Genomic DNA, 288358 nt, shown 5'->3' with positions numbered 1-288358 from the left:
CTCTCTCTCTGCCCCTCCTCCACCTCACACATGCTCTCTCTCTCTCTCTCTCAAAGATATATATATATATATATATATATATATATATATATATATATACACACACATATATATATATACATATATATGTATACACACACACACACACACACACACACACACACACACACACACACATATACATACACAGGAACCAACATTCTGGTTACCTCACCAGAGGTGGAAAGAGGAGGCCAAGGAAGAATCTTCCCTCCCATCCGTGATGGAGCAAAGTCCACTACTAACAGCGAGCCACACTGTGTCAGTAAGCTGGGTTGGTGCCAGCGGCCCGGAAAGGTCTATGAATGGCTGGAGGATGAACTTTCTGAATTGGCTTTTTCTGAGGATGAGCTCCTTGTTCTAACCAGAAAATTGCTCTGTTCTTGAAAAATACGTAATCGATCTCTGTTTTTATTTTTCCCTCTTTTTGCTTTAGCAGCTGATAAATCATTTTAAATGAAAACTTTAGAGGGCATATGAGGTTATCATGTTATGTCCTAGCTGGGCACCCAGGAAACCAATCCATTTACCAAAGATATCTCCAGTTAGGGCCACAATGCCGAGTGCCATTTACATGGGGACATGTAAAATATTCACATGCCAACCCCTCTGTCACACACACACACACACACACACACACACACACAAGAGTCATTTTATGCTTTGTTCAATTGGTTCATTTGTTCACAATAACCAGGATGACATTGGGAAACTGGAGGAAAGACTTGGAACTGGATCATCCTTACCTGCTGCTATCACAGCCCATGCGAACTGAAGTTTGAAAGGCAAGGACTTACCTCCCCTAAGAGAAGAAACGTTGGCTTGTTCTTTTAAATAGAGATTTAGGAAATAGCTATTTTACAGTCTTGCATTCCTAATTATCAGCCTTCTCCTTTCTATTTTCTTAATGCCAAAATGTGTTATGTTTGCATAACACAGAACTAAGACTAGGAAGTAGGGTAAAGAGTTAAAAAGCCTGATAGTTCAGGAAAAAAAAAAATTCAATCTCTTCCCATGAAATTCTTCCTGCTTAACTGCCACTTATATATACTTGGTACTGTGTCATCTCCACCTTCATGAAAACACATGAAATTTCAGCATCTCTAAAGACATAAAACCAAAGGATTTTAAAATGATAAGAACCTAAGGGATCCTCTAAGGCTGATTATTCACTCTGTTAAAAGGATTAGCCATGGGGGTTCCTTAAAATGACAAGCTTATCGTGTGCCTTTAAAAGTGGAATCCAATTACAGAAATAAAATCCACACAGACATGCTCACACTTCCAGGAATATGCCCACTACATATTATGAGGTGGACCTATATTATTTGGCTCATCTTGTGAGGGCTAAAATGCCAAAGAATAAACTACAAAATGAGAGTTCTGTGATCAGCTCATTCAGAAAAATATAGTGGTTACTGCCATCCAGCCTGCTCCCACCCCAGGGTCTTTTCCCTGCTCTTCCTTGGGCCCAGAACACTGTTTTCCCCAGATATATGCATCATTGACCCTTCCCTTCATCCAAGGCTCTGTCCAAATGCACTCAGAGAAAGTTTCCCTCATGTTCCTCCCGTGTCACCTATTCCCTACTGCTGCTTTATTTCTATTCATCATGCTTATCACCAGCTGGCTTATTGAACCTCTTTAGCCACGAGCAGTTGCCCTGACTAAAGTATGTGCTTCATGAAGAAAGGCATATTTTTGTCTGTTTTGTTCACTAGTCCTATTTCTAGTATCTATAACAGGGCCTGGCACATATAAGTCAATAAATATTGAATAGACGAGTGAATGAAGGACCACACAAGCAAATGAGTACTTGGCCAGGCCTCCAGTACATTCTGGAGAACCTTCAGGATCTTGTCCTGCCACACACATCTGTGGCCATCTCAAATGTGATGTCCTTGTGATGTGGAGAGCTCTTCCTTCGGCTAGTCTCTCCCAGGTGGCAGTGGGCACTGAAGAGTTTGTGCCGTCCCTCTGACCCCTGCTATGAACCAGACAACATGCATGAACAAACAGCGAGCGACTAAACAGTTCAGGAAGAGCTAGGGCAGAGCGAATGGCAGATGTGAGCCAACCTGGGGCCACGTTCTAAAGGACAAATCAGGGTAGCCAGAGTAGGATGAACACAGGGCATTCCAGGAGGAGAGGACAAAAGACACAGAGGTATGAAAACAGCAGAAATGAGGAAAGGGTCAGGAAAGAAACTAGCCAAGCAACAAAGCAAAAAGAGGAAGAACAACACGTGAAACTGCTTGTACTGCACGAAAAGCCTTCTGTAAAGGTCTGGTCCCACACTGCCTATGACCCAGACAGACTATTCTGTGATGATCCCTCACTGGCATAATAGGTACAGCAGCTGCCACAGCCCGTCCCTGTTGTAGCTGCTGGCAGCCCTCATGCAAAGGCCGGAGGGCGGACCCACCAGGCTGTGTGCAAGGGACAGAAACAGCTGCCTGTGCAGCCAGTCCTGAAATTGTCAGATGAAGATAAGCCTTACCTGGCAGATTCACTAGACTTTCGCAACCATGAATCTGATGAGAGCCTAGGTAGAGATCATCTGCCTCGTTTCATTTTCTGGTATATGAGCAAAGAGAGGCAGGAAATGATACAGAGGCTCATTTGGGCATTCAAGTCCCCTGCAGCTCACCTCAGGCCTAGATACATCCAGCCCATAGTTTTAGACCTGATTTTTTTAAAGAAACCCTAAGCTAACTCAAGAAAACCTATCCTGTATCAGACATGACACCCAGTGCTCTTGAAGGTAGCATCTCAATTACACTGAAGGATAGCCCTGTGAGGCCATTATACACATTCTCCACGTTACAGGTGAGCGAACGGAGGCTCTGAAGAGGTACCATGACTTTGCCAAGAGCATGTAACTATTGAGTAAAAACTGAGCCGCAAGCTAAACATGTCTGACCTCCAAAGACCGTACTTCTATCCAACTACCTGGAGGTAAGAAACTTACCTACAGAAAGAGGTATTTATTTGACAAAATGCAAATGCAAGCCATGATTTGAGAAAAAGGATGGAAGTGCTCTTATAAGGAGGACACCACATTAGTCCTCATAAAAGTCCAGAGCCCTGGTGTTTTACTTCCCATAGCCCAATTCCCCCATCTGTCAATGCCTTATCAAGACCTAGGCCAAGTCTCAGGGCCTCAATCTACCCCTTGCCTTGTTCCTCGGTCAAAATACACAGGCCGATACAATGGAATAACAGGCATCCATCTAAAACAATGTTCCTAAGGAGTTTTTAATGATGCAGAAAATGATTTGGAAACAAAGTGAGTGAAACAAAGCAGATTCAAAATCTAGACACTATAGGTCTCAAATATATAAGAGTAAATAGGTACCCTATGATAGAATAACTGAGAATGCACATGCCCACTTACTATAAGCAACTAGAAAACTGGAAAAACACACAAACAATGGTTTCTGAATAGTGACAAACAGTCATTGTAGGAGTATGATCTCTGGAAAAAAAAATGGAAACAAGGTAAGCCCTGTTTTTGTCCTAGCTCTTGACTGGTGGAACTGTACAGACCATATACAGGGAGAGGAATCCTAAGCAAGTGGGCAATCTTGCTGGATTGAGGATACAGAGATCTGAATTTGAGTAGGCTGAGGCAGCTGGATGGGGTGGGGGCAAAATTCCAGAGAAGACAGTGATGCAGAGAAAGAGCTTCAGAAAACCCTGAAGAGTCCCCTTTAGCTTGTTGCCAAATACTAAGGTGTGTGTTTATAGGGAGAAACTCCACAAAGCCAAGAAAATAATGACTAGGAATCTGTAAGCTGAACACTTTCCAGAACTGAAAGGGCTGAGAGAAATTTAATTTCTGACCAGCCAGAGTAGAGACTCATCATTGATCACCCAGATCATTCAGTAGAGAGTCTAGAAGGGCCATGCCCTGGTAATGGGGCTAATCTAGATCCAGAATAAACACTACTGCAGAACTGCCCTAACAAAACTGAAAACAAGCCTTGAAAGAAATAGGCTGATCCTCAAGCAATATAAATCCCTGCCAGAATAAAGCCTGGCACCTGTTACAGGAAAAACAAAACAACAATGTTATGGACTGAATTGTGTTTCACCCAAATTTATATGTTGAAATTCTAACCTCCAATGTGACGATACGTGCAGATGGGGCATTTTAAAAGGGAATTAAGGGTAGCTTAGTTGGATAGGCAGTTGGCTAGGCATCTGACTTCGGCTCAGGTCATGATCTCGTGGTTTGTAGGTGCAAGCCCTGCCTCGGACTCTGTGCTGAGAGCTCAGAGCCTGGAGCCTGCTTCGGATTCTGTGTCTCCTTCTCAAAAATAAATAAAAAACATTTAAAAAATAGACAAATAAAAGGTAATTAAGGTTAAATGAGACCACAAACCCTAATCCAATACTACTAGTGTCCTTATAAGAAAAGGAAAAGACATCAGGGAAGCCTGTACACAAAGGAAAGGCCATGTGACTGAACTGGAGAAAAATCAATCAAAAGAAACAGATCCAGAAATGATAGAAATAGCAGATAAGAATTTTAAAACATCCATTACAAACATGCTCAAGAATAAAGAATAATATGAACAAAATGCAGATATTTAAAAGACATGAAGAAAAGGAACAAAAGGAACTTCCACACATGAAAAATATATCAAAAATGAAAAATTTACCAAATGTAATTGTATTGGTCAGGGTTTTCCAGAGAAACAGAACTAATAAGATATATATCCACAAAAGACCCAGAATAGCCAAAGTAACATTGAAGAAGAAGACCAAAGCAGGAGGCATCACAATCCCAGACTTTAGCCTCTACTACAAAGCTGTAATCATCAAGACAGCATAGTATCGGCACAAAAAAACAGACACAAAGACCAATGGAATAGAATAGAGACTCCAGAATTGGACCCACAAAAGTATGGCCAACTAATCTTTGACAAAGCAGGAAAGAATATCCAATGGAAAAAAGACAGTCTCTTTAACAAATGGTGATGGAAGAACTGGACAGCAACATGCAAAAGAATGAACCTAGACCACTTTCTTACACCATTCACAAAAATAAACTCAAAATGGATAAAGGACCTGAATGTGCGACAGGAAACCATCAAAACCCTAGAGGAGAAAGCAGGAAAAGACCTCTCTGACCTCAGCCGCAGCAATTTCTTACTTGACACATCTCCAAAGGCAAGGGAATTAAAAGCAAAAATGAACTATTGGGACCACATCAAGATAAAAAGCTTCTGCACTGCTAAGGAAACAATCAACAAAACTAAAAGGCAACCGACAGAATGGGAAAAGATATTTGTAAATGACATATCAGACTAAGGGCTAGTATCCAAAATCTATAAAGAACTCACCAAACTCCACACCCAAAAAACAAATAATCCAGTGAAGAAATGGGCAGAAGACATGAATAGACACTTCTCTAAAGAAGACATCCAGATGGCCAATAGGCACATGAAAAGATGCTCAACGTCGCTCCTCATCAGGGAAATACAAATCAAAACCACACTCAGATATCACTTCACGCCAGTCAGAGTGGCTAAAATGAACAAATTAGGAGACTATAGATGCTGGAGAGGATGTGGAGAAATGGGAACCCTCCTGCACTGTTGGTGGGAATGCAAACTGGTGCAGCCACTCTGGAAAACAGTGTGGAGGTTCCTCAAAAAATTAAAAATAGTTCTACCCTATGACTCAGCAATAGCACTACTAGGAATTTACCCAAGGGATATAGGAGTGCTGATGCATAGAGGCGCTTGTACCCCAATGTTTATAGCAGCACTCTCAACAATAGCCAAATTATGGAAAGAGCCTAAATGTCCATCAGCTGATGAATGGATAAAGAAATTGTGGTTTATATACACAATGGAGTACTACTTGGCAATGAGAAAGAATGAAATATGGCCTTTTGTAGCAACGTGGATGGAACTGGAGAGTGTTATGCTAAGTGAAATAAGTCACACAGAGAAAGACAGATACCATATGTTTTCACTCTTATGTGGATCCTGAGAAACTTAACAGAAGACTGTGGGGGAGGGGAAGGGGAAAAAAAAAGTTAGAGAGGCAGGGAGGCAAACCATAAGAGACTCTTAAAAACTGAGAATAAACTGAGGGTTGATGGGGGTTGGGAGGGAGGGGAAAGTGGGTGATGGGCATTGAGGAGGATACCTGTTGGGATGAGCACTGGGTGTTGTATGAAAACCAATTTGACAATAAATTTCATATTTAAAAAAAAAGATATATATCAATAGAGAGATTTATTTAAGATTTATTTACTCCCATGAGTATGGAGGCCAGCAAGTCCATAATCTGCAGGGTGAGCAGGCAGTCTGGAGACCCACGGAAGTGCCAATGTTGCAACTCAAGTTTAAGGCTGTCTGCTGGCAGAATTCCTTCTTGCTCAGGGGAGGTCAGTCTTTGTTCTGTTAAGGTTTTCAACTGATGGGATGAGGCCTGCCTACGTTTTTTGAAGGACAATTCATTTTTCTCAAACTCACCATTTCTTCACCATTTTATCAAGAAGACATAATCCTAATGTATATGTATGCTATAAGAAAGCTTCAAATTACATGAAGCTTCAAATAACCTAAACAGACCAAAAGGAAAAATAGATAAGATCAGTAAGGATATCGAAGATTTGAACAACACTTTGAACCAATGTGACCTAATTGACAGTTACAGACACTACCCAACAACAACAAAATACACATTGTTTCCAAGTGTTCATGGAAATTTTACTGGGATAGGTCATCTTCCGGGCCATAAAATAAATTTCAATAAGTTTAAAAGAATTGAAATCATGCAGAGTATGTCTTCTGACCACACTGAAGTTAAGTTAGTAATAAAGAAGAGAAAATATGTGGAAAATCTTCAAATATTTAGAAATTAAACAAAGACACTTCTAAATAACTCATGGGCCAAAGAAGAAATTACCAAGGAAACTAGAAAATATTTTGAACTGAATGAAAAGAAAAACCAACATATCAAAAACTGTAGGATACTGCTAAAGCCATGCTTGGAGGAGAATTTATCATTTTAAACGTGTATACAAGAAAAGAAGAACAACTTAAAAGTCAAACATCTAAACTTCTGCATTAAAAGCTAGAAGAGGAAATGATAAGCCCAAAATATGTGGAAGAAGTAAGATAAAGAAGAAAAATTAATGACATAAAAAGGCAGACCAAAAAACAGAGGAAAATCAATGAAACCAAAGGCTAGTTCTCTGAAAAGATACAAATAAATTAATTTTTAAAAAAAGAATGCTCACAAATGCTAATATTTGCCTTTCTTGGTTAGATTATAAATGCTTAATTTTATTACTTATATTTCATATTTTCTCAATACTTTTAGTGAGCACAAAATCGAATTCTAATGGGAACATCAAAGCACAATTTTTCAAATTACCACTCCTGTGTTCATTTCGGAAGCACTGCAGTGCCTTGCTCTCCAAGAAAAGACAGTTGTCCTTCAGAAAGTCTGTTGATTAGATGATGTAACTATCTGAAAGAGAGCACCTCCCACCCAGGTTTCTACCGAAGGGAAGAGAGCCCTACTCTGCTCCAGATGGCTCCAGTCCCAGAATGAACACTCCTGTTACTGACCACCACGCACGTTCACCTTCTACAGAGCCTGAAATCCAGTTGGCCCATGTAACCCACCAGCCCTTTCAAGTAGAATTGATTTCCTGCTCTGCCCTGTGCCCCCGTCTCACTCCCATACTAAGTCTGCTTTCTTCCTCACCTACATATGCCCCTCTCCACCTCCTCCACCCTCTACCCCACCACAAGTGAGATCTGCTGTTTTCTACCTCTAGCTCAGAGCACTGATTAAATTGCACTTGAGAGGATGCCCTGCTGCATTCTGCAACCCATCTTCATCAGTATCAAATGTGATACTATGATCTGATTCCCAGTTGGCAACTTGCGTCTATTTCCTGTGGGTTAGATCTTGAGAAAAGGAGAGGCCTTACCAACTCTCCCTTTCAGTATATTGCTGGGTCCATAATCTGTTTCTATGAGATAACATAAGCCTTTTCCTGATTAAACCATACACGTGTGACAAATGAATCTTAACTGCATTACAAATGCATGACATAACCTCACTAGGGCTAGGGAAGAAAGGAACAGATCTAAATCACCCCGGAAAACGAGATTTTCTCTAGATGCTGTAAAGTTAAAGACAAAGGCCTGTCAATAACACAATATTATAGTTGGTAAATTTGTTTCTCACAGGAGCACAGGTTAGCATCCTTACATATATACTAGGATTGGACAATACACATATTGCACATAATGACAGCCAGGTTTTTCACTATCAGAGAGAGAAGAAAGGAAGAATAAAAAATGAGCCCTGTGGCACTAGATTTGAGTCAGAGAGATCAGTAGAAACACATGTTTTTATTCAAACACGTATACAAAGGGACACATAAATAAATCTAGATATGGACTATTACATGTATGTGTATATGTGTGTATGCTATATCATTTCCTGCTCTGTCCACTGAGAAGCCCTAGAAGCAGTGACATCCCAATAGTAATGAACACAAATAATACCCAGATCTTGGTTTCTAAATACCATTTCCCAATAAAAAGAAAGGGTTAATTTTAGGTCTGGAATCTAAAAGATCCCACAGTGCCAGAAAATAAGAAAGTGGTGTAAAAAAAAAAAAGGTGGGATAAGCTAGTCATAGTAAGATAAATAGTGCATGATTCCACTTACATGAAATATCTAAAATAGTCAGGTTCATAGAATCAAAGAGTAGAATGGTGGTTTCCAGGGGTCAGGGGAGGAGGAAATGAGGATTTATCAATCACAAAGTATAAAATTTCAGTCAAGCCAGGATAAATAAACTCTAGAGATCTGTTGTACAACATTGTGCCTATAGTCAACAATAATTGTTGTGTTGTTAAGAGGGTAGATCTCATGTTAAGTGTCCTTACTATAATTTTTTTAAAAGCATGTCAAAGGACACAGGAGACTACCTGAAAGAGCTCCCAATAGCCAGACTCAAAAAATGTGAGCAACAAAATATATAACAATAGTGTGGGATTATAATCCAAAGAATACTCATTACTCCATAGTGATTTAATAAACAAGACAAATCCTTTTATAGAAAAATTCCAATTAAAAATTAGAAGGAATGAGAGAAATAGAAAAACAGTATTAGAACACCACAGTAATAAATACTACAGCCAATATCCACTGACGAATGCTAAAATTAATAGGTGACACTTTAAGGAGAAACAGGATATTTGCATAGCCTCAAAGTATGTTCCCTAAAATATGTCTTAATTACAATTGAGGTTTTAATATGTCCACATATTCTTTGATACTTCTCCCTCCAGGAGGCGGACCCTACGTTTCCTCACCTTGAGTCATGGCTGGACTTAGTGGCTCACTTCTAAGGACAGAGTATGGAAAGGGAAAAGTAGTAACTTTACAATGGAGAAACCTGGCAGACACTGCCTTAACCAAGTGATGAAAATTACTATCACCAGTATTACATCACACTGATCCAATGTACTCTGTGATATAATGTAATGGGGAGTTATCATCTCTCTGGTATTCTTCCCCAATATCTGTAACCTCAGTCTAATTATGAGAAAATAGCAGACAAAACCAAACTGACAGACATTCTCCAGAATTCCTGACAGCACTCATCAAAAGTATCAAGGTTATGGGAGACAAGGAAAAAACCAAGAAACAGTCACAAACTAAAGACTAGAGAAACACGATAACTAAATGTATTATGATATCTTGGATTGGATCTAGGAACAGGAACAAAAGAAAAGAATACTAATGGACAAACTTGGGGGTGTGAATAAAGTCTGCAGGACAACTAAGAATAATAATATATTATTATATGTATAACTAATATAATGTATATATTATATATAACTAATAATAGTGTATCAATGTTAATTTTTAATTAAAAAAATGCACCATGGTTATGTGAAATGCTAATATTAGGAGAAATTAAGAGAAAAATATATGGGATCTCCCTGCACCACCTTTGCAATTTTTTTTATAAATCCAGAATTATTTCAGAACAAAACCTCCAAAAAAAATTTTTCCCAAAAGGAAAATATATATATTATGGTTTGATTAAACAAAGCCAGAAGTTGACTTTGAAAGGTTAATAAAATTGCTGAATTCCTAGGACAACTGACCAATAAAAGAGAAAATGCAATTAATAATAAAACAAATTAACAACACAGAAGACCTCTACACTGAAAACTACAACATATTATGGAATAAATGAATGGAAGTTTATATCATGCTTATGAACTGGAAGAATCAATGTCATAAAGATATCAAACTCCAAATTGATCTACAAGTTGTATGTGTAATCCCACTCAAAATTCCAAATTTTCTTTTGGATATTGACAAGTGATTCCAAAATCTCCATTAAGACGTACAGAGGAGAAAAATAGTCTTGAATAACGACAATGGACTTACATTACCTGAAATCAAAGCTTCAGGAATTAAGACAGGGTGGCATTGGCACAGGGACGGACAAACTCACCAATGACATGGAAGATAGTCCAGGAATACAAACCCACAAAGATGCAGTCATCTGGTCTATGACAAACGTGAAGATACAGTGTAGGGGAAAAGGATAACCTTTTCAATAACAGGTGCTCATTCAATTGGATATCCATAAGAGGGAAAATTAGTCCTGACCCCTACCACATACCATCCACAAACATCAGTTTCAGCTTAACTGTAAATCTAAATACAAACGGTGAAACCATAAGACTTTTAGAAGAAAACAGGAAAATATTTTTATGTTAGGGTAGGCAAAGCTTTCTTCAGTAGCTCACAAAAAGCACTAGCAGTAAAGGAAAAAAATTATAAATCATACTGTGTTAATATTAAGAATTTCTGTTCATCAGGGCGCTTGGGTGGCTTAGTCAGTTAAGCATCTGACTCTTGATTTCGGCTCAGGTCATGATCTCATGGTTCATGAGTTCAAGCCCCACTGTCAGTGCAGAGCCTGCTTGGGATTCTCTCTCTCCCTCTCTCTCTGCCCCTCTACTGCTCACACACGTGCTCTTTCTCACTCTCTCTCTCAAAATAAATAAGCATTTAAAAAAAAGAATTTTTCTTCATCAAAAGACATCATTGAAGGAGTTTTTTTAAAGCCATAGATACATTGTAAGTCCTTGACTTACAATGGGGTTACATTCTGAAAAACCCATCATAAATTGAAAACACTGTTAAGTTGAAAATGCATACAATAGACCTAACCTACAGAACATCATAGCTTAGCCTAGCCTTTAAACATGCTCAGGACACATTACATTAGTCGTACAAAAGCATCTAACACAAAGCCTGTTTTATAATGAAGTGTTAAGTGTCTCACGCAATTTACTGAATACCAGAGTGAAAGTGAAAAACAGAGTGGTTGTATGGGGACAGGATGGTTGTAGGTGTCTCTGCTGTTTATCCTCATGATCACATGGCTGCAGCCATCACGGCCCAGCATCCCCAGCAAGTGTCCTACCACATATCACTAGCCTGGGAAAAGATTAAAATTCATAATCTGAAGAATGGTTTATACAGAATGCATATTGCTTTCACACCATCTTCTAATCAAAAAATCGTTAAGTCAAAGCATCCCAGGTCAGGGCCATCTATATGTGTATTTGCAACACATATATCTAACAAAAGACTCATCAGAAATATATACACGATTTCCAAAATCATCAAGTAAAATATGATCCCATAAAACAGGAGGCCAAAGACACAAACAGGTGCTTCACAAAAGAGTATATGCAAATTCGCTGAAGGAGATGAAAAGGTGCTTGGCTTCATTGGTCATCAGGAAAATGCAAAGTTAAAACACCACAATCAGACACCACTACGACCCCACCAGAATGGCTGAAAAGAAAACAGCAGACCATGCCAAGTGTTGGAGATGACGTGGAGCAACTGAGAAGCCCACACTGCTGCTGCTAGGGGTGTAAATTAGGACAACCACATCAAAAGACTACTTGGAAGTAGCTACTAAAATTGAGCATATGCATTCCCTAAATGCAGCAATTTTACTCCTAGGAATGTACCCAGCAGATACGTGCACATATGCTCACCTAAACACACGTACAAAAATGCTCAGAGCAGTACTGCTCTTAATAACCCAAACTTCAACTCTGCAGAATTTCCATCAATAGTCAGATGGTTATTCATAAAAATATACAATAAGCATGTTCAAATGACAAATAAATGCAATAACACTGATCCTGCACACCTAGAAATCTGACGTAAGGATTAAGGCAACAAGCTACACAACCTGAACCACAGAACTCAGCAGGTACGCAGCGCAGAGAGGTGAAGGGGGGGGGGGGGGGAGAGAGAAGCTGCAGAGGGCAGGGAGCTGTTTTTGCTTGCGGAGAGAGGACGGAGATGGGGGGAGAGTATGGGAAAAGCACCCCCCCACACACAAAAGCAGCTGGAGAGAAAGTGGAAAAGTGGAAACAGCCTCAGGGACTGAACTAAAAGGGAGAAAGGAAAAAGGAGAGGGTTTAAATTCCATTAAGGTTCTATAAACAGCAGGAGCGCAGAGTCTGAAACTCCGCAGCTCGATACCTGGCAGTGCTCTGGTGGGAAGGGCAAATCCCCAGGAGCAGAGTGAAGTCCAGGGGTCTTCGGGCCACACGGGACAGACGGTTCCCCTGCTGGAAGGACATCTGGTAGAGACGGTGTGACCTCTCCATGGGCAAAGGTCTCAGAAGACCCCGGAGAAAGGCCACATCCACTGGTGTTGGAGCAAGAACGTTAAGAGTGAAGCCTGGTGCCAGATGTGTGTTGTGATTTGCCATAATCCCTGAAACGCTGCTGCTACAGGATCGCGTGAACTTTTTCTGGGGTGGGCTGGCACTCAGCCGCAGTCTCTGCATCGGCAACAGGCCTACAAACGTTCCTGGGTGTGGCCGGCAGGCACCCGGCCATTGCTCAGTGAGACCCTCCCACAGAGGGACAGAACGGGTCAAAGCCGCAGTCCCTCAGAAGTGAGGGATCGGGAAACACAGACATCTCAGCTTTATCCTGAGATAAAGCTCAGGAGGGAGGTGCTGCCTGGGGCTTGGTCACAGACAGTGTAAAAGTGGGGAGTAGGTGGCAGCCGGAGACAAAGGACAGGTGCACGATTGGGGACAACAGAGTTCCGATACTAGAGACTGGGTAGCTGCGTGACATCATTTTCACCCCTCCCCCACAGGTGCATACGCACCTACAAGCACCACAACAATCCACCCCAGTAAACTAAGCAGCGCCATCTAGTGGAGAATGGAGCTGTTACACTAAGCCCCGCCCAACTGGGCCAACCTTGCTCTTCAGGAACACAAGTCTCTCCTCCTGCTTAGTTTACAGACTATAAAGTGCTTCATAGTTTGAATTCTAGGGGAAACCAGTATAATTTCAATCGTATTTCAGTCTGTTCACTGATCCATCTATTCAATTTTCTTTTTTTTTCTTTTTCGCTTTTCTTTTTCTTGAATACAGAATTTATTGAATTTTTTGCTTCTTTCTTTTTCTTGAATACAGAATTTATTGAACATATGTGCACATATTTTTATTTTCAACTTTTATTATAATATTTTTCTTTAATCTTTTTCTACTATATTTTTATTTTCATAAAATTTTCAAATTCTATTTTACTTCCATTATTTCATTTTATTCTATTTCATTGTATTCATTTTTTCAAAATTTCAAACGTTTTCCTTTTTTTCCTTTTTCGTTTTCGTTTTTTTTCTCTTTTTTCACTAATCTATCAAGTTCCTTTCAACACCCAGACCAAAACACACTTAGGGTCTAGCATCACTTATCTGATTTGTGTGTGTGTGTGTTGTTGTTAATTTTTTTTAATTTTTTTTACCTTATTAATTCCTTTTCTTCCTTCAAAATGATGAAAAGAAGGAACTCACCCCAAAAGAAAGAGCAGGAAGAAACGACAGCCAGGGACTTAATCAACATAGATACAAGCAAGATGTCTGAACCAGAATTTAGAATCATGATAATAAGAATACTAGCTGGGGTTGAAAATAGATTAAAATCCCTTTCTGCGGAGATAAAACAAGTAAAACCTAGACAGAATGAAATTTTAAAAAATCCTATAACTGAACTGCAATCTCAAATAGATGCCACGGTGACAAGGATGAATGAGGCAGAGAAGTGAATCAGCGATATAGAGGACAAACTTATGGAGAATAATGAAGCAGAAAAAAAGAGGGAAACTAAGGCAAAAGAGCACGATTTAAGAATTAGAGAAATCAGTGACTCATTAAAAAGGAACAACATCAGAATCATAGGAGTCCCAGAAGATGAAGAGAGAGAAAAGGGGGTAGAAGGGTCATGTGAGCAAATCATAGCAGAAAACTTTCCTAACCTGGGGAAAGACACAGACATCAAAAATCCAGGAAGCACAGAGGACTCCCATTAGATTCAACAAAAACCAACCATCAACAAGGCATATCATAGCGAAATTCACAAAATACTCAGGCAAGGAAAGAATCATGAAAGCAGCAAGGGAAAAAAAGTTCCTAACCTACAAGGAAAGAAGACAGATCAGGTTTTCAGCAGACCTATCCACAGGAACTTGGCAAGCCAGGAAGGAGTGGCAGCATATATTCAATGTGCTGAATCAGAAAAACATGCAACCAAGAATTCTTTATCCAGCAAGGCTGTCATTCAAAATAAAAAGAGAGATTAAAAGTTTCCCAGATAAACCAAAATTAAAGGAGTTCGTGACCACTAAACCAGCCCTTGCAAGAAATTTTAAGGGGGACTCTCTGAGGAGAGCAAAGATGGAAAAAAAAAAGAGACCAAAAGCAGCAAAGACTAGAAAGAACTAGAGAACACCACCAGAAACTCTACAAGAAACATAATGGCAAAAAAATCATATCTTTCAGTACTCACTCTAAATGTCAATGGACTAAATGCTCCAATCAAAAGACACAGGGTAACAAAATGGATAACAAAACAAGATCCATCTATATGCTGTTTATAAGAGATCCACTTTAGACCTAAAGACACCTTCAGATTGAAAGGAAGGGGATGGAGAACAATCTATCATACTAATGGTCGACAAAAGAAAGCCGGAGTAGCCATACTTATATCAAACAATCTAGACTTTAAAATAAAGACTGTAACAAGAGATGAAGAAGGGCATTATATCATAATTAAGGGGTCCATCCACCAAGAAGACCTACCAATTGTAAACATTTATGCTCCAAATGTGAAAGCACCCAAATATATAAATCAATTAATCACAAACATAAAGAAACTCATTGACAATAATAACATAATAGTAGGGGACTTCAACACTCCATATACAACAAAGGACAGATCATCTACACAGAAAATCAACAAGGAAACAATGTCTCTGAATGACACACTGGACTAGATGAACTTAACAGATATATTCAGAACATTTCATCCTAAAGCAGCAGAATATATGTTCTTCTCCAGTGCACATGGAATGTTCTCCAGAATAGATCATACTATCACACAAATCAGCCCTCAACAAGTACAAAAAGATCGAGATCATACCATGCATATTTTCGGACCACAACACTATGAAACTTGAAATCAACCGCAAGAAAAAATTTGGAAAGGTAACAAATACTTGGAGACTAAAGAACATCCTACTAAAGAATGAATGGGATAACCAAGAAGTTAAAGAGGAATTAAAAAGTACATGGAAGCTAATGAAAATGCTAACACCACAGTCCAAAACCTTTGGGACACAGCAAAGGTCATCATAAGACGAAAGTATATAGCAATCCAAGCCTTCCTAAAGAAGGAATAAAGGTCTCAGATACACAACCTAACATTACACCTTAAAGAGCTGGAAAAAGAACAGCAAATAAAACCCAAAACCAGCAGAAGACAGGATCATAAATATTAGAGCAGAAATGAATGCCATCAAAACAAAAAAAAAAATAGATCAATGAAACTGGAAGCTGGTACTTTGAAATAATTAACAAAATAGATAAACCACTAACCAGTTTTATCAAAAAGAAAAAGGAAAGGACCCAAATAAATAAAATCAAGAATGAAAGAGGAGCGATCACAACCAACACAACAGAAATAAAAACACTAATAAGAGAATATTATGAGCAATTATATGTCAATAAAATGGGCAATCTGGAAGAAATGGACAAATTCCTAGAAACATATAAACTACCAAAAGTGAAACAGGAAGAAATAGAAAATTTGAACAGACCCATAACCAGTAAATAAACCGAATTACTAATCAAAAATCTTCCAAAACACAAGAGTCCAGGGCCAGATGGCTTTCCAGGGGGATTCTACCAAACATTTAAGGAAGAGTTAACACCTATTCTCTTGAAGCTGTCCCAAAAAATAGAAATGGAAGGAAAATTTCCAAACTCTTTCTATGAAGCCAGCATTACCTTGATTCCAAAACCAGACAAAGACCCCGCTAAAAAGCAGAACTATAGACCAATTTCCCTGATGAACATGGATGCAAAAACCCTCAACAAGATATTAGCCAACCGGATCCAACAATACATTAAAAGAATTATCACCACAACCAAGTGGGATTTATACCTGGGATGCAGGGCTGGTTCAATATCCGCAAAACAATTAACGTGATTCATCACATCAATAAAAGAAAGGACAAGAACCATATGATCCTTTCAATAGATGCAGAGAAAGCATTTGACAAAATTCAGCATCCTTTCTTGATAAAAAACCCTCAAGAAAGTATGGATAGAAGGATCATACTTCGAGGTCATAAAAGCCATATATGACAACCCAACATTAATATCATCCTCAATGGGGAAAAACTGAGGCTTTCCCCCAAAGGTCAGGAACACGACAGGGATGTCCACTCTCGCCACTGTTATTCAACATAGTATTGGAAGTCTTAGCCTCTACAATCAGACAACACAAAGAAATAAAAGGCACCCATATCAGCCAGGAGGAGGTCAAACTTTCACTCTTTTCAGATGTCATGATACTCTTTATGGAAAACCAAAAGATTCCACAAAAAAACTGCTAGAACTTATTCATGAATTCAGCAAAGTTGCAGGATATAAAATCAATGCACAGAAATCGGTTGCATTCCTATTCACCAACAATGAAGCAACAGAAAGAGAAATGAAGGAATCGATCCCATTTACAATTGCACCAAAAACCATAAAATACCTAGAAATAAATCTAATGAAAGAGGTGAAAAATCTATACACTGAAAACTAGAGAAAGCTTATGAAAGAAATTGAAGACGTCACACACACACACAAGTGGAAAAATATTCCAGGCTCATGGATTGGAAGAGCAAACATTGTTAAAATGTCAATACTACCCAAAGCAGTCTACGAATTCAATGCAATCCCTATCAAAATAACACCAGCATTGTTCACAGAGCTGGAACAAACTATCCTAAAATTTGCATGGAACCAGAAAAGACCCCAAACAGCCAAAGCAATCTTGAAAAAGAAAACCAAAGCAGGAGGCATCACAATCCCAGACTTCAAGCTGTATTACAAAGCTGTAATCAACAACACAGTATAGGACTGGCACAAAAGCAGACATTCAGATCAATGCAACAGAATAGAGAACCCAGAAATGGACCCACAAATGTAGGGCCAAGTAATCTTTGACAAAGCAGGAAAGAATATCCAATGCAAAAAAAGACAGTCTCTTCAGCAAATGGTGCTGGGAAAACTGGACAGCGACATGCAGAATGAACCTGGACCACTTTCTTACACCATACACAAAAAATAAACTCAAAATGGATGAAAGACCTAAATGTAAGACAGGAAACCATCAAAATCCTCGAGGAGAAAGCAGGCAAAAACCTCTTTGATCTTGGCCACAGCAACTTTTTAGTCAACACGTCTCCGGAGGCAAGGGAAACAAAAGCAGAAATGAACTACTGGGACCTCATCAAAATAAAAAGCTTCTGCACAGCGAAGGAAACAATCAGCAAAAGTAAAAGGTAATCGACGGAATGGGAGAAGATATTTGTAAATGACATATCAGATAAAGGGTTAGTATCCAAAATCTATAAAGAACTTCTCAAACTCAACACCCAAAAAACAAATAATCCAGTGAAGAAATGGGCAAAAGACACGAATAGACACTTCCCCAAAGAAGACATCCAGATGGCCAACTGACACATGAAAAAACGCTCAACATCACTCATCATCAGGGAAATACAAATCAAAACCACAATGAGATAACACCTCACACCTGTCAGAATGGCTAACATTAACACCTCAGGCAACAACAGATGTTGGCGAGCATGTGGAGAAGGAGGATCTCCTCTGCACTGCTGGTGGGAATGCAAGCTGGTACAGCCACTCTGGAAAACAGTATGGAGGTTCCTCAAAAAAACTAAAACTAGAACTACCCTACGACCCAGCAATTGCACTACTAGGCATTTATCCACGGGATACAGGTGTGCTGTTTCAAAGGGACACATGCACCCCCATGTTTATAGCAGCACTATCAACAATAGCCAAAGTATGGAAAGAGCCCAAATGTCCATTGGTGGGTGAATGAATAAAGAAGATGTGGTACATATATATCCAATGGAGAATTACTCGGCAATCAAAAAGAATGAAATCTTGCCATGTGCAACCACATGGATGGAGCTAGAGGGTATTATGTTAAGCTAAATTAGTCAGAGAAAGACAAATATCATATGACTTCACTCATATGAGGACTTTAAGACACAGAACGGATGAACATAAGGGAAGGTAAGCAAAACTGATATAAAAACAGGGAGGGGGACAAAATATAAGAGACTCTTAAATATGTAGAACAAACAGAGTGTTACTGGAGGGGTTGTGGGAGGCGGGAAGGGCTAAGTGGGTAAGGGACATTAAGGAATCGACTCCTAAAATCATTGTTGCCCTATATGCTAACTAACTTGGATGTAAATTTAAAAAATAAAGTTAAAATAAAATAAAAATAAAAATAAAAAATAAATGCAATAACACCGATGGATGTGATAAACATGCTATTGAACCAAATAAATCAGAAATGCATAAAAGCATAATTCCATTTATATAAAGTTAAAAATGGGCAAAACTGATCTCTGGCGTTAGACGTGAGGACAGTAGGCATCCTGTGGTTGAGGAGAGGAGGATGAGGAGGGGGCAGATGTGGACTGGAAGAGGGCATGAGGGCAGCTTCTGGTGCCAATAATATTCTGAGTTTTGATGTGAGGGCTGATTAGACAGGTGTGTTGTTTGTGAATATTCATCAAGTGACACATTTATATTTGTGTACTTTTCTAAATGTATATGTAACAGTAAGTTTACAGCGAGGGGAAGGAGCTATATACATGCCTCTGAAAGACCCTTAAGGGGGATGGTGGGGGAAGAAACAGGTTAATAATGTGAGCAGCCTCCAGATACACTTTACTGATCTAAAGACAGCGCAGAGGCTGTGTATGGAACCAGCCAGTGGCAACAAACTGGTAGAAAATAGAAATTCCCAATAAGCCAGATGAAGAGCTCTGGATGGATGTAGCTTCTTGTAGGCAAGAAGTCCTTGGCTCGGTTCCCATCAACATGCCCATTTCTCTCACCCCATTTCCCTCCCTGGCTCTATAGCACAAGAACAAAATTGGGGAGAGACTATTCACATGGGACTCACTCCATCCTGAACTGTGTCTCCTAAGCATCCCACCAAGTTAGATACCAAGGTCTAACAAGAAGCTCGGTGGAGAAATGCAGCACCAGGAAGGCCAACTCTAAAGGCTGGCGAAAATGGAGGCAGGCTACTGATGTGTCCACTCAAGGCCTTCCTGGGATAAATGAATGTGAGAACATTGGGAAAACAGAAAGTTCTTTTCATCATAAAGATATTTGAAGCTCTGTCCTTCACCTTGCTATCAATCAAAGCATCTTGGTGATTTCATCTCTAGATAAATATTCACTCTGATGACATTTGTGTCTCATCTCTGGGCCATAAAGTCAAGATGTAAGAACAATGTGATGCAGGAAGCTTGAGGATTAATTAGGATTGTCTAGAACCTGTCCTTAGATCACCAACTAAATTTTGATTTAATGCCAAGTTCTTTCAAGTGGGAGGGGACACTCAGAGCCATGTGACTGGTTTGTAGAAAACTTGAGTTGACCCTCTGTGCCTCCCTTAGACCATCTGTCTTTAAAATGTCCCCTGCACCGTCTGGCCTCCTATGGCATTTCATGAGTCAGAATGTCCAAAGGACTGAGCTACTTCCCAAATTACCAACGTGCTGGTGACCGTTTCAAATCTTCACTTGGCCCTTGTTGACATGGCTGCCTGGTCGTGGCCATTCTATATATCCTTCCAGATCACGGCCAGGAGCAAGACCTTCTCTATCACCCCTTCCCCCACCCTGCCCTGACTCAAGAGTTGTAACTCTCTTCCCACAGCCCCTGTGTCCATGTAGACAGTTCTGCCATTGCAGGGCCCACATGGTGGTAATAATTCCTTTAGGGGCTCTCTCCCCTACTATACCTTGACCTTTGCAAGGGTGGGGACAGTAACTTGCGTTTTCTGATAATGTATGCAATACAAGGGAATGTAAAATTCAAATCTCACAGAAATACAAAGTGTAAATAGTGAAACTGCCCCAGAATCTTCTGCTGTAAGATAACCACTGCCAGTTTGGTGGATGCTCTGTCATCAATTTGTGTGTAAAATATATATAAATTACTAATGCTATAATTCTTCCTAAAGAATGAAATCACTGCCTATACGCTGTTTTGCAACTTGCTTTTACCACTAAGCAGCATAAGACAGAGAAGTACACTTCCCTGATGAAGCACATGGCTTCTAACATGTTCATCTTAACAGCTGCCTAATGTCCACTGTAGAGAGGTGCCATCAATTATTTACCCACTCCCCCATGGAAGGACTTCTGCATTATACTCTTTTGCTTTGCTATACAAATAATACCACCATGAACTTTTTTTATGCTTATCTCTTTGTGTCCACAAAGTAGTATTTTTCTGGGATAGATTCTAAAAGTTGAAACACTGTATCCTTACAGCTTTGTTTCCCTCTGCGGACAACCGGTGCGGTGTCCATAACCAAAAATGCCTCAGAAATTATGGTTGACTGGGGCGCCTGGGTGGCTCAGTTCGTTGAGCAACCAACTTCAGCTCAGGTCATGATCTCACAGTTCGTGAGTTCGAGTCCCACATCGGACTCTGTGCTGACAGCTCAGAGCCTGGAGCCTGCTTCACATTCTGTGTCTCCCTCTCTTTCTGCCCCTCCCCTGCTCATGCTCTGTCTCTGTCTCTCTCTTTCTCTCAAAAGTAAATAAACATTAAAAATAAATAAATAAAAAAAAGAAAAGAGAAATGATGGTTGACCTGACCAAACAATGAGAGTCAATAAAAGAATTGGTCCTAAAAAGACAAGTGTTATTTCTTTGGTAAAGTAACTCTAGCAAACTGGCCCCTTCTATTGTACTGGGTCCCTAACATAAGGATTCTTATAACAAACCCCACTAGGCTGAAGGCAAGGTTCATGTCTAATTTGTATCCGTTCAGTTCACCAAATATTTTCTGAGCCTACCCTAAGCTAGAAGCAGGAGATGAAATTATCAGCAGTAATTTCTGAGAAAAAGTTGATGGCTGCTGATGAAATAGGGAACATCCTTTATTAGTTAACTTCCCTTTATGCTTTTTCAGCCAGAAAGTTCAACACTCAGTGCTGATAAGAACTCTCTTCTGCTTTCATTTCTGTTGTTTGCTGTCACCCTTCTCAGTATTCCATTCCATTGCTTTGTTACTTTTTTGTTTTTTACCCATATTTCTACAGTTCCATTGCTATACGCATTTTATTGCAAACTACCTCAAACTGATGCTAAGAGTAATTACAACAACTAATTTCTTTATAAGGAATTTATATGTGTTATTTTATTTAATCCTTATTCTTTAAAAGTTGTAAGGAAGGCAGGGCAAGGATAATCACTGTCATCTCAAGTTTTTGGTAAACTGAGGATCAGAAAGATTAAGTGATTCACTCAAGACAACACAGCCCAGGCAAACACAGATTTGAGAATCTAAGTGGGGTCTCAGGATTTTATAATGGAAACAATTAATGAAAATTAAAATGAACTTAAGCACCGAATCATATGAACACCTATCTTCTTCCTTCCCCTTTACTCTGTTACCCAGACATCCACATTCTTGAAGTAAACGAGTAAGTTCTTGGGGGAGAGGGAGGGGAACGTTTTTGCTTGGGTAATGGGTGCGTAACAAGATTAACACTGCCACCCAACCACCAGCACCATATAGTCACCGTCTTCAACCTTAATTTCTCACTTTACACGAAGACATAACTATTTCTCGCATGTCTCTTATGCGTCATTCCTCCAGAATCTTCCAGAAATGCTCAATTACATGACAGAGGAATGAGGAAAAAGGGAGGATGGGAGAGGGGAATATGTGTAGAAAAAGGAGAGAGGGGAGAGAGGGAAGTGACAAGGAGAGAGACAAGAGAGACAGGCAGAGGGAGGGAGGGGAAAAAACGTTAACTGTTAGATTAAGCCAACGAAAGATCCTTTACAATGTCCGAACAAAAGCCTTTCCTTTCCTTCCTAGCTTTGCTCTGCTTGTCTATTTTCATAGGGAGGACTATGCTTTTTATGCTATTGCAAAACATGCAGAACTATGAGCTACATTTCACAATTTATGTAATGAAGTTGTATTAGAGTTTCAACAGCTAGTCTTATTCCTCTGGAGAGAGCTTGAGAGGCAGGGACCTGCCACCCTTCCCAACACCACATATTTGTGACCCATATCCTGGGCACTCCACAGGTTAGTTTGTATAAGATTTTCCACTCCAGCCTTTCCAAATACCTGACTCAGGGCTTTCCCCTGCTCATCCCTGGGGTCACTGGGAACCCACGGATCTTTCTCTAGCTGAGAACTTCAAGTGTGTTGTTCGCACCCGTTCTCCAGCGGATGACAAGCCCTGGTAACCACAGTGCCTTGTGGCCACTGCTTGATGCCCCAGCTCTACAGACACTAGTATTTGACAGTGATGGTTAATTATATATGTCAGCTTGACTAGGCTAAGGCTTGCTTGGAAGGCTGGAAAATTTTTATTTCCGAGTATGCCCGTGATGGTGTGTCCAGAAGAGATTAGCATTTGAATCAGCAGAGAGAGTAAAGAAGATCCTCCCTCACGAACAGGGTGGGCAACATCCAATCCGCTGAGCCCTGAATAGAACAAAGAGGCAGAGGAAGGACAAATTCACGCTCTCTCTACTTGAACTGAGATATCCATCTTCCCTTACCCTCAGACGTTGGCACTTCTTGCTTTGGGGCTTCCAGACTGAGACCAGGACTCACACCTTGGCCTCCTGATTCAGGCCTTTGGACTCAGAATGAACGACACCACTAGCTTTCCTGGCTCTCCAGCTTGTGGGTGGCACATGGTGGAATTTCTTAGCCTCCATAACTGTGTGGGCCAATTCCCAAAATAAATATATATCTGTATCTATATCATCTATATCATCAACGATATCATTATTTACCTCTTTTTTGTAGCCTATTGGCCCTGATTCCTGATAGAACCCTAATATACTGACGAACCAGCAAAGGGTGTGGAGAAAGAACAACAAGTGCTAAAAGGCCTCCGCTTTGAAGTGGTTCCAGACACCTGCTACTCAAAGTCCGAGCAGGTAGAACAAGTGCGTGGCATCTTGTCAATCCTGCATAGCAGTTGAAGTGGTAATGTTCTTCAAGCAAGGGACACGCGGAGTCAGGAAAAATCTGCACTACCAAACAGTGACGTTTCAGAAATGCGTCTCTCTGGGACAGATCTGTGTTCTGAATACCAGTGCCACATACCCTGCCTTCTTGATGCCTCCACTCAACGTGACCCAGGCAGCATCAGCTTCACAAGGGCAAAACTGCCCCAGCCATATGCACCATCCCCAGTCCTTTCCAGGTCCCCCATCGCAGAAAATGGAAGTTCTGTATGTTCAAAGAAGAAATCCTGGGTCATCCTGACACTTCCACCTCCTCAATCGTCAACAGGCTCCCACGTATTTACTACTCGACAACTTCACTACCATCACCCCTTTCAGATCATCGTGATTTTATCACTAGGCTATTCCTACAGCCTCCTGGCTGACCTTCCAACTCCTCACTCTTAACTCTGTTCAATCAGTTCCAACATTAGGGTAAGTTTTAAGGACACAAACCATTGGATAAACATTCCAAAGGCTTCCTACTGCTTTTAGAATTAAGAACATAGATTTAGCTTTGGCTTATGGAGACCCGACTCCTGCCAATCTCTCCAACCTCCTCTCTCATCATTCTATACCATATTGGCCTTCTTTTGGTCTCCCAAAGGCACCATGTCCCTCCCTGTCCCATAGCTTTTGCACATGATGCTTGTCAACATCTGCATAGAATCCTGGGCCCCTACTCACCTTCACTCAGCCAACTCATTATCCCTTGGGTCTCAGCTTAAATGGCAACCTTCTCAAGGAAGCCTTCCTGACCCCCTAGAGTGAGCTCTCATAGCATTCTGTGTTTTATTCACAGTATTTATGATACTGGTAATTATTTTTATAATTATTTATTAAATGCTTGTCTCTTCCTCCCTCGCTCCAATCTTCAAACTGTAAGCTCAGTGAGGGTAGACACGATCTGCCAGGTGCCACCCTGCATTCTAAGTATGTAACTGTGAAACGCTCAGGAAAGGTTTGTGGAAAAACAAGTTGAAATGAAAGGGGGAAATAGGATGAAAGGACAGTTAATTGGTTCCTTTTTGAACTGATTTCTCCCTATGTTTGGAACAGAGAGAATAATACTTTCGTAGAAGACTTCAAGGAAAGTTGTTTTAGAAAAAGTATACGCATGTGTGTATAAATATATTTTCTTCTTTCCTCATTACTTTAATAAAGAAACAAGCTCAGGCTTACACATAAAACTTGACAATAGTGGAACCGTCTGAAGAAAAAGTACCAGTTATAAACCGTCTGAAGAAAAAGTATCTGACTGTGTATAGAAAACTCAACTCAGTATGCCAAACCACCATTCTTCCTGGATTCCAAATAACTGGCATGTGCGATAATCTTCTTTTAATAATATTTTTTTCCTCTTTCCAAAAATTACACAAGTCCCTTGGGGATAGCAAAGATTTTTTTTTTTCAAACTCTTTGGCAGAATCAGTGTAGTTCTAGAATTCACTGCTCTGGAATACCATCAGATCTGTCAACTTTAAGGAAGAAATGTCCAAACCCAGCCGCCAGACTGCCAAGTTTGTTCAGCGGGGTTCAGCACAGGCACCCCTCACACCAGTCCCAAGCTCCCCGGATGTAGGGCTGGTGTGGGCAAGGAGGCTTCCTGTTCCACCACACCAACAGCATCCCTGCCATAGCTGTCATCCTGGGAGCTCAAACCTTTACTCCTAATGCAAAGCCACTCCCCAAACTAGTTTTGCAACTACTTTTTTTAAATTTTTTTTAACGTTTACTTATTTTTAAGAGAGGGAGAGACAAAGTTCGATTGGGGGAGGGGCAGAGAGAGAGACAGAATATGAAGCAGGCTCCAGGCTCTGAACTGTCAGCACAGAGCCTGATGCGGGGCTCAAACTCACAAATCGCGAGATCATGGCCTGAGCCGAAGTCGGATGCTTAACTGACTGAACCACCCAGGCGCCCCATAGTTTTGCAACAACTTTTACATATCTGCGGTGGTGGTTACTCTACTTCGACCTGTGGAGTTAGCAAGTGTCTAAAAGACACTTGGGGCCAAGCCTGGTGCATAATTGGAAGACGGAGGTAAATAACACCTTTTTGTTTTTTCATTTTTCATTAACACCTGTTACATGTTATCCAGGACATAGAAAGTTTCATATGTCACTTGACTTTTCTATAGGCACTTCCCAAAGAATCATTTTGAGCTGAACAGCAACGTAAGGAAACCGCACTTATGTCTTCCATGGAAATATGGATCGCCTGCATTAGAATTGCAGAGTCCAGGGAGCTTGTTAAAATGCAGCTCAGAGCCCCATCCTGAACCTATGAGGAAATTAAAACGAACCCGCTGGTGGAGAATAATGAGGGAGACCGGCAAGGTCTCTGACAAGACCTACAACGGAAGAGCAGCCAGAACGGGAGAAGCAGGAGGCAAGAATCCGAACACAGGGCGACTCTGACAGAGGACCATGCTTCAGGGACCATAAAGGAGGCCTGTGTGGCAGAAGCCCAGAGGCTGAGGTGGGGACCACACAAGACGGGCTGGAAGGGCAGGCTGGGAATGGGAAGTCACTGAAGAATCTTACACAGTCCAGTATCCTGGCTGATTTGTGTTCTGTAAAGACTGGTCTGACGCGGTGCGGAGAAGACAGTTGGCAGCGCAAGGAAAGAAATCCGAAGACTGTTTGGACTTGGGCTACGTTAGTAAAAGTGGAGACAGCAAGGCATGCAAGTCTGAGGCACAAGGTGGAAGTGGGCTCATGGGCTGAAAGAAGGCCAAGGTAGGGGGAGAGAGAATCTAGGGTGACAGCCAGGTTTGCAGCTTCTATAGGGTGAAGAGTGGTACCATCTGCTTGGATGGGCAAGGCTAGGGGGAAATGGGAAGTCAAGAGATCCCTTTGGACATGCTCGGTGTGGGTGTCTTATCTATAAAACGGAGATAATTCTACCAGCATCCATAGTTTTTGTAATGATTTGAGATAATATATGCAAAGAACCTCAAGAAACATAGTAAGGACTCAGTGAATGTATCTATATCATTATTATTATTAAACATACGAATATTTGTTGGCACACTAGACACACTTAAGTCAGTATTTCTTCTTTTTCTCTTCCTAAAAACACCATTAATTGAAGCTGGACTGAATAATGCCCACTACACAAGCCCAACCTCAGTGATCTTGCACAGAGATTTTCTCTACCTCCAACTCCAGTGCCCAATATCTTGACATTGCACACTTGATCCACTTTACTCCACTTTACTGACAGGAAACATCCAAAACCATAAGGATTAGTCTCCTGAGGACTCGTGTGTGGGGCAATTTGTAAATTTCCAGTCTCACACACCAGTGTTTATTCCCCTCTCTTTGGTCTCACCTCTGTTCCCCTCAAGCCCATGACTCTCTGCCAGGTTTCCCAGTACAGACCCAACCACCCCAATTTCACCACCCCTGAGACTCAAAGAAGGTGCAAAGAAAATCAATCTTGCCTTAAAATCAGTAAGCCAAAAGAGGCTCCCTGGTGATGAGAGGCAGTGTGGGATGGCCGGGAAATCAAATCCCTCAAGTACATTTGAATGCCTTAATGTGATCAAGAGCACTGGCCTGTTGGCATTAGGAACATTCTGATGGACTCTAAGGAATTAAGTGATTCCAAAACTGTTTGCAGGAGGAATCCAAAGAGTAGTTGGGAGCAAGCAACACATCACTTTGAGGAAACTGTTCCCCGACACATGACAGCTCAGCCCCTGCAGCCATCCATCAGGTTCGGGAAGCGAGGCTTGACATCAGAAGCCTTTTGCTGCCCAGAGAGCAGGAAGGTAACAAGTAAGGCTGAAGGGCCACGTAAGGCCAGAAAAGGAACACCGTTCAATGACTCCAGTGACTGGGGACAGAGACTGGGAGCTCATCATACCAGCCTCCACAAGGAACGATCAAGCCCGTCTGCTCCAGGCCCACAAACAGGGAGGGGGAGGGGAGTGAAGGTCACACCAAACGCCAGTGGCGATCTCAGGAGGAGTAGAGCTCAGCCTGAAGGAGAGGCCAGTCCTGACCAAGGGATCACACCATTACAATCCAGCCGTAACAACCGGATGCAGCTAGGGAGGTGGTGAAGGGCCAGGGTGGGTGGGAAGATGGTGATGAAGGGGATGCCAGCCGCACCCCCCCCCCCGCCCCCACCACCCATCCTGATGGCACCAGACTCCCCAGCTCACCAGGCAGACTGCCTATATGCTGGCCTCTCTGATCAGGGAGAAGCCAATTGTCAGGCTCAAAACACCTCCAGTGTTACTGGGACTGGTACAAACGTCCGTCTCACAGAGCAGTCACCCGTCAAAGGGACTCTCCCCACAGGGTATTTAATCCAGGCCCTGCCCCCACAGCACTGCATCCCTCGCATCAGGCTAGACAGAAGCATGTCAATCCCATTTAGAAATTACCTTCCAGCCACGAGCTATTCAAACATTTGATAACCTTGATTATCCCCTGGCAGAGGCACATCTGAGGAGGGAGATGAGCACACAGGAGAGAGGAACAGAGGAAAGAAGCCTTCCCACTGCACAGCTAACACCAAATGAGCGGCAATCACACCTTCTCCAACGAAGTTTAAAAGGGGCAGGAGTTGGTGGCACAGTTGATTAAGTGTCCGACCTCGGCTCAGGTCATGATCTCGCTGCTCTCGGGTTCGAGCCCCGCCTCGGGTTTTGTGCTGACAGCTGGGAGCCTGGAGCCTGCTTCGGATTCTGTGTCGCCCTCTCTGTCTGCCCCTCCGTCACTCACTCACTCTCCGTCTCTGTCTCTCTCTGTCTCTCTCTCTCTCTCTCTCAAAAATAAATAAGCATTAAAAAAGTGTTTTAATAAAAAAAAATTTTTTTAATAAAAGAAGCGGGAGTTAAGGAGTTCTTCGTTTATTTTTCACTTTAGTTTTTGAGACACAGCAGGATATAATCAGCTTAGGAGTTAAATAGAGACATCGGTCTGGTTCTACCTGAGACCTCCCAGCTTGCTGTACATGCCCCAGAGTGCTTTTGAATAAAGCAACTGGATAAAGATATATAAACGTGAACATACAAAAATGCAGAGGGCAGCCAGCTCCTTTCCATAGCCCTCCTGCACCTCCCCTAAGTCACTGATTCCCTGCCACCTAATGGTAGAGGCACGAATCACTCCAACAGGTGAGAACTGGCAGCATGCCTATAGCCAAACTTCATCTATAATAGGTCATGGCAGCTAGACAGGCAGCTTCTAGAAAAAAGAAAAAGCCCTTCCCCATACTGCCCTGATTATGGATTCCCAATACTGCTTCCACTATTGGACACCAAGGGCCTGGAAACAAAGCATTTAGCCAGTCATTCAACGGTTATTTATTGAGCACCTACTTTGTGCCAGGACCTTTGCCAGCACGCTAAAGACAAAACACGGCAGACACCGAAGTCATGTGCAAGTGGGAGGAGAGACCACAAGCACTCAAATGAACAAGATAAATGGAGAGAAGGTTAAGGGCCACGAGGAAGACAAGCCGGGTGACGTAAGAGAGGGTCAGTGAGGTGGGGTGCTTGCTACAATAGTCAGGGAGGGTCAGTCCGAGGACAGGACACTGGGTCAAAACCTGGAGGCCACGAAGAAGGCAGCTTTCAGCAAAGGGAGCAGAAAATGTAGCACTGGCACCAGCAGGCACTACAATGAAGCCGTTCTGGCTGTGCAAGGTGAAGAGCGAGAAGAGACACATGTAAAGGAATTATGCACAAGGCCGTTCAGCCTCACCCACGCGCCCGACGACGTACGCACACGTACATGCGTATTGCAGACAAGACGCCCCGTGCCCCTTCCACTGCCGGAGTGCCCATCTGGCTTTATTTGGCAAGCCCAAGGCATAGCCGGCACACGGAAATAAATGGCCGCATCGACATGTCCACCCAGTTCACAGGCCATGGAAAGCCCTTCTGCACTGACAGCAGCGCTTCCTGCTCTTCGCTCCGAATGCAGCTTCACAGGCCCTCCCCTGCGCTATCAGGAACCCTAGCAGTCACCCCTGGGGAGCAAGGCACCTTTCCCTCCAAGTGGTCTGGAGCAAACAGAGCTCCCTTACATTTCATAACTAGCTCAGGCCTGAATTTATGCCAGGTCATTGTGTTCCATTAAGGTTGCCATGGTTACGCCAGGCCCCGGGGTTACCTGGACTTTTGATGTGCTGGACGCAAGGGTAACAGCTGCTTTGCTTCTCCTGTGATTTGCTGGGAAAGCGGCAGAGAGGTAGAAATGCTAGATAGGACCCCGGAGTCTAGAGGAACCGCAGGTAGGAACAGCACACCCCTCATCACTGAAAAGCTAAGGCTCTTTCCTAAATCCACCAGCCTGTGAGCTCCAGCAGGGCAGGGACCCGCTCTGATAAACCCCCGTGTTCCCCAGCACATGGTGCATAACTAAGTCTCAATAGACGTGACTGATTCATTTGGTGGTACGGGGGTCGGGGGGGGGGGGGGGTTGGGAATCACAAAAGAATTCAAATAAAGAATACATCTTGGGCTCTTACCCTCTTTAAAATGTAAGGGGTAATGAGGAGATTATAAGGAAAACTACGTTCCTCTCACTGCAAACTGGAGATCACACAGAAGTGAAATGGCTCTTGATGAGGAAAAGGGCCTGAACATGCGACAAGGGAGGCATGTTAGTGTCAGTCCTCCAAGAAGCAGATGCCAAAATAGATTAGACATGGAAGAGATTTATTTGGGGGAAATGCCTATAAAGAGTAAAAGGGGAAGGAAGCAGAAGCGGGAGGGCCTTTGGACCACATTGTAGGTCTAACACTCATCAAAGGAGGAAGGGAAAAAGATTGGGTAAGAAGAGCTTTGAGTCTCCAGGGCAGCTCCGGAAAAGTCTCGGCAGGTGGACAGACAGCCACTGAGCAAAGGCTGTCCATTAGAAGAGTCCCACACTGAGCAGAAATAGCCAATTCCAGTGTCCCCACTGCACTCAGTCACAGTCCGGGCAGGGCCCGGGAGAAGTGTAGTCTTGACATTAATATGATGGGAAATTCAAAGAGTGGGGTGTGGGGGTGGGGGAGCTGAGGCTGTCCAGGCAAGGAGAGCTGAGCCGGGCACCTCCATGGCCACTCAGGATGGGGGTATTTGGAGGGGTGTCAGGGAGGAGAGGAAGATCCCCAGGAGGGTGGAGTCTGAAACCAATGTGGTGGGAGGTGTGGGGAATGTCTTCAGGCACAGGGGCAAGATGAGGAAGCAGCCGGGAGCTGTGCTTACTGCTGCTGATCGCCTACCTGGTCTCTGCTCTGCTATTCCTGCTCAAGCACAGAAACAGCCTAGACTCCCTGGCAGCTAGAAGTGGCCATGTGACCCCATTCTGGCTGGTGAGATGGAAACATGGAAGGCGAAATCTGCTGGATATTCCTGATAAAAAGGGATTGACTTAACTGGCCTGTGGCTGATGCCCTCCTCTCTTCCCGTCCTTGCCACCTGGAACGTGGGCCGGAGGCCTGCAGGGGAAGCAGTCACCTTGCTACCGTGAGATAATTGATAAGCCTGAGGATGGAAACCACAGGCCGGAGCTGGTGGGGCACAAAGAAGAGAGAAGGCCTGGAAAATTGACGACATGGCCGAGCTGCCGTGTGTGGGAGGCCCACCTCCAGAATTCTTGGTACGTGAGAAAAATAAGCCCCCGTGGGATGATGCCATGAAAATCAAACTAGCGCTCCACGCTGTCAAGCCCAAGCCCTAAATAATCCAGAGGCGATCTGGACGGAGGGCTACTCCGAAGTGAACAAGGGGATGCCTGCCCTAAGATGCATGATAAGATCAACTCACCAGTGCTGCATCCCAGCCTTGCGGGGTGGGGGAGGGGCACCCTGAGGGAAGTGAGGGCGACAGTGGCCCTGTGTTTAAAACACGGCAGAACATGAGGCCTCCGTCTGAAAGAACCCAATTACCTGTATTATGAATGAACGAGTCCTAAATCCTACCCTCAGGTAGTCTGAAATCTCACTGGGGAAACAAAGCAGAGAAAATGTGCCTTAACCAATCACTAGTAGCTGGCGCTTCATCTCCACACCCACCACTCCACCCAAGACAGACATATGTAACAGTCACTTCATTCCTTCCCATTAGGCCCAGGGAAGGCCTGGAACCCTCCGTGCCCACAGGCAGCCCCTACCACTCAGTTAAGGTCAGCTGCTGAAGTGAAATTTACCTGCCGTGATGCGGTCATCTGCAAACTTATAGATTTTAGGCCACAAAAAAAGAGAGTGGAAATACACTTTTTCTCTCAACAGGCTTAAATGAAATAATTTTTGCCTAGGGATCCCCAGAAAATGATTTGCCTCCTAGATACCAGTGAACAAGAAATAAGCCTTCAGACCCACCCATCTCAATCGAGCCAACATGAGAAAGTGAGCCATCCAGTGCAATGGATCTGGCAGCGGGGACTCTCGCTTCCCAGCTCTGGGGGGAGGTCTGGCCCAGAGCAATGGCCCCGACAAACTGTACAGTTCCAGCGATGCAAGAGAGACCTCCCACCACAAGTCACCTGTCAGCACGTCAATCTCAGAAAGTCAGCAGAGATGCGGGTTTACCACCACTGCTCCACGGGGCCGGCATTGGACATCTGATCAGCCCTCTGTGCTCCACAAAGGCACAGCTCAGGATCCAGAAGATTAATTAAAGCCCCTAAAGGCCACAGAAAATTCTGGTCTTTTAAAAAGTAAAACCAATCCCCCTCTCCTCCCCTTACATCCCCAGGAGACTTGCACGAAGTCAATCTAATCCGAGCACAAGTCTCATATCCTTTTCTAATTGCCTGAGCGAGGAAAAGTTCCCCACGGACTGTTTCAGTTGTTTCTTCAATCTGGAGAAAATACATTTCATTTGATTAATAATCATGTAATTACATTTCCAATTCAGTGACCATTGTCACTGGATGAAGATCAAGATGAAGTCTGTCAATAACTCTGACAGCGAAGTCTTCGTCAAAGTGGGGTCATTGGTGATGGTGGTGAGGCTTTGCCAGTGTTACAGTCGCCATGTCGTTAAATGACTGGAGTGTGGCCCTTTTAGCAAGACTTTTTCTCAAAACGAACTTACCTCTGTTAAGTCGAACAGATGCAATTAGGAAGATAAAAACAAACAGAAGCTGGTCCCTTAGAAAAGGTCCCTAAGAGGAGACAGCAGAAGGCGGGCTGCCACCCCACCCCCCCAACCCCTAATGCCAACCCCTAGATTGCTAAAATGTCTTCACCGAACACAGAAAGCCTCACGCCCGGACCTTGAACCCCCAGCCCTCCCACTCAGGGCCCAGCATCCCAACCATTTGCCCACTTCTGTGCCTCAGCTTGGCCAACCGCCCACGATGTGCTTATCTCTTGCACAACCTCGGTCACCTGTGTTGTGTGAGCTGCTTCTTTTCAATAAATCTTTTCCTACATATCTCCTACTGCCACGGGGTACCTGGCTGAACCCTGATTCATATAGCTAAGATACATACAATTTAGAATGTTTTCCTTCAATCCACTCACCAAAAAATAAATTTATCTTGCACACAAAATTTATATCCCTACCATAAGTAGAAAACCAGTACCACCTGCCAGCACAGAAGGAAGCCATAAAGACAAATACAATAAAAACAAAGGCGATGCCGTGGAATCCCAGCTGGATGCTACTGCCTGCCAAGGCTCAGAGCACGAGGCCCATCCTGCTGGTGTTAACAAGAACATGAGAGAGTTGATTTGGTGCCAGGGTGTGTCTACATCAAGGACAAAGTCTCAGGGAGATGCTGACCGGAAAGACTGATAGAGAGCTGAGAAGGGAATGCATTTCTCACCACCTGTACCACGTGCCCAAGCACGTCCCATCTGGAATCCTCTCCCGTGCAACCAGAGGTTGTGCAGACACAACACGGCAGGGTTGTCGAAAAGCAGCTGGGAGCGTGCGGAAGGATTTTCCTTCCCGGTGGTTACTCAGTGTCCAGAACAACTGGTCTTAGTTTAACTGCAGGGAATTGCCAAATCCAGCCGTGAGGACACTAGAATCGACCCACTTGCTTCGTGTTTCCTTTGTACCCTGAGAACGGGGCCCAGTAGAAAGCTCCCTAGTGACATATTTGGGCGTCAAGGTCATACCCCTTCTTGGCGACAGAACCACAGAAGCCACTGTAATACTGCCCTTTCCCCAGCAGCTAGAGGAGGCATCAGCCCAAATTCTCAGGTGTCACTGCGGGGGCTCCCTGTACCAAAGGGAAAGGATCCTGGGCCCCAGGAAGCAATGTTCAGAAGGAAGAGATTTTTGGTGACCCCTCTGCTTCCTAAGGAGCTCATTCTGTGCCTAGCCACAGTGCTACAGTTCTTTGGGCCCCACTGACCACATAAGTAACCGGATTCACGTACACGGCACACAGCAGAGCTCTTTTCTAAACCCCCACCTGTGTCACTGGCTCACTTCTTGTTTGACAAGAGGTTTCAGGTGTTCACAAGTAACCTGTAGGAATCCAAGCCAATGGAAAGACACAACAGGCACTCCTTGAAACAGAGACTGTAATATGTTTGGACCCCCAGATTAGGCAAAATAACACGAAGATGGGGTCAGAGTTCAAATTCTAGCTCTGACACTCCTCAGTGCTAAGACCTTGAAGCAAATAATTCTCTAACCCTCAGTCTCTTCATCTATGAAATGGGTCCAAGAATAGAACTGTAGTAGATGCCTTATCATTGCCTTCTTTGGGATAAAGAACCCTGATTTTCTTTGGGAGTACCATCCCCTCCCAATCTCTGTCCGTATGCTATGAATGGAGTAAGACCTTACTCCCTCCAGCAAAGAACCTGTGGTACATATGTGACCTGGCTGTTGCCAATGAGGCTAGTCTCCCTTTCCAGTTCAGGAATGAGAATGCAAGCCAAGGCAGTCCGCTGAGGCAAGGCACGTTCTTTCTACTTGGGTGTTGAGGCTGCTGGGATATAAGCCAGAGCTGCTGGTGGCCATCTTTGCCACATCATAAAGAGTTCTGCTGGGAAGAAAGTCAGTATAAAGGAAGGCAAGGCAGTATGAGAAGAGAGGTAGCGAGAGCCCAATCATGTCATTTGAACACCTAGATCCTGCAAGGCCTAAAGCTATCACGATTTGTCCTAAAGTCAGCGTCAGGTAAAACTAGCTTGGACACCAACAAAAGCTGAGTCAAGCTAACCACTGCTTGCATCCGCACTAAACAGCTACACTCATAAGATGATACGGGGATTAAATGAGAATGCCATAGATAGTAGGTGCTCAATAAACACAAGCTGTCATGGGATGGGGGGAGCTCGCTGAAACAACGCCACCTAAAGTACCTCTGCATTTGCTCACACGGGGCGAGCCCTTATCCCACACGTGGCAGTCAGGACTTCTCCATGGTAGCCAGCAGCCCAGACAGCCAGCAAGCTCCAATGAGCACGTTGCTGACGCCCCACCTCGTAGGCTTCAGGGATGAGAAGTTAAGAAAACCATTTTTTGTAAGTAAGAACATTCTTACAAAGCTCATGCTAGCCACCACTCTGTGCTGTGTGGCTTGGTGGACCTCAGCAAAGCTACTGAAGTGGGAAAATCATTTTGCCACTGGTTAAGCCGGGATAAGCTCTGAGAAGTAAGCATCACGCAGCTACAGAAGCTGGACTTTTTCAAAAGGAAAAAAAAGTAGGGGCAAGAGAAAAATTCATCTTGTTTCTAAAATCCAGATTTAGATGCTGCCAAGAGTTATGCGTGACACAACCCCACTACATCTTGATGACAAGAAAGATTTAATAATTACTTTTTTTAAAGGTTGACATACTTAACCGTTCTTCCAAAAATACCAATGGAGAAGGGGGGGAACAGATGGAAAGTGACAAAATGCATCAATTGCCCACATCATTTCACAACAGCAGCAGTCAGGAGAAGTCAGTCAGCAAGTTACCCAGCTACCATGGCAGATTTCATTTGTACTTGCTACAGATAAGCCCCATCCTCTAAAAGACAAAAAGAAAAGAAAAAGGAAAAAAAATCTGGTAAAAGAAAACATTATAGAAGGGATGTGGTTGGATAGACTCTTAAAAACAATCTTTTAATGGCTTCCAAAGTCAACGTCATGGGCAGGCAACTTATGACATGGGTTTCATTTGTTAGGGTAAGGGCAGGCGGGAGGTAAGAAATTAAAACTAGGGTGCCTGGGTGGCTCAGTCGGTTAAGCGTCCAACTCTTGGTTTCGGCTCAGGTCATGATCTCACAGTTCGTGAGTTCAAGCCCTGCACTGGGCTCGGCACAGAGCCTGCTTGGGATTCTCTGTCTCCCTCTCTCTGCCCCTCCCCTGCTCACTCTGTCTCTCTGTCTCAAAAATAAATAAATAAACATCTAAAACTTATTGAGTAGCTACCATATGAGTTCTCTCCTTTAATCCTCACCCCCATTGCATAAGCTAGGTAATTAATAACCCCACTGTACAGATCTTGAGTTCAAAATGATTAAGCAGTATACTTAAAGTCACACTAGAAATGACAAAGCACAGGTCTGCACACCCCAAAACTTATGCCCAAAACCAATGCCCACCCTATAAATCTTTGTTTTCTCACTTCCTCTCCCAATTTTTTTTATTGTATCTGTCTCTTTATTCCCTCTCTGTAAGAACTGGAGCTCAGTGAGAATATGGACCAGGCCTATCCTGTTGTATTAATTCACTACATGATAGTTGTTACTTCTCCACGTAGCCACCTTGAGCACCGGTTCATTCATCCAGCAGCCCGAGACCCACTTTTACCCCAGGCTGGTATAATCTGTTCAAAAAAAATATTTGAGGAAGGACACAGGAAAGAGGGAAGGAAACCTGGTCTAGCCAGGCACCTCTTGATCCTCAAGGAAGCTCAAAGCCTGGATAGATGTATGGCAACCACTATTCGAGTGGCTTTCCTCTATTTTGTTCTTTCAGCCCTTTGGGATCCGTGAGGAGTCAATGCCCATTAGAACTGTCCAGTCAGGCAAAATCTAAGAAACAGGAGGATGAGCTTGAGGTTACAGTAATAATTGCTAACATTTTTTTACCTGTGTCCTTTCTATCTGCCTGGCACACGTTTAATCATTTCATTTACATTAACTAGGAGAATCTCCATAGCAATGCTGTGAGGTTCTATTAGCCTCTTCACTTTCACAGATGAGTACTAAGGCCCAAAGGGGTGAAGCCATGTGACCAGGTGATAAATGGTACAAAGCAAAGCAGCTGACTCTGGAGCCTGTGCAGGAATCTATCATATCTGTCCTCAGTGGGTAAGCATGCCCCATAAACTATGTTCATTCTAGACTTCAGGCATACCTGGACGAGAGGGCTCTGCCTGAAGAAATAAGGAGTCCAGGAAAGAAGAACAGGCATGGGGTTGTCCAAGGCCTCTCCAAACATAATAAGCCAGTGTCAGGATGGGGAAGGAGTTTCACAAACAGCTGCCCATAAAACCCTCTCCCAACCCAGTCCCCAAAGGCTCATGCGACCTTGGCAATGGAAGGTAAAATAACAGAGGCATTAACATTAAAATTGCTGGAACCCTGAATGGATTCAGTTGCTATGGAGGCAGCCCCCAGATGCAGACCTCATCCTCCTCCTCATTGGGGCTGGTCAGCAGGGCACACAGCAGACGGCAGACAGCAGGGACGGCCACAGAAGGGCATGCAGAACTGCCACTGTGGGCACCCCCGAGACAGGAAAACCAGAGCAGCATTGCTGACAAATGCCTGGGGTTACCAAGAAGAGAGCAGACATGATCACGAGTACTTTGAGCGGGGCTGGCATTTCCACAGAGAAATTCTTATTTGTCTCTATCATCCAGAGCCTACTTTTACCCTGGGCTGGTAGAATCTGGAAAGTACAATGATCTTTATCCACTAAAAACAAACAACACAATAAATCAAACATCGGATGGATATATATGTACACGTACACACACATGGGTTTTGTATGTGAGTATATGTACAGACATTAGTGTACTCACACTTCCCTCATTTGCAATTTTACCAAGTATGTATATTTTCTTCTCCCCTGAGTCACTGAGTCATTTGAAAACGCAGAGAAGCAATTCTTAACCCTTGTGGTGATTTCTTCAGTTTACCTGAATGAAGAACTTCTTCAAAATATCCTTCAGAAGAGACCCACTTGGAGCAAACCTCTGGGACTCAACTCATAAAATGCACTTGCCTATTTTTAAGATCCTACAGCAGCAATGACCCTCATTCCTACAGCCCTCTCCCTCCACACCACACACACTGTTCCTTCAGTTCTCAGGGGCACCTGCCTCACCTCCCCAACCTGCTTTAAATCCCTTTGGCCAAGAACTGACTGCCCACTTCTCTCCCTCCCATCCCGGTGCCCAGCAAACAGCAATGGCCCCTGCAACTCTCCCCTCAACATGTGGAAGTTGAGATCTGAGAAGCAGCGGCCCTGGTATCCACTCTCCCCTGTGCCATCCTGTCCTCCTGCCTGCTCCACCCCTGAGAACCACAGTCTCCAATTCTGGAATGACCTGGGACACAGAGAGGGTTGAAGACTGAGCCAAGTCAGGGAAGCGGTGCTGAAAGGCACCGCGGAGGTTTCTCGTTCCACCATTCATCCAGCAAATGTTAACTGAGCATTTACAGAATGATAACCAACCCCTAAACCCTGGTAAAAGGAGCAGTGAGATCAGCTTCCTTTCTTCCTCAGCTATCCTTTTCTTCCGTTGTCCATCTCCAAATCATTAGAAAGTCCGTTCACAGTTTGAACCAAAATCTTCCTTCCCATAACTTACCTCCTTTGATTTAGATATTAAACTGCATTGTTGGGAGATGGGCGACGGGTCCTAAGGAGGGCACCTATGATGAGCACTGGGTGCTATATGTAAATAATAAGTCACTGAATTCTACTCCTGAAACCAACATTGCACTGTATATTAACTAAAATTTAAATTAAAAAAGGAAAAATTAAATTAAATTAAAAACTGCATTGTAATTAAACTATGAGGATTTAAATATAAAAATAAAACCCAAAGGGTATTGGGAAAAAATATAGGGAAACATATCATCTTAGATCAGGAGAGATTTTTCTAGATATGCCACCAGAAGAAAATTAATTAAATTTTTGATGGATTAAAAATTAAGTAAAATTTTTGATGAAGTTGGCAGTATAAGTATCTGAAATATGTATACACTAAATCAAAGGCAAGAAAGAAACTGAAAAGAAACACTTGCAACCTAGATGGCAAGCAAGGGCTAAGAGTCTTCATATTAAAAACTTTTAACATCAACAAGAAAAAGATAAGACAGGCAGAAAAAAATAGGGAAAAGACACAAATAGGCAATTCATAAGAAGGTATAAAAAAGGCCAAATCTGAAAGAAAAAACACTTAACCTCACTAATAATCCAAAACATACAAATTAAGGCAAGATACTACATTTTGCTGATCAATCTGGCAAGTTATTCTAAAATCATAATACCCAGGGCTAGGGGAAATGTAGGGAAGTAGGTACTCACATATCAGTAGGACAGCCTACACAACAGTTTGGCCACACACATCAAAAGCAAAAACAGGGGCGCCTGGGTGGCTCAGTCGGTTAAGCAGCCGACTTCGGCTCAGGTCATGATCTCAGGTCATGATCTCACGGTCCGTGGGTTCGAGCCCCGCGTCGGGCTCTGTGCTGACAGCTCAGAGCCTGGAGCCCGTTTCGGATTCTGTGTCTCCCTCTCTCTCTGCCCCTCCCCTGTTCTTGCTCTGTCTCTCTCTGTCTCAAAAATAAATAAACGTTAAAAAAAATTAAAAAAAAAAAAAGCAAAAACAGAAAGAAAAAGAAACACCTTAAAATGTTCACAATCCTGGGGCGCCTGGGTGGCGCAGTCGGTTAAGCGTCCGACTTCAGCCAGGTCACGATCTCGCGGTCCGTGAGTTTGAGCCCCGCGTCAGGCTCTGGGCTGATGGCTCGGAGCCTGGAGCCTGTTTCCGATTCTGTGTCTCCCTCTCTCTCTGCCCCTCCCCTGTTCATGCTCTGTCTCTCTCTGTCCCAAAAATAAATAAAAAACGTTGAAAAAAAAATTAAAAAAAAAAAAAAAGAAAAAAAAGAAAAAAAAAATGTTCACAATCCTTTCAATCTTAGAACTTCCAATTCTAGGACTTTATATTAAGGAAATACTCGAAAGTGTGCACAAAAATGTATTTCCGGTGCTATTCATCCCAGAATTCACTACAGTAGATAAAAATTGAGGAAAAGATGTACAAAATAGAATTTTTTTTAAAACAAACCATGATAAATCCCTGAAATAGAATACTTTGTAACCCTTGAGAATAGTGTTGTGGAAAAATACTTAATGACTTTAAAAGTTGATTATGAGATTTAGCTGTAAAAAAAAAAGCCAGTTTTAAAATGTGTTCTTTAAAAAATCGTACTATAACGTATACACCATGTCTATTTGTCTAGAGAAATTAATAGGTTATAACCTGAAGGGTTAACAGATGATCGTGAGAAATGGGATTCACTCACTCTCTTCCTCTCTCTCTCATTTCTTTGTAATTTTCCAGTTTTTTTGGCAATGATTATCGGTTTCTTTTCTACTAGTAAAATTCTGTATTGTGAGCTAAGATTACATTCAGTGTTTTAAGAAGCTCTACCACACAATCTGTTCATGTTTAATCTTTCATAAAAAATAAAGCCCAGGAAATTTTGTTTCCTGGTGTTACCTAGTTGAGTTTTTAACCTAAATGCCAATTTTTGCATTTATGCCTGCAGAATGTCATCATTTTGGCTGGGACACTGATTTCCAGCCTGCTGGGGTCCTTTTGACTCCCGTCTCTGTCATGGATACCTTAGCTTCCTGGCTCAGTACCTTTGGGAAATTTAATCAACTCCTTCTTCTCCTTCCCCCACTCCCCCTGGGTACAGAATGGAGGATGGGCTGCTGTGGGGTCATCCCCAACTGCCCCCCTCCCCACCCCGTCTAATCCTGCATGGGCAGTGGATCGGGAAGAAGAAGAGACAGTGCAGTTAACCATGTCGACCCCCAGGACACGGGAACAGAATGGCAAAGAGGGAAATAGTATCAAAACAGAGAGATTATATGGAGGAGCCACAGAAAAACATTCTGCCTCCAATCTGATTACAGAGCCAAAGAAATAAGACCTCCGGGGCCAGCTCTCCTGGCTGCCTGCCTCATCCGCAGACCCAGGCACTGTGGTTGACCCATTCTGCATCACTCACTTAAATGGCAACGACATCTGACAGACAGAGCATCGAGCCATGGCCCCGTGTGTCCCTAATGTGGTTAGAGCTGGAGAAATTCTTCATCAGAGAATATACTAAAGTGTTTAGTGTCCCCTGGATGCATTAGGGGCGGGTTCTGTCAGCCTGTGTGAAGCACCTCTGTGTGTTTATCCTGAAAACCCCTGAGCTGGCTCCACACTGATGCCCTCATTACTCATCTCCAGAACCCCAGCCAGTCTCCATGACTCAGCCAGGTGGCCCCATCACGGCCCCTTTTCTCTCTTCATTTCCTTCCAGGTCTCTTCTGGGTCCCTTGCCTCCCTCTTTCCTGGGAGCCACAGTCCCCAGCTAAGCTGCAAAAAGGATCCCACTTGCTGTCCTTACCCTCCTCCTCCCATGCCCCCTAATACCTCCAGCTCTTCCCTGCTCCCCAGCATCTCTGCCCGTCCTTCCTGTCCTTCAGGGCCTGGCAAAGGCCACCTTCTCCTGAAGTCTTCTCAGCTCTCATTAGCCAGAATTAGGAGTGCTATCCAGCGCTCACAGGGAACTTTTTTTCTCACCAGCACTTCTGAAGCAAGCATCTAAGGACAGTAGAGGGGTGGGGGGAGGTGGGGTGGGGAGCCAGCGTAAGGGAGAGTGTCAGCTCCTACAGGGAGGAAAGACTACCACCTCCTGTTCTTTTATGCTTTGCATACAGTATAAACCCAAGTTCATGGGCTTGGTGTACCTGGCTTGGAGTTTCTCATACTATATGTACTATACTCATACTATATTATACTACCAATGTACTATATATACATTATACTATACTGCACTGTACTATATCTATATCTGATTTCCTATGAAAAAGAAGGATTTACAATCATTCCTAACAACCATTATTATGTAAACACTTACCTCCCTAACATTCAGAAGTCTGAAGTTAGGAAAAAACCCCTACAAAAGAAACTCATTATAACTCATCGTAATTACATCATTGTTGTTGCTGCTGCTGTTAATCACCTTCATTTACTATGCAGCTGTTATGAACCAGGTCCTGCTCTATGTGATCTGGGCATAGTGTTTCCAATCATTGCAATACTAGCACAAGGTAAGTCCTGATTCCACATTAGAAATGGGAGATATTAAGGCACAGAGAGGTACAGTGATTTGCCCACGGTCTGACTACTCAAAATTCATGAAGTCAGGATTTAAACCTGAGATCTAACTCCATATTCCTACTCTCTCCACCGTTCAGTGTTCTCTGGTAAACTCTAAGACTCTTCCTGCAGATCGTGAATTATTGAGCTGTACTTTGGTGGTTTTGTTGGGCGAAGAGTAATGTCATGGTTAAGAATAGGGTTCAGGGGGGCACCTGGGTGGCTCAGTCGGTTAAGCGTCCGACTTCGGCTCAGGTCATGATCTCGCGGTCCGTGAGTTCGAGCCCCGCGTCCGGCTCTGTGCTGACAGCTCAGAGCCTGGAGCCTGTTTCAGATTCTGTGTCTCCCTCTCTCTGACCCACCCCCGTTCATGCTCTGTCTCTCTCTGTCTCAAAAATAAATAAACGTTAAAAAAAAATTAAAAAAAAAAAAAAGAATAGGGTTCAGGGGCACCTGGGTGGCTCAGTCGGTTAAGCATCCAACTTCGGCTCAAGTCATGATTTCATAGTTCATGGATTCAAGCCCTGAGTCGGGCTCTGGGCTGACAGCTCTGAACCTGGAGCCTGCTTTGGATTCTGTCTTTCTCTCGCTCTCTCTCCCTCTGCCCCTGCCCCCCACCTCTCTCTCAAAAATAAAATTTTAAAAAAATTAAAAAAAAAAAGAATAGGGTTCAGTAGCCAGGCATCCTGGGTTTAAATCCTGGCTCCACTGTTTACTAGCTGGGAGACCTTGTTCAAGGCACTCACCTTCTTCATGGTGGAGTTTACTCATCTGTGAAATGGCAAGTTGGCTCGATGAAATCTTAGCTATTGAAATCCTGTATGCTAACCATGTCCTGGCAAAGAGCTCGTGAATTCCTGAGAGCAGCTCTACAAGAAAAGCATAATCAACCCAGCAGGGAAGCTTATGAAGTAAAGGGCTGGAAAGAGTTTTGAAACCACCACAACTTGGAAGATTCCTCAAAAATTAAAAACAAAATCCGAAAGTATCTTGTTAGTAATTTGGAAGTCATTTTATAGTTCAGAGGATGCTTATGATGAGCACATTTTTAGAGATGTGAGGTTTACCAGTTGTCCTGGCAATCTGGAAAAGTGTGAGAGTGTGAGGATCAGAAAGGAGCTCCGTGCTTTCAGTAGTCCATTTAAAGCCCTTCTTTCAACAAGTCTTTAACTCCAATAGGGAAAAGTCCAAATGCCTGAGCCTGCCCTATATAAATCTTACTAAGTTAGCCTCAGGCCAAATTGCCAGTCTTGTTACTTCACACACTAACCTTCCAATTCCGCATAGTGCAAGCTTCCACTCAACCTTCAATGCCCAGCTCTAGTGCCCCTTGCTCAGTAGAACCTTAATGGATTTCTGTGGGGAGAGGTCATTGTTACTCCATCCCTGTTGCTACAGTCCTTTTGTACCCCTCTCTACTGAAGCCCTCCTTACATTGTGCACTGAAGGTTTATGTGTCTGCCTCCACTCTTTGTCATAGACAGTGAGGTGGCCAAGGGCTACAGTAACAACCTTGTCATCTTTCACCTTTGCATCCCAAGTACCTGGCACCTATCAAGTACCAAGTATGTATTTCTGAGTGCACACATAAATAAATAACTTTTAATGCTAGTCAAAAAGTCACTACAACTGAAACCAGAATTTTGTTTGAGCTTGATAAATAGTAACTCCTAAATCACCACCAGCATCAGCATCATCTTCATCATCAGGATCATTAAGATCGCAGCAATACAGGTGGTGTAACTGAGAAAACTCAAGACCCTCTGTGGAGGATTTTCTTGCACTAGTCTCCTAAACAACCCACATCAATCAAAAGACTTTCTCAGGTCTCAGATATAACTACCTTCCTTATGCAGTCAATGTGATAACAATGCAATAGCAAAAGCACGAAGACCATTCAAAAGTTGATTTACTGCTCTTGTAGGAACACATAAGCCTGTGTCCACTGAGATAGCGCACAGTAGGCACCCTGGTAAATATTTGCAGCATGATGAGTATTTGTGGTGTGAGATGGCTATACCGTGGTGCCAGCTTGGAATCCAACTGTCCACATTCTTCTATTTAAACCACCTAGTTATGAAGGAACAGGTGGTGTTACAAGGAAAAAAAAGCACTCAGTCAGAAAACCCAGGTTTAGGTCCTAGCTCTGCTGCTTAGCAGCTGGGTGACCTTGGGCAAATCACTTGCCAATCTGGGAAACAGTTTCCTCATCTGTAAAAATAGGCATAATTTGCCTTGCCTGGCTGTGGGAATCCCAAAAAATCAATACATGAGAAAGTTTCTAACACAGGCCTGACGTGGTAGTCAACGGACATCGGTAGGGTATGAACTTGGTTCTGTGGCTTTGCTAGACTTCTTTCCTGTACCTCAACCTCAGGACCTAGAATTTTATTTGTATCCATCCTATCAGCATCCAAAATAAGAAGAGGAAGGAAGAATAGAAAACAGAAGTGAAGCATTGACTCCTTGGGGGGAAAAAAAGGTGCCTTATCCAATTGGACTAGGGGTGGGGCTGAGAGAAAGCAGCAGGAAAAACCATCAGACACACCACACACACACACACACACACACACACACACACACACACCCCAGATGCTGGGTATGATAATGTGGAAAAACTCAGCTTATTTTGGCTATATAAAATATGACACGCTCCTTTACAGGAACCACTTGCTACTTGTGCCTAATTGTATACTCATGCACATGATTAAATATATTTGGCTTCACTGGACTATATGTTAGTATGCACGCGGCATCTTCATTAATGTGTTGCTTATTTGTTGAAGTCAGACAGCTACCACTTTTGAAAATTTTAGAATGTGTTGCCTCTCGTTCTTGCTGATATTTGCGACCAAGAAAAAAGCAACTTAAAAAAATACATGGACGCACCCATTAGAGTGGCAATTATCAACAAAATGGGAAGTGACAACTGTCATGTTGGTAAGGAGGTGGAGGAACTGGAATCCTTGTGCGTTGCCAGTGGGATTTAAAAATGGTGCAGCCACAGGGGGAAACAGTAGGCAGTCCCTCAAAAAATTAAAAATAGAAATGCCATGTAATCCAACAGTTCCACTTCTGGATTTTTACTTGAAAGAATCAAAAGCAGAGACCGGAACAGATACTTCTACAACAGTGTTCACAGCAGCATTATTTACAATAGGCAAAAGGTGGAAACAACCCAAATGTCTACCAAAACACGAACGAATAACCAAGATGTGGTACACACATACAAAGGATATTACCCAGCCTTAAAAAGAAAGGAAATTCTGATATAATGCTACACATGGATGACCCTTGAAGACATTATACTAAGTGAAATAAGCCAGACATAAAAGGACAAATATTGTATGATTCTACTTATATGAGGTACCTAGAATAGGCAAATTCACACAGACAGGAAGAGAAGGGTGGTCACCAGGAGCCAGGAGAGGGGGTAATAGGGAGTTGTTGTTTGAAGGGTATAGAAATGATGGTTGTGCAACATTGTAATTGTACTTTATACTGCTGAAATCTACACTTAACAGTGGTTTTAACAGTGGTTAAAATGATGAATTTTATGCCATGCATATTTTAGCACAATAAAAAAAAATATACACATATATAGAATACTTTTATTCTACAGTATAGCCACCTCACACCATAAATAAATATATATATATATATATGTATACATATATATATATTTGCAGTGAATCTGCAAAACCCAGGTCCTCATCCTTGATAAAAGCAGAACCCCAGTCCTGTGCAACCCCACCCCCACCCCCTCTCTCTTTCTCTACCCATGACCTCGCTGTGTGGCCACACACACACACACACACACACACACACACACACTATATATATATATATATATATATATATATATATATACTATACACTATATATATAGTGTATATATATACTATATATATAGTGTATAGTATATATATATATATATATATATATATATATATATAGTGTGTGTGTGTGTGTGTGTATATATATATATGTGTGTGTATATATATATATATATATATATATATATATATATATATATAATACTTTTTTGTGGTGTGCTGTTTGGGTTGGTTCTCAATTTCTCCTTAATTGTTTCAGTATAATAGCTGGCAAAATGGCAATGGAGGAACTGTCCCAAGCTGGCCAGCTTCAGTTCCTTTCTGGAGACCTGCATTTGGAAGGATCCTGAAAGGACACAATTTTCAATTCCTCCTCTTGAGTGTCCAAAACTCTGCCAACAGGATTGGCAAAATGCTAAACTAGGCCATTCTCCTTCCGGAGCCTGGGACTCCCTGGCAGGTCCTTAACTGAAAACAACCCCACCCTATAGTCCTGTCCTGTGCTTCTGTATCCAGCCACCAAAATGACCAGCTGGGGTTCTCAGGATCCACTTAAGTAACCAGAACTAATTCAAGAAACTGGTGTTATAGACTCAACAGCTTAACCGGCAGCATCTCCCAGAAAACATATCTGTATTTTCACCAGGTTATCTAGAGACCATAGTTTAAATCAAAGGAGCAAACACAAGTCCATTCTCTCAACAAATACTTGCTGGTTCTGGGACACACAGCTGCATGATACTTTTCCTTTCCAGGATGCGCACGGTACATGTTGCAGGCAGCATCAGTGAAGGCAAGAGTCAACCTGCCCCAGTAGAAAGAACAGAACTCTGAGCACCTGCAGAGAACCGTGGGCACCTCTCTATGTTGCACTGGTCTCAGCCTATGGATTGTGATGCTGTTGGCTAGAAATGCCTAGAAGCACATACCTGGGTCCTGGTTCCACTTTCAAAACCAATGTTGTGGCTCGACCAGCCCTTGTGGTTCTTTTTATGATTATGCAATGCCCTCAAAAATACCCAGAAGGAAACTTTGGAAAACAACATTTATCACTCACAGGTCCTGGGAGGACACACAGTACACCTGGGGCCACACAACGAGGTCATGGGTAGAGAAAGAGAGAGGGGGGTGGGGGTGGGGTTGCACAGGACTGGGGTTCTGCTTTTATCAAGGATGAGGACCTGGGTTTTGCAGATTCACTCTTTATCGGTGAATTTAAAACATAAAAGTGAGAATTTAAACACAAGAAGAGGGGCTCCTGGGTGGCTCAGTTAAGCATCCGACTCGATTTGGGCTCAGGTCATGATCTCATGGTTTGTGAGATGGAACCTGGCACTGGGCTTTTTGCTGCTTGGGATCCTCTCTCTCTCTGCCCCTCCCCTGCTCACGCACGCCTAAGGCTCTTTCTTTCCCTCTCTCAAAATAAATAAACTTAAAAAAAATTTTTTTAATATCACAAGAAGAAAAGGGGGGGAAAAGTGGCCAACAGGTCAGTTATCTAAATCAACCAAAGCCTTTTAAAACAAAGGAGCTTGGGGGTGGGGAAAAGGGCAGCTCTTTCCTGGAGGCTGGCACAGTTTTTATTCAGATAGCTGACTTTGAAGTGGACGCCTCAGCAATCAAAGCTTAAATCAGGCACTTGCATTACAAAAGGAAAAACTGCGGAGCTCACCCTACACTCTAAGTGTGGATCCTCTCACTTATAAAGAAGACTCTTGGGCCGCTTCATTTCTAAACTGCACTGATTATGCTCTGCTCCTGCCACACCAGCCTCTCAGGTTACTCACCTGAGCCACATTCCAAACCCAGGGCTTGGTAAATCAGTAACACTGCCTTCCCACCCGGCTAATCCCACAGGTTGCCTAAACAAGGGCGTGGCCAATGCAGCTTTCAACCTCAGCGCTTGTGGTCATTGGATTATCCCCACGTTCCCAGCTAAATTCCCTTAGCTCAAAGCTTTGCTTTTGTACCATACAGGCAGTTATTTCTTTTTTTTAATGTTTTTATTTATCTTGGAGAAAGAGAGAGAGAATGCAAGCAGAGGAGGGGCAGAAAGAGAGGGAGACAAAGGATCTGAAGCAGTCTTTGTGGTGACAGCAGAGAGCCCAATGCAGGGTTGGAACTCAGGAACCAAACCGGGAGATGATGACCTCAGCCGATGTCAGAGGCTTAACCGACTGAGCCACCCCGGTGCCCCTCAAAGCTTTACTTTTGAAACAAATGGACATTCATTCCCAAATGAGCAGGGGCAAGGCCCCAGAGGTACCTTGTTTTTACCAGAGGAAAGCAGGCTGGATGAGCACTCCAAAATACTCTTGGTCCAAGGGGTTAAGGGGTTCATAGCATCTTTACAGGAGGCAGGCAGGAACAGTGGTTCCCTGAGAAGGAGGAGCCAGGCAATAGTCCTCTCCTCTCCCCCGCCCTCCAGGTAGCTCAGGCCAAGCCAACCCGGAGAGCAAGTCTAGCAGGAAGGGGTCAGGATTACTGGTCAGAAGCACGGGGGGGGGGGGGGGGGGGGGGGGGGAAGAACCGAAGGGGATGGTGGGCTCAGGGCACGACTCCATTTCCCGCCCCCCCCCCCCCCCACTCAGCTGCCTGCTCAAGAGGGGTCAAGTGTGGACAGTATGCTGGATGGGCATCGTCTCATTTAATTTTCAAATGACACAAACTATTATCTCTTCTCTAAATGATGCGACTGAGACACAACATGGTAGGCTGACCCTATAAGAAAGCAAATTTGTAGCTCCCCTCGCCTATAAAAAATAACATTTTTAAGGGCTCAGTTCATGGGATGCCTTTTGCCCACTCTCCATGAAGCATTCCTCACTTTCTCAGGTAGAGGCAGATGCCTCTTCGCAGCCCCCAACCTAGGATAGCACTTTCCCCAGGCTCTGTCCCTCTTAGGAACAGATGCGAACACCCCTGCTGGGTGCACTGGGTGTCAGGCTCATGCCTTGTCCATCTTGGATCCCAACTGAGCTGACTAGACACCGCGACACCAGGTGAGATGACCCAAGAGGAAACCATAAGAACCCGGCTGCTTTACCAGGCCTTCCTTTCCAGAGGTGCTGACACTGAAAACACCACTAGACACCCTGTTCCCACCCCCCAGGTCCGAAGGACACCGGGGCTGACTCTCGCCCACTGTCTATAAGTAACAGCAACGCCAGACCTTGCAGCGTTTTCTTGATCTTACGGAGTCATTTGCCTTAAAAATACCCAACAGCTGTGCATTCCACAGTTGACTGTACATTAATCATGCGTCATAGGGGACGTGCCATGGCTGCTTCCAAGTCTTTTGCGAACACACAGACGGGCACCGGGCACCCAGCTTCTGAGCTGCTGGGGAATAGAGACACGGCTCTAAATCCCAGCTGGCCGCTCTCTGACTGCTATAAAGCCTCAGACATCTGGCTAGAAAGACTGGCAAATGCGCAGTCCCTTGGCTGTGGAGCACATGATTACATAAGGGTTTGAGCACCATTTGCAAAGCTATGTTCACTCCCTCCGGCCCTACGATGGTCTGAGGGCACCCGCCTGAGCTCACGCCTCTTCCTTCTCCCTCTGTGTTCTAGTCTATTCTCTCTCTCTCTCTCTCAACAGTTCAGGGCAGTGCATGTTAAAAACTATTAGACTCACTGGGGGTGCCTGGGTAGTTCAGTCGGTTAAGCGTCTGACTTCAGCTCAGGTCATGATCTCACAGTTTGTGAGTTCAAGCCCCGCGTCAGGCTCCGTGCTGACAGCTCGGGGCCTGGAGCCAGCTTCTGATTCTGATTCTCTCTCTCTGCCCCTCCACTGCTCACGCTCCGTCGCTCTCTCTCAAAAATAAACATTAAAAAAAATTTTTTTTTAAATTAGACTCACGATATTCGTTTAAAAACAACACAGCAGTTACATTTCACTGAAAGCCTACTGTGCGCCAGGCACAGCCCTAAGCCTCACAAACACCCTGCAGGCTGAGCCCTATTATCTCCATCTGGGAAGGAAGCAAAGGCAGCCGAAGGCAATTAAGGGACTTCCCCAAGTCACACAGCTGGGAAGTGGCAGAGGCAGGATTCAAACCCTGTGTGATGGTTGATTCCCTCATCACACTTTCTTTCCTTTCCCACAACCCTGTCGCGCGCTCCTGCAGTCTCTGTTACCTGGTCAGGATCCCGAGGCCCGGAAATGAAAAATGATTCACCAGAGAGGCCAGGCCAAATCGGGCGGATCAGGGGCCAGGAGGGAGAAGGGGAAGGAGGAGGGCTGTCGGAGCCGGAGAAGCCTAGGATGAAGACTGCGCAGAAGGAAACTGTTTGTTGTGAGACGTTTAATTATTGCACTTGGGGGTAATTTATTATCAGGGAAATGAAGTGATTCCATTAGCCTCCTGTCGCTTTCCAAAATAAATCCGTCAGAGTGGGGTGAGGGGGAAAGGAGATGAGAGCTTCTCTGTTTTAATTTGTTTTTCTGCCGATTGCCAAATGGAGGTCCAGGCTCCATTTATCTATGGGAAGGGAGTTGGCCGGGCTCCTGCATGAGACTCTCTGCTACATTCAGCCCCTCTGCAGCCACATTTCCATATCGGAACAAAAAAACGAGCCCAGCTTGGGAAAATGGGGCAAGTGCCCAGTCAACACAGGAAGAGACCAGAAGCCCAGGAGCCAGAGCCAACTCTGCCACCCACTGGCTCTAGGGCCTTGAGCAACTCCGTCCCCAGCTCATAAATGAGATTCTCCAAAGGTGATGCGCCTTTCCCCAGGAATATCCCCAAGCACCGGCTGATGCAAACTTCCAGGAATCCTTGTGCCTTAGCACGACATTCAGGTTCTACTAAGCGCTCAGTCAAGGGCAGAGCTCTCCTTCCTCCTCACTCCCAGGTACTATCGCTACTTGTATCTAACAGATGTGGCTCTGAGCTAGCAAATGGTGGCGCCAGAACCAGAATCCGGGCCTGAGCCTCAGCTCAGCCGGTGCTCTGAGCCAGTACCCTGCAACGTCATCTCGTTCCATGTGGTGCAGGGGACACTGTTCGCGCACCTCGATCGCCCACATCACAGCAACGCGAAACCCTACCTCCCGGGACTGTGAGCAACTGAAGACAAGGCACTATTGTTCTCTTCTTTATATCTAAATGACTCCAGTGCCTAACCAAACCCGAAGTGCTTTATTATTCTTTGTATTCCCAGTGCTTGGCACTCAGCAGCTACCCAATATATATTTGCTGAATTAATTGATCACCCTGTGATATGACATTTCTCACTTAGCTGAATGGGTAACCAGATCTTAACCAGGGGAGAGGAAATCACACCTTTTTCACAGGAAATCTAGATATCTGGCGAGAGAAGAGCTGAGGGCAGTCTAGTCATTCCAGTGGGGAGAAGCCAAATTTTGCTCCTCTGCCCAGGAGCTCCGATTTCCCCAGCAACTCCCCTGTGCCTCTGTGAAGATGAATGCCTCCAACTGATAACGGTGCCAGAGGCCATGGGCTACGGGAATCTGCCTCTCCCGGATGCCCCGCCCTGGCCAAGTACCCAGGGAGCTGCAATCTTTCTTCTGGCACAGTTTCCTGGTCACTTCCTCATCTAGAACACGATAACAGAGCAGCTTTGCCCAGCCCCTGAAGACAGAGCCAGGAACTACAGGCTCCCAAGATTGTGTTCAGGCCACTGGCAGACCCCAGCACCATCTGGAGGGTTCAGCACTAGGGAGTCAGGACACTTCATGGTCCAGTCAGGCACCAAGCTCAAAGTCAAGGGAGCCCAACACTGCCATTCACAAAGGCACCAAGACATGTGGCTCCCATTATCAAAGAATTGTCCCAGCTTCCTAGTCCCATTTCACTTACTGAAAGGGAGATTTCCCCACCATGGACACTGCATCTGACCCCACCCCAGCCCATCACCAATGTTCATTCAGTGATCCACTGAGCTGGAAGGAACACACACACACATACACACACATACCCTGGACACACAGTCTGGGTGGTTTTCCAAATCAATAAATAGCTTTAGTTACCATCAACCATTCAAAGTGGTTGAAGATGTGAAGCCAATGAACACAGGCTGGGAGGGAGATTCAGGTGCCTGACCCGAGTGCTTCACATCCTTGTCCCCACTCTCCTAGTGTGGGGGTTTGGGGGAAGAATCATCCCCATCTCTCGAACAATGACTGCCTGGGTCCCTTATTCACATCTGCCATAAGCTAGCTAGATAATATCAACCAAGTCCCCCAAATCCATGTATCTCAAACTTTAATGTCCATATGAACCACCTGGGGACATAGGTTTTAATGTAGCAGGATTGGGCAAGGGCCTGAAATTCTGCATTTTTATTAAGCTCTCAGGGATATTCATGCTACTGGTCTGCAGACCACACCTTGAGTAGTAATGCCCTAAACTCCTGGATCCTCAGTTTCATCTGTAAAATGGGGCTCACATTAGCTACCCCATAAAGCTGTCAGAGACTAAACACCATCATATCTGTGAAGTTCCCAGCAAAGTGTCAGGCACACAATGGGGCGTGTAACAAATATGAGTTTTGCCTTCCCTGCACTTCTCTATCTTTCTAGCTGACCCCTGAGCCAGTGGTTCTTGACCTTGTTTGGCCAACAGACCCTCTGAGAACCTAACAAGAACTAAAGGTTCTTTACCAGTCATGGGCTAGACTGTGCAGTGGTAACAAAAAGTCCAAAATCTCCATGGCTTTTAACACAACCAAAGTTTACTCCATGCTTCTGCTACGTGTCCAGCATGGGTCAGGAGGGCTCTGCTCATTGTAGTCATTCAGACTCTGATGATAGAACCTCCATCTCAATGTATAAGTGCATGTTCATCATGTTGCTGGACAGGCCCAGGACAGCATCTGGTCAGAAGTGACATATGTCACTTCTACACATATTTCAGAGACCAAACGAGTCCCCCTTCACTGCCTCATTTCAAAAAGGCCAAGGGAGTGTCCAGAAGATGAAGAGCCAGAGGTATTATTAGCATTATTAGATGAAGAGCCAGAGGTATTATTAGTGAAGAACACTAATGATTACCACTAACCTACTTCCCAGGGGGAAAGAATGCAATGTAGAAGCTCGCTCATAATTCTAGCAGGTCCACAGACATTCCAAGCCCAGTCCACCCTTTATACTTTCTGAACATGTTCAAAGGAAACTGGGGAGAAGTAGGACTCATTCATCAATTCAATACGTGTTAACGGAGCATCTACTATGTCAGGCACATTCTGGAAGGGAAACAAGACAGAACAGGTCCATGTTCTCACGGGTTTTACATTCTAGAAGGGATTAACAGAAAATAAGTGGGGAAATTACAGCAGGTAGTAAATACTATCAAGGTAATGAACAAGAGTGTGATGTAACAGAGTAACTGGAATGTTGGGAGAGACCTACTTTAGATGGAGAGGTCAGGGAAGGCCGCTCTGAGAGGTGACACCTGAAATCAAAACAGAAGGATCAGAAGGAGAAAGACATGTGCCTGGCTAGAATAAAAGCTTTCCAGGCAGAGGAAACAGCAAGTGCAAAGGCCACGTGGCAGGAAGAGATCAGTGTGCTGGATGGGTAGACAGAAGGCCAGTGTGGTGGGGTCTTAGTGAGTGAAGTCGGCAGTGGTAGAAGTTGAAGTGGGACAAAGAGTCAGAGAGGTCAGCAGGGGCCAGATCATGTGGGTCTTGGGTATGTGTTCATGCTGTCTAACCCAGATCCTGGGTATCCTTTCCCCACTGCAAGGGGAGTTGTCGATATCCTGTGAGCAAGAGTCCACTAGAACCTCAGAACAACACAGCCTGAAGCTGAGTCCAGGGCCTTGAGGACGGGTGACACTAGCGCTAAGCCTGGAAGGCTAGAGAAGACACTAGAAGACTAAAGAGCAGTTAGTCCAGTCTTCTCTCTCCCTGCCACAGGACCCGGGTTGAGAACTTCCTTCTATAACTCAACACATGTCCCTTTTCTCTTGTACAAAGACCACCTTCCTCTCCTGTCCTCAGCTGCACCAGGCTGGCCTCCCTATCTCCAGAACAAGTTTCCTGCTTTCCTACCTCTAAGCTGTTATGATATTCCTCCTTAAAATGCTGTGTAATTTCCTCTCTACCTGCACATGGACCATTCATCCTGCAGAAAAATAACTTTAATCCCACCTTCTTTCTGACATGTCTAGGGACCACCCACAGGCTAGAGCTGGCTGATGTCTTCTTCAATTTTTAAAGCAGCATTGAATTGGCCTAATAGCATTGGTTACTATTTCATACATAATTCTCCTGTCTCAGGAAACTATAAGCTCCTGAAAACAGGAATGATGTAGTTGAGTAGCTGCCCCTTGTCTCACAGAAAGACAGTACTCAGGAAATGGTTTGACTTAAGACAGAGGTAGTAGATTGGGAAATGTGGCAACATTGTCCTCTGAACCCAGGCCCCCTGGAGGACAGGGTTGGTCCCATGGCTTGCTCATCTCTGCATCCCCAGTCCCCTAACACAGGACCTAGAGCTGGCCGGCACTCAATGGATGCTTGTGAAATAAACCACGGGACTCATCTTAGGTTGGTGATTTTGGATAGGTGGCTTGACATCTCTGGGCCTCAGTTTCCTTATCTCTAAGCCAGGGATGAGGAGTTCCTTCCACATCAGGTTGTTGTGAAGACCAGAGGAAACATAAAAGGGTTATGTGAACTGTGGAGTCCTCACATATTATGAATGACTGAATGGACCCCTGGTCAACAGACTTTGTCATTCCCCAGGGGACACCACACCCAATAGAGAAGGATGTGAACCAGAGGGTTGACTGATCCGTCCTGCTTCCTACCAAAGCAGGTCAGACCAAAAGCAAAGAATAACAGGGTTGTGTTTCAAGGAAGAGCATCTGTGCTTTGAAAGATAAGGATCTTCTCACCCATCATGTCTGGTATCAACTCTGCTGGCCCTCTGACTCTTTCTCTTGGCCTCATGGGGAGAGAGGAGAGGAGATTAGGCAGCCAGCTTTCATAATGTCCTTGGTCTCCAGGCTCCTTCCACCTGATTTGTTTTTCAGGGGGTTTGTTTGAGTTGCACAGCCCTCCAGAGGTCTGCTCTGGCTTCCCACACATTCTATGCATCAAGAGAGAGCCTGGGTAGCAGGAGGAAAGGTCAGTAAATCCATCATATGTGAAGACAAGAGATTTAGATCCTATTGAGCACGGAATGATGCGGAACTGGAGACCAACACCACTTTCAGCACCTGCACACCGAGGTAACATTTCACAGGCAGACAGAGTTGAGTGGGATTCTGGCTCTGCCATGTATAAGCTGGGTGACCTTGGGCAAGTCTCCTAATCCTTTCAGATTCACTTTCCTCCTAGTACCTACTTCCTAAGGCTTTGGTAAGAATGCATCCAGATAATGCTTGTAGAGCATTAACAAAGCACCCGGCACATGGAAGAGCTCAACCAATTTTGGCTATTGTCATTATTACACCATCAAGGCACAGGTTTGGGTTTTGAAAAGTATCTTCTCACACATCTCCCAAAAGGAAAAGAGCCCCAAACCTACAGTGCATGCTCCTAACACACTTGGGGATCTTCTCTGTCACTCATGCACACTCCTCACACTCTCAAAGACAAAGCTGTTCTGAGCCCTGTGAGCTTCTGTTATACAACATATGCAGAACAAACTGGAAAGTGTCTACACTGTCAAGTGCCAAGATCATGATCATTCACAGAACGGCCACAGATCAAAACTCTCCTTTTGATTAGGAAGTCAGAGAGGTGGCGGAAGGCAAAGCTCTAAAACATTCCTGTATCAAAGCTGAGCCAAGCCCAGGCACACACTCAGGACCGCCAGGGAAGTCTCACCTTGTCAGCTAGTGAATCAGGAAGTAAGTTTGCCTCCCCATCCCTAGTGCAGGAAAGTGATGTTGTGCTGGTCACCTATCTGTCTTGCTCATCGGACTCGGAATCTCTCAAAGGTAGTGACTGGTCTATCCATCTTTAGGGGCCCAACCCTTGACAAACAGTATGCACTCAATAAATACTTGTTTAAGTCAATTGAGCTGAGAGAATCCTTTCTCTCTCCCCACAGGTGCAGAGAGCAGTAAGCCCTACCTAAGGGGGAAGCTTCCTGAGAATTTCACCCGCATTCCTGGGGCAGATGCAGCCTGCTGACCAATCTTCTCTGCTCCATACTGGCATTTCAGTCTCGGGCTTTGGTTACCTGTTGACATCTGCCCCTCTATCTAGACATATGAACTTCTGAAGAGTGAAGACACTCTGTCTTCTGGAGCAGAGGGGGCATAAGCATTATTATGATATGCTGGCTACTCTCCATCTGCCCCTCCAAGTCCTCCCTCCACCCTTCTCTGCTCCATTCTGTGTCCTGGGAGGCTGAACTCCATGAACTGCATCAACCAGTTTTCCTTGGTAGCTGGCTTCCAGATGGTTTCAGTCAATGGGCCGGTGCTACCAGGAGATCAGGAGATAAAAGGGAGACAGGTCAGGGTTTTTCCCCAACAACCTCCCTGATGGGTCATGGTTGTACTCCTCTGCACAAGTCCACAACTCCTGCCACGTGGCCCTCTCCTTTGCTATAGCTCTCCCCAGGTTCCATAACTGCTCCCTCCCTTGAATCTTTAACACGCAGGTGTGGAAAGGGCATTCTGCTGTTACTAACCCTGGGGTCCTTCATCATACTTGTCAGTGTCCTTTAACCCAGCCCACTCCTTTGTAAACAATCCCCTCACTGAATCCTCCTTAATCCTCTGACTCAGCCATCATGCTGAGATCTAATACATCATTAACATGCTATGCATCCAGATGAGAAACCAGAATTCAAGGAATTAAAGGAAAATGTTGCCTTAATAAGCGCATAGATGGGGAATCTCATAAGGAAGAAAAATAGAAGCTATATAAAAAAAAAAGAAGCAAATACAAATTACACACCTGAAAATTATCATTGCTGAAATGAAAGTTTCACTAGATAGGCTTAACTTCAAACAGAAGATGGAAGAAGAGTCAGTAAACTAAAAGACAGACCTATAGAAATTATTAATCTGAAGAACAAAGAGAACAGAGATCAAAGAAAAAATAGAGCCCCAAAGACCAATAGGGCAATATAATATGGCTTCACCTACCTGTAATTTGAGTGCTAAAAGTGAAGAGAATGAGATTGAGGGGAAAAAAAAACTTTAAGAAGTAATTTTTAAAATTGCAAATTTGATTTAAAAAAAAAATCAACTTATAGAACCAGGAAGCAAAAATAAACAAAACCAACAAATTTTTAAATGAAAAAGTACAACCTGGTGCATGGCAGTCAAACCGCTGAATGCCTCACTTGCCTCTCCCTTGTCCCAGCCCTTCTCCCTCTTACCTGGTCTGGTATGAATGTGGCTCTGACTTCAGATCTTCCCTGATGAAGAAGGTAGAGCCAAGGGGGAAGCATCCTTGAGTTTCACCACCAAAGAGAGAGGTGCTCAGGAGGATCTAGAACCATGGGACCAGCAGGCATGCGGGTAGGTGGCGAGGTGTGACTACCTAGGAAAGGTATGGGTCCAGATTTATGCCACCGTCTACACTCTGCAAAGCAGAGCACGCTGTGGGCTGTCTGGTGAGGAACACCTCATTATTTTCCACAGAAATAATACCCATTTCCTGGAGAAACAGTCGGCCTCCCTCTCTGCATTTATCCATCTCCACTGAAATCTAGAGCCACGTCTTCCCCAAACTGCGAATCCTGATTCCAGAGAAGAGAAAGAGAATATGCTATTTCTACCCAGGGCTGCTCATGGCTTTAAAAGCAGGACCTCTCAGCACTTATGGCTTGAAGCTCTCTGAGATCTAGCACCAGAGAGAGAGCACTCAGGGCCCAGAATCCCTCCTCCAGAGAGGTATTTCTCAAGGGTGTTAGGAAATACAGTCCTGCTAACACCAATTCTCAGAGCAGGGAGAGAAAAGTATCAAGTTTAGCATCAAAGTCAAGTATAACCATCTAGTTCAGGCCCTGTGTCCAAACAGCCCAGAGGCTCAGCAGGGCCAAAGCTTCCAGAGAAGGGGATTTCATACCTCCATCACCTCCTGCTGCTGCCCGTGGCTCCCAAATCATGGGAGAAGGTGGAGGGGTTGGGGCTGAGTGTGAATGCAAAGTTCATGTAAAACCAGAAATCAGGTTAGCCCAAGCAGCTGGCCAGGAGCTGCTTTGGAATTTCTGAATAGGAGGGACTCAGGAGCAGCAATCAGAGTGAGGTGCCAGAGAGAAGTCCTCAGGCTTCTGGGCAGTACTCTACCTGCCACTGGGAATATGGCACTTGTCCACATCAAAGGTGGGAGGTTGATGGGGACTGATATATGGCAATCTAATGCCACTCACCCTCTTGGCATTGAATCCAGAGGTCGCAGCCGTAAGGGGAAGAAGTATAGGGGCCTTCTATCCAGACAGTGTTAGAAAATAGACAGGACCCCCCCCCCCCCCCCGCAATTAGTTGCTACTGGTGGAGTTTCAGGCATCAGTAACAGAGAATATGGAATGACAGGGAATTTTCTTTCACTCTCCAACTCACACTGCCTGTCGTAGCCACTATAAAAACAGGCCCTGGTTATTGGTTCAGCTTAGGGACTAGACAGCCAAATAATAAAACTACCTGACTGGTCCTTGGCTATCTGTATCAGTCAGAGTTCTCTAAAGAAACAGAACCAATAAAACGTAACTGTATGTGGAGAGACAGAGAGATTGATTGATTTCACGGACTTGGCCGCCACAGTCGTGGAGGCTGGCGGTTCCCAACTCTGCAGCGTGGGCTGGCAGGGTGGAGGCCCAGGGAAGAGCTGACATTGCAGTCTGAGTCCGAAAGCAGGCTTCTGCAGAAATTCCTCTTCTTCGTCTTTTCCTATTTAGGAGGTCTTTTTCTATTTAGGAGGTCTTTTTCTATTTAGGAGGTCAGTGGTTTTTATTAAGGCCTTCAGCTGATAGGATGCAGCTGAATCCCATTATGGGGGCAGTAACCTGCTTTGCTCAATGTCCATTGATTTAAGTGCTAATCTCGTCGAAAAACCTCCATAGAAACAATTACGATCAATGTTTGACCAAATATCTGGGTCCAGTGGCCAAGCTGACAAAAAATTAACCTCCGCCCCATCATTCCGACAAATATGCCTACGGAGGGAGTGACCTGTGCAGGACAAAGACGGGCCTGAGGACAGCGTCGACCAGGATGGAAGGGGGCTGTGACTACCGAACTTGGGTGCTATTCTAGACAGCAGTAGAGGTCACAGGACCCATGTCCTTTCAGGGGGTCTAGACCAGAGCTTCTCCAATTTGAATGTGCATGTGAATCACCTGGGATCCTGGGCGGAGGTCCGAGATTCAGCATTTCCCACAAGGTCCAAGTGACCACCTGCTGGGCCACGGGCCACACTACGAGCAGCAGGTGGAGGGGTCAAGAGCACAGGCCTGGAGTTAGAGTCCCAGCTCTGCCCCTTCACTTGCTGCAAGACTTTGAACAAGGGAGGTGGTTGCCTCACCTGAATCTCAGCGTCCTCATCTGTAAAGTGGGGGGCACTAACATTATCAGTTTCAAAAAGTCTTTGTGAAATTAAAGAGAAAATTTTTAAACAGGAAGTGTTGTGGCATACAGTTCAACCTCAGTGAAAGCTCCTGGCTGCTACATTAATATGCACACAAGATTTTCAAAGAATCCATGTCAGGTAAGATAAATAAATCTTATATCCATTGATTAGCTTGGTGAAAGAACCTGGACATAAAAACCACAGGAAGAACAGTTAATAAAATTGAGAATGTTCTCCCTGGAGAATGGATGTAGGCGGGAGGCAGGGGAAAGTGGAAGCAGGAAAAGAAACGATTAAGGGCTCCCTGAACATACTTGAACTAGAGTATCCATGAAAATGAAATGAGAATTATCCTACAAGGCCCCTCCATAAGGTTAAACAAAGACCAATATATGGAGCTTCCTGGGAAGTCAAAATGGGATCAGTAACAGAACTTGGGAGCCTCCGAAGCTACCCAAAAGTGAAGCATGCTGTGAGGCCTGAGTCATCCGTCTGCCACCAGGAACAGCCAGGCCAACGAAACCGTCAGAGGCCAGAGGCTGGTGCCACAAATGCATGTGCCAATTCCCCAACCCCTCCAAGCACTTCTAGAACTCAGAGAAGCTTACATGGGTGGCTGTCCCTAGGAAGAGCCATGCAGTGCTAGCACTCTGGCCCTGCTGTCCAAGCGCCTCTCCTGGGGGACACTTGGCACATTGCAAGCTTAGTCATGATGCATCAAACAATTCATTCAGATTTCTTCAATTCCATTATCAGGCCCTTTGGGAGCCAAATGGGAAAAAGAATCAGTTCGTGTGCTGGCTAGAGAAGCAGCTGTGTCCAAATAGCATGGCCCCCATGAAAATACTGACCTGTTGTCCTGCAGTCTCCCAGGCCAGAGCTGCCATGTTGCCAGAACATTCAGACAACCACACTGCTTGGTCATATGTTGAACACTCTGTATACCCACTGAGACAGAACCCACCCCCCCCGCCCGAGAACCCTCTGCGCCAGCCCCATCCCCATGACCCCCTGGACTGCTCTACAGTCTAGCGATCCAGGGGTTAATGCCTGGCTCAACAGGAGTCTGGCCCAACAGCCAGTCACCAGTTGTGGAATATTCTGACATCGCCCTATACATTGTGGACAATCCCCCAGGACCCGCCCATCAGGTGCTCCTTGCTTCTTGCACATGTCTGAGAGTTCTTTCCACACTGAGCACAGCCTCCTCAGGAGCTGGGAAGACGAGGGAAACCATCTCTTTCCCAAGCACATCTGGCTTTGTATGGCCTTATATCCTCATCTCCTGCCCCGACCACCTTCCCTTTATAAGAGAAGAGAGCCTAGAAGAGAAACAGAAAAAAGAGGGAAGGACCAGGTTTGGGGTGAGAGTACCTGGGACCAGCAGCTGGGTTGGGTGAGTGCACCCTCTAGACAGGACTCTTTGGCTCCACATGGAAAGAAACAGCCTTGGGGTGCCTGGGTAGCTCAACTGGTTAAGCGTCTGACTTTGGCTTAGGTCATGATCTCAAAGTTCATTAGGATTCTCTCCCTCTTACTCTGTCTCTCCCCCACTCACACTCTTTCTCTCTCAAAATAGATAAACTTTAAAAGAAAGAGAGACAGAGAGAGGAGGGAGGAAGGAAGGGAGGAAGGGAGGAAGGAAGGGCGAGCCTTTTTTATCCTCCTTCCCCTTGGGAATGAGGAGTTTATTTGTTCTCCCTGTAGGGATAGTGAGCGCCTCAAGGCTAAGGACAGATTCGCAGGTCAAGCAGATAGGCCTGACTCAAATCCTGGCCCTGTTGCTCACTACCTGTACATCTGTGAGGTAACAGAACCTCTCAGAAACTCAGTGGTTTTTTTTTGTTTTTTGTTTTTGTAATGTTCATTTATTTTTGAGAGAGACAGAGCATGAGAGGGGGAGGGGCAGAGAGAGAGGGAGACACAGGGAGAAGAAGGCTCCAGGTTCTGAGCTCGCAGCAGAGGGCCCGACGCAGGGCTCAAACCCACAGACCACGAGATCATGACCTGAGCTGAAGTCAGACACCTAGCCGACTGAGCCACCCAGGTGCCCCAGAACCTCAGTTTCTTTATCTGTAAAACAGGAATGAGAATAAGAATCGTACCTGTCTCACAGGGCTACCATAAGGTTGAAAGAGATTAGGGGTGCCTGGGTGGCTCAGTCGGTTAAGCGTCCGACTTCCGTTCAGGTCACGATCTCGCGGTCCGCCAGTTCGAGCCCCGCGTCGGGCTCTGGGCTGATGGCTTGGAGCCTGGAGCTTGCTTCCGATTCTGTGTCTCCCTCTCTCTCTGCCCCTCCCCCGTTCATGCTGTGTCTCTCTCTGTCTCAAAAATAAATGTTAAAAAAAAAAAAGGTTGAAAGAGATTAAAGCACATAAAACACGTAGTCTGATCCTTGGCATTCAGTACTGAGTAAATGTGGGAGTTAGATCTCACTAGAGAAACCCCTGCCCCAAAACCTGGCAGATTAACCTCTGACTAAACACTCATCAAACTGAATCAAGCTGGAGTCTGTCAGGAATACTCACCAGCTCCTAGGTCTGTCTGAAAGAGGATTCTGGGGTGAAGGCAGCTGTCTCCCAGCACCCCCTCACCTCACCTGTGTCAGCAGGAGCCAAGGTCAAGGAGATGGGGGCCTCCCCATCTAAGATCTACCAGGGAAGACAAGAGCTCTGAAGAATTCGGAGAGCCTAAGGCTCATGCTCCTTCAGCCCCGGGGCAGGGGGTATGCAGAAATGAAGGAGAGAGGGGGGACCTCCCTATGAGCCTTGCTCCCATCTCTACCAGGCCTAACAGCTTTAGCCTGAACACCCTAGTTTCTCTCTGACACCTACCTACCCTGCCCTTTATGAAGGGCCTCCTCTAAAGGGACTTCTTGCTCTGAACCCAGAAGGGAGTTAGACCCACGCCTGTCACATCTGGCCCTGGCAGCCTCCACTGACTGCTTAACCAACCAAAGACAGGACTACAGGTGGCCGTGGTCTTAGACGCTAACCCCCAGCCAGCCCAGGTTCCTGGAGCCAAGCCTATTCCGACAACTCAGTCAACAGTCAGGCATCTGTTGTGTGCCAGGCTCTGCACCCCTTACAGGGGAAAATGAGGCACTCCATCTGCGGAAGGAGGTGGGGATGTGGGGGGACGGGAGATCACTGTGCCCATGCAGGTTTTCTAAGGCTGTGGCAAAGGGCCACAGGGATCTCTCAAAGATGCTTCAGTGGGGACGCAGGACTAGCAGCATGTCCATCACAGAAGTGCTCACAGACCAGGAGAGAGGTGCCCAGGGCAGAGGACAGAGAAATCCACAGAATGTGGGTCATTTCCAGTGAGGCAGGGCAGGGCCACAGGAAAAGCAGGGATGAATACCTGAAGCCCGGGGAGTGTTGAAGGCCTTGCATCTGGGATCTGAAATGAGCACCCCCAGGGATGCTGGGAGAAACACCGACTTGGAGAACACCTGCCTGCAGAGGTCAGCGGTCAGAAGCTGCTCTCGGGCCACACTGCTCCCCATCCATGGAGCATGCGGTGATCTCAGACTCTGGAGAACCCCGGGTAGCTCAGGTACACAGTCTCCTCTCTGTTAACAGGCTTCTGAAGAGGTCAAGCCCCAAGAGGTGGGTCTGATTGCTTTCGGCGAATCGTGGTGGTGCTTTGGGCTTGGATCTGTGATTCTGGCCAATAACATGCAAGCCTGCTGGAGGGCCGCTGGTCAAAGGTTCCTTGCAGGGAAGCAACAGCCATCTGATGGCAACCATATGGATGTGGCATCTGGAGATACTGCATCCATCTAGTGACCCTGAGGGGCGCCATCCTGGCGGCAAAGCTGAGGGAACCTCAGAGCAGGTAGAGCTGGAGCTCAGGGGACTCCCTGCCTCTGGACTCATGACTAATAGTAAATCCCCTTAGTGTCCAAGCCCAGTCACTAGGGGTTTTGTTAGCTGTGCGCCTTCGGAGAGATTTAGAGACCCCATCTTCTCTCTCCTCCCCGCATCATGCTTGAAAAATATCCAGAGCCTCGGGTTGCCAAATAAAACTAAGGTTAGCAAATAAAAATATAGGACACCAGTTAAATTTAAACTCCAGGTAAACAATAAATCGTTTTTCTAGTATAAGTGTATCCTATGCTATATTTAAGACATACTTCTACTAAAAAAATTATTGCTTATCTGAGCCCCAAATTTAACTGGGCATCCTATATTTGATCTGGCAACTCTACTCCAAATCTCTCGTTTTCTCTCGCTTAGTAGTGAACTATCCTCCAAAAAGGTTTCAACACCCTGAGGGGCTTCTGGGATAGCACCAATACACCCCCTCACCAAGCCCCAAGTTACCACGCTGCATCCCCCTCTTCTCTGCCAGGTCTCAACAAATGGTGAAAGAGGAACGAGAATGAGGAAGACCAAAATATCACCTTCATGGCTGAGAAAGCGGATGGGGGATCTGACTGAGCGCTGCAAGCATCTGGGCTCCTGATATTGAACCTCAAACTAGACAGAACACCCACCCAGTCTCAGGCATCCCTGGACCCTCCCAGGCCTACTGTGGGCACGGGAGGGGGCTGCCATTCCCCCAACTAACTCCATGACCAAGAACAATGGAAACTCAGGCAGAGGTCTAGGCTTTGGGCTTGCAGAGACCTGGGTTCCAATCCTGACACCCCACTTAGTGGCTTATGTGACTTTGGGCAAGCTGCTTTCCCTTCCTGAGGCTTCATTTCCCTGTGTGTGAGGTCAGGATTGAAATATGTCCCTATTTTTGATATATTACTTACTTTAAAATACTTAAGTATAGGGGCATCTGAGTGGCTCAGTCGGTGAAGTATCCGACTCTTGATTTTGGCTCATGATTCGTGAGATCGAGCCCCACGTGGGGCTCTGCTCTGACAGAATAGAGCTTGCTTAGGATTCTTTCTTTCCTCTGCCTCTGTCCCTCCTCCCACTCACATGCACACACACTCTCTCTCTCTCTCTCAAAATAAATATTTTTAAAACATTTTTAATAAAATAAGGATAAACAATGTGAAACAAATGTATATGTGCATATGAATTAATTTTCAACTTCACCCTAAGGCAATTATTGATAATTGCAGTTCCTTATCAGGAATCCACATCCTAGTAGGTGCTACCAAAGGCTTCAAATATCCTATGTAAATGTGCACCGTAGGGTCTGTAGACTAACCTAATGAAGGGCAGACATGCTTGTCATGGGTGAAATGACAGAGGCTCCGGAAATGGGGCTGGCTGGAAAAACTGTCTGGCATTCTAGCCTTAGCATAAAAGGAGTTCAAGAATCCAAAAACCCAGCCACCTAGCAGAGTGCTGGCATTCGAGTTCCTTTGGTTCTGTGTGCCCACCTTTTACCTAATTGGGGGGGGGGGTGTCTGTCATCCGATCTGCCTCAAAGGGTGGCAGGTCCTGCCATCAAAGCAACATTTCCTCCACCTGGCGTGTTCTTATGCACAGAGCTTGCCCAAGTGCCAAGGGCAGGGCAGGGAGCACCCTGAGCTTGTAGGAACAGGTATGCCACTTCAGCAGTCACTGACCTACAGGTCTTCATGTGGCAGAGACTAAGACTAGCCTGAGACTCACACTCATTGCCGTGCATATCCAAGTAGCAAGAAGAAGATGCGGAACTCCAGCCCAACTGTGATCACTGGAAGCTCTATATTAACAACAGCAACAACAAAAACCCTGATGGTTGTTGAACGGCCAAGTTGACTTAGACTCCTTCCCAGCTTCTCCTTCTGGGTTATTGGGAGGATTCATGATAAGAAAGAGACATGAAATACTGACAAATGTTGTTGTATTTATTCATCCTTCTTTTTATTATTTGGGCCTCCCTCTCCTTTAGTCAAAGAACCTCTCCACGCTGGGGAGAGGAGCCGGGAAGAGGAGGGAGGAGGGAAGAGGGGTGTCGTTTGCTGAGATTTAGAAGAACACAGCATGTCCAGCCAGCAACACCCCCAGTCCCCGGAGGCTGCAATGTATTAAATCTCAGGGCACACGGGCTCAAAAAGGCTCTCTCACTGGTGGCAAGAACACACCCAGGGCCCTCTGTGACCAAGGTCCTGAATTCCCATCACTCTAATCTTGTGGTCACACATGAGCTGCTGGAGACCTCTGCCCTTCCCCACCCACCAGTGACAAATGACATTGAGATATGGATGTTCTTGATGTGGCCAAATTTTGTCATGGAGATATTTTGATGATTGTAAGAATAACAGCATCAGAAATAACCGTTGTAGTGTACCTAGAACATAGCAAAATAAATGCTAGCTGAGCTCTTCACGTGAATGTTCTCGTACCACAATACCTTATGAAATCTACAATGGGGAATATGAACGTTTAAAAAATTAAGAAATAGGGGTGCCTGGGTAGCTCAATCAGTTGAGTGTCCAACTCTTGGTTTGGGCTCAGGTCACAATCCTAGGGTCACAGGATCGAGCCCTGCATTGGGCTCCATGCTGAGCGTGGAGCCTTCTTGAAATTCTCTCTCTCTCCCTCTGCCCCTCTTCCCTACTCACTCTCTCTCTCTCTAAAAAAATAAATAAATAAAATAAAATAAAAAACCAATAATAATAATAAAAAACTTAATTAATTAAGAAATGTGCCCAAACTCATGGAGTAAATGGTAACTGGGATTTGAACTCAAGTGATCTCATCCCAGAACCCATACTCCTAACCATCGGTTTATAAAATACCAACAGAATTTGGGGTGGAAGATACAGAAGTAGAAAATCAGATTCTAAAGTTCAAAAAGAGACATAAACAAACTAAAATATCCATGGAAACTCTGAAAAATATCTAATGAAGAAGAATATGCTCTATATCCCCAATAATTAAATCAGTGTGTCACAGCACATGCCCAGACAATTCTCCCAATCAAACAGAAGAAAAATGTGAGAAAGAGACCCAGCTACATGTGGAATTGAGTATTTGATGAATGTGATATCTCAGATCAGGGAGGGAAATAGGGATGAATCAATAAACGGTATGGGCCAATTGGGTGGCCATCTGGAAAAAAATAAAGTCGGCCCCATGCTCCATACCATATACAACTGACAAACTCCAAACTGATCAAAGATTTTAAAGTGAAAAAATATGAAATCCTAAACTCAAAGAAAAAAGAAATGTCTAAGCCAGGGGTAGACATCTCTAACCAAGACTCAAAATTCCAGAAGTCATAAAAGAAAAGACAGATCAGTTTGACTAACACAAATTAAAACTTCTGCATGGAAAAAGTGATAAGCAAAAAAAATCTGGGAGAAAATATTTATAACCCATATCACAGAGAGAGGGCTAATCTCTCTAAAATGTGCAAAATCTTACATACTGCCAAGGAAAGACAAGAACACAAATGGGAATGAGCAGACAGTGCATAGAAAAGGAAACAGAAATGGCCCTTCGATATATGAAAAGATGCTCAACCTGATTCATAGTAAGAAAAATGTGAGGGAAAACTTCTTTGAGATAATACTGTTTATCTAGCAAGTTGGCCAAAAGCCAAGAGTTTAACCCTCCACTCTATTGGGAGCCCGTGGAGAAATAAGGTCCCTCACACATCGCTTATGGAAAAGCCCCCTTGAAGGGCAATGTGGCAACATCGATCAGAGTTACAAATGCATGTACCCCCTCACCAGTAATCTCACTTCTGGGAACTTACCCTACACACGGACTTGCAAACATTGTACTGACATGGTTATTCACTGCAGCATAATTTGTTACAGCAGAAAAAGATGGGAAACGGCCAAATGTTCATCAATAGGGCCTGGCTAAGTAAATTATGACGTTATCATACATCCACTCAATGAGGCGTTGCACAGCTGTTTGGAAAAAAAAATAAAAAAGAAGAAGCTCTTTATGCCCTGATACAGAAAGAACTCCAAAATATATAGCGAGGAAAGTGCAGAACAGTGTTTATAATATGCTACCTTTCATATAAAAGGGGGGGGGGTATTTTTTTAATTTACTTATGTTTTCAAGAGAAACTAAAATTAACAAAAGAAACAAAACTGATTGCCTATTAAAGGTGGGAGACAGGAACGGCACAGAGGGCGAATGAGGTAGGAGGGAGAATTTTCACTCTCAATCTTTTATTTAACCATGTGAATATATTACTATTTCAAAAATTAATATTTTTAAACATTTTGATGTTATGTTTTCAACTTATTCACCATTTACCAAGCGCTATGTGAAAACAGACATCCTCCCCCACTCCCTCAGCTGCCTGCCATCCCAGACCCTCAAGTGAAGCTCAGGGACCATTTAAGTTAAAAAAAAAAAAAATGAGGGTCAGGGCACCTGGGTGGCTCAACTTGGAAGCATCTGACTTTGGCTCAGGGCATGATCTCACAGTTCATGAGTTCAAACCCCATATCGGGGTCTCTGCTGTCAGCCCAGAGCCTGCTTCAGATCTTCTGTCCCCCTCTCTCTCTGCCCTCCCCTGCTCTCTCTCTCTCTCTCTCAAAAACTAAACATTAAAAAAAGTAAAAATAAATAAATATAAATAAATGAGGGTTAACAATAACTGCTGGGTGTGTTACTTGGAAATTAAAACAGCAATTTTTGCATCTTGATGAGGTCATATCAAAATGTCCCACATCCAGTCATACAGGCAGAAAACCGCAGAGAGCACCCCCAAGTTCAGAATCCAAAGCACACCGCCGCCCCATACTCTGCCTCACCCCCTGGTGCTTCTGAGGCCTGGTTGAAGGTGTTGCACCTTCACCTCACCTGGGGCTTTAAAACTTACACCAATGCTTAGGGCATCTGGGTGGCTCAGTCGGTTAAGCCTCTGACTTCAGCTCAGATCATGATTTCACAGTTCTTGGGTTTGAGCCCATCATTGGGCTCTGTGCTGACAGCTCAGAATGAACCTGCTTTGGATTCTGTGTCTCCCTCTCTCCCTGCCCCTCCCCTGCTCGACTCTATCTCTCTCTTAAAAAATAAACAAACATCAAAAAAAATTTTTTTTAAAAACTTATACCAATGCCGTGACCCACCACTAAACTGCTCAGACCAGGCCAGATCTCCCCCTGTGATACCTGCTTTCACCCCAGACACTGGATGCAGTTGTAACTGCCCATTTGTGCATGTGATTGTCTGATTACTGTTTCGTGCTCTTGGACTGTAAGGTGATGGGTGTAGGATCAATGTTTTCTTTGCTCACAGTGTGTCCCACATGCCTAGCAAATAGTTGGTGCTCAATAAGTATTAGATGGATGAATGAATGAATCCTGGGACCGGGAGAAAGAAGCAGGGCCGGGGGGCAAGGAGATAAGGCAATAGCTAGGCCAGAAAGAGGTCCCTTCCAGGACCCCTCGTTGAGGCACCTCTAGGCCCAGCAGCCCATGGTGAGCTGTGACAGGGAAATCGCTTTCTCTAGGAAGCTGATCAGTCCCACCAATAACCAGGTTAATATTGATGCTCAACTCTGAGCAGTCGCTGAAGACTGTCTGATTGGCAGACAATCCTAAGTGCAGCCCACAGCAAGGAGTGAGGCTGGGTCACCCTGCCCTGGACACCATGACTTCCACAGCCCCTAAGGAGCCCCATATGTGCACAGGAGAAAAAGCAATCAAGTGGTGAGAGGCCGTATGCAGGAGGTCCTGCCCCACCCTCTCAGCCTTTCTCCTTGGCGGGACAAAAAAGGAATCAGAACTGACTTCTGGGCTCAGCCCGTCACTGTGCGACTGCACAGGTCACCCAGACGCTCTGGGTCTCACTCTGCTCACCTGTCAACTGTGGAATAATACCTGACTTGGGCTTACTGTGGCACAACCTGTAGGTGCTCACTCAACAGAAGTCATCTGGGACAAATAAACTGGATCCCATGACTCAAAACAGCTAGCAAGGCGGTGCCTGGGATGTGGGGGGGGCTTTCTTTCAGTAAGTAGCCCCACACCTCTAGCATTTTTGCTCAGGTAGCTTATTACCCATGGAGGCATTGAAAGTCCTAGAGAGCCAGAGGGTGGGGACCAGGAGACAAAGGGTCCACCACCAAGATGGACACAGGAGCCAGTTCCAAGGAAAGGGCATAAGGCAATGGTCCACACAGACATGTGGAAGAGCTAAGGAACCACAGGTGAGGTGCTCAGAGTGTGGGACCCATGGGGAGTCCGGGAGGCCTGGAGCGGACCCCATGGGTGGTTTCTCCCATGTCACCTTCTTCATTCCTATCCAGGGTCAGAGTCCCTTTCAAACCCAGCACCTCAAGCATACTAACAACCAACCATTCCATGAAGGAACACTACTGAAAGCTTTCTGAGCCAGGGGCTGTGCTAAGCCCTTTGTATGTATTACCCCTTTGTATGTATCAGCCCCATTTGACAGAGGAAGAAACTGAGACACTTTGGTGTCTGCCCCCCCCCTTAACTCCTCAACCTGCCATCCGATACAATAACCGCTAACAATGTGTAGCTAATGCGCTAATGAGCCCTCTTAAGTGGCCAGTTTGACCTGGAATGCCTTGTAAGTGCAGAATGCACTGCAGTTCAAGCAAAGTATGAGGAAAAGAATGCAAACTACCTCATTGACAATTTTTATATTGATTACATGCTGAATTGATAATATTTTAGATATGTTGGATTAAGTAAAATATATTATTAAATTTAATTCCAACTTTTTTTTTTTTTTTTTACTTTTTTAATGTGACTACTAGACATTTTTAAATTACATATATATCTTACATTATATTTCTAGTGAGCAGCACTGCTTTGGGACCTAAGTTAAGGGGAACCGGCCATGGCATACATTTGAGTCAGGCCAGACCCTGTGTATGACTGACACTCGTTTCACATACACTTTCTGAGGGTGTATGTGTTTCGCAGCCAGCTTCGGGTTGTATCCAAACGTGCATTAGTTGACTCTCCCTGTGGGTCCCTTCTCTCTCCTGGGCCCTGAGCACTGGGAGTGCAGGCCCTTGGGGTAAGTGCCAGGGCGGGGCACCAGGGGCCTGGCACGGCCTCCGCCAGGGTCAGCAGAGGATGATCGTGGTAATGACACAAGTGAAGTCCTCACCAGGCCTCCTCAGGTGGAGAACCTGGGAGGCCAACGAGGCCACGGGAGGCCTCAGCCAGCTCAGCTGGGGACGGGACCCAGGGACACTCTGGACTCCGCTCTTGGGGCCCAATCCTTGCCCTCGCCTCCCTGGACCTGCTCCTCTGAGTCTGCCTGCCCTGTTCTGAGATAGAAAAGGTGATGGGCTAGGACAGTGGTCTTGTGAGGGGTTGCCCTCCCTCCCCGCCCTTCCAGTTCATCGGACAAGCAGAGTGTGAGAACGAGACGGGGCCGCAGCCCACTCACCTCCAGAAGATGTCACGTGCCACCCGGACAGACACACACAGGGCGTCAACAGGCCCCCAGGGGAAGACACACCAGCAGGACAACAAACAGTCCGCTGGTTCCCCCACAGTGGCCAGCGCTGTGCTGAGCACAGGGTGGGACTCGGCCTTCTGGAGGCAGGATCCGGCCGAGGAGAACTGAGGCAGAACGTTCCCCCCTACTCAGCATGGAGCTCCAGCCAGGGGGCCCCACATCCTGCACATGCCGTTCATTGCCTGGAACGGCCTCCCCACCTGATAAACCTCCCGCTCTGCCCTCACATCTTGGCTCTGGCTTCTCCTCTGTGACACCACTGCCACCCTCCCACTGGTGGCAAAGGCCCTTCCAATCTCTGTCCCACGGCCCAGCTGGGTGCCAGCTGCCCCACCCCTGTGCTCACCAGGGGAGGATTAGAGACACTGGCCTTGCCTGGCTCAGCCGTGTCATGAACGACACCAAACAAGCACTGCTTTATCTCAACCTTCCCTTTTTTATTCCAAACACGAAATAGAGAAGTTTTATCAAGTACATTTAATCACTGCTCTTCCTCCTCTTCTCTCATTACAAGGAGGGTGACTTAGGCCGTGTCCTTGGCAGGCTGGAACAAATGGGGATAAAAATTCAAGTCACTTCCCAACACATCCCAGAGTTCCTGCACCCTCACATTGGCGCCCTCCATAAACCTTCCCCCAGCCTCTTCTGGGAGAAGGGGGCGGGGCCACACTGCAGAGCCACACTGCGGTCCCCGCCCTGTGGCGGCCCATGGGCTAACACGCGGCAGCCTGCTGTGTCTTGACTTGTCTGCTTCTATAGCCACTTCTATAACAGGAAGGTGAACAGAAGACTGTGGGAAAACAGAGGATGGAGGGGCAGATTCCATGTGGGGGTCAGGGAAGACTTCGCAGAGGAAGGGACTTGTAGGGCTGGGTCTAAAAAGTTAAGAAGAAAGGGAGAGATGTTCCAGACAAGGAGCTCTAAAAGAACATGTGTTGATAAGACTGGGGAGAAGAGTTGACCCTGAATTTGAAGGGCCACATGTGTTGTTGCCGGCGGTGGGGAGCTGGTGTCTATTTTGTAGGAAGCTCACAGTGGAAGCCGAACGGAGGCCAGAGCATTCTGGAGTGTGTAGGGCTCTGTGACAGACACAGCATACCGGACTCCTGTATGAGACCATGGACCTCTTAACCTTTTATTTTAAAAGTTTTATGGCTATAGACTGGCCAAGTAGGGGTGAGGAAATTTAACCCCCAAATAGGGGAGAGAACAGGTGCTACCGTTCCTCTATTCCATGCCCATGGTAGGTATTACTAATCGATCACAGCACTATTTCCTGCTGAGTCTGGTCTCAGCCACAGATTTCTTCCCAAGGCAGAGCTCCGGGTCACCACCCCCCATTTAGCTGAGCTGGCACATGAAAAATCAGGTATATTTGCCATTCTTGTCCCAGGAAAATAAAACCGAACATTGACATTAGGCTAAAGCAAGCAGCACCAGCTAGGAAAGCTTAATGTAAAAGTCCCCAAGAAGTATTCAAAATAAATACAAGGTGCTGGTGGAGAAGAATCAAGTTCGCAACCTTGAGAAAGTACTTTTAAAAGAAGTACCTTGGGATTAATTTTCCTACAAAGCGGCAGAATCGCACAGTAATCATCACGCACCTGTCTCTCTCTCTGCCACACACTTGGAAATTAGAAGCAATTTTCAAGTCCTCGCCATCACAGGGCTTGCCTTTCAATTTCCGCTTTTGCCTGCAGAACGAGAAGAGAGTTGCAAAAAGTCTGATGTAAACAAGAAATCATCTAGTTGGGGTTCCCGGAGGGTGCAGGGGGCAGGGTAGCCATCTGCCTTATCTGGCCCAAGAAGGCCACTCTTCCCTTGGCTAGGAAAGAAGTGAGGATCCATCCAAGCCCTTCCCCCCTGCCCTTTCCCCCTGGAGAATTCCAGAATGCCAGTAGGACTTAAGTTCTGAGGACGATTTGGGCTTTGTGCCCCAGCTGCCAGTCAGCTTCCCCGTGGCCTTTGGCAAGCAAATGGGACAAGCAAATACCACGTTGGCCTTTTGATCCTCCCTTCTCTGTGCTTGACCCTTGCCCAGGGCCTGCCTTTTCTTCTCCCGCTTCCTCTGCCCCACCCCAAGAAGTAGAAGGAAAGATATGGTCCTGGTGTTTCAGACCCCCATATCCCCAGAAGAGAACAGCCTGCAAGGCGCTGTGTGAAGGGGCCCCGCCCCCTTTCCTTGCTGGGCACTGTGAATAACCAGTATTTGCTTCCCTCTCACTTTGGTGTACAAAACCCCATTGGGTCCCTAACAGGCTGACAACCCCATCGCCTGGTTGGGCTTACTACGCATGCTAGTTCTCTGACCTAAGGAGGGGTGGATTCTGCAAACCCTACCAGGACCCCTCAGGCAGGGCCACTCCATGCAATAGAAGGCTCATCCATCATCACCGATATAGCTGTAGGTCCCCCACGGGAGGCTCTTTCCAGACCAGGGCAGGGTCCCTGGCCAACCTGGGGCTAAGTCCTTAACCTGAACCTCAGTTTCCTCCTCTGGAGAAATGCGGGCTCTAACAACTGACGCTGCAGGCTTGTCCCGAGGATAAAAGATGGTGTGCAGTACAAGCCAATAATAGGGTACCGGGCACACACAGCAGGGGCTTCGCATGTGCTGGCTGTGTTGTCTGGGCCTCGGTTCACTCGCTCTAGGAGTGTCCAGGTAACAGGACCGCTAGCTGGACGGCCCTCGTAGCCCATGGGGAGGCCCAGACGCTTAAGAGTCATCACTCGTTCTTAACAGTGGCAGGGAGGTTGCTGTTCCAGCAAGAAGTAAAGTGTGAAGCGTTTGCACGCGGGGGAGCCAGGCCAGGCCACCCCTCCTGCCCACAGTCAGCCCTCGGGCCTGTTAAATTACAAGCAGATCCTGGCAAGAAACTGGCTCAGCCTCTGCCTCGGGGTCAGTGGCCTTCAGGGCACACACTCACTGGCCCACTTCCCTGGGCCACCTGAATTCCTGATGGGGCCTGTTTTCTTCTCACGTGACCAGGTGAGCTCCAGCACTTCCTGCAACATCTGCCTGGCACGGGCTGGGGCTGCACACGCTCGGTGAATGACATCAAAGCAGGAGAATGTGTGCCCGGCACCCCTCTTTCCTCCCCTTTCCCAGTTTTCCTGCTTCTGACCAGGCTCCAGACAGAGACCCCTGCAACCCTGGTGGAAGGAGGTTCCCGCTTCCCATGGAGGGCCCTCCATCGAGAGCCCACAGCAGTCCCTTGGGCCCTGAGGCCTGTGCTGCCCTGGAAGGTACCAAGCAGAGCTGGCTGCCCCAGGCTGGCAAATATTTAGGTGCCCCTTAAACACTAACTCCTCCGGGGCACCTGGGTGGCTCAGTCGGTTAAGCGACCAACTTTAGCTCAGATCATGACCTCACAGTTCGTGAGTTCAAACCCCGCACTGGGCTCCCTGCTGTCAGTGCAGAGCCCACTTTGGATCCTCTGTCCCCCTCTCTCTGCCCCTTCCCTGTTGTACTCTTTCTCTCTCAAAAATAAACATTAAAAAAAAAAAAAGCCTAACTCCTCCATAATGCAGAAGAGATCAGGGAGGACCCAGGTGGTGGTCCTCAGCCTCTCCTCCCCTGCCCTAAACCATTCAGCTCTGGCCCCAAATGTACCCAGGAAATTGAAAGCTCACCAGAGAGTTGTCTCCATCCGGTGTAGGGACCATCTTACATATTCAGTGTGCACCATTGAGAACACTCCCTATCCCAAAGAGCTTATCCAGAAAAATCTTCCAATATTCATAGGACTTTCCCTGAAAGCAACTCTGTTAAATATGCCTCATCATATGACATTTCCAGTGGGGTTTCGGTGTCCCCTCTTACAGATGGGGCTCTGGGCAGCTGCCTGGCTGGCCACGTGTTAATATTGCTAAGGTCCCGAGATAATTCCCTTCTTAGAAACCCAAGTGATTGCACAGAAACCCTAGGTCAGATCCCAGCCCCTTGCAGCTGTGTTTCCTCTTCGTCCTTTACTGCTGAAAGGACAAAGCGGTCTCTTGGTCCACCCAGAATCAAACAGAGACATCAAAGCAGGCATGCATCTATCTGTCTGTACCATGACTATTTAAAGAACTTCCCACCCAGCCTATTTGTTAGCGTGTTGAAAGATAAAGAAGACGGGGCCCCTGCAATGAGGACAGGGCGGAATGTTGGGCAAGATATATAGAAAGACGGTATGTCAGCAGTGAGAAACAATAGTATCATTAATATTACTAATAGCTGCCATTTATTGAGCACGTAATACATGTCTGGCTCTGAACTCACACTTAACATATCCCATTCCAGCCAGCCTATAAAGGGAGTTTATCATCCCCATTTTACAGCTGGGGAGACTGTGGCACAGAGAAGATAAGTGACCATGTAGACACTCAACCAGTAAATGGAAAAACCTGTTTGCACACATAGGTTCGTCTGAACCCAGGGCCTGTCAGTCACTACCCCTCTCTTTGTGGACAGCAGTCCTGGCTCTGTTGTTTCCTATCTGGTGGAGCCCTGGGCCCACCTTTCCACCTCTATCTGTTTCCTCAATTGTGGGATGAGGATGATCCTGTGATTGGTTAGTAGTACCTGCTACGGGCATGAGATGAAGGAGGGGTGGCACCTGTTCTGTCCCCTATTTGGGGATTAAATTAAATTTCCTTACCCCTACCTGGCCACTCTGTAGTCGTAAGACCTTTAAAATAACAGGTCAGGGGCACCTGGGTGGCTCAGTCGGTTGAGCGTCCGACTTCGGCTCAGGTCACGATCTCACAGTCCGTGAGTTCGAGCCCCGCGTCAGGCTCTGTGCCGACAGCTCAGAGCCTGGAGCCTGTTTCAGATTCTGTGTCTCCCTCTCTCTCTGACCCTCCCCCATTCATGCTCTGTCTCTCTCTGTCTCAAAAATAAATAAACGTTAAAAAAATTAAAAAATAAATAAATAAAATAAAATAAAATAACAGGTCAATGGTCTTATACAGGAGTCCAATATGCTGTGCCCAGCACAGAGCCCTACACGTTCCAGAATGCTCTGGCCTCTGCTCAGCTTCCACTGTGAACTTCCTACAAAATAGACACCAGCTCCCCACCGCCGGCAACAACACATGTGGCCCTTCAAATTCAGGGTCAACTCTTCTCCCCAGTCTTATCAACACATGTTCTTTTAGAGCTCCTTGCGACTGCCGGTGATGTTCCCTGGAACATCTCTCCCTTTCTTCTTTTTTTTTAGACCCAGCCCTGTATGTCCCTTCCCCTGTGAAGTCTTCCCTGACCCCCACAAGGAATCTGCCCCTCCATCGTCTGTTTTCCCACAGTGTTCTGTTCGTTTCCCTCTCATAGTAATGGACATATAAACAGTGCAAAAAAAGCCTTCATAAACTGCAAAGGACCATGACCGCCCAGCGTCTCCTAGTGTTCTTGTTGAATCAGAGTGAATTCTTCTGAGGGAGAAAGGCACCCCTTTCACTCCTCGCAGCCTGGAAGGCCCCGGTTCCTCCTCTTCTCCTTGGAGACGCTTTATGAGATAAACAAGCCCTGTGTCAAGCCCCAGTCATGCCACCTTCAGGCTCCTTGAACCCTAAGTCCTGATGCTCCATCGTTCACGTGTGCCCCCCCCCCACCCCGTGACTCAGTGCAATCACACGGCTACATGCGAAGCCAGGTTGCACAGGGCCCAACATGGGGAGATGGCTGGATTTTTCCCACGTGAACAAGTAACACAAGATATGAAAATAGAAAGGGACAGGAAATTCAACCCGACTGCTGATTGGTTTCACTTATAGCTAAAAAGGAGAACGGGGTTTTAAGACCCGGGCAAAATCAACAATGAATTGGCTTGTGGGGAGGAAAAGAGAAGGCATTTTCTTGAGCTACAGGGACTAAAAATAGTGTGAGGTTTTCCAAGAGGCTGTAGTGGCACTTCAGGATGTGGCTATGAAGCACTTATTTCAACAGATATTGGTGCACTCAAAGCCAAAGCCATTCACAGTCTGTCTGCTCACCAGGCCCTGGGAGCAGAGAGTTGGGGCCTATTTCAATCTCAGGCCTCTGCTCCTGGCCAAGCCCCTCCCCATAACACCGCCATTCCCCCCACATGGAGTCAAGGGGCCCCCGTGCCCTGGGTTCTAGCTACTCCCCTAAGCAGCATTTTCCAAAGTTTTTTTGCCAAAGCACCCCCAACAGCAGAGGAGAAATTACAATGGGGTGGGAGGGTCAGATCTGAGACTTGCCTATAGAGGCTACCACAGCACAAAATTTCCTCCAAATCTCAGTCTTATCCCAAAAATTCATGAAAATATCCCCTACAAAAAAAAAAAAAAAGCCAACTTTGTGTTAGCATTTAAAAATCAGTTTGCTCCCCAGTCTTACTCCAGAAAGGAGGGTCATGTTTATCCTGGGACATCAAGCATCCCCTGGCTCAGCACCACCAGTGTGTGGTGCCCCACAGTGACAGAACAAAAGCCTTCGCTGAGAACCTCAGCCTCAGAGCTCCTTCAGCCACTGAAGGAAATCATTCATTCATCCATCAACTCATGCATTTATTCATTCAACAGGTATTTACTAGGATCGTTTTTTTTTTTAATTTGAGAGTGGGGAAGGGGCAGAGAAAGAGACAGAGAGAGAGAGAGAGAGAGAGAGAGAGAATCTTAAGCATGCTCCACACTAAGCACAGTACCCAACATGGAGCTTGATCCCATGACCCTGGGATCATGACCTGAGCTGAAATCAAGAGTTGGACGCTCAACCGACTGAGCCACCCAGGCACCCCTAGGCTCCTTTTAAATGCCTAGACCTTGGGATAAAGCAAGAAGGATTCCAGCCCTTCAGGAACTGTCCCAGGGGGGAAACAGACAAGGACAGGAGGCATTGCATAGCTCCTCGATGAGTGTTCCAACAGGGAATAACCATGGAGGCTCTGGAAGCAGGAAGGCAGGGATCAGGAAAGCGTTCCTTCCATGGACAGCATAAGCCAGACTGTACTCCAGCCTAACAGTTAAGGTCTGTGTATCCCTGGGCAAGCCAGTTAACCACTCAGTTTCCTCATCTATGAAATGGGTGCAACAGCTTCATACAGTTTTCATGGGGATTATATGAGTTATATAGTACAACATGCTTCAGACTAAGTGTTCAATAAATATTATCTATTAAACTAAGGGCTGAGGAATGGATGGAATTGGGTGTGGGGATGAGGCAGAGATAAAGGAGGAAGGAGGGGAAGAGTGTGTTCCAGACAGACTGAACAACATGTTTAAGAACAGATATTCAATCAATATTTGTTGAACGAATAATCTTTAAGGGAGAGTAATGCAATCTTGGGAAGCCACACCCTTTATCTATTGTTTCCTGGTAGGTGTGCAGAGGTGTCCTCGAGTGGCATGTGGGCCAGGCACCCACGGGCAAGCCCGCTGCACCTTTCCAACCAGAGTGTCAAATTCCTAAGGGCAGAGATTGAGTCCTTCCCCTCTTGGGGTCCTCTAGCCCTGAGCCTTTGACCCCTTCCCTCAGGGTGACCAGTTCTTCTCTGTTCCCTCCTTCTGCTGTTTCACCATCACTTCCATCCTAGGGAAAGGCCTTGGCCAAGATCTTTGGAGAGAGCTCACAAGTGACGTGAGAAAAGCAGGGGGCAGGGGAGGGGGCGGTGCAAAGAGCCCTGAACTTGTAGTCAGGGGCCCTGGATTCAAGTCCTTGCTCTGCCAGCTGGCAGCCCCATGACCTTAGGTGAGTCACATAGGACACCAGTGCCGAGGGTACGCTGGGCTCCTATGATGAGCAGGTTTGGGGAGGGGGAGAGGTGATGCAGTAGGATAACCAACCATCCTGGCTTCCATGGGCCTGAGAGGTTTCCTGAAATTTAGGAAAAATTTCAGCATCAAAACCAGGAGTCTTGGGCAAACAGGGTGAGTCGGTCACTCAAAGCCTTGCTTCTTCCCTGCCATGTTTTACCCCACTCCCCTTCCCCAGGCCCGAATCACAAGTCAGCGCAGAGCCACACTGAGCCCTCTGGCTTCAAGGCTGAGCGGTGGGACCATGTCAATGCAGAAGGAGGGAGGAAGAGGAAGAACAAGACTTTGGTGTTGCCGCCATGATGTTTCTACACTGGAGGCTAGCTTCGATCCACTGTCCAAGGTGGCCCACTGTCCGAGGGCTGTGCCAGAGTCTCTCAGAGATTTAATGTAGGGCAAAAACCAGGCTAGCTGGGGTGTCTACAGGGCCAGAGAGCAGCGGGGGGCTGGTCTGTGCTGCTCTCTAAAGGGTTGGCGTGATGGAGTTTATAACCTGGTGGCACAGAGCCCATCACTACTCCCCACAAGAGTTAACTGGGCTGATCAACCTGATGCTGACCCACTCGCCAAAAAGTAGGCAAGAGGCTGCAGGCGGGTGCTCTCCACTGAGTCCCAACCCCATTCACACCAGTAAACCCAGCAGAGCCTCCAGGGACCTCTACTCAGACCCCCTTTGTGTGCCCTGCCATCAAGATCACAGCGGGCTCCCTGCCATCCCATTGGAGACATCTTGTGTTTTCAATTTCAAGTCCCCATTTACGTCCTGGTTCGGGCTTGAATGCCAGGCTATATTAGGTCATGCTGAGCCAGGCCTGTCGTGCTTTCTCATTAGCTGCATCACATCGTATTTCTAGGGGCGGCCAAGACTGAGACAATGCCAGAGGGCTGCTTTTCTTCCCGAGTCCCCAAGCACCCCCTCCATAAAAATTTCACACTTGAAGGTCCTAGGGCCCCCATGGTTCCTGCTGCAGTTTAGGAAGAACTCAGCTCTGAGAAGAGGAGCAAGTGACTAGATAATTGGAAGCAACAAGAGACAAGGTCCCTCTGCCTGTTTTTCCATCCACTGCAGCCACCTACACTCACTGCCCCAAAGCCCAGCTGAGCTCCTGATTTCTCATGGCCCACTGCCAAGGGACAAAGATTCAAGACTCCTATGTGGACCAGACTGCCTTCCTCAGAGCAGCCTTCCCTGTCCCCATGTCCTCTGCAGAGCCCCAGCACCGCAGCATGGGGTCCCTGTGGTCTATCACCTGCTTTGTGGCAGGAACATTACAGTTTGCAAAGTGCTGGCCCATTCACGGTCGCATCTGACTTACCTGCAGGGGTGATGGTAGGATACCGAGTTTACAGATGAGGAAGCTGAGACAAAGCAAAGGAAGATGATGTGCCCAAGTCATGGGGATAGTAAGTGGGGGCACCGGGGCCTCTCACAGAGCCTGGGGCTCGGCTCAGAAGCCAAGGCCTGGCTGCCTGTTTAAGGCCACACACTTGGTAAGCAAGGAAAAGCTGTCATTCATGGGCTTCTCTCCCTGAAGCACACTGCTCACTGCTGGAAGGGAGGAGCCCTCCAAGTGCCTGGGCCCTCTGTGCTTCTCTCCTGCTCAGGACATCTTGTACCAGGAGAGTCACCATCCCCAGGGCTGGGCCTAGGACAGCAGAGACAGAGGAAGTGCTCCCTGTGACTTTCTGCCTGTGACTGGCCCCTATTCCTGTTCAACTTTAAGTCACCCTCTCTTGCTCTGTGTCTCTCACACGACGTACACACGTGCACGTAGGCGAGTCTGGGATCCAGCATCTAAGAGAACCCTCCAGGCCATCTCAGATTGGAGGAGGAGGGCAGGGCTATTCCTCTTGTTCTTCCCTGGTCAACAACCGAGCACAGGGCCTAAGGGTGAAGGGTGGCTCCCAGAGGGGGACGATTGGTCACACTGGGGCAGAGGTAGTAGAGGGATGAAGTCCCATTTCAATGCAGCTGCTTTGGAAACAGGGCTGGGATCTACAAGATCTCTGTGCTCATGAGATCTTTATGATAAGGCTGCAGATGACGGAGGGTCAGGGACCAATTCCAGATGCCTTCCACACTCTCTGCCCAAGAAGGGCAAGGGCAAGCCCTTTGTCCACTGCTCTGTGGCCAGTAGCCCTGCCATGTTACTCACACCTCATGGTTTAGGACACAGACCACTAATAGGACTGGCCTAGGGGAAGTGTACCACATCGGCGGGTCAATTCACCTTGTTTACGAGGCTGTGGTCACTTTTGCATCCATGTCCCCAGCTTCACTTCAAGTTACAAGCCCAGGCTCACTTTACTGGGGGCTCAGTGCAGCCAGTGGGGCACATTAACACAGACTAGACAATGGCGGAGGAGTTAACTTCCTTCTGTCACTGACCACTTCCCTTCTCTTTCAGCCACCCGACCTACACCTCCCCTCCCACGTCTAACTGCTCTCCTCAGGCTCTTTCTTCACACTCATTGACCCTCACCTATCCCCATGGCAGAAAAGATCCTAGGGTCAACAAAGCCATACCAAATACCCTCTTTATGCAGGGCACTGTGATAGATGCCAGGTGGGGGCAGGAGAGGTTGCTTTGTAGAGAAATAAGGCACAGCCTTGACCCACCCAGCCATTTCAGGTTAGTTGGAGAGAAAGGAAAGGCATACATAGACCCCACCACCACCACCACCTCAAATAACATGGCAAGATAAAGATCTAGGATTCATCCCACTAGGTGGTAGAATTAAGCAGTCTGGAAAGATCATAAGTGGGGGGATAGAAACATAGAGGAATGGGTGGAGCTGGTGACACCCCAGCTTGTCTCGGAAAGACAAGATGAATGAATGTAGACTTCAGACTTTTCTCTTTCTGGTATGGCGTCACTTATAAGGAGCACAGAGTACGTACTCTTGACCACAACACTCTTTAATTTCTCACTGGACTCACATTACACACAACCGATTTACAGACATAAAATGACACTTGTAAGATTCATGCCCAATCGCCAATGCACAGTTTCGAAGGCTCACATCTACACAAGTGTGTAAAAAGGCAGAACGTAAGTACAGAAAGCTAGAAGCCCAAACCACCCACGCTCTTAGCTCATATGGTTTCATTTTGCCAACCAGATCAAAGAAGAATATCCCCAAAACTCAACAACAACAACAAACAAATGCATCCACATTTCCACAATCTCTAAACCCAGTTCCTGGAAGGTTTAGCCATGAAATAAATCAGAGTGACAACAGCTCCTGTTTGGGGACAGTTGGGATTTGGGCCATGAACTTGATTGCTTTTGGTAATGATGACTGTGTCAGACAATTTGCTCAGGCAGGAAACTGCTGTGAGAACAACTGTTCTGTCCTCATCAGAAACACATGAAGGGTAAACTCGACCCCAGAACTGGAAGTCCAGGTGACCAGGAGTCTTCTGCCTCCTACTCACAGCATGAAAGAATCCCAGGAATCAATGAATGACTGACAGCTCCTCCCAACTCATCTGAGGAGTTGTACCCCTAGCCCCATATACGTGGTCTGTAGGCTCCCATAGCATGTGGGCTATGAATCTCTGAATCTGAAGTGATGGCCTCCACACAAGTTCAAAGAACTACGTAAGGCTGTTGAAAACCAAGAGCAGTGTCAACACAGTTGGAACTGCAGAACTGATCAGAACATAAGGACCAAGTGGCACCTACAAAAGAAGTAAAACAAAACAAGTAAGCTCACTTCAAAGTCATGCAACCTTTGAGAATATGGATGAGGTGATTTTGACCCAAAGATCACAGGGCTATATCCATTAGGTTTTTGTTGGTTGCAAGTGACAGAAAATCTGTCACTTTAAGCCAACTGAATTTTTTTTTTTAAATCTAGAGGTAAGTCTTATTTCACACACATCTGAATTAAGGGCTAAATTGGTATCATCAAGGCTCCATCTCTTTCAGAGCTCTTCTAACTACCATGGTCCCTCCCAGGTGACAGATGGACTCAACAGGTCCAGTCAAAAAGTACACCTACCTCTCTCCCAACAATTCCAGCAAACGCCTTCTGGCATCTCACTGGTTCTGACTAATTCAAGGATGGGACCATAACTGCCATCATCTGAATGTTCATGTCCCCCTCAAAATTCGTATGTTGAAATCCTAACCCCCCATTGTGATGGTAGGGGAGGTGGGGCCTTCACAGGAGGTAGGGCCAATGGGAGGTGCTTAGGTCATGAGGGTAGAGCCATCATGAATGGGATTAGAAAATCCCATTATAAATCAAATTGTAAGAAGACAATCTCCTTATAAAAGAGACCTCAGAGAGTTCCTTGCCCCATCTGCCACACGAGGATAAAACAAAGTCTTCAACATGGAAGACGGTCCTCACTCAACCATGCTGGCACCCTGATCTTGAACTTCCCAGCCCCAAGAACTGTGAGAAATAAATCTCTGTTGTTTATAAGCCACGCTGTATATAGTATCATAGCCTATGTAGCAGGGGACTGAATGGACTAAGACAATGACCTGGTCACTGCAGTTAGGGTAGGACATACACTGTAGCCTACAGGTCTGGGTTTAGCTCCTATGACTACCTTGGAGCCCCACACCAACCCTGCAGACTAAGAGTGGTAAGAGGGAAGTATCCAAACACAGACTGGGGTGGGGGGAGGCAGAGGAGGAAATGGGGTCTGGGGAGGCAAACCACAAATGTTCACCACAGGATTTATAATAAATAGATCAATTTTCACATGTTGACATCATCATACACATGACCTTGGTGAGCTACAAATAGAAACCATCTCCTTTGTTCTCTCTGCTCCAGTGTAGAGAGATTCCTGGGAGTGCGCTGGGAAAGCCGGGGATACGAAGAAGGTCAAAGTGTCCAACCCCATAAAGAACTTGGAGGTGATACCTAGCAAAGATTACCCTGTATCTACTGCCCCCCTCCACTGTTACCATGGTCCTCCCCCATGAGGGCCGTGCAGGCCTCATCTGCAAAGCTGTGATCAGCAGAGTATGAGTCATGCCTGTCACCCTCCTAGGGACCGGGTCAGAGAGGCACGTCCAAGACGTTCTCTTATGCGTTGCTGGGACAGAGAGCAGTCATCACCATTACTGAGCAAGTATCATCATCATCAACATTATCAAGAACATCCAAGGCTCAGAAGACAACAGCATGTGCCAAATCCAAAACAAAACAAATTTAAAAATGACAAAACGAGTGACCACATTGGTCACCTGGACAGCCAAGAGTAAGACGTGACAGTGTTGGGCAGGTGAATTGCAGTGAGTGGTTCAGGACCAATACCGTGAACAGTGAGTTCATCCCAGGGCTGCGTGAAGATCAATGAGAGTGATCAGAAGGCCCAAACCCTGCCAGGTCCAAGCCACGTAATAGTAACCCAGAAGTGGCTACTCACGCATGCACAAAGTGCCCCTGACTTTGAGGCTCTCCCCTCACAGTCTCCACAGGGAGCAGCATGAAGTTGAGTCATCCAGAGAGCAAAATAAAGGCTGGGGTGTGCTCTTGTACACACAGGGGATCGCCATGAATGTGACTGTGAAACACTGAATCACATAAACTGATTACTTCTGACCCCTTTCTTGTCCTTCCCCATTGAGTCAGGGCCAGTCTTACTGAGCTGAAACCACCTTTCGTACATGGGCTAACTAACAGCTGGCACAGGAACACCTGCCCCTCCCCCAACTTCATTGTTCTGAGTACAAACGTCTAGATCAGAGTTTTGTTTTAAACCCATTTGTGATGGTTAATTTTATGACGGTCAACTTGGCTATCTGGCTAGCCCCAGATACTTGGTCAAACATTGCTCAAGATGTTTCTGTGAAGGCATTTTTAGATGAGATTAACATTTAGATCAGTAGACTTTGAGTAAAGCAGTTAGCCTGCCATAATGTGGTGGGCCTCATCCAGTCAGTTGAGGGCCTCAACAGAGAAAGACTGACCTCCCCCAAGCAAGAGGGAATTCTGCCAGCAGACTACCTTTGGACTCAAACTACATCTCTTCCTGGGGCTTCCAGCCCGCCAGCCTACCCTGCAAATTTTGGAATTGCCAGCCTCCACAAATGTGTCAGCCAATTCTCTAAAATAAATCCATATGATAAATGATGATACATACATGCATAAATACATTCATACATACATACATATGGAGAAAGAGAGAGAGATAAAACAGAGAGAGAGAGAAAGAAAAGAGAGAGATGATATAGACAGAAAAACGTATACATGCACACATCCTGTTGGTTCTGTTTCTCTGGAGAACCCTGACTAAATATATCATCTCTCTGGGTTTAAAAGCTGAAACCCTTTCCACATCCCCAATCACTTATCCCACTGGATACGAGATGTATACATATCATATATACCATATACCATATATAGTTATATCTATATAGCACACGCCATATATATACACACACACCTCCATCCCACAAGGCTCTGCACAAAGGTGTTCTCTCTGGAGGTCCCTCCATGACCCTCAGGCCCCAGAGTCTACACCCTTCAGGTCTGTCCACACACCCTGGCGTACCTGCCTTCATTCTCTAGTCATTTCAGGCACCAAGCAGAACTGCAGCTCTTGGGAGGTCAGAAAACCCAAAGATCTCAGTTGATTCAGCCTTAGCCCAGAGAAGGAACCCTTTTACCAGATCCACCTCTGCTTAACGACCTTTAGGAGAGAGAACTTCATCAAGCTGGAGACAGGCTCTTCCCCAAAAGACTGTTGCCCCTGTTCTCCAAGAACATAATCCGCTCCATCCTACCCAGCAGGCATGCCTGTGAGGGGAGGGTCACACAGAGGGTGTGCCTATTTCATTCCTGACACTATGTATTCACCTCTGCACCCACGATTCCGTGTGTCAGCATGGTGCCCGATGGTCCCACCTACTGCCTTGACGCACCCCATCACATTAAGTGTCATTCACTCATCCATCTGACAAAGGTCTATTGGACACCAACTATGGGCTGGAAGAGCTTGGGACTCAGCAGGAAACCGAGTCCTTCGCCTGGTGGAACTCACACTCTCAGGGATAAAACATGACAAACATGTGGATACGACATGACAGCCCTGCAGCCATGACACTGTGGAAACAGGTAATGTCTTACCCCTTTTTCAGAGAAGGACACTGAAACCCTGGAAAATGAAACACCCTGTCCAAGGTCACAGAGACAGCCAGGAATGGAGCTACGGTGCTAGCCATGTCCATCTAACACCAACAACCAAGCTCCTCTTTCCCGGCTGCCGGAGACCTTGGGAGACCATGCAGGCAAGGGGGGAGGCGGGTGGGGAGTGCTGGAAGGGGAGATGTCTTCTTTCCAAAAGCAAAATGTCTACGTCTCTCACGTTCCCCTCTTGCTTTACGCCTGAAGCTCTTCTGACCAAGAGTTCCCTACGAAGCGGGCACAGTAGAGTTGTGAAGACACGAACCCTTGGCTCCAAACCCGTTTGAACGAGTAGAAAGGTGAAAAGCTCCTCCCACAGTGCCTGGAGGAGGAGGTGGGAAGCCCCTCTCTGCAGCACACGGAGCCCCTCACCATGCAGCCCCATGTGGGCATCTGCCACCTTCGGGGACAAGGAGGGAAGTTGGCAGGGACTCAGACCCAAGGTATAAGCCCTGGAAAAATTGATGCCAAACCTCAGGCTCTTTCCTCTATTAAAATTAGAAAGTTGTGGCGTAGCTTGGCTTTCAAGTTTGGGTGTGATTTTGCGAGGCAGCCGGGGGGAGAGTGTGCAGACCGTTCTACGTGGAGAATCGCCTGAGGAGTTACGGAGCAGAAACAAGAGTGTTAGAATCAGGAGACAGTAAAATTCACCTGCGGTACAACAAGGGGAGCCGGGAGACCTTGCTTTCGGGGCCGCCTCGCTACAGACCTTTGTGGTCATCCTGGGTCTCGCCTGGTCCTCAGAGTTCATCCGGTCCCACTTTCTCGCTCTATTGAAGGCTGGAAAGAGAGAGTTAAGAGCCTGAGAGGTCAAATCTTTGTCACAAGTCACCCTAAAACACTGGCTCTAAGTGCAGGCTGCTCGCCGACCCCCCCCCCCCCCCGCCGCCTCCAAACTGGCTGGCCAGCGCTGCGCGGCCCAGCCCAGAGCGGCTTCACGAGCCAAGAACAAGCCTCCAGCTCCCACCGAAGTGGGAAAGGCTGGCACACACGAGCCTCCAGCCTCTGCCAGGCACTGACCTGGGTAACCCACCCAAACACCAGCAACCATGATCTCCAGGTTACAATAAAAAAAAAAGAGGCTCGATCGTCTTTGCAGGGTTCCATTCAAAGCTACGTGATGGAACCAGGATCGGAATCACATCTTTCCAACCCCAGAGTCTTACCTTTAAAATGCCCTTCTCGGGGCACCTGGGTGACTCAGTCGGTTAAGCTTCCAACTCTTGATTTCGGCTTAGGTCATGATCTCGAGGTTTGTGGGATGGAGCCTTGTGTCGATCTGTCCACACAGAGCCTGCTCAGGATGCTCTCTCGTACTCTCTCTCTGCCCCTCCCCCACTGGTGCACACGCGTGCTCTCTCCCTCTCTCTCAAAATAAATACATAAACTTAAAAAAAATAAAATAAAATAAAATAAAATAAAATAAAATAAAATAAAATAAAATAAAATAAAAATAAAATGCCCTTCTCAGGGACACCAGCCCATTCCCACCAAGACCTGGCACCCTCTCTGGGAACTCCTGAGAGAGACAGATCCCTCCCAAGAAAGGAAATGTTGAAAGTGTAAGCACTGGGTTTCAAGCAAAGTGGAAGATCTAGGAAAAGACCCCCCCAGGAGCAGTGAGTTTGTAGCTGAGAGTTCTTGGGGCAGGCAGAGCAGACAGGGGGGTCGAATCACAAGTTCCCCAAACTCCTTGCAAACAGAAGGCTTTTCTCCCGGAGACGCCTGCACAAGCCAGGCCCAGCAGCCAGCAGGGCCAGCCCCAGTGCTGGGGCTTTATCTGGACTCCAAGCAGAATCCCTGGGGTGCCGGATGCCTGCCCGGCCCTCATCTGAGCTCACATTACAACCTAGGCTTCGGCAGCTGGGCAGTGCACACGGCCTGCGTGCTTTCCTCCCTGGCCTGTGGTACACACCAGGCAGCCAAGGTTCAGAAACGGGAGGGTGCGGATGAGGCCTCACAGCCAGCCAGCCAGAGACGAGGCCTCTACGCAGCACCGAGGCAACTGAGTTCACCCTCCGAGGGGTGATTTCACGGAACCGTGAGCAGGAAGCTCTGAGCCCAGGAACCACTCTCTAAAGACAGAGAAATCCACGATGGGAGTGGGGGGATCGGAGGTGCACTTCACAAGCAAGGGTCCCTCTGAAATCCCAGTATCTCGGTCTGCACAGAGGCTGGCACTGCCCTTGGGCAACCGTGGGGGAGGCAGGAGCCCTGGCTTCCCGAGTGTCCTGTCAGCACCCTGGTCAGACCACTGTCACTTCTGGGTTACTGCCCGGCTCCCCCCCACTAGCCTCCAGGTGCAGTCAGAATGATCGTTCCAAACAAACAAACAAAAAATCTGGAGGCTCCTGGGTGGCTCAGTCCATTAAGTGTCCAACTTTGGCTCAGGTCATGATCTCACGGTTTGTGAGTTCGAGCCCTGCATCGGGCTCTGTGCTGACAGCTCAGAGTCCACTTTGGATCCTGTCTCCACTCTCTCTCTGCCCCTCCCCCACGCACGCTCTCTCAGAAATAAATCAACATTTTAAAACAAAATCTGATTGTGCTCCTCTTCTCCCTAAAATCCCTCCAGTGGCCCCCCACTGACCTCAGGACAAATCTTTCCAGGTGGCTGTATGAGGGGCCCTGCCCTCTCCCGCTTCTCCACTCGCCTTTCGGCCTCTCACACGCAGTCCCACCGAAGTGGACTTTGTCTAGTAGCTGGAACATACGAGGCTTCCCCTCTCACCCCCACCATCTTTGCCAGACCCATTCTCGCCCATTCCTCCGTTCTCATCCTGCTGTCACCTCTCCAGGGACCCTCCTCTGATGCCTTAGCCCAGGCCAGGCCCCCTGGCAGTGAGGTCCCACCGCCCACTGCACCCCCCAACCCCATCACCCTCCTTAACCACTCCCTGCTGCCCGCTTATATCTGTCTCCTCCCTAAAGAAGTCTGGCAGAGCAAAGCCCCTCATCCTGTTCACCACAGCACTGAGCACAAACAGAGCAAGATCAGTGAGACTAGTCTGGGGACAGCTCCCAAACAGAGTTGTTAAATAAATACGTGAATGCATGAAGAAAGGAATCTATCATTCACTAAAACTCCGTGCCTTCTCTGGGGCCTGGGCATAAAAAAGAATCGTTCAGTGAGTATCTTCCAAGAAGGAAGGCTATGGGGTACTCACAGGTGCTGAGTAAGGACCCACACAATCCCGAGTGTACCCCACGGACAGGTGTGACCACCGACCCCTCCTCACCAGGCCCTGCCTCATGGCTCACCACTGCTGGGCAGCTCAGAGTCTGCTTCTTGGCCTCCTATGTGGGGACCAAGTCACAGACATGAGGAGAGCCTAGAGAAATCTGGTCAACAGCCAGCTCCTCGGGTTCCCTAGGACCGTCTCTCACCTGACTCACCAGCAGGCGGGGAGGATGGGTGCGTGTGTGTGTATGTGTCTGTGTGTGCGCGCGCACATACGTCTGGGTGTCTGTATGCATACACACTCTGTCATATTCGTAACAACCCCAACACAGAGTGGACGGAAAGAGGACCTGTGTTATTCTTCTAGAGCCGCCCAGTGACCCAAGCTGCTAGCCCACGGCCACACTGAAGGAATCGAGCAGCTGGCCTCCCTCCAGTCTGTTCCCCGAAGTGGTGGCACTTGGCCGTTCTCAGGTGTCGGGTCCTACACTAGCTATTCCTGATTTTCCCCTCTGGCTACAGCCCCTGCCTCGTCCACCCTCTTCCAAGCCCTGGAAGGCTGCCCCCAGGAGCCGCTCCCTCACCCTTACTTTCTTCCGTGCTCTCTGTGTTGCTGCTAAGGGCAGCCATTCGGGTGTGGGAGTGAGAGCGGGGAAGGTACTGATTCTCGGGGTTCCCCCACCCCGTCCAGACAAGTTTTGACCGTGGCTGCGGGGGACGGGGGGCCCCAGAACTGCGGTTCTAATGGTTTTGGTAACATCTCCCTCCCCTCACCCCTTTGGGTAGAGGGTGCTAACAGCTCCCACTGTGCACTCCCAAGGTCCTTCAGCACCGCTTGTGGGTTCCCCTTGCCTGCACCTTGTAAATAGTCCCCTTTCAATCTCTCTTTACTCACCTTCTCTGTGCGCCATCTTCTTTAGCTCAGATATAGATTCCAAAGAGGCCCCAAGTTCCTGCCTTTGAACAGCTGGAAAGAGCCTTAAAGCCCACTCCAGCTTGGCCTCCCACACCCTCCAGAACTCCCTGTAATGAAATAAATTCCCCCTTCCACGGAGAACAGGAGAGCCCGGCTGCTAAAAAAAAAAAAAAAAAAAAAAAAACAGCTGGTAGAGGGGCCCCCGGGTGACTCAGGCAGTTAAGCGTGGGACTTTCAATTTCAGCTCCGGATCGTGATCTCGCGCTTCTTCGGGAGATCAAGCCCCGCCCCCCCGCCACCTGGGGCTGTGCAATGACAGAAAGGAACCTGCTTAGGATTCTCTCTCTCTCTCTCTCTCTCTCTCTCTCCTCTCTCTCTCCCCCCTCCCCCACCCCACTCAGGTGCCTGCGCACATGCGTGCACGCTCTCTCTCTCAAATGTAAAAACTTTTAAAAATTAATTTAAAAAATTAAAGAACACCTGCTAGAGAACCAGTGTTGGCCTCTCCCAAATGTCCACAGTCCAGGACATCTGGGTGGCTCAGTCGGTTGAGCGTCCAACTCCAGGTTCGGGTCATGACCTCCCAGTTCCCGAATTCAAGCCCCATATCAGGCTCACTGTTGTCAGGACAAAGCCTGCTTTGGATCCTCTGTCCCCACCCTCCACCCCTCTCTGCCCCTGCCCTACTTGCACACTCACACTCTTTCTCTCTCTCTCTCTCTCTCAAAAATAAATAAACATTAAAAAAAATTTTTTTAACGTCCACATTCCATCAACCTGTCCTCCTTCTAGCTCAGCTCCATTACCCTGGTAGGGAATCCACATTCCAGCATTGGGGGGGGGGGGGGCGGTGAGGAGGAGGAGACAAACCACAAGTTGGAGAGGGGCTAATTGTTATGAGAATCAATGGCACACTACACTCCCCTTTAATTCTCTGTGTGACCTCTTCTTCCACTACATACACGTTTGTCCTCAACTCCCCCGATGCTTCCACCCCAGGTCCTGGTGAGCAAAATATCCCTGTGAAAGAGGTTTTTAACCTGTTTGCACACAGAGACATGTGCACACACAAATACATTCATGTACACTCTCGCACATAGACACATAGCCACTCACACTGCATACACACACACACTACTCACATAGGCACACATACAGAGAGGTAGAGCCCACATTTGAGATTCATACCAAACTCTCACTTCCACCCCAAGCCTCAGTGAGGCTCACGGCTCTTAGAGTCCCCAGCGTCCCCAAGGAAAACCTATGGCTTGCCCCCGGCCCCGTGTGCCTCACCTAAAAGCAGGACAGAAAAAGTAAAGCCAGCATTTTCTAGAATCTTAAAAGAGATCAACAGAAAAGCCCAGTGTGATTTCTTAGGCTAACAGTACCCAACAAGTGTTCCAGTGAACATGATTCACCGAGCTGCTCTTTGAAAAATAGAATTCTGCAGTCCAGGGAGTTTGCGAAACACAACCCACCATATGATCTCCTCTCAGAGAATCCCAAGGCTCTGACAGGACCTGAAGAAAAGCTTCCTGCTAAAGGTCATGCAACCCAGTATTTCACTGATAGTTGATAGACAGAAAGATGGACAGAGAGACAGATGGTAAATATGTGAGAGAGGAAGGAAAAAAGAGGGAGAGAGATTGAGATTTTGTAGTTACATAAACTCCATGGAACACACATTTAAGTAACACTGACCTAGACCAACCTTCTTCATTTTATAAATGAAAAAAAAAAAGTGAAGAAACGGGGGCTCAGAAAGGGCTCTGCCCAAGGTCACAGGTCACACCACTAGTAAAAGGCAAAGGTGGCACTAGAACCCAGGCCTCCTAATGCTCAGGTCCAGGTTCCTTCCAACAGACTCTGTTCCATTTTTGTACTTAACTCTAAACCCCAGGATTTCTGGAAATCAAAGAGATCAATGTTATTTTCAAAACAAACCCTGGTGTTTGTGATTGTGCTTGGTGCCTTCACATGGCTTCCCTCCCAGGCACACCCCGTGCTGCGGAAGACTCCCCTTCCTTCATCCCAGACTCCCAGGTCCACTGCGAGGGGCGGCGGGGCCCAGGGCAGAGGCCTGACCGCCACGCCCTATATGGGCTGCTGACTCCGGCAAGGGCAGGGGCCTGGAGACCGGGATCCGGCTACTCTCCTTGAGGTGGGGAGGCAGGCTTCCTGACAGGTATACTCAAATGGGGACAGGAGCTCATGCCCCTCCTCACTCAGCCAAAGTCCTGACACCCTGCCTCCCAACATCCTACCCCCTGAGCTCCCAGGCACAGTGTCCTTTCCCTCGCTGCACACACCTGGCACAGATAGATGCCCAATGCCCTTGGTGGGCGCACACATCCACTGCCCCCCACCACACTGTCACTGCCGAATGGCTACTTGATGCTTCCCGCAGGCACTTCCCGTCTCCCCACACGGCCTTAAGTCTTCTAGAGTGCAGGGAAGACCCTAATTTCCACTGCCTCCCACAGAGACAAGTGCCAGGCTCTGCAGGACCCATGCATGGAAAGAAGAGAACCGCCTTGCGGTGCCTGGCATGCTGCTCAGCACACAGCAGGCACAGAGGGGTGTCTGGGGTTTATCAGCAACTCCCTTATCGAACCACGGAAAAGAATTCATGCTGAATATCTGTGATCGGACAGACAGCCGGGAGGATCTGCTGGAGGGACTGTGATGTCACACTGTCGATCAGCTTGTCAGGGTCTCAGGTCCCTGAACAGCACAACGTGGGGGCTGAAGATGCAGGAGGACATTTCTGGCTCTCAAACTCTGATTCGATTATAGACTCACAGAGAGGGAGAGCCCAAGCGCTTCCCATTCTCTCCAGCCCGTTAGTGTAGCAGAAACTGACCATGAACAAAGCCTTGGGGGGAGAAGGCTGTGCTTGTGTCCAGGCTCACACAGGGCACTACCCTTCCCCAACTCAAGGCACCTCACAGGAGTAAATCTGGCAAGACAGACTTCAGACCCAAAAGCCGGTGGGTTTTGATACCTCAACCAAAGTTACATAAAATAGGAGAGGCGGCCGCAAAGACAGATTCTCTGGGCCCGGATAGTCAGGATCAGATGCAGACAGAAAACTGTGGGGTGAGTCATCTCCTGATCTTTCCACTAAGATCTCTGTGCGGAGCCCTTTCACCTCCTCAGATCCCCTCCCCACCCCAGACCTCTGCAGACTGTTGCTTGAGCCCTCTGCGGTGAGCCATCAGGGATGTCCATCAGGAACTCAAAACCCCAGCACCCAAGCCCTGTTTCCCCTGTTTTCCCCAGCCCTATCCATCTTGGAGGCTTCTCTGCCGCTGGAATGAGGATGTGGGGTGGCACCAGAGGCCTGCACTGCGTGGCACTATTGCTCACACTTCCCCCTTTACCAGGGAGCAGGGCACCTGGGGGTGAGGGCAGGGCAAACAGCAGAATAGACAGTCAACAGCAGCAGTGTTTATATCTGTCCCTTTGTCTGGGACACACAGCCCAGTTCCTGAGGGCCTGCCAGGGTGGCCTATTGTCTGGCATTGTTTGCCTTTGGGGCGATAGGTGCCCTGGAGTTGGGGGGGGGGGGGGGGCGGTGGTAGGGAAGAGACAGGCTGAGTGGGGGTGGGGAGCAGGATCCAGCTCCAGACCAGGCAGCCAGCCTTGGTGCCAAAGGCCATGGCTTATGAAGCCCCTGGGCAAGGAGCCAAGGGCCTGCCCACTCTTCTCTCTGCAGCTCAGAAGGCCTGGTGATGGCAGGAACTTCCCACCTTTAACAAAGACCCCTCGGAACCACTGTTTTCCCTCTCCCAGGCCCCTCAGGGCCCAGATCACTTCCCAGAGCTCTCTGCTCTCCCACCCCTGCACACACACCCTTGCCCTTGTGTGCACATGTGTGAGAGGTGGCTGGCCTTACAACTCCACCCTCCTAAACCGTGACCTGTCCCTTGACTGCCTCAGACCAGCTTGCCCATGAGTGGCTCTCCATCAGCGCCTCATCTGATTATACATACGCACAGAACCACTCCACACTGCTCGGCTGTTCCTATCTGAATGAGGCAGCCTGGGTGCAGAGACCTGTCACCCAGAACTGTGAGACGCTGAGCAAGTCACTTCCTCTTTGAAGACGAGGGATTGGGTTCCTGAATCTCTAAAAGCCCTTCCAGCTTCAAAGTCACATAACCAGAACCGTAGGGTGAGGATCTTAAGCCCTCCTAGACAGCAGAGTGGAACTCAATACTACAGAAACACAATAGGAAGGATCCGTGCCTTTGGCCAGACAGTTCAAGCCACCAACCAATATGTGGGGTTTTTTCCGGTGTTTATACTACACTTTGTGCATATGCCACACTCTGGGCCATACACAGAGGGCCCACATGTTGGAACACATGTTGCATATTATCACACTGTGAGGTGCGATACACATTTTGAAGTATATTCCACACTTTAAGGTATACCCACGCTTTGAGGTATATACACACTTTAGGGCATACAGACACTTTGCAGTATGTAACACTTTGTGTGTATCCACACACTTGGGCTACATCCCATACTTTGTGTATATAGCACACTTTAGGTAGAGACTTCACAGCTGGGAGCATTCTACAGTGTCCATGTAATTTTGGCAAGGCTCTGAGGTTAAGAGTACAGACCCTGGAACCTGATAAAGCCGGGTATGATGCTTCTCCACCACTTGTTAACCTTGAGCAAAGCACTTGCCCTCTGAGACTCAGTTTCTTCACCTGTAAAATGGAGATAAAAATAGTATCTACCTCATAGGTTTTGCAGGGAGAGTAAATGAAGCAGAGCCCATGATGGGCTCATCATAGTGCCCAGGACATAAGAAACACTTAGTAAATGGTATCCTTGTTATTGCTTGCACTTTCAAAAGTGTTTTATAATGTAATGTACTATTTAATTTATATATATATATACACATATACATATATGTGTATATATATATATATATATAAAATCAGATGTTCCCAGAGTCTCAAAGCTTTCGAAACTCAGATAACAAACAGAACCATTTAATTCATATTTATTTCACATTTGATCTGTAAACTTTTTATTAAAAAAAATTCACCATCATTAGCAACATGTGCTGACATTAGTTTGTCTTTAGTGAAATAAGAGCGCAGGCCTTAGAGAGTCTCTGTCTAAAACACGTAGAAACTCAGATGTAAACACGAGGTCTCTGCCCTTCTCCCTTGATTTGGGGAGTTCATCAATGACATGATCTCAACCAGAAAAGCAGGGGGGAAAGGACAACACTTTGATACCTAAGAGCTCTTGGGGCAGGAACTGTACAGTTTGGCAGGCTCATTTGTCTTTTCAAACTGTTTACCTTGGGCAAATTGTATCAGGTTTGCTTCTTCCACATAATTTCCACTCCTCAGTCTAAAAACAGCAGCCAAAAGATTTCTTGCAGTCAGCACTTTTGGGGAGGGAGGGGCAGGTGCAGAAACATACAAGATAGAAACATACATATTCTTCAAGCAGTGGCCCTGGAGAGAGGAGGGAAGGAAGGAAAGAGGGAGGGAGGGACACAGGAAAGAGATACTTTTAAAGTGAGTTGCTGGGGTGAAGGGTGCATCAGAGGATAATGGCTTTATACACAGGGCTGCTGCATGGCAGAAAGGTTCCTTTACTTCTGTCTTTGTCCTTCGTTGTAGTATTTACATAGGAAAAGGCAATTATGCTGTTAGGCACAGGAAAAAAATGGACAGAAATCTTTTCCCCCTCAGGATATCTCAAAGCAGGTCCAGGCCCAAGGGACAGTCACCAGTTGCTGGTGAAAAGGACACAGGAGGTAATGACACCAGAAAACGACTTGCATTACAAAGGGGGTTGGCCTGAACCAAAGACAATGTATCAGCCTCAAGGGCATCTCCAACAGCATCAAAAGCCCAGATTGGGGATCCTAGCGTGTACTATCAAAAATAGTGTGTATTTACAGTGGGGGATGGGGGGATGGGCAGGGCTGCCCTGAGCATTTGTTTAAAAACAGAGTTAGAATAAGGGGGAGAGCAATTAGCCAGGGCTGGGTAACCCCATCCATTAATCCTTTGTGAGCAGTACCCTCTGGGGCCCAGTGTTTGCTTGCTCTGATCGGCATTGAGAACTGGACTCAGGGGAGGTGAAAATACCTTTAGGGAACAATACTGATTAGGGAGGGCCCAAGAACCCAGGAAGATCGTTCCAAGTCACAAGCGGCCCTAACAACAACTGGGAGGCCGGTGGCCCTCTCAGCCTTTCCCTGAGAGGGAAGAACAAAGGCCACGGAGCAAGGTCGGGCCAGGAAACACGGAGCAGGCAGGACCCGGGTTTCAGAGTGCTGGGCTATATAGACGCTACCCTCGATCCCCGCTGACTGCAGTGGGCGCCAGTCTGTTGGCGGGTCGCGGACCCGGCGCTCACACGATCCGTTTCCTGTCCCCTCGGCAGAGGATCTTCTTGAAGGCGCGGCGGAAGTCGTGGTTGAAGATGGTGTAGATGACTGGGTTCAGGGAGCTGTTGCAGTAGCCGAACCAGAAGAAGAACTTGAAAAGCGTGCGCGGCACGGAGCAGCCCACGGCCGTGAGCGTGTAAGTGAAAAAGAAAGGGAACCAGCACACCACGAACACGCCGATGACCACGGCCAGCACGAACGTGAAGCGCTTTTCGCGGTTCTGCCGCCCGCGCCAGCGCGACGCCTTGGCGCCCCCGCCGCGCTCCTCCCCGGGCCCCGCCGCCGACGCCCCGGGCCCCGTTGCCCCCGGCCCACGCCGGGGCAGGCTGTCCCCGGGCTTTACCTGGCTCGCCCGGGGCTTGCTCTTGGCCCGGGGGCCGCGCTCGGACCTGCGGGGCCCCGGGGGCCGCTCGGCGTGCTCGGAGGACGAGCTCTCCTCCAAGTCCAGAGCGTCAGCGTCGCGTGGCCCTGCGGGCGCGGGCTCCCCGGGGGCACCGTTGAGCTGGGCGGGCAGGGGCTCGGCCTCGGCGCCCACGGGGCCCACGCCGCGCTCCGGGCCCAGGCCGTTGGGCCTGCGCTCGGCTCCCCCCGGCGGCGCGGCGGCGGCGGCGTCCGGACCCCGGCGGCTGGGCGGCACGCGGGTGCGGCGCTTGGCAATCTGGTAGATGCGCACGTAGACCAGGATCATGATGAGGCAGGGCGCGAAGAAGGAGCCGATGCACGACGAGATTACGTACCACTTCTGGTCGTTGATCTCGCAGCGCGGCTCGGTCGGCTGCTCGCCGCCGCCGCCGCCCTTCTTCTCGATGGAGATGAGCGGCGGGAAGGAGATGACGGCCGAGATGACCCACACGGTGACGATGATGGCCTTGATGCGGCGCGGCGTGCGCTTCAGGTTATACTCGATGGCTTGCGTGATGGACCAGTAGCGATCCAGGCTGATGGCGCACAGGTGCACGATGGACGAGGTGCAGAAGAGCACGTCGAGCGCCAGGTAGATCTCACACCACGCCTTGCCGAAATACCAGTAGCCCATGACCTCGTTGGCCAGCGAGAAAGGGATGACTAGCGTGGCCACCAGGATGTCGGCCGAGGCCAGAGACACCAGAAAGAGGTTCTGGGGCGCCTTAAGTGCGCGGCTCGTGAACACCGCGATGATGACCAGCACGTTGCCGAACACCGTGAGCAGCATGAGCAGGCCGGCCAGGCACACCAGAGTCAGCGTCACCTGCAGGGAGTAAGGGGTGGCCCGGGCGCCGCCCCCCGGCGTGTCGGTCCCATTCCAGCTCGCGTTGCCCGCGTCCAGCTGCAGGGAGCCCATGGGCGCGAAGCTGCCCTCGGCCAGCGGCTGCTCCTGGCGGAACATGAACGCGGATGCCCGCTTGCCTGGGCCTGCTGCCAGTTGCCTTCCGGCCCAGCGCCCGTGGGTCCTCCTCTTCCTCCCGCGCCCCGCTTGCCCTTACGCGCCTCACATGGGGAGGGGACCGCAGGGACGCCGGCCGGAGCTGGAGAGCCGCTAGCAGCCCATGGGCCCGGTTCCCGCGAACGGCGCCCGGCCTGCGCTTGCGGCGCTCGTGGTGGGCGCCTTCTCTTTCCCAGCTCAGCACAAGTTTTATTTCTAAGCGGCGGGAGAGAGTAGGTCGAGCCGATGGGGAAAGGGAGAGAGATCCTTCAAGAAGGGAGAACAAACACCATCGGTGGCCTGAGGACTTGGAAGGATGACGGAAAATTTTTAAAAATATATCTATATCTTGACTCTTGAGCCCGAGCGAAAGCAAGAGGTCTTACCGTGTGCGGGGCCCGCCCCCACCCCGGGAGGCAGCCGAAGGGCGCTGACGCGGGCCTGGGGTCTCGCGCCTGTCTTCTTACATCCCCGAAGCGAATACCGACTCTCCCGCTTCCCCAGACGCGGCGGTGCCGGCCGGGCCCGGGCTGGGGCCAGCGTGCGGACTCTACCGCCTCTCGGAGCGCCGCCGGACTTCCAAAGTTGCGTGCCCAGCTGGGGCTGGGTCGCAGCGCGCGGAGCTCTGGGGCGGCGACGGCGGCGGGGTGAGCGCTGTGCGGGCCGCATGAAGACGCCCCCGTCCTCAGGTGGGCCGGGGCAGGTGGGCGACCGGCCCGCCGGGAGCCGCGGCCGAGGCAGAGGGTCTTCTGGGCGTTGGCCCGGCGAGCTGCGGGCGCTGGCCGCAGCCCAGCCGGACGGGCCGGGGTCCGAGGGCACCGTGAGTTGGGGCAGGAACGCGGGGCTAGGGGGAGAAGCTGCTGGGGGTGGCCGGGAGGCAGCGCTCCGGCTGCTGGGCGTCTGCACCGAAGCCAGAGCCTCTGCTGCTCCGCCGCGCTCACCGTGGACTGGTTTTATAGCCCCAGGATCAAGCCAGCGTTGCCGAGCAGCCGGCGTCAGCCCCCACGTGGGAAACCGACCCTCCCCCGCCCCTTGCGCCTCCCCTCCGCGGGTCTGGAGCCCGCGCCCCGCGCGGGACCTTGAGGAGCGCTTGCCCCCCGGCCGGGACGGGCGCTTTGGAGAGGCGGGTACCGTGAGCGAGGGGTTTAAAGAGCGTGCCCCGGGAGTGGAAGCGGCCCCTGCTGGGAATTGGCCGCGCAGCTCCGGGCCCGCGGAACAGAAAGCAGCGGGAACCCGGGAGTGCTCCCCATCCAGCTGGGTCCTGGGAGGAAAGAGAGTTGGGGACCCGGGCCCGAATCGGGAGAAGCCGCCACGGGTACAAGTAGCATCCGTAGCACGCTGGTCCTGGGCCAGGCCACCCTCGACCGCAAGTGCTCCTGGCGGCGAGGCGAGTGGGGTTCTGGTGAGAAAGGAAGGCACAGGTTCGGATCGAACCCCAGCTGCGGAATGGGAAGCACCCCCGGGAAGCGGGACCCGCCCGAGTCCGGAGCTCCGCTTGGGGAAGAGGAGGCCACCTGTGGTTCTAGCCGCAGAGTAGTCTGCGGGACACCCGGCCGTCGCGGGTCTGGACCGCACCTCCTTAGAACGTGGTGAGGAGGGGTCTTGGCGGCGGAGGCCGCGCGCCACGACTGAGCGAGGGCGCACTGACACCTGCTGGCAACTCGTCGTCACCGCTGCCATGCCGGGCGCTTTCTTCCGCCTCTGCAGTCTTTGCCTACAGCGCCTTCTCCTATTTCAGGATAAGTTTGGGTCCGAGCTCGGGAAAGGAGAACCCAGATTTTAAAGTGCACTTTGTCACGTTGAAGAAATCTTCCGAAAGCATGTACTTGTGTGTCGGGAGTGGGAGTTCGCCTGGTAAAGTCACGCCGGGAAGGGCTTAGCAGGCTCAGAGGCCAGGACTGGCATTCCATGCTGGACTGACACAGCCCACTGTTCCCGCAAATATGAGAGGCCTGGACCCTGCCCTAATGATTGACCAGTTCTGGCCTGCTGTGAACGAGTTTGTCTTTCTAGAGGCAGGAAAGCTATACTCCACCCCATCTCGCCCCCATTTCAGATGCAGGCACATCATCTTTCAGTTAAGGAGGGGGGTGCTGGCCAAAAGAAGAGAGAATATTTTCCACGTTGTTTCTGATAGGAATAGCATGGAGTGAGGTGAATGGCTAGTTTTTCTCAGCATGCTGGATGTCCTACAATAGATCTTAACAATTGCTGGAGTACCAGCTTGTATTGTGCTGTCTGCACTTTTCTAATAGGCAGGCAGTTTAAGGGTAAGCCCAGGGCGATAGGAACTGTTAACAGGAGAGATTAACAGAAAAGTTGCCTTTATTTAAGGACCCGATAAAGCAGAATACGTAGTCACCAAAGTTGGAGGTTCCAGATCGAACAGATCACCTCTCTGCCTGGCAGGGTGCAGGTCTGGCTGGGGGCTAAGGACAAATTAAGGACCTTGAGCGTGGAGTTCAGCCCCAACCGTCGTTGAGAGCCTGCACCAGTGGTAGTTATTCAAGCTCTTGCCATACATTGTCATGAAGTCTTTATTTTTTGAAAATACTCCACAGATGTCTCATCTGACTTCAGTACCTTTATCTCCCAATCTCTGATCCAGCTGGGTGAACTCCTCCACCAGTCTTAATTCTCAGGAGCCAAAAATGCCCTCTTCTGTGGGCTGAAAAGACAGAATTTCCTCCCTCTGTTGAGTCCCTCACTTCCCATCTACTCAAATCTCGGCTCTGAGTCTCATGGCGAGGCAGAAACATTGCAGTAGGCTCGGTTGGAAATGTGATTATACTCGTTTTTGCACAGCGACCAGGAGCCCCTGACTTCAAGTATGAATGATAAGAAAGACAAAAGCAAAGCCTGAGGCAGTCTGGGGATCACGGTGTTGTTCACACTCGGGGAGTGAGTATCGGACAGCCATCACTGTCCATGGCCGCACCAGCTGCTAATATGATGCTCTCCCTGTCTCATTTCGGAAGCAAAAAGGAAAAGGAAAACAGAGGCCACGGTACTTTCCCTTCTGGATCTCTGCTGCCAGCCTGTGTATGACACCTCTTGTCCCATTTTCTAAATGCTTCCCAAATAGCCAGTGAGTTCCGCAATTCCTAGGTTTGGAGTCTTCTACTAGAATGAAAACAGGTGTTTCAAGGAACTAAGGTCTCTGAGACCAATAAACAACAAGGGCTGTCTTTTGTTAAGTACCTAGTATGATCATAGGCGGGGCTGTGTACAGGGCCCTCATGTGCCAAGTTCTTCCTCTTATACATGCACCTTATCACCTCCTTAGTTGGACACACGGTGTCTGTCTATCTGAGTTTTGAAAAGCCACGTGGACACCATTATTTTTTGCTAGAATTTTTAGTGCCGTGCTAGCTGAATGAGACAGCATTAAGCAGAGAGACATCCACAAAGATAATCGTTCTTAACCAGGCCTGTATATCAGCATTGCCCGGGAACGTAAAATACATTTATCAATGCTCCACCAGGGAAGTTATGATTCATCAGGGCTGTGGTGGGATGCAGCATGTGTATTTTAACAAAGTTCCTTGGCAGATGCTAACACACACACACTCAAGACTCACTGCTCTAAGCAGTAAATCCCAGCGGGGGGCAGGAAGAGAGTGTCCAAATGACCTGAGGACTTTGATGAGGCCAACCTAAGCTACAAAGAAGTGCCCCAGATTAAAAATCACTGCCCTGGTGGGACAGCCAGGAGGGTGACACAGTCCTCAGGGATCTGAGGCAGAATGGTTGAGAGCCACTATAATATGGAGGTTGACTTTTCATGGCCAAGGAGTCACCTGTGGGGGACCATTGAGATTGCTACTATTAATAAAAATAAATACTTTTCATTAGCACTAACCCCCTGCCTGGCACAATGCTGAGCAGTTTATGTACTACATATTTTTTATATAATTCCAAAAACAACTCTGCAATGTGGATATTACCGGACTTTACAGATGGAGAAAACAAGGCTGAAAGAGGTTAAGTAGATTGCCCAGGGTAAGGGTCAGATCAGGACTTGGAGTTTCCTGACTATAAGCCCAGTAAGCTTTCTAACTATCTTTCTGAGGGTGTCCGTCCTCTACCACACTGCAAAGAGAAACCTCCAAGAGGCTCATCAGAAATGAAAGGATTGGCGAGCTGTCAGATCCTCCCTATATCCCTGTCCTCCTAGTCCGCTTGTCGCTGCGAGGGCAGGACAGTAGAGGGCCAGACGCATCCCTTCATTCCACACCTGATGCTACTGCATTGGAGAAAGCGTTAGGCACACTCTACACAATACTGAACATTTCCCCATGACTGATGGAGGGCCAACGCGGCACTACCTGATGGTGCCAGCCTGGAGTTGTGTCCTCTCCTTGGTGGAGGTCACCACTCTGTCTCATGGGCGCCTGTGCATATTTCTTCCATGGCTTGGGTGAACTTTTATTGCACTAGCTCACCTGTTCACTTGAATGATGGCATAGTAAGGGGGGAGGACTGTTCTGTTCACCTTTGCATTCCTAGAACATAAAACAGCCTTTCCAAAACTCAGGTTTCTGGGACTTACCCCTTGGAGATTCAACAGGACTACAGTAGGACTTATGTTTTTAATGAATACCTGAGGAATCCAGTAATACCAAAATGTAAGACACACAGGCATAGATATTTGATGAATGTTTGTGTGATGACTGAATGAAAGAATTAGTGAATGAATGGGTATTACTTTCGATTATACTATCCAAGACATAAAAGGCCCAGAAGAAGGTGCCTAAGGTGGCTAGCATTTCTTCCCAAAATCAGGATTTAGTTGAGGTATCCTAACTAGTTCAGGGATAGCATTCAGTATAGGGGTGGTTCAGCATAGGATTCTCTCATATTCTGTCTCTCTCTCTCTTATTACCTCTCTATAGATTTTTTTCTCCTAAAAACAAAAAAAAATGGAAACAGTGAGAGATGTTCTATTTATAACTGTCAGCTAGGCAATTTACCAATAAATGAAAGCTGCTTAAGCTAAATGATCTGTTTGTCCTGAATTTACATCTGTAATTAAAGTGTCAGGCAACACCAAAAATATACCTTGACTTCATCTAAGGGAGTGAGGAAACTGGGTAGGAGGTAGTATTAATAGCTTACTTGTTCTTTCTTTCTTTCTTTCTTTCTTTCTTTCTTTCTTTCTTTCTCTCAGACTTGACTAAAAAAAAAACAAAACTACATGCCTCGTTAGCTTGGGCACCTAGGCTGTGATATAATCCTCACAAATAGAAGTTTAGACACACAAACATAGGCCACACACCCACGCACACAGACCATACTTAAACACACGTTCTCACCCATCTGAACGTGACGAGCAGGTGGGAAACACCATGTTCCCACTGCTGCCCTTGCCATGTGCACAGCTGGAACCAAATGCTACAGCGAGCTACAAACATCCGTCAAGTCACTGCGTTATTGACGTTGGAGGCGGAGGGAGGGCAGTCACTAGAAAAAAATTCTATTGCTCCCTCTGAGCCATTATTTAATTCTTCCGCTTTCTTGCACCTGTGCTGGAGCCTTTTGGAGTCACACTGTTATTGGAGGTGAACGTACGCCAAAAGAAAAGCATCAGCAACAAGAGTGTTGTTACAGGGTGCTACCTCATTTACCCCCTTCCATGAGTCTCATCACTAACTGCCAGACCGGTCCCGCTGAACCCACAAAGTCAAGTGCGAAGTGCTACCACTGCCCCCAGCTCTTTTTCTAAAGTACTGGCCCATGCCACCATCATCCCTAGAAGATTAAGCCAGGTGCTTTCTGCCCCTGCAAGGGCCCCTGGCCCAGACCAGGCAGAGAGGATTATGCCACCATCAGTTCTTCTTCAGGGTACACAAAAAGGATGGGCTCCTGCCTGGATCCTTGCTGCTGCCTAACCCTGCAGGACGTGTTTGTGTTTCCACTAAAATGTGACTGTGGAGAGAAGTGCACACACCGGAACCTTATCGTCACCTCTCGCAGTCCTCCAGGTTAGTCCTCACAGATAAGTGTCCCTTCCCACCACATCCAGGTGATTATCTCGCCTGTTCTGTCCAGAAGCATGAGGAAAAGCAAACCTTGAATGAGTTATGGCAAGTGATGAGAATGCATTCTCAGGGATAAGAGGTGAGCTACAGCCTTGGGTATAAGGGCCATAATCTGTCACCAGTGTTAATAACTCTTAAACTAACATTCATTAATCTAGGTAGGTAAGGTGAAACACCCTTCACATTTACTCAAAGAAACCATGGAGACATCGTGCCTAAACATAACACACACACACACACACACCCTATTTAAGAGATGGCCGGGCTATCACTGTTCCCTGGAAATGATTTCACAAACTCCAAGAGAAAGCCATCTTTCTAACCAGAAAAATCAGAAATGGGCTTCCTGGAAGCACACAAGTGACGGTAGCAGGGAAACCCAGAGAGAAGGGAGAAGGCATCCTCTAAGCCTGTATATGGCTGACATAAACCCAGGCTCACCTGTGAGCTGGTCGTGCATGTGACCAACAGAAGGTAGCATGGCAAAGGCTTCAAACACTTCATTTTGGAAACAGTGGCCATCAGAGGAGGGACAAAACCTGTGATCTGAAACCAAGTAGGTTGATTTCCTATGAAAAGAAACAAAACAGATTTTAACAGGACCCAGAGTAATATAATGGGCAGGATATAACCCCAAATTACTCAACATACAAAGGACCAGGTATATATCAGGAAATAAAATCATGAATAGATGCCTAACCTGAGATGTCAGAATTGTCCAATAAATAATCTAAAGCTGCTGTTACAACTATGTGCCAAGAGGTAAAGATAAATGCTCATGAAATAAATTAAAAGATAGAAGTCATCAGCAGAAAAATAGGAACTACAAAAAGGGATCAAATGTAAAATTTTAAGCTAAAGAATACACAATCTGGAATTAAAAAGAAAAAAAATGCCTCACAGGAAGGCCTCTGTATTTGTTTTCTAGGACTACCAAAACAAATGACCACAAACGAGGTGATTTAAAATAACAGTTATTCTCTCACAGTCTTAGAGGCTAGAAGTCTGAAATGACATGTCAGCGGGGCCACATTATCTCCAAAAGCTTTAGGGAGATTCTTCTTTGCCTTTTCCAGCTCTTGGTGGCCCCTTGGCTTATGACAGCATCACTCCATCCTCTGGCTCCCCCTTCCCATGGCCTTCCTCCCTCTGTGCCTCTCTGTGTCCAAATATCCCTGCACTTTCTCTTTTAAAAACACTAGTCATTGGAAGTAGAGCCCATCCTAAATCTAGGAAGATTTTATCTTGAGATCCTTAACTAATTACATCTCCAAAGACCCTATTTCCAAATAAGGTCACATTCTGAAGTTCTAGATGAACATGAATTTTGGGGGATACACTACTCGGCCCATTACAGGCTCAACAGCAGAGGAGTGATAACAGAAGAAAGAGTCAGTGAACTTGAAGATAGAGCACTAAAAACACTTGAGGAAGTTGCTTGGTCTGCAGAGCAATGATACCAGAAGGCAATCTGGAACTTAAGGAATGGAAGAAGAATAACAGGAATAGGAAATACTTGGTGTATTAGTTTGCTAAGGCTGCCATAACAAAGCACTACCCACTGAGTGGCTTAAACAAAAGCAAAGTTTTGTCTCACAGTTCTGGAGGCTAGAAGTCCAAGATCAAGGGGTCAGCAAGGTTGGTTCCTTCTGAGGGCTGTGAGAGAGAGCTTTGCCCAGCTTTTGGTGGTTTGCTGGCAATCTTTGGCGCTCTTTGGCTTATAGATGCATCACCCTGATCTCTTCCTTCATCCTCAACGTGATAATCTCCTTGTGTGTGTCGTGTGTCCAAATTTCCCCTTTTGATAAGGATACTAGTCATACTGGACTGGGGCCTACTCAAATGACCTCATTTTCACTTGATGGCCTATTAAAGATCCTATCTCTATCTCCAAATAAGGGCACAGTCTGAGGTACTGGAGGGTTAGGACCCCAGCATCCCTTTTCTTGAAGGACATAATTCAACCCACAACACTTGGGCAAAAATAACAGACTAGTTTTCTTCAAACATTCTTTTAAAATGTTATTGATGTTGGGGTGCTTGATGGCTCAGTCAGTTAAGCATCTGACTTTGGCTCAGGTCATGATCTCACAGTTCATGGGTTCAAGCCCCACATCAGGCTCTGTGCTGACAGCTCAGAGCCTGGAGCCTGCTTCGGTTTCTGTGTGTGTCTCTCTCTCTCTGCCCCTTCCCCACTTGTGCTCTCTCTCTCTCAAAAATAAACATTAAAATTTTTAAAAAATATTATTGATATTAAAATGAAAATTACAATATCTGACAGGGCTTTCAATGCCAGTAATTGTAATATATATGACAATTATAACATAAAGAGGGAACATAAAAGAATTTACATAGTTGTAAGGCTTCTACATTTTATTTGAAATGGTAAAGCATTAAGTCTAAGAAGACTATGAATGATTAGGCACATATATTGCCATCTCTAGAACAGCCACTAGAAAAATAATGCAAGGATTATAACCAAAAAACAGAACAGAGAAATTAAAACAAAACAAACAAAAGCATTTGAATAATCAAAAGAGACAGTAAAGGGAACAGAACCAAAAAACTGAGGTGAAAAACAGAAAACAAATAATAACATGTAAACCTAAATCCAATAAAAATAATTACATTAAAGAGAAAGTCTAAGCCCCCCAGTAAAAAGAGATCATTAGATAGGATAAATAAAACAAGACCCAACTAGATTCTGTCTACAAGAAACCCAATTTAAATGTAATGACATAGATAAATTAAAAGTAAAAAGATTGGAGGAGATACCATGCAATCAAAGAATATTAATCAAATATAAACACTAATCAAAATGAAGCTAAAGAAGCTAAATTAATATTAAGGTCAGCTTCAGAACAAGGGAAATTGTCAGAATAAAGAAGGATACTATGTAATGATAACAAAGTAGATACATCAAGAAAACATTAAAAGCCTTAAAAAAATGAAAAAAAGAAAAAATTAAAACCCTAAACAAAAGAAAACATTAAAATCCTAAACGTGTAGGGGCGCCTGGGTGGCTCAGTCAGTTAAGCATCTGACTCTTGATCTTGGCTCAGATCATGATTTCATGATGAGATAAAGCCCCCGTCAGGCTCTGTGCTTACAGCATGGAGCCTGTTTGGGATTCTCCCTCCCTCTCTCTGTCTCTCTCAAAATAAACAAATAAACTTTAAAAAATAAAATAAAATCCTAAATGTATATGCACATTTAAGAACTTCAAATACATTAAGCAAAAACTGATAAAGTTGAAAGAAGAAATAGAAAAATCCACAATTACAGTTTGAAAGCTCCACACTCCTCTCTTAATAATCAAATGTAGAAGTCCTAAACAAAACTATCAATCAATTGGATCAAATGGACATTTATAGAACAAAAGACATACTCTTTTTAAGTACACAAGGAATACTCATCAAGGTAGACCATATCAGAAAGACAACCTGTTGTTCATATACTGGGAGACTAAATATTAAGGTGACAGGACTCACCAAAATGATCTGCAGATCCAATGCAATCCTTATTAAAACTACAACTGGCTTTTTAGCAGAAGGTGATAAGCTGATCCTAAAATTCACATGGAAATAAAAATGACCCAGAATGGCCAAAACAATCTTGGAAAGTAAGAAAAGGTTGGAGGACTCAGACTTCCTGACTTCAAAACTTGTTATAAGCGACAATAACTGAAGCAGTGGGCTAGAATCAAAAGTCCATAAATAAACCCACACATCTATATACATTGATTTTCCACAACAGTCAGTGCCGAGACAACCAAAGGAGGAAAAGAATAGTCTTTTCAAAATATGGTGCTTGGACAACTGGATTTCCACAAGCAAAAGATTGAACTTGAACACCTACCTCATGCTATATAAAAAAATAACTCAAAATGGATCAAAGACCTAAATGCAAGAGCTAAAACTATAACACTCTTAGGAGAAAACATACGTGTTAATCTTTGTGACCTTAGATTAGACAATGGTATCTTAGATACAATACTTAAAGCATAAGCAACCAAAAAAAATAAATAAATAAAATAAAATAAATTGTACTTTCTAAAAATTGAAAACTTTTGTGTTCCAAAGGACAGTATCAAGAAAGTGAAATACAACTCACGGAATAGAAGAAAATATTTGCAGAAGAAAATAAGAGTCTAGTATCTAGAGTGTTTAAGAACATTTATAACTTAACAACAAATAACCAGACTTTAAAATAGATTATGATTTGAATAGACATTTCTCCAAAGATACACAAATGGCCAACGAACACAAGAAAAGATCTTCAATAACATTAGTCATTAGTGAAATGCAAATCAAACCCTCAATGATTTACCACTTCACAGACACTATAATGGCTCAACAAAAAAACAGCAACAAATGTTGACAAAGTGGTCATAGTTGGAAAGGGTTTCTCTGCCCAATTAAAAAGGAAACCCCTATGTTTTCTCCTACTTACTTGTATAGCTTTAATTTTTACATTTAGATCTCTGATCCATTTGGAGGGCATTCTTGCTTCTGGCGGAAGGGCTGATCTAATGTTAACTTTTTCAAATGGCTGCCCGGTTGTCCCAACACCATTTATTTAGAAGACCATATTTTCCCCAGTGATTTGAGACACTACCTTTAGCACATACTAGTTTTTTATATGCAAGTGAGGCATTTCTGAATTTTCTACACCAATCCACTGGTCTGTCTATACAATGCATCGGTATCACATGTTAAGTTTCAGTATCTTTTGTCATACATAGATACATCTGTATCTGTATTTTTGAACTCTTTTTTTTTTTTTTTGAGAAGGAGAGAGAGGGAGAGGGCAGGGGAGAGGGGCAAAGGGATAGAGAGAATCTTAATCAGGCTCCATACCCAGCACAGAACCCATTGCAAGGCTTAATCCCACAACCATGAGATCATGAGATCGTGACCTGAGCCAAAATCAAGAGTTGGACTTAACCAACTTAAGCCACCCAGGCACCCCTTATTTTATTTTTCTTCTTACTAATGTAAATGGGACTTTTTTTCATCTGTTGCATCTACTAACTGGTTATTATTCATGTATATCATGCATTTTCAATAAGGGATTATTGCCCCTCAAAAGACAAAAATTGCTTTAGGAATGAAAAACATGATATTACAATGGTTTGTGGATCTCCAAAGAGTTACAGTAAACAGAGTACAGCATGTTGTGTTAAGGTTTGGCCTCAACTCTGTCATAGTATTTTGTAAGTTCTGTACTACATTTATTGTGTTTCTTTCTCTACTTTATCTTTTCTTGCTTTTTAAAAATTTTAGATATTTGGGAAGGCCAGGGCCCCTGACTGGCTAGGTCAGTAGAGCATACAACTCTTGATATCAGGGTCGTGAGTTCAAGCCCCATGCTGGGTGTAGAGCTTTAAGGTGAGGGGAGGGGAGGGGAGGGGAGGGGAGGGGAGGGGAGGGGAGGGGAGAGGAGGGGAGGGGAGGGGAGGGGAGGGGAGGGGAGGGGAGGGGAGGGAAGGGAAGGGAAGGGAAGGGAAGGGAAGGGAAGGGAAGGGAAGGGAAGGGAAGGGAAGGGAAGATAAACAATACAATAAAATATAAAATAAAATAAAATAAAATAAGTGTAGGAAGGCTTGTCTTTTTCTTCTAGTGTTTATCTTTGTATTAATACTTTTTTATAATGCCCTAGTTTTTTTTTTCTTACTAACCTTTGATCATATGATATGTTGCTTTTAAGTGGTATCTTTCAACTCTTATCTACACAACAATTATTTTATTCTCTTTTCCTTCTCTTTCCCTCTTTTTAACAATTTTACTGGGATATAATTCACATAACACAACTATTCCACCTAAAGTACACAATTCAATGATTTTTAGTATATCCACAGAGCTGCACAAGCATCCCCACAATCAATTTTAGGAAATTTTCATAACTCCAAAAAGAAATCCTACGCCCATTAGCAATCACTTTCCATTTTCCCCGCTTCTCCCAGCCCCAACCAACCATTAGTTCTTTCTGTCTCTAGAGTTTTGCCTACACTGGACATTTATGTAGATGGAATCATATAATTTGTGGTCTTTTGTGGCTGGCTTATTTCATTTAGCAGGTTTTCAGTGCTTATCCATGTTGTAATACAATCATCATTCCATTCTGTGGGTACATCGCATTCTATTCATTCATTAGTTGATGATTCATTATGTCCACTTTTAGCTATCATTAATAATGCTGTATGAACATTAATGTACAAGTTTTTGTGAAGACAAATGTTTTCATTTCCCTTGGGTATATATCTAGGAGTGGAACTGTTGGGTCATCTAGGAAGCCTACGTTTCACATTTTGGAACAATCTGAGCATTCCTGTTTGTTCACATCCTCATCAATGTGTACTATTAGCTGTCTTTACTACAGCCATCCCCGTGGGTATGAAGTAACGTCTCACTGTGCTGTTGATATGCATCTCCTCCCCTTTGGGGGACTGCGTTCTTTCTACTTGGCTAGAACATTTGATGCTCCCATATTATTCTTCTACACTCACTCCATCCTTGTTTCCATCTCAGCTCTACAGTTAAATATCCCAAATCCTCAGTTGGTGTTTGTTTTTTTCAGTCATCTTTTGACTAAATAGTACTCACCATCTAGGAGATTCTTCAGAAGGGGCCCATATTGGTGGTATTAGGATCTTGCACGTCTAACACTACTTGTAGGCTTAATACTTGAAAATCAGCTTTCCTGGATGTAATAATCTTGGCTGACACTAGATTTCGTGATGGTCATGATGCTTCACTGTTGCTGTGCTTTGCATGTTGTTTTCGAGAAGTCTGATGTCTCTCAGCCTCTTGTCTTTGTAAATTATCCTTTGGCCAGAGGCTTCAAGAAGTTTTTTAAATCTTTAAGTCTGACAGTTTTGTGATAGTTTCTGAGTCAGTTGTTCTGGTCGATTTTCCCAGGTACCCAGTGGGCCCTTTCAATGTGCACAGACAGATCTTCCTTCGTTTCTGGAAAGTCATCTTCCCCGTAGCAAATGTGGTGCCCTATCAAGTCTTTACTTCTAGTCAGTATTTGGGCATTTACTGTCGAGATTCCTCTTGCTGGGGTACATTTATCTCTGCTTCTTAAACATCCCACTCCCTACTCCCCACACTCACGGGCTTGCAGCAGCTGCTGGAAGTGGAAACGCCTTTCAAATTTGTCTTCTGTCTTTGAGTCGTGCTGAGGATGTGGGTCGTGTGTGGTTTCATTTGGTCTTGCAAGTTTTATGAAAGGCTTAGGAGGGGTATCGAGGGCTCCGGGATGGTGGGGAAATTCAAAATCAGGAAGCCACCTCATTCTCCACACCTGGAAGTTCTCAACCAGACTGAAAGAAAGTCCAAAGGTAAGCCCAGACCAAAGTACAAAAGCACATCAGACCCCACCAAATGCCATATGATAACATACACAACCCGAGCTGTATTTTCTGCTCTATTTAAAACCTCCTTTTATTTAAAAGTTTTGGCTGCCAATGGGCCTTGTTTTTTTTGCAATATTGTAATATACTTTATGATAGCAGAAAGACCTTCCAAGAAACAAAGACTGTGAGCCCTACCCACTATCCCAGCTAATTCCATTTCCAGATATAGGGGAAGGTGCTGCTATGAGTATTTAAATCTCTAATTCGGGGATGAAGAAATGAAGTTGAGACAGGGGCAGAGCAACAGAGAATGTCATTGAATTAACTCAGATTGAGGTGATTGAGTTTTCTTTATTTCAACGATTCTCACATACCATATCTACATTGACCCCTAAGGTTATGTGCAACAATATTCATATGCATCTTTTAGCGTGCACACACACACACACACACACACACACACACACACACACACGGCTGACACACAAGTTACCTGTGATCCTCATAAGTCTATTTCTTAAATTTCTAAATCTAAGCTGGAAATTTAAGACTCTAGGCACCTTTGAAACAGGCAGACCTGCATTTGAATCAGCTTTCTCTACTTTCTTCTTCTGCACCCACACAGATGTCACTTAACCTCTGTGAACCTCAGTTTCAGCATCTGTAAGCTGGGAATAATAGAGCTTATTTCCTGTGGTGGGAATTAGATGACATGATGTATATTAAGTGTTTAAAAAAGTGCCTACCATATAGTCGTGGCTGGTTAACGACATGTATCATCACTAATATCGCCAATTATGTCCTAGTCTCCTATATATAAGTGGCATACAGGAGGTAAACAGGATGGGAAGTAAAGGCTGCCAATAGCACGAGAGAGGCCACCGAGTAGAAAGAGACCTCCCCTCAAAAAGATGTTTTGTGGAAGGTGATTTGGTAATGATGCATGTTTAAGGACACTGTTTTCTAAAACTCTGGAAGAGCACGAGAAAGAGTCCTCACATCCCCTCACATGGATCTTAGCACAAAGTTCATTATGCTAGGGAGCGCTATGCATGAGCACTGGAGAACCAGATTGGAATGTCTAAGCAGCTATCCATAGAGACTTGGCTAGAAAATGAGTTTCCAGTCAATCTCAGACCACACTAACGTAGGTGTCAGGTAACCCAGAGATCTAAAGGGAAACAGTAGAAGCAACGCCAGGTTTGCCAGACCCACTCAGACAAACTCACGTCTTTTCCACCAACACCTCAATATCCTCTCTTGTTGACAGTGAGACTTCACTACATTGTGTTCTATTTTTTACATCTTCCCTCAATCACCAACATATGTATTTCTTGTTTTTCTCAACGTTAGCATGTAATGAGCCAGAAGAATATTACTGGTGAGGAAAAGTAGTGAACGTTTTAAAATAAGAAAGACGGGGTGCCTGGGTGGCTCAGTCGGTTGAGCATCCGACTTCGGCTCAGGTCACGACCTCAGGGTCCATGAGTTCGAGCCCCACATCGGGCTCTGGGCTGATGGCTCAGGGCCTGGAGCCTGCTTCCAGTTCTGTGTCTCCCTCTCTCTCTGCCCCTCCCCTGTTCATGCTCTGTCTCTCTCTGTCTCAAAAATAAATAAAAAACGTTAAAAAAATTAAAAAAAAAATAAGAAAGACATACTAGAGAAATGCAGAAAGGCCATCTGAAGACTGAATTTTGGTGAAGGCAATTAATTAGCTTTTAATAGACAATATCCAAACAAAAGAAACTTTTAAAAGTGGCATGATTTTCACAGTATTGATTGCAATATAAAATGATTTTTTTTTTAATGTTCTAAAGAGGGGCTAAACCATGCTCACTGCTAGCATGGCAGAATTCAATATGCAGGATCTGGGAATGTTAACACATTATCAAGGGTAACTCTGAGACTTACACAATAACCACGTGCTAGGGCTTATAAGTCACCTGCACAGCCACGAGCAAGATGGTGCAAAATCATAAAGAATTGATACCTTGAGGCTGCTTATTACCACTTGGGGCATCAGAGTACTGTCCTAATTTCTTGGGAAAGGCAAGGAGTTGGCTTATCCCCAGAAGAGATAACAACTAGCGAATTTCTGAGGAAAAAATGGTGTCTCAAAATTTGAGAGGCTAACTATAAACATACCAGAATGGCTAAAATGACAAAAATAATACTGTCAGGCAAAATGTGGAGCTACTGGAATTTTTATCCATATATTGGTTTATGTGTACATTAATTCAACCACTTTGAAAAATTGTTCAGCAGTATCTACTAAAGCTGATCATATGTATTGTCTATAAATAATAATTCCATTCTTAGGCATATACTCAACAGATATGTATATATGTGTTTGGTAAAAGACACATTTAAAAATATTCATAGAAACTCAAAACTGGAAACGATTCAAATATCTATCAACAGTATAATGGTTAAATAAATTGTGGTCTATCCCCAGGATGAAATGCTATACAGCAATGCAAATCACCAAACTACAACTAAATGCAACACTATGAATCTCATTTGTAATTTGTGCACTCTCTGTCCTCTTCCGATCCTCCACTTTTTTTTTTTAGACTTTATTTTTTTAGAGCAGTTATAGGTTCAGGAAATTGAGCTGAAAGTAGAGTCCTATTGTATGTACATCCCCTCCCCCTCCCCCCCAGCCTTTCTAACCATCAGAACAGGGCACTGCATTGATACATTTGTTACCAATGATGAACTAACACTGACATCTCATTATCACCAAAATCCACACTTCATACTAGGGTTCACTCTTGGTTGTATGTTGTACGGATACAAATGTATAATAACATGTATCCCCCGCCCCATCATAGTATCATACAGAATAGTTTCCCTCTCCTCAAAATTCCATGCTCCTTCTTGTCATCCCCACAAAGCCCTTGGCAACCACTGATCTTTTCACCATCTCAATAGTTTTGCCTTTTCCAGAACGTGATATAGCTGGAATCATACTTAACAATATGCATTTAGGGTTCCTCCATGTCTTTTCATGCCTTGATAGCTTATTTATTTTTGGCACAGAATATTTCGTTGTCTGGAAGTACCACAATTTATCCATTCACCTCCCGGAGGACATCTGACTTCCTTCCAAGTTTGGGCTATTATGAATACAGCTCCCACAAACATCTGAGTGCAGGTTTTTGTGTGGCCATAATTTCAACTCATTTGGGTAAACACCTAGGAGCATGATTGCAAGTGTATGTCTAGTTTTATAAGAAACTACCAAATGGTCTTCCAACGTGTCTGTACCATTTTGCATTCTTGTTGTTCTACATTCTCACATTTGTTAGCAGGGTTTTGGATTTTAGCTGTGCAGTGGTATCTCGTTATTTTATATTTGCAATTCCCCAATGACACATGATGTTGGACATTTTTTTGATATATTTATTTACCATGTTTATCTTCCTAGGTGAGTTGTATTTAAATCTCTTGACCATATTTTACTGAGGTCAGGTTTTTATTTTTAAGTTTATTTTGAGGGGGGGAGGGGCAGAGAGAGAGGAGGAGAGAATCCCAAGCAGGCTCTGCACTGTCAGCACGGAGCCCAACGTGGGGCACAAACCCACAAATCACGAGATCATGACCTGAGCTGAAGTCACAGGCTTAACCAACTGAGCCACCCAGGTGCCCCAGGTTGGGTTTTTTAATGTTGAATTTTAAGAGTTCTTTGTAATTTTTTTTTTTTTTTGGATAAGTCCTTTATCGGATAAGTCTTCTGCAACTATTTTCTTCCAGTTAGTGACTCCTCATTCTTTTGCCAGTGTATTTCACAGAACAGAATTTTTTTAATTTTAGTGAAATCTGAATTTACTTCATAGATCATGACTTTGGTATTGTATCTATAAACACAACACCAGATCCAAGGTCATCTAAATTGTCTCCTGTGTTATCATCTATGTGTTTTATAGTTTTGTATTTTACATCTAGGCATATGGTTCGAGTTAATTTTTGTGAAAGGTGTAAGGTCTGTTTTTTTCTTTTACATGTGGATATCTGGTTGCTCCAACAGAATTTGTTGAAAAGACTACCCTTTCTCCATTGAATTGTCTTTGCTCCTTTGTCAAATATCAGTTAACTATATCTGTGTGCATCTATTTCTGAGGTGTCTATTCAGTTCCATTCACTTGTCTGTTTTTTCACTAATACCACACAATCTTGATTACCGCAGCATTAGTTAAGTCTTGAAATCAGGTAGTATATCCTCAACTTTGTCTTTCTCCTTCAATATTGTGCCAGAGATTTTGGGTCTTTTGCCATTCCTCATAGATTTTACAGTCAGTGTGTCAATATCCACAAAATAATTTTATGACATTTTGATCAGGATTGTGTTGACGCTATAGATCAAGTTGAGGAAGAACTGACATCTTGACTGATGAACATAGAATCTCTCCCCATTTTGTAAAATGTTTGTTCATTTTGCAAGAGAGAGCACAGGCAAGGTAGGGCCAGAGAAAGAGGGGGAAAGAGAATCCCAAGCAGGCTCTGCACTGACAGCACGGGGGCTCGATCTCACAAACCATAAAATCATGACCTGAGCCAAAATCAAGAGTGGGTAGCTTAACCAAGTGAGCCACCCAGGTGCCCCCCGCTAGAATCTGTCCATTTTCAGTTACCGGTTTCTCTCATCAGAGATTTGTATTTTTTACCATGTAGATCTTATACATATTTTGTTAGATTTATACCAAAGTATTTCATTATTTGGGTGCTAATGTTAAAAGGTATTGTTTTTAATTTCAAATTTCAATTGCTTGTTGCTAGTACATAGGAAAGCAATTGGCTTTTTTTTTTTTTAGCAATTGACTTTTGTTTTTAACGTTTATTCATTTTTGAGAGACAGAGAGACAGAGCATGGGTGGGGGAGGGGCAGAGAGGGAGGGAGACACAGGATCTGAAGCAGGTTCCAGGCTCTGAGCTGTCAGCGCAGAGCGCGACAAACCTCGAGATCATGACCTGAGCTGAAGTCAGACATTTAACCAACTAAGCCACCCAGGCGCCCCAGCAACTGACTTTTGTATATGAACTTTGAATCCTGTAACCTTACTATAGTCACTTACTATCTAGGAGGGTTTTTTTGGTCAATTCTTTTGCATTTTTTACATAGACAATCATGTCATCTGCAAACAGTTTTATTTTTCCTTCCCAGTTTGTATGACTTTTATTTCCTTATCTTCTGTTATTGCGTTAGCAATAACATACTTCTAAATAACATAACATAATTCTAAATTCTAATAATTCTAAAAAAAGAATGAGACAAGACATTTTGCCTCCTGTTTTTAATAGAAAAGTTTCCAGTTTCTCACTCTTTAGTATGTTGTTAACCGTACAGTTTTTGTTTTGTTTTGTTTTTTTGTAAATGTTATCAGGTTGAGGAAGTTACCCTCTATTTCTAGTTTGCTGAGATTTTTCATAAAGGGATATTTTATCAAATGCTTTTTCCATAACTTATATAATCATTGGATGCTTCTTTAGTCTATTGATATGATGATTGTATTTATTTTGGAATGTTAAAATAGCCTCACATATCTGGAATAAATCCCATTTGGTCATGGTGTACAGTTCTTTTTATACTTTTCATACATTTTTTTCATTCAAATGGATAATATTTTGCCAAAAATTTTTGCATTGTTTATGAGAGATAATGGTCTGAAGTTTTCTTGTAATGCCTTTGTCTGGCTTTGGTATTAAGAGAATGATGGCCTCATAGAATGACTTAAGTATTCTCTCTGATTCCATCTTTTGGAAGAGACTGTGGGGAATTGGTATCTAATCTTAGTTAAATGTTTGGTAGAATTCACCACTGAAACCATTTGGCACTGGTGCTGTTTTGAAAGATTATTGATTCAATTTCTTTAATAGAAATAGGCCTGTTCAGACTATTTCTTGTGTGAGTTTTGGCAGATTGTGTCTCTCAGGGAATTGGTATATTTAATCTAGGTTACCAAATTTGTGGGCATAGAATTATTCATCATATTCCTTTTTTATCCTTTTAATATCCATGGACACTGTGGTGATGGCCTCTTTTTTATTTCTGCTATTTGTAATTTGTGTCTCCGCTTGTCTCTCTTTCTAGTTAGCCTGGTAGAGTCCTCTCAATTTTACTGATTTTTTCAAATCAGCTTTTGGTTTGGTTTCTATTGATTTCCTATTTTTATTTTCACTGGTGTATGCTAATTTTTATTATTTCTTTTCTTCTACCTACTTTGGATTTAATTTGACCATCCTCCCCCCACCCCATTTTCCTAAGTTGAAAGCTAGACTGATTTCAGATCTTTTCTCTAATATTCTCTAATATTCTCCATTCAGTGCTATACATTTCTCTCTAGGTACTGCTTTTACCACATCCCACAGATTTTGAGAAGTTGTATTTTCATTTTATTTTGTTCAAAATATTTTAAAATTGTTATTGAAATTTCTTTCAATATTCAGAAATGTATTTAATGTGCAGTATTTTCAGATTTTCTAACCATCTTTGTTATTGATTTGTAGCTTAATTCCATTGTGATCTGAGAACATATTTGTATGCTTTCCTTTAAATTTGTTTAGGTGTATTTTATGGCCCATAATGTCCATTTCCATGATTGTTCCAGGTGATCTTGAGAAAAATGTGTATTCTGCTCTTGAATGAAGTAGTCTATAGATGTCAGTTAGGTCCAGTCGATGCAATTGAGTTCAACTATGTTCTTACTGATTTTCTGACTGCTGAATCTGTCCATTAGAGATAGAGGGGTACTGAAGTTTCCAACTAGATAGTGGGTTGACCTGTTTCTCCTTATAGTTAAATCTGTTTTTGCCTCACATATCTTGATGCTCTATTGGTAAGCACCTACATATTGTTATGCCTTCTTAGAAAATTGACCTCTTTTGTAATGCCCTTTTATCACTGATAATTTTCCTTCCTCTAAAGTTTGTTTTGTCTGAAATTAATATAGCTACTCCAACTTTGATTAGTGCTAGCATGGTATATCTTCCTCCATCCTTTTCCTTTTAATCTATGTCTTTATAAATGACTTCTTGTAGGCAACATATAGTTGGTCTTGTTTTATGTACTGTGACAGTTTTAATTGGTGCATTTGGATCATTGATGCTTAAGGTGATTATTGATATAGTTGGATTAATATCTTTTATTCATTGACGTTGTTTTGCCTTCCACATTTTTTCTTTCTGTGCTTTGAACTGAATATTTTATAGGATTCCATTTTCTCTCTTCTCTTAGCATATCAACTGTAATTTTTTCATTGTTAGTGGTTTCCCTAGAGTTTGCAATATACAACTAATCCAAGTCCACTTTCAAATCATACATCACCTTATTGGTAGAGTAAGCACTTTATAACAGTATTTTTCAATTCATCCCCCCATCTCTTACAACGCTGCAGTCATTCATTTCACTTATCTATAATCTATATTCACCAAATACATTGTTGTTATTATTTGGAACAAACTGTTACCTTTAGATCAATTAGTAAGAAAAATTATTCTAAGGGCATTAATGTCCAACTCTTGATTCTGGCTCAGGTCATGATCTCACAGTCATGCTTTCCCTCTCTGCCCCTCCACCCCTGCATGCTTTCTCTCTCTCCAAATAACCATTATTTAAAAAAAAAAAAGAAAAATGATTCTATTTTACCATCATTAATTCTTTAATGATTTTTCTTTATGTAGATTAAGTTTCTGACCCATATCATCTCTCTTCTCTCTTAAGAACTTCTTTCGGCAATTCTGGTAAAGCAAGTCTACTGGTGACAAATTCCCTAAATCTTAGTGTGTGTGAGAAAATAGTTTTCCTTTGAAAGGATAACTTCACAAGGTACAAAGCCCTAGGTTGGTGCTCCCCCCACCCCACACACTTAAATTACTTCACTCTTTTCTTGCATGGTTTCAAAAACAAGTCTGAGATAATTCTTCTTGCTTCTCCACGAGTAAGATGTTATTTCCCTCTGGTTTCTTTCAAGATTTTATCTTTGATTTTTCTGCCATTTGAATAGGATATGCCTAAGTATAGATTTGAGAGCATTTATTCCGCTTGGTGTTCTTGGAGCTCCCTGGAATCCGTACTTTGGTGTCTGACATTAAATCTAATTCAGTCATTATTGCTGAAATATTGTTCCTCTCTTCTTCTAGTTTTCCCATTACATGTATATCTTTTGTAATTGCCTCATAGTTCTTGCGTACTTTTTATTTAGTTAGTTAACTAATTAGTTTTTCTCCTTGCTTTCATTTGGGTAGTTTCTACTGAACTTCAAGCTCACTGATTTCTTCCTCAGCTGTGTCATTTGCTAATGAGTCCATCAAAGACATTTGTTATTGTTTTTACTTCTAGCATTTTAAAATTCATTCTTAGAATTCCCACCTCTGCTTACATTCCTCTATTTGTGTATGTTGTGCACTTTTTCCATTTGAGCCCTTTGCATATTAACCAGTTATCTTAAATTCCTGGTCTAACAGTTCCAAACCTCCTGTGATATCAGTTTGGTTCTCATGGTGCCTGTGTCCCTTCAAGAAAAGTTTTTCCCTCTTAATATGTGGTGGCTCTGTCCCTTCAAAAAATTTTTTTTCCCACTTAATATGCTTTGCAAGCTTTTGTTGAAAGCCAGACGTGATGTATCAAGTGAAATGAACCGATGTAAATAGGTCTTCGGTGATGTGGTGATAGGATGTTGGGGGAGAGGAAGTGTTCTATAGTCCTGAGCAGGTCTTTTAGTGAGCCTGTGCTCCCGGGCTGTGCAAAGAGATAAATACTTCTTAGTCTACCCCTTTCCCACCCCCACCATTTCAGTGAAACAGGAAGGCTACAGTTGGATGTTTCTATTCCCCCACATGAAAAGCTGGAGGAGCCTGTGGTTGGGTATTTCTCTTCAAGAAATACTTTTAGCTAAGTCAAATAGGTTAAATCTTCAGCAGGTTAGACTATGGTAAAATGGTTTCGCTTAAGGGCAGGGCTTGTTAAGGACGGAAATGCTCTGAGAGGCACCTGGGTGGCTCAGTTAAGTGTCCAAACCTTGACTTTGGCTGAGGCCATGATCTCATGGTCGTGAGATGGAGCCCTGTGTCCAGCTCTGAGCTGGGTGTGGAGTCTGCTTGGGATTCTCTCTCTCCCTCTCCCCCACTCATGTGCTCTCTCAAAAAACAGAACAGAAATCCTCTCAGTAGATTTCAAAATGGCCACCTTTCCCCTTCCCACAATGGAAGCATGAGGAAATTATTCTTCAGTCTTCACTGTAAGAACCTGCTAGAGCTTCTGGGGGCAAAAACTTTAAAAGTGTGGGGACCTGGTCCCTTTAGTTTGGGCTGCTAGGATTTTTTTTTTTTTTTTAACTCTCAGACTTGTCCGCACTGAGCCATTAGGAATTTGGGTATTACAGTTTAGGTTTTCCTAACCCCACACTGGTTTCCATGAAGATTTATGCTCATGGCCATCTGCTCAGGTAATTGTGATTCTCTGTATCCACCAATTTCTCCTGTTTGAGGGGCACTAGTTGCCCTGTGGCCTCAATTCTCTTACAAATCTTAAGATTTTCAGTTTGTTAAGCTTTGTCTTTATTGTTAGGACAGAGTGACAACTTCCAAGCTCCTTATATGCTGGACCAGAAACTGTAAGTTTGTTTTTGCTTTTTAAAAACATTTAGCAACCTTGAACAGACTAAAAAATTTACTTACTGCTTACCACTGGCCTTGCCTCACTAGAATATAAGTTTCATTACTATGACCTGTTTTGTTGACTATCATATTCTGCATCTAGATAGGTGCCTGGCATCTTAGTGCTCAAATATTTGCTGAATGAATGTACAGTACACCATTTCTTCACACCCAAGCCTAGGATATAAAAACAAATGAACTTGAATGCAGAATTCTTTATCAGCCATGTCTCAAAAGGCAACTATGAGAATCTTAATTTGGATCTATACTTTATAGGCCATCTGGCTTCTACGGTCTTAGATAAGTAAATACAACCTAGAACACCTGTCACTCCATTGTTCCCTTGAATTCATTTAAACTGACCAGGGGGTGCCTGGGTGGCTCAGTCAGTTGAGCGTCTGACTTTGGCTCATGATTGCTCAGTTTGCCAGTTTGAGCCCCATATCAGGCCCTGTGCTGTCAATACAGAGCCCGCTTCAGATTCTCAGTCTCCCTCTCTCTGTCCCTCCCCTGCTCATTCTCTCTCTCCTCTCTCAAAAATAAATGTTAAAAAAATAAATAAATAAACATGCTGCACAGACCATTATAAATTAAAAAAAAAATAATAAACTGATCAGGAGGGCTAAGTAGCAGGCCCCCTTTCTTAATTACTACTCACACAGCTCCAAACATCTCTCCCAAACCTTCAGAAAGGAAAATGCATTCACAGCCAAGCATACAATATTACAAAGCCAACATGATAAAGTCAAAAGAACACTGAACGAGTAGCGGTAGTCTCCAATGTCACTGTACTACTTGTTAGCTAGTTGGCTTAACAAGTCTTTGGATTTGATTATCTTTAAAATAAGTAGTGTCTCACTCTACCTGAAAGACAGAAATGGTTCATGCGATTTCTTTGAACCATCAACTATAAAGTCATTGATCCTTGCTTTTGTCCAAAAATTTTATCAGCAAATATTTCACGTATAATCAGTATGAAAGATTACCCACCCCCACAAAAATCGTAGCAGTTAAGTATATAAATTATACATTGTAGATTTAAGTTAAAACACTTTACTTGTAGTTTATACCTTGCATTCGTGGTTTAAAAGGATGAAAAGGAAGGAAGTGTGGAACTCAATAGAAATTGCTCAAATTGACAGCTGTTACAATATACGGCTTTTCAAATTAGAAGATTCGCAGCAGAGGAAAAGTGTTGTTTGAGTTGGCTTTCACCTGGTTAGCCGATTTCACCCGGGGCAGTGTAGATGATGTGAGCCAGATGGGGTGGCCATACAATGGAGGAAGGAATTCTAAGGTGTCAGAAGGCTCAGGCTCTAATTTCAATGTTGACATGATACTGTATTAGTGTATAACTCATTCAATTACCCTGGATATTCCATCATCTTGAAAATAAAGATAATGGAGTCAGATTTACATAAAAATCAAAGGAACAGCAAGGGAAAAATGAAATTACTTAAAACAATATACAAATGATCCTTTAAAAAACCTAACCAAAACCAATTAAGTGGAAAAAATGATTACCAAGGTTGTCAAGCTTTTAAAGGTCCAAAATACCTTAACAATCCTTAGTGAAATTCATAGCCCATTGAATTCCAGTACTCCAAGTTATTTTAAAATTCAGTCTTGGACAAACAATAGTACATTGTGGAGAAAATTTATATAATAACTGCCAAAAGCACTTAGGTACAAGCAAACTCTTGTTGAACCTAGAACTTAAAGACTTTCCTTGGTAGAAAAGTTGGTATATTTTAGAATGTTTTTAAAAGCTGGTATTTACTACATGATATTCAAACGTGCTTTTAAAAAGTTGGAGCGCATATATGTACATGGGTGTATGTATATAAAATGAAAAAAAGTTAACCCTAACACTCAGATATCTCATCCATGGGAAAACTTAATGAATGTGGTTAAGACTAATTATGCCCTGTGAAAAGTAGCCCAATAAGTTATAACCGTACAAAAGCAGAAAACTAGAAAACTTTTGCTTTTAGTTTTCATCTGCAATCTGAATAAATTAGCGGTTACTTCGAAGAATTGATTGTACAGTGTTCTTTTGAAGTTCACATCAAAGCCAAAAAGTGTAGATTACTTCCATCTATGCTGATGTTCACGGAAGGAAAACGTAAGTCACCAGACATTTTAGAAGAAAATGGTAATCATTCCAAACCCAGGCTCATCCGTAACTCACGTTAATATTTTCTTCTCTACAAACCAGTCTATTGGTACTCTTAAATGGCAATCAATGCTCTCAAATGCCTTAGGATGCCTTTATTAAGCAGTAACAGAAGGTGCTTTGGAGGTCAGAAAAATTGAATGAAATCAGCTATTCTTAATTTTTAAGTAGATTACTGAAAATAGGTGTGAAATCCATTAAATTCTGACCTCCTCAATGGCGAAAATTTGTCTGTAGTGTGTGTTTGACAAGGAAAGATATACAATAACACTTTTGCACCAGAACAGTGCCAGTCAAAATGCATGGAATCTTTAATAAAATTCAGCAAAACGTGACCTTCCAAATCAAGAAAAAACAGAGAACTTCTTGACAAATTGTTCACCCACCTGAGTTGAAACAAAGTAGACTTCATTTATGTTTTCATCATTATGCTTTTAACTCTCACATTAATACAGATGTACTCACATATATGGCATATATCTTTACACTAGATATTAAAAGGCTAACTCCAAGCATTCTGAGTGTTACTTCTATCATAAAAAATATGACCATTTAGATGCTTAAACAGTGAGCATTAAAATTCCCTCTCGAATAAATTACATTAAAGTTAGGTTTTCTAATTTTCAAAGTTAGCAATAGAAACTAAAAAAGAAATCCAAACATTCATATTCTTACCCCTAATCTCAACAGGGAAATTTAAATAATGATATAGTTATTCAATCAAATGAAATATTTAAAAAGACTTGGACATTCACAATGCCTAATCTTGAAAGTAATTTTTAATATATATACTAGCTCTCTCACTAGGCATTGATGCACTTATAATTTAAAGGATAAATTATTACCCAGTTTTTAAAAATCTCAGTTGAAAACAGTTTAAGAGTTGACAGTTTCGTTGCTTTAATCTACATAAGTCATTAAAGAACCAATCATCTAATCAGTTAACTTTAATCTAAGTTTTTATATAATGGTGTGCAAGTCAGAATTTTTTGGTATGCATTTTAAAATTGTACCCTTCCCAAATACAGACATGCTCTTCCTGGGTCTACTTTTTATAAACAGGGCTAAGATCGTGAAAATCTAGTTCTTTAGCTAGACTAGGTAAGCCAGCCTTAATCAAAGATTTGTTTAAAAAAAAAAATGTATGGGGCACCTGGGTCGTTCAGTCCTGACTCCTGATTTTGGCTCAAGTCATGATCCCGGAGTCGTGGGATCGAGCCCCGCATCAAGCTCCGCACTGGATGTGGAGTCTGCTTGGAATTCTCTCTCAAATAAAAAAAAAAAAAAAAAAAAAATTGTATAAAACTTGCCAGTTACTTCAAGTCTAATCTATTCCAAAAAATTAACTACAAAGAGTTAAACAGCAAAAGGGAAGAAAAACCACCATAAACAGGTTGATTAAATAATCAGAATATGGAAAAGAACAGGTAATAATTTTTTAAATAAAGAAAAATAGGTTAAATCTTTAGGTGACTTTTCTAGAGATAAGATTAAAGGGAATCAAATTTAACTAAGCAACCATATAAAATTTATTGGAAAGACCATGAAGAGTTGCCCTTAACATTCCTTATCTGGCACCCTCCACTCAATCTTAAAAACAAGCACTTGGTATAATCTCCAAGCTTTAGGGTTGAAAACTAATTATGGACAGTGGCTATAAATGAGAATTACTGTGCAACAGATTTTCTTTGATGACACAAATGTTCTGTATTTCCATTAATACATTAGTCAGCAACCATACACAGTTATTGACAAATTCATGTTACTAGTGTGACTGAGGAATTAAAGTTAAATTTTAATTAGTTTTAATTAATCTAACTTTAAATAGTTACATGCAGCTAGTCAGTGGCAACAATTTTGGACAGTGCAGAGTTCCAGAAAAACTGGTACAGAAATTAAAATGATATTGAAGAATACACTGATAACTTACAAATTGAACTCTGAATGAAACTGGCTATTTCCTGAACACCGTATTCCTCCTTTCCTTCCCAATTCTACTACAGCTACTGCAATCTTTCCAGGCCCCTCCCTACCTCGCAAAAGCTACATTTTGGAGTTCATCAGGATTCCATCCTGGAGGATTCCATTCTCTTCCCTTTCAACGTGAGCTACCTAGGAAATTGTTTCAATTATCACCTGTATGCTGGATTGTCGGTTTCCAGGTCTAACCTATCAAGCACCAGATATAAGCATCCAAATGCTTACTTGACCTCTCCACTTGAGGTCCCACAGGTACCAGATAGAACACGTCCTATCCCCATACCCAAAAAACTAGAAGAACCTGGTCCTCCTGCAAAGTTCCAGTTTAGTAAATACATTCAGATGCTTAAGCCACAATCCTAGAACTAAGATTTGATTCTCTCACTTTTTCGGATCAATCATGAAGTCTTACCACTATATCTTCCTAAGGCTCCCTTAATGTTTATTTTTTTCCATCCCCACTACTTCAATCCTGATGCCACTGTCATCTCTCACCCGGATTACTCCAACAGCTTCCCATTTGGTCACTTGGCCTCTAGTTTTGATTCCCTTCATCCACTCTTTCTCAAAGTGGTCAGAATGACCTTTTAAAAAACATGTACCAAAGAATGTTAAGAGGAAAGAGGATACAGTTAATCACCTTGTGCATAGGACTGGTATTTGTGGCCTCCCCTGAGAACTTTTTTTCTTCAGCCAATTAGATAGTTTCCACTGGGCAAACCTTATGGGTGTTGTTATCATGAAACATTTAAAAACATTAATTTAAATAATGTTCTTTATTAGCCAATATCCCAACTTCATTTTTCTAGGAATCCTGTGCTCAATTCCTTTAGTTACTAAGACATCCTAAATGGCAGAGCAGACTTTCTTATGAAAACTTACAAAAGCATTTGCTTGTGAAGGCTCAAAGAATGGATTACCTCTAATAATTCAGTATCTCCACGATACAGTCATTATATACCCTAATAGAAAAACCAAAACAGGAAAAAAACCAAAAACCCATATAGCTGGTAGTTTTATAAATAGTAAACAATATAAGTAAGTATAATGAATGTCACTCTTGACCATACAAAATACTTTGGTGCATTTTTTGTACACCTATTTTTCTATACTTCATGGTTGCCATTTGCTGTTTTAAAGTTTTCCAGATTAAATGGTAGTAGAGTCCCTTCTCTCAGTTCCACATTTTTGTAGTTCAAGGACACTGCAAAGGCTGATTTCATGTCCAATTTCAGTTACATGCAGCACTGAAAAATTTTTAAGACTCAGTGGCACAACATTTACAAAGACATAATTTATACTGAATACCTTCATATAGGATAATTTAAAAAGGTAACTTTTATATGGTCAAAATAATGGACAATATAATTCAGGTTAACAGTACATTTTCTGGGGCGCCTGGGTGGCTCAGTCGCTTGAGCTTCCAACTCTGATTTCATCATCTCAGTTTCGGGAGTTCAAGCCCTGCATCAGCTGGCAGTGTAGAGCCTGCTTGGAATTCTCTCTCTCCCTCTCTCTGCTGTTCCCACACTCACACTGTCCCTGTCTCTCTGAATGAATGAATGAATGAATGAATGAATAAAATAAAATAAAAATAAACTTAAAAACAAAAAAAGGAAAGTACATTTTCTATATGCTATTTTATACCTCCCGATCTTGAAACATAATTCAGAAGAGCTAAGTATTCACCACGGTATACGTCCTGTTAAACATCAAGGGAAGGCTGAGCTTTACTAAGAAAAAAAAGTCAAAACTGTTAAATATGGTTTTAAGATACTATCATTTTTGTAATGTTCTATCTTGTAACTGCCTATCTTATAAACTCTGTACTGTGCAAATTATCATGTATCTAATTAAAAACAAGTTCTGACATGCAAGTTAAAATATAATCAAAGGACACCATCATACAAAATACTTTGTTAACATTCTTGTTTAGCAATCACAAGACAACTGTTAAAAATGAGTTTTGAGGGGCGCCTGGCTGGCTCAGTCAGTTAAGCGTCTGACTTCAGATCAGGTGATGATCTCATGGTTAGTGGGTTTGAGCCCTGTGTAGGGCTCTGAGGGGACAGCTCAGAGCCTGGAGCCTGCTTTGGATTCTGAGTCTCCCTCTCTCTCTCTGCCCCTCCCCCACTCGCACTCTGTCTCTGTCTCTTGAAAATAAAGGTTAAAAAAAATTTTTTTAAGTGAGTTTTGAGCTAAGAAGAAAAACACTAAACAAGGAAAAATTATGTATATGTTTCTATTAAAGACAAATATTAAAATAAAAAAACATTTGAGCCATACACATGATATTCCCTTCAGTAGTAGATACCAAGTTTTAAGTGCTAGCTAGACAGACTTACTGAATAATTTCTACAAAATTATCTAAAGAAAATGGTATAGACAACTAAAGCAAATGCTATTTGCATATTAAGTCTGATCAGACCACTGGAATTCTCCATATAAATAATACCAGTAATAACATATGAAATCTGATTAATAATGGTCATTAATAAAGTCCCTCTTAGACTTTCTAAGAGTATTTTTTTATTTGTTTATTTCGAGGAGGGGGCGCAATGAGGGAGAGAGAGAATCCCAGGCAGGCAGAGCCTGATGCAGGGCTTAAACTCACGAGCCGTGAGATCATGACCTGAACCAAAATCGGCCGCTTAACAGACTGAGCCACCAAGGTGCCCCTCCAAATAAGAGCATCAACAGCATTTTTACTAGTACCTATAACATATAAAATGCTTATAATGTAACTTAAATATTATTCAATTATTGTTACAATTGTTAGGTTGGAGCTCTGATAATCTGCACAAAGACTCACTAGCCCACTTAGTACCACTGGGCAAATGAGGGTGAAAAAAACGCTCCTTCCTCTAGACTCTCTACTTCCATCTGTCAGAAATTTGACATAATATACTGATTTTGTTAGAATGAGGCACTTTACTGCCATCTGCTGAAAAACTGCAAATCTATGATGTGACTACATCCACCAGTGTAGTGTTGTTGCACAACGCACAACCTGCAAAACCTGTGACAGTCCTATCCACACTACTCTGAATGGTGCAGACACTTCATAGTATAGACAGTAATACTTCCTCCTATCAAACCTTAACAAGTCCCCAATCTAAAACACCACAAATTACGATCCAGTGTGAAGTCTTGATTGTTAGCAAGTATTTACATTCAAAACAGTTTATATCTACAATACAGAATGTCAGCAGGATAGTTAACAAGTGTGTAAAGTTTGTTTAAAGGTAATAATGATCCAACTTCAGTTTTAAAAGTTAAAAATCTCCAAAAACTTACATTTTAACTTCTATTTCAAAGTTAAAAATAAACACACAAATGTTTCCTTGGAATTAGTGTTAATCAGGTTAAGAAGGCATTCTAGTCAGTAACAAAGTACAGATATCTATTTTATAAAACATTCTCTTCATTCTTTCTTAAACATAACACTCAAGATATCCTTTTATGTATAAACATCATAATTCTTTCATATTCGAATTCTCAGAGATGTGGGAGTCTACCACTGTCACGTGTCTTCCAACTGCCCAAATTGGCTTGTAAAGTCTAAACAAACCAAAGAACACAGCAAGAGGAAAGTTTTAGCAAAGATATATAGTACACCATCCTTATCCTCTGGTATAGGCAGAAGGAAACCTTTCTTTATAAGTTGTTTGTTTTAGTTAAATTTGGACATTTCAGGAATTTATTCGCTTGTTTATATACACTGTGCCATTTGTTTGGATCTCATGTTAATCACCCAAGAATAACCATATAACCTGGTTTTCCAGAGACAGTTGTGACACATGGCTGTTGGGCCCAACATAATGACTAATAGTGCTCCCCATTTCTAAGTGTTCCATTTTATACACTTCAACCACAACCCATTCTTACTGATAAATAATTATAAATTCTGCAAGCTGAAATTTGGACTCAAGATGCATGGCTTAGCAGTAACTGACATGAAAAGTTGTAACAAATGTTATCACAGAAAGACTATATAAATTGTAATGTATAACCATTTATACATTTTAAATGATTCAGCCTTTAGAATGAGATAAGTTAGAAATATGCAATTACATTTTTAGAGGCCATTCCAATTTATCACCCACCTTTTAATAGAAGTACAAATAAACGTTTAGTGTATTTTCTCCTCCAAGAGTTTCTATCTTCTGTTTTCATGTGCATCTATCAAGTCCATAAATTATTTAGCATCTCCCCCTTTTTGTATGAAATAACCATATGGGATTTAAAAAGTACTGAACTATCAACAAAAGGACTGGTTGATATGGTCATTGCAGTTTTGCTACTATATATTAACAAAAAGCAAAGTTTAGAGCAACTTTTTACAATGTAACATTCTAACCCCCCCCCCCCCCCCACCTTTTTTAGACTTACTGAGCCTAACAGAGAGACTTAAACCTGATTTCTTCAAAAGAAAGAAAAATGTTTGGATATGCCAATGAGTCCCACTGCAGTTTCAGGAAAAGTATTTGCTTATATGTAGTCATTGAACAGTATCCCTAAACTATTTAAATATTAAATATCAATTTCATAAGGGTATCCCAATTAGAGTCCACTTAGTTTCTTGTTAGAAGTAACAAAATTCATGGGCTCTTACAAGGTAGCAGCCTTAAAAAGGACATATGTTTTATACTTCTTACAACTTTTTTATAGAAGTCCTCAGCTATATATGGTTTGCCTAGAACATTACTTGTACACGTTAAGAGTGTGATCCTTCTGCATTTCTTTCTGTTGAAGACTAACATAAATGACAGCAGGGGAACCAAAATGTTTTAAAAATCAAATCTATTTTCATTTTTAAGAAACAATAACCTTTTCTCTCAAAAAAAAAAAAAAAAAGACATTAGGTTACTGCCTTTAAAGTTCAAGTTCTATCATCTTTATACATAAACACACCTGGATATGATATTTTTTAAAAAACCACACATACACACAGGCATATAGAGCTGTAATAAACAAATTCCTTTTATAAACAAAATTTTAACTGAAAAGCCACAGTAGATGGAAAAAAAGAAGAAAGGATATTACTTGGTAAAATCCAGTGACATCTACAATAGTTTTACAGCACATTTAAGCATTCTAGGGTTTTATATCTTCACCTGCCTTCCATTTCTTACTTGTTCCTTAAAAAATTGCCAATTATGAATACAGGTTCAACCACAAACTTAGTCTTGATTTTGAGTGCCAGAAAAAGCAAAACATTCCAAATTTCTACCTTAATACAGCTTCAATTAAAAAATGGTTTTATTTAAAACACAATGCCCATCTAAATGGGAGAAAAAAAAAAAAAGAAAACCAAGCAGCAATACTTAATTATACATAATATTCGTTATATGGGAAGTGTTTTCTAGGATGATATCTAGAATGCACTTGCTCTGTCTCTTCAATAATTAAATCGACTTAGGCTGACACTACCAAAAGTAAGATTACTGTATAAGGGGCACACACTTACAATACTGCTAGCCTTAAAAGCAGTAAAGCAAAAGAAAATGTATCAAATAGCACATGCACATCTTACAGAACTTCCACTGAACTGTCAATGGCTTCTATACAATGTGCCTCTTCTCCATAATTGTATTAACAACTACCAAGAAAGGAAAGATGAGATTAAAATCAAAGGTACTGAACTGAATTGTTTGAAGCCAGTGCCCCACATGTGGGGAAAAGTGCATTTAGTTCAGCAGCAATACAGCACAGTGTGAAGATATTGTGCTTAGACGCAGATATTCCAGAACTGAAAGATGTACAAGGCAAGTCAAGATATAAAACCATAGTACACTGTTAAATAACCTTGAAACATACATATATTGCAGTGTTCAAAGAAAAAACATTCATTTCATTGTACAAGGCTAGGGAGAAATCCTTAAAGTTACCTATTGTAGTTTATGATATAATAAATACATATCTATATAGCATTGTATATACATATATAGAATGTGTGTGTGTATGGGTGTGTAGGGTTTGTTTTTGTTTTGCCAAATTAATGTTAGTTTTTGTCATTCTGCAACTTTCAGGAGTGACAACTTTCATACTACAAGTTTCTGTTCCCCCAAACTTAAGAAAAGATATTTATTTATACTAGAAAAGGTCTCAATACCCTCCCCCCGACCTAAAGACTCACTTCAGATATTTTGCTTTACAATTGATCAGAGAAACACAATTAAAGGAATTCTAGAATTTTTGACTGTATCTTTTCACTTGCCAGTTGTTTCAACAAGCAAATATCTTTTAATATTTAAACCAGCTGATGCAAATTCTTTAGCAGAGGATATAAACTAGATTTCACTGATTAAAACAGAGCAAATCAAACAACAACAACAAAAAATCCAGTGATTTACTCTGACTGTAAACAATATATAAAATTTAAATCTCAAATTTCAAAATAAGTTAAAGAAAAATTCTACTTTTAGGGCCTATAATACTATAATGATCTGACAATTGGTAAGGGGAAAATGTATACAAAAAGTTGCAACAAAACTGTCCATTATTTTTGCTAAGAGAAAGTATATGTAACTATACTACCTCTGGCCCTTAAATTTAATAACTTCATAATTTGTTGGCAAATGTTTTAAGCAAACTGGCATTATCATATTACACAACAGAAAAACATCCATCAAGTTCAGCAAAGAAAACTTATATAAGCCTTTTGTACAGAATTAAAAAAAAAAATCTAAATGGCTATGATTCCTCTATTAGCAGAAACACATAATGCAGTCTTTATAAATCTGCCAAATATATCGATATCTACATAAATAGATACAGATATAGATATGAAACATTAATGGCAGTCTATTTTTGAACAGTGTGTGGGACCAGCAGATTTGTATCAGACCATGGTACGATATGGACCCTGCATCTTTAGGAACTGAATGATAAAAGAAGGACCCCCAGCAACAATCTGAGGTGGAAGGTGACTGAGTGGACAGTTCTCAATACTCATGATTGAAAGCTTGCTGCAAAGAGCCAGCTCAAAGGGAAGGCTATGTAGATTGGGGTTGTCATTCAAATACAGTTCTTCTAGGTTCTCCAGTGTACCTGTAAAAAAAAAAAAAAAAAGAAAAAAAAAGAAAAAAAGAGAAAGAAAATCAATTACTATTTTTTAACAAATTCATTACTATTTTAGGGGCACCTGGGTGGCTCAATTGGTTAAATGTCCAACTTCGGCTCAGGTCATGATCTCACTGTTCGTGGGTTCGAGCCCCACATCGGGCTCTATGCTGACAGCTCAGAGCCTAGAGCCTGGAGCCTGCTTCTGACTCTGTGTCTCCCTCTCTCTCTGCCCCTTCCCTGCTTGCTCTCTGTCTCTCAGATAAGAAAACATTAAAAAAATTTTTTTTAATTCATTACTATTTTAGAAATTCAATTGGGAATGATGTGGGCATTATATACACTGAATACATATTTCCTCTTCCTCTTGTCTCTTAGTTTTAAAGCTCTACAACCACAGTCTTAGATTTTGCTGCATATTCAAATCAAGTGGGGCCAATTTAAAGAACCCTTATATCCAGGTCACACTCCATACCAATTAAACCAGAATTTCTTCCTTTATGGTAGGTTTTTAAACTTTTTTTTTTTTTTTTTTAACACACATGCTGTATCTCCAAGGATTCTGTTCAGAACAACTTGGCATTGGTATGCATTTTTTCAAAACTCCAGAGGTAAGTTTATTGTAAATCAGTGCTTATCATCACTTTCCTATTATAGATACTGTGATAATCTCTTTTACTAATAAATTTATCATGTGGAAAGATTTTTGTTACTGGGTATATAAATCCTTCACAAAGAGAGGTTATCACATATGTGGCAGGAAGCCAAAAATCAAGTTATGTAATCTTTGAAAAATTTATCTTAGACTCTCTTAGGATATTCACGCTTTGTAGGCAAATGTCTCCTGCAATCACATGAGGCTAGATGAATAAACATACTAAAAATGAAGTCACCTCCAGTGTTTTCTAATTTTTAAACTTAAAAATCTGTAATATTTGATAGCTGTATGCAGAAGACTAATGAAAATAATGGCTACCGGGTAATGGATATTCACATTTAAGATTTTACTTAATATTCAGAGCAACCCTATGAGAAGTTACTATTATCATCCTTCCTTTGCACAAGTAGAAAACCTAAAGGCTTATGGCTTATCCAAAGCCATAAAGCCAATGAGCAGCACGGCCAGATTTTGAATGGTCTATTTTACTTCTTTTTTTTTAATTGAAGTATAATTTACATTATAACTTCAAAATCATTCTTTTTGAGAGAGAGAGAGACGGGGGTGAGGGGGGAGGGGGAGAGAGAGAGAGAGAGCGAGCACGTGCACATACAAGCAGAGGAAGAGGGGGAAAGAGAATCTTAAGCAGGCTCCACACCCTGAGTGGAGCCCAACATGGAGCTCGATCTCACAACCATGAGGATCATGACCTGAGCTGAAATCAAGAGTCGGACACTTAACCAGCTGAGCCACCCAGGCACCCCAATTCCAAACTCATTCTTAATCACTATTCTAAAAAGCGTCTGAAACAGCATGGTATATATGCAAGAAAATAATGCGTGAAACTACTAATTTAAGAACTATAATGTGACCTCAATCGATTCTCTTTGTAAAATGGGGTTACAACTTGAATTGCCTAAAATTCAAGGTAGTCATATTGATTATATGAAATGATGGATATGAACACTTAGAAAATTTGAAAGTACTGTCAAATATTAATTTAATCAAATATCCTAAAACCTCATAAGGAAATGTTCTTTTGGCATTGGATATTACTAATTTAATTCAAGTTTATATAATTTTTAAATGTAGAGGAAACAGAGGATAACTTTTCTAAAATAAGGTTAAATACTGGAAATGTAAGTATGCTAAAACATTCTCAAATAAAATATTAACTCTAATACCCCATGCGGAAATCTCACCAAAACTAACCAACGAACTAAGAACTGGTGCTCTATAAAAATACAAAATAAAAAATCTTGACTCTGATGTAACATCAGATGACAAAAACAGATTTGTCCTATCTGAAACACTGCTTGAACATACAAGAGCAAATTAGTAAGTACAGAGTCAAGCATCCAAAAGGTTCATACCAATTTCTTCAGGAAGATGAGTAAGTAGGTTCTCTCCAAGGCCTAGATGTGTGAGATTGGTAAGGTGACCAATGCCTCTAGGAAGGGTAGTCAACTGGTTGTTTGTCAAGACTAATTTCTAAAAGATTAACAAAACAAAAGAGAAATACATATATATTCCTTACTACTGATGTAAATGTAAAACAATACATCTACTAAACTAATAAGAAATTAATAAGTAAATTAGATTGGGTAAGAATCACTCAATAAATTTTACTTTCAAAATATATCATTTGTTAGAAAACAAAAAGCAGGCTACATAAGCATAAAACTGAGCCTTACTGCTACAACAGAAAAATCTCTAATTCAAGAATTAGATCAAATTCTTAAGAAAAATGCACAATTTGGAATGCACCCCAAAAACTTTAGTCATAGAACGATAAAATCACCAGGATAATGTTTTACCTGTAAATCCTTAAGATAAGCAATTTCATTTGGCAAGGACTCCAATTTGTTCTCTTCTAGATCCAATTCTCTTAACTTCCTAAGGTTTCCAAGACCATGGGGAAGCTTTTTTAGAAGATTGTTTGACAGTATTAGAACCTAAGAGAAATTATTGACAGTATTTAGTAACTCAAGAAATGAGAGTTATATATTACCATGTGTGGCTTAAAATTTATTAAACTACTAATTTTCTAAACAGTGAATATTAAGGGTAATGTTCATTTATATAACATAAAACATTTAATTTACTATTCTTAAAAAAACCACCATAGTTACTGGAAATAAAAGATTTTAAGTCAAAGCTAATGAAAGCAAAAGTTTAACTTTAACCATATTACAAAAAAATGTAAAATTAACTACTTGCACTAAAATTCATATAGTTAATGGTGTTTTGATACTGAATGATTACCAATGGGAATCTGATAGGAAGCCACTTATTTGTTCAAAACCCCTTACAAACTATCATTTAAGGGTGGTTAACAACTGATTTCTAAACTGCTAATTCAAAGCCCTATAGTTATTAGCTATGGTATATTTATTACATTGCAAGCCATCCTGTAATACACCGAAGACAGAAAAAAGTGGTTGAGAAAGATAGTTCCTCTTCTTAGAGAAATTACAGTGGTGGTGGTGGAGAAAGTAGGGAGACAATACTAGGTATGGGACAGTGAAAAGAGCACTGAATGGAAAGACCTACGTAAGGTTTTGGGCTAATATTTTATGCCCACTTGTTTTCCCCAAAGTTATACCATACATAGTAAAATGAACATATGTAATAAGACCAAAAAATAATGATAATAATGATAATAGCTATTATTTATTGAGTTTACTACTTGCAAGGCACTAAATGCATTGCGTATGTGTGTTATCACATTTAATCCTAACTACAGCCTGTGAGGTAAATACTATCTTCTTCATTTCACAGCTGAGGAAACAGAAGCTTGGACAAGTTAAATCCATAGAGATAAAAGTGGAATTGTACCTAGATCTGTCTTGCTTCAAAGCTCATGCTTTTTAACCATTATGCCATACTATTTTGGCTTACTAAATAAAATGATTAAAAAAAAAGAAATTAGATTTTTTTTAAAAACATGGATACAGAGGAAACTTTTAAAAAATATTTTACTATTAGTAAGCTTTTTCATCAAAAGGATGAAAATTCTAGGGACTCAGAAGCAGGAGAAATCATCCTTGACTAAAGAGAACATTAAGATGAATCTTTAATTATGGAAAAAATTTTTAAAAGAAAAAATTAAAGGGATGAGGGGAGGGCATTCTAGATATTAGGAACAGTAAGACTAAATGTGCAGAGTTAGAAACACGCACAAATTTCCAACAAAGAAAACAGTCTAATTAGTAAATAAAAGAATACATGGGTAAATAGGATGTAAAAGTGGGCCAGAATCGTATGAAAGGTTCTCAATGCCAGTCTGAGGAATCTAGAATTATTTTGGTAGACAACAATACAGGATTCTTTTTTTTTTTTTTTTTGGTTTTGTGTGTTGGTTTTTTTTTTTAAAATAATTTTATTTTTTAAAATTTACATCCAAATTAGTTAGGATATAGTGAAACAATGATTTCAGGAGTAGATTTCTTAATGCCCCTTACTCATTTAGCCCATCCCCCCTCCCACAACCCTTCCAGCAACTCTGTTTGTTCTCTATATTTATGAGTCTCTTCTGTTTTGTCCCCCTTCCTGTTTTTATATTATTTTTGTTTCCCTTCCCTTATGTTCATCTGTTTTGTTTCTTAAGGTCCTCATATGAGTGAAGTCATATGATTTTTGTCTTTCTCTAATTTCACTTAGCATAATACCCTCCAGTTCCATCCATGTAGTTGCAAATGGCAAGATTTTATTCTTTTTGATTGCCAAGTAATACTCCATCATATATATATATATATATATATATATATATATATATATATATATATATATACATATATATATACACACACATATATACGTATATATACATATATATGTGTGTGTATATATATATATATGTAGTGTGTGTGTATGTGTATATATATATATATATATATATACACATACACACACCCCACATCTTCTTTATCCATTCATCCATCGATGGACATTTGGGCTCTTTCCATACTTTGGCTATTGTCGATAGTGCCGCCGTTGCTGCCTGAGTTGTTAATGTTAGCCATTCTGACAGGTGTAAGGTGGTATCTCATTGTGGTTTTGATTTGTATTTCCCTGATGATGAGTGATGTTGAGCGTTTTTTCATGTGTTGGTTGGCCATCTGGATGTCTTCCTTGGAGAAGTGTCTATTCATGTCTTTCGCCCATTTCTTCACTGGATTATTTGTTTTTTGGGTGTTGAGTTTGAGAAGTTCTGTATGTATAAATTTTGGATACTAACCCTTTGTCTGATATGTCATTTGCAAACATCTTCTCCCATTCCGTCGGCTGCCTTTTAGTTTTGCTGACTGTTTCCTTTGCTGTGCAGAAGCTTTTTAGTTTGATGAGGTCCCAGTAGTTCATTTTTGCTTTTGTTTCCCTTGCCTCCAGAGATGTGTTGAGTAAGAAGTTGCTGTGGGCAAGATCAAAGAGGTTTTTGCCTGCTTTCTCCTCGAGGATTTTGATAGCTTCCTGTCTTACATTGAGGTCTTTCATCCATTTTGAGTTTATTTTTGTGTATGGTGTAAGAAAGTGGTCCAGGTTCATTCTTCTGCATGTCGCTGTCCAGTTTTCCCAGCACCACTTGCTGAAGAGACTGTCTTTATTCCATTGGATATTCTTTCCTGCTTTGTCAAAGATTAGTTGGCCATACGTTTGTGGGTCCATTTCTGGGTTCTCTCTTCTGATCCATTGATCTGAGTGTCTGTTCTTGTGCCAATACCATACTGCCTTGATGATTAAGCTTTGTAGTATAGCTTGAAGTCTGAGATTGTGATGCCTCCTGCTTTGGTTTTCTTTTTCAAGATTGCTTTGGCTATTCGGGGTCTTTTCTGGTTCCACACAAATTTTAGGATTATTTGTTCTAGCTCTGTGAAGAATGCTGGTGTTACTTTGATAGGGATTGCACTGAATACGTAGATTGCTTTGGGTAGTATCGACATTTTAACAATATTTGTTCTTCCTATCCAGGAGTGCAGGATTCTTGAACACAGTTAAGGGAAAAAATATGTTCTAAAATATGCTAAATTCTAGAGACCTTTTCTTTCAAAGACACATTATAGCATTCAAACCTACCAACTTTTAGTGGACAAGAGTAATTCAGAAGCATTGAGCCCAGATTATGTTCACACTTCATCAAGCTAATGGAGTTGTAGGTTTAAGAGAGCTCTAATATTTTTACATATGATCTTCTCCCAAAGAAATTGCTTATTTGAACTGGAAAGTTTGTAAGTGAGGTAACTGCAGAAGGGTTTAAGGAGTTCTAAATAAACGGCTCTTTTATACTCACCTCAAGAGAAACAAGACCAGACACATCCTCAGGAATCTTTGTGAGCTGATTAGTGGCTAAATTCAATTCTACCATACTGGTCCAAGTTCCAAAATCCAAGGGAAGTGATGTCAACTGATTGTCCTGGCAAAGACAAAAAAAAAAGTAACCAAGGTAGAACCACAAAAACTAAGCTCCATATATATACCTCCCTATGGAAAGAGAATGCTTAATGAAACACAAAACTTTATTCCCCTTTTTGATATCCAAATAAAGAAATTTAAAAGCAACAAAAAATATAAGCCTCCAAAGTTTTTCAGACAGTAATTAGGTTTTTATTTTGAACTGGAAGCTTGTTCCTTATGTGATTATCAGTATTGGATATGGAAAAATAGACTATACAGACCTAACACTGAGATGTCAAAGGTTCCAGTGAAAACCAGGTTTTCCCCATTTCACAATAATATACAGCAATCATGGAATAAAATGTGGATGGTCATGAGCACAATAGAAGAAGAAACATCTAATTATAGCCCATGAGGAAACCAAATAAGCTCAGCTATTCTAGAAATACTGAGCAATAAATAGGAGAGAAAAAAGTCTAAAGAAGACAGCAAATTAAATCATTAAAACACTAATTGGAAGTATCCACAATTATACTTTAAAAATCCATATAAGAGATGGTAAAAATACATTTTTCAGTGAATAATAAAAACAGATGATGAAACAGTAGGATACTAATTTTGTTTAAAAATGAGATATATATAGGGATGCCTGGGTGGTTCAGTCAGTTGAGCGTCTAACTTTGGCTCAAGTCATGATCTCACGGTTCGTGAGTTTGAGCCCTGCATTGGGTTCACTGCTGTCATTGCAGAGCCCACTTCGAACTCTGTCCCCCTCTCTCTCTGCCCCTCCCCTGCTGGTGCTTTCTCAAAAATAGACATTAAAAAAAAAAGTAGATATTGCTATATGCAGAAAAAAGTGAAATATATGCCAGTGATTCACTATTTTTCTTCTTGCTTCTTCGTGTCTATGTCTAAACACATCTTCATCAATAACTCTTACCACACTGTTTTTGTTGGGGCTTTTGGTATCAAAAGAGGACCATCAGTACCCTGATGTTCACTAATGTGTTAACAGTGATGCTACCTCTCAGTGGTAGGATTATTTTATGTCCTTTTTGTTAATCTGTATTTTAAATTTTTTCTGCAATATACATGGATTACTTGTCTTATTTTACACAAAACCATCCATAAGAGAAATCTAAAGTAGCAAACATCCATTTGAAACCAAGTTTTTATTTTATTATAATATTTATATTTACTACCTATTCAGTATAACATTAAACAAATTTTTTAATGCTTATTTTTGAGAGAGAGAGAGAGAGAGAGAGACAGAGAGAGAGAGAGACAGAGAGAGACGGAGTGCAAGTGGGAGAGGGGCAGAGAAAGAGACAAAATCCGAAGCAGGCTCCAGGCTCTGAGCTGTCAGCACAGAGCATGACGCAAGGCTCAAAGCCACGAACATGAGATCATAACCTGAACTGAAGTCATATGCTAAACCGATTGAGAGCCATCCAGGTGCCCCCACTGTAACAATTAAACTTATTAACTACTGGTAATTAATTGTATAAGGCATTTTCATTAAAAAAATTTACTACTGGTGCTTATATGAGGAGGAAAATGTCAGGTTTCATTTTGACTTCTTACAAAAAAGTTTTATTAAACATTTGTCATATTGAAGAAAAATTAAGGCAAAGATCTACTCAAACTTTTCTTATTTCACTGAAAACAACAAGCCTTCCTAAGCTAACATTATAATAATGTCATATCTATAAAAATGTATCACCAAATGCAAAAGCCAATGAACACCTGGACTGCTGCTGTTCTAAGCCTCTACTGACCATTCAGAATTAATACCATTACCACTGGTAAATCTTATGTAACTGAAATGATGAACAATACATTTTATACCTGCTTAAGATTATAAGATTATCTTGAATTTCCACTAGTTCACTTATATACTTCTAAAGAATATAAAATATGTATTTATGAACAAGTATAGATAGAATCAATAAATTGTACATTTAGACTACAGTTTAAAGAACCACAATTATGCTGAAATAGTTCACCAAAGATAAAAGAATGTAGTAAGATACAACAGAAAGAACACTTATACCTGGAAGCAGGAAATCTAGGTCTCCTGGATTCCTACACTTCAGCCATAAATTAGCTATATGGCCAATTTATTTATCACCTCTCAGCCTAAAGTTTATTCACTATAAATTAAATCATTGGAAAAATCAGGTTTCATTTCGTTCCTCCTTTTTAATGTGAAACATATTCACTGTAGAGAATATAGATAAGCAAAAAGAAACTAAAGATCACCCATCAAAAGAAAATACTTCCAAGTAATGTATCTCATAAGGGGTTAACATCCAAAATATATGAAGAATCCCTATAACTCAATAGCAAAAGAACAATCCGATTAAAAAATAGGCAGCGGATGTGGATAGACATTTTCCCAAAGACATACAGATGGCCAACAGGTACATGAAAAGATGTTCAACATCACTAGTCATCAGGAAAATGCAAATCAAAACCACAATGAGATACCATCTCACACCTATCAGAATGGTTGTTAGCAAAAAGACAAGAAACAACAAGTATTGGTGAAGATAAGAAAAATAAGAGAACCTTTGTGCACTGTTGGTGGGAATGTAAATGGGTGCAGCCACTATGGAAAATGGTATGGAGGTTCCTCAAAAAATCAAAAGTAGAATTACCATATAATCCCCCAATCCCACTTCTTGGTATTTATCTGAAGGAAATGACAACATTAACTCAAAAAGACATATGCATCCCCCTGTTCATTGCAGCATTATTTACGATAGCCAAGATACGGAAGCAACCTAAGTGTTCACAGATGAATGAATAAAGAAGTTTCAGTACACACACACACACACACAAACAGTATTCAGCCATAAAAAATCTTGTCATTTGTGACAACATGAATGGACCTTGAGAGCATCATGTTCAGTGAAGTAAATCAGATGGAGAAAGACAGATACCATATGATCTCACTTATGCAGAATCAAAACAAAACACCAAACTCAAAAATAAAAAGAACATATTGATGGTTGTCAGAGGTGAAGGTTAGGTGGAAAACTAGGTGAACAGAGTCAAAATAAGTCATGACGCTGTCAGATACAGCATGGCAGCTACAGTTAATAATACTGTATTACATATCTGAAAGTTGTTAAGAGACTAAATCTTAGAAGTTCTCATCACAAGAAAAAAAAATTCTGTAAGTATGTATGGCGATCAGTGCTAAGTAGACTTATTGTGATGATCATTTCCCAATATACAAATATTGAACCATTATGTTGTGCAACTGAAATACAATGTCAATTATTCCTCAATAAAAAAGACCATCCATAGTTCTGATATCCAAAAATAAACATTTTGATAAATGTTGGTTATATGTATACATATAAATCTACAGATATCTAGTATTTAATTATGAACGTTAAGAATAGTTTTTAAAAACCGTGGAAAGTCTTGCATGCTGTAACTTTTTTCTAGTTGATAAACTGAGAATGTTTCAACTGGCATTTAATATTCTCCTAACTAGAGTATTATTTTTAATGACTTCAGAGAATTCCATTGAAGATATAGGAGTTTTAAAAAATGAAATTTTTATTAAGTTGGTACCAATTAAACAGTTAAATAGAAAGCTCTACAATAAATATCCCTACAACTGTGCTTTTATGGACATTCATGATTATTTCTTTAGGACAAAATGCTAAAATATTTGTTATCTAATACAAATTGCCCTGAACTATCATTATCAGTTTAGACCCCATCAGCAAAACACAAGTACCTATTCTCCACACTGATAGAGAAAATGCCACTATTAATAGAAGTACTAGTAATAGGAGCAAAATTTCCCCCCTCAATACAAACAGAGGCTTACCTTCATATTTAGCTTACTTAATACTTTTGCTCTGGAGAAAATTCCAAATGGGATTTTATTGATTCGATTGTGTTCCATGTTGAGGGAATAGATGGTGGAAAACTGAGATGGACCACCTACTGGATATAACTGGAAGCAATTTCTGGCTAAGGTCAAACTGTTCAGTTTCACAAGACTTGATAGAAGACTCTGTAAACCAATAAAATAAACATAGGAATCAGAATTGTAACAAGATTTACTTCAGAGTACAGAGCGACAGTCACAAATGCCTCAAAGGGCCTTACAGGTAACAAATGACAGAGACTGGTTGGGATGGCTCTGTAATGCCTCATATAGAGCAGTCACTTCTCAGCTCTAGCTAATTGTTGCCTTCTAGGAATGTGAAGCCAACAGTCAGATTTTCAGATTTTACAAAGAACAGAAAACTCATATAAACTCTGATTTTTATTCATTGGCTTCGGCTTATTTAAAACACTCAATGAAGAAAATATGTCTGTAAGAGGTTATCTCCTGAGCGTCCAGTTTAAGAACTTTGCAGAGCAGAATCTTTGGCATCCGACAGTCCTGGGTCTGAGTCCCAGCCCTGCCACTTGCTATGTGACCAAGCCTATTCAGGTCTGAGTTAATTATCCTCTAAATTATTATTAACATAATACCTGGCTCAGAGTAAGCTGTTATGCAGTAATTTAATGGCTCCTCTAAGGAATATTCGATTCAGAAGATAACACTTCCTGATATTACATAATATTGCTTTTCCATATGGGAAAATTTCAGAGGGAAATATCCATCTATCAATCCAGTGTTTACTGCACAGAATAGCCCCATATCCCCTTACTTCAGCCTCCTACCATGTAACCACAGTGCGAGGTGTTCAGGTATTACAAAACAATCTCTGCCATTAAAAAGACTAAACCCTATTTAGAGAAATAAAGCACACGGATAGTAAAAAAATAATACATAACTGTATAATCAATAATAAATTACATGTAATTGACTCTTGTTACTCAAAGTATGTTTGAAAGAAAAGTAGCATTAGCTTGTTAGAAATCTAGACTCTTAGGTCCCACTCCTACAGAATCGATATGAATCTTAACGAGATTCCCAAGTGATTTGTAGCCCCATTAATATTTGAGAAACACTGGTATGAGCTATAAAATAGTTTGGAATTCTGGCTCTACCTTTCAGTAGCTTGTGACTTTGGGCAAAATATTTCTCCAAGCCTTAATTAATTCCTTTGTAAAATGATGATGCCTTATTTTATAAGTTGTAGTGGAGACACTTTAAAGAGATAAAATACATAGCTTTACAATCTCTAGCATATAATAAGTGCTTAAATTGTAAGTCCCTTCTCTATTTAAAGAAAAGAAGGAATACTGGAATAACTGGAAAAGCAGGAAGAGACTGACATCTTGAAGGATGGAAAAAATTTAAATATTCAGAAGTAGAAAAAACAGTGAAAGCAGGGAAGAAACAAACCATGTGAGGTGTGTTATTTTAAATAGTGCTCAAATACCAGCTGTATACCATGAGAAAACTGAAGACTTAGTACCTGAAGTGTCAGCTGATTTGCAAGGCCAGCCGAAGGAATGAAATAACTATGTAATTGAAGGTATAATTATATGGCGAACTGAAACTTGTTCTTTATTCTTAACATTAAGCAGCTTTCAACATTTGTCTACTGATGTGCACAGATAAAAAGAAGAGCTCAGGTGAGAGTGGTGAGAAAACCGCATGGCAGTCAATTCAAGAAAAATGTCTACATCCTACTTTACAGAAACAATGCACAAAGTTTTGAGTCTCATGGCAAAAATGTTATTTTTATTATTCTTACAGCTAACTTTATGGACATTCTTCTTTGCAAACAACTGAGGGTATCTAAAAAGTGGCAACAAGAAGGCAGGTCTCCAACCTTTCATTCCTAGGTCATATGATGAAGCTTTGCAGTTGCTCACCATTGTTTTAAAGTCAGACACATGTGGATCCCCACTTAGGACTTCCACTTACCAGTTTTGTAACTTTTAGTGAATTAGACAATCAATATGTATCTCACAGTACTCCCAGAAAAATATCTAAGGTAACAAATTTGGCCAAAAACATAACTCTCCTTAAGTCTTATTACCCTTCCTAGCTGATAATACCCCAATAATTAGTACGATTATAGTGAAGAATTAAATGGGATAATCCATGTAGAGCTCCTAGCCTTACACCTTAAGCTCATGTGCTTGAATTTATTACATTCCTTTTTCTTATGTGTTTGTATCCACACTAAAACTAGTCTATTTTCAGACAGTCATCAAATGGAAAAGTATATAGTCATTTTGCTGGCTCTGATTTCAGCCATGAGCCCCAACTGAAACCACTTTCCTGATTTTACATGCCTAACCCAGCTTGAATGTCTAGTAAGTGCTGTCTAATGGATTTTATTGTTTTCCTTACTGTGCTCATTATAAATGCAGATAATTACATATTTGCATTAGGAATATGCTGCTTCCAAAGCACACAGACCACTTTTTTTAAGTACTTATTTGAGACTTAATGCTTTCCCAGATTTGGACAAGGCCAGTCAAGGGTTTTCCCCAGAGCTTCTCTATCTGCAAACAGGCCAGTTTAAATACATGTGCACACACACGCACACACCACTTCTTCCACAGCAAGACTGAAGAGAGCTGTTCTCTTTATAATTCTCTTATCAAAAATAAATCTTGACTAATTTCAGTCGCAAAATATTTTATGTGAAACTACTCAGCACAATGTCTGTATCCTAAGACATACCCAATTATTAGTTTCCCCCCACATATAAGTGGATATAAAAAAAAATTTTAATTTTCTCACTTTTTGAAATTTAATAAGTACCCAGTCTTTGTATTTAGTCTTATAGACATTGTAAAAGTAGTCAGTCTTATTTAAGCTCACATCCTAAAAGAATCCCAACAAGGTCTAAATACTGTGCTAATTACTGTTAGCAAAGGGGATGATATTAAATAGTAGAACCCCACCCATTTTTACCATTCTAAATTACCGCTAGCAAAGAAAGACAAAAATCCAGACAGTCTAGCTGTTAGGGCTGTATCTACAATCTGTGGATTCGATTCCTTATCCTATTTAAAACGCAGGGTGAGATACTGTCACACAGCAGTGGCAGTAAACTGGTCCATCCTAGAAGACTACAATCCTGGAAAACTCATTTTTGTACTCTGATCAGTATTCTAAAAATCCAAACAGCCAGAACAACAGAAGCAAAATTAATAGGTACTACTTTTTTCTGTATCCCTAAGAAATCAATTAAATACATTTTATAAACTAATCACTACAAGTTCATAGCTTCATGTACTCAAATTGTTATAAATCATAGTATGTATCTGAAAATATCCACCCAAAGCAACTTTATTTTTAACGTTTATTTATTTTTGAGAGAAATAGAGAGACAGAGAGAGACAGAGCAAGCGCACAAGCACCAGCATGGGAGGGGCAGAGAGAGAGAGGGGGACACACAATCCAAAGCAGGCTCCAGGCTGTCAGCACAGGGTCCAATGCTGGGCTCAAAGTCACAAACCGTGAGATCATGACCTGAGGCAAAGTTGGGACACTTACCCGACTGAGCCACCCAGGCGCCCCCAAAATACCTTTATTTTAAATTCAAATACACACACACACACACGCACACACGCACACACACACACACGGGAAAACTAGAAATAGTCTAAGACTTTTTTGCAAAGCTCAATCAATTAAGCCCATAATTCCATTCTTTTATTTGTTAGAATACTACAGTAAGATAGTATGCTTGAAAAACCATAAGCAAACATACAAGTTGTGGGTATGATAAAATCATATATAGCAAAAGAAGGAAAGACAAAAGAATATTGCATTCTGCCCAATAAATCTCTAAGCAAAATAAGTGAAAATATTTTTTCATAGAACAAAACCCAAATTAAAAATAATGTGTTAAAAAATAACAAATTTTGGTGACTGGCATATGCTAAATAGGCTTTAATATTATTGTATACGCAGGGTAATAATATGGGTCATGGAAGTGTTGTGGCTAATATTAATCTGATTAATAAATAGTATGTTCTATTCTATGTAGCTCATTCCTTTCTTGTATGATCTTTCTATAGGACTTCTTAAAATAACTGAACTGGGTGGGGTAGAGTTTTAAAACAACTAACCATACAACTTTTCCTTAATAGCATTTGCTGTCAATTCCAAAATGACACAAGCAAGATTTCTACGGGAAAGCAGCCACTGATCTCTCACTTTAGTTTCTCTCTTTTATACACAAAAAAAGAAAAAAATTAGTGTGTTCCTATAATCATACCTATTCTTTCTTCTTTGGAATATTTATCTTAGTGATGGCTAAATGTCTGTAGCATGCTCATTATTTAAACAATCTCAATAATCAAATTATTCACCCAGCTGTAAAGATTTACCACCTCTCACCTCTGGTAGAGCAGAAATGTTATTGTTCTCTAAATTCAGCTCTTCAAGGGCACTGCATTTTGCCAAGGATCTGGGTATTGCTGACAATCTGTTGTATCTCAGACCAAGACGACTTAAACTGGACAGGTTTCCTGTGAACACAAAAAAGAATTTTTTTTTTAAAATCTGATGAACTTGTCACTCTCCCTGGCAGTAATATGAATTACTGTGAAGTACTATTTCAGCAGGATCCTTAATTCTTAGCACCAAGGAACTACACACTACCCTTTCAATTAGGATGAAACTGAAACCACTTTTGTGTCCACTTGTCTTAGAGAAATAATGAAATACACAGTCATAAAGTCAATTTTAAAAATGAATTATTACAAACTATTGGCATACTTTAATAACAAATTGACCTATTTAGATATGGCCTAATTGAATGACAAAGTACTGTATGTTTTAAATTTATAATAATCATCCCATTTGTATATATGGGATCTTGATCCAACAAAGAACAATGGTTATATATAAAAATGTTCATGTAATTTTAAATAAATTTCCAAATTTCTAAAATGGCATTATTTAAAATACAAATGCACAATTATTCTGTGAAATTGGAAAGGTTCAGTATTTTTCATGAGTTTAAATACAAACGTTCCAAAATTTCTGAAGATCAACCTGATGGTAAAAATTTTCTGAATTTTTCTTTTAAATTCCTTTACATTAAAATTTTTTTAGAAAGTTAAAGTTATATTCTCTCTTAATAATCTAAGCATAACCAATTTAAGCACAAATTAGCTATAACTGAATACATTAAAAAGCAGAGTAGAAATACAGGCTAGTTTATTGGCAAGTTACATGTAAGCTTACATAGATGAATATGAGGATACCTGCCATCATAAAAAATTTAATCAAACTTGATTTCCCAAACAATATACACTAGAGAACAAGTTTATTTTTGATACCAGAAAGGGGGGAAAAAAAGGTAACAGTTGCAAGAATTTAGTTCAATGTAACTATTTGTCATGGCTGGTTAATTTCTTTTCTGACTTCACATTACAACTGCTGCTGTCACATTTTTAGATGGGCCAGGTTTAAATGTCAAATGTAGCCTCTAGTTTTAAATTGAACAGTATTACTAATGTTAAAAAAATTACAGCAGTAGATACCTCCTGTGCCACACTTAACTTTTTGGAGACCAATATTTTGATGTCTGTCAACTTCTACCAACTTTCTGAAGTCTTCCCATTTCTTTCTCTTTGCTTTGACCATTTCTCAGAAAGTTATTGGGTAACTTTCTTTCTGAGATGTAACATTACCACAGTACTTACAGAAAACACATAATTAGCTTTTAACACAAATTAAGCCCTGGAACCCCACGAGGGCGGTCACTACGCCTCATAATCCTATCTAGTCATCACTCATCTGCATCGTTCCCTCTTGCTGAAGAGATCAGTGATTAAAGTTGTAAAAAATGATTAAACAGAGCCAATTCTTACTCTTTACATCTCCAAGACAATAATTAGTCATTCATAAAGTATTCTGACAATACCATAAATCTAGCCAGCATTATATAATGCAGAAAAACTTAGCAAACATTTCAATTCCTGTAGGAATTGTAATTAGATCTATTCCAGAGGTATGTTATTTTCATTTACATTACTTTCTTATGATAGTGTCTGGAAACTGGGCCAATAGTTTGCTGGTTCTGTTTAAGCAAGATTCCAACAGGCAGAAAACTGAATTCAAAAGCAACAATAAAAACTATCACTTAACAAAAACAAATCAATTTTGTCTTTAAAATGTTTTCTAAATTAACTAAGGATGCTTCACTAGAATCTTTCTAATGACATTCTGGTAAGACGTGTCAATTTTGGAGGGGGAAAAAAACAAGCTGAGGCTTGGAGGACTTTCCAAAGCCCCAGAGAATTTAGAGAATAGAAATAAGGGCAAGAATAATATTTACTATTATTATTACTGTATTATGACATTGAATATGATACAAATGTTTCTTAAAAGTTGGGTTGGCAAAAATAAAATAAGCTGTTTTATGATGAAATGTTAATTATAGTCATATTTGTAGTGACAAAAATGGGGTCAACCTATTTACTCAAGAATACATGAAGAATTACTTAAACTGGAGACACCACAGTGTCAGACAAAACAAAGGATTTTACATGATCTATAGGACTCTGGGAAAGTTACTTAACTGAGACTATTTCCTCTTCCATAAAGTGGGGATAACACCAAATATTCCACAGTGTGGTTCTAAGGGTTAAACAATGTGCATAAGATATGTAGCACAATGAGTGATACATAACAGATGGTCAAAACATGATTTTATTCTATAGAACATGTCTATATTCTGCTATATCCTATACCTATTAAAATTATGTTACAAAAATTTTAAGATGTGACTTTATGATGTTAAGTGAAAAAAGGTAATAAAAATTATGCATTTTGTATGATCTCAACAATGTAAAAAACAAGTGGAAAAGAGTGGAAAGAAAATATCAAAACTAAAGTTATCTCTATGTGGTAGAATTACCGAAGGTTAAAATGTTTTTCTTTGAACTTGCCTTTTCCTAATTTTCTAGAGCTTTGTCATTTATAATTTTTTTAAATGTTTTTATTTATTTTTGAGACAGAGAGAGACAGAGCATGAGCAGGGAAGGAGCAGAGAGAGAGGGAGACACAGAATCGGAAGCAGGCTCCAGGCTCCGAGCCATCAGCACAGAGCCCGATACGAGGCTCGAACTCACAGACTGTGAGATCATGGCCTGAGCCGAAGTCGGACGCTCACCCAGGCGCCCCTATAGCTTTGTCATTTAAAAACATTTTGATAAAGAAAAATCTGTAATTCTAAAGTATTTTAATTTTAAAATCTGCAAAATCTTTTACCATTCTTTTTTTGAATGAGTATTTTACATTATGGAGAGGTTTTATACTAATGTAGAGGTAAGACATTTGGACACTTTACATTGTGAGGCTCATCTTCTGCATAAAGGGTAGATATGAGATAAACTGCAAAAACAGAGTGTGGTGGTTTGAATTCTTAGATAGACACCCTGATTAAAAAGAAAAAAGGCAAAAGATGATAAAATACCTAAGAAACAGCAGAAAGAACCATCTGAGGGTAATAAGCATGGACTTTAGCATAAGATATGGGAAGAGACTTACCAAAGCCACCAACTAGTTACTGGCAAAGCAAGAATCAAACTCAGAGGGCTCCTTATATCAAGTAATCATTCTTCAAGATCTCTACTGATTGTGCTCCAGTTTGCTTGTTATACCTCTTGACACAGAAGCAAAATATGTTCATTCTTACTCCCATGCTGTTGGTCCATGCTGTAGTGCTCGTGGAATACATTTTTATTCCATACGGAGTCCAACAGATTCATTCATTTACGAAGCTTTCCCTGGCCATTCCATCAAGATCTCATTGATTTTCCTGTACACTGGACTTATGGCTGCATACTGTTTTCACTATAAGATGGCATTTAATTATACTTGTTTTTATGTTGTCATTTCATAGATGAGTTACCTCCACCCAATAGACAAACCCCTTTAAGTAACAGACCTTACATACTTCTATCTCCCCACAGAGTATGCTTCAGTGCTAAGCACACAGCAGGCCTTCACTCATACACTATCTTTTTTTCTTTAATGTTTATTTATTTATTTTGAGAGAGAGAGAGAGAGAGAGAGAGCGCGCGCGTGAGCGAGCGCGTACAGAACCCGAAGTAGGGGATGATCTAAAAAACCATGAGATCATGACCTGAACCGAAATTAAAAGCCTGATGCTTAACGGGCAGATGCTTAACTGACTAAGCCACCCAAGTGCCCCTATTCTGATTTTGAAAGTGAGAAATTCAAAAGTTATTTTGCTTTTGGACGATAAATTTTAGGAATCTGCTTCTATTTATTGGGCTTTTAAGTTGATAAGCATTTAGAATTTGGTTACCATAACTAATCTTTTGTTATTAGAGAAAGCTTCTAGGTCTTGATCAGAATTAAAAATGTTTAAAATATTGTATTTCTGTACTATTGTACTCTTAACAGTGATTGAATGAAGCATGTCAACTGATGGAACAAAATTATGGAGTCTTTGCACTTTACTCTTCAGGCAGATTTCAAAGACTCCTTGGCAAATGCTTCAGCCTTTTATTAAATGCAACAGGTTTCTTCCACAGGCAAAGCAGTGGTATGAAGGACAGAAAGGGATGGTCTGTCTTACTTCCATTTTTTTCCCTAAGGTTGACTGCCTTTTTTACCTTTAACTTCATATAGCAAATTAAACTTTTACTATAACATTTTGAAGCTCTTTAAAATCAGATGTTATCACTGTGTGTAGAAAAATTTCCACCTTGACCAGCCTTGTAGCTATAGTGGCCAGAGGGCATGGGAGAGGCAAAGAATAAAATATTCCTTCCTTCCTTCCCTCCCTATTTTAAAATGAGAACCAAAGAAAAGCATCTCATATAATTTTAAGATTTTACATTTTGCTCCCTAATAGAGAGAGGAGGACAAATAGTAAAATGTTTTAGTTTCTACAGTATTAAAAAGTATGAATGGGGGTGCCTGGGTGGCTCAGTCAGTTAAGTGTCTGACTCTTGATTTCAGCTCACGTCATTATCTCAGGATTCCAGAGATCAAGCCCCAATTCGGGCTCCTGCTGAGCATGGAGCCTGCTTGGGATTCTCTCTCCCTCTGTTTCTGCCCTTCCCCACTCATGTGCTTTCTCTTTCTCTCTCAAATAAATAAAAATAAAAATAAAAATAAAAATAAAAATAAAAATAAAAATAAAAATAAAAATAAAAATAAAAATAAAAATAAAAAAAGTTAGAACAGGTTTCTTTAAAAATTATAAAATGAGGGGAGCCTGCGTGGCTCAGTGGATTAAGCATCTGACTTCAGCTCAGGTCATGATCTCACGGTTCAGGAGTTTGAGCTCTCCCATCCGGCTCACTGATAACAACTCAGAGCCTGGAGCCTGCTTCAGATTCTGTGTGTGTGTCTCTCTCTGCCCCTCCTCCCCTGCTTGCACTCTGTCTCTGTCTTTCTCAAAAATAAATACGATCTTGTATCTCCCTCTCTTTCTGCCCCTCTTGTGCTTGTGCTCTCTCAAAAATAAACATTAAAAAAATTTACAAAATGAAAATGATGTAGTCAAAATGCCACATGACATTATCTAATACAGAAATTAGTGGTTATTTAAGCAAAAATAGTACCTCCAACTTTCTTGAACTTTTTCTTTTTCCTTTTTTGTGGGGTAGAAGAAGTTGAACTTCCAAAACTGTAATCTGTAAGAATATGCTATTCTGATGAACAGCTCACATTTGTGAAGCCCTTACCACTTTACTGAGAGCATGGCATGTTCAGAGTCATCCACATTTTGCCAAAATCCATTACTCTCAAAAAAAAGAAGGGTGAAATATCAAAACTCTCTTGTGCCAGAAAAAAAACCTGGACATCAGAAATCTGGTATTTACTGTGATTCACCCGCTGCAGTGGTTTCAACTCTAACCTCTTTCAGTAAGCAGGTTTTACCACAAACTAAACCACAGCCTAGAAATCAAGCCATAGCTTGCTTTAATGTTGAGCCATTGTGACTAAGAAATAAAATCAATGTTGCTGAGCTTCTGTGTATAAATGTAGGCTGATCACTGCCAATCACTGGCATTTAGCTTTAAGTGCTTAACTTTAAATGTAAGTTGTTCTGTGCTCTGCTCTGACAGCTTGCTTTCTTATGCTGTCACATTTTTAAATTACAGCAACATCAAATGGCTATGAATTAAAATTGGATGCTTTTAACTTCAGCAAATATAATCAGCACCTTTAGGTTAATTCAGTATAACTTTTGAGTAAATTTCTTACTCAAATGATCTTAATCTTATTTTAACAAAGTCTCAAAAAAAAAAAAAAAAAAAAACCAAATCAGAAAAGACACACAGTTTTAATGATTAAATAATGTCAAAGGTTTTTTTTTTCCAGAAATGGTGAACTAAGAAACTAAAATCAAACTGAAAAGCAAGCAATATAAAGAATTCTTAAATGAAAACCTAAAAGAATGCCACAATTAAAAAGAAAACTAGTAAAGCTGCAATATGAATTTGCACTGCAATTACCTAAAACGTAATTATTAAAACTCTACTTGTTGCTATAACCATAATTACTGTAACATTTCTTCAGAGCCCAGTGCAACAAAAGATCTCTGAATTGTTCTGTGCTCCAGCCTCCAAGGCCAGGTCTTGTTGCAGATTTCTTTCTTTATCTCATTTGAGAAGAAATAGAAAATAAAACATTTTTTCCAATTTCAGACCTTTCACCACTATCCACCGCTGGTTTCAGAAAATCACCAGAGTTATCTCAGAAGGCTTTAACGAAACAAAATGGCTGCTGTAATGAAGTTTAATTATTTTTAGTCATAACTGACTCTTGAATGGGAAAATATTTACATGAAAAAGAATATACTTTTTACTCAGCAGGGCAGACTAACGGTTAAATCAGAGAGACTGTAAATATGTTTTTAAGTCCTCTCTCACTTAACTGCAACCAGCTGTCCCCTCCCCACTTCCTTCTGTCTCTTCTTCACAGAACAAGGTGTAAATGGCAGTGACTACCGCCAACCAGTGATAACTACTCTAGGAGGGTCCATGTTAATTAAAGAAAGGGGTAAAAACATCTTGGTCTACTTGTAAGAAAAAAAAGGCAAGGAAATAAAGTGATTTTTAGAAAACTGACTGTCAGGTGACAATTAAAAGATCTCATTTCAATTGTGAATTAGGGCAAGTTTCTCTGGTCCAGAAAAAAGAGAGAAGAGCAGCTGCTCAGGACTCAAATCAACTGTGCAGGACAGGTGTTCATTTTTGTTTGTTTGTTTTTCATTTTAAGTTATACTTTTCAAGAAGCAGACTAGGAAAAAAAAGGAAAAGTATCAGAAGAACCATATTCCAGTTAGTTTGCTACTAAATGTTTTGGGGTGAATTTCTCTTCTCCAATAAACAAGAGGAAGAATCTCAAAGGTCAATTAAGACTGTTGAGATTTATAACAGACCAAGACCCAAATGTTCAAATTTCTCACCAAATCTCAACCTTCTGCTATACAAAATACTGGGGATGAGAGGGATGGAAAAGGCAAAGTAATTATTTTTAATAATAATAAATGACAGTATTACAGGGGCACCTGAGTGGCTCAGTTGATTGTCTGACCCTCGATTACAGCTCAGGTCATAATCTCATGGTTTGTGAGTATGGGCCCCACATAGGACTCTGTGCTGAGAGCATAGGACCCTGCTTGGGATTCTCATTCTCTCTCTCTCTCTCTCTCTCTCTCTCTCTCTCCTTCCCATTCTTGGGCGCTCTGTCTCTGTCTCTCTCAAAATAATAAACTTAAAAAAATGACAATATTATAAAAAATTATAATAAACATTACTTATTCACTTTGCCATTATTTGGATTAACAGTTATAAATACTCCGTTTGCTGAAAACTATCAAAGCATATAAAAATAAATAAAATATTAAATTTTTTCTTATTGTCGGGGCACCTGGGTGGCTCAGTTGGTTAAGTGGCCAACTTCAGCTCAGGTCATGACCTTGCGGTTCAGGAGTTTAAGCCCCATATTGGGCTCTGTGCTGACGGCTCAGAGCCTGGAGCCTGCTTTGGACTCTGTGTCTCCTTCTCTCTGCCCCTCCCCTGCTCATTCTCTGTCTCTCTCTCTCTCTCTTTCTTAAAAATACACATTAAAAAAATTTTTAATAAAATTTTTCTTATTGTTAATATTTCAGTTCTCATTGATTTCCAATACATACTTGTAACCTGATCACATAGAATATGCTAGAAGCGAGGCATTTGTGTTATTCTGAGATGATATCTTAACCACAACAGATTAATAATGAAGTCAAATGTTTTCATATTAATAAACATACTTAAAATATAGTAATTCTGATAGAAGAAGAGATACATACAATTAAGAAATCCAGGAGAAAGGCGGCTACATGGAGAAGTCACTCTTTGTCAGAGGAAGTAAATCCAAGACACCCTGACCCTAGTCCTAGTAAATGGAAGATTTTATCATCCACTACCACCTATACTTCCTCTTTTTGCCAGGGCTGTTCATTTTTGTACTTTAATTTCATCCCCCTTTGATTGTTATTTAACATAACAGAGATATAGACACATGCATAAAATATTAAACAAAACATTGTTGGACTATTTAAGAGTAAGAACAGGGCTGATTGAGGAACAAACCCTATATATATCCATTTGATCAGCTGAAAGAGTAGAGGAAATTATGTGGGTATTTAAGAGAAAGATCATAAGCAGAGACACCAAGAAGTATAAATAAAGGCCCCTACACTAGAACTTGCCTGATAATGCTTAAGGACCAATAAAGTGTTAGCATCTATAATATCCTAAGAAATATACAGTGACTAAGCATCAGTGAGAGGGATATGAGTATTAATACCAGTTCAAGCATCTTTAATTTTGGTTTCCCTAGCTGATTTGCAATAAATAACCTTTATTTTTCTTTCTACAACCGAGCAAGACTTTAATTTTATAAAAGAAGTTGCTTTTTTAAAGTGCTTTTATATAACATTCCACTGAAAACTGATCATGTTAAGATTATGCATTATTCTTTCTTTTTTCCTTTACTGTTGCCATTAGTTGGCTGTTTAGAACAAGCAAACTTACAGACCTATCTTTCAATGTAGGAATATACAATCTATGTAAATAGGTCTACATAACCCAAGAAAACTATAATAAGTATATAAACTACATAAAACTATCAAAATTAAACCTATGTGTTGAGTTGGCTCAGAGTATCCCAGGTAAATGGACCATGAAAGATCAACACTAAAAAATTATAATAGAGTTCTTAAATATACTAGAGTTCTTGAATTTCAGAAATGAAGAAAAGTACTCTGCATGGCCAGGCAAAAAGATTAAGTCACTTGCAATGGGGAAAAAATTGAACTGGCCTCATACTTTTGTACATTCAATGCCAGAAGACAGTAGAACTCTCTCTTAGTTTTACAAAGATTCTTAAAGTAAACAAAGCTGGACCCAATGATTTTTATATCCATCCAAACTGTTCAAATATAAAGATTACAAACAGAGATGCCTGGGTGGCTGAATCAGTTAACTGTCTGACTCTCAGTTTTGGTTTAGGTCATGATCTCATGGTTCGTTGAGTTCAAGCCCTGAATCAGGCTCTGTGTTGACAGCACAGAGCTTGCTTGGGATTCTCTCTTTCTCTCTCAAAATAAATTAATTAATTAAAAAAAAAATAAAGGCTACAAACATTCTATAACTAGGGAACGGTTATTTATGAACTGTTTCTAAGAAAACACTACAAGACTGACTTAAGCCAACCAAGAGATGACTGGGACAACCATGGCAACACAACTGTCAATGAACATGAAGATGAAAAAGAACCAGAGATCAGTCAGCACAAGATATACCATGAATGTCCCAACAGTGTAACACAAATTAGGAGGAAATAAGGACAAAAAAGGACAGGTAGTAGAATAAATTTACTGATTGCCTCATCTATGTCACTCCACTCAGTAAACACAGAACACATATTCAGCTGCACATGGAAGACTTATCACATACTGAGCCATAAAAGAAGTCTCAATAAATTTAAATGATTCAGGTCACAAGTTATGTTTTCAATCACAACAGAATTACATTAGAAATCATGAACAGAAAACCCCTTGGACAATTGTCAGATACTGGGAACTAAATAACGCACTTCTAAATAAATCACAGATCACAGAAGAAACGAAAAAGTAAATTAGAAGGTATTTTGAACAAAACCAAAGAGAAAAACACAATATATCAGGATTTGGGGAATGGTACTAAAGCAGTACATAAGGAGAAATTTATAGCACTAGATACATGTATGAGAAGAAATCTTCAAAGTAACAGCATACAACACAAATTAAATATGTCCGTATGTAGTACAAACTCTACCTCACATCAATGACATCAAGCTTCCACTATAAGAAACCCAAAAAGAATAAAACTCATAGCAGATAATAAAGGCCAAAGTGGAAATCAATGAAATAAAAGTCAAAGAAACAGAGAAAATCAATAAAATTTAGAGATGATCAATATAATTGATACAATCTAATCAAACAGGAAAAGAGAAGATCTAAGTTACTACTAAGTTACTGATATCAGGAATGAGAGTATAGATTCTATAATACTACCATATTATTATTAATAAGGGAGTATTATAAACAATTTTATGCCTATTAAATGTGACAACTTAAATGAAATGAACCTATTCCTTGAAAGACATAAATGATTATGTTTGCTCAAGAATAAAGTGATAACCTAAACAGCTCTCTTTTAAGGAAACAAATTGTTTTTAAAAGCATTCCTACAAAGAAACATCTGGACCCAGGTGGCTTCACTGATGAATCTTACCACAGCTTAAAGGAAGAAATAATGATAATTTTATACAAACTGTTCCCAAAACTGAAGAGTAGAAAACACTTCCATACTTACTATATGTAACCAGCATTACCCTAAAACTGAAACTAGACAAAGACAAGTTTTAGAACATTATATGTGACTAGAAGGTATATTCAAAGCAATTATGTAAATCTAATTTTTAAAACTACCAGAATGTATCTTTTTTCACTATGTCTTCTTGGTAAGCAATGTCAATCATATTAGCTGGGTTTTTGTCAAGTTCAGGGCAAGATTATAAAAGTGTATTTTATTAGTTTCTTCATTGTATTACTTATATTCTCTTTCCAGAACTCCTAGTCTTGTCTCCTGAGACTCTTTTTCAATTATTTTGTATCTATTTCAAATATTTTGTATCTTCTTTTTGTTCCAGATTCTAAGGGACTTCTTCCACTGATCCTACACCATCGCTCTTTTGGTCTTTGGATGTGTTCATTATATTATACAGTATTTCCTTTAAAGTTAAACTTTATATGGCAAGGATATTTCTAAGCAAAGTATTCTTTGTTTCTTTTTTATATCAGCCTGATCATGTTCTATAGATGTAATACAGATCTTTTCTCTTTTTCCTCAAGGGCCATTTTTCTTTGTTTTTTTTTGGCCATTTCAATAGATTTTAGAGAGAAAAGGAAGAAAGAATTGCATTCAGTCTCTATTGAACCAGAAATTGGGATTCTTTTATTTACACAGGAAATCTGGTAAAATTACTATGAATATTAGTAGAGCAATTCACTATATGCTGTACATCATCTTGCCTTTCAGAGATGAATCTAATGCAGTTAACTAGACTGCATCCAAAGACTAGACTGCATCCAAACACATCCAAAGACTAACTAGAACACTTAGTCTTACAAATAACAATGTGATATAAAGAACTCTGGACCAAGAATCACAAAGATACAGGTTCTAATGGCTAGCTGTTACATCCTAAAGAAGTCTCAGACTGCTTTCCCGTGAAGAAATAGTAGTCCTGTAACCTAGAACAATTTAATATAACTTATTTAAAAATTTTTTGGGGCGCCTGGGTGGCGCAGTCGGTTAAGCGTCCGACTTCAGCCAGGTCACGATCTCACGGTCCGTGAGTTCGAGCCCCGCATCAGGCTCTGGGCTGATGGCTCAGAGCCTGGAGCCTGTTTCAGATTCTGTGTCTCCCTCTCTCTCTGCCCCTCCCCCGTTCATGCTCTGTCTCTCTCTGTCCCAAAAATAAATAAACGTTGAAAAAAAAAAAAAAAAAAATTTTTTAATGACTGCTTCTGTTTCAAGTAACAGTAGACTAGGTAATTCAGACAAACCCTTCCACTGAAAAAAATTTAAAACTCTTCCAAAACAAAAGTCACAGAGCTAACAAGATAATGACTAATAACCAGGGCAGAAATCAGGTGGGAACCCAAAGAAATAAGCAAAATAATGGAGAAAATTTTGTCCTAAGAGTGCTTCTCTAACTAGAAGATTCAGCTAATTGGGCATGTTTCTGCCAAGAGTCAAAATCTACAGCCAGCCAAGGGTGGAGAGTCCAGAAATCAATGTCAACAGCTAAGGGCTGTACCTTAGCACTAAGAGTAAACCAAAGTAAAACAGCCCTCCAATTAGTCTACACGGTACTTTTGAATGACGAGGGACCAGAAAAATCTCAAACCTTAGAACACAGAAGCATTCAAGTGGTCCCTTAGGTACCTGACAGAAACAAACGAAAATCTTTCTGGAGAAAGATATCACCATCATAGGCCTCTTATGATTTAGTAACAGAACCACATAAATATTCATTATAGAAATTATAAAAATTAAGTACAGGTATAAGTTTCCTAAATAAACATTATAGTATCCTTATAACAAACTAATAACTAAAAAGGTGTCCAAACTTTTTAAAATTTCTTTTACTGGTTTGTACAACTATATGGGCATTTAGAAAGATAAACATGACTCTGTAAATATAAAACATATCACAACAAGCACTTCCAACTTTTGGAGGCTGTGGCTAGGTCTTTGAAACACATTTTGTACGTCAAGACATCTCTTATCTTAGTCCCTTCAATAGCAGAGATGAACAAACTTTAAGCTATGTTGGCCAAGATTTTAAAAACTGAACAGTAGTGGTTTTATTTTTCAGTGTGGTTTGCTTTAGCAAAGGGACCACACCCTATATAATAGCATGCAACATTCTGAAATAAGCAAAAACAAAAAATGCACTCATTCTGCAATTTAAGCAGTTATAAAATATATATTCAATATCCAATATTCAACATTCTTTTTTATAGTCTAATTGAACTCCTTTCCTAAAACCTAATTATTTTCTTCACCAAGAAATGGAAATAAAAACCACTTTTAAAATACTCTCTTTTAGAAGTTTTACTACTTTAATGGTAATTTTAATCTTTTAACTTTTCTTATAGAAATGGATCAAAAATAGTCTTTTTAATGTCCAAGTAGTTACAAATGACTATCAGTATCTTCTCTCTCCATTCATACCTATAGTATCTGGGAGGTCTAGCAGTTCATTGTGCTGCAAGTCAAGGTTGGTTATCTGTGTGCAGTTTCCAATCTCCTTTGGGAGGTGTTCAAGTTGATTGTGAGCTACATCCAGCGTAATGAGGTTACATAATTCACCTGTAAAATTGACCAACATAAAAATTTAACAAGAATTATTAATGAATATATTAAATAAAACTGAAAGAAAACTTCATGTTTTTTATCATAATTATACTTTCTGAAAAGGTAACAAACACAAGATCTGAAACTGTTAGAAAATGACAGCTTACAAATATTAAATCCTTATGTTGTACACCTGGAACTACTGTAATGTTATCTGTCAATTATACCTCAATAATGATAAAAAAGAAAATGACATCTAATAAAGTTAAAATGTTGATTATAAATGACTACCAATCAATATAAATGACGACCAATATTATACACATAGATTCAAGTAACCAATTCAACCACATTTATGTTTGTAAATTCCATACTTTAAATAGAGCTCACCAATTTTTTTTTTTTAATAATTTTTTTTTTTAATTTTTTTTTTCAACGTTTTTTATTTATTTTTGGGACAGAGAGAGACAGAGCATGAACGGGGGAGGGGCAGAGAGAGAGAGGGAGACACAGAATCGGAAACAGGCTCCAGGCTCCGAGCCATCAGCCCAGAGCCCGACGCGGGGCTCGAACTCACGGACCACGAGATCGTGACCTGGCTGAAGTCGGACGCTTAACCGACTGCACCACCCAGGCGCCCCTAGAGCTCACCAATTTTTTAACCAAATTCAACACAAAATATCAAATTCATCTTGAGTTCAATTTGACGGTCAGGTCACCTTCTATCTCAAAACATATATGCTTTCAAATAGGCATACATTCTGATGTCACAGAAATGTACAAAGTGAGGGGCACCTGAGTGGCTCAGTCAGTTAAACGTTGGACTTCGGCTCAGGTCGTGACCTCTTGCAGTTTGTGAATTCGAGCCCCGTGTCAGGCTCTGTACTGACAGCTCAGAGCCCGGAGGCTGCTTCAGATTCTATGTCTCCCTCTCTCTCTGCTCCTCCCCTGTTCACACTCTGTCTCTCTCCCGAAAATAAACAAATATTAAAAAACAAAAAAAATGAACAAAATGAGATTTATAAACTGACTCTAGATTTAAGAGTACTGCAAAAGGTTAGAAAATAAGGTATATTTTTCCTCATTCTGGTTGAAAGGGCTATACTGGCAATTTAAATTATTCTTAGTGTTATTCTGCAACAAAGAATGTTGCACATTTGAACATAAAGTTTTTGAACAGCTACATTGGTTCCCTCATGATTTCCCTTTTGTTCTAAAAGCAGAAGCTGGAAATACTGAAAAAGTAAGATGAGCAAATAAAGTGCATAGAACTCTGAAAATTGGGTCTGGGATTATTAAGCCACATTGTTATAAATACAGGCAACAAAAGAGAAAATGGATAAACTGAATTTCATCAAAATTAAAAACATATGTTCCATTAAAGGATACTATCGAGAGTGAAAAGGCAACCCACAAAATGGGAGAAAATATCTGCAAATCATGTTATCTGCTAAAGGATTAATATCTAGAACATATAAAGAACTCTTACAACTCAACAACAACAAAAACCCCGATTCATAAATGGTCAAAGAACTTTAATAGACATTTGTCCAAAAAAATCTACAAATGGCCACTAAATATACGAATATGCTCAATATCACTACTCACTAAAAAAAAAAAAATCAAATCAAAGGTACAGTGAGATACCACCTCACATCCATTAGAATGGCTATAATTGAGGGGCACCTGGGTGGCTCAGTCGGTTAAGTGTCCGACTTCGGCTCAGGTCACGATCTCATGGCTTGTGAGTTCAAGCCTCGCGTCGGGCTGTGCTGACAGCTTGGAACCTGGAGCTTGCTTCAGATTCTGTGTCTCCCTCTCTCTCTGCACCTACCCTGCTCACACTCTGTCTCTCTCTCTCAAAAATAAACATTAAAAACATAATAAATAAATAAATAAATAAATAAATAAATAAATAAATAAATAAATAGAATGGCTATAATCAAAAAACAGAAAATAACAAATGTTGGCAAGGAGATGGAGAAACTGGACCCTTGTGCTTTACCACTCAGGTTTCTCAGGATGAAGACAGAAGAAAAATCCCCTCCTGTTCTTACCCAAGCACTGTATAATCAAATTGTAGAAAATCCAAGACACAAAGAAAATTTTGGAAGAAGCTACAGGATAAAAGCACCTTACTTTTAGAGGAACAAGGGTAAGAACTGTACTAGACTTCTCTTCAGAATACCACTTAAGCAAAAAAAAAAAAAAAAGAAAGAAAGAAAGAAAGAAAGAAAGAAAGAAAGAAAGAAAGAAAGAAAGAAAGAAAGGAAATACTTAGTCTTGAAAGAAAAAAACCATCAACCTAAAAGTCTGTATCCAGTGAAAGTATCCTTCAAAAGTAAAAGAGAAATTGGGGCGCCTGGGTGGCTCAGTCGGTTAAGCGGCCGACTTCGTCTCGGGTCATGATCTCGCGGTCAGTGAGTTCAAGCCCCGCATCAGGCTCTGTGCTGACAGCTCAGAGCCTGGAGCCTGTTTCGGATTCTGTGTCTCCCTCTCTCTGACCCTCCCCTGTTCATGCTCTGTCTCTCTCTGTCTCAAAAATAAATAAACGTTTAAAAAAAAAAAAAAAGTAAAAGAGAAATAAAGACTTTGTCAAACAAAAATTGACGAAGTTTGTCGCCAGTAGACCTGTCTTGCAAGAAATACTAAAAGAAGTTCTTCAAAAAGAAGAAAATTATATAGGATGGTAATTTGGATCTATATGAAAGAAGAGCATGACCTAACAGATAACAGGCTTGTTCAAAGTAATAATAGCAACAATATATTAGATGATTGCAGATTAAGGATAAATGAAACGAATGACAGCAGTGTTATAAGGGACAGAAGGGAGGAATTGGCTATATTCTGTTTTAAGGTAACCACACTACCCATGAAGTGGTATAGTGTTATTTGAAAGTTGACTAATATTAGCTGTAAATTCATACTGCAGACTCTAGGACAAAACACTCACTCTTACATCTAAAAATTAAAAGAAGTATAAACAATACACTAAGAAGAGAGAAAATGGAGTAATATAAAATCCTCAGTTAAGACCAAATAATGCAAAAGATGATGAAAGAACAAGTTCAGCTAATAGAAAACAGTTACCAATATAGTTTATATTAATCCAATAGAACCAGTAAACATTTTATATGTAATAAATATACCAAATAAAAGAGACTGTCAGAGGGGCTCAGTCGGTTAAGCATCTGACTCTTGATTTCGACTCCTGTCACGATCTCACAGTTTGGGTTTCTGAGATGGAGTCCCTCTTCAGGCTCTGGGGTGACAGTGTGGAGCCTGCTTGGGATTCTCTCAGCTCCTCTACTGCTCATGTGCGCATGCACTCTCTTTTTCAAAATAAACAAACATTAAAAAAAAAACAAAAAACCCAGGGGCACCTGGGTAGCTCAGTTAAGTGTTCGTCCAACTTCAGCTCAGGACATGATCTCAGGGTCCACGAGTTCAAGCCCTGCGTCGGGCTCTGTGCTGACAGCTCAGAGCCTGGAGCCTGCTTCAGATTCTGGGTTTCCCTTTCTCTCTGCCCCTCCCCCACTCGCGCGCTCTCTCTCTCTCTCTCTCTCTCTCTCTCTCTCTCTCTCTCTCTCTCTCTCTCAAAAACAAAAACATTAAAAAAAACATTAAAAAAACCCCAACTGCATGTTGTCTTCAAAAAAGCCACTTTAAATACAGACACCGGTAGATTAAAAGTAATGGGATAGAGAAATACAAAGTTAATGTTAATCAAACGAAAGCTGGAGTAGCTACAATAAATTCAGACAAAGTTGACTTCAAAGTAAGGAAAATTATCAGGGATATAGAAAGCATTACATAATGGCAAATGGAGCAACTCTCCAAAACATAATCCTTAAAGTGTACATACCTGCTTATCTCCTCTATATCTAGTATTTTGTGTGTGTGTGTGTGTGTGTGTGTGTGTGTGTGTGTGTGTGTGTGTATTATAGCATCACGTTAACTTAAAGAATGAATGAAGATAACTGGGGAAGGTAAAATTTGGGCTCTAATGCTCTTCAAGCCAGAAGTAACAAAAACATTTTTTTTTTATATTTGCCATCATATTTTCTAATAAATGATACTTATTTAGTTTCCATTAAAATAACTTCTACTACCCTAAAGGAAGATACTCCAAAAGTGAGTTGAGGCAAGTAAATAAAGCAAGATGGAAGACTTTCTTTAACTTTAACCCATATGGAACAGGGGTGATTCAACTCAGTTACCAATATACTGCGGGACTCCTCAACTTAAGTACTATGACATTTTGGACTGGATAATTCATTGCTATAGGAGGCTGTCTTATGTATAAGCAGCACCCCTAGCCTTTACCCATTAAATGCAAATAGCACCCACCAACCAAGCTGTAACAATCAAAATTGTCTCTAGACATTAACAAATGTCCTCTGTTGTAACATTAACAAAATTGCCCTCAGTTGAGAATCACGGATACGATGGAATAAAATTCAATACTATCCAATTTTCACACTTTTCAAAAGAAGCTGGAAACGTAGATTTTCATGTAAAATCTTTTAATGCTTAAATGTTAACTAATTCTTAGGTTAAAACAGAACAAAACACTGTCTTACTAAACACATTTGTGGACCTTTTTCAGTATTCAGAATGCCAGTTTGATAACCTCTGAACATAGATTAGTTACTAACATTTTAGGACAGAAATTTGCATACGACTATCTAATATTAAAACTAAAAAGTGTTTTTAAAAAGCAGAATATAATCACCTGGACTCAAATTAAGTTAAACCCTTTTGATTTGTGTAAATCACCACATGGCAACTGGACTATTTTGAACACATATTCTCTCCAGAAAGTTATCCTCCAGCACTACAAAACTCTGCAAAGTCAGCAAATCATGGTAATACTGACATATTAGGAAAGAGTGTCACCTAGTAACACTAATACTTCTTTCTCACAATCTAGTAATCTCTAAATATTTTGAAGATGATTAAAACTCAGGAAATGTGATTTAATTTTAACAACACACAAAAAAATAACGATTTAAAAATCTGGTCTGTTAGTCCCTGAAATATTGGATTGTACACTCTATTATATACATTATATTAATGTATATTATATATATTATATAGTTAAGTATAGTTATATATAGTATTGTGGATTAAATGTGAAAATTATTTTAGACTTTCCCCAAAATCCATGTATAAATTTTAAGACCCATGAAGAACTTAAAATTTTCTTCAGTCCAAAGAAAAAGATCTAGGAAAATTCAGGGAAATTTATCATTTATATATAGTTTCCATGAAAATCTGAAATATTTTCAAAACTAATCCAAAATGTCCTATTTAATGCAATTAACAAAACCTTCTTAGTGGTGGTGGTGGTGGGACAGTTTAAGATTGCTCTTCTTTAGAGTAATACTCATAACTTCCCAAGCTTCTCTTGTTCATATTCAGACAGTTACAAACCTCTGAAAATTATGAATATATGATAAATTCTGTAGTTGGCAACACTGTGCCAGGGTAAGAGCCTAGGTTACAATTTGCAAGATATTTACATAATAAATATCTAAGCACTTCATGAAATAATTTGCTACAGCACTATTTGCTATTTCTACACTCTGTCCAGCTACACAGTAAACATGTTTCACCACATATGAAATATAATAAAAAACAAAACAAAATGTAAGTCCATTCTAGATGGTTTTCAAGGACAATAACCAAGGTGTTAATAGTGACTTGCTTCTGATGGGGTTTAAGAGTGGTTTTTATTTTCTACTTCATACATTTGTATTTTGCAATTTTTGTTTTTATGTATTTTTTAATTCCAAGAAGAAAAAAAGGGGGGAGATTCAAGAGGGAAACACTAGCAGTCTCTCCTCCACTATTCATGGAAGAGCACTTTCTGATCCCAAATAGAAGCTTCCTGTCTGTGGAGCAGATGCATCCTTCAGTGAAAACAAATGGATCACCCTATTGTACTGCTAACGTCAGCCATTAATATTATGCATCTTAGGACTCATATTCCACACTTACTAAGCAATCTTTTGATTTTAAATTTGATTTCCCACACATATGCCTACAGAGAGAACACGGACTTCATTCAGTCATCCATTCTACAAATGTTTATTAAACATCTACCATGTGCTAGGATACGGTAAGAGAAAAAAAGATAAAATGCTTGCCTTCATAGAACTTATATTTTAATTAGGAAAAAATAAACTAACATATGATCAAGGTGAGGAAGTATTAAGAGCTATAAAAGAAAATAAAGCCAGATAAAAGCAGAAGAGTATGATGGGGGAAGGAGATTGTAGATGCTGACAATAAATAAAAGGAAAAGAAACCCCGATGAAGTAGCACTTTTTAAAAAATATTTTTCCTTTCTTTATTCTTGAGAGAGAGACAGGGTGTGAGCAGGGGAGGAGCATAGAGAGAGGGAGACAGAATTGGAAGCAGGCTCCAGGCTCTGTCAGCACAGAGCCTGATGTGGGGCTAGAACTCATGAACCGTGAGATCATGACCTGAGCCAAAGTCAGACGCTCAATTGACTGAGTCACCCAGGCGCCCCTCGATGAAGTAGCATTTGAAAACAGACCTAAAATAATGGGAGAGGGAAGAAACAATGAGACTATCTGGTGGAATAATTTTCCAGGCTGAGTGAAGAGCAAGCACAAAGACTCTGAGGCAAGAGAGTAGTTCAAAACACAACAGAAGGCCAATGTGGCTGGAATCATGATTAAGGAAATCAGGTGGTAGGAGATGAAGTAGATCTCAGTCAGATTCATTTAAGGTCTTATAGGCTAAGGTAAGGATTTCAGCTTTGACTAAGGAGATAGTGGTAATGGTAATAAGAGTGTTTTTTGTTGTTGTTGTTTTTATAGCAGTTTACAGAAAAATTGCACAGCAAGTACAGAGAGTTCCCATATAGCTCTTCCCCACAATTTCCCCTATTAACATCTTCCATTATTAGGTGGTACACATGTTGCAGCTGATAGATCAACACTGATATATTATTTCTAATTGAAAGTTCTTATCTTACATTAGCATTCACTCTTTGGGTTGTCCAGTTCTATGGGCCTTGATAAATACAAAATATCATGTAGCCATCATTACAAATATCGTATAGAATAGTTTAACTGCCCTAAAAATCACCTGCTTCACCTAGTTATTCACCCCACTTTCCCTCTCCCCCAGAGGCCCTGGCAACCACTGATCTTTTCCTTTTTCCTTTTCTAGAGTGTTACGTATAGTTGGAATCATAAATGATGTAAAATTTTTTAGACTGGCTTCTTTCATTTAGCAATATGCATTTAAGGTCCCTTTATGTCTTTCTGTGGCTTGATAGTTCATTTATCACCGAACAATACTCCATTGTATGGCTATATCACAGTTTATCCTTCATTTATTGAAGGATATCTTGGTTGCTTCCTATTTTTAACAATTATGAATAAAACCACTAAAAATATTTTGGGTGCAACTTTTTGTATGGACAGAAGTTTTCAACTCATTTGGGTAAATAACTAGGAGCATGTCTGATAGACTGTGATGGTAAGCCTATGTATAGCTTTGAAAGAATATGCCACTGTCTGCTAAGGGTCTATACCATTGTGCATTCTCACCAGTACGAAAAAAGACTTTGCATCTGTATTTGGTGGAGTCAGTGTTTTGGATTTTAATCATTCTAATAGGTACGTAGCGATTGTGGTTGTCTTTTGAAAGTATAGCTTTACAGGACATAAAGTAGCCCTATGGAAAAGCAGTAATGATGTGATAATGTTTGCCCCAAAAGAACAAAATTTATTCTGGAAAATTAAGACCTACAAATATAATAATAAGTAGAATGTTGTAGGCATCAAATAGGAGGTAAATACATAAATACAAAGTGATGGGTAAATCAAGAAACAAGATTCTGGCTGGGTGGATTGGGGAAAGCTAGATTTTAAAAGATGGTCAGAAACTACAGATAATGCCCCAAAAAAGAAATAATATGAGGAAACTAGGGAGGCAAAAAAAAAAAAAAAAAAAAAAAAGGCTCAACAATTCTTTTGCTAGGGATATATTCAATAAAAATGAATCCATATATTTACCAGTAGACTTTTATCACAATAACACAGTAGCACTATCTGTATTAGCCCCAAATTACAATACCAAATAACAGAATGGATAAATTGTGGCATATTCACACTACGGGATAATATGCAATAACGAGAATAAACTACCTCTAACTACATACATCAATTATGATGAATAATGCCAAGAACTCAAACACAAAAACATACAGAGATTATGGTTCCATTTATATAAAAACAAGGAAAATTAATGTTTGACTGTAGAAGTCAGGATACTAAGTTTACTTGATGGGAATGAATAGGGACTGAAAGGAGTCTCCTGAGTGGTCTTGATGCTCTATTTTTTAACTTGGACGCTGATATTACACAGCGTAATTGTTTGTTGGCAAACAATCTTCAGTTGTACATTTATGATATATCAATAAAAAGTAAACAAAACAACCCCAACTCTGGCCCAAGCTCCTGCTTTGGACATGCTTTAATCCAAACCTGGCAGAGAAACAGAAAAAAACATTTCTTCAATTTGTATTTAGATGAATAATCTTCAAAATTTTTAGTTAAAAATTTAAGTCTAAATTAATTCCATTCTGAAAAAATTATTTTCCTTTCATCTTATCTTTAGAGGAGGCAAAGGTTGCACACTATATCTAAGACTCTTTAAGCATGATATTATATATTATCCTATATCCAGACAATGGAGCATGCTGGACTTATTCTTTCTCAAAGGTGACGACACTGTCTAGACTCTTGTTGGGAGATTCTTCCCACTATTTCTGTAAGCAATATTGTCCCCCAGGTTACTCTAATATATTCAATCCACTTTCATTTTGTAATACAGAAAGGTAGTGGTTCCACATGCAAAAAGCAGCAGGACACATGGTACCTGAAAACCAGAAGTCAGATAGTTGGAATGTAAAACTAATGTTCATCAAACAACAGAAAGGTGATTTTTAGGAGGAGGAAAGTTTTTTCCCCTCTTCTGGAGATTGCCAAGTTATTAAAATGCAGTTAAATACCAACTTCTTGAGGATTATTGGGAATTTTTCTAAGTTTCTTATTTTAGAAAGATTTTTGACCTTTAATAATTATTGTTAAAAATATTTTATACATGGCTTTGTTCATAGTAGAAGCTTAACAAATTATGTGATTAGGTGATAAAACTAAATGTGTTGGGTTTAACCAGTAACAAAAGAACATTATCATACAAACATTTGAATAAACTATGTCCATAAAACATAACAGAAGATAAATTATTGCTCTAAGAGCATTAATTCAATCAGTCAGAAAAAAACTCTTTACCAGGCGCATGTGTATTCTTTTTACCAGGCACAATACTAAGCACTAAATATACAAAGAGACTATAAGACATTAAATACTTGTTCTCATGAAACTTAAAAGTAGTAGGAGACAATGTGTGATTTGATATAGGCCAGTGAGGGCACTGCTTGTGAAATCTCACCATTAAAAAACCATTCTTGTAGATCTTCAAGGCCTTTCATGGTCAAAGTTCTTTACTTTTAGGATGACCATCTCATTTACTTATTCATTCAAGAAAAATTTATAGTGTACCTACTGGAAATTAAGCAGTGAACAAAGTCTATTCTCAAGGAGCTTATATTCTACTATGCACGAAGGGAGAGAAATCAGAAAATAAGGAGGCACCAACATGGCAGAGAAGTAGGGGGATCCAAAGTTCCCTCATCTCTCAAACAAAGAAACCAGTGTTGAGGCCAAAGGACTTTGAATTCCAAGAGCCCAGGCGGCAAAGTGACAGAGATGCTTCCAGGGACCCACTGGGAAAACCTGACAGGACGAAGAGCTACTTCAATAAACAAATCAAAGCACACCTGGTGGAGGATCCAAAACATCACTATGAGTAGGGAGATAAAGTAACCCAAGTCACAACAACAGAGGGCAAGTAACACTCTCCAAAACACACCTCCTAAAGGGCCAGGCTCTGGACAGTGTATGACTCCTCTTTAATATAGTAGTGCTCGCAGGTGCAGGGCATATAACAAGCTTTTAATACACGTAAGAGACAAAAAAACTAGCCAAAATGACAAAACGGAAGAATTCTCAGGAGAAATTCAAGGAAGAAATGACAGCTAAAGAATGGACCAAAACAGATATAAACAATATAACTGAACAAGAATTTAGAATAATAGTCATAAGATTAATCACTAAACTTGGGGCGCCTGGGTGGCGCAGTCGGTTTAGCGTCCGACTTCAGCCAGGTCACGATCTCGCGGTCCGTGAGTTCGAGCCCCGCGTCAGGCTCTGGGCTGATGGCTCGGAGCCTGGAGCCTGTTTCCGATTCTGTGTCTCCCTCTCTCTCTGCCCCTCCCCCGTTCATGCTCTGTCTCTCTCTGTCCCAAAAATAAATAAAAAAAAAAAAATGTTGAAAAAAAAAAAAAAATTTATAAAAAAAAAAAAAAAAAAAGATTAATCACTAAACTTCAAAAAAGCATAGAAGACAGCAGAGAATCTATTGCTGCAGAGATCAAGGAACTAAAAAAGTCATGATGAATTTAAAAATGCTATAAATGAGGTGCAAAATAAACTAGAGGCAGTGACAGCGAGAATTTAAGAGGCAGAGGGGAGATTAAGTGAAACAGAAGATAAAATTATGGAAAAGATGAAGCTGAGAAAAAGAGATAAAAAAATTCTGGACCACAAGGGAAGAATTAGAGAACTAAGTGGTTCAATGAAAACTGAGCAATATCCATATCATAGGAGTTCCAGAAAAAGGAGAGACAGACAGAGGGTCGAAGGTGTGCTTGAACACATCATAGCTGAGAACTTCCCCAATCTGGGGAAGGAAACAGACACTGAAATCCAGGAGGCACAGAGAACTCCCTTCAGACGTAACTGGAATCGATCTTCTGCAGGACATATATGAAACTGGCAAAATACAAAGATAAAGAGAGAATTCTGAAAGCAGCTAAGGATAAATGGCCCTTAACCTACAAGGGTAGACACCTAAGGGTAGTAACAGACCTATCTACTGAAACTTGGCAGACCAGAAAGGAGTGGCAGGAAATTTTCAATGTGATCAACAGGAAAAATATACAACCAAGAATCCTTTATCCAGCAAGCCTGTCATTCAGAATAGAAGGAGAGACCAAGGTTTTCCCAAACAAAAACTGAAGGAATTCATCACCACTAAACCAGCCCTACAATAGATCCTAAGGGGGACTCTGTGAGTGGAATGTTACAAGGACCACAAAGGACCAGATACATCACTAGAAACATGAAACCTACAGATATCACAATGACTCTAAATCCATCTTTCAATAATAACACTGAATGTAAATGGACTAAATGCTTCAATCAAAAGAGACAGGGTATCAGAATGGATTAAAAACAAACAAACAAACAAGACCCATCTATTTGCTGTCTACAAGAGACCCATTTTAAACCTGAGGACCCCTTCAGATTGAAAGTGAGGGGATGGAGAACCATCTATCATGCTACCACAAGTCAAAAGAAAGCTGGGGTAGCCATACTTATATCAGACAAACTAGATTTTAAACTAAAGGCTGTAACAAGAGATGAAGAAGGACATTATATCATAATTACGGGGTCTATCCATCAAGAGCTAACAATTATAAATGTTTACACACCGAATTCAAGAGCACCCAAATATATAAAATAAATCACAAACATAAGCAATCTTATTGGTAAGAATGTGGTAATTGTAGGGGACTTTAATACCCCACTTACAGCAAAGGACAAATGATCTAGACAGAAAATCAATAAACAATGTCCCTGAATGATACACTGGACCAGATGGACTTGACAGATATATTTAGAACTTTTCATCCTCAGGCAGAATACACATTCTTCTCAAGTACAAATGGAACAATCTCTAAGACAGATCATATACTGGGTCACAAAAGAGCCCTCAATAAATATAAAAGAATTGAAATCATACCATGCACACTTTCAGATCATAATTCTATGAAACTTGAAATCAACCACAGGAAAAAGTTTGGAAAACCTCCAAATGCATGGAGGTTAAAGAACATCCTACTAAAGAATGAATGGGTCAACCAGGCAATTAAAGAAAAAATTAAAAAATATATGGAAACAAATGAAAATGGAAACACAACAATCCAAACCCTTTGGGATGCAGCAAAGGCAGTCCTAAGAGGAAAATACACTGCAGTCCAGGCCTATCTGAAGAAATAAGAAAATTCCCAAATACAAAATCTAACAGCACACCTAAAGAACTAGAAGCAGAATAACAAAGAAACCCCAAAGTTAGCAAAAGAAGAGAAATAATAAAGATCAGAGCAGAAATAAACAATATAGAATCCAAAACAGTATATCAATGAAACTAAGAGTTGGTTTTTGGAAAAATAAAAAAAATTAATAAACCCCTAGCCAGACTTCTCAAAAACGAGAGGACCCAAATAGATAAAACCATGAATGAAAATGGAATTATTACAACCAATCCCTCAGAAATACAAGCAATTATCAGGGAATATTATGAAAAATTATATGCCAACAAACCGGACAACCTGGAAGAAATGGACAAATTCCTAGATACCCACATACTACCAAAATTCAAAGGGGAAGAAATTGAAAAGTTGAACAGACCCATAACTAGTGAAGAAATTGAATCAGTTATCAAAACTCGTCCAACAAATAAGAGCCCTGAGCCAGATGGCTTCCCTGGGGAATTCTACCAGACATTTAAAGGAGAGTTAATACCTATCCTTCTCAAGCTGCTCCAAAAAACAGAAATGGAAGGAAAACTTCCAGACTCATTCTATGAATCCAACATTACCTGGATTCCCAAACCAGACAGAGACCCTCCAAAAAAGGAGGATTATAGGCCAATACCCCTGATGAACATGGATGCATAAACTCTCAACAAGAGGGGCGCCTGGGTGGCTCAGTCGGTTGAGCTTCCGACTTTGGCTCAGGTCATGATTTCACGGTCTGTGAGTTTGAGCCCCGCGTCAGGCTCTGTGCTGACAGCTCAGAGCCTGGAGCCTGCTTCAGATGCTTTGTCTCCTCTCTCTGACAAGCCCCCATTCATGCTCTCTCTCTGTCTCAAAAATAAACAAACATTAAAAAAATATTTAAAAAAAAAAAAAAGCTCTCAACAAAATACTAGCAAATCGAATTCAACAGCATATAAAAAGAATTATTCACCATAACCAAGTGGGATTCATTCCCTGAGCTGCTGGGCTGGTTCAATATTTGCAAATCAATCAATGTGATACATCACATTAATAAAAGAGAGGATAAGAATCATATGATCCTGTCAATAGGTGCAGAAAATGCATTTGACAAAATATAGCATCCTTTCTTAAATAAAAACCCTCAAGAAAGTCAGGATAGATGGAACATACTTAAACATCATAAAAGCCATCTATGAAAAGCCCACAGCTAATACCATCCTCAATGGGGAAAACCTGAGAGCTTGCCCTCTGAGATCAGGAACACAACAGGGATGTCCACTATCATCACTGTTGTTTAACATAGTGTTGGAAGTCCTACCATCAGCAGACAACAAGATGAAATAAAAGGCATCAAAATTGGCAAAGAAAAAGTCAAACTTTCACTTTTCGCAGACGACATGACACCCTACATGGAAAACCTGAAAGACTCCACCAAAAGACTGCTAGAACTGATACGTGAATTCAGCAGTCACAGGGTATAAAATCAATGTACAGAAATCGGTTGCATCTTTATACACCAATAATGAAGCAACAGAAAGAGAAATGAAGAAACTGATCCCATTTACAATTGCACCAAGAACCATAAAATACCTAGGAATAAACCTAACCAAAGATGTAAAAGCAATCTACACATTCAATGCAATCCCAATCAAAATTGCATCAGCATTCTTCTCAAAGCTAGAACAATCCTAAAATTTGTAGAGAACCACAAAAGACCCTGAATAGCCCAAGTAATACTGAAGAAGAAAACCAAAGCAGGAAGGCATCACAATTCCAGTCTTTAGCCTCTACTACAAACCTGTAATCATCAAGACAGTATGGTATTGGCACAAAAACAGACACACAGACAAACGGAATAAAATAGAGAACCCAGAACTGGATCCACAAATGTATGGCCAACTAATCTTTGACAAAGCAGGAAACAGCATCCAATGGAAAAATGACAGTCTCTTTAGCAAATGGTGCTGGGAGAACTGGACAGCAATATGCAGAAGAATGAAACTAGACCACTTTCTTACACCATACACAAAAATAAACTCAAAATGGATGAAAGACCTAAATGTGAGACAGAAAACCATCAAAACCCTAGAGGAGAAAGCAGGCAACAACCTCTTTGACTTCAGCCGCAGCCAACTTCTTGCTCGACACATCTCCAAAGGCAAGGGAATTAGAAGCAAAAATGAACTATCGGGACCTTATCAAGATAAAAACCTTCTGCACTGCAAAGGCACTAAAAGGCAACCGACAGACGTATCAGATAAAGGGTTAGTATCCAAAATCTATAAAGAACTTACCAAACTCAACATCTGAAAAACAAATAATCCAGTAAAGAAATGGGCAGAAGACATGAATAAACACTTTTCCAAAGAAGACATCCAGATGGCCAACAGACACATGAAAAGATGCTCCACATCATTCAAAATCAGGGAAATACATATTAAAACCACACTGAGATACCACCTCACACCAGCCAGAGTGGCTAAAATGAACAACTCAGGAAACAACAGATGTTGGTGAGGATGTGGAGAAATGGGAACCCTCTTGCACTGTTGGTGAGAAGGCAAACTGATGCAACCACTCTGGAAAAGTGTGGAGGTTCCTCAAAAAATTAAAAATAGAACTACACTACGACCCAGCAAATAGTACTACTAGGAATTTATCCACGGGATACAGGAGTGCTGATTCATAGGGACACATTTACCCCAATGTATATAGCAGTGCTTCCAACAATAGCCAAATTATAGAAAGAGCATAAACATCCATCAAGTGATGCATGAACAAAGAAGATGTGGTTTATACATACAATGGAATACTACCTGGCAATGAGAAAGAATGAAATCATGCCATCTGCAGCAACATGGATGGAACTGGAAGGTATTATGCTGAGTGAAATAAGTCAGTAAGAGGTCAGATAACCCTGTTTTCACTCATATGCAGATCTTGAGAAACTTAACAGAAGACCATGGTGGGGAGGGAAGGGGAAAAAATAGATACAGAGAGGGAAGGAGGTAAACCATAAGAGATGTTTAAATACAGAGAACAAACTGAGGGTTGATGGGGGAGTGAGGGAGAGGGGAGGAGGGCACTTGTTGGGATGAGCACTGGGTGTTGTACCTAAGTGATGAAGCACGGGAATCTACCCCAAAAACCAAGAGCACACTTTACACACTATATGTTAGCCAACTGGACAATAAATTATATTAAAAAAAAAAAAATCAGAAAATAAGGAAATAAAGTAATCGGAAGTGATAACTGTTGTAAACCAAAGTAAAGCAAGGAAATAAAGTTAGAAATGAGAGTGTAACGGACAGCAAGGAGGAACCATGTGCATATGTGAACAGAAACACAGGACAGGTGAGGAGAAATAAGGAAAACAGGAACAGAACAAAAGAGATCTGGAGTCTTAAATATAAAACTAAAGAATATAGACCTTTTTGCTCAGGTAATAAAGTACAATTTAAAGTTTTTGAATAAGCATGATAGGCAGGATGTTGTTCTAAAGTCTATTTTCTCAGGGTGCCTGGGTGGCTCAGTCATTTAAGCAACTAACTCTTGATTTCAGCTCAGGTCACGATCTCACACTCATGAGACTGAGCCCCATATCCAGCTCTGCACTGGGTGTGGTGTCTGCTTAAGATTCTCTCTCTCCACCCCCCCTCTGCCCCTCCCCCACTAACATTTTCTAAATAAGTAAATAAATAAAAGTCTATTTTCTCATAGATTTGAAAGATGTACTGGAGCAAGCAGAATTAGGAAGCACAGTCTATCAGGAAGCTACTGCTGTTAGCCTACATGAAATAATATGAGGACTACACTGAATAATCAATAGCAGTGGAATAAATAGGCCCAGTATACAAGCAACTAAGAGACACGGAAAAAACAACAGGAATGTGATAAGAACAGTGATTCTCAAATCATATGCAGTGAATGACTAGTTTGGGTTTTTGTTTTTTTCCCAGGGTTGTGAACTAATATTCTGTAAACTACAAAATTGAGTTCTTGGATGTTCTAGCAATGTCAAATTGTTATACAAGATTCTAAATGCTTACTCTCAATTTCTGTTATTAACTTGTGACAAAAAAATTGGTTAGCCAGCAATCTGTCTGGTGATTAGACCACACCTTGACAAGAACTAAAACAGGAAGAAAAATCCTCAGATTCCAAGATCTTGAACCTGAGTTGACAGAGAAAGTAATGATGCAATTAAGAGAGAAACAGAATCCAAAAGGAAGAGATGTGTGGTGAGGAGTTATATTTTGACCATGCTAAATCTATCAGTGAGACATCTAGGTAACAATCTATTGGTTAATTAGGAAAAAAATATATATACAGATCTGAAGAAAATGTTCTCATGATAGAACATTTTTCTTCCAAAGAGAGAGTTGGGGTTAGTATCTGCAAAGAGTCAAATATTGGTCTTCAGAATAACAGTAATGGTGGAGTCCTGGATAAATTATTTTATTTTAAAAAAAACACTATATAAAAGCATGAAGAGAGACTAAACGCAGAAACTAGAAGGAATTCAACTCTTGCAAAATGGGAACTGTGGTAGGCAGAGTTTTAAGATGGCCCCAATGGCCCTGTCTCATGCGTAACTGTATACATTGCATAATTACCCCTTCCTTGAGTGTGGGCTGAACTTAGTGACTTGCTTCTAATGAATAGACTATGAAAACAATGATGTCACATCTCTGATTAAGTTATAAAAGATTGTGCTCTCATCTTGCTAGCACTCTATTGCCTTCTCAGCTTACACCCTTTGATAAAGCAAGTTGCCCTGCTGGAGAGATCCTTGTGGCTAAGAACTGAGGGCAGTCTCTAGCCAACAGCCAGGAAAAGCTGAAATCCCTTAGTCCAATAACCTGCTAGCTAAGTGAATACTGAAAATAACCACATGAGCTCAGATGTGGACCCTTTTCCAGACATGCCTTCAGATGACACCTCAGTCCTGACTACACCCTTGGGTGAGAGTTAAGCTGATTCTGAACCAGAGAAACTGCAAGATAGTAGTAAGTGAGTGTTGTTTTGGTTTTTTAATTTTTTTTAACTTTTTTTTTTTTTTTTAATTTATTTTTGAGACAGGGAGAGACAGAGCATGAACAGGGGAGGGTCAGAGAGAGGGAGACACAGAATCTGAAACTGAGCTGTCAGCACAGAGCCTGACGCGGGACTCGAAGTGAGTGTTGTTTTAAGAGCTATGCTTCAGAGTAATTTCTTATGCAACAGTAGATAACTTACATAAGAAATTACATTGGGTAATATCCACATTTGCAAGGCTTTTACCATGAAGTTACTCACAAATCTGCCAGCAGAAAATAAATCTCAAGTAGAAAGCCAGAGTCCTACTGCCTGAGAAGCCAAAGGACAAGGTCTAGGATTGTAACAGTGGCTGGAATTCAAGGTTGGATATCCTGGAAAGGAGGAAACCTTGAAGAGTGGAGTCCCAAAGTCTGCATATTCATACCCCTCAAATTCCTGACTGACTCCAAAAGTACACCTATGGGAGAAAAGACTGAAAGGAGCTTAGGGGAAAAACAATAGCTAGAAAGCTATAACAGCCAAGCAGAGATTTTGACAGCTACCATCTGCAGTGGGGATAAGATTTTGGAATTTCAATTCTGCCAAGTTACAGGGGTCAGAAAACAAAACCCCAAAAGGGAAATACTATAGAAGTAAAGACCTTATATCAAGACTAAATGCCAAGAAAAATATAATATCTAAAATTAAAATTTTTTTTGTATGGGATTAATAATAGACACTAAAAAAGGTACCATATAGAGCAATAAAAAAAATAGCAACAGGAACATTCTAAAACACACATAAAAAATGAATAGAACATCAATAACCTGAAAGGTAACATAATGAGTTTCAATATACACATAGTTAGAGATCCACAGAATAGAAAAGCAAAGAGGGGACCAAAACCAAGAAAATTTCAAAACATAATGGCCTGTATCTTTCTACCTTTGATGAAAACCATAAACCCACAGATCCAAGAAGCTCATAAACTCCAAGCAGAAGAAACATGAAAAACACCAAACAAAGGCATATTATTAACAAACTGCTGGAAGCCAGGGACAAAGAAGAAAAATTTTAAATATAGAGAAAAAGACTACACAGAAACAATAACAGCAAAACTCTTGCTCGAAACTAGGCAAGCCAGAAAAACAAACAAAACAAAACAAACCCAGAGAGACATGAGAGACATGTTTAAAATACAGCAAAAAAGAAAAGCTGTCAATCTAGATTTCTATACCAAGAAAAATAGCTTTCAAAAATAAAAGCAAAACAAAGGCTTTAGGACAAACAAAAGCCTGGAGAAATCATTATGAGCATAACTGTACTACAATATATGTTAAAGGAAGTTCTTGGGAAAAAGAAATTCAGATTTACACAAAGAATGAAAGTACTAGAAATGGTAAATTCATGTGTAATCATGAAAGGGTTTTTTTTTTTTTTTTTTTGCATCTTTTAATCTCTTTACAAGATAACTGAGAAGGATGATAGTATGGCAAAAGGTACAGGAACCAACCTAAAAGAGTCAGCAATAACCAAAGCTAGAACAAATTGAGCAACAAAATAACAACACTGGGCTGGAACCACAGAAGAGAATAAATGAATCCAGACTGATATAATTTAAGTAATGGAATAAATAAATAAGTGAGGGAGAGAAGGGACAGCTATTCATTATAGAATTTCAATTAATGCAAAGGAAATGAGGGAAATTTTTTAAAAATCACCATTAGAATACAGTAATATAATTGTTTCAGGGAAGATCAAGATCCACCAATGAATACTAAAATTAAGGAGCAAAGGATGAAGGAAAAACAAGATACTGTCATAGACTAACACCAGCACTCCTCAGGGTAACTATTAATTAAAAAGAAAAAATAATTAACTTTAAAGTGGAGGGGTGCCTGGGGGCACCTGGATGGCTCAGTTGGTTAAGTGTCCAACTCTTGATTTCAGCTCAGGTCATGATCTGGTTGGTGAGTTCAAGCCTCATGTTGGCTGCTTGAGATTCTCTCCTCTCTCACTCTACCCCTCCCCTCCCTCAAAACAAACACTAATAAATACATGAATGAATGAATGAGCGAATAAATGAATGAAGTGGAGAAGAACAGCAGAAATCACCATAACCAAGGTCAAAACCACCAGCAATTAGACATATCAACATCCTATCTCTTAATATGATTCACTGGGGAAGGTACCACAATCACCTCAGTGGTTTTCTTGCCAAAACACATAACCTCAAACTAGTCATGCAAAAACATAATCCAAACAAACAAAAAAAAGAGTGATCTAGTATGTTATACTTGATCAGTAGTCTTTTTTTTTTAATTTTTAAAAAATGTTTATTTTTGAGAGATAGAGACAGAGCTCGAATGGGGGAGGAGCAGGGAGAGAGAGGGAGACAGAATCTGAAGCAGGGTCCAGGCTCTGAGCTGTTAGCACAGAGCCTGATGCAGGGCTATAATCCACAAACCACAAGATCATGACCTGAGCTGAAGTCAGATGCTTAAATGGATGAGCCACCCAGACGTCCAGAGCAGTACTCTTGAAAAGCATCAGTGTCATGAAAGAAAAGGAATGACTTTCAATCTTTCCAACTGTCACAAGTTGGAGTTGAGTACAGATATCTATTAAATGTAATGTAGGATTCTGGAATAGGAAAAGGACATAAGTGGAAAAACTGGGAAATCAAAATAAAATTTGTTGCTTAGTATTATTGTACCAATGTAAATTTCTTGGTTTTTATCACTATATAATGGTTATGTAGAATGTTAACAAGAGAAGAAGCTGGGTTAAGGGGTATATGAGAACCCTGTGTATTGGTTTTATAATTTCTAAGTCCAAAATTTGTTCAGACTGGAAAGCTTAAAAAAGATAAAGTTCATGGACTCCTGGGTGGCTCAGTTGGTTACGAGTCCAACTTTGACTGAGGTCATGATCTCATGGTTTATGAGTTTGGGCCCCACGTTGGGCTCTGTGCTGACAGCTCAGAGCCTGGAGCCTCCTTCGCATTCTATGTCTCCCTCTCTCTCTGCTCCTCCCCCACTTGTGCTCTCTCTCTCAAAAATAATAAACATTAAAAAAATGATAAAGTTTAAAGTAAAAATAATATCAATGTATTATTGTGAGATTTATAATATATGAAGAAGTATAAAGGTATGACAATAACTGCAAAAAGTGGAATAAAAGTGTTCTATGTAAGGTTCTTAGGATATATGTGAAGTGATATACTATTATTTGAATGCAGACTGTGTTATGATATGTACTGTAAATACCAGACCAGATACTAAAGCAAAGTAACAAAGACGCATATAACTAATATGCCAACAGTTGAAATAAATGGAATTTGTAAAAAAGTAAAAAAAAAGTCAATCTAAAAGAAGGCATGGAATGGGGGGGGGGGGGGTGGAGAATAACATATGGCACAAACAGAAAATAGATTGATTTAATTCAATCATATTTGAAACTGTATTAAATATAAATAGTCTAAACCCTTCCAGTAAGACAAAAACTGTCAGGATTAAAAACCACAAGAACTATCTATATGCTGTCTACAAGAAACCATTTTAAATGTAAAGACCACAAAAAGGTAAAAGAATGGCAAGAGATATACAATGCAAGTACCAATTAACAAGGAAGTTGGAGTGGCTGTACTAATAGCAGATAAAATAGGATTTATAAAAAGAAATATTACCAGGAATGTTATCAGAAATACAGACATTTATTAATGATATAAGTAACCTCATCAAAAAAAATGCTAGGTATATCTATAACCAATAACAGATTGAAAAAACAGCAGACAGAAGATTGATAGGGGTACAAAATAAATGAATTATCAGCTAACTTGACCTTGCTTGAAAAAAAAAATTGCAGTGTATATTCTTTTCAGCTGCATACAGAACATTTATTAAGACAGGCCATATTTTATAAATCAATAACAAAAATATCGGAAAACATCTCTCAAACACTTGAAAATTGAACAATTCACTTCTAAAGAATCCCTGGGTTACAGAAGAATTAACAAGAGATATTTAAAGAATATTTAAAACTAAACAACAATGAATATACAACATATCAAAATTTGTATGCTGCTGCTAAAATAGTACTTGGGAGATTTATAAAGAAATGTTCATATAATGAAAAAAAATCAATCTAATCTGATAACTTAAAGTAGACAAACAGCATATTAAACCTAAAGAAAAAAAAACTAAATAAGCACAAAAAAAAAAAAAGAAAAAAAAAATCAAAGAGAATAGAAAAAACCTGAAACAGGTTTACTTATTTATCTTTTGAAAAGACCAATAGGGGCATCTGGGTGGCTCAGTCCATTAAGCATCCAACTTCAGCTCAGGTCATGATCTCACGGTTCATGAGTTCGAGCCCACCGTCAGGCTCTGTGCTGACAGCTCAGAGCCTGGAGCCTGCTTTGCATTCTGTGTCTCCCTCTCTGTCTGCCCCTCCCCCACTCAAGCTCTGTGTCTCTCAAAACTAAACGTTAAAAAAAAAAAATGACCAATAGAACTGATGTATCTCTAGCCAGACTGATCAAGCAAAGAAGACCAAATTACCAATATTAGGAATGAAATAAAGACATGATTACAAATCATACTGCTGACATTAATAAAATATAGAACTATTAGAACTTCATGCCTAAAATTCAACAAATTAGATAAATGCTTTGACAAATTCAAACTACCAAAATTCAACTAAGCAGAAAACTCAAATAATTCTGTATCTATTAACTAAAATAGATCAGGAATTAAAAACCTTCCTATAAAGAAAACATCAGCTTCAGATTGCATATCTGATAAATTCTTCTAAACATTTGAGGAAATACTAATTATACACAAACTCTTCAAGAACATAAAAGAGAAATACTTTTCAACTCATTCTGTGAAATGAAGCCAGCATTACTCTGACAGCAAACCATTATTAAAGAGAGACAATTACAGATGATGCATTCTATTCCATTCTATTCTACTCTATGATGAATATAGATACAAATTCTTTAACAAAATTTTAGTATAGGTAATTTAAAAAATAAATTAAATCTACCAACATAGAAAAAAGGCCCTATTAAAATGTACATAGTAGGCACTCAAATACTGGTAAATAATTAGATTTCACAAGTTGTGACCTGCCCAATGAAGCCATATGACCTTCCCTTTCAAGTGACATTAAAGATGCTGATATTTTAAAAATAACTTATTCCTGAACTTATAGGGATATTTCCAAAATATTCAGAGATTAACTCTATGAAAAATCACATTAATCTTACTAAAATAATTTGTAAAATCACATAATTAACAAGAGCTGGAAATATCTATCACACAAGCTTGAGCAGATTTAGAACTTACATCAGAATTTATACTACTGTATTACTTAAATTTGTATTATATGCTTAATTCTCCCTTTCATTTCAAAGACAAATTCAGAAGCTCTTCTAAGCAGGGGCATCTGCAACTAGGCAACATGGACAACAGTGACTATATTCCTTTGGATGAGTAGCATGCTGTCATTAGAATACAATGACTGCCCTCTTCCCTACACCTCAGTAGGGTGGAAAGTCAACTTTATCCTCTCTCTGATCCTATCAACCCCTTCTAAGATGGCTCAAGTGATATTCTCTCAGTTCCCTTACCGCCTCCTTTAGCAGTAACAACTTGTACAGGTTTCTATTGTTCTGTGAAACATCTGACAATCTGGTAACAATAAACTAAGTTAGTTAATAGTTCATTTCCAAGTCTCTGGGTTTCTTGCTGATTCCTAGCCAAAAGGAGTTACTTATTAACAACTATGAATTCCCTTTCCTGATTTCTTTTTCCTGCCAAACTAAGTTACTAATTAGCACTTGTGCAAAACACTCAAATGGGATCGATTAAATATCATTACCCACACCATGAAAGCAATTTTATCATCCCTGGCAGTCCTGGGAGAATTTCAAGAATTTTAGGGACTAAAGGTTACAATTTAATATTGAAAAATGGGTCACTTGAGCATGTGACTCTTGATTTCAGCTTAGGTCGTTAGATCGAGCCCCATGTTGGGCTCCCCCGCCCCCCCCCCCCCCCCCCATGGCTCATGCTCCCTCTCTCTCAAATAAATAAAATGAAAAAAAATATTTTTTTTTGTGAGTAATAATAGTATTGGGCTTCACTAAATTCACTTCAAGCCTCATTTACTGAAAACTTACCATTTATTACCTACAAAAAAATCACAGAAAACATAAGGAATTCAAATCTCTAATCCTTCAACTTAAAACAAATTGATTTTATATATAAAAATATATATATATATGTAGCTTGACTTACAGAAGGTAACACAGCAGTACTTCAGTATGGTAGGAATTTTTTCAATAACTGTGACTGCATCAAATGAGTAAAAAAAATGTTGCTGATTCTGTATATCTGAATGTTGTGAGTGGTTTCTTTCAAATGAGCAAAAATGATTTGAGTTCCCAAAAAGCATATACATTTTAACATATCGTTCTCATAAGCAAAACAGGTTATTTTGACAAATTCATGTGAATTGTATATTATACAGAAATGATGTAGCATTTTATTGAACATATGATGTAGGAAGAATAATTTTTTTAAAAAATATTCCTTCTAACAAGAATAAGGGGGAAAGTTTAAAGAAATCCTAAAACTACTAGCCCATACTTCAACAGAGGCAAACTGTAGGAATATTCATGAAAGACAAAGATGGAGTTTTTCCTGGCTTCAAAGAGCAACCGTTTCTTTCCTAGAAGAATAAAATCCTTTAAAACTTCATTTTCCAGAAATCCCTAAACTAATTATTCAAATTGACTATTTGATGGCCCTAAGTGGAATCCATCCAGGCCAAAAAGAAAAAAAAAGAAAAATTTACAAACGCACATCTCCAGGGGAGCCTGGGTGGCTCAGTGGGTTTTAAACGTCTGACTCTTGGTTTCAGCTCAGGTCTTGATCTCACAATTTCATGAGTTTGAGCCCCACATCAGGCTCTGCGTTGGCAGTGCAGAGCCTGCTTGGGATTCTCTCTCTCCCTCTCTGCCCCTCCCTCGCAGGCGCTGTGTCTCTCTCAAAATAAATAAATAAACTATAAAAACAAAAACATACCTCCAGAATGAAACTCAAGGGAACCAGTAGGAATTATGGGAAGAGGGAGTGATTATTTCCTGTTTTCCCTCTCAAAACAATTTAACTGTCTTGGTATACAGTGATGAGTCTCTTTTAAGATTATAAATGGTAAAAGAAGGTTAGGGCAGGAAGGATGGAACACTAAAGTAAAAAGCAATGACTTTTTAATCAGTAAAAGAACGACTAAGTGTTCCACCTATCTACTTAACACAAGAAGACATTTACTTTGTGTCCATCCATGCCTTATCACACAAAAAGAAAGGTAAATGAAAATTACCAAATGAAGTTTTCTAGGCTACTCTGATGTATTATCTCTGGCTCTTCACATGGTTACATTTACTGTCTGTTTGGTATCCTTTTACTGTTTTCTGCCAGTGTTCACCCGTGTGAATATATATCACTGGTATGAAATCACATGGCATTAATAAAGATGCCATTAATGCTTAAAGAATACTCTATAAAGCAGAGCAGCTTGTATCATCATGACCAAATTTCAAATATATTATTTAAACTAAACAGTAGGGTATATTTCAAAACTTCTAATTTCTCATATTTCTCAAATATATTGCTGAACACAAGCTAGATGGCAAGACTGATAGTATACTCATATAAGAAAAGAATAAGCATACAATATGCATAATATGAACCTAGTATCTATAATAATGCAAATCTAATACATAGAAAGAGAAATTTAATAAAACGATAATGACCATGTATTTCGAATTGTAAATTCTCGTTAGGGGTTTCAGCAGTAAGTCAAACTACATAAAAGGTATATAACACTTTAAAAAATGTCAAATTTCCATTTTACTTGTTCTTTCTGCATAGGTCTTAATTTGTAAACAATTTCAAAGGGGTTCAGGATTTTATTTTTTGTAATTAAAAAAGCAGTAAAGATCTGCATCACAAAAAATACTTGTCTTTTTCTTTATAATAAAAGATAGCTTTCAAAAACTAAAAACAAATTCATAGTCATCGAAACTCTGCAAATCAAAACCACAAACGTACCACTTCATACTCATGGAATGGCTATAATAAAAAGATGATAGCAAAGGTGTGGAGGATACAGAGAAACTGGAACCCTCATACACTGTGGTGGGAAAGTAAAAAGGTGCAGCCACTGAGGTAAACAGTCCAGAAGTTCCTCATAAGGTTAAACATAGAGTTACCATATGATTCAGTAATTCCACAGCCAGGTATATAACTCAAGAAAATTGAAAACAAATGTCCACACAAAAACTCGGACACAAGTGTTCACAGTAATTTTATTTGTAACAGTCAGAAAATGGAAACAACCCAAATGTTCAACTGATGAATGGGTAAATGAAATGTGGTATATTAATACAATGGAGCATTATTCAGCAATCAGAAGGAAAGAAGTACTGATACATGCTACAACCTGGATGAATTCTGAAAACATGCTAAGTAAAAGGGGTCAGTTACCAAAGACCACATATTGTATAACTCCATTTATCTGAAATAACCAGAACAGGCAAATCTATAGAAACAAAATAAATTAGTCTACCTAGGGCTAAGGGGTTTCAAGAAAACAGAAGAGGGGTAACTGCTAAAGTGCACAGAGTTTCTTTTTAGAGTAATAAAAATGTTCTAAAACCGTGATGGTTGCACATCTCTATGAATATACTGAAACCCACTAAACTGTACACTTTAAATGTGTGAATTGTACAGTATGTGAATTATAACTCCAGTAAGCTGCTAACATCCTCCTCCCTCCAAGGGAAAAAAAAATCTAATAACTGCAGCTATACATAGAATAACCTAGCATATTCTTTGAAAGTACAGATCCCCTGAACCAGCCAGACCACTAAGTCATCAACTATGAAGTGGGATGCACTTTTCTAGACTAGAGGAGCAGTACAATAAGACCAGTTCAAAACCTGACTGTCAACTTCCTAGCTACATGACTTTCAGTAAATTATCTAATCTCTCTACATTTTCAGGTCCTACTTCAGTACAATGCAGGAAGAAATGCCTATTTCACTGGGTTACTATAAAAACTTAATAATATATACAAAGTATACTATAGGACATATTGTGCTCAAACAATATTTTATTATGATTGTTATTTTTACTGGACTTTTATTTTCCTGTTCTTTATAGAACTTCTCCAATATCTGCCCCAAATCCATGCATCTAAGTTAAACCTTATAAATCTTAACTCTTTTCAAGAAATAATAACTTTTCGGGGAGGCTGGGTGGCTCAGTCGGTTCATGTCAGACTCTTCATTTCAGCTCAGGTCATGATCTCAGTTTGTAAAATCAGGCCTCACATCAGGCTCTGCAATAAAACCTTGGGAGCCTGCTTGGGATTCTCTCTCTCTCTCCCTCTGCCCCTCACCCACTCGCACTTTTTCTCTAAATAAATAAATAAGAAATATTAACTTTTGGAGCACCTGGGTGGCTCAGTCAGTTAAGCAGTCAACTCTTGGTTTCAGCTCAGGTCATGGATTTAGGCCCATGCCAGGCTCTACACTGGCAGCACAGAGCCTGCTTAGGATTGTCTCTCTCCTCTCTGCCCCTCTCCCCGAAATAAACAAACATTAAAGAATTGTTTTTAATTTTTAAAAAGAAATATTAACTTTTATCTTTAAAAGCAGTTTATTGTCTATCTGATGCCCTGCCTGGAATAAAATAACATTTATGAAATTACTATTTTTACAGAAATACAAACATTACAAGAACACAAACTTCAATAACACCACTAATGGTGGGAGGGTGCTCCTTAAACAAATTCCATGGTTATTTTTAAAATTACAAACTTAGGCCTAAAGGTCAAAAGATGAGGCAGACACAAATAACAACCAAATAAAATTTGCCAATTTTTAAAAATACATTCACTTTAGTAAAAATGCTATACCTATATGCTAAGAACAAACTGAAGTAAATTTAAAATCCTGTAATTTCTTAAGAAATGTACATTTTTAATTCCCAGGTAAGTTGATAACATCTCTATGGAAAAAAATCCTTAGTAAGACTCTCATGTGAATTAAAGCCAACATTTTCATATAGAGTGTAATACATACACAACACAGTAAGAACACAAACAAGAAATAACATTTTATATTTCTATATAAAAATTTAGCATTTCTTTTGCTAACAGTCTCTAATTCTATTTAAGAATGAAACATATATACTATGGTGAAATTGTGACTAAATCTGGTATGAAATCAAAAGTCAATCAACAACCAATTCCTATCTGAAGACATGAAAATGAATATTGCCATTCAAATTCTGGAGAATATTTTAATATCTCATAAGTGAGTCATATTTTGAAAGTACAGTTCATTGCTTGAGAAAATCTGTCATGGACTTTCTAAATGCATTTAATTAAACCAATTAAATTAAGATTTTAAGTTTCTGGTTAGAGTTAAATGTAGAAGAGCACAATACCTAAAATTTATACCTTTTTCAAAGTTAAATAAATTTTTAAACACACCTACAGAATATTATATCTCTACAAAGCTGCAGTGTCTAAAGTTTCCTTTGTTACCCACTATAAGAGCAATGCTCAAGCAACAATATATTCAATTCACCTATTTTATTCGGAATAAATGTGCCTTTCGTAACAAAGAAACCTTCCCTTAAAAAGTTCCATAATCAACTTTTATGTAATTTTTAAAAATGTTATAAATCAAGCCCAGATATCTTTATCAATTTCTCAAAATTGGTAAGTCAAGGTTTACTATACTCCATAACTTAAAAATGAAAATAACTACTTTTACTGACTTGTTTACACATACATATTTCCTATTTTTTATACTACTACCACTCTTTTGCTTTTTTACAAGGCTCTGATATGCCAATCTTTTGTAGCAAATTAGGTAGAAAAGTCAGGTAAAAGTAAACAAACATTTTTCAGATAAAGAAGGGCAAATGAAAGAACTGGAAAATGTAACCCTTAATGAATCTACTGTACTTTTTAAATATTTTAAAAATAGATGGTAACAAGTTAAAAATTCAGGAAATATTTTTTTACTGCTACGTATTCACTTTCTCCAAATGAAAATGAGAGGATAGGTTCATATGAAAAAGGCCCAACTACATTTATACTCTAAGTTTATAAAATAATCTCAAACCATATAATATTGCTAAAACTGAATAATTAAAGTAAAACATAAAGAAGACATTTAGAAATCAGCTGTTTTTAGGCAAGTATCAGGTATTTTCTGATATGGAAAAGCACTTGACAAAATTATCTGGCATAACAAATACTACAAATAATAGTAACCCAAGGTCTCTTACCAATTTCAGCAGGTAGTTGTTTGATTTTGTTCTCTCGAATGCTAAGCATGCTGAGTTTTGACAGATTTTTGATGTCCTTTTCCACAGTAGTTATACGATTAAAGCGAAGGTAAAGAGTGGTGAGAGAATCTAGCCTATATACCACTGAAGGAATTTCTCTCAGTTTATTATGCCGTAAATCAAGCATCCGCAGCTTCTTCAAGTTATCAAGAGAGTCAGGCAAACTGGTAAGTGAGTTTTCATTTAGAGCCAGTGTCATGAGATTTACTAGACAACCCACCTCTGCCGGGAGGGACTGCAATTTGTTGCTATATAAATAAAGTTCTGTTAATTGAGTCAACTCTTTGATTGATGATGGCAATATGTGTATAGACCTCTTGGATAAGTCCAAACGCATTGAATTCTCTTCCCGGCATTTGTTGAGCTCTTTAATCACCTCTGCATTGCTAGATTTTTTTCTAGTCCCAGGTGCTGGATTTGGCCGTTTGATCGTATTGTCAACTGAAAAAGCCACCCCTGGTTGGGCAGCACTGGAGTCCTTCTTTCCATCTTTGGCATCTTTCCCTTTGGTCTTAGGTTCTTTTTCTTTGCTCTCTTTCCCAAAACCTCCAGAGGCTTTTGCCTCCTTTTCTCTTTCCTTGGCTGATGGCACTTTGGGATCTTTCTCTTTAGAGTCTTTTTCTTTTCCTAAACTACTACTCATGGTGACTCAAGCTTCGGCAAAAACTACATGAACTCCTTTGTTTTATTTGCCAACAACAGTCATTGGAATTCAAAGATGAAGAGACAAAGATCCTACACAATCAAAAAAGGTGTTGGCTTGAAGAAGTAATCACCATGGAGTAACAGCCATCTGTTACATGTTAGATCTAAAAGCACTATGCCCATTTCTGATAACTCATTCCAACTGGTAAAATGCTGCTGGTCAACGATTCATTAGAATTCCTGAAATATAATACAGAAAGAATATTAAATTACTTTAGATTATAATTTATATTAAGTAAATGGGCTCTGAAAAACAATCTTACTGAAAATCTGGCCATTTTATGATTTGATGCAGTAATTTTCTATTGAACATTTTGTTATGCAAAATCCACTGAAAAGCTATAAAAATTAATAAGGCAGGTTCTATCTTCAAGGACTTTATAATCTAACAGGAAGAGGTAAGATAAGCGTACAAGTTACTGTAAGTTTGTAAGAACTGAAAATTGGGGGAAATCATAATAATGTTTGAGTGCTTTCTATGTACAAGCACTACTGTTCAGAAATTTACAAATATTAATACATATAACAGCCCTATGAGATCAACTGTTGTCCCTATTTTATAAATAGGACACAAAGGCACAGAAATATGTTTAAGTAACTAGTTCTGTGATCTTGGAAAAGCAACAGAGCTGAGATTCCAATGTATATATCTATAGCCTGTGTTCCTAATCACTATACTAAAATTGTTCTATCTGCAATTAACTGCCAGACAGCGTTAGGTAACAGGAAGGATTTCAAAGGCCACGATGATAGAATTGGGAACAGTTTCACAAGAGAACAAAATGAGCTAAGTAAAATATGTATGGAGCACAGCAAACAGTTCAGGTAAAAGGGCATGAAGAATGTGTAGTTCAATAACCATTCCAGGTGATTCTAATGCAGGTAGATGCAGGGACCACCTTTGAGAAACAGTAAGAGAGAGCAATCTCCAATGATATCTATATACTAAAACATGTGAATAGTGACAAGGACTCTTAAGGGTTCTTAAAAATCGAAAAAGTTCACTGGTAAAATGACCAAAACGAGCTACAAAGGCTAAACACAGGAGTAAAATCTTTGTGAAGGAGGCAGTCCTCCCTCTAAGCATTTTCAAATTTAAAATATAATTTGGGGGTGCCTGGGTGGCTCAGATGGTTAAGCATCTTGATTTTGTCTCAGGTCATGATCTCACTGTTTGTGAGACTGAGCCCCGTGCTGGCTCTGCATTGACATTGTGGAGCCTGCTTGAGATTCTCTCTCCGCCTCTCTTGCTCGTGCTCTCTCTCTCTCAAAATAAATAAATAAACATTAAAAAAACAAATACAATTTGTATTTCATGGCTCTTGTTAATTTTATAAGTAACTGGATCTTTATGTGGTAGTAGGGCTTAAAGATTACAGACAAAATGACTAATATCCAATTAGCTTAAGAGGTTAAAAAAGTTAATAAAATTTTATGAAAACACCAATAGTATTTAATAGTCTATGTGCACAGGATCGTGCTAAGAATTTCTATATAAAAGATGTGAGCCCTATGCCACACAAGGTTACAGTTTAATTAGACAGCCAAAACATTCAGCAAATCAGTCCAGGTACATATAATGAAAAGGTAATTTAGGCCAAGAATACTGAATGACCTTAGTCTGCCATAGGAAAGCGAAAAGGTAGAACTTTGCTGAAGCAAAGGGTAAGAGGTGCAGTAATAACCAGAACTGGGTAGAAGACTGATGATCTGTAAATTCCCAGACTAGAGAGTTTGAATTTATCAGCTTATAAGATTCTACAATTATATAAACATGCTATTAGTTGCTAGCACACCAGAAAAGCTATTATCTCCCCCCCACTCACCATCCTTTCAAAACGAGAAAATATTTTGAGCTACAATGGAGACTCGACTAAAAAAAACCTTAGAGGTACGGATTGAGAAACAATGCTGATGAGCCAAAATGAAAGCACATTTATTAAAATGATACAACAAAGAATAATGGAAGTATACACAGATGACGGAATACAGACACTGCTTATTGATTTGTGTATAAGAAACGTATTATGCCAAGTTTCTGGAAATCAAATTTCTATTTAGCAAGGTACGTATGTACTGAATTTAAAGCGAGTTGCAGATGGTATTAAAAGATGTTACATATTAAAGAACAAATCTAGCCTCTCAAAAAGTAAAGTTTCTGCTTAATAATCAGATTTAAAAGCATTTTTGTGAGTTAAAAGTGACACTTTTTTAAACACACACTTGGCATTTTTTAAGATGGAATCCTTGTTCTTCTATTCTGATGTTTCCCAAACTTCCCTAATAACAAAAAAAAAAAATAAAATAAACCTGGGATATTGGTTAAAAAAAAAAAAAAAATTCCCAGGGTGCCTGGGTGGCTCAGTTGGTTGAGCATCTGATTCTTGGTTTTGGCTCAGGTCATGATCTCACAGTTCATGGGTTTGTGCCCTGCCCTGGGTTTTGCACTGTCAACACAGAGCCTGGTGAGATTCTCTCTCTCTCTCCCTCCCTCTCTCTCTCTCTGAAAATAAATAAATAAACAAACAAACATTAAAAAAATAAAATAAAATTCCCAGGTACAAACAAACATTAAAAAAAAATAATAAAATAAAATTCCCAGGTTCTATCCTAAACCACTTAATTGGAATCTTTAAGAAGAAGAATCTCGGAAACATGTTTTAAAAAGAAAGGTCTCAGCAAATGCTTATCCACTTTGGAAATACTTGATATAACCAAATCTAAACACCAAACATCAGACCACTGGTATATTAAATACTGTATTCCTTAAATATTATTTTAAAAATGAAAACTGAGAGGGTGCCTGCTGGCTCAGTCAGTAGAGCATCTGACTCTTGATCTTGGGGTTGTGAGTTCAAGCCCCACTACAGGTATAGAGGTTACTTTAAAAAATTAAAAAAACAAACAACTACATAAATATTTGTATGGCGCATACATGATACTGCTATAAATGTTAAAAATGGTCCCATAAAAAATAAACTAAAAATGAAAATTGAGGATGGGGGGAGGTCAGGAAAGAAAACTGTATAATGACAAAACAAGTTACTAATAATTTAAAGTTTCTACTTAAGTCTGAAAAGAGACTTCCCAAAATATATAAATACCACCACTGTATTTGACATTAATACTAGAGATACTTGAGCTGTTTAATAGTTTTCCTGCAATAGTGATGGATTTGAACTGACCCACATGCTCATCCTATAATTCTTATACCTAATGAGATTTACTGGTACATACAATAGTTAAGTCACAGTTCATAAAAATATAACTAGTTACAGAGAATAGAATTTGGACTTTGACATTTCACCATACTGAAAGGAATTAACTAACCAGGCTTGACTATTAACTAAAAAATTTTCATCCAGTAAAAATATAGGTCGTCTAAGAGAACAAATGACTTGACAGCCCAAAGTTGTTATGAGTCTAATCCAGACCTCACTCAGGTGACACTGCTAAATATTTTTTTGACAAGCAAAAAGTATTGTGAGTACTCTTTCATGGTTCTTGGAAATTAACTATTCAATAGGTTTTTTAAAATCACTTTATAACATAGTGGGAGACAACTACATTTGCACAGAATTTGACTCTTGCACCCACTTATGTAACAGAAAGTGACAGTACCCGTTCTAAAAATGTTTAAAATCTAGTGAAAAAAACATAAAATTGCACCAATTACTAAGCTGACGCTAGCAATGGTGTTTTTATAGTGGGATCTTTACCACTCCCAAAGATGCCTTCATTCCCCATCCCATAATTCCACGTACAGAGCACCTGACATGAATTTTTTATCTTACTTCAAATTCTCACAACCACATCAAGGAAGATATTTAAAGTGTCTCTACTTATAACCAAGGTAGATTCCTTGAGTCCATTTTATCATTAGTTCAAAAATGACACCAAATTAGAAACTACCAATGCCATCTGTTAGTAAAGGTCTAAGTTGATGCAATTTTTCTCTGGTATATAGCTATGTTCCAAATAATGAAAATTATTTTTTTAATGGTTAATTTTTTTAATGTTTATTTATTTTGTAGAGAGCGAGAGAAAGAGACAGAGCATGGGTGGAGGAAGGGCAGAGACAGAGGGAGACACAGAATCCGAACCAGGCTCCAGGCTCTGAGCTGTCAGCACAGAGCCCCATGTAGGACTCGAACCCACGAACCATGAGATTATGACCCAAGCTGAAGTCGGACGTTTAACCAACTGAACCACCCAGGCACCCTCAAATTATGAAAATTCTTAACTTCAAATCCCTGAGTAGAAGAGTTCCTCTATTTCCAATTTATAGACAAGAAAATTGAGGCACTGAAGTCAGATACCTGGTAAGTAAGGAAAAATTCAAAACCAGGTCTGCCTGACTCTAAGCCCATGTATGTTCTTTCCACTATACCATGGTGTATTTCAAAGATAACTGTCCAGATCATCATTGTAGGAGGATGCTGATTACAATGCTTTAGGCCTCCAATACCTTCTAAGTCAGGGATCAGCAAATTTTTCCTGTAATGGGCCACATATTAATTTTTTTAGGTTTTGTGGGCCAGATGTTCTGTTACAGATACTCAATTCCATCATGAAACACCTATAGCACGAAAACACCTGTAGACAGTATGTAAATGACTAGGTATGGCTACATTTCAATAAAAGTTTACCAAAGGAGGCTTCATACTGAATTTGGCCCTCAGGCGATAGTTTTCCAAGTCATACTTTCTGATTAAAAAAAAAAGAAAAAATTTTAACATTTATTCATTTTTGAGAGACAGAGCCTAAGTGGGGGTGGGGCAGAGGGAAAGGGAAACACAGAATCTGAAACAGCCTCCAGGCTCTGAGCTGTCAGCACAGAGCATGGCACAGGGGCTCAAACTCAGGAACCGTGAGATCATGACCTGAGCAGAAGTCAGGTGCTTAACCGACTGAACCACCCAAGTGCCCCCACAATTTCTGATTTTAAATCATTCCTTTCAGGAACGCAAACTGAATGCAAGAAGTAAAAAACAAACAAAAACACTCTTCCTTGTTCTTATATTCACATTACTTTTAGCAATTTCTAAAATAGCTACAATTTCCTAAAATCTAGGGGAAGGAGGACTGGAGGGGAGACAGAAGTGAGAAAGCACCAGCCTAGTAAGATCTATTCTTGGTATAAGACTATAATGATAATCATCAAATGTAATAAATATTTTTAAAAAACACATCAATAAGGCCACATATACTAAATATATTCCTTAGTCTGTCTTACCATAAATGTGGATGTGAAAGTTTTACAATATTGCATATTGAATTACAATGAATAGGACTTCTGGTTCCAAACAAGATGAAATAAACCCCTCTGACTCCATTCCTCCCTTGAATTATAATGTAAAACTCTGGATAAAATACATAAAGCAACTAGCAGAAGATTCTGAAAGGTACAAAAATGAAGGTACAGTGGCTAGGGACCCTGGATGAAGGATAACCTGGTAATACATTCTACGTTTTTTTGTTTTTGTTTTTGTTTCCTACATATCCTGGCAGTAGAAAAGCCAAAATTCAAAAACACCAATAGGCACCTACAAAAAAAAAAAAAAGTCTAAGAAAAGTCCTCTCTCTCTAGTCAAAGGACTATGAAGAGAATGAAAAGACAAGCTACAGTCTGGGAGAAAATATATCTGGCATACATAAAGAACTCCTTTAAATAATAAAAAAGCAATCAATCCAATTAGAAAAGGGGTGAAAGACTTATAGAGACACTCCCCAAAAAAACACATGCAAAAATGTTCTACATCATTAGTCATTAGGGAAATGCAAATATAACTACATGCCTATTAGAAGAGCAAAAATAAAAAATATGAATGATACCAAGGGCTGGTGAAAATGTGGAGAAACTGGATCTATCACTTATTGCTGATGAGAATGTAAACTGACAGCCACTCTGGAAAACAACGTGGCAGTTTCTCATAAACATACATTATACAACCCAGCAACTGCACCTGTAGGTATTTACCCTAGAGAAATGAAAACTTACATTCACACAAAAACCTGTATACAAACGTTCATAGCACCTTTATTTATAAATGCTCCAAAAGTGGAAACAACCCAAATGTTTTTCATCTGGTGAAATGATAAACTGTGGTACATCCATACAATGGAACACTGTTCAGCAATAAAAAGGATCAAACTATCCATGCACACAAAAACTGGAATGGATCTCAAGAGCATTATGCTGAGTGAAACAGTATCAAAAGTTAGCATGTGTGATTCTGTAGGATTCTGTTCATGGACTATTTTTAAATGGCAAAAGTGTAACCATGGAGAGCAAATCCAGTGGTTGCTCTGGCTTAGGGCTGGGTGAAAGGAGAACTATGAAGGGGTACCAAGAGGGAGACTCTTTGAAGTGATGAAACAGTTGTGTACTTTGACTGTTATGGTAGCAGTTATAAGAATTTGTACAAGTTTTCAAATTTCATAGGACTATCAGAGTGCCTGGGTGGCTCAATGGGTTAAGTATCCACCTCTTGTTTGATGTTGGTTCAGGTCATGATCTTAAGTACAGAGACTGCTTGGGATTCTCTCCCCACCCCTCTCTGCCCCTTCCCTGCTTGTGCTCGCTTGCTCTCAAAATAAGTTTAAAAAAAATTTCACTGGACAATCAACGTCCACCCTCCAAAAAAAATACTGCATGGAAAAACTGGTGAAATCTCAGACTGCAGTTTACTTAATAATATTGTACCAGTGTCAATTTACTGATTTTGATAATTGTACTACAGTTGTATGTCATTATTGGTGGAAAATAAATGCAGAGTATTTATTTCTCTTCATTTCTCAGAGAAGGGGAACTCTGTACATTTTTATAAATTCTATCAATCTAAAATTATTTCAAAAGAAAAATGTAAACAAAATACAGTGGTCAATACAAATCTACCATATATAAATTATAAAAAAGCATAGAGGTTTTGTTTTTTTAATTGAACTTTTAAAAACCTCATTTTTGAAAAAAAGATGATGAAAATAATTTTTTTTTTCCAGGATAGAGGTGGGGGGTGGGGTAGAGAGAATCTTAAGCAGCCTCCACACTCAGCACAGAGCCCAATGTGGGACTCAATCCCATGACCCTGGGATCATGACCTGAGCCAAAATCAAGAGACTGATGCTCAACCAACTGAGCCACCCAGGTGCCCTGAAAACTAAAAAAAAAAAAAAAGAAAAAATTTAAATAAATGAGTAATAATTCAAATTGGCTGGGAAAAGATTTTTCTCAATCTTGTTCAATATCAGATAAAAAATATACCCATTTACAGATACCATTCAATTTGGGAAGGCACATATTCCATCAACATTACCAGGAAAGAAAAGATTCTTTTAAGTACAAATACATTTAAATACACTTTAGTTAATACAATTATCATTCATAAAATAATGGTGGGTAAATCAGGAACATTCTAAGCATACATTTGTCTTCTAGATAAAATTAAAAGATAACTAGAATATTACACATCAAAATACTCAGTAACTCCAGTCTTAGTTATTTTCATATCTAACAAAAACTGACCTTTTAGTTAAAAAAAAAAATTAAATGGGAATGGAATGAGGAAAAATATCTACAGTGCTATCGTGGATGCTACCATAAGCCTGAGGTATAACCTGCCGATCGATATCCAGCTAAGTAGTGTTGTGCAAATGTCACACCAGTACTCTTAGAATTTGAGGGTCAGATTAAAAGGACAGTTCCAGTAGTTTCTTTCCTTGAAAATAAACGATTTCATTATTTTGTAATTCATCTGATTAAAATTTAAACACAAGTAACATAACTGACATGTATCATAGAATTGAAGGTGAACATTACCCTGGAAAAATAAAAGGTAAATGAGTTATAACTATATTGGACCCAAGAGGAAGGGAACTAGAGACTATTCTGGAGCACAATTCTGGCAATATGGTAAAGAAGCAATGCACAGAAATTTTATTTACTCAGGCATTTTATAAATAACATGTGTATAGAAGATGAATACTACTAAGACATACATAAACAGTTTCTAACTGACAGTCCAAGGAAGACTTCAAGCAAAAGAAATATAATTACATCATGTAAGCATTTAATAAAGTATTTATTGCACTCCTCTGTGTGCTAGGCATCATGCTAAGTGATAAATAAAACAGACATGGTCCCTGCCCTCAAAGTGCTTACAGTCAAGTAGAAAAAAGAAACAAAAAAGCATTCCATAAAAAGAAAATAAGATGTAATGGCTGAGATATGCAAGAACATTATGAGGCAGAGGAACTAAATGGAGGCTAAGGTTTTACTATCTGAGATCAGACTGTACTTAAGAACACAAGATTACGCAGGGTTTTGTAGCTATAATGAGCACAGATTTTCTTCTAAACCACTCAATGATTTTAAGAGAGTAACATGATCTGTTTTTAATCTCTCACAGTACTATATACAGAATGGATTTTGAGGCAAAGAGTAGAAGCAGGAGACCAATTAGAAGACCACTGCAGTAACGAGGTGGGACTTGATCTTATATTAAAATATTATGCAACAGATGGAAAGTGGGTACATTCAAGAAATGTTTAGTAAAAAAAATTAACAAACTTAGTAATATATTCTATATGGACAGAGAGGCTGAAGAAGGGAATCCTGGAACTAAGAGGTTTGACACAAAAACAAATTTGGGAGTTATCAGCATATTGCTAGTTTATAAGACCATAAACACTGCCAAAAGCAGGGCGGTGGGGAGGGGGAGTTCAGGACTAGACTCAGGACATCTGTAACAAACACCCTGACCCTAGACAACTACAAAATTTACAGATAAGGTAGAGAAGGTTCCTGGGGACAAAGGATGGGCTAGAGTGCTAGGAAGCAAAATCAAAACAATATGGTATCCTGATTATAGCAAGTATTAACAAGGATATGGAAAAACTGGAACCCTAACTCTGCTACTGGGATTGCAAAAGTTTTCCCAATTTGGAAAACAGTTTGGTATTCTATGAACATGAATAAACTCTTCCAATGTCAAAGGAGACCTATGAAATAAACTATCATAGTATACTTATGATTATATTCTCTCAATGCACTTCAATACCTGCCATGTGAATATTATTCACATGGTCCATTATATCTAATGTTATTTATCTCAGTGTTACAGCGATACAGTTTACCTGCACAGCCACCACGATAAAAAATACTCATGTCTTTATGTTAAAAGGTACATAGTACATAAATCTAAAAATTTAAAGGTAAACAATGCACACACTTTCTTGGGAAAGGAATTATCAGTCATATTTATACCATCAATACCAAAACTAGAAAAACCTGTGAGATCATCTAGTACAACCCCATCATCCTAACTAACAACCCCCACTCAGTCACCAAGCACCTATGAGTCAGGTACTATACTCTATCTGGGGCTAAAAAAACCCAATCAAACAAAAACCAGTATTTTTGTCTTCAGTGATCTCACAAAGAGAGGGAAACAAGCAAGTTATAAAACTTTAGGAAAGATAATATGAGAGCACAAAGATGAAGGGGGGGGGGGGGGGGAGTACTGTGATGAGGCTACAGTTGAGTCCTCAAAGTTGAAGAGGGGTTCACAAATTCATTCTGTGGGGATGGGCAGATATTGTGTGCGCAGTTTGAAATGGCATGAGAAAATTATCCAGACTGGGAACCATAAGCAGTTTTTCTACACTGGAGTTTAGGCCCCAAAATAAGGTTGGAAATCAAGACTGTCTAATCTTGAAAGGCTAAGTATTCAAACTTAGTAATTTGGACTTTATTCTGCAGCACTACAATTTTCAAACTCTACACTCTAAACCCTAATATTCTAGAAGAATACTTTCAGGGGCTGTCAAGAGTAAATATGCAGAGCCAATAGAGGACTCATGAAAAAGAAGAGGGCATGATCACAGACCTATTTTTAAAAATTTATCTGGTACTGTTCTGAATGATTTTAAAAGGTCAAGGGTTCAGAAGGAAGACAGAAAAACTAGTTAGAGGGCCACTACAGAATCTAATGATTGAATCTCAAATACTCCCAAATCAGTGCTAGATATGTTTTAGGAGAATCATTTGGGGAGCTTAGAAATCCTAAGCCCTAATCCAAGAATGCTATCAAAATAAGTATCTGAGGTAGAAAATAGCAATCTGTATGCTGAAAGAGTTTTCAAGGTGATTCCAATGCAGGACCAAATCTGGAAACCATGCAATGAAGCCATGCCAAACATAATGATAAATTCAACAACTTTTAATAAGAGTATTTTGAAATTTATAGGTTCATTGTCTCACTGTTTAGGGAAGTGTGGCTGGCATTACGGGCCAGGGTGTGGAGGTATGAAGAACCATCTCTGCACGCTGCACAATCTTTAAATTCTCGTCAGGTATACATACCTAGGTGAAACACCTATTTATAATTTTTAATGCTTAGAACCCAACTCCATTTTTTAAAGTAATCTCTATGCCCAATGTGGGACTTGAATTCATGACCCCAAGATCAAAAGTTGCATGCTCTACCAATTGAGCCAGCCAGGCACCCCTAGAACCTAACCATTTTACATATAAACTCTAAATTTTTTCACTTTTCAGGAATGAAAACAATGTCTACAGTCTAGAAGGAAAGTTACTGTGTTTAGCTTAGAACTTCAAGAATTTCATTTTTTATTATTTCTGACCATCACACACCCATACAGATCTTCACATTTGAGTCACCAACACAACCCTCCCAAATAAGTTTCCAACTGTTAAATGTACAAGCTTTTTTGTTCATTATTTTCTAGTATTGTGCCTGAGCATTTTCATATTGACAAACAAAAGGTGTATTTTCTTTTATTTCTCCCTTCAATTAATCAATTACACGGATTTTTTTTAATTATGTAGGTTACCACCGTTTCAGTATAGTAAAGGAAGTATTACAAAATAATTTGTTATATAAATGGGACATTAGGTCTGAGGCACCTGAGAACCACTGATTTAAACTAAAACCAGAGGTAACAGTAGATGACGAGAATAACTCAAGAGACATTTTTGAGACAGAATGAATGAAACCAGTTGGAGATGAATGGGAGTAATCCTCCCCATTCCCCATGAATGGGAAGAGATCCAGAGTAATGTCAAACTGCTGGCTTAAATAACCAGATACATGTAGCATGATTATCCAAGTTAGGGAACCAGAAAGGAAAACCTGTAAAATTGTGAACAAACTTCTACTGAGGATCCCGTGAAAACATCTACTCTACACCTGAAAACAGGATTTAGAATAAAACAGAAAGGTCTAGGCTAAAAATAAGCTTATGGCTTTGGTATCAATAGCATAATGGCACCTGAAGGTTTGAGAATAGAAAATCCAGAGAGGGCATATAAAATGAGAAAATACTGGGGCGCCTGGGTGGCTCAGTCGGTTAAGTATCTGACTTCGGCTCAGGTCATGATCTCACAGTTCATGAGTTCGAGCCCCGCGTCGGGCTCTGTGCTGACAGCTCAGAGCCTGGAGCCTGCTTCAGATTCTGTGTCTCCCTCTCTCTCTGGCTCTCACCTGCTCACACTCTGCCTCTCTCTCTCAAAAATAAATAAACAAATTTTTTTTTTTTCAAAAATGAGAAAATACTGGTACTCTGGGGAAGATAAACATTTAAGAATAGGTGGATGAAGAAAAGAAGGACCCAATGAGTATCTTGTTTTCTTAATCTCTGAACAAAGTTCCAAGCTCACCTAAAAAGGCAACCCAGATGTCTAATTTTGCAGGTCAACTAAAACCTTTTCTTTCAATTAACAAACAGGCTACAATTACATCTGACATCTCACAAAAGTAAGCTACTTATAATATATTTTACTGATAATATGTATTCATTAAAAAGAATACTTTATTATTAAAAGATTTTTCTAGAGCCAAATCTTTTCTTCTATTTTTCCTAAACATAAAAGTCATCACAATAATGGTAATATAAGGCAATAAAAGCAAATAATCTAAACCTAACCAAAGAAGGGAAATCTAAGTCTTAAAAACTTCATTTTATATAAGATTAAAAATAATCTTTCACACAGGTAAGAAAATTTTTCAAACTGTAAGGAATCTTAAAGGTAATTTTTTATACCTTAATTTCAACATTCTTTAGGACAAGGAGTACCTTGTGAAACCCAAAGATATAAAACCAGCAAAAGTGTCAAAGGCCACAAGGCCAAGAGGCAGAGTTGCAAGTAGTTGTATCTGAAAAGACAGAGTGGTCTTAAAGAAACAGATTGTAAAACATTTGTTGTATCCAGATAAGTCACTTTAGGCAATTAGGCACATACGGACTGGACAGCAAATGAAGCTCTTACAGGTGACTCTACAAAACCCACAGTTTAGTACCTTACTAAGTATTGTGCTGCCTATATATTTAACGAGCATGTTTCCACCATTTATAACTCTGTCATATCCCTGAATTTTTAGGACAATAACCTTTAAATTATCTGGAGGGTTGGGGCCACATCTAAATATGGAGGCCTGTCAGTGTAAGATGTCAGAGCCCAAGTGGCGGTAACATCAGAGAAAATAAAATAGCACAGTGAGTACCTCCAAAAATTCAATCCCCCGCAAAATCAATGGGGAAACTGGCAAAAACATTTGGAATCAACTTTATCAGAACTCTCAAAATTAACCAAAAGTTTGCCCCAGGGTGCTTTTAGAAAGGAAGGAAGGAAGGAAAGAAGGAAGGAAGGAAAGAAGGAAGGAAGGAAAGACGGACTCTCAGCAAGAACAAGTTTTGTGACATTTTAACTTGTCCTAGTCCCATTCCCTGCTTTCTAAATAGATGGCAGCCTTGAAAAATTATAGCCCATATTCCCAGTGTAGCCTAGCTGCCATCAGAGGGAGCAAAACAAAGCTGGAGGTCACTGAAAGCTTCATTCTGCCCAAATTATTACTATTAGGACTGTCTGGTAGCTCCCAGAAAGATACCACTTGCAATGCTATCTATATTTGACTTAATTCAGCTTGCCCAGTGCAAAAGACATTTTCCCCAAGAGAAGTGTTGTTGAAAACATTTATAGGTTGAGGTGGTGGCTAACATGTGGGGCAAACACCAGACTAATCCAAAAGTTCTTAAAAACTAGAATTGAGATACCATGGGGACTTGGAAAACTTCCAACACATTCCAGGGAATCTAGAAGTACATGCTTAAGTTAGTGTGCACGTCCAAGGTTGTGTATAAGCTCAGGAAAAACCTGAGAGGGCCCCAAGCTCTTTTAACTGAGGGGCCCTGCACAAACAGGAAGTAAAGGCTAAGGCAGAGAGGTCAAATGCCTGGTTGAGTGCTGAAGGTACATCCCCAACAACAGAGTTCTTTGGTTCCAGGCATTTAAAGACATATCTGTTCAATCATTAGCTAACCACGAAGCTAAACAAGTAGAGACTTCAGTTGCCACACACAAATGATTTAGTTCAGAAAAGTCACTACACCAACGACCACCACGACAAGCAGCAACAAAAATAGACCCTGGGGAAAGACAAAATCTCCATAGTTGCCATGTTTTGTTATTTAAACCTTTGTATTTAAACAGTTCATAAAATTTAAATGTTCATTTATTATTTAAAATGTCCAAATGTAATTTTTCAACAAAATGTCTCACGTAATACAGAATATGAATAAAAAGATGAAAATTATTTGGGGGGAAAAATCAAACATAATCTGATATTGAAAGTACAATAACTGAAATGAAAAAGTCACTATAAAGGTTCAACAATGGGTATAAGAAGGCAGAAGAAACAGTGAACGTCAAGATAGGTCAACCGAATTATCCAGCCTGAGAAACAGAAAGAGGAAAAAAAAATGAATAAAAATGAACAGAGCATCAGAAATCTGTCGAACACCATCAAGTGAGCCAACACATTTTTACTGAGAGATGGAGAAAGAGACAAGAGAAAGTCACAGAAATATTAGAAGAAATAATGGCTAAAAGTTCCTTTCCAATTTTGAAGAAACACAGTAATCCATACCTCCAAGAAGCTTAAAAACTCCAAGTATGATAAATTGAAAGAAATCTACACATAGGCACCATTACCAAACTGCTAAATGACAAAATGACAAAGAAAATCTTGAAAGCAAGAGAAATAACTCATTATGTGTAACAGATAGTAAGATTAACAGATTTCTCATCAAAAAATAAAGAGGTCAGAAGGTAGTTCTGAAAGAAATAAAAAACAACCATCAATCAAGAGTTCTTTATCTAGCATTATTCTTTAATGAAGATGAACTTAAAACATTCCCAGATAATCAAAACTGAGAGCATTAGTTGCTGCCCTGTCCTATAAGAAATACTAAAGTAACTCCTTCAGGCTGAAATGAAAAAACACTAGACAGTAGTTCAAATACAAATGAAGAACTAAAGGTCACCAGTAAAATTAACTACAAAAATAAATATAAAGAACCACATAAATGTATTTCTTGCTTGTAGCTTTTTTCTCCTATCCAATTTAAGACAAAATTTAAGACAAGATGAATGGAAATGTTGAGTCACTTCATTATATACCTGAAATGAATACTACCTTTTACATTAACTAACTGGAATTTAAATAAAAACTAAATAAACACATGTGGCTCTACTTCTGGCTCCACCAAAAAACAAAAACAAAAACAAAACCTCATACACAATACTTGCACATCTGTGTTGATGGGCACACAGTGTGTATAAAGATATAACATTTATGATAATAAACAACAAAAAGGAGGAGGGAGTGGAGGTATATAGACACAAAGTTTTCGTACACTATTGAAATTAACTTGATATTAATCAGAACTAGATTCTTATGATTTAAGGCATTAATTTTGTAGGACGACCACTAAGAATCACAAAGAAATTAAAACAGTACTCTAGAAAATATCTAGTTAACACAAAAGAAGTCAGTAATGAAGAAATAGAGAAAAAAGATGAGACACAAAAAACAGTGAAGTGGCAAATGTAAATTATACCTTACCAATAATTACATTAATTGTGAATGGAATAAACTCTCAAATTAAAAGGCAGAAGTTGGTAGAATAGATGGAAAAAAAAGTGATCTAACTATATGCTGTCTATAAGACACTATAGACTAAAAAACATAAATTAACAGTAAAAGGACAAAAAATGGTATACCATGCCAACAGTAACCAAAAAGAGTTGAAGCGGCTACACTATTATCAGACAAAATAGACTTTAAGACAAAAATTACTACTAGAGGGATGCCTGGGTGGCTCAATTACTTGAGCATTCAACTTCAGCTCAGGTCATGATCTCATAGTTCGTGGGTTCAAGCCCCACGTCGAGGTCACTGTTGTCAGTGAGGAGACCGCTTCAGGTCCCCTATATCCTTGTCTGCCCCTCACCCATGCTCACTTGCTCTCTCTCTCTCTCTCTCTCTCTCAAAAGTAAACATTTTTAAAAAACTACTAAAGACAAAGAACATTTTATAACCAAAAAAAGGGTAAACCCATGAAAAAAATGTAACAATTATAAACATATATGCACCTAATAGAGCACCAAAATACATTAACAACTGACAGAACTGAAGAAATAGATGATTTAACAATAATAATGACTTCAATACTCTTTCAATAATAAAACTAGACAGGATCTAAGCAAGAAAACAGAAGCCTTGAACACCACTATAAGCCAACTAGTCCTAAGAGAAATTTATCAACATTCCACCCAACAACAGCAAAATATAGACTGTTCAAGTGAACATGAAATATCTTCCAGGACAAATCACATTATTAAAGTCTCAATAAATAAAAAGGAAGGTACACTGTCCAAGTACAACTGAATAAAATAAAAAATCAACAGAAACATTTGAAACATTTACATATATGTAGAAATTAAAAATCACCCTCCTAAATTATCTATGGGTCAGAGCAAAAAAACACAAGGGAAATTAGAAGCCCAAGCAGATGAGAAGAGTATCACAAGAGAGGGGATCTAATTCCCTGGCAAAGGAAGTCAGAGTCTGAGCAGGCCAAGGGGAATGTGTATCTGGGGTTTAGACTGGGTATCTGATAAAGATTTTCTCGAAAATCAAGTCTGTCACTGCACAGAAAACCGAGTATATTTGTACCCAATGATAAAATTACACCTTAAAAAAAAATCAGAACTCTGAAAATATGTATCCTTTACCACAAATTTGCAAAGCTGATTTCTCAATTTAAAGACTTTTCTTTAAAAAAAAGTGACCTTATTAACAAATGTGAATTTTTTAAAATACTAGAGAATAAAAGGTGTCAACATTTAGAAAATCTGTATAACTCAATAAACCAGTATCTTCCAGTTAATTACTTAATGTATAATTACTTAAAATCATGCATGATTACTTAATGTATGATTATTTAAAATCATTTATGATTACTTAATGTATGATTACTTAAAAACCACACATGGATAAAAGATCCATTGAAAGTACAAAACAGATCAATGAATTTTATTTTAATAGAATGAAAAGTTCATTAGATGAACTCAGACATTCATAGGATAAGTGAAAAAGGGAGAAAGAGCCTCACATTAAATCTCACTGATAAAAACTTAATTCAATAATTAGAAAGTAAATTAAATAAGTTAATTCAAAATCATGGATAGTAAAATATAAACCTAACAACTTTGAGACGTAAACAAATGAGAAATTCTTTGGGGCCTAGATTTGACAGGTGTAAGTCATAAAAAGCACAATTTATAAAAGAAAAAACTCATAAATCCCACTTCATTAAAATTTAAAAATTTCACACCGCAAAAGACCCTGTTAGTAGGATGTAAAGATAAACTATGGGAGAAAATATTTGCAAACCACACAGTCGAATTTGTTGACTTAATCCAAACACATAAAGAACTCTCAAAACAACATTAAAAAAACAACCCAATTAAAAAATGGGCAAAGATACATAACAAACCTTTGGCCAAAGAGGAAATACAGATGGTAAAATGGCAAAAATAAAATGTTCAACATCATTGGTCATTAGGCAAATGCAAATTAAAACCAATATCACTACACACCTATCAGAGTACCTTAAAATGTGGTTAATATCAAATGCTAACAAGGATGCAGAGAAACCAGGTATCTGAAGAAATAGTTTAGTAGTTACTTATAAAATTAACTGTACACTTACCATATATGACCCAGAAATTTCACTCTGGCATTTACCCCAGAAACATATTTATGTTCACACATACATGCAAAAAACTGCACACCAAATGTCAATAATATCTGAATTTTTTTAATGTTTATTTTTATTTATTTTGAGAGAGAGAGACAGAGAACATGAGCAGGAGAGGGGCAGAGAGAGAGGGAGAAAAGAATCCCAATTAGGCTCCGCGCTGTCAGTGCAAGAGCCCAAAGCAAGGCTCAATCCCACAAATTGCAAGATCATGACCTGAGCCAAAATCAAGGGTGGGACGCTTAACCAGCTGAATCACTCAGGCGCCCCATAATATTTATTTGTAATGCAAAAAAAAAAAAAAAAAAAAAAAAAGAATCAAGCCAAATCTCCTTCAGTGGGTGAATGGTTAAACAAACTCTGATATATTCAACACAATGTAATAACACTGCTCAGCAACAAAAAGGAATGAACTACTGATACATTCAATAACCTGAATGGATCTCAAGGGTATTATGCTTAATGAAAAAGTCAATCTCAAAAGGTTACAAACTTTGTAATTCCATGTATACAAGATTTTTCAAATGAAAAACTATACAAATAGAGAACAGAGCAGTAATTGTCAGGATAGGACAAGGTGGAGAGGGAGTTCCTTTGTGATAATGAAACCAGTCTATATCTTGACTGTGCTTGTAGGACTCTATACATGGGATTTAAAAGCACAGAATTATGGACACACCCAAATGAATACCTAAAAAAATGGCAAAAAAATGAATAAGGTCTATCGTCTAATAAAAAATAATACATCAATGTCAACTTCCTATTTTGACAATGCACTACAATTATATAAAATGCCAACACTGGGGGAAGCTGAGTGAAGTACTATTTTTGCAACTTCCTATGAGTTTACCACTTCTAAATAAAAAGGGGGGAAACTTCAATGATAACAGTTTTAAAATCTACATTGCATTAAACTTTAAGAAATTACTGCCATTTTGGTCATAAGGGGAAAGTATATAGCAATCCAAGCCTATGTACAGAAGGAAGAAAGGTCTCAGATACACAACCTAACCTTACCCCTTAAAGAGCTGGGGGGGGGGGGGGGGGGAACAGCAAATAAAACCCAAAAACAGCAGAAGACAGGAAATCATAAATATTAGAGCAGAAATCGATGCCATCAAAACCAATAAAAAAAAATAGATCAATGAAACTGGAAGCTGGTACTTTGAAAGAATTAACAAAATGGATAAATTGATGGGGGGATGGGAGGGAGGGGAGGGTGGGTGATGGGTATTAAAGAGGGCATCTTTTGGGATGAGCACTGGGTGTTGTATGGAAACCAATTTGACAATAAATTTCATATATAAAAAAAAAAATGGATGAACCACTAATCAGTTTGATCAAAAACAAAAAGGACCCAAATAAAATCAAGAATGAAAGAGATCACAACCAACACAGCAGAAATAATAATAAGAGAATATTATGAACAATTACATGCCAATAAAATGGGCAATCTGGAAGAAATGGACAAATTCCTAGAAACATATAAACTACCAAAAGTGAAACAGGAAGAAATAGAAAATTTGAACAGACCCATAACCAGTAAATAAACCGAATTACTAATCAAAAATCTCCCAAAACACAAGAGTCCAGGGCCAGATGGCTTTCCAGGGGAATTCTACCAAACATTTAAGGAAGAGTTAACACCTATTCTCTTAAAGCTGTTCCAAAAAATAGAAATGGAAGGAAAACTTCCAAACTCTTTCTATGAAGCCAGCATTACCTTGATTCCAAAACCAGACAAAGACCCCACTAAAAAGCAGAACTATAGACCAATTTCCCTGATGAACATGGATGCAAAAATCCTCAACAAGGTATTAGCCAACCGGATCCAACAATACATTAGAAGAATTATTCACCACGACCAAGTAGGATTTATACCTGGGATGCAGGGCTGGTTAAATCAATGTGATTCATCACATCAGTAAAAGAAAGGACAAGAACCACATGATCCTCTCCATAGATGCAGAAAAAGCATTTGACAAAATACAGCATCCTTTCTTGATAAAAACCCTCAAGAAAGTAGGGATAGAAGGATCATACCTCGAGATCATAAAAGCCATATATGAAAGACCCAACACTAATATCATCCTCGATGGGGAAAAACTGAGAGCTTTCCCCCTAAGGTCAGGAACAAGACAGGGATGTCCACTCTTGCCACTGTTATTCTACACAGTATTGGAAGTCTTAGCCTCAGCAATCAGACAACACAAGGAAATAAAAGGCATCCAAAATGGCCAGGAGGAGGTCAAACTTGCACTCTTCGCAGATGACAGGATACTCTACATGGAAAACCCAAAGGATTCCACAAAAACACTGCTAGAACTGATCCATGAATCAGCAAAGTTGCAGGATATAAAATCAATGCACAGAAATTGGTTGTGTTCCTATACACCAACAATGAAGCAACAGAAAGAGAAATCAAGGAATCGATCCCATTTACAATTGCACCAAAAACCATAAAATACCTAGAAATTATCTAATGAAAGAGGTGAAAAATCTATACACTGGAAACTAGAGAAAGCTTATGAAAGAAATTGAAGACGTCACACACACACAAAAGTGGAAAAATATTCCAGGCTCATGGATTGGAAGAGCAAACATTGTTAAAATGTCAATACTACCCAAAGCAGTCTACGAATTCAATGCAATCCCTATCAAAATAACACCAGCATTGTTCACAGAGCTGGAACAAACTATCCTAAAATTTGCATGGAACCAGAAAAGACCCCAAACAGCCAAAGCAATCTTGAAAAAGAAAACCAAAGCAGGAGGCATCACAATCCCAGACTTCAAGCTGTATTACAAAGCTGTAATCAACAAGACAGTATAGGACTGGCACAAAAGCTGACACTCAGATCAATGCAACAGAATAGAGAACCCAGAAATGGACCCACAAATGTAGGGCCAAGTAATCTTTGACAAAGCAGGAAAGAATATCCAATGCAAAAAAAGACAGTCTCTTCAGCAAATGGTGCTGGGAAAACTGGACAGCGACATGCAGAATGAACCTGGACCACTTTCTTACACCATACACAAAAAATAAACTCAAAATGGATGAAAGACCTCAATGTAAGACAGGAAACCATCGAAATCCTCGAGGAGAAAGCAGGCAAAAACCTCTTTGATTTTGGCCACAGCAACTTCTTAGTCAACACGTCTCCGGAGGCAAGGGAAACAAAAGCAGAAATGAACTACTGGGACCCCATCAAAATAAAAAGCTTCTGTACAGCGAAGGAAACAATCAGCAAAAGTAAAAGGCAACCGACGGAATGGGAGAAGATATTTGCAAATGACATATCAGATAAAGGGTTAGTATCCAAAATCTATAAAGAACTTCTCAAACTCAACACCCAAAAAACAAATAATCCAGTGAAGAAATGGGCAAAAGACATGAATAGACACTTTTCCCGAGAAGACATCCAGATGGCTAACAGACACATGAAAAGATGCCCAACATCACTCATCAGGGAAATACAAATCAAAACCACAATGAGATACCACCTCAAACCAGTCAGAATGGCTAACATTAACAACTCGGGAACAACAGATGTTGGCGAGGATGCGGAGAAAGAGGAACCTCTTTTGCATTGCTGGTAGGAATGCAAACTGGTACAGCCACTTTGGAAAACAGTATGGAGCTTCCTCAAAACATTAAAAATAGAACTACCCTATGACCCAGCAATTACACTACTAGGCATCTATCCAAGGGACACAGGTGTGCTGTTTTGAAGGGACACATGCACCCCCATGTTTATAGCAGCACTATCAACAACAGCCAAAGTATGGAAAGAGCCCAAATGTCCATCCATGGATGAATGGATAAAGAAGATGTGGTATATATATACAATGGAGTATTACTCGGCAATCAAAAAGAATGAAATCTTGCCATTTGCAACAATGTGGATGGATCTACAGTGTATTATGCTAAGCGAAATTAGTCAGAGAAAGGCAAATATATGACTTCACTCAGATGTGGAATTTAAGATACAAAACAGATGAACATAAGAGAAGGGAAGCAAAAATAATATAAAAACATGACAAAACATAAGAGACTCTTAAATACAGAGAACAAACAGAGGTTTGCTGGAGGGATTGTGGGTGGGGGGATGGGCTAAATGGGCAAGGGGCATTAAGGAGGACACTTGTTGGGATGAGCACTGGGTATTATATGTGGGGGATCAATCAATGGATTCTACTCCTGGAATCATTACTGCACTATATGGAACTAACTTGGATATAAATTTAAGAAGGTAAAAAATTAAAGAAGTATAAAAAATAAAAGTAAATGGATTCTGAGTCCTGCCTTTGGCTATATGAAAGATCTAGAAAATTATCTTTACTAGTCATCAGAAGAACATGCATTTAAAAATACAATAAGAGGGGCACCTGGATGGCTCAGTCGGTTAAAAGTCCGACTTTGGCCCAGGTCATGATCTCACAGCTCGTGAGTTCGAGCCCTGTGTCAGGCTCTGGTGCTGACAGCTTGGAGCCTGGAGCCTGCTTCGGATTCTGTGTCTCCCTCTCTCTCTCTCTGCCCCTCCCCAGCTCATGCTCACACTCTGTCTCTGTCAAAAATAAATAAACTTAAAAAAAATTAAAAATAAAATAAAAAACTTATCTTAAAAAAATACAATAAGAAATAATATATCAAATTGATGAAAATATAAAACATTGCAGTAAGGATACAGAAAAATGAACACCTAATGGATGGCTGGTGGGCATATGATTCAAGTAAAGCTTTTCAGAAAGTATGGCTTCTTAACATAAGTTTGGGGGGGGGGTCTTTGTTAGAAGAAAGTTTGTAATTTATGTGAGAGTTACACATCTGTTTAAGAACAAAGAAGATTTAAAAAAAAAAAAATATATATATATATATATATATATATATATATATATATATATCCCACACTGTTCATTTAAGTGCTTATCCCTCTATCTGAAAAAGACATGGGAATTGGGAGTGATGTAGGGGTGGGGGGTGGGTAGGGAAGAAGGAAGTAGAAGGGAATAAGATATGTCTTGAAGCCCTCAGCTAAACTTTCCCAAAAGGCAGATTTCCATTCCCTCTGTTTTTACCTGTTTGGTCCTAATGGTATAAGATTTGTTACCTCAGCTCAGATAGGTTGAGAGTTTATAACTGCTATCACGTGATCACATTCGATTTCCAAAATAACTGTGAAGTAGGCACCCAAAGTATTCTTCCCATTAACAGAGGAGTCAACCAAGATTTATGGAAGTTAAATTATTTGCCACACTCTGGTGTGAATCTGACAATAACATCATGAGCAACAAGAGATAATATTTACTGAGTACTTACTACATACCAGGCACTGTACTAGGTGCTTTTAGCTGTTTTCTCACTCAGTCCTTGCAACAATTCTGAGGCAGATTAATCCCCACTTACAGAAAAAGAAATGAGGCTCAAGAACAATCAAATTACTTATTAAAGATCACACAGATCATAAAGCAAAGTCATAAGACTAACAAAGTTCTGATTCCAAAACCCATGTCTTAACCCATGTCTATACCATTTCAGGATACATTAAATAGGTATAAATAATGATGTAAATAAACACGAACCAAGGAACATTTTTGACAGAACAAGACTTGAAAAGATAGGACTGCTTTCTATAGTCTGAGAAAATGTTGACTAAAAAGAGCCAACAAAATACAGAAAATCTAAATATCTTAAAAAAATTATTTCTCCCCTCATCTAACACCTAATTCTATAGACCACACTAGTACTTTACGGACTTTTAAAAGAGAAATTTCTCCCCATAATATATTATATGTCTTAATGCATAATTCACATTACCTTGAGTTCATTTTCTACTGAGTGGTATCTTCCTGAAAAGTATGACAAAAAGAATATATTTTATAATTTAAACTCAGTATGTTAAATTCTACAGTCATTTAGGTCCAGTTTTCCATTAATAGAACATATAAATAAATGTTTCCATAACTGACCACTAGGAAGTGATTATGCAGATCAATTTAGAAAAGAACCTGACTCATGCATCCTTGACCTAGGCACCAATTATTAAAAACTAGCACTAATTAGTCCTTAGTAATAATACTAACAGTACATGCTTACTTTAAAACTATTTTTTTCCCTTAACTAAAAGAAAGAATAATTCAGATATGTGAAGGGAGACCTAGATGTCCAGAGACTTACTTGGGAAGTTCTATCTATATTAAATTTTACTCACCTTATAATCTAACCCAAATTCTCATGTTAAATGGATGTATCTCTTTACTAATCTCAATCTTAAAAGGAATGTGATTAAAAGTAATATATTGAAAAGAAAATGTAGTCAAAAAAAAGACCAAAAGATCTGGAGCTGTAAGGTTTGGTCTCCAAAACCCTTGATTAATTACAGTGTGACCTGAGCATGGCTACGTTTAAAGGCCTCAGTTTTTTTCATCTGAAAAATGAGTTTAGGGGGCTACATGATCTCACAGGTACCTTAAGGCTCTAAAACTCCTACTGCTAAGTCAGCAGGAAGTAGTTCCAAGGACCAATACTGGGTGTTTGACACATAGTAGTACTCAAGAAGTACTTTCAGACTGGAAGACCAATTCTAACATAATGTCCAGGTCAAAAAACAAACCCTGAAGATTACTGTAAAGGTACTACTGTAATTGTGTTGAGTAGATTTACAAGGTGAGACAGTACTTACAATTTATCCCTATTAAAAAGTTCATTAGGTCCCCATGACTACAGGTAATAATCATCATGCAAACAGACGTTTTGGAATACCCTAACAACGTATTTATATTCTGAGTATTTCTCAAAATGTATTTCTACAACATTTACTTCCATGGTCAAACAGGCTTATAGTTAGGATAAGATGTGTTTCAAACATAATTATACTGTTGTCCTTACAGCAGAAATGATCTGTTTTTGATATGAAAATGTACTCTGTGGGGGCACCTAGGTGGCTCAGTTGGTTGGGGGTCTGGCTTCAGCTCAGGTCATGATCTCGCAATTTGTGAGTTCAAGCCCCATGTTGGGCTCCGTGCTAACAGCTCAGAGCCTGGAGCCTGCTTCAGATTGTGTCTCCCTTCTCTTTCTGCCCCTCCCCTGCTCATGCTGTCTCTCACTCAAAAATGAATTAAAAAAAAAAAAAAGTACCCTGTGATAGAGAATATACAAGATTTCCCAATACATTTGGATCAAAAAACCATTTCTAAGGAATATCTATAACATCTCATAGTGTTTCAAGTGCTCAAACGACAAATATTTAGTAAACCTAGATCAGCATTAAAACACTGATAAATTTTTAATAATTTTGTAAAATTCTAAGATTTAAAAAACACCAGAGTAACTGGAATAACAAAGACTAAACCCTGAAATCTCCAATAATCAGGCATTAAAATTTTCTATAAGGCTATTAGAATGTATTTGTATTTGAAGCTAAGAAAGTAATACATTCCAACATACAGAAGGAATGGAATGAAAACAAAAATACCTAGTTTCTCCAAGCAGTCATCCTGCTCTTGCTAATGGATAGGTAAAACAGAACAAGGTCAAATGAATACAAGATTATGTTCAAATCAGAGACTAGAAGAAAGCTTGCCCACCAGCTATAAAGATTTTTCAACCACATTTCTTTTAATAGAGTCATTAAGTGAAGAAAATAAATTCACATTTCTCTTGAAAAACAAGATGCCAGGGCACCTGGGTAGCTCAGTCAGTTAAGCATTTGACTCTTGATTTCAGTTCAGGTCGTGATCTCACATTTCCTGAGTTCAAGCCCCACATCGGGCTCTGCACACACAACGTGGAGCTGCTTGGGATTCTCATTCTCTCTCTCCACCCCCCACTCTGCTCCTCTCCCACCCCCCTCTCTTTCAAAATTTAAAAATTTTAAATCTAAAAAAATTTTTTGAAAAGAAAAACAAGATGCCATTCAGAATACTAGATTAGTGGTAGTAGCTAAAGCATGAAAGTTCAATTTCTAGAGGTGCCTGGCTGTCTCAGTTGGTAGAGCATGAGACTCTTGATTCCAGGTCTGTGAGTTCAAGCCTCACATTGGGCATAGAGATTACTTAAAAATAAAAATAAAACCACAAATAAATAAACAGAATTCTTTGAGAACCGAGGCAAAATCATTACTACCCAAAAATGGAGGGAAGGAGGGACTCAATGCTAAAAAAAAGTAGAGCAATACCTATTAAGAACTCCAAGGGTTTAAAAAAGGTATGACTCAAGAATTTATATCCAGTCTAAGAATACAGTTTAGTATAAATGGCAACAGTTAAACAATAATGAATATGAAAGAACTCAAGGAATACTGTTCTTATGAACTGCTTTTGAAGAAAACACTAGTTGACAAAGTTCAACTATCCAAAGAATAAAAATAAAAATTATGAAAAAAGGGCAAGTTTTGAGCATAAAGTCCATTTAATTATTGGCCTGAAAAAAAAAAAAGATAAAAAGATTTATAGCTATAGAATATAATGTAAATGTTACAATCCTCAAGAATGGAGAGGAAATAGGACTGAGATATGCTTATACCTTTATACAGCACTGCTTTACACCTTTGAGTATACTTCAATTGCTATACCTCGATTTATTTCTTAAAAGATGAGGAAATAAGCATAATGCTGTAATAAATACAGATGAGCTAAATAGATTCATTAAAAGAAAGTCTCAGATAGATCATAAAACATAATTGTATGAATAAATGATCCACACTCCCCCTGCCCCAATGTGAAAGGACAAAAATGAAATACAAGCAGACTATGTTCAAAATGAAACAGGCATTCTAAAGATATAGGCACAAAGATATTCACTACAGCATTATTTGTAACAGCAACATACCGAAACAATCTATATATCCAACAACACACGTCCAACGGGAGTTTATCTCCGTTATGGTTAGATAAACTATTGTTTATTCAATGAAATACTATATATTTACTAAAAAGTATGCTGTACCAACCATGTATGTTTCTCACTTGTTTCAAGTCAGACAGTAAAGCATACTAGCTAATGCTAAAGGCTCTGCAGCCAGACTCTTGGGAGTTCCACAACTTCCAACTCCCCAACTTACTAGCATGTTAAGGTTTCTGTGCCTCAGTTTCCTTCTCTGTATGAAGGGGATAATAATACTACCTGCCTCTCAAGGCTGTGATGAAGATTAACAATGAATATCCAAACGCTTGATAGAACAGGGCCTACAACATATAAAACACTGTGGAAGTTTTAGATTCATTATAGTTAAGTGAGGAAAACTCAGCTTTAAAACAACATCATGTTACCATTTATGAAAAAATATATACATATATATGTATAAAATATCTGTGGAAGAACACACAAAACTGGTAGTGGTTTCCCAGGAAAGGAAAATACGCAGAAGAGACTGCAGAGTGAGAGCAAGATTTGCTTTACATTTCCGTATCTTTTAGATTTTGTACCATAAGCATGTATTGGTTAGCTAAAAATTACTACTTAAATTTAAAAACCTTAAAGAATTGGGGCGCCTGGGTGGCTCACTCGGTTAAGCATCTGACTTCGGCTCAGGTCATGATCTTGCAGTTTGTGAGTTCGGGCCCCGCGTCAGGCTCTGTGCTGAAAGCTCAGAGCCTGGAGCCCACTTTGAATTCTGTGTCTCCCTCTCTCTCTGCCCCTCCCCCACTCACATGCGCGCGCGAGCGCGCGCGAGCACGCGCTCTCTCTCTCTCTCTCTTAAAAATCAACATAAAAAAAAAAAAAAAACCCTTAAAGAATTTAAGTTGACTGAACACAGTGCTACTTTTCTGGTTAGTTCTCTGACTTCCATGCCTAAGGTATATTTACTCAGATCACAGGTCACAAAAAACACTCTCAGAGACAAATGTATTTTCTCCACCAAAGCATCTACAGGAGTTCAGATATTTAATGTTACCACATAAAATACAAAAGAGGGCTCCTGGGTGGCTCAGTGGGTTGAGCTTCGAACTCTCAGGTCATGATCCCGGGCTCATAGGATTGAGCCCTACCTACATCGGGCTCCACACAGAGCACAGACCCTGCTTAAGATTTCACTTTCTCCAGCAACCCCCACCCCCTCTCCTGCTCGTGCTCTCTCTCAAAAAAAAAAAAAAAAAAAAAAAAAAAAAAAAAAAAAATTAAAATTAGGGATGCCTGGGTGGCTCAGTTAAGTGTCCAACTCTTGATTTCGGGTCGGATCTCATGGTTTGTGAGTTTGAGCCTCACATCACTCTCTCTCAAAAATACACATTAAAAAAAGATTAAAATAACTAAAAAATAAAAAGAAACTTATCTTTGGAGACAACACTTCAAAGACATATACAAAAAAAATGTTCACAGCAATGTGCATATAGCAAAGCATTGGAAACACAGGCCTCAGTAGTCTCCATAAATTATATTGCCACACAATGGAATATAATATAGATACCTGAAATGATAGCATATGCATAATACAAATTTATGTATGAAATTATAATTTTTTGCATTAGGCAGTAAGTTATGGACTCTTTCCACACAAGAATACAAATATACTTCATTTCTTTTCATTACTATGACTTGTGGTATAACTATAATATAATCATTCTCCTATCGACTGACATTTAGGTTGTTTCTATTTGCCTTTTTTCATTTACATTTTTTTTCATTAAAAAAATATATATGGGGTCCCTGCATGGCTTGGTTGATTAAGCGTGCAACTTTGGCTCAGGTCATGATCTCACGGTTTGTAAGTTAGAACCCAGCATTGGGTTCTCTGCTGTCAGTGCATAGCCTGCTTTGAATCCCGTCTCCCTCTCTCTGCCCCTCCCCTGCTCGCGCTATCTCAAAGATATAATAAACATCAAAATATATATAAATATATATATTTGGGGGGGCAGTAAATAGTGCTTTTTGAGCATAAATATTCACAAACAGGACCTACTATTTCTGCAAGGCAGATTCCTGAAAGCAGAACTGTTTGGTCAAAACTAATACGCATTTTATTTTTTATTTTTATTTTTTTAACATATGAAATTTATTGTCAAATTGGTTTCCATACAATACCCAGTGCTCATCTCAAAAGATGCCCTCTTCAATACCCATCACCTACTCTCCCCTCCCTCCCACCCCCCCATCAACCCTCAGTTTGTTCTCAATTTTTAAGTGTCTCTTATGCTTTGGCTCTCTCCCACTCTAACCTTTTTTTTTTCCTTCCCCTCCCCCATGGGTTTCTGTTAAGTTTCTCAGGATCCACATAAGAGGGAAAACATATGGTATCTGTCTTTCTCTGTGTGGCTTATTTCACATAGCATCACACTCTCCAGTTCCATCCACGTTGCTACAAAAGGCCATATTTCATTCTTTCTCATTGCCACATAGTACTCCATTGTGTATATGAACCACAATTTCTTTATCCATTCATCAGTTGATGGACATTTAGGCTCTTTCCACAATTTGGCTATTGTCGAGAGTGCTGCTATAAACATTGGGGTGCAAGTGCCCCTATGCATCAGTACTCCTGTATCCCTTGGGTAAATTCCTAGCAGTGCTACTGCTGGGTCATAGGGTAGGTCTATTTTTAATTTTTTGAGGAACCTCCACACTTTTCCAGAGTGGCTGCACCAGTTTGCATTCCCACCAACAGTGCAGGAGGGTTCCCGTTTCTCCACATCCTCGCCAGAATCTATAGTCTCCTGATTTGTTCATTTTGGCCACTCTGACTGGCATGAGGTGATATCTGAGAGTGGTTTTGATTTGTATTTCCCTGATGAGGAACGATGTTGAGCGTCTTTTCATGTGCCTGTTGGCCATCTGGATGTCTTCTTTAGAGAAGTGTCTATTCATGTTTTCTGCCCATTTCTTCATTGGATTATTTGTTTTTTGGGTGTGGAGTTTGGTAAGCTCTTTATAGATTTTGGATACTAGCCCTTTGTCCAATGTCATTTGCAAATATCTTTTCCCATTCCGTTGGTTGCCTTTTAGTTTTGTTGATTGTTTCCTTTGCAATGCAGAAGCTTTTTATCTTCATGAGGTCCCAATAGTTCATTTTTGCTTTTAATTCCCTTGCCTTTGGGGATGTGTCAAGTAAGAAATTGCTGCGGCTGAGGTCAGAGAGGTCTTTTCCTGCTTTCTCCTCTAGGGTTTTGATGGTTTCCTGTCTCACATTCAGGTCCTTTATCCATTTTGAGTTTATTTTTGTGAATGGTGTAAGAAAGTGGTCTTGTTTCATTCTTCTGCATGTTGCTGTCCAGTTCTCCCAGCACCATTTGTTAAAGAGACTGTCTTTTATCCATTGGATATTCTTTCCTGCTTTGTCAAAGATTAGTTGGCCATACTTTTGTGGGTCTAGTTCTGGGGTTTCTATTCTATTCCATTGGTCTATGTGTCTGTTTTTTGTGCCAATACCATGCTGTCTTGATGATGACAGCTTTGTAGTAGAGGCTAAAGTCTGGGATTGTGATGCCTCCTGCTTTGGTCTTCTTCAAAATTACTTTGGCTATTCGGGGCTTTTTGTGGTTCCATATGAATTTTAGGATTGCTTGTTCTAGCTTCGAGAAGAATGGTGGTGCAATTTTGATTGGGATTGCATTGAATGTGTAGATAGCTTTGGGTAGTATTGATATTTTAACAATATTTATTCTTCCAACCCATGAGCACGGAATGTTTTTCCATTTCTTTGTATCTTCTTCAATTTCCTTCACAAGCTTTCTATAATTTTCAGCATACAGATCTTTTACATCTTTGGTTAGATTTATTCCCAGGTATTTTATGCTTCTTGGTGCAATTGTGAATGGGATCAGTTTCTTTATTTGTCTTTCTGTTGCTTCATTATTAGTGTATAAGAATGCAACTGATTAAAAAAAAACAAACAAAAAAAGAATGCAACTGATTTCTGTACATTGATTTTGTATCCTGCAACTTTGCTGAATTCATGTATCAGTTCTAGCAGACTTTTGGTGGAGTCTATCAGATTTTCCATGTATAATATCATGTCATCCGCAAAAAGTGAAAGCCTGACTTCATCTCTGCCAATTTTGATGCCTTTGATTTCCTTTTGTTGTCTGATTGCTGATGCTAGCACTTCCAACACTATGTTAAACAACAGCGGTGAGAGTGGACATCCCTGTCGTGTTCCTGATCTCAGGGGAAAAGCTCTCAGTTTTTCCCCATTGAAGATGATATTAGCTGTGGGCTTTTCATAAATGGCTTTTATGATGTTTAAGTATGTTCCTTCTACCCCGACTTTCTCGAGGGTTTTTATTAAGAAAGGATGCTGAATTTTGTCAAATGCTTTTTCTGCATCGATTGGCAGGATCATATGGTTATCTTTTCTTTTATTAATGTGATGTATCACGTTGATTGATTTGCGAATGTTGAACCAGCCCTGCAGCCCAGGAATGAATCCCACTTGATCATGGTGAATAATTCTTTTTATAAGCTGTTGAATTCGATTTGCTAGTATCTTATTGAGAATTTTTGCATCAGGGATATTAACCTGTAGTTCTCTTTTTTTACTGGGTCTCTGTCTGGTTTAGGAATCAAAGTAATACTGGCTTCATAGAATGAGAGTCTGGAAGTTTTCCTTCCCTTTCTATTTTTTGGAATAGCTTGAGAAGGATAGGTATTATCTCTGCTTTAAATGTCTGGCAGAATTCCCCAGGGAAGCCATCTGGTCCTGGACTCTTATTTGTTTGGAGATTTTTGATGACTGATTCAATTTCTTCGCTGGTTATGGGTCTGTTCAAGCTTTCTATTTCCTCCAGTTTGAGTTTTGAAGTGTGTGGGTGTTTAGGAATTTGTCCATTTCTTCCAGGTTGTCCAATTTGTTGGCATATAATTTTTCATAGTATTCCCTAATAATTGCTTGTATTTCTGAGGGATTGGTTGTAATAATTCCATTTTCATTCATGATTTTATCTATTTGGGTCATCTCCCTTTTCTTTTTGAGAAGCCTGGCTAGAGGTTTATCAATTTTGTTTATTTTTTCAAAAAACCAACTCTTGGTTTCATTGATCTGCTCTACAGTTTTTTTAGATTCTATATTATTTCTGCTCTGATCTTTATTATTTCTCTTCTTCTGCTGGGTTTGGGGTGTCTTTGCTGCTCTGCTTCTATTTCCTTTAGGTGTGCTGTTAGATTTTGTATTTGGGATTTTTCTTGTTTCTTGAGATAGGCCTGGATTGCAATGTATTTTCCTCTCAGGACTGCCTTCGCTGCATCCCAAAGCGTTTGGATTGTTGTATTTTCATTTTCATTTGTTTCCATATATTTTTCAATTTCTTCTCTAATTGCCTGGTTGACCCATTCATTCTTTAGTAGGGTGTTCTTTAACCTCCATGCTTTTGGAGGTTTTCCAGACTTTTTCCTGTGGTTGATTTCAAGCTTCATAGCATTGTGGTCTGAAAGTATGCATGGTATGATCTCAATTCTTGTATACTTATGAAGGGCTGTTTTGTGACCCAGTATGTGATCTATCTTGGAGAATGTTCCATGTGCACTTGAGAAGAAAGTATATTCTGTTGCTTTGGGATGCAGAGTTCTAAATGTATCTGTCAAGTCCATCTGATCCAATGTATCATTCAGGGCCCTTGTTTCTTGATTGACCATGTGTCTAGATGATCTATCCATTGTTGTAAGTGGGGTATTAAAGTCCCCTGCAATTACCACATTCTTGCCAATAAGGTTGCTTATGTTTGTAATTGTTTTATATATTTGGGGGCTCCTGTATTCGGCACATAGACATTTATAATTGTTAGTTCTTCTTGATGGATAGACCTTGTAATTATTATACAATGCCCTTCTTCATCTCTTGTTACAGCCTTTAATTTAAAGTCTAGTTTGTCTGATATAAGTATGGCTACTCCAGCTTTCTTTTGACTTCCAGTAGCATGATAAATAGTTCTCCATCCCCTCACTTTCAATCTGAAAGTGTCTTCAGATCTAAAATGAGTCTCTTGTAGACAGCAAATAGATGGGTCTTGGTTTTTTTTATCCATTCTGATACCCTATGTCTTTTGGTTGGCGCATTTAGTCCATTTACATTCAGTGTTATTATAGAAAGATATGGGTTTAGAGTCATTGTGATGTCTGTAGGTTTCATGCTTGTAGCGATGTCTCTGGTACTTTGTCTCACAGAATCCCCCTTAGGATCTCTTGTAGTGCTGATTTAGTGGTGATGAATTCCTTCAGTTTTTGTTTGGGAAGACCTTGATCTTTCCTTCTATTCTAAATGACAGATTTGCTGGATAGAGGATTCTCGGCTACATATTTTTTTCTGTTCATCACATTGAAGATTTCCTGCCATTCCTTTCTGGCCTGCCAAGTTTCAGTAGAGAGATCCGTCACTAGTCTTATCAGTCTCCCTTTATATGTTAGAGCATGTTTATCCCTAGCTGCTTTCAGAATTTTCTCTTTATCCTTGTATTTTGCCAGTTTCACTACGATATGTCCTGCAGAAGATCGATTCAAGTTACATCTGAAGGGAGTTCTTTGTGTCTCTTGGATTTCAGTGCCTTTTTCCTTCCCCAGATCAGGGAAGTTCTCAGCTATTATTTCTTCAAGTACACCTTCAGCACCTTTCCCTCTCTCTTCCTCCTCTGGAATACCAATTATGGTTAGATTATTTCTCTTTAGTGCATCACTTAGTTCTCTAATTTTCCCCTCATACTCCTGGATTTTTTTATCTCTTTTTCTCACCTTCTTCTTTTTCCATAATTTTATCTTCTAGCTCACCTATTCTCTCCTCTGCCTCTTCAGTCCGAGCTGTGGTCATCTCCATTTTATTTTGCAGCTCATTAATAGCATTTTTTAGCTCCTCCTGGCTGTTCCTTAGTCCCTTGATCTCTGTAGCAATAGATTCTCTGCTGTCCTTTATACTGTTTTCAAGCCCAGTGATTAATTTTATGACTATTATTCTAAACTCACTTTCTGTTATATTGTTTAAATCGTTTTTGATCAGTTCGTTAGCTGTTGTTATTTCCTGGACGTTTTTCTGAGGGGAATTCTTCTGTTTCGTCATTTTGGATAGTCCTTGGAGTGGTGCAGGACTGCGGGGCACTTCCCCTGTGCTGTCTTGAATAACCTGCACTGGTGGGCGGGCTGGTCAGACCTGATGTCTGCCCCCAGCCCACCGCTGGGGCCACAGTCAGACTGGTGTGTGCCTTCTCTTCCCCTCTCCTAGGGGCGGGATTCACTATGGGGTGGCGTGGCCCGTCTGGGCTACTTGCCCACTGCCAGGCTTGTGGTGCTGGGGATCTGGCGTATTAGCTGGGGTGGATCGGCAAGGTGCGCAGGGGCAGGAGGGGCAGGCTCAGCTCGCTTTTCCTTTGGAGATCCACTTCAGGAGGGGCCCTGCGGCATGGGGATGGAGTCAGACCCGCCGGAGGGATGGATCCGAAGAAGCACAGCATTTTGGTGTTTGCGTGGTGCAAGCAAGTTCCCTGACAGGAATTGGTTCGCTTTGGGATTTTGGCTGGGGGATGGGCGAGGGAGATGGCGCTGGCGAGCGCCTTTGTTCCCCGCCAAGCTGCGCTCTGTTATCTGGGGCTCAACAACTCTCCCTCCCGTTGTCCTCCAGCCTTCCCGCTCTCCGAGCAGAGCTGTTAACTTATAACCTTCCAGATGTTAAGTCCCGCTTGCTGTCCCAACACACTCCGTCCGGCCCCTCCGCTCTTGCAAGCCACACTCGGGGCCTCTGCTTGGCTGGCGGGCTGCCCCTCTGCCCTGGCTCCCTCCCTCCAGTCCGTGCAGCGCACACCACCTCACCCTTCCTACCCTCTTCCGTGGGCCTCTCGTCTATGCTTGGCTCTGGAGAATCCATTCTGCTAGTCTTCTGGCGGTTTTCTGGGTTATTTAGGCAGGTGTGGGTGGAATCTAAGTGATCCGTAGGACGCAGTGAGCCCAGAGTCCTCCTACGCCGTCATTTTCCCCCTCTTGTCCCTAATAAGTATTTTAAATATTTATAGGTAGTTCCAATCGGTCTCTTTCAAAGAGACTACATCAATTTATACTCTCCCAATCTTACCAATTATTAATCACTTTCATTTCTATCAATCTGATATATGAAAAACGATATATTTTAATCTACAGTTCCTTGATTAGTGAGGGCAAACAAACTTTTCCATTCTTCCACTATTTGTGGTTTAACAAAATATAGACCATGGCTACATTATGTTTAACACACATTACAGTTTTAAATTTTTTTTATTTGCCACTATTTTATAATTGGGAGATCCACTACAATCCAGACCTCTACTTCTCATTTAAAAAATAAAAAAAAATTGCCACCACTGGGTCAAAAATCAACTAGTGTTGAGTAGAAGCTATGCCCTCCAAGTACTCTCCAACCCAACCACCTCACATATTCTCCCTACTGTGTTCCCTCATTTATGTTACCTGCCTGGTTTCCTGCAGGAATTTAAGTTTAGGACCCAATCTCTATGCAGTTATTTGGTTATATAGTAGTTATCAGGATTCTTTGTATGAAGGATATTAATACCTTTTTTTTACATATTTATGTCATAACTATTTCCTCTCTGTGGACGGCCTTTAACTTAATCACAGCATTCATAAATATATATAAAATCCTAAAAGTCTACAACACCCATCAAATGACAACAATATTTATCCTTGGGGGTTAGGATGGTTTTCAATCTCTGTATTATTTTTTAAATGCATAAAATAAGCATTGATTCCTCTTATAATCAGGGAAGGAAAAAAAAACTATTTTCCTTTTTTTTCTTAATGTTTATTCATTTTTGAGAGAGAGTGAATGCAGGGGAGGGGGCAGAGAGATAAGGAGACAGAGAATTCCAAGCAGGTTCTGCACTGTCAGCACAGAGCCTGATGCAGGGCTTGAACCCATGAACCATGAGATCATGACTTGAGCTGAAGTCAGAAGCTTACCTGACTGAGCCACGCAGGCACCCCCCCAAAAAGCTATTTTCATTTTGAAACAGAAAAATTCTAACAGTGATAGTTTGGTTATGTTGACTTTAAACTGACAAAGGATAAAGCTAATTAAAAAATTACTTATTAAAAAAGACAATGTATAATACAAGAGGAGCTCACCATAATAATCAAAGCTCATAAATCTTAATCCAAGATAACCCACCTATGAAGAACTAATATATCCAGCACTTCAGATTTGAATTATAATTACAATTTGTTTTTACAAAAGCTAGTTAAAAGACCATGGACTGATCTGATTCACACTGAAATTATAAACAAAGTTTTTGGATACCTGGTGCTTCAGAAAAAGTTTTTTTCCTCCAACTATAAATACAAAAACTTTATTTTCATTCAGACATTTAATACATACTAAGTATCATGCACTGTGCAAGATGCTAAGTATGCAACAAGGTGGCATGGTACTTGCCTGTAAGCTTACAAACCAGTGGAAAAGGCAAGAACATAGTGTGGTAAGAGGTGCTGAAGCACAAAGAGAAAGCACTTAAAAACCAGTGTTGGAGCTTAGAGAAATAAGGAAAGGCTTTTTTTTTTTTTTTTTTTAATTCATTTCTTTTGAGAGAGAGCACAAACGAGTAGGGGCAGAGAAAAAGGGAGACAAATCCCAAGCAGGATCCATCCTGTCAGTGCAGAGCTCAAAGAGAGGGGCTCAAACTCACAAACCCACAAATGTAATATCATGACGTGAGTCGAAACCTAGTACATGTCCGACTGAGCCACCCAGTCGCCCATAAGGAAAAGCTTCTTAAACAGATAACATCTAAGGAGAAACCAACTGAGAAGGGTGGAAGGGGACCAGGAATCTTGCAGTCACCCTGACTCCTCTCAGCTCAACTCTCACATCCCAACAATCACCAACTCCTATCTATCCATTGTAAAATGTCTGACTCTTCAACTTCTCTTCATTCTCACTGCCACTACCCTGCTCCAGGGCATACTAAATTCTCTCCTCTAACATCTCTGTAACTGATCTCACCACATCCACACCACCCCCATCCTGCTCCTAACCAAATCACTACACTGTAATTACAGTGATCTTTCAAATACTCAAATCTAATCAGGTTACTGTCCAACTTAAAACACTTGGGGAATAGTGGATGACCCCCACAAACCTAACCTTCAGGATAAAATCCAAAATTCTTACCAAGCCTTTCAAGACCTGGCCCCTGCTACAACTCCAGTATTTCCCACCTTGCATTCAGGTCACATGAACTTCTTTCCGATCCCATATCAGGTCCTGCTACCTCCTGTCCCCAGGACTTGTACGCAAGCGATTCTTTCCTCCTGTCAGAAACACAGGTTTACAGTTCACTGAGCTAAGTCTCCTGTAGTCTACAGATTTCAGCTCAGAGGTCAGGGAAGACTTCTGTGATCACTCAAAAGCCTTTCTGAATAGACCGCCCTCCAAGCTCCCACTTAAACTTCCCATCAGGACATTTATCACACTTTATAAGTGCCAGGTTAGTTGTCTTGACTCTCTCATTTAAAGTGGGAAAATAGGGATACCTTTGCCTTTTTCACAGTCATATCCTAGTACAGTACTTAGAAACCATACTTACCATACATAGCAGTTATATTTACTGAAATAATTATAAATATTTGTTAACTTAGCTTTATCTCCCCTAGTAGACAGTAGGCACCTTACACAAAGAAGCAATTTTTACTCAACAAAGCAATAACCTCAAAGATACCATGAACTTTTTATTAAGTACACAGTAAGTGCTCAGTGAACACTTGTTGAATAAAGACAGTCAACCAATAAGGACAAAAACCTTGTCCCATGAATAGTTTCCCTATACTTTACTTAAAATTAACTCTAAGTCACTCAGATTTTGATATGAATACCTAAAAATGACAAGATTTCAATTGTATTTTCCCTTGTTTATAAAGATCTGAAATGTTCTTTATTCTTTTAAGTAGTTTAAAGGACAAAAATAAAACGTTTCCCCCTCCGAATCACATAAACCTATATGTTGTTTGTAGTTCAAAAGTGTAAAAAAGGAATCTTGAAAACTAGAAGACCCAAAACTGAAAAAGCACCCAAAATTAACATGCTCAAAGGAATGTTATTGTTCAGACAGAAATGGAAAAAATACATTAAATTAAGTAGCATGAATGAACCAGAGGTAAAGTTAGTTTTCATGGAGGCTAATAAGTCTGTGACAAAATACAACACTCTAGCCCATGCTAATTAGAATTATGTCAAGACTACAGAACTTCTAGCACCTTCAAATTCATTCATTCAACTTTTTTTCCTTTTGCTGAGGAGACAAGATGAAAACTGTTTGGACTGGCAGGGAGAGATAGGGCTAATTTAGATAAATACATGAGAGTTTTTAGGAAAATCTGCATTTTTTTTTTCTTTTGGAAAAGCCTAAGATTATGAAATTCTGATTCTGTGCAGTTTTAAGCAAAGAACTGAAAATTCCTATTTATCCAACCCACAACATAAGCCATAATTGGAATTACAGCTCTCTGGGACAACACTTCGACTCACCATATAGAAAAACTGCAGGATCCTCCAACAAAGCCTCAAAATAAAAGGCAAGGGTGGGGCAGGAGGGATTTAAATGTCTCAATGGAACTAAGATATAATGGTAAACATCAAATATCTTGATCATTCTCTGAAAATTCTTATGCCACCCAAACAACTCTCCCCATAAGACTGACCTGTCAATATTTGCTTAAACTGCTTTTTCTACCAAGAAACTCAAAACATGTCACACAAAACCTAAGTATTCCCAAAATATATGTTACTTTTCATTTACTATGCACCAACAGACAATAAAGAAAAAGATGATTACCTAATTATCAGTGTAAAACAAAAAAGAAAAAATGTAATTGCTATCTTAGTTTATATGCACTAAGATGAATATTATATTCAATAAAGTATTTTCAACTTAAAAAACAAATGCTTTTCAGCACTTGTAAGCTAAAATTAAGTTACCTATATCTAAATGCTTCATTTTTGTATGTATAAACCCACGTATTCCTTCACTAGGTGTTATCTGATTATAAATCCTTTCTATTACTCATTCTATAAATTATTCACCAGAAACAGTCAGAAAACATGTAAACAAATATAATGTTATACACAGCAACATGAGAAGCTATGTGGCCTCAAGGTAGGTATCTTACATTTAAGAATCAGTATTTGTCAAGTTGCCATTATTAGGGATGCCTGGCTGGCTTAGTTGGTAGGGCATTCGACTCCATCTCAGGGTCAATGAGTTTGTCAAGCCCCACACTGGGTGTGGAACCTACTTAAAAAAAATATGTATGATAGGGGCACCTAGGTGCCTCAGTCACTTAAGCATCCAACTTCTGCTTAGTTCATGATCTCACAGTTTGTGTGTGAGTATGGGTCCACACTGAGCTCTCTGTCAGACCAGAGCCTGCTTCGGATACTGTCTCCCCCTCTCTCTTCCCCTACCCCACTCTTTCATGCGCGCTCTCTCAAAAACTAAACAAACATTTAAAAAATAAATAAATAACATTATAAAGCAAATATCCTTTCTCACATTTATACAGTCCATTTTTGAGACTATTTAGATGAAGACCAGATGCTCAACTAACCATTTTATTTATCTACCTGTCCTGGTAGTTAAAATAGGATTTACAGAATGCATTTTGGGCTTTAAAAATATAATCTCATTATCTCTGTATTATATTTGTCAAAAATATCCCAAAACAAAAAGATTTGTCAAACAAGATCAAAAGAAATATACTGAGCAGCCAAGTCCAGTTTAACTTAAGGTTAATAAAGAATTTCTCCCATCAGAACCATCCAAAATATTCAAAGGCAGCCCTTGCTTACATTTTTGAATATACATAAAAGGACATTATTTTTGTAAGTTAACACATTAAACCCAACCAATTCCCAGCTGGTGTGTACTATCTACCATCCTGTGACTATAATCCCAAAATTATTCTCACGTAGTTTACACAAGTTTCGACATTGAAAATTCTTACACCACAAAGATGTAAATCATTTAGTAACTTGCAGGTAGCGATAGGATATTTAAATCATGCCAGAAAGAAAAAACATTTGGCAATAGTTAATTTTAATTACCCTTGAAAGCAATGCAATTATCAAATTGTTAATTATAAAAACTGGACAATGGTATAATCAGGAAAGAGAGAAGCTAATTAACAAATTATTTTTTGCACATGAATCTACCTACCATTTGTGGATTATCAATTTTCAAAGAATCTGAACATAATAAAGTATAGCAAAACTTCAATTTTATTATTTTCAACTTTCTTTGATGAAACAGAAATCTTCAAGATCTTGCCACAGGATCATGATTATCAATTATTACACACACACACACACACACACAAATACACACACGCGCGAGAATGTCAGATAAAATGGAGTTTCAGTAGAGAGAAGCGAGAATAAGTTCATTATATTTTTGTATATAATTAGTTATGCATTAAGGCATTACTGACAGAGCTAACTGCAAGAATTACATAGGTGACTTTAAAAGAAACTTATTCTTTCCTTTTCTGTATCATAAAAACCTTTAAAACTGAAACATTTTAACTCTAATATACATCTGCATATTACAATTCCTGCTGATCAACTCAGTCCCTTTAACAAAATAATATGGCAAGGAAATGTTTTACCAAACGCCTTTACGACCATACTTTCCTGGACAGTGAATAAGAACTAGTAGATTTCATTCTTTACAGGCAGGTGCTAATCAGTTTCAGTGTCTGGTTCTCACAGGCTGACATAATGCCGCAATGTTTCCGTTGCACAACATTCTGGGGGAAATGTTTAGGATTATTTCCACTGAAATTTTTAAGCCCTGTACACAAGCATCATGGAAATGTTTAAATCAGAGCTATCAAACCTAAATAAAAATTTTAATTCAACTTTTTTGTTTTAAAAATAGTGACCCCATTTTTTAAAAAGTCATTTTTCTCAAGCCTGAAAACAATTCTTGCTTTTCCTGCCTTTTTTGCGGCGTAAAACATCACCACCTGATGTATGTCATTCAATCACTAATTAGCACTATATTTGATCATCGTTAGCTCCTTAGTACTCAACAAAAAAACCTGACAGCCTCACATGTTTTGGAGACTTGAATACAATTTGTTCTTGTCCCAAATACTCATGTTCTGTGTGTACTACTATAAGCCATTATATAACAGGGGGTGGGGAAAATTAAAAAATACTGCAGCACTACAAGCCATTTAGCATGCTGAGTTCTCACAGTTGCTTAGTGGGTGTTCTGAAACTAGGCCATATTTCTAGTATTAAGAATTTCAAATCACTACTTCCAGATACAGAAATAAATGTCTTCAAGATTAAATCATAAACCTTACTATTTTCAGCTGCCTAGTATATAAGTATCCTATTTCTATGAGTTTAAAATGGTAATTAACACATGGTAGATAAACCAACATTTGTTTTAGTAACAAGAAATAACTAGCTTTTCTACCTATCCTTATAAAGTCCTAGAATGCAACAGATTACAATATTAAGATAAAGTGCAGTATATCTGAACAAGAACTAAAGCCCTTAGGTGAAATTTTGAATACTTTATCCCAGAAGATATATAAAATAAAACTGAATTAAATACAATCTATTTCAGGTCACCCAATCTGTTAGATTCCACATACTTCTAGCAAAGAAATAATTATAACCCTCAACCTAATTTTTCCAGTCCAGGTTACCAAGAAACACAATACATACATACATACATACATACATACATACATACATAGAGCTTACTCTCTTTAACAAAAGTTGCAGAAATATTTATGTCATTTTGTCACATCATTGCAACAGGTAGGTTTTTATTCAAAACTAACAAAAACATGTTACCCAATTTTACATATTTCATAGCTAAGCTAACAAAGAAACATGATCAGTATAAAAATTACATCTACAAATTGTAAGGCAATAATACTATACTGCAGTGATTCAGTATTTTCAGATAATTATTTGTTTCAACTTATTATTCAGTACTTATGGTGCCTACTATGTTTTCCCCTCATTAAGCAAATATTTCCAACAAAAGCTTGACACTGAAATTTTTAATTACATCATTTTAGATATAAAACTTTTCCCAAATACAACACATGGTCCTGTGTAATTTTTTTTTTTTTTCATTTTGAGAGAGAGAGAGAGAGAGAGAGCGAGCACAAGCAAGGGAGGGACAGAGAAAGAGGGAGAGAGAATGGCTCCACACTGTCAATGAAGAGCCCAACTTGGAGCTTGAACCCACAAACCACGAGATTACGACCTGAGCCAAAATCAAGACTCAGATGCTTAACTGACTGAGCCACCCAGGCGACCCTGTCCTGTGTTTTAACAAAATTTACTAACAGCAATTAATTTCTTCTTCTATCAGCATTACTGCTATACTGTTCCACATATAAAACAAATGGGGTCTTGAAAGATCTAAATATGTTTATCACAAGATGAAGTTGCCTTAAACTGTTACATAAAAAAAATGTCTTGTATCTGATTTTTAAGTGTTTTCCCCTCTGCTCTTATTTTCAACTCTTATGGCCTCTAGGAGATATCCCAGTCCTATTTACATTTGGCTACTAAACTTTCTTAATTGTATATTGAGTAAAAAAGCCTTCAATTAAGGCCTGAGGAAATCTAAGAGCAGAAAATATGTTAAAGAACAGAAGACTGTGACATCTCTTTGTCCTTTTTAGTGGTCTGTTTTGGGGCTAAATACTTAGTTTCAGTAATTTTTTTTTTATTAGGAGCCTACAAAGTTATACACTGTACATATACTACAGAAATGGTAGTAAAGAAGCCAGACATACCTGATGCTATCATGAAACTTACAGTCTGCAAAAAAGACAGATATTACACACATCATCACAAAAATGTTAAAAGAAAAAAAGAGGCAGTGCAGGTGTTAAGGGACCCTAGAACAGCAGAACCTAAGGATCAAAGAAGACCTCCCAAACGACATGATATTGAGGCCAGAAGGGGGATTAGGTTCACCAGGTAAAGAATGTTTGGGGTTGTATCCAAGGAGATGATACCAGAAAGTTTTAGTTTCCTAATAAATAACCTTGAGATAAATGTGGGGATATAAAATTTATAATGTAATTACTAAAATGTGAAAATTTTACAAAGGAATTTCTCAAGTTTGAATAATGAAAACAACTGGAGGGGTTCCTGGGTGGCTCAGTTGGTTAAGCATCTGACTTTGGCTCAGGTCAAGATCTCAAGGTTCGTGAGTTCAAGTTCCAAATCAGGCTCTGCAGTGACAGCATGGAGCCTGCTTCAGATTCTGTCTCTCTCTCTGCTCCCCATTCCCACAAACTCACGCTCTCTGTCTCTCTCAAAAATAAACAAAACAAAACAAAACAAAAAACACAAGTGGAAGGATCAAAAGCAACAACAAAAAGCAGTATGAGAATGTTTTAAAATGAGAAACTATGGCACTCTGGAGGGAACAGAGTTTGGAATGGCGCAAAAAAAAAAAAAAAAAAAAAAAAAAAAAGCCCTCAAAGGAGTATTAAATCATACTATAGGAAAAATTATTAATATTCAAGTTCAGAGAATTTTTAATTCAAATAAGCCATACAAAGACTTCTACCACAACATAACTGCTGATTATACAGTCTGACTTACCTAAAGGAAAAAGTGGCACTTTGAAATAAGTATGGAAAAAAATGACTTTTAATGTTTTCAGAAGAGTCAATTTTATTTTTTTAAGTTTATTTATTTTTGTAATCTCTGTGCCCATCGTGGGGCTCGAACTCACAACCCTGAGATCAAAACTCATATGCTCTTCCAACTGAGCCAGCCAGGCTCCCCCAGAAGAATAACTTTAAATGCACAATAGAAACTTACCATGAGTTCTGAGAAGGCTCATAAATATTACTCTTAACATGATGCATAAATGCTGAGAAAAGATACTTAAATGTGATTCTGAAACACAACTATTCAAGTTCTAAACCTGGGGGATTATTCCACATCAGGCTGATATGTTCTTCCTGTATTTAATCAAAATATTAATGAAAAGTACTTAGTTAAAAGTTTTAAATAATAATTTGAAGCAGATCCCTAACATTCATGCAGATCCACAGTCCAAGGCCCAAACTAAATTAGGAACACAAGAAATAACAATCTCTAAAAGTACAGGCTTTAATGAATGCCTACTCGATCACCTAAAATACTAGGTCTTACATAGAATCCAAATTGCTATTCACCTGCAATTCTCCAAATGGAGCTTACCATGTCTAACATCTACGCTTTTCTATCCACTACCTATCCTACTTAGCCCTCAAGAGTTAAGTTCAAGTCCTATCTTCCAGCAAGCATTGCTGGTTACACATGCATTCTGTGCCTTAACTCAGCTCAGTTCTCCAGCATATACCGCTATCAAAGCACTTGTCACATTGTAAAGCAATTAACTACTGACTTGTACAGTTCATACAACAAACTGTGAACTTACTAAAAGCAGGAAACATAGTATATTTAACTATGTATCCTCAGAGTCTGGGACATACATGGCACTCATTAGAAAGTCTGACATTATGAATATTAAGCTCATAGTAAGAAATATTTATAGAACAAAATTTGAAAGTTAAAGACTATTTACAAAACTGTGAAAGTCCCTGAAAGCAGGAAGGAGTGTTATACAACACAAAACCTGAAACTCAGAAAGTGCAAATTTAACTGACAATATCTAGAATTTGGAGTTAATTTCATCAGTGTCAAAACAGGTAATTTCCACTTTACCTCCAAAATATTTGAAAAACCAAAAGAAAAAAAGATTTATCTTTGTAAGTTGTGAAATTAATTAAAATTGTAGGATTTACAAATAGTATTTGAGGGCAAATAAAGTGCTTAAACTGTGAGCGGTCACCATGCTATAAACATTAGAAGACAGGCCAAAATACTTCATAAAAAGTCTTTCAGGTTCATTTCACATAGGGACCAATTATACTCACTTTTAAGGTCTCCTTTAATGTTTTAACTTCAAGCAGTATGTTCATTCTTTCCGATAAAAGAACCCTTACCTTTTACAGCATGCACTACTTTTTGCAATCAGTTCTGATCTTTAAAGAAGAGGAATGAGATTTATCGTGTGAAATCTAATTAGTTCTTTTAAATCTTGATAATGGAAACTTCATACTTTCGGAGAAAGCACGTTACCAACATTTCAAAAGCTAAAGAGCTCTTTGTAATTAGAATATTCTTTTCATGTGTTAGAACTTTGATTTGCAGAATTAAAGATCCTGTGCTAAAAAAATTGGGAACCAGGGGAAAATACCAAAGAATGAAAGTTTGTTTACCTCAAAAATAATGCAATTACATATTTTAGAACATAAATCAGCTTTTCCCACTTATGTGTGTTCCTTTCAACCTGCACTGACTGCAATTACATTTCAGAACACTATATAAAGTTCAAGCATTCCATAGGTCACCTTGTGACTTAGAAATTTTTCAGATTTTAAAAGTCCATGTAAACAAGAGAGCTACAAAATTACAAAATTTTAACTGTTATATTATCGGAGAAAAAATGTTCAGAAAGATTTATATGGCATCACTTTGACGTGGTATAACCAGTAAATAAAACAAAATTCAGAAGACAGGGATAGCAATTTTTAATAATTTAGTCTATGAAAGATTTAGCCTTAAATTATAATATGCCAATGCATAATATATAATGCATGAGTCAAACAATAAGCAAAAACAGAAACTAATTTAATATTTGCAGTACTAATTTCTCAAGTACCGTGTGAAAATACTTAATGTATCCTTCTGCTACATTACAGCTAATTTCTATCTAATTTATCTACAACAAAATATTTATCAATTCCCTATTAGTCTTATTAGGAAAAGTCAGTGTTTATTCTATATCTAAATTTCCTCTTCTGATACTTTATAAACTAATTCAAGAACACTTCCACCTAGGCCAAAATATAAACCTCAGAACTCACTGAAGGATTTGTAGGTCAACCTGTTTGGTGGTTTTACTGTGTTGTTTTGTTTTGTTTTTTGGCGGGGTCGGGGGGGGGGGGGGGGGGGGGGGGGGGGGGGGAGGAATAGCTGGTCTTGTTTTGGTTTTTTTGGTTATAAGCATAGATTTTATGTTTTCATACATGAATAGTACATAAATGATACATGAATATAGTAAACTGAATTCTAAAGATATATTCTTTCAACCTCCAAAAAATATTCATCCTTTTATCTGCAAATACAGGTTCAGGTATATTTTACATCAAAACCATAACAGTTTATTTTTATATTTAAATATCTTACTAGAAAAAAATCTATAAGTTGTTTAAAGAACACAAATTTACAGAAATATTAAATTACACAACAAATATTGATAATCCAGCATATTTTCAAAACAAATATGACTGCCTGTATAACAAAGAAATTCAATTTTATTTACCTTTCCCCACATGGGTAAGGCAAGTCAAAAAATGCACCAACAGAGGGGTGCCTGGTTGGCTCAGTCACAAAAGCATGTGATTCCTGATCCTGGGTTTGTGAGTTCAAGCCCCACGCTGGGTGTAACGATTATTAAAAAAATAAACTTAAAAAAATACATATATATATATATATATATATATATACACATATATATATATGTATATATACACACTATATATCAGAAGCTATTCAGGAGGCATCTTTGGGAGTATTCCACATAGAATTCCAATTTATATTTCTCTAAACATGGGACAAGCCCTGTCCCAAGTCACTAAAGAAATAGTAAAACTTAAAAGTCATAATTCCAGCAAATATAACACAAGAATGTATAATTTTGGTGTTCCTTTTGAAAAGTGAAATGTTTCAAATTTCTGACACAAAGTTCACAAATTGTATGAGTCTGGCTACAATTATCACAACACAGCTCTAATCAACTTTCTGAATATCATTTTAAAACGTTTAAAAAACCCAGCTGCAAGCTATTAATGTATCTCTTAATATCACTCTTTAATCCGTAACAATTTAAAACAAGAGAAAAACACTTGAAAACTGTATTAACAATGAGAGATCACTAAACAAATGCCAACCTACGATAAATGTAGTTGTTTCTTCAAAAACTAAAACACAAGATTACAGTAGTAATCTTAGAAATAGGCCGGATCCATCCCTCAAAACTAGCATTTCAAAAAGTTTGTTAGCTTTATATATTTAAGCCATTTGAAAGTTACAAATCTTAAAGCCTTTATTTACTTGTCTAAGAGCTATTTTTCAAATGTATATTCATAATTAAGTAACAAGTTTCATAGTGTACCTTATGTCCAAATAAATACTTAAAAGATTTATCCTATTCAGTAGAAATGCCATAGGTAGGGAAGGGTCATATACATGTTATTCCTAAAAATTCTTGTCACTGTCACACAGAAAAACATCAACATTTGGTAAACTCAAACTATAAATGTAAGCTTACTTAATGTTACAAATTGTACCCAAGAGCTAAGTTTCTTCAAATAATGTTAACAGTTATAAGGGCTATGGCATCGAAGGATGAGGGTAGAAATTAGTACACTAATAAACTGACGTCTTTAAAATAAGACAATGTGTTAATGCTGCATTCAAATACAAAAATGCTTGGATACACAAGTATGCCCTAGAATTCTGACAAACAAGAAATTTTAGATCCAGGAATCGCGCCGAGTAGATACTAGAAGCTGACATTTATGAAGAAGTGTACAAAATTGCACAAGTGAAAGCTTAGAGATAGACTGTTGGTAGTTATCATGATGGAAGCGAATACTATACAGTACACGTCTGCAACCCAATTTTGCTTCAGCATCCCCAGAGACTTAAAAAACATTTCTTTGGGTAGGTTGCAAAACATTGCTTCCTCTTTTATTCTCATCACCCCCATTATGATACAAAGCAACAGACAAAATCAAATCACTCACCAACTGTAAGCACTGAAAGCTTAAAAACTCACACAAAAGCATCTTTCCAACTCCCGAATCGGTATTCACTCCACCTGTTTGTAAATCCATACAAACACAATAACACAAAACCTCTACTGATTTAAAAAAGGGGGGAGGGGGCAATTAATGGTTTGAAGTCATTCTTCTACCTAGGCATGGGGCGGGGGAGGGGGAAGGTACAAAACAATGGATACTGAGGGGCTGGGGAAAAACCTTTTGGCCCAGAAGCCTTCGGCGTTAAGAGCGGGGGGGGGGGGGGGGGGGGGGGGGGGGGGGGGGGAGAAGAGAGGAGGAGATAAGAGTACTTTTCCTCTATCCCTAAAAGCTACGGCGGAAAGAGGTTGCCACCAGGCAAGTCCAACAGGGCGGTCTTGGATGCCTACAACTCCCCTCACCAGGCAACATACTCAAAGCCAACTCACCACTCTTCACCGAAAGAAGACGGGGAGAGAGTGGTGGGCTTTGAGTAGGGGGCGAGGAAATACCCCACCCCGCACCACCAGCGCTGCGCCAGGACCCCCACCAACGACTAACACAGTCCCCGGACGCCCACGGGGCGCCCAAGCAGCCTGGGCCAGGTGCCCGGGGAGCAGAGTGGAGCCGGGCCGTCCACCGGGCGCCCCCGGCCCCGCGCCCTCGCGCCGGCTCGCCCTCGCCCGGGCGCTGCCCCGGCCGCCCGCCACCACCGCAGGCCCAGCCCCGGCCGCTGTCAGAGCCGACCGGCTCGGTCTCGGCGCCCAGCTGCGGGGCCCCGCACAAGAGCCGGCTCCGAGGGCCCAGCCCTCCCTGCGACAGCACCCAGGAAAGCGGCGGCGGCCGCGGCGCCTCCCAGGGCCCCAGCCCCTCGGGCCTCGCCCCGGCCCCGCCGGCTCTAGCCCCTCAGGGCGCGCGGGGCCTCCCTCTACCGACAGCCACAGGACCGCCCGACGGGTAAGAAGGAAGGCAGGAAGAACCGACCGACAAACGCCCTCCCGCCTCAGCAGCCCCGGGTTACCGTCAGGAGCCCCAACTCCGCCATCCTCTTCGTTCGCCCTCCTTCCTCCTCCTCCTTAGAAGCGACGCTGCCCAACCGCCGCCCCCCGCCCGCCCTCCCCCCACTCGCCCCGCCCCGCCCGCCCCTCCACACACTCTCGCTCCTACCGCCCCGCCCCACCCCTCCGGCTCAGGCCCGTCACTCGCTGGGAGAAAAACAGGCGGGGCCAGGGCAATCGACACTACCCAATCACAGTGAGGCACTGGCGCCAACGACGCTGTCCAATCAGAGTGAGGCATTGGCGCCAGCTTCCCTCGCTCCGCCCTTTTCCTTTCCTCAGCTGCTCTAGGCCCTCTCTCCCGCCCACTGGGCGCCGCTGGCAAGCCGGGCCATAGAGTAAGCCTCCGGCTGGGTAGAGTGACAACTCGCAAACGGAAGTGACTGTTGACGCTAAGGCAGCCATAACTGCTAATGGCAAAGGGAGTTTCCTGGCCTCCCGTCTCCAGTGTGACGTAGTTTTCCCTTCGTCCAATCTCACCGTTGCTCTGGGCAACAATCGGGCAGTCTGGGAAGAGAGGAGTCTGTAAGTAGGCCCGAAAAAGGACCAAAGGTGACCAGTCATCCCAGGTTAGACAACTTAATTCATATTCGGAACCGCCTGCCCGGGTTGGGGGAGAGGAAGGAGCTGGTTTCCTGGCCCTTATTTTGCTGGGACCTCTAATCACTTACCTAGGTGGACAAAAGGTTAGGGTTCCGAAAATCCCTGTCCCGCCCGGAAGTTGCATTTGGCACTTCTGAATGGGGTCATGGCGGAAGGGTGGGAATAGCCCCCGGCACCCCAGGGAGTGCCCATTTCCACTGGAGCTGCCAAGTGAGGTGAGGATCCGATCTGCCCTGTCCCGCGAGGACGGCCCAAGTTAGACGGCCCAAGCTAGACGGCCCGCGGGAGACGGAGAGCCGGGGAGGTGAGGGGAGCTCACAGCCGCTTCCGCTGGAGGAAGGTTTTCTTTCCGGGCTGGCCTGACGGCGGCCCGCCCTACCTCCGCCCCTCTGAGGTTCCCTGTCGGGCGAGGCCGCTCCACCATCCTCTCTAACCCAGCTGCAGCCAGCTGGGCCCGGCGGGAGCTTAGGCTAGTGCTACGGGGCGGAGCCCCTCACTCCCGCCGCTGGAGCTCCTGACCGCGCCCCCTTAAATTCCTACTGAGTACTTCCATCCCGACCTTTGGAGGACGGAGAATTGTGGAGCTTGAGGAAAACGTTTTCCATTGCCGGCTAGAATGGAAAAAAGGTGGTCCTCCACCACAGCGGCCACACCTCTTAAGTCTTATTTTCCCACCTCTTGTCTTCACATTTTGAATTTTCTTCCTTTTCTTTGTTTCTCCTCTTTTGTGGGTTTATAAGCATTAACTGCAGTTCTGGGTAGAGGTATACCGTCCTAATCCTCCATGTCTGCATTTTAACTTACTGCTTGTGAATATTCTTAAAAATACCGTAATACTTTTACATGGTTCTTTCCAAAAGTTGTCACACCTTAACTCGTGTAGTTCCTTCTGTAGGCTTAAGTCAAGAACTGTCAGTCAGATTGGTAATGCTGGGTTGGATGCCTAAAGTTGCGGGGGGGGGGGGGGGCGGGGGGAAAAGACCAGGAGAACTTTCTCAACAAGGGTGCAGACCTACCTTCATTATTTAATCTCTTTCTACTACCTTACTACTCACGCTTTAACCAAAATGAACTACTCTGGTTTCTTCCAAGATTAATCACTGAAGCACTAACCTTTTGTGACTGTATATTAATGTCCTAGTTACCCTTGGAGATGTGTTTCCAGATTCTCTCCAACAGGAAGCAGTTTTCTCTGCGCTTACCTAGCACTTTCTGTACTTCTTTTAGGACGGTCTCTATTTTATATAACAGCTGCTTACGTTCTTAGCTTTACTACTGTGTTTATGTCTAAAATGGTTTTTATCAGATTCATCTGCCTATCATAGTATCCTGCACATATTATTTTGGTAAGTACTTCCTAAAAGGTTGAATATTTTTGGTGTCCTGGGGACCTAAGACACTGCCAGCTTTAGTTTATCAAATTCAGTGTGGTTCCTGTTACTCAACCTTTTCCTAGTCTTCCCCTCTGAATTCCTTCCAACATGATTTCTTCCCTCGAAAAACAGAAATCATACATTAAAAAGTTGAAGGAAATACAATAAATATTCATATACCCTTTACCTAGATCCAACAGTTGTTAAATTCTGCTATATTTATTTCATTCCTTCTCACACTTTTTTCATTGTTGTTGAACTATTTGGAAATAGGTTACCGACCTATTGTTAAGCAGGCACCTCTAAAATTTCCAAAATGTATTTCCCTAAGGATTATAAAGTTCTACAAAACACAGTATCATTATCACAACAAAGGAAATTAATTGTTCTGTAATATTTAAAATCTAGTCTGTATGTACATTCTCCCATTTGACCTAAGAATATTTTGTATATCTCTACCCCTGCTCCTCCAACAAAATTCAGAATCCAGTCAAGGTTTATGTATTGTGCTTGGGTATTGTAACTCTTTAGCCTTAATTGAGAACAACTCCCCTATCTTTTTTTCTCCTGTGATGTTGGCATTTTATTTATTTTTTTTTTAATTTTTTTTTTTTTTTAGCGTTTATTCACCTTTGAGACAGAGACAGAGCGTGAATAGGGGAGGGGCAGAGAGAGAGGGAGACACAGAATGTGAAACAAGCTCAGGCTCTGAGCTGTCAGCACAGAGCCCAACGCGGGGCTCGAACTCACGGACCGTGAGATCATGACCTGAGCCAAAGTCGGACGCTTAACCAACTGAGCCACCCAGGCGCCCCAACGTTGGCATTTTAAAGAGTCCAGAGCAGAGGTCTTCTTGAATGTCTCCTTTTTTCTTATTTCTTGTAAATCAGAAACTGATCTAGAGGCTTGATTAGATTCCATTTAACATTTTTTCCCAAGAATACTTCACAGTATTCATACTTCTCCAATCATGATTAATAATTAAGCCTTCTCAAATGTGACTACATCTACCAGTGGCATGAGTGGCTAGTTAAATGCATCCCACTTCTCTGCACACACACCCTGCTATGCTGTCCTACAAAGAAGAAATTAGCATTCAATCCTCCTGTCTGTAGAGAGGAAGTGCTAGTGTCCTCGGCTGTCGACCTTTAGTAAAGTATTGCTGCTACTTTGCCTACACTTGTAGCTGATGCAACATAATCTGCAACAGTGTACTGATGTCAGCATAGTTTCATGAGTTTCAACTCCTGGCACCCTGAGGACTGTTGATGAAAGATGTGTGGGCCCTGCAATTCAAATACAGATGAATCTTGATGTTATCAAAGCAGATACCAAGGCAACTGCTGGCCATCTGGTATTTTGTGTGAGTGGGATGTGTCATTTTCTATTAACTTAATAGTAGTGTCTGCTAGTGAAGTATACCATCATCCAAGTTCATCCAAGAAGAACAGTTCCTGTTCTTAGGCCTAGGCACATTTCAGAAGCTAAACACTGCACATTTTATTCACATGAGTCTAAATTAATTAGCCAAATTGAACATGTTGCAACATTTTCCTACCAGCAGATGCCAGATAGCAAACACAGTAGAACTATTATAGTTTCCAAATACATGACATATGATGTTATTTGGCATCTCCAGATGAACATTATCAATCCAAACTAAGCACTCTGCGAGTATGTGGGCAGCCCTCGAGTGAGAATGAGCATTACTACTTTGTGTCTGCTAAAAAGAAAACACTTCTTTTGGGGCTTCCTCTTTCACCTTCATGTTAGTTTACGTTCAGAAATCTAATATGCATTTGAAAATTCATCTGTTAGTCGATCATAAGTCTTGAATAAAACAAATAAAATCTTTCATATTTTTCCTGCAATTCCTGCCACTCCATCCACAACCTGTACTAGGCAGATTGAATTTACTTAAAAAGATCTAAACTAATAAATATTCACCAAAAAATACCCTCTATTGTCCTTTACATAAACAAATTGCTTCTGGTACCTCCCTCAGTTCTCTAAGATTGTATCTTGTTTCTTAATACCTATTAATGGTAAAATAGGACAATTTGGAATATAATGTGTTATAGTGGTTCTTCTGTATTCTATTGAAGTGGTGACATCAAGTGCCTATAGCAATGAGGATGGTAAGGGAAAGGGAACAATAGGCAGAAGTGGGGGACTAGACAAGTCTCCACGTTCATCTGGGACATTACTTTCCAGCCCTAGCCAAATTTTGCCACGTGGGAAGTGTTGCCAGATTTGCCAAGAGGAGCTGAAATTTGGACTTTATGTGAAGATCTTGTGATTTTTAAACATAGTTTCAAATACTTTTTAAACATTTAGCAAGCCAGCAAAACATTTAACCAGATAGGACCAAGGGCCACCAGTTTGTGACCTTTGTTTCTTATATGAAAACAGGATTGGCAGTTAGGCCAGAATCTGAAAATACTTTAGAAATGTTTTTCTAAACATATTTCAGGTACATTTATTTTCTTAGGTTAGGCAACTTCCATTTGTCACTTCCATCAAAAATTCAAGATAGAGTCTTATGTACACCGGGCTTCTATTCCCTATAATTTTAAAGGTTTTTACTCTTTGCCACCAACTTAAAAACTTGCCCACATTTGCTCAACCTTGAATTATATTATGAAATAGATTTGCTTTATCATATTTTTTATTATGTTTTAATGTTTATTTCGACAAGAAAATGAGTGGGGGACGGGGGGGGAGAGAGAGAGAGAGAGAGAGAGAGAGAGAGAGAGAGAGAATCTTAAGCAGGCTCCACACTCAGCATGGAGCCTGACGTGGGTCTCAGTCTCACAACTGTGAGATTGTGACCCAAGCCAAAATCAAGGGTCGGACGCTTAACCAACTGAGCCACCCAGGCACCCCCAAAAGGTTCTTATCCATTTGTAGCTCCTTCATTTAGCTGTGACTGGCATTATAGACATTGGTATGTTTGTTGAAAGGAAAAATGTGTTTGGATAGGAACATATGATCCCAAATTCCTCTTTTGTTACATTTGTTTTTCATTCTGAAAGAGTAAATTCCCTTGTCCCGAAAAGAGCATCCTTTCTACTCCAGTCTTCACTGTCCAGTGTTTACTTTTAAAGCTCTGTCCTTATTAATAGATATACAGCCATTAACTTTATTTTTTTATCTTCAGTAATTATTTTGTCCATGTATAACTTATTTTGATCAATTTTTCACTAATAATGGTAATAACTCAATCCAGAATATTTTAGTTTTTCATTTGTAAACATTTTTGTAGAGAAATATGGTAGGATAATCAATCATTAAAATATGGTTAAGCATGAAAATATATTACAGTAAAATTAAGTGGAATGGTAATAGAGGTCTAGGGAGAAAAAAGATGTAAACTTTCTGACTTAAAAGTAAGTTCTTCATTCTTTTTACTAATGGAGGATAATAGCTGTCAAGTTTTTATGATATTGAGATTATGTTGGATATATTTTTTTTCTTTTTTTTTTTTTTTTTAAATTTTTCTTAACGTTTATTTATTTTTGAGACAGAGAGAGACAGAGCATGAACAGGGGAGGGGCAGAGAGAGAGGGAGACACAGAATCAGAAGCAGGCTCCAGGCTCTGAGCCATCAGCCCAGAGCCCGACGCGGGGCTCGAACTCACAGACTGTGAGATCGTGACCTGAGCTAAAGTCGGACGCCCAACCGACTGAGCCACCCAGGCGCTCCTGTTGGATATATTTTTAAAAGACTGATATGGAGCACCTGGGTTGCTCAGTTGGTTAAGCATCCAACTCTTGGTTTCAGCTCAGGTCATGATGTCTTGATTCGTGAGTTTGAGCCCTGCTTGGGATTCTCTCTCCCCCACTCTGCCCCTTCCCCACGTGCACTCACTCTCTCTCTCTCTCTCTCTTAAAATAAATAAACTTCAAAAAATAAAACGAAAAAATAAAAGACTGATATAACAGTTATTTTTAAATATGCTGGAAATTATGTCTTTAGAACTATTTGAACTTAATAAATTTATTTGTCAATTTAGAAATGTGTAAAGGGGTATTTAGTTTTTCTACCTAGTTTTTAAAAATCTGAGGGCACCTGGGTGGCTTAGTTAGCAAATCATCCAACTCTTGATTTCCACTCAGTCATGATCTCACGGTTGGTGAGTTCAAGCCCCTTGGTGGGCTCTGCCCTGATGGCAGAGTGCCTGCTGGGATTCTCTCTCTCTCTCTCTCTCTCTCTCTCTCTCTCAATATGTAAACTATAAATAAATAAACTATAAATGAATGAATGAGTAAATGGAATAAAAATCTCTGCGTATTAATGCAAGCATAAAATTTGAGGACCACTGACATATTCTCTGGGTTCAGGACACTTTAGTGCTCTTGTCCAGTCCCATACACAGTTTAGTTCAAGTATCAAATTAAGTCACCCCAGAAATTTTTAACTTGTCCAAGTTGTAAAATTAACTTATATTATCAACATGTGTATGATTGATATAAAGTAGTAATCCTTCCTAGACTTAAGTGTCTTTCAACTCCCACGCCTACAGCTTTGTAAAATATTTCATGACAGATTTGGTTCCCCTCCAAGTTCTTCTGCATTAATTTTAGGCATCCGGCTCAATGGCTACGACAGGTTTGCTTACTTTGTTATGACTTTGAAATGTACTATCCATCAAAACCATTATCTCTGGGACAAATTACAAACTAAAGAAACTAAGGGGGGAAAGGAAGTAGATTATTTTCCAATTACCCAGACCAAGAGCTTCAAAAATTATTGACATTCTATTCTCCAAGCATTAAAAGTTTGGGTTATATTAGTGTAAGAATTTTACTTCTGCAATTGAATGTGTTTTCTCTTAAAATATACCTTGACAAATGTATCATTTTAAAATCTGGCATAGTAGTCCATTGTATGGCTGTTACAGAATTTATTTAACCTTTGATATATTGCCGAATATATAGATTCACCTATTGCTGAACATTTTGCTCTTCAATGCAGTGCTTTAATGAACATTCTTATTCTTATGTCTTTATACACCGGTGCATTATTTCTTTAGGGCCCATTCTAGAATGCTTGGGTCAAAGAAAATGTGCATATTTAGCTTCAGTAGATAATACAAAATATTAATAGATACTACAAAATATCTAAAAAATCTGTACCAAGAAACCCACCCACCAACAGAGAATGCCCATTTCTCTCTACCTTCTCTAACTCTGGATACTGTCAGCTTTAGATTATTTTTGCAATTTCAAAAGATCTAACACACACACCAAAATGTCACATGATTTTCACTTGCTTCATGAATCCATGATCATTTTTCTACTTCAACTACAGTACCCACTTCAGCACTCCTACATCCCGTTAAACTTTATTTTCTATAGCACTTACTACCTTATAACATCCTATTATTTACTTTCTTTAGAGTGTAAGCTCCAAAAGGTTTGAGGTTTTGTCTGTTTTGTTCACTAAAGAATAGTGCTTTGCACGTTATAGACACATATTTATTGAATTGAATTACATGGCACTTGTATGATACATGTGAATTTCTGTCATAGCTGATATGTTTCTTCTTTGACCCATTTGTCCCTAGTGGTACACACATCTTACCTCATCATAATAAGAAAGTACCTTTAGAAGCAACCACAACTCCTTAGGGCACATTACACCAGACAAAACACCCATGTTTGGCCATTAGCAGGTGAAGGAAAGAAATGTTCCTTCCTACTGTGGACTCCCTGGGCAGTTGATTATCAAGACACTGTAGCCTTGCCAGTGAGGGTCATCCAACCACCACCTTGCTTATTTTAGCCCTTCCCTTCCTGTTTCTCTCCTGCCAGTGCCTGGGGAGGGGGGGTGGGCGCCTAGAACAATAGCCAACCCTAGTAAAGCCAACACTCCACCCAGGCAAGTGACTGCCAGCACTGATATTCCCCACACCAGACCCAACCCACTCCCTACCAGGCTTTTGGCCCCACACCCTTTGCAGTAACAATGGCAGCTTAGTGAAACAGAACTAAGGTTTAGTAGAGCACCAAGTTTCATTGTTTTCCTCCAGCCAGATTTTGGATGTGAAAGAGGGACAGATTAGAGAGAGCAAAGGATTGTGATTGAGTTCTGAGTAGCTGAAGTTGCTACTCTATAAAACATTGAAGATTTTAAGTATTCATCCAATATTTTGCTGATAAAAAAAAATTGGTGATACAAAAACTCTTGGCTACTGTTATTTCTTTTCACATTTATTTATCAACATCTATAATGTTTATCCTCCCTTTTGGCAGCATGTCAGATTTGCAACAAATAAGGGCTTACTCAACATGTTCATGGTGATATTTTAGTGGAGAGGCTGTTTATTATAGCTTATAGTTCATATTCAGGCTAATCAGGGATCTGCAATGCTATTAGCTTTCAACATAACCAGGGGAAAAAAGGGAAATGATCACTAGATACCACAGCAGGCCTAACAAGAAAAGAATATGGCTGAAGAAGTTGTGCATTCTAAGGAAATTGCATATTACATTTATCTCAGATTCCATTTAATGAGGAGTTGCTGCTTCATTCCTGGTCCATTCCCTATTTCATCTTCACTCCCAAACAGAGCAGTGTAGGGGTTAAACTTTGATGACAAAGTTCTGGAAAATGTATAGAGGTTCCTTAGGAACTTTAGATGTTCCAGAATGGGAATTTGAATGAGAAAGGAGAGGCTTGGATGGAAGAGGAAGCTTTCTTTACAAATGTCAAAGTTAGTAGTAGAGTGGGAATAACAGACCAGAAGCAGCTTCACTTGATTGTAACTAATTTGCAGTGGGCGGTAAAGGCAGGCACCACGCCAGCATCACCACTTTATAAATAATAAATCTTTCTTCTGCGGTGATGTTGCGAAAGGCACATGGTAAGGTTGCATCAGTATGGTGAAATATCGCAAAATGGGTGGGTCTGTCTAGAGAAGCATCTGTGTTTGTAAAAGGATCATGCTACAAATTACAATCCAGAACACCTTGAATATACAGCATAGCAGTAATCTGGAATGTAACACTGGAAGCAAATGCCATCAGCCAGAGATGGCATATATGCTGGTATGTTCTTAACAAAATACTCAAGATAAAGGTATTTGCTAGCACTTTAGCATGTAGTATCTCTGTATTAAAGGAAAGTAGTAAACTGAAAGCATACCTCACTTCTGTTCTTCAAGAGCCAGTTTCACCCATTTGTGTTGCCTCCTTACAAACAGGACCGGTATAGCCAATAACTGTTCCTTAGGATGCTTTTTGTCATGATAGCAAAGGGATTAAAGTAGAAGCCAGCTGTTAGCTGTTGAGAAGTGGGAACGTTAGGAAATATTTACCTACTACCTCCTCTTTTTCCTAACTACCTGCCTTACCCCACTTCCCAAATGGTAACACTTTTTTACCCCATCCACATTCAGGGAGATGCTATCAGTGAACCAAATGGCTGCACAAAAATGCTTTTGGTTTTCCTCAGCTGGCCTCTATTAGGTAATTATGCCTAATAAATGAAGCCCTACCAATTTTTCACTATAAGGGAAAAAAACGTAGAACATGTAGCCTTCCAAATTAACACCTCCACTGATTAAAGAACATCGACACACTCCAGATCCTTACATTAACTCTCTCAACCTTGTTTCAATGAAAAGACTCCTAGGAAATTAATAGGAAAATTATGCAAGGGTAGGGTAGTTCATTTTCTGTAGGAATTGTGATTTTACTTCTTAAAGTATAATGGAAATACCTCAAGCAATATGCTTTGGAAATTCATTCTTGAATGTTAACAATTGATTTCTCATTGAAGGAAAAAACTTAGCTGTATCCAACAATTCAGATATGGCGGAAGTGAAGTCAATGTTCCGGGAAGTCCTTCCAAAACAAGGTATCTAAATTACAAATACTTAGGTCACAGAATATTACAGGTACCTAAAAAGTAGTAGGCACATAGGCTAAGTAGCTTAACATCTGTAACTATTTTGTGTCTTGTATGCCACATTCATCATCCACTCTTTTACAAGTATAAAGAACTCATCCACTGCTTCCCCCCCCCCCCCCCGTAAAAGGATACCAAATGAATCATTGTTCAACCTAGGAATCCTGTTACACTCAAATTTGCAAATTACAATATGAAATTTTCAATGAAAAAACTAGTACTGTAACTCACCATAATGTTAAATACGGTCTGGAAATGGGGAAAAAGAAACCTAAGTCAAGCAATCATTAAGAAAAGCTGACAGTTTAACATTCAGTAGTTAATATAGTAAAAGAACGGTATTAACATGAATATTAAGTATTTTTATGCACTATGTATTTCTCCTGAATCTTTTTGCACATTAAACATTTGACACAAAATGAGTCGTGTGTCTCATAGGTAGCTTGGAATTTTAGGTACCAAGTTCAAAAAGGCGTCCTTGTGAACTCCCTAGTATTAAATGTTGATATATTTTAAGTAACTGTGAAAACAAAAGATTTTCATTGATAGTGGATTAAGTCTTTAGACTTTCATTCTAGCTGCAAATCCAAACTACCAATCAACTGGGTCATCTCACTCAAATTGTTTCTTTTTAAACTTAGGGCAGCTGTCTGTGGAAGATATAACCACAATGGTGCTGTGTAAACCCAAACTTTTACCCTTAAAATCTCTGACTCTGGAAAAATTGGAGAAAATGCAGCAAGCAGCCCAGGATACGATTCGCCAACAAGAAATGGCAGAAAAGGAACAACAGCAAATAACTCACTGAATGATAACTTAGCACTTCTACAGAATACCCTACCTTAGTATTAACAATAGCTAGAAAATAATTTGCACCTGTATGCTGAGAACAGTGTGTTAAAACTGATAGTGCTTATAAATAATATAAAAATACCCAAGACTAATGAAACTTGTATTGTGAATTTAGACACTGTGGTTTGTATTGAACATAAGCAATTAAAAAAACTTTGAACCCAAATTTTATGGGTTTTTTTTTTTTTTTTTTTTTACCCAAGTTTTTAGAACTGTAAATTATTGTTCACCATTCCTATCAGTCTTACGGGTAAAATTCTTAGGCACAAGTGACTAAATGCAACTCTTATGTTCACAAAATCTTTACACATTTATTAAAAACTGAATTGGACGATACATTCTAATCTTGTACAAAGCGTTTTGGGGCTTTTACATTACCTAACTTTAAAACTCTTTTACAAATTTTGCGTTTCATGTTTAAGGCTATTTTGCCTAACCAACTGATTCTACCAGTAATGACAAAACTAAATAAATTTGAAACCCTCACTTATCCAGTAGTCCCCTGAGCTTTTTGTTTTCATAAAACGTTTTGAAGTTTATTTAAGAGAGAATGTGCGAAAGGGGAGGAGCAGAGAGAGAGAGAGAGAGAGAGAATCCCAAGCAGGCTCTGCACTGCACCGCACTGTCAGCATGCAGCCTGAGGCAGGGCTCAAACTCATGAACCACATGAATAGTGACCTGAGCAGAAATCGAGTCAGACACTTAACTAACAGTGAGCCACCTAGGTGCCCCAGTCCCGAGTTTTTAATTATACTGACTTTAAGGACTAAGAATTACCTGGCTACCTTTATCATCCAGGTATCAAACACACAATTAAAACTACAGACTTGAAAGAACCCATGGGATAAATATCAACATTAAATTTGGAGTTTTAATTCTAAAAGGTTTAATTCTAAACCTGCAATGGGCATATTCCTAATACCTTTGTAAATTCTGAATATAATTCTTGGCTGGTTGCTACAATCAATAATAGACCATTTAAATTACCATGGACCTTGAGGCCTTGCCGAGTAATTAGGCTCTACAAGAGGTTAGAAATGTAATCGTTCTTTAGATAACTGCTATTTATTGGTAGCTACTATTTTCTCAAACACTGGATAAATGTAAAACTTTTTGAGTCACTGAAGAATTTTTTATAACACAAACATTAGCTGGTAACAGAATTTAAGAATGGTGAAATTTTAGAAATTTCATTGAGCTTTAGAGAAGATCAGAAAATAAGTATGCGTGCATTTCCCACATATAATATTAAAAGAATTTATTTACGATTGTACTTTTGATTTAAAATTTTTTTTAATGTTTATTTTTTGAGAGAGAGCGTGAGCAGGGGAGGAGCAGAGAGAGAGGGAGACACAGAATCTGAAGCAGGCTCCAGGCTCTGAACTATCAGCACAGAGCCTGATGTGGGGCTCAAACCCACAAACCATAAGATCATGACCTGAGCCAAAGTTGGATGCTTAACAGACCGAGCCACCCAGGTGCCCCAAGTACTATTCATTTAAAAGTTTGCAAAGAACAAAGTTTAAATTCACTAGGTTCAAATATGCTCCCTTAGAGGATTTAAAATTTGCTGTGTAAAATAAAAGTTTTTAAAAAGACCTAAAATAAATGTACTCCCAATGAAGAATCAACACTGCTTCACATGTTTTATTTTGTCATACATTCTTTTAGAACCAGGTTCATTTTTCCAGTTTTGTAGAAAAATAGATGTTCCAGCCACCATTTATTTAACTGTCTAGTCTTTGAGACCAATCAATATGTTCCCTGGAAAAATGAATAAGTCATATGACTAACTCATTTTCTTAAAATTCTTTAAGACAAAGAAATAACTTTTTTTTTTTTTTTTACTCCCAAAGCACAGTATTCCAACAGCAGCAGCCAACATGGGGTTTTAGCAGCTTAACTTCACCCCCTAAATAAAGCTTTGTATAAACCAGTGATTTTACTACAAAAACACTGTCCTTGAAAGAAAGGAGTGGCAGTCAGACATCAATGCAAAACTTGGAATGATTAGGTCATAAACATGGCACTTACAAAAGGTAGCTTATGAGAATATTCCACTTAAGAAGTGGTTACTCTTCTGTCCCTCCTTTACACCCTCAAAAAAACAAAAATACGAAAGAAAAAAGAAAACACTTCCTTTAAAAATTCCCCTTAAATTGTAAGTTTATAAAATTTCAGAAATGCCTTGTACCCAAAACAAGTGCTTCAAAAACAAAACAAAACAAAAAACCTGTGCTAACAACTCTTACAATTCAGATATATTTATATTTTTTAGAACATCTAAGACTGTAAGAGTTCTTATATTCAGTAGCTCTCTGGTTTAAGGCGACCTCCATCTCCTTCACTTACAAAACGTTTTCTGCCCCTGTAATGAAAAGAACACAAACATGAAAATGGAGATCAATTCTATCTATAAACAAACAAACAAACAAACATCTTGGGTTCTTTTGGTTAGTCATTAGGTTTTGAAGGGTTCTGTTTAAAAAAAAAAGTGAGCATGCCTCTAATCCTTTTGAAAAAAGACTCTTTTCTTGCTATGTATCCTAGGAGGTAGCAAATCAAATGAACTGTTAATGTTAATCCAAGCAGTTTTTAGTTAAATAAGAGCTTAATTATTGAATAAGTTCATTGTCAAATGGAGTCATGTAAAAGAAAAGTTAAAATATAAGGCAAACATGCTATTTGGAACTTCAATATTTACTTCTCTGAGCATTATTTGAAAGCTAAACAATGAGACAAAGAGACACCAACATGATTTGGAATTATGCAAATTAAAGCTACAGAACCTATGAAAATATCCACGTTAAAAATTTTGTTTTAACTTTTTCTCAAATCTAGAAAAGCCGTAACCTGAACATGGAAAAATCAGAATCCAATTAATTCCTGTCTATGCCCCATTTTAGGATTCCTGCTATTTCTTTTTTTTTTTTTTTTTTTTAATGTTTATTTATTTATTTTGAGAGAGAAAGAGAATCCCGAGCATGGGATTCATGCTATCAGCACACAGCCCAACATGGGGCTCAATCTCACAAAGGGTGTGATCATGACCTGAGCAAAACTCAAGAGTTAGACGCTTCACTGACTGAGCCACCCAGGTGCCCCGGGATTCCTGCTATATCAAAATCAAGAGGTCTTGCTTTATAATGTAGGCACACTTATGCTGTATGTAGCCAAACATAGTAGCTATGTACAGCCCAGGAGAAATATTTGACCAGCAGCCTAAAGCAGTAAGTGGAAAACAGAGTTGTCCAGGATTAGTCCTCATTTTCTGACCCTAGACCAACATGCACAAGCATTCAAGACCACACACAAGTGTGCACTTCACCCAAATAGGCTAATGGATAGAGGATAAAAAGTCAAGGTTCTATAGCATACAGTGAAAATTTAGGTATCTCCCTCAACTGATCCTTGAGGGTAAAGCCACAATAAAAATGACCATTTAGACTTCTGAACAGAGGATGAAAAACTTAAAAAGCCAGTGCCAAGGTGTTGACCCCTTTTCACACGAAGTCTAAGTGGAAATCAGCTACATTTTCTGGCACATACAGGCTTCAGACTGTAAATATAAGGAGACTGAGATACAGAACAAAGTAGTAAGTAACAAGAACCCTTGCCAACATTGGCAGTATTTACTGATGTATACAACTTGGCACATAAATGATGCCATCACCAAGCACAGAGAGAGATTTTGGAGATGTATATTTGCAAACATTTTTATCAAAGCCATTAAACAGTATCTTCCTCCTCTTCTCTCAAAAGCTTCTAAACTTTCTAGAGCAACAGACACTACCAAGAACTATTTTTCTGAGATTTAATTCTCACAATGCACTTAAAATAGACAAAGCTTTGCAATTTTTTCAGTTTAAAAATTACAAAAAGTTAAAATTTACATAAAACAGACACACACAGGCCACCCAGGTAGCCTCAGGTCAGGATCTCATGGTTTGTGAGGTCATGCCCCGTGTCAGGCTGTGTGCTGACTACATAGAACCTGCCTGGGATTCTCCGTCTCCCTCTCTACTCCTCCCCTGCTCTCTGTCTCAGAAATAAACAACATTAAAAAAAAACAAAACAGATATACACAAGTTTAGCTATTACTAACATTTATACCTATTTATTATAAACTTATAAGCTTTATTTTAACCACAAAAAAATTCATCAACTCCTAAAGAGTTAGATCCTAGTAGCACAAACACAGTATCTCCAAAGAATCACACACATATACTTTCTAATGAGATAAGGCCCAATTAGCCTCAATTCTCCATTCTATGAAGGAATAAAAGGAAGCTACATGGAGTAAGGAATAGCCTATATCTTGGAAGCCAGAAAAGGTCTGGATTCATCCTTAGTCTTTACTGTGTGTGAACTTAGAAAACTTCTATTACATCTCCTTAAACCTTAATTTTCTCATCTCATTGGTGATAATATCTACTCTGAAATATTTCAACTACTTAGAACAGAGCCTGGTACACAGAACTACTACACAAAATTAGTTTCCTTCCAGTGAAAAGGGGCTTCATGAAGTAGCCCTGTATAAATTTTACAAGGGGGCAAAATAAGCTTTGCCCTAGTTTTTCTATTAACTCAAAACTCATGATTTTCACTCTTGAGTGGCTTCAGGGGAGATATTACTTTTCTGACAGAATTCCAGAATTTTTCTGGAATGACAGAAAATCAGCTTAGCCTTTCCAAGCACCTCAGCCAATATTTTATGTGGAAAAAAGTAATAAAGTACCTTGAAGGACAAAGATCTCTGAGTTGTTTGGAAATTATTCCAGCCTGAAAACATTCTTCTACAAATCGTTCAAGCACAGAGTATGAATGTGGGACATCCAAATTAATGTCTGGAATTTCATTGTAAATTCTCTCATAACCCTAAAACAATGAAATTATATACAGAATTGTTAGCCCATATAAAGTACATAATGCCATATGACCCATCACTGTCATCAAACGACATTTAAAGACAAAACATTCATAAAATTAGACTGAAGTCAGATCTGATCTTTGAAAAGTATAGACAATATTTGTCATAGAATGTTTTCTTTAAAATTTTTCTCTTAAAAGAGTTCAGGTGGACATCAGACACTGGACACATTTCTTCATCTGTATACATTTAGTACACTTTTTAAAATATAAGGCAAGTAAGCACCTCACCAATATCTTAAATAGGAATAAATTAAATACTTTAAAGAATATTTGTTAGAAGATCATGTTCATGTTTGTCTCTAGATACAAAATAAAAATTATCATATCTTAAAAATAGAACTCTTGAGGAAGAACAATCACATCTTTAAAAAAGACAGGAAAAAAACTCAATGAAGTGTTACTTTACAAGAAATCAAACATAATCACAACCATTAAAAAAAAAAAAAACTATAGGCACAATACTATTTAACATACCTAAAAGAATATTTCATTGACAATTCATAATATGTATTCAATTATTATACATTTAAGGTAGAAGCCTAAAAATTGTTCAAAATAATGTTATACTTACTCTTTTCATTTGGTCTAGAGTAATGGTAGAAGATTTCCAAAGAGATTTTAATAAATTCAAAATCATCTTAAATGCACTTTCTCCAGTTGACTCTAAAACCATTACAATAGCCTAAAAATTGAATGAATGAATTTTTGGTCATTTAAATTTATATAAGAAACTGCTCCTAAAATGTATCAGATCCCTTTTGTCTTATATGTAATTATAATCATTATAAAAATTTAAAAACAACTTTCTCCCTTAACATTGAAATTTTTTAAAAGAATAAAAATAGATGTACACTATTAAAGAACCATTAAGTCACTGTGGTGCAAAAAGGAATACTTAATAATAACTCTCTTTGGAATGTCAAAGTAATCTTACTTCATATACAAGCTCATGGTGAAAATGAGGTACTTCCAGTTCCTTAAGGCAATGTTCAGCTTCAGATATATCTCCAGAGAGTAAATACTCTTTCAGCAGCATATCAATCTATTAAATTTAAAAATTTAGATGTATTAGAATTCCTAATTTTTTTTTTTTAAACTGTGCTTTCTGCCTATAGGATTTACTTACTCTCAAATAGCAGGTCACCAACAGCTGTGTAAGAACATACAGACTTGACACAACACTATCATAACAAAATTTTTTTCATAATTAAAAAGTAAATCCCCAATTTTTACATGGCTGATAATTATAAAGAAAATGCAGCGCTTCAGTGTGCCTTAATAATCACTGAGATCTATGACTAGACTTAATCTCAGTTGTGACCATAATACTTCAATGCTCACTGTAAAACAAGGGATTTTAAAGACCACTAGAGGGCACTGGCTGAAAGTCTCAAAATATATTTTTACAGTGTCACACACTTTCACTTCCATCAGGATGACCTTAATAGTCACTGGAAGCCAAAAAATGATGATAATAGAGCTTTACTAGACAGGGCAAAAATATCCATACAGCTTCTCTTTTCTCTTCAAATAGATTTGAAACCTATTATCTAAGATGTTCATCTGGAATTCAGTTTCTAGTTGTAACTTAAAGAGGCAAGTCTTGACTTTCTTATTCAAATACAGTAACATCTATGGCTCCAGAGAAAAGGAGGAAAGTTTTCCAGCACAAGAACTTCAAACAAGAATGTTCTTCCCTATACATGGCCTGTTAAAATCACCTTTGCACCTAGTGGACACTCAATGAATGTTGGCTCACTTAATTAAATAATCTCATTTAAGTATCTTTGACTTCCAACTTCTGCAATATATTTAATAAAGGGTAAAATTTGATCAATAGAATACATACCGATGATACTGATACATACTGAATAATATCTATTATCATGCTTTAGAAAAGTAAATACTTAGGGGCGCCTGGGTGGCTCAGTCAGTTAAACGACTGATTTCTGCTCAGGTCATGATCTCACAGTTCGTGGGTTCAAACCCTGCATCGGGCTCTGTGCTGACAGCTCAGAGCCTGGAGACTGCTTCAGATTCTCTGTCTCCCTCTCTCTACCCCTCCCCTCCTCGTGCTCTGTCTCTCAGAAATAAAATAAACATTAAAAAAAAAAAGTACATATTTAAAGCATGGCATTTGAATAAAGTGTTTTTACTTTATAATTGTAAATTAATAAATTTATTATTTAAATTATATCACTTACAGTTTTTTAACTTTGTTATAGAACTTGAAGTATTTCAATGTTTCCCATCAGGCTCCATGCATTTTTTGAGAATAATAAATTATAAATACATACATATACATTTCTAAAAGTCCTCTTTGTCCAACTCATCCTTCCATGTAAAAATAAATGAATACCCAAATAATGTCAACTCATATTGGTAGTTTTATTTCCATTTCTATCTTGACTATTTTTTCATTGAGATAATTCACATAAAACAGTTTGGCACTTTCTCAAAATAATAATTTTGGGGGAATATTACCATCATTTTTTTTAAGTTTATTATTTTTTTAGTAATCTCTACACCTAACTTGGGCTCAAACTCACGACCCTGAGATCAAGAGTTGCAGCTCCTCCAACTGAGCCAGGCAAGCACCCTAAGTGTTATCATCTTAACAATATTAAGTCTTCCAATCCATAAACATAGGATATCTGGATATCTATTTTAAGTTTTAATTTATTTCAACAATGTTTTGCAGTTTTGGTGTATAAGAGTTGCACTTCTTTTGCTAAATTTAGTCCTAAGTATTTTGATATTTTTTATTCTATTGTAAATGCAATTGTTTTCCTAATTTCATATCATTCGTTGCTAGTGTACAAAAGTAGAATTGAATACTGTATATTAATCTTATATCCTATAATCTTGCTGGATTCATTTATTAGTTGACAGTTTGGAGTTTTTTTGTTTTTTGTGGATTCATTAAGATTTCCTGTATACAGATCATGTCATCTGGGAATAGAGACAGTTTTACTTCTTCCTTTCCCATCTAGATGCATTTTATATCATTTTCTTGCCAAAATGCCATTATCTTGACTGTTTTTATACCTCAATCTTCCTAACCACATGAAATTTTTTTTTGAAAACAGATACTATAATCATGACATTATCTATCCTAAGATATATAAAAGCAAACTGGTCAAAAATCTATAGTTTAAGCTCCTTAACACTCAAACTAGGCACACATATCATTAAAAGATTTATTAAGTATCAAAACTATAGTCACATGAAAAGATTATACTCAAAAGTCAGAAGTACATGGACTGTAAGACTTCTAATTTTCTTAATAATCTGCAAGTAATATTAAGTACTTTTTCTGGTTTCTTGTTATAGAACATTACTGCCAGAAAAAAAAAAAATCCATAGAGAATAAATCTGGCGTTTTAATGAAATAAATCAATTACTTTAAAGCATGCACACAAGTAGTGAACTTCCTTACAAAAATCGACCACTCTGATCTACTCTAGTGTTCATAATTCCTAACTTATGATCTAAGAGTATCCAGTTTCGAATTGCTCATATAAAAATGTAGTTACTAGGGTGCCTGGGTGGCTCAGTAGGATGAGCATCTGACTCTTGATTTCGGCTCAGAATGTGATCCTAGCGTCGTGGATCGAGCCCTGCATTGGGCTCTATGATGAGCAGAGAGTCTGCTTAAGATTCTTTCTCTCCCCCTGCCCCACTGCCCTCCTCCCTGTCTCATACTCTTTCTCTATAAAAATTTTTTTAAATGTATTTATTGAATAACTACAAAATAGAAAGTCTTATGTTGACAGTATTTGAAAAATTTTAACTACTACTACAAGAAAATACTTCAGGCATTCCTCTCAGGTTCAAATACAGCATTCTTATGAGAGCCCTTTTAATTTAACAGTCTTTTTTTTTAGTCAGGGAAGCCATAAAAATTTAATAATAATTATATAATTATTGTATAATTTATAGCACCAGGGAATAAAGCCAAATACACAAAGATTATCCAATTTTCCATTTATAGCTTTAAGACAGAACTTAATTTTTATCCACAAAAATACCAGCTAGAGGGCATAGTTTACTTCCCCTGAGGAATACATGTATATTAAGTTAAAGACAATACCCAGTAGTTACCTCTTTAACAAGGTGGTTAACAGACTGCTGCCCACCTCCAGAGCCCCACACACTGTCTTTGCGCTTTCCACCTTTAGACATACTCAGAAGCACAGTAGCCTTGTCCAGAGCAGCTCTACCAGAAATAATAACAACAATAATAATAATTTTGACAACTTAGAAATGCTTCAGGTTGACCTAAAAGCTTTCACGTAACCTAAAATCAATCTAAAATTCAAAATCTAACCTTATTACAAAATAATTGATCTACACTGAGTGGAAACATGTCACATAAAACTTAACTTTTACATAGTTCTGCACCTTCCCACCAGGGCAACCATTCCATTCTGACCTGAAGTAGTCTTAGAAATTTAAGTTAACATCTACACCTGAGCAAATCTAAGACATGGCACTGACTAAATTTAAGTTTCCAGGAAGTTACAAAAAACCATACGGCATGATTCCCAAATATCACATTTAGCTTAAAATTAATTATAACAAAGAACAAGAGTGAAAACATTATTTCCTAATATTTCTGTAGCAGATAAATATAAAATAAAATTGAAAATGGGGCTCCTTTGTTAATACTGTCCATCTTCTTAGAATATTAAATAATTACAGAATGTGAAAACCTGAACGGAGCTTAAAGAAACATTCTCAGTCAAACCCTTCATTTTTATAAGTAAGGAAACTGAGGCCCAGAGAAGAGGGGCTTGACATAAAGGTAGCTAATGGCTTAGTTAAAATCCCAAACTTCTACATTACAGTACCGTCCTCTTCCTATTACATCATGTCAACAATCTCTCAATTTTTTTAACAGTGGAGAATATACACAAATCACAAATAGATGTCCACAATGTCTGATTAATTCAAATATCATTTCAATAAAATGCTGTAGAATTTTCCCCAATTTTGAAATTCTAAGTAGGAAAATTAATTTACTTACCTAGCCTGTACACAGTCTACAGTTCCTTTGTAACTATCAATATAGGTATTACATAAAATTCCATCTCCAACAGCTCTAGCAATAAACTGGCCAACCAACTACAAAAAAAAAAAAAAAAAAAAAAAAAAAAAAAAAGCTGTATAAAAAAATCTAAAATGAAACTCTATAGGACACAATTTCTAATACATAAATGATAAAGACTGGCTGGACTACAGAATCAATAACTAAGACATGTTGGAAACTCAAACATCTATCTAGCACCTGCTAGTTATGTTTGACATACATTCCCACATCTTAACCTCCAAGGTAACTACCCATGGGGGGTGGGAAGGACACATATCAGTTTTGCTCACTACTGAATCCCCCAACACCTTGCACACTGCCTGAAACACAGTACATAATCAAAAACGCTTGTTAAGCCAGTGACCTAAATTTAAGAGAAAACTCTCTTCTGGAAATTAAAAAAAAAAAAAAAAATGGGACTAGGTTTTCTCAAGTGTCTGATTAAAGGAATTTATTGTATGGAGAAAACACTGTGTAGAAATTTCTATCTGAAAGTATATTCATAGCGTTATTTTGTTTTGTTTTGTTTTGTTTTTAAAGTAGGCTCCATACCCAGTGTGGGGCTCAAACCCATGACCCCCAGACCAAGTGTCACATGCTCCACCGACTAAGCTTGCCAGACGACCCTATGCATAACATTATTTCTTATAAAAACTGGAAACAACTTCAGTGTCCAACAATAAAGGTGTGGTTACATGATACATACAATGGGGGTCATTATGGGGTCATTAGGAAATACATTTACTACTTTTTATAGTGTAAGAAAAATCAAGTTTACAAAACAGCACATACAGTATAATTCCATTTCTTATTAAAACAAAAATGCAAGGATATACAAAAACCATACACTGATAAACATCCACAGAAAGTAAAAGAGATTTAACACCAAAATGTTTAACAGTTAACACTGGTTATTTCTGCTGGCTTTTCTTCATTTTGACTTTATTTTTCAGAAATTCTATAATATGAACTTACGTAATCATTTTTTTAACATATGAGTAGTTTTATACCAGTTTCCTGGTATAAAAAGAAAAAAAAAGTCCACGTTTGAATCATAGCTCAATACCTTACCAGACTACTGTCTGGCATAGAAAAGAAACAGCATTTAGGAATTAACTTATATATATATTCCTAAATTAATGTTTAAGTGCTCCTGCCTTTTTAAAATTTTTTAATGTCTATTTATTTATTTGGGGGGGTGGGGGGAGTGGGGAGGACAGAGAAGAAGGAGATAGAGAATCCCAAGCCGTCTCCAAGCTGTCAGTGCAGAGCCTGATGCAGGCTCAATCCCACAAACCGTGAGATCATGACTTCAGCCAGTATCAAGATTCAGATGCTTAACGGACTGAGCCACCCAGGTGCCCCAAGTGCTCCTACCTTGACTTAAAACTCTGGTCAAGTAAACAGAAACAATTTCACACATTTTTAATTTCAAATCAGAAAGTCACATTATACTATCAGCATGTATTGAATCTAATAAATACATAAGGCTTTGAGATCAGAATCTAAACAGAAACATAAATCATAAATTTTCTAATAATTTTCCCACAAAGCTACAAAGGGGAACAGACTTATTTATGATTATTTTTATAATAAACATCAGTCAAGCCAATTCAATCTTCAATTATAACAATCTACATATTTTTTAAATCCTAGATCATACAACAGCTTAACCACATATAATAGAGAATATACAAGCAGCAAAAAAACAAAACAAAAAACAAAAGACCTACAAACTATACAGAGCATGGGTGGAAAAGCAGGATATAAAATTACAGTATGATGAAAACTATATTTGAAAAAGAAAAACAGCTAGACAAAAATATGCTAAAATGTCAGAGGGCTATTTTTGTATGGTAAAAAATATGGGTCATTTTGTCCCATTTTATCTACTAAAGTTTCCTAGAAGCATGTATTATTTCTATAATTGGAAGTGTAGTGGGGAAAGGGGAAGGAGAGAACAAATAAAAAGAATCATACAAACCTGTGGTGCTCTAGGAGTATCCAATGCCAATTCAGGTAGATCTTTCAATAATTTGTCAAATGATTTTTCTACATCATTTGTGCTCATTACTGTCCCACACAGGTCAGAAAGAAGCTTAGATGTCATTTCTCTATGACTAGCCTTTCCCTCCAATGCCAAGGAAACTGCCAACACTGGTACTCCACTTTTCATTTCACCAAGATTTAAATCTCTTAGCATTTCCTATTCAAAAAAAAAAAAAAAAGTTAAAAAGTATGTCACTACCTTTAGTTCAATATGATTTTAATTTTGAAAAATCAAGATTTTATCCATAGATCCTTACCTCTTCCCCTTTGGAAATAATCAGAAAAGCAGTCAATTTTGTAGGAAAGGATAAATTCATCTTTCTGTGCATATAAATTAGATATTGATCCACTTTGTCAAGCTTTAACTATCTAAACATCACTAAACTCAAGAATGTGAATCACACCTAAAACAGTATGAAACTATATATTGCTAAGTTTGTGTTAGGAATTAACTAACCCTGTCCTTATAATTTTTTTAAATTTCTTTTTATTTAAGTAATCTCTACACCCAATGTGGAACTCAAACTCGCGAACCCAAGATCAAGAGTCGCATACCCTTCCAACTGAGCAAGCCAGGCACCCCTAATTTCTAGGAATATTCTTTTATGAATATTTGTGGAGAGATTCATTTTACATTATCATAAGCTGTTTATACTCCACTTTTCAAAGTTTTCTCTTTGCACTAAAGTTTATACTGTTCACATTAAGTTTAAAGGAGATCTTTTTTTTTTTTTAATGTTTATTTTTGAGAGAAAGCATTTGGCACATGAAAGCAGGGGAGGGCAGAGAGAGGGGGACAGAGGATCTGAAGCGGGCTCTGGGCTGACAGCAGCGAGCCCGATATGGAGCTCCAACTCATAAACCACGAGATCATGACCTGAGCCAAACTCAGACACTCAACCACTGAGCCATCCAGGTGCCCCCCCTCTTTTTTTTTAAAGTTTGTTTATTTAAGTAATCTCTAGACCCAATGTGGAGCTCAGACTCATGACCTGGTGATTAAGAGTCACATGCTCTTCCAACTGAGCCAGTCAGGTATCCATAAAAGTTCTTAAACCATCGTTTTTAAGTGGAATTATTGCTTCAAATGCTGGGATTCAGTTAAAATTTCCTATTAAAAATAATAATAGCAGCTGCTAATACTACTGTATATAATGTGTCAAGCATTGTAACAGGCATTTTAGTTTCTATTATCTTATTTAAGACTCAAAACCACCTTTTCAGGGAGATGTCATCATCATATCCATCATACCCAAAGCAATGAAAAATTAAGTATCTGCTGAGGACATATAGCCGGAGTGGCCAAGTTGAAAGTGGGATATAGGCAGTATGACCCTAGAGGCTAAATTCTAACTCAGTTATTTAAAGTGCCTTCCTTTTACAGTTTTCTCAGAGTGTTTAAGTCATGTTATACTACTAAAAGAGTGCCAGAACTATTTTCACAGCCACCTAACTGGTGTCCTTGTGAGCAGTCTCTTCCACTCGATTTCAACTTCCTGGACTATGCTTGAACAACTCACTCACTGCCTTTAAACATGATACTTCTTTCTGGAAAAGTCTCTTCAACCGTCTTACCCTGGCAAACTTCTAATTATCCTTACATAGTTCAGAATCATCTCTAACACACTTCATTTTATGCTTCCATAATATTCTGTTCATAATACTACTCAGTTAATAAATACATAGTAGACCACTAGTCCCCAGGCTAGGTACATAGGATTCCAATAGTCCCTGTCCTTACAGGATTTAAACTCTTTCTCTGCAATACAAGGCTTCACATGATATTTTAATATCTATTTATATATCTCTTTCCTCACCTGACTGCGCTTCAAAAGAGCAGGAGTCACCTATTACAAATTCCTCCACATGGTATGCACTGAACAAATATTGGTTTTATATTCAAATTCTACAAATATAAGGATATCAGACCTCATGGTATTAGACAAACCAAGAAAGCTCAGTCTGAAGTAAAAGAGTATAAATTAAAAAGCCTTTTAAGGAGTTACAATTTTAAAGTTTACTTATTTTTGAGAGAAAAGAGAGAGAGAGAGAGAGAGAGAGAGAACGCATGATGAATGGGGGAGAGGCGGAGACAGAGAATCCCAAGCAGGTCCGCACCAGCAGCGCAAAGCCAGACACGGCACTTGAACCCACAAACCCATAAGATCATGATCTGAGGGGCGCCTGGGTGGCGCAGTCGGTTAAGCGTCCGACTTCAGCCAGGTCACGATCTCGCGGTCCGTGAGTTCGAGCCCCGCGTCAGGCTCTGGGCTGATGGCTCGGAGCCTGGAGCCTGTTTCCGATTCTGTGTCTCCCTCTCTCTCTGCCCCTCCCCCGTTCATGCTCTGTCTCTCTCTGTCCCAAAAATAAATAAAAAAAAAAAAAAAAAAAAAAAAAAAAGATCATGATCTGAGCTGAAACCAAGAGTTGGTTGCTCAGCCAACTGAGCCACCCAGGATCCCCTAAAGACCTGCAATTTTAGTACTTTAAGTCAGTAATCCTAGTTAGGTAATTTTATTTTACCCTTTTAGATTTATTTTATGAACAATTCATAACACAGGAAATGTTCCCACGCAAATTACATTTCAAAAAAGCATTTGTTCTCTTAGTTTCTGTATACATTCTTTTTCAGATCTTTGTGTTCTCTTTCTTTTGGACAGAGTACAAAGATAAATTTTATCTTAATCCTGAGCATTGAAATGAATGGCAAAAAAAATAGAACGACATCAGGCATTAAAAAAAAAAATTTTTTTTTTTAACATTTATTTTTGAGACAGAGAGACAGAGCATGAGCAGGGGAGGGTCAGAGAGAGAGGGAGACACAGAATCCAAAACAGGCTCCAGGCTCTGAGCTGTCAGCCCAGAGCCCGATGCGGGGCTCGAACTCACGGACCGCGAGATCATGACCTGAGCCGAAGTTGGATGCCCAACCGACTGCGCCACCCAGGAACCCCTAAATCAGGCATTTTTAACTGAGATTCCTGAAGAGGTTTGAGAAGGTTCATAGATGCCTGAAATTATATCATATTTTATACACTATCAATTACAAAAATATATAATTACAAAAATTGTTAAAATATTGTTGTGCCGTTTTTCAGGGAGGGAATGGCATATAGCCTTCATCACAAGTAGGAAAGAACTAAGTTAAGGATATTTTACTTCATTTCTTAGAAATTCATTTACGTAAAAGAAAATGCTTATTAAAACTTATTCAGTGATCAAGGATAATTTTGGATATGATGTTTTGCTTTTAATAATGTTTTTTCTATGTTAAGTAAATTATACATGCAATTTTAAACCTACCGCAACTTCATTAGTATCTCCATGCTCAAAATATTCCTGTATGATTGGTGTTAAAGTCTTCTCAAATGCTGTTTCATCCAAAGGCAAAACTACAGTTTCATAAACACAGTTTTCCTAGGAAGGGAAGGAGAAAAAATTACAAATTAATGAATAAAATGCTAAATAAAATGAAATTTGGTTTATAATTTTATATTCCAGGGCCCCTGGGTGGCTCAGTCAGGTAAGTGTCCAACTTGATTTCAGCGCAGGTCATGACCTCACGGTGGTGAGATCAAGCCACAAAACGGGCTCTGTGCTGGGCACGGAGCCTGCCTATGACTCTCCCTCTCTCTCCCTCTCTTTCTCTCTCTCTCCCTCCCCCTCTCCCTCTGCCCTTCCTCTGTTCACATACACACTATAAATAACTACTTTTATGTTCTAACTGTATATCCCAATGAATTTTATATTCCATCCTCATTCAGGACAAGAAAAAGATGTGCTACATGCTTTGAACACTGATACTAAAATAGAATCCATGTCATTTTTTTTTTTTTTTACAAATCTATGAATAAAACTAACAGTTTAGAACTACTAACGACAGCAAATATGACTTGCTCCCAACCCCCCATATCTTAATTTTTTTTTTTACCTCTCATAATACCAGTCCTTCAGTGACCAAGAAGCTTAAGATGACTTCCTATCATACCTACTGTTTTCATTAAAACTTCACTTTAAAAAAAAAAAATGAAGGAACCAAAGATTTCATGATTAATATTATAATAAAAGTCTTTGTAACAAGAATCAATGCTATAGTGACTAAAAAATCTCTAAGAAAAAGCATTATTCAACAGAAATTTCAAAAAACAAGGAAATTCATGTCTATTAATTTTCTATCTCCCTTCTCCTCTGGAAAAAGGCCAGAAATGTTTATGTGCAACTTGTGACTAGTTTTAGTCTCACTTGAAAGACTGTATGTTAAGATTAGGATATATAGGGGCACCTGGGTGGCTCAGTTGGTTAAGCATCTGACTTGATTTCAGCTCAGTCGTTATTTATCTCGCGGTTCGTGAGTTCAAGCCCCACTGCAGGCTCTGCCTTGACAGCTCTGTCACTCTCCCTCTCTCTCTCAAAATAAATAAATAAACTTAAAAAAAAATATTTCCATGTCCAACAATTAGCTAAAACAAACAAGTATATACAAATAATATGCAATAAAAACAATCTATCATATGCTCTGATAATTTCCTATCTAAAATTTTTATCACCATGCAAAGACAGTTCTTTAGAAAAGATATCATAACGTCTGGGATTTGTTTCAAAATAATCCAGAGCATGGGGGGGTGGGAGTGGTGCATGCAGGAGGGATATAAGAGGAAGAGTAAACAGAGGTACAGTATACAATAAGACTGCCTATGAATTATTAATTATTGAAGTCAGTAAAGCTGGGAGAGGAGTACAAGCAGTTTCATTATACTATTCTACTTTTGTAAGCTACACATTTTCCATTAAAAATATAAATATATAGGAGCTCTTGGCTGGCTCAGTCGACGGAGTGTGCAACTCTTGATCTTGGGGGCTGTACATTTAAGCCCCATGGTGGGTGTAGAGATTACTTAGAAATTAAGTTTTTAAAAAAATAAAAATAAAATATATGTATATGTTCATTATAAAATCTATTAAAAACTTACATTCTCATCAATGGACCTAAGTGAAATAAGACTGAGAAAGACAAATATCATATGATTTCACTCATATGTGGAATCTAAAAAAGTAAATAAATAAACAAACAAAATAAATCAGACCTGCAAACACAAACTGACAGTTGCCAGAGAGGAGGGGCAAGATTGATGAAGGGGAGTGGGAAATACATGCTTCCAGTTATGGAATGAGTAAGTCATGGGAATAAAAGGCACAGCATAAGGAAGAAAAACAAAACTTACATTCTCATATTGAAGACATTTATGTTCCCAAAATAAAATTTACCATAAGGTTATCATCCTAAACAGTAATATTTAAAAGGAACCTAATACCTATTAACTCTTTTATGATATTCAAAATAATATCTATTTTTCTCGATTTTCATTACTATAGAAATTATATTAACTCAACAGAATTTACTGAAAAATAACCAGCTTGATAATCCTAAGTGAATCTGTAAAGACCTACTTTTGACTCACTTTAGAAATGAAGGGAAAATTTATCACTATCAATTAATTTGGTTTCCTAATCCAAAATTTACCTAACAGTCTGAGAGTACTGAGTATATGTATGATTTACATATAGATACTAATGTGTGTGTATACACACGTATGTGTTACACATATGTATACACACACATTATATATATACACACACATATATACACACATGCTACAAATCATATATATATGATTGACAGGCACAGAGTATAGATATGGAACGTAGGACCTGACAAACGTATGAGTAAACTACAAACATGAAGGTGAAAAATTTATAAGCATTTTAAACATGGATTTTAAAAAGGAAGTAAAACACTGATACCTGGTCATCATCATAGTTAGGATCTTTCACATCCACCTCCTCCACATCATATACCTGTCCAGGTGTACCCCAGACACCTTTGCCTCCTGCTCCACCTGAAAAAGTTTAGAATTGAGAAAGAAAAGAACACAAAGTTCATAGTTCATAAAGTTTAGTTGAAATCTGAAATAATTCTAGATATTCAGATATTAAGTAACAGTTAAAAACTGAATTTTAATTTCTATGCTAATTTTTTTCCAGTTGAGTTATACTTTAAATTTTTTACTCAGATCACTTTTTCAGTAATGATTAGATATTATATATTTTATAACCTATTTCCAAAACATCAAGTTGAAATAGCTTATAAAGTTAAAACTAAAAAGGCAGATGCTTTAAAAGCAAAAATGAAACCAAAAAAGAACAGAAAAATAGCTGTATCAGGGACCCCAAGGGGCCATGATACTGTATGTAGCTGAGCTCTAAATTTTATTGGACATTTCATAAGGCCAAAACAACAATATGTTGAGCCAGTAAGATGTGGCATAGGAAACTTAACAAGGGAAAAATTATTTAACAAAAAGCAGTTTCCACTGTTAAGTGTTTCAAAGTCAACCTTTTTTTTAAGGTTTATTTATTTGGGGGGCAGGGGGGAGTGGCAGAGAGGGAGACAGAGAATCTGAAGCAGGCTCCACACTGTCAGCGCAAAGCCCAAAGCAGGGCTCAACCCCACAAACTGTGAGATCATGAACTGCGCCGAAGTCGGACACTAAACCAACTGAGCCACCCAAGTGCCCGTTTATTTTCTTTTAATTAATTATCTTGAGAGAGACAGACAGACAGACAGACTGCGTGCACAGGGGAGGAGCAGAGAGAAAGAATCCCAAGCAGGCTCAGCGGTGCCAGCGTAGAGCCTGAAGTGCTCAATCCCACAAACAATGAGATCATGACCTGAGCTGAAATCAAGAGTCAGAGGCTTAACAGACTAAGCCACTCAGGCACCCCTCAAATACTCTTTAAATATAAATGTACACGTTAAACTATACTTGACAACTGGCAATATGTTACAAATGACTAAGCTATTTAAGCATTAACTGCACTTATCTTTATTTCTCTGTACTTCTATATGCAAACTGACCAGTTGAAGTTTAACAATTCCAACTTTCAAAGTGGTTTTTCTACATAAACTGAAATGTTTTTGTAAGTCTCAACATATTGCATTATTTTTAAAGAATTTTTCAGTATCACCAATTATTTTTAGGTTGTATTTTTATACCAAGAGTATAATCCCTGCCACTAGAACAAAACAGAATCTGGTTACTAGGATTCATTTTTATCCAACCAATGGTTGTAGAGCCATTCAACAAGAATAACAGTTTTTGGCAGATCACAAAAAGATTTTACAAGATTCCTAGGCTACAAATTGAAGTTCCCACCATTCAGAAACTAGTGAAATCTCCAAATTACATCAAAATCCTACCATAGACCAAAACTAACAGACCCCTTATCAACAAATATTTAAATATATGCAATTACTCCAGGCCCTGGAAATAGCAGTGAAACAGACCAATCCACTTCAGTTTTCAAAAGAGAGCAAAACACAACTTGGGTGGTGCCTGGCTGGCTCAGTGGGTAGAGCATCTTAACTCTTGATCTCAAGCTGTAAGTTCGAGCCCTATGTTGGGTGAGAGACTACTTACAAAATAAAATCTTTTAATCAACCAACCAACCAACCAATCACTCAAAGAGAACTCAAAACCAGATCTATAAAATTATTCAAATTCTGATCCAGAGGGGCGCCTAGGTAGCTCAGTTAAAGTTAGGTAACTGACTCTTGGTCTCGGTTCAGATCATGATCTCACCATTCTTGGTTCACGAGCTGGAGCCCCTGCATTGGGATTCCCCCCCCCCCCCCCACCTCCTCCCCTGCTTGCTCGAGTGCTTCCAAAATAAACTTAAAAAAAAAAAAAAAAATTCTGGGGGCACCTGGGTGGCTCAGTTAAGCCTCCAACTTCAGCTCAGGTCATGGCCTCACAGTTCATGAGTTCAAGCCCCACATCATGCTCTGTGGTGACAGCTCAGAGCCTGGAGCCTGCTTTGGATTCTGTGTTTCCCTCTCTCTCTGCTGCTCCCCCACTCATATTGTGTCTCTCTCGCTCTCAAAAATAAACATTTTAAAAATTTTTTAAAAATTCTGATCCAGATATTAGCAATCCAATTTATATCTATCATGTATTCTTAACAAAGGACATAATTATATTCATTAGATAATTGGTATAATGAATCTTTTTTTTTTTTTTTTTAACTTTTACAAGTTAAGTAATCTCTGCCCCCAATATTGGGCTCAAACTCATGACCCTGAGATCAAGTGTCACATACTCCACTGACTGAGCCAGCCAGGTACCCCAGGTATGATGAATTTCTGACCCTACTTTTAAGCAAAGTTAGAGAATACATGCACAATTCATAACTGTACAAAACATCCATGTATATTTTGTTGAAAAGAAAGTTCTGCTCAAGAAACTGAATCTCAAGAAAAAAGGCTCAACTTAAAAACAAGTGGGATGGTCCTCAGATTATTACTTTGTAAAAACATATACACAAATCATAACCTCTTACACCATCATTGTTTAAATTTCTCATATTCCTAGAACAAGGAAACCATAGTATAAGAACCAGGTAATATTGTTTTGTTTGCTTCTGTGGAAATGGAACACACCAACCTTTCTTTGGCAGTCCCCTTCCTTTCCCAGATCTGGATCGCCTATCTAGCAACCTTCCCTTTGGACTGGTTGGTACAGTTACTCCACTTCTAAGGGCTTCACTTCCATTATCACTGACTGAATCGCCTCTGCCAGAGTCCCGGGATGAGTTTTTCCTCAGGCGCCTTTTTGCCTTGGCATTAATTCTAGCTTCATTAATGGAGGATGCCGAAATCCAATTTCCATTTATCTCATTTTTTATTTCCTCAGTCCCAGCATTTTCTTCATCACCAGAAAAGAGAGAGTCACTTAAATTATCAGGATCTTAAAGAGGAAAATGAAGAAAGAAAATTCTAAGTAAGTACTTTAACCATTCACTGTCATACCAGTTATAGTCATAAGTTACCTTAAGTTGAATCACATGAAATTACATTTTTTAGGTCAGTAACAAGTCACATATTGGAAATTTCACATGATTCAATCTAATAAATGACAACTAAACAGGATTACTTTTCACGTTATCATAGAAAATAAACTAAGACAGTGAATTTTAATGAGCAAAGTTTAATGTTATCTCATATGTTTAGAAATAAAATTTTATGTTAATATACAACCACAAATAAATCCTTTAGACTTCTGTGAGCTAAGGGAGTTAAGCAATTGGAGATAGTAAGAAAAGACTAAGAATCTTGAGAGGAGAGATAAACTAATATTTAGAGAATGCCTATTATTTATCAGGCACTGTGCTGGGCGTTCTGTCATTTACCCACAAGTTTGAGAACTATTTATTACATACTGGATCTTTACTACAGATAAGGAAACTAAGACTGAGAGTGTTTAAATACCTTGCCAAACACCTCCTGATTAATTATAGATACTTAGGAAATATTCTAATCCAAAGAACCTGAAAGATACTTGGCAAATAAATGATCACATAATATTACTGAGCTGAACCATTGAGGCTTCATTGCTCTGAAAGATAACGCTTGCTTTTAAAGCTTTAATTCACCTCTCCAAACCTGACTTGTATTACTTACCATCTTCTGAAAATCTTCCAGCCTATGTAAGATTTGTACATTATCCCCTGAAAGACAGCAACATATCTGGAGTTCCCAATGGTCCTGCTTAGAATGTCATCCTCATTGCTGTTTTCACTTATCAAAATCTTTTAGGATATACTCAAGTTTTATTTCCTTCACATAACTTTCCTAACAATTCTAGCCACAATAACACTAATGCCCACACTCTATTCATTCACCACATTACAGAAACCACTTTGTTATTTCTATTTATGCAGGAGTCTTGCTTTTCCAAATAAGTCACAAGCCTCAAAAGAGGAACCATGCCTTTACCTGTACTTCTTTGTACCCTCAGCACCTGAGTATCCTTCATACTAACAACTCAAATGTCCACGGAGATACCTGGCTTTGCTCTAAAAAACTCAGAAAGCTACTGAATTAGGTACCCTTGGGGCAGAGTTTTGTTTGTTATGGCTAAGTCAAGTCAGAGTTGAATCTCTCAAGTGGTTTTAAACATTCCTAAATGTAATTAGGCTGTGTCAAGTCCATGTGTATAGACTTTAACATGTCTTAATATGTTGAAGCTGAAAATTTCTTAAGTCAACCTATAAAAAACATAGATGTGTTAAAATCTTTATAATTCTTAAAAAAATTTTTTTTAATTAAAAAAAAATCTTTATAATTCTTAACAAAAAAGTATGAAAGTTAAGAACACTGTGATAATCAAAAACAAACAACAACATTAAATAGAGTCCATCATTAGTCTCTGTGCTTTCCAACCATTCTCCAAACTGCATGGAAATGGATTCTGTAAAACATGCCCCCAGTGAAAACCCTTTGAAGGTTTTCCCACTAGTTCAAAATAAAGTTTAAACTCATTATCTTGTAACTTAACATCCTACATAATCTTGCCCCTGCTTATGTCACCAGAATAACTGCTGACCACTACCACATTCAAATGGTCAGAGCTTAGACTGATATCATATGCAGTGATGGAGAGATTGGTTTAGCAGAGGAATACAGAATATATAAGGAAAAAGAGGAAGTATAAAGTGAGAGACCAGCTAAGAAAATGTTGCAATAATTCATTCACTAACTGAAAAGAGCAAGGGTAGTAACTTTGGGTTAAATAAAGTGACACTTAAAGAAAAATAAAGGACTTTTAAACAGAATAAAGAAGCATGAAATGAAGTCTTAAAAGTTTTCAGATGGGAAGTCAGTGTTAGAGGGTGAGTGTAAGACATCATCATAACCATCATCATAACTGAACTACTATACTACAACTACTAGCAACAGTCATAGTCACAGCAGTAGTGCAACTTCTTTTGTCATTATCGTCACCATTGTTACCACTAGATACCAGGTTCTATGGTAGGCACTCTACATACGTGATCTATCATCTTCACAAAGCTCTATAACAAAGCTGTTTATCCTCAATTTACAGATGGAAGATGTTTCATAGAAAAGTCACATATCTAAAAAGGATTATGGCCAGTATTCAAATCCACGCTTAAATATCAGATGATTATAACTGTAGAAAATACAGAGCTAGAGTACAGCAGAGTAGTGACAGCTAAAGACACAGGACAAGGGAGTGGTTATAAGAGAGAAAAGCAGAAGAGGAAGGAGAAAAAAAAGACCAGAGATCAGACAAGTTAAATGGAATTTCAAGTAACAGTAGGTAATTGAAGAAAACATTAAACATTTACCTGTAACATATTGCTTTCATTATTCTACAATTAAGGCAAACCACCAAACTCATCCAGAAGATAAAGGACCTCAAATTATAATAAACTGCTTTAAACTGTCCCTTGGAGTCCTAAGTATTCAATTTAAACATCATTTCCTACAATTGGATTTCTTTTCAACTATTTTAATATCCTTTCAAATATGTTTGTATGACTGCAGCAGAACATATCTAGGTATATTTTATATATTAGACCTTATAATTTTTAATTCATGTTTCTATCAATTACTCATTTATATTTCACTATTCATACTTACCTAGGTTTAGGGTTCCATAACCACTATTGATCTGACTTTAAAAAAACCAAAATTCAAAAGATGAAAAATCTCACCATTCAGAATATTTCAAAATCCTACTTAACTCTACAAAGATTAGTCTGAAAGCTATAAGTATATTTTAAGTTGTCTGAAGTTACTCAGCATTTGGACAAATATTCTACAAAACCATTTTTATGGAAAATAAGGAAAATACCATAGGTAATTTATAATAAATTACTAGGAAAGAAATCAAAGAAATCAATAACAGTTTATATTGCAGAAACCACTAACTAGTTCATTTGAAAATATTAATGAGGAAGTTCACTATTCTTCTCCATTCTGTAGCACATAGTTTATTATAAACAGTGGAAAGTTAGAATGTATGGAATGTGAAAAGATGGGCAGAAAAGAACATGTGAAGAATTTCTACAAAAATAAGAATCACAAACTTGATTTTTTAAAACAATACAACTTACTTGTAGCATAATAAGATGGCTTTTAAAGTAAAGATGGTTTTAGTATTATGTTTTCATAAAATTTGGTATGACCTCAAACTTTCTCACAATATAGTCAAGGTTCAAAATATTCTTACTTACCTGTGGGGTTTACATTCAGTATCTGCTCATTTTCTACATCCATTGTTTCTTAATGTCACTTGCACTGATTGAATTACTAATGGAAGTCTTCCCTTGGGATCTATTTCCTTAAAAAGAAAAAAAAACCTTCAACATCTTCCAAACTGATAGAATTAAGGTAAATTCAATTTACTTAATCACATTGTAAAAAAAAATAAAACCAGCACATAATTTTTTTTTTAAATTTTTTAGATGTTTTAATTTATCTTTGAGAGACAGAGAAAGACATAGCACTAGTCAGGGAAGAGCAGAGAGGGAGACACAGAATCTGAAGCAGGCTTCAGGCTGTGACCTGTCAGCACAGAGCCCAACACAGGGCTTGAACTCACGAACCACCACATCATGACCTGAGCCGAGATTGGACACTTAACCAACTGAGCCACCCAGGGGCCCCAGCACATAATTTTTTTTTAACATTTATTTATGAGAGAGAGAGAGGGAGAGAGAGAGAGAGAGAGCGTGTATGTGTGTGTGAGTGAGCAGGGGAGAGGAAGAGAGACAGGGGAACAGGCGATCCAAAGCAGACGTCACATTGACAGCAAAGAGCCTGATGTGGGGCTCGAACTCACAAACCATGAGATCATGACCTGAGCCAAACTAAGCCACCCAGGCTCCCCTAATTTCATTTTTTTTTTAATTTTTTTTAACGTTTATTTATTTTTGAGACAGAGAGAGACAGAGCGTGAACAGGGGAGGGGCAGAGAGAGAGGGAGACACAGAATCTGAAACAGGCTCCAGGCTCTGAGCTGTCAGCACAGAGCCTGACGCGGGGCTGGAACTCACAGACTGTGAGATCATGACCTGAGCCGAAGTCGGACGCTTAACCAACCGAGCCACCCAGGCGCCCCTCCCCTAATTTCATTTTTAAAAAAAGAGCTCTCTTTACTTTGAAAAACAGTTTACCACAATTAACATTTGGTTTCAATCTTCCTGACAAGTGTATCTGTGTCCAAAATAACCCTCCATACTTCTGAATGTGCCAAAGCACCCCTCTAACTTGAAGATGTATTTGCTATACATGGTTATTTCAAGTTAAAGCAGCATATACATACTCCAAATTTTTCAGGACTACCAGTCCTCATAATTAATCTGATGTACATAATATTGTATAGTTCACTACCAATGAATTGAGAACTACTACAAAACGCAAGCAACAGTTTTGGTTAATCAAGCATATCACAGGATTCTGTTCTTTATCACACAACACATCTGAAGGCAGATACAGCTGACATTTCATCACCCAGGTGTCTATAATTAGCATTATAAGACTTTGGGAGAAATTTTTAATGGTGTTTTCTATAATAAGAGTATTTTCATAATCAGGGCACCTAGGTGGATCAGTTGGTTAAGCGTCTGACTTCAGCTCCGGTCGTGATCTCACCATCCATGAGTTCGAGCCCTACATTGGGCTCTGTGCTGACAGCTCTGAACCTGGAGCCTGCTGCAGATTCTGTGTCTCCCTCTCTCTCTGCCCCTCCCCCCCCCCACTGTCTCTGTCTCTGAAGAATGAATAAACCTTTAAAAAATTTTTTAAAGAAAAAAGAGTATTTTCATAATCTGAAAACCCCATTCTTATTTTTTAAAATTTTTAAAGATTTTAAAGAAATTTCTACAGACCCAATGGGGCTCAAACTTACAACCCTGAGATCAAGAGTCACATCCTCTAGGGGTGCCTGTGGCTCAGGTGGTTGGGCATCCGACTTTGGCTCAAGTCATGATCTCACAGTCCATGGGTTCGAGCCCCGTGTGGGGCTCTGTGCTGACAGCTCAGAGCCTGGAGCCTGTTTCAGATTCTGTGTCTCCCTCTCTCTCTGCCCCTCCCTTGCTCATGCTCTGTCTCAAAAATAAATAAAAATATTTTTTAAAAAATTAAAAGAAAAAAAAAAAAGAGAGTCACATGCTCTACTGAGCCAGCCAGGTGCACCCCTCCTATTCTCCTTAAAAAAAAAAAAAAAAAAAAAATGTGCCTAGGGGCGCCTGGGTGGCTCAGTCAGTTAAGCAGCTTAAGCTCAGGCTCTTTTTTTTTTTTTTTTTTTAAAGCATCAGGCTCTTGATTTCAGCTCAGGTCATGATCCCACAGTTTGTGAGTCTAAGCCCCATGTCGGGCTCCACACTGACGGTGTGGAGCCTGCTTGGGATTCTCTCTTTCCCTTTCTCTGCCCTTCCCCTGCTCACACACATTCTCTCACTATCTCTCAAGAATAAATAAAATAATTTTTTAAAAAACTTGACTATTTAAAAAAGGAGTAAGTACAATGGTAGTAGCAACTCAGTATTTTAGACCTTAGCTTCAAAATGACTTAAAAATTATTAATGCTGTAAGGTGTTGAAACCAGTTACCTTTAACTTAGTGATATAAATCTAATGTTACATGAAAGACTAGCAAAATATATTTCATGAAAACTATTACCAGAAGGTATAACCAAATATGATTTTAGAATCTCTCTGTAACTATTTTTCAAATAGTGGTTTATAGTACTTAACCATTGATCTGTTCAAATCACATAAGTTAGATATAAGCCCTTCCAGTCATTTATAATCATTTCACGAGCAGTGTGCTTTAAGATATGCACAAATTAATGAAAAAGACTAATAAACTAATTAAAGGAAAGTCTTTCTCAAATAACCTACTATAAGACTCATTTTAAGATAATAATATATGATGCCTCCTGGGACTCAACTTTTTTTTAAGTGAACTTTTCCCCCAACATGGGGCTCAAACTCAGGATTCCAAGATCAAGAGTTGCATGCTGCACTGAACTGAGCCAGTGAGGCACCCCTCAACTGACTTTTAAATTCCTCAATATATCGTTTTAACATCTCAAAAGTTTGTAGCCCCTTTGCTCCAGAAAAGGGTATTATTTTGTAAAACAAGAATAAACACACCTTAATGCTAAAATGGTAAACTTCTGAATATGGCATAATCCTTAGGCTACTAAGATGCTATATTGCTTCAGAAGAAAATGGGGTGATCGCTCTCTAATTCTATTCAGAATAAACAGATTCTACATAATGATCTTTCTAATATCATAATTTCCAGCAACTCTGGATTTAAGGGGGAAAATGAATCTTAAAGATATGTATATAGAGATACATATAAATATATGCACAAAAATAGTTTGTAAACCTAAACATATAGTGTTCTCCGTGTCTTAAAATTTCTCATATCTCACTTCAGTATATGGGTTACATGACACAGAAAAGTGAAAGTGTCCTATGATGTGTGTACGAGCTTTTTAATAGAATTAGATTAGGAAGTCTTTTTCATACTTGATGCAAGTATGATCATTGACAGGACACTTTCTGCAGAACCTTGCTACTAAAGGAAATTATTATAACTAATATTTATAAAGCCTTTTATAATTCACAGAGAATTTTACATGCATCATTTCATGTACTTCTCAGAACTTTGAGGTTTCCATTTTGCACACAACCAAATTCAAAGAAGGTAGTTAATCTGTCCAGAGAGAGACAGCTGCTCAATGGAAGAACCAGAATTAGAAACCAGACCTTTTCAATCCAGTACTGCTTGCACAAGTTCAATATAAGATTTTAATATATCACAAGAAGATTCTTTTTTAGGGCTAACAGAAGCTTATTAAAACACAGACTTATTAAAGTCTTTGGGGCTAACAGACAGAAGCTTATTAAAACACAGTATTTAAAGATACTACTTTAAATACTACTTTCCAAACACTAAAAATAGTATTTATTTAAACTATTACACAGAAGACATTCAGTTAGTCAAAGAAAATTATTAGGTAATGACTATCATCTATAACTTACCATATTTGTTTTTATTAAGTAATCCTAACCCAAAAAAAAAGTGTTGTCTGTGTCTTTAGGCAATGGTAACACAATCAAGAACTCAGTCACACTTGATAGCAACACAGACATTTTAAGAATTTAGAAAAGGATAAAAATACATTACATGTTTTTCCTCTCTTCAATTCGTGGAGCTTTTTTCCAGTTTACTTAACAATCCTTAAGATTTTTGCCCCAAAGTTAACAAAAATATAAAGCAACAACTCCAAAAGCCACATCCTTCATACTAAACAATAAAATTTTGAATAAAAAAACAAAACTCTACATATAAGTTGAGCAAAACTAAGGCTAGCATTAAACAATTTTCATTTCTTCAATAGTTTTACAGAAAAATATACTCAGAAGTATTCAATTGCCAAGACATTCCCTAAAAGACAGAGCCTCACCTCCCCCCCTGGCCCAAAATCTGTTCCCTGAAATACACCCCACAAACCACTCTGACATTTTCTGGAGTCAAGTTTAGGCCATATGCTAACCAGAAAATTATTTGTATTCATTCCAGGGCCACAATCACAGCTAATTAGCAACTTAAAATCAGCTAAAAGTATTCAACCACAATGATGCAAAAGCAAGCACTGCAGAAAATATCAAAGTGTCCTGTATTTTCGCACTCCCAGAAACTATTTTCCCTTTCTCATTACTACAACAGAAAAAAAAAAAAAAATTAAAATATAATTCAAAGATCCCTGCTGAGATTGTAAGGAATTTAAGAAACCTATAATGAAGGAAGGTTAATGGCACAAATACGAATAATTAAACTCAGAACACATCTGCAGTGCTCCCTTTTTAGAAGAGTATATGAAGGTTTCTAAAAAGCCTCACATTAGTAAGAATGCCCAAATCGTAAAACTTAGCAGAAAAAATACAAAACAGGCGGTGACTCTTTTTTTTTTTTTTTTTGTCTTCCACACGAAGCCGCATTTTTGATCATTTTACTCATTGTAGATCCTGCACAGTTGCTGGTTCCATAACCAGTTCTCAAGGGCATACGAACAGGAGATACTGACTTCTGCAGTTAGTTTTTGAAGCTCCAGAGGAGTGGGGGGGCGGGGGACCCCTTCTCGTGTACATTGCAGAACCGAATTGACAAATGCAGCAGACTCGGCCTGCGCTTCACAGAAAGAGGGCTCCCTTCCTGTCTTTGTTTTCCCTGGGAGATTTTCACTTGAACTAAAAAAGCGCCCCTTTGCCCCAAGTCCGCGCAGGGCCGGGGAGGCGGGCACGTGTCCGCCTCCCAGCGGCCCCTCCCGCAGCGGCTGGCCCTCCTCCCCGCCGCGGGTGCAGGCCGGGACCCCGCGGGCCCTAGTCCAGGCAGGCCCCAGGGGCTGCTGGACCGCAGCGGGGCGGGCCTGGGCTCCGGGTTGCGGGCCGAGGGCCAGGGTCGGCGATCGCCGAGCGGGGAACCGCGTCTTCAGGGGGGCCCCCCAAGGGACGCCGGGGGGGGGGGGGGGTTGGGGAAGGCGCGAACCTTCCTCACAGGATTTCAGTCAGGCCAGAAAGACGTCTCCCAACGCCCTCCCCTCAAAATAAAAATGAAAACTCGGCCTTCTCGAGGATGAGGAGTAGTCCCTCGCTGGCGAGCGCCCCGCGCACCCCGCTACGCGGGAGGGGATGCAGGAGGGGGCGGGCCCGCGCCACCGCGCTCCGGGCCCGGGCCCAGAAGGAGGGAACAGGGGCCCGCCCTCCGCCGCCCGGGCGTTGGGGCGGCCGCGGCCCTACTTGCGGGGTTCCGAAGAGGAGGCCGGACCCTCGCCCACCCGGCCGGGACTCGGCCGCGGCCTCACGCCCCCTCCCCCTCCCAACGTGCGGCTGCCTCAAGAGGAGACGGAGCTGAGGGAGAGGACGCAGTCGTCCCGGGAGTGCGAGCCGCCCCGCTGGTACTGACCCCTCGGGCCGCTGCCGCCGCTTGCCCAGGTCCTCTGTCCGCCGCCCCAAACCCCGCTGCTCAGCCTCTGCCGCCGCCTCGGAGCGTCTCTGCCCCCTCTCGCTCTGTTTGTTTTTGTTTTGTTCTACCCAGTAACACGGGGGCGAGAGAGCGGCGTTTATTGGTCAAAGCGAGGAGGTCCGCTGGCCAATCGCGGCGGTGGAGCGGGAGCAGAGGAGGAAAAGGGAGGGAAGTGAAACGTGGAAAGCCGGGCTGGGGCTCCGGAGGGCGCATGCGCACCTGACTCCTGGGACAGGCTGGAGTGGGAGCCGGGCGGGAAGCTGGAGGCGGGAGGTTGGGAGGCGCCGCCAGATGGAAGCGTAGGCGAAAAGGCAGTGCTCTGGGGTGAGGACTAGGCTGAGGCTGCCTTGACCCGCTCACCCTTTCCTCTTACAGGGTAGTCAGCAATCTCGCCTGAATGTTGGGCTTCCTGAGGGCCCTGCCTCCATTTGCAGAGGCTCCTCGGTTGAATACCCTTAATCTCTACGGATGCTTCTCCCGCTGGTCCTGTACACTCCTTGGCTCCCAGTGTGCACAGTAAGAATTTTATCTCCGTGAAAGCTCTCATCCCTTGAAGATAGAAATCATTCCCATGTCACAGATGAGGAAACAAACAGACTCAAAACCTCTTTGAAGTCCCTGTGCTAATCATGACTAGTCAGGCCTCTGGGATTCAAACTCCCGCATTCCCGCTGCAAGGCTGGGGTTCTCAAACTTCGCTATAACTTCTTTCTTGAAACTTGCACCCCAGGCAGCTGGTCTCTGAGTCTTTCCTCCTTGGCTGCATTCTCTTTGGCTTATCTCGTGCTTTCATTCTTCCTCCTTCCCTCTCCCCGGAGGTAATGACCAGAACCTTCTGCTGTCTTTGTGCTCTCAGGAAAGAACTCAGCCATTATCTCTGGCCAGATTTTACGATTGTCTAATGTGCAACACCTGAATGAATGGTCTATGCGGCCTTTCAGCAGCACAAACTGCCCCCTCCACCCCCCCACCCCCCACCCCCCCAGCAAGCTCCTTCACCTGACTTACCTCTATCTGCCAGTCACCCTGCCTGGGAATCATCTCTAATAGTATTAACTTCTCTGAACAACGGCAACAACAACAAAACCTTCCTTAGCTTTCCGTGGCCCACCCGGAGCATCAGTACCTCAACCAGGCATTTAGGGCCCCAGAGTGTGGCTTTAAGACATTCTGGCCATGTCTCCACACCTTCACAGGCCACACGCCCCTTTGGCTGGAAACTACTTTGACCTCTCGCGGTTCCATATGCTTCCCCACCTCCTGAGGCTTCTTTATGGTATCACCTCAAAGCGCCTCTCTTATCCCCCACCTCTACCTGGTACAATCCTATCCATCCCTCTTGGCTCTCCCACACAGGCCTTCTTCAGCCTCATGACTTGATATGAGTTTCCTGTCTCCTGATTCCTCACACTAATGACTTGTTGTACCTCTGGGGACATTGAAACATTCGGCCTGGCATTGTGCTACCTGAGTCCCTGTCCTAGCTCTTCTCCCCCATTAAACTGTCACTTTGTTGAAGGCAAGTTCACATCTTGCTCATGTGTTACCATTGTAGGTCTTAAGAAGATGCCTTGCATGTTTACTGTACTGGTGCAATAAAAATTCCTCGATCTGAGTTCACAAAGGTTCTCAGCATTTTGTGCTCATCCCCACGCTCCTGGACAAGAGCGTCTTGGCTTGTCCAGCATCTGAATTAGCCTTATGAGTCACTTTTACTTTTTAAAAACAAAGCTTCCCGGTCACTCAGTTTTGTTTTGTTTCATGTTCTCCATCACCTGCAGCTGTCTCGTTTCTCTTCTCTGCCAGGGTTCATCCGTCCTCCACTGAGCAGTAACTGCTGGCTCCTTTGCTTCACCCATCCCCCTCTTTCTCCACATCTTTCCTTTTCTCACTCCTTTTCAGCTCGTGACTCTTCTTCCTCCCTGCCACCAACCTCCTTGGGCTTCTGCTGGGTTCTTTAATTTACTGATTCATTTAATATATTTATTAAACACCTATCGCATACCCAGGCCACAGTGAACAAGCACCCCAAGATCTATGAGATAACAAAAGAGTAGGATGTGATCACCCACTTTTAAAAGCATCTGAAACAACCTATATCTTTTTAGCAAATTACCCCAAAAGAATGCATTGTGCAGTAAAATGTTCACATCCTTTTTACCCATCATCCCTAGATATGATGTTTGGCATCCCAGCACCCACCCTAGAGAATGGCCCTAGCAATAAGAAATGGGATTCTAGTTTGGACCAAGCAATAAGAAATGGGATTCTAGTCCTAGTTCCCCTACTAACTACCTATAAGAACTTCAACCCCTCTCAGGACCTCTTTTTTCACCAGTAAAATTCAGAAATCGAGTTCAATTAGTGGTTAGCGAGGTATTTTCCAAAGAACATGAATTTTGTGGAACTTTAATGGATATCATGAGAAATATGTGGGAGGGACTATTCTATAATCATATCAACCCAGAAAGAAATTGTTTTAACGAAGTTAAAGCTGGTTTTGGGGGGAGGCCCAACTCTTCTCAGTATTTTTAATGAGCTAATGAGCCTTGAGAATCTTGAGAGCCCAGAGTAAGAAGCCAAGTAGCACTTCTCCAACTTATTTAATTTTTCTCCCACTAATTAATCAGTGTTACTTAGAAACCAGTTTGGGAAATATAGACGACAGCCACTATCATCAACATTCCTTCCAGATGTATTAAACACTGGCCACGTGCACCTTTGCTAAACGTTAAAGAAGAATAACCTGAAAAATGGAAAAGTATCCAAGTGCTGGGAATTTTTGTCCATCAAATCAATCCACAAATATTTATTGTGTGACTGTTGTGTGAAAAGCACAGAGCTGACCCAGCTGTGTTCTTGGCAAAAGGCATTACATTCTACCATAGGGTAAGTAGTGTCTGAAGCATAGAGCTGCCCAGGCTTCTGGGCCACAGTGTATACACTTTCATTTCACATTATAATTGCTCACAACCTGACTTTCTGTTTCCTAAAGCCCTGTGCTTGTGGGCTTGTGTTAATTTAGCTGTTGGACGAGAGAAAAGGGGAAAACCCTTCATCTTAACTCATTCTCTCCAGAATCACGGGAGTTCAACTTCTATTTCCTTTAAGAATGACCCATTCCAGGGCCACCTGGGGGGCTCAGTCAGTTGAGCGTCCAACTTCGGCTCAGATCATGATCTCACAGTTCACGAGTTTGAGCCCCTCATCGGGATCTGTACTGACAGCTCAGAGCCTGGAGCCTGCTTCAGATTCTGTGTCTCCCTCTGTCTGCCTCTCCCTCTCTTTCAAAAATAAACATTTTTTTAAAAATTAAAAAAAAAAAAATGACCCATTCCAGTTTAGGCGAGGAGGGGCCACCACTGTTGCCTGGAATGAGACAGCCATTCAGAGGTGGCAACAGAACCAGTGCTGTGTGATCAGAGAGGTACACCGTGTCTCTCTTCTTCCCCATACCCCCAGGTTTAAGCACTATTGATACCTGGAGGGACACAAAGAATGTTTAATTTGTTAAGGTGTATGGGGGTTAGGGTGGAGGACAGTTTCTAGGTGTTGCCTCTTAAGATGGGTTATTGACTATCTCTAGCTAGCTGTGCTGCCTCGGGTGTTTCACTTCCTCTCTCTGGGTGGATTGAATGCCTCAGTCTTGCACTGTAAAAGGAGTTGGCCCCTGCAGGGAGTCTTTAAGGAGTCATTCCAGTTTTGACACCATGACACTGGGCAAGGCACTGAGATGGCACCGTTGCAGTCCTGGTAGTGGGGGACCAGGGGTGTGAGGGTTTGCCACTGGTGACAGGGAAGAATTCATCGCCAGGTGTGGATAGAGGAACTGTCACTCTCGCCCCAGGGGCTCTCTCTAAATGCAAAGCTCAGATAACCTCACCTCCTACCTTCACAAAGGCAAGACTGAAGGCTCATGTCTTGTTGGAAGCACTAATGAGTTATTGTGAGTAAATGACTTGGAAATGCATAGATGTTAGGCAAAAGATAAGCACCTCAAATTACTATTATTGTCCTTGGAACTTCCAAGGCCTTTTCATTCTTTGGGCAAAGCCCCATTTGAGGACACAAGTTTGTCAGTAAGCACTGTTCCTGCCCTTGAATAAGATCAAAAAGAGTCAGTCTCTCTCTGGGGACTGAGGGAAGCCTTAGCCCACTTCCTGAAGAAGAATTTTCAGATACCACTGCCATTTGCCACAATATCTACCTGAGCTGACTTCTGCCTCCTAGTTCGTCAAACCAAGGACTGAATTTTAAGAATTCCTATAAGGCACTGAACTGCTCTTTAGCAGAAATGATAGAAGACATGGAACACACTCTGAGGGGAGAGTTGCATAAAGAATTCTGATAATGATGATAACCAACATCTGTGTTGTGTTTTAGGGCTCTGTGAGCACTTTCACATATACTTTTGCCCCCTCCCTGTGACGTGGACAAGCAGATATTACTCTCCTGGCTTTAAATATGAGGAAAATGGGGCTTGAGCCGGTAACTGGTAATCATAGGACTTTCATGATAAAGGAAATGTGGGGGATCCCTAGTCCAAACCTTTCATTTTGCAAACAGAAACAGAGACCCAGAGAAGTTTAGTGAGTTGCCCAAAGCCACACAGCTAGTCAGTAGTAGAGCCAGAGTACCAATGAGGTCTCAGTGTCCCTTGCATGGGCTGGGCAACATTGACAGGGGAGTCCAGACCTTCTGGTACCCAGGCCTTGACTAGATTCTTTCTGCCACTCAACTTTGAGTCTCTTGAATAAAAGTTAAATATCTGAGCCAATTTTGGTCCCCAGAGCCTCCTGCTATCTGTGGAGTCCATTTAAGGTCCTGGAAGTGAGGGAGGAGGGGGAGTGGTGGTAGGGAGGCTTAGAATGATATTTAGAAGCTGTTGATGGGGGCATTTTTTAAGAATATCTTTCCTAGACTAAAAAACATAGACTAATGGGCAGCATGCCACAAAGAAGTAGATGCAATATTTTTAAATAGTACCAAGAAAAGCTGATATGGTTTTACTTCCCCATTTCAAGTTTCGAGAGGTTTTCTTGGTACATTTATCTTTGTTTCCACCACCAAATCACTCCTGCCATCTTAGGGTGTAGAAACAAACTAAATTCAGATTCAGGAACTCCAATAGATCATCTTTTCCCAAAAAGCCCATATATTTTCAACACATCTCCCATACCTGGCCTGAGTTTTAAGCCTATAAAAACTTCAGCTCCTCAGAATTTTGCAATCACAAGACCATGCAAGCAGATGCTTTTCCAGTACTTCCTACAACTGCCACACCCTCCATCGAATTAATTATGTTGAGTCAGAGAAGAGAAGCGCTTCTGAATTGTGTCGCCAGGGGCTTTATTTGCATTCTTCTGGAACACAGGATCCTAGGCTGCACACTTCTCAGAGTTCATCCTCTTCTCTCCAGTGAGCACTGAGCTCACAGAAGATGCCTATATGCCCCCATCCTGTCTGTGCTGCAATAGTTTCTGCTCAACTCCTAAGAGGCAGTAGAGCCCAGGGGGCCTGGTGTGGAAATGAGAGATTCTTTGTACTGGAAAAAAAAAAAAAAAAAAACAAAAACCACACACACACACACACACACACAAAAGGAATGAATGATCATGGATTGTGATTAAGAGAACCTGATCTGCAGGGAAAGGAGTGGAGGGTGGCCCAAGAGGTCAGTGCTGGGTAGATGGAGACACACATAGAAAAGGAAGTTAAGGAAAGGAAGCAATCAAACCTCTATCTTGGGCAAAACAAAATAAAAGTAGTGGAAAATAAGAAGAGGTGAGGAGCAAGCCAAGGGAGATATTGTTTTGTATTATTAGATGTTTATATTAAAAATGAAGTTAGCTTCATGGAAGGTCAGAAGCAGAAGAAAATCCCGGGAGAAGGCCTCGCTGGGTCCACTTGTTTGCATAGTAATGTAAAAACTGAAGCCTAGAGAGGGGAAGAGGTCTGTCTCCAGGCAAGTTATAGCCAGTCGTAGTACCTCTTCCTACAATACGCAGCTGCCTTCCTTTATTCTGTATGGTTCTTCTCTGCATATGTCTTGCCCTCAGTCTTCGCTTTCCTCCCTCTCTCTGTCTCTCTCTGTCTCTTTCCAAAAAGGGCAGTTTCCAGAAAGAAAAACAAGGACTGACATTTTAAAGCAGTTCCAGGAAATCCCCAAACCCTGCATTTAAAGCAACATGATTGGCAGCCCTATGGCACGACTGACAAAGTCAGCATCGAAACAGGAAATAGTAGATATCAAGGCATCAAGAACCAAGAATTCAAAAGAAAGAAAAAAAATTACTCCTGAGGGGGCAACCTAAAGTCTTACCACTACCATTTCTTGTGTTGTGTATGTGTGTGTGCATTTTGTTTTATAAAGTTCTTTTTGAGAGCAATGAATCTAGGTCAGTGATTTACTGATGAGCTTCAAAGGGTATAAGAAGTCCACCCTAAAATTTTATTATGAATATGCATTTTCAGCCCAGGGGGTCTATAACTTTTTTTAAGAGACCCCTGAAACAGTCATGTCCCAGAGAAGATCAAGAACTTCTGGAATACAGTATATTATTATGTTTGGGCCCATATACAGAGTGGTATTCCACCAAGAAGTGCCAACTTTCCTCTATATGTCAAACCAGGTACAGAATCAAAGCACCTTCAAAGCAACCACAACAGGGAAGCAAAGGGAAACAAAATTGGTTTTTAGGATAGCAATAGTCCTAAAAAGAGACGGAATGTCATCTTGGGACATCCCAGTAGTCATTCTAGTCAGGTATGGTAGCTACCTTCCATTATGTTGACCTCTATGGGCCAGAGTTATAAACTGAACCTCCTAACATTTCCGAAAGTCATAGCTCCAATAACCATGAATTTATCTTTTAAAAAACCTCAAACTTATCTAAGAGACAAAGCAGTACATAGTGTCTCTCAAAATATGCTCTGCAGATGTTCTATCACAGAAGGGTTCTAGGATAAACTTAACTGGGGAAAACTACTTATCATCTCCCCTCTTGGAGGATCGCTATAAAAAATGGTGTTTTAAAGGCTCTGAGAAATCCTATCATAAATTAGTCTATTTAATTCTCTTTAGCCCAATGTTTACTGAACTTACCTGACCATGGCACTTTTTTTACATAATATAAGAAAGTACTTATATAGTAGAATGGGACCTGAGCTAGAAGGCAAGAGGCCTGAATTTCAATCCTTGTTCTATTACTGGATTGTGTGGCTGTGTGACCATAGGTCTTCTGACTGCTCTGAAAGTGTAGAACACAAAAGGCCTCCCAGATTCTTTCTGGGCTGTGATCTAACCACTACGATCTCTGGGTTGGCTGATGGCCTAAGATCCTGCATATAGCGCTTTTCTATGATTTTGCATATTTTTATTCAGGAGACTAGACAGTACCTGCTATGCCAGTAAGCCATCGTCTCTTGAGAATCCTTTGGAAGTGGGACATACAAGCTTCCAGTTATGGAATGAATAAGTCACAGGGATGAGAGGTACAGCACAGGGAATATAGTCAATGGTATCGCAATAGCAGTATATGGTGACAGACAGTAGCTACACTCATGATGAGCACAGCATAGCATATAGAACTGTTAGATCATTATGTTGTACCCCTGAAACTAAGGTAACATTACGCATCAACCATACCTCAATTTTTTAAAGAAAAGACTCCTTTGAAGAGATAAGGTAAATGTCTAGGCACTAGAACAGGATGGAACCAACACTGCAAAGTTGTGTCAGTCATAGACCCTATTCAATACAAACACTAGCTAACAAATGTTAATGTCACATAAGGAATTTAAGCAAGTTACACTATTTTAAAAAACACAACTAATGTCTTTTAAGAGAAACCCTTCTTTCTGCCCTCACCTCCCTACTCCCATCCCCCTTCATGAATGAAGAATCTAAGAGAAGAAGTTATCATAAAACAAAATTTTGTAGACTCCTTCATCCAGAGTGCTTACATGATGATTAGGTTAATACAGTCTTCTTATAAAATTTCTCTTTTCTATTTAGAAAAAAATTTTGTAGCCTTGATTATTTATTACCAAAAAAGCAATGCAAAACTCCAATATATTGAAAAATACTTTCCCCCTTCTCACAGCACCACTATATATAACAGAGAATAATCAAGAGAAGATTGCTAATCTAGATGGAGGAACCTTCAAATTATACCCAGACACCCAGTGGTTCATTTACCCTCCCTTCCCTTTCTCATAAGAACTTAAAAAAAACACACCTATACAAAAAAAAATGTCAGAAAATTTAAGGGACCCTGTCCAAACAGTACACAGTTAGTTCAGTGTCAATAATTCACATTTTGCAACAAATTATATGGATATGATTTCTTTTACAGAATTTGCAGTGTCAAAAAAAGGAAATTAAGGGGGCGCCTGGGTGGATCAGTCAGTTGAGCGTCTGGCTTCGGCTCAGGTCATGATCTCACGGTTCGTGAGTTCAAGCCCCGCGTTGGGCTCTGTGCTGACTGCTCAGAGCCTGGAGCCTGCTTCGGATTCTGTGTCTCCCTCTCTTTCTGCCCCTCCCCTGTTCATGCTCTGTCTGTCTCTGTCTCAAAAATAAATAAACATTAAAAACAATTTTTAAAAAAAGGAAATTAAGGCCATCAGATTTGCAGCTTAAAAATTCACAAAAAAAAGAAATATGACAATATTCTGGGCCTCTGAGAAGCTCTATACTGTATGTAGATAAGGATTACCATACTTCTTTATTTTGAAGAAGCCAATTGACTTAAGAAGTTTACATAATTGCGGGGCGCCTGGGTGGCTCAGTCGGTTAAGCGTCCGACTTCGGCTCAGGTCATGATCTTGCGGTTCGTGAGTTCAAGCCCCGCGTCGGGCTCTGTGCTGACAGCTCAGAGCCTGGAGCCTGTTTCAGATTCTGTGTCTCCCTCTCTCTCTCTCTGACCCTCCCCGTTCATGCCCTGTCTCTCTCTGTCTCGAAAATAAATAAACGTAAAAAAAAAAAATTAAAAAATAAAAAAGAAGTTTACATAATTGCACAGCTTCTAGTGGATGCTCTTGGGGCTTCCTGCTGGTGGAAAAGTTCTTCCTTCTCTTCCTCTTCAGGTATGTATTAAAGCCTATACTTTGCGCAACACCCTCTCCCTGAGAATTTTCCAATATAACCTTCACGTCTTCACCGGTGCCTCAATACTTCTGGCAATGGGGCTGGGTTTCTTTTGCAAATTGCACAGCCTCTTTGAAGCCAGTAAGATTTTACTAAGCATGACCATGTGACCTTAAGAGCAAATGCCTCTTTTCAAAGGACCAAAGTCATTCCCACAGGCATTATTACCCTCTGGGAGAATCCCCTATCTCAGAGAAAAAAAGTGCTGGCTCTAGCTCACTTTCAAAGGTGTTGGAGTCAGTAACCGCCCTGACAGCAAGCTTTCCCAGGGAATACTAGAGGCCTGGGAGCACATTAAGTACTACCTGCGAAGGTCTTGAGCTCTTGCACAATCCCTGGGGAAGTATTAAGGCTACATGTGCTTTCTGCATCCCAGGTACAGGAAGCTCTATAAAAATTTTGCAGGCATAACACAGGGAAGATGTCATAAAAAGCAGTGGCCCAGAGCTGCAGGCAACAAAGCCAGAGATGAGTTGGAACTTGTTCCATGGAAGGGCTTTCCCCAGACACCACCGGACAGTGTGTGCGCCCTAGTATCCAAGGGGGGCCACAAGATACCACTCCCAGGATACGCTCCTCTGGTCTTATGGCCCTCTCCCAGGCTCAGCTCTTTCTTTTCACAATGGCTCCCCACTGGACTGTAGGTTCCAGAAGGACAGAAAACCCGCCTCTGCATCAGACTCTTAGTAGGTGCTTGACAATAGATTCTTTGGTGAAGGAATAAAGAAACTAGTACCATTTTGGTTTTCTGTACAAGAGCATGTCTGAAGCTATCAGTGGGAGTCTCACTTCCTGGTTTAGCCCAGCAGATGCCTGCCTGTCATTCGCTAGGTCTGCAGGGACTTGTTCAGGACAATAAACTACAACAAGCAGCCTTCAGTGCCTGCAGCTGAAGCCTGACTTTGCTGAGGCCATGCTGAGGAGGGAAACCGTGGCAGTTTGTAGGGGCCTCCGGGAATGGCAGGAAGCTGGAACTCTCCGGGGACCCAGCCACGCTGGATTCCAGGCAGAACGTGCAGAATAACACTCCAGCTGTCTCAGGAACACTCTGGCCTGACGGGCTGAGGCAGGATTGCTGTTTCTGCCCCAGCCCAGGGGCCAGACCCAGCACCCCAAACTGTTTCTGTTCTCACTGAGCCTGCTTCACCGGGGTGAGGATCGGCTCAGAGGAAGAGCTGACAAAAATAAACCCAAGGTGGTGAAGTGCGGCGCAGGAAGTGGCGGGCCTTGGAGCCAGAGCAGAGCTCAGGTATTTAGGTGACATGCCACAAGAAAGCTGCCTGAAGATCAGACCCAAGAACAAAACCCTGGCTCCATTTGCATTTGAGGGGTGCTTCTTTCAGGAGTCAGGTCAACAGAACCTACCATTATTCTCAGGCAGATGGGCTCCAGGGTTGCCCTCTGCCACAAACCAGATGGTTTGAGCTTAGACAAGTGGCCCTTCTGAGCCTCACGTTCCTGGCCTGGGAGCCTTTGGGAAAGTTAAACAAAAAGCGTAGGCTAAGGGACCAAGCGTTTATGTAATAAGTTTCTTTCCTTCCTTTGCTATTCAGCATTCGTGAAGGTGAACTACAAGGCCTCCAGGAAGAAGACGAAATCTTACTGTGAGAGATGATACACACACCGCCCACAATAAACCACACACATACACCCCCCCACACACACACCACACAGCACATCCACGTTATCATACAACACATCCTCTTACCACACACACACACACACACCATACAACATATATATACATCACACACATATACACATATCACACACACACACACACACTGCACACAGTGTACC

At 40.4% G+C, this 288358-nt stretch overlaps 4 protein-coding genes and 2 long non-coding RNA genes across 14 annotated transcripts; 1 reads left to right on the top strand and 5 right to left on the bottom strand.

Annotated features, from left to right (window-relative positions):
• Positions 1–71240: 71240 nt before the first annotated feature.
• Positions 71241–89980, bottom strand: LOC122202555. 2 transcript variants are annotated; one of them, XR_006194730.1, is made up of 4 exons: positions 89785–89980; positions 86360–86488; positions 72400–72489; positions 71241–71339 (listed from the first exon to the last, which is right to left on the bottom strand). It is a non-coding gene; the product is annotated as an uncharacterized LOC122202555 (long non-coding RNA). The 2 variants fall into 2 exon arrangements; XR_006194729.1 differs by lacking the exon at positions 89785–89980 and adding an exon at positions 86875–86916.
• A 4836-nt stretch (positions 89981–94816) lies between these two features.
• ADRA2A (adrenoceptor alpha 2A) lies at positions 94817–97614 on the bottom strand. The gene has a single exon (XM_042909031.1). It carries the CDS (start codon positions 97602–97604, stop codon positions 96204–96206), a length of 1401 nt encoding a protein of 466 aa, XP_042764965.1. The 5' UTR covers positions 97605–97614; the 3' UTR covers positions 94817–96203.
• A 2369-nt stretch (positions 97615–99983) lies between these two features.
• On the bottom strand, positions 99984–112507 carry LOC122202218. Its single transcript, XR_006194529.1, has 3 exons — positions 110287–112507; positions 104123–104250; positions 99984–100308 (listed from the first exon to the last, which is right to left on the bottom strand). It is a non-coding gene; the product is annotated as an uncharacterized LOC122202218 (long non-coding RNA).
• A 17303-nt stretch (positions 112508–129810) lies between these two features.
• On the bottom strand, positions 129811–237441 carry SHOC2 (SHOC2 leucine rich repeat scaffold protein). 5 transcript variants are annotated; one of them, XM_042908955.1, is made up of 10 exons: positions 236650–236732; positions 224946–225038; positions 187940–188884; positions 159188–159325; positions 146256–146386; positions 141816–142004; positions 137862–137984; positions 134392–134529; positions 133948–134065; positions 129811–131904 (listed from the first exon to the last, which is right to left on the bottom strand). In XM_042908955.1, exons 3-10 carry the CDS (start codon positions 188640–188642, stop codon positions 131696–131698), a joined length of 1749 nt encoding a protein of 582 aa, XP_042764889.1. In that variant the 5' UTR covers positions 188643–188884; positions 224946–225038; positions 236650–236732; the 3' UTR covers positions 129811–131695. The 5 variants fall into 5 exon arrangements, with proteins under 5 accessions (XP_042764889.1, XP_042764890.1, XP_042764886.1 ...); XM_042908956.1 differs by lacking the exons at positions 224946–225038; positions 236650–236732 and adding an exon at positions 237358–237441; XM_042908952.1 differs by lacking the exon at positions 224946–225038 and having other exon boundaries at positions 236650–236738.
• On the top strand, positions 235937–247595 carry BBIP1 (BBSome interacting protein 1). Of its 4 annotated transcripts, none has more exons than XM_042908959.1 (3): positions 236337–236585; positions 246449–246526; positions 247219–247595. In XM_042908959.1, exons 2-3 carry the CDS (start codon positions 246481–246483, stop codon positions 247383–247385), a joined length of 213 nt encoding a protein of 70 aa, XP_042764893.1. In that variant the 5' UTR covers positions 236337–236585; positions 246449–246480; the 3' UTR covers positions 247386–247595. The 4 variants fall into 4 exon arrangements, with proteins under 4 accessions (XP_042764891.1, XP_042764893.1, XP_042764892.1 ...); XM_042908958.1 differs by lacking the exon at positions 236337–236585 and adding an exon at positions 236890–237255; XM_042908960.1 differs by lacking the exon at positions 236337–236585 and adding an exon at positions 237422–237504.
• A 1454-nt stretch (positions 247596–249049) lies between these two features.
• PDCD4 (programmed cell death 4) lies at positions 249050–277487 on the bottom strand. Its single transcript, XM_042908157.1, has 12 exons — positions 277351–277487; positions 271602–271708; positions 268004–268306; positions 265305–265399; positions 262806–262919; positions 259438–259659; positions 257391–257488; positions 256466–256580; positions 253296–253403; positions 252933–253043; positions 252168–252307; positions 249050–249797 (listed from the first exon to the last, which is right to left on the bottom strand). The coding sequence occupies exons 2-12, from the start codon at positions 271642–271644 to the stop codon at positions 249737–249739; spliced, it is 1410 nt and encodes a 469-aa protein (XP_042764091.1). The 5' UTR covers positions 271645–271708; positions 277351–277487; the 3' UTR covers positions 249050–249736.
• Positions 277488–288358: the final 10871 nt, after the last annotated feature.

Source organism: Panthera leo, chromosome D2 (assembly GCF_018350215.1).
Source record: "Panthera leo isolate Ple1 chromosome D2, P.leo_Ple1_pat1.1, whole genome shotgun sequence".
NCBI classification, from domain to species: Eukaryota; Metazoa; Chordata; class Mammalia; order Carnivora; family Felidae; genus Panthera; species Panthera leo.
This window is presented reverse-complemented; position numbering and strand designations above follow the sequence as displayed.

Coding starts and splice junctions, on each gene's coding strand:
- PDCD4 (XM_042908157.1), bottom strand. CDS start 271,644: ATGGATGTAGAAAATGAGCAGATACTGAATGTAAACCCCACAG. Junction 262,920..265,304: donor CTAACTATGATGATGACCAG/GTATCAGTGTTT, acceptor TTCCCTTCCTAG/GAAAACTGTGTTTATGAAAC. Junction 259,660..262,805: donor GAGATACTAATGAAGTTGCG/GTAGGTTTAAAA, acceptor TTTTTTGAATAG/GAAATGCTAAGAGATTTAAA.
- SHOC2 (XM_042908956.1), bottom strand. CDS start 188,642: ATGAGTAGTAGTTTAGGAAAAGAAAAAGACTCTAAAGAGAAAGATCCC. Junction 159,326..187,939: donor ACAACTACCTGCTGAAATTG/GTAAGAGACCTT, acceptor TCAATTTTACAG/GTGAATTATGTAACCTCATT. Junction 142,005..146,255: donor ACATTTCTGCTCTACCAGAG/GTGAGAGGTGGT, acceptor ATTGGTTTACAG/AGTCTTCTATCAAGTCTTGT.
- BBIP1 (XM_042908957.1), top strand. CDS start 236,031: ATGCCTACAACTCCCCTCACCAGGCAACATACTCAAAGCCAACTCACC.
- ADRA2A (XM_042909031.1), bottom strand. CDS start 97,604: ATGTTCCGCCAGGAGCAGCCGCTGGCCGAGGGCAGCTTCGCGCCCATG.